General features: G+C 34.7%; 8 protein-coding genes across 9 annotated transcripts; 4 read left to right on the top strand and 4 right to left on the bottom strand.

The window, feature by feature from the left end:
- The first annotated feature begins 109683 nt into the window (after window positions 1-109683).
- Window positions 109684-116034, top strand: LOC106129260 (uncharacterized). Its single transcript, XM_013327760.2, has 7 exons — window positions 109684-109730; window positions 110069-110121; window positions 112719-112910; window positions 113328-113515; window positions 113769-113988; window positions 114731-114953; window positions 115557-116034. The coding sequence occupies exons 1-7, from the start codon at window positions 109684-109686 to the stop codon at window positions 116032-116034; spliced, it is 1401 nt and encodes a 466-aa protein (XP_013183214.2).
- Window positions 116035-170691: 54657 nt separating this feature from the next.
- Window positions 170692-197825, bottom strand: LOC106129229 (uncharacterized). Its single transcript, XM_060947417.1, has 27 exons — window positions 197655-197825; window positions 196713-196855; window positions 195856-196017; window positions 194123-194305; window positions 191573-193763; window positions 191325-191465; window positions 191009-191149; window positions 186195-186340; window positions 185445-185515; window positions 185150-185241; window positions 184399-184659; window positions 183375-183560; window positions 182918-183045; window positions 181992-182153; window positions 181435-181521; window positions 179411-179609; window positions 178575-178700; window positions 177466-177594; window positions 176179-176385; window positions 175373-175582; window positions 174079-174172; window positions 173071-173213; window positions 172332-172572; window positions 171733-171900; window positions 171499-171586; window positions 171196-171301; window positions 170692-170841 (listed from the first exon to the last, which is right to left on the bottom strand). The coding sequence occupies exons 1-27, from the start codon at window positions 197823-197825 to the stop codon at window positions 170692-170694; spliced, it is 6126 nt and encodes a 2041-aa protein (XP_060803400.1).
- An 11547-nt stretch (window positions 197826-209372) lies between these two features.
- Window positions 209373-218290, bottom strand: LOC132902432 (uncharacterized). The gene is made up of 7 exons (XM_060947416.1): window positions 218224-218290; window positions 217328-217450; window positions 216670-216756; window positions 214917-214999; window positions 211819-211927; window positions 210542-210680; window positions 209373-209520 (listed from the first exon to the last, which is right to left on the bottom strand). Exons 1-7 carry the CDS (start codon window positions 218288-218290, stop codon window positions 209373-209375), a joined length of 756 nt encoding a protein of 251 aa, XP_060803399.1.
- Window positions 218291-220371: 2081 nt separating this feature from the next.
- Window positions 220372-222426, top strand: LOC106129254 (dynactin subunit 5). Its single transcript, XM_013327755.2, has 4 exons — window positions 220372-220533; window positions 221081-221268; window positions 221479-221590; window positions 222038-222426. The coding sequence occupies exons 1-4, from the start codon at window positions 220486-220488 to the stop codon at window positions 222236-222238; spliced, it is 549 nt and encodes a 182-aa protein (XP_013183209.1). The 5' UTR covers window positions 220372-220485; the 3' UTR covers window positions 222239-222426.
- Window positions 222427-223097: 671 nt separating this feature from the next.
- LOC106129230 (PAN2-PAN3 deadenylation complex catalytic subunit PAN2) lies at window positions 223098-241785 on the top strand. The gene is made up of 22 exons (XM_060947432.1): window positions 223098-223276; window positions 223891-224051; window positions 224501-224670; window positions 225362-225482; window positions 226498-226697; window positions 227199-227427; window positions 228210-228349; window positions 228877-229029; window positions 229580-229676; window positions 229753-229848; window positions 230279-230395; window positions 230673-230754; window positions 235184-235341; window positions 235940-236189; window positions 236592-236731; window positions 236988-237175; window positions 238027-238111; window positions 238518-238606; window positions 238901-239000; window positions 239386-239582; window positions 240762-240899; window positions 241643-241785. Exons 1-21 carry the CDS (start codon window positions 223225-223227, stop codon window positions 240868-240870), a joined length of 2934 nt encoding a protein of 977 aa, XP_060803415.1. The 5' UTR covers window positions 223098-223224; the 3' UTR covers window positions 240871-240899; window positions 241643-241785.
- Window positions 241786-242880: 1095 nt separating this feature from the next.
- On the bottom strand, window positions 242881-251124 carry LOC106129232 (uncharacterized). The gene is made up of 8 exons (XM_060947415.1): window positions 250943-251124; window positions 250132-250294; window positions 248901-249206; window positions 245359-245560; window positions 245092-245189; window positions 244104-244289; window positions 243550-243739; window positions 242881-243212 (listed from the first exon to the last, which is right to left on the bottom strand). Exons 1-8 carry the CDS (start codon window positions 251122-251124, stop codon window positions 242881-242883), a joined length of 1659 nt encoding a protein of 552 aa, XP_060803398.1.
- Window positions 251125-251575: 451 nt separating this feature from the next.
- Window positions 251576-262104, bottom strand: LOC106129253 (uncharacterized). Of its 2 annotated transcripts, none has more exons than XM_060947272.1 (4): window positions 261142-262104; window positions 253459-253609; window positions 252620-253201; window positions 251576-251745 (listed from the first exon to the last, which is right to left on the bottom strand). In XM_060947272.1, exons 1-4 carry the CDS (start codon window positions 261839-261841, stop codon window positions 251622-251624), a joined length of 1557 nt encoding a protein of 518 aa, XP_060803255.1. In that variant the 5' UTR covers window positions 261842-262104; the 3' UTR covers window positions 251576-251621. The 2 variants fall into 2 exon arrangements, with proteins under 2 accessions (XP_060803255.1, XP_013183208.2); XM_013327754.2 differs by lacking the exon at window positions 261142-262104 and adding an exon at window positions 255511-255931.
- A 1107-nt stretch (window positions 262105-263211) lies between these two features.
- On the top strand, window positions 263212-286026 carry LOC106129242 (uncharacterized). The gene is made up of 7 exons (XM_060947414.1): window positions 263212-263276; window positions 275291-275488; window positions 276155-276259; window positions 278049-278174; window positions 282614-282826; window positions 284381-284485; window positions 285796-286026. The coding sequence occupies exons 1-7, from the start codon at window positions 263271-263273 to the stop codon at window positions 285964-285966; spliced, it is 924 nt and encodes a 307-aa protein (XP_060803397.1). The 5' UTR covers window positions 263212-263270; the 3' UTR covers window positions 285967-286026.
- The last annotated feature ends 2332 nt before the right edge of the window (window positions 286027-288358 follow it).

The raw sequence follows: 288358 nt of genomic DNA, 5'->3' as shown, positions 1-288358 counted from the left end.
TTTAAAGTTAAATATAGCGGTACCAATAAACGTTATAAATAACATTAGCAAGAAGGGTTTTAAATATTGCAGCGTTATGTGAAATAAAAATCTGTTTTGTTACATAAAATATAGGTACATAAAGTTATGTTTGTCGCAACGCAACTGAACGATTCGTGACACGATTAAAAATGTTGACGGCGAATCCGTCATTAAATCTACAAAAACAGTCCTAACGATACAATCAATACCTTTTACTGTTAACTTATGTCATAACGTTAACGATAAATGAATTTACCGGTAAATAAAAAAAAAAGTTTTTTTGACAGTTAAAACTATACCAATTTTTTTACGGTAATTCAAACCCTGGATGCAAGCGTATACATTCCTATTTACCAACGGACCTTTGAAAGTGTATTTTCTTGTATAATTTTGTATAATAACTCTGGTAGGTATGTATAAAGCAACAATAATTCACAAAATCAAATTTATACAACTGCATCAATCCTATTTCGAACCCTGCCATCTATAGACAAATTCTACAAATTACTTCCTACTTCAATTAATGCAAACCATTTCGTTGTGACTACCCCTAAAGAGATGGCGCTTTTTAAATAGTTTTAAAACAAACCACGTGGAAATGCTTTGCCGCAGGTTTGCGCAACGTAAGTAAGAAGAAAAGACAGGAAAACTGTGGGGTTCGGTGTTTCAAACTGGAATGCCTCAGTACCTTGTACGTTGTCGTAAGGGGTGGGTTCGTCGCTACCGAGCCGCTAGCTTCGCCTAAAGTTTACGAGCGTAAATAGGCCAAAATATTCCGACTAAACTGTTGGTGAATTACATAGTTTTAGAATTAATGTTGCTTGTATGTAGTGTAAATAATTGTAATTATCTGTGTGAAAAATAGATTTAAGATTGTGGATAAAACTGTTAAGTTGGAAGTTGAAGAAATAATTAAAATACCACTTGATAAATAGGTAAGTTAAGCCGAAATACTTACAACAAACATAATTAATAACTCACTTATCAGTTTGTTCTTAAAATAAAATAGTCAAAACAAGCGTTAAGGCCTGGAACAATAGTATTTTTCCACGTGAATCAGAGGATTTATGATGATGTTTTTTGATAAAAGTGATATATGTAATTATAAGCCTACTAAATTTCAAATTAAAGTCAAAAGTCATGTTTCCGAGTGCTTTACTACTTGTAGAAAACTAAATATATTTTTCCATGCTTATGATGCATGCAGAACCAAATTTATGGGGTAGTTTCCCCTACATCTTTGCGAAGGATAGACGTGATATGCTTTTGTTATAAGACTGAGTAACTCACTGACCCCAGGATCGTGGTCACAGGCACACCCCGGGCTCCTCTCCAGAGAGTTGAGGCTGTTGCCGGGATTAACTTTAGAAGGAAGAGGATAAATTACGTAGGTAGGTATGTGAAGTGAGGGCCGTGTGGTTACCGACACTTTAGAACAAGACTCCACTCAAGTGTCCTGTATCAGGATAGGCTTATAAACTTGGGATTCCTCTTGTAGGCGATGGGCTAGCAACCTGTCACTATTTGAATCTCAATTCCATTATAAAGCCATACATCAGAACGTGGCTTTTCTGTATTTTCAGGGATATAGAAGTAATTATACCTATGTATGTATGTATAGTAAGTTATGTGTGTGGCATTTACAAGCTTTAATACACACTTATTTGGACATTCGTGTAAAATATTTTCTCGCCTTATCGAAAAATCTTCAGTTAGCCATCAAACGGCTTGGACATCGCACAGTGAGAACTCAATACAATCATAACATTCCATATCCCTTCCATTTTTCTCAAGGGCCCTTCAAAGCGCGACTACGCGTGAAAATTTCCCCACAATATATCAGAATGTGACATTTTTCCCCGAGAACATGGCTGAAGTCTTATCACGGATCGCAAATTTAACTGGCCGTCCTTTTCTAATAGATAAATTCAATAATACGGACCCCAACTCGATTATGAGGCGACGAGCGTGCGTGAAATAGTGATGCCCTTTTATCTGAATGGAGAAGTATGGTTTTTAGACTGTATTAAAAAATAAAAGAGTTGTTTTATGGTTTTAATTGTAGATTTACTGATACCCCGGGCCAAGGGTTTAGGTCACCTATCAATTTACTCTTTCTAGTTAATATTCATTTGTACTTAGCTACTTCCTATGCAGTGCTAATAATTGCAGATATCGGTGTAAGGAATGACTTACGTTATAAATATTCTGATTCCTAAGAAGATGGTGAAGCAATCTAAAGAGAATAATTCTTTTTAGGTTTTGCGTTTTACGAATAGCTCTTTTTGATAACGACCCGAAGATTTATGTTCTTTATGTAACATCTATAATTTTTAGATTTTTCGAGTACGGCATATTGGCTATTAAATTCGTATGTAGTTTCAGTATCTGCTTCTCACACACACTCGACGCAGCTTTTATCGCGCGAGCTATCGCTGCCGCGTTTCACATCACAAAAGAAAACTAAACTGCGGTAGTTTTTCGCGCGATGAAAACGGCGTCGCGCGTGCATGCAATAAATAAGGTTTATTATCTTGTTTCAACGTGTATTTTAAACTGTTTTCTATTGTTTCAGATGAAATGATTCCAATTCGATAAGTACAGACAAAGAATTTTATATTATATTCTTATTAATAATTAATAACGATGAAATCGTGTAACAAATTGAGATGATTCATTAAAAAAAAAAGATTGTGTCAACAGTTTTAATGCCAATAAAAACAATGGAATTGACATGTTCGGAATTTAAATTTTGAATATGTCTTCCGAAGTTTCTTTGGAGGGACGGGAGAGGCCTGGCTTGATCCGAAGGGCATTAGGGGCCTGTGTAAGGGCCACTTGTTCCCAAGTGGGCCTGGTGATTTTGGTGGTGGTATATGTTCTTCTTGGTGCTTTGTTGTTCGAGTACTTGGAGTCAGGCCCGGAGGTCCAGAAGCGGTCGGCCATTCAAAGGTCCAGGGAGGAGTGCTTGAAGGAACTTTGGGCTATAACAGGTAAGTGTTATTTTTTTTTATAAAATTTATTTTATTCGCTCGCTACCTTGTTATGTATAAAAAAGATAGAATATGTGAAAACCAATACACGGAAGATTCTTGCTCTATGACATGTCTATGCCTAACTTACTCTTAAGTGCAGCTTCGCCTGGTTGAATTGAAAAAATCCTGCAAATTTCCGTTACCATTGAAATTTCACGATCACCTCTATTGGTGCTGGGGTGCGCCCTCTTGGTCCAGATAATTGCAGCAGATAAAAGTGTTTGTTCCTTTGATCACCTCTTACGAAATGCACAAAAAGAAATGTTATTGTTCTACTCTTGAGCAGTGCAAAACAATTAGTTTTTTTTTATAATTTTATCCACAATTAAAATGCCTACATATATCGAGGATATAAAACCATTAAAAATACCTAATGTACTATATGAATCTCAATTCTATCATTAAGCCAAACAGCTGAACGTGGCCTATCAGTCTTTTCAAGACTGTTGGCTCTGTCTACCTCACAAGGGATGTAGACGTGTTTATATGTATGTAGGTACATATGTTAAAAATAATCTTAAGGTAAGTGCTATAACGATAAAATTAGGAGTCGATAAAATTTTAACAACTTAGGTAAGTAGGTATATATCGCTCCTTACCACCCAGGAAACTTGTAAAACGGTTAAACATTCAACAAGTGAAATGTGCATTGCCAAGACAACGCAAAGTGCTAACTTGGCGTCTTTGAATACTGAAGGTACCTTCATAAATTAGTTTTCACAAGATGAAACTGCAAAATTTTTAAGTCGCATGTGATATACTCGTAGATTTAAATTGATCACAACTGTTGTATCGAGACTCACACGACTGTAAAACAATATTTTCATTCTTATTTATTTTACAAAAAAAAGAAGACTTAAGACCTACATACATACATGCAGTCACGTCTATATCCTTTGCCGGGTAAACAGAGCCAACAGTTTTGAAAAGACTGATAGGACACGTTAAGATTTTTGGCTTGATGGTAGAATTAAGATTCGAATAGTGACAGGTTGCTAGCTCATCGCCGAAATGAAAAATCCTAAGTTTATACGCCTATCCCTTAGCCGCCTTTTACGACATCCATGGGAAAGAGAAGCAATGGTCCTATTCTTTTTTTATTGGTGCCGGGACCCACACGGCACCCAACATGTAAGACCATTAAAAATTATCTTAATGAGCCCCAAAGCGATAAAATTAGCACGGCCGGTTCGATTCGATATAATCTTAACAACTCATATCGCTTCTTACGACCTAGGAAACTTGTGAACCAGTTAAACATTCAACAAGTAGAATGTGCAGCTTGCCAAGACAATGCAAAGAGCTAACTTGGTATGTTGGAACCAAGGATGCCTTTGTAATTAAGTTATGACAAAAGTTATTATCTGTTTGTATTTAAAATCGATAGCTAATCAGAGTTTGTGTGTGTAATTCGAGGATACTTAATAAGAAGAATACAAGGTAAATGTAGGCATGGATCAAATTGAGAACATATGGTGAAAGATCAATACTGCCTTAAATTGGCTAACTTGGAGTTTGGAGCTTGGAGTGTGCATACAAATATTGATTTATGCTTTTGCTGCATCTGCGTGGGAATTTCCTTAAAAAACCTATAATATTCTTCAACGTTATCTCTATGACAAATATCGTCACAATTGATTTTTCGAGTTTGGTTACAAAAATTCAAATCCTTTTTTCTTATACCTAATAGAATAGTACCTAAGTATGACAAATAACCTGATTATTAGATTCATCTAAATAATTTAACTGAGTTGACGGAATTTAAATAATCAAATCACAAACTCATATTATTGCATAAATTATGATTGTCATAAAAACAATATTCACAGTATCAAACCGCAGGATATAAATTGAACTCAACGCTTGTCAAATTATTTTGAAACGGAACGTTATAATAATAATGGACATGTGCTGATTTTCCACTATCTAAATAGATTTACTAGCATAATTCTGATACGGAAATACTTTGTGCTAAATTTTAATTGTGTTATATTTCTACTATTAAGGTTTAAAACAAGTTATAATAAGATAAGCTTCCATCTTGGAGATAAAGTGTTTTGGCTTTGTCCACCCCAAAAGTAATAGAGAGTCGATTATAAGTATACATTCTGTCTGTTAGACAAGAAAAAAAATTCAGGTCTTAATAGACCTGAAAAATCTGGGACCGGGAAAGTTTTCTGGGTTGGGCTATGTCACAGTCTGGTTCACAATTATACCATTAATCCATCCAGCTGAACATGGCCTTGCAGTTTTTTCAAGATTGTTGGCTTTACCTCCAACGAAAAACCGTGATACATGTATCTATCTGTGTTTGGACCTAACTCAAAAAAAAGACATGCTTACATAACCGTGGCAAGTCTTCTTATCTTCAGATAAATGGTCGGAAACGATTTGACCCTTTGACAACTGACCTTTAAGGGAATACTTGTAATTTCCCTTGTGCGCGGCTAACGGTGAATGATCATAGATTTTTCGATAGTTGAGTATGTAGTATATTTTTTTTTGCCAAGAGGTGCCTTTTTATAAAGTTGAAAGATTTCATTTAGCCTGAATTAGGAAAAGTTAATACTAGTTTATCACTTGACCAGGAATCTAACTCAGGACGTATCTCTAGAAGCCACAATACCAATGCAACATAAACGCCTTTAAGTACTTAATGCCATACACGTGTACAACAAAATATCGAACAATCAAATTAATACAATACCTAGCTGCTGATGCAGCAACCTTCCAATATAAAGAGTAGAAGTCCTTTGTTCAGTGATAAAGTACCTATCGGACAAAATGTCCTTTAGGGCCGGCTTTTAAAACGCTATGTCATGGCAGGTCCATCAAAAGGCGGAAGAACATAACATTATGTACGTGACAGTGTATTTATACCACGGAAAATGTGTATGAAATTTTATATTTGACAATTTTTACCGAAGAGCCGATGCGGAGTGGACACGATAATTAAAACAAATAATCGTATGTAATATTTCTTTGTTGTTTGTTAAATTTGTTTTCGTTTCGAAATTATTTGCTTAAGAAGTATAATGCAGAAAAGAAAGTGGCTATAGTTATCTTTTGCGTAAGTGAATGAAATGACTTTTAAGAACCGAAAATATACGCTGTGGTATACATACCACAGCGTATATTTTTTACACAGCCTAACGTACACGTTAGGCTGTGTAAAAAATATACAGAAGTAAAACCTTAAAATTTTACATACGTACAAAAAAACCTTACAAATCTGTGCTTTAGTATTTGAATTCCACGTTCCATTTTCACATTACATACAGAATGAAATCGTGGAAGTCCTTACATCCAATTATCAGAAATTCCCAATGCAGAGCCAAAACTTAGCTCAAGCTCAAATCTGTTTCGTGTAATTTGCGTGCGTCGCATCGCATAATTGCACCGATTCTTAAACAGAAAATAATGAATACACAGAATGTACCAATTACTTTTAAGGTGAGCGAAAACAAAGAAACCTGCACATTCAGACAACTGGCAGTGTGACCACGACCAGGTCTGATTTTAGTTCCCTGGCAAGATTGGCAAGGTCGGACATAAGTAATGTAATATTTGACCTACCCGATCCCTTGGGCACCTCTCCAGAGAATAGTTGAAAATCTAACGTATGAGTGACGACGAAACATACATACCTACATGAGGATTACGACAACTTACCCTAAGAAGAAGTTTTGTACATTTTACATAGGGTTGAGCATGTCATCGCTTTTCACTTGCCATGGCTCCTGCAAACTTAATGCGTAAACCTTACTTCTAAAGTTTCCAAAATTGTATTTTTGTGCACAATAAACCCTAATCACGTAACCTTTTATTTATTTTTCATCATCGATTTAGTTCTGTTCACTTCATATTTTATATTCTTAGTGTCGGTCGAGTTGGCGGATTCTGATATGAGCTAATTTGAATCGTGCACGCGTTTCAAAGCTGGACTACGTCTCATCGGCTTGATTAATTTGATTTGTAGGATAACTAGCTTCACCTGGCTTTGCTCGCGTGAAGTCATATAGAATATCATGTCTTATCCCCGATACCAGGAAAAAAAAGTCAACAGTCACAAAGAGACAGACCGTACGTCTTTTAAAATGGAACTTAAAACAGATTAGACTACCGCCTAAAAGAATAATCCTTCATTTAAAAGCTTTCCTGTTAACACATTGCATTATTATAAAATTATTTCCAAAACCTTTTAGTGATTTATGCGAGAATCAGTTACAAAATAATATTTGATAAACTTTTACAATTAAATTACTTATAAATTAATAAATACTTAAATAACTTTTAAATTCGCACAAGTTAGATAAACATGAATATTATTCAAGAGTAAGATTGCACTAGTAACTATTTCTTTCAAACCGAGTGATATGTTGGAATTTAACTGATTTAAATTTCGCATTGCATTATACTATTTATAAATACTACAGGTACTCATTTTGTGAAGTCGGTTAATATTCACCGTAATAAGGCCGCGCACCAGAATAAGGACTCTGTTAGGTAGTAGGTACGGTAGTTGGCGTGTTACTAACGAATTGGCGGTGGAAGAAAATTCTGCCGTACACGACATACGGAGCAGTAGCCCGCTGGTTTTCACTCGCTCAGTGACCATGGATCATTGTAACATTATTCGAAACGCCTTAAAAATATAGGTACGTTAGGTACAACATGATTCGAAACGTCTTAAAAAAATATAGGTACTTTACGTACAATATGATTCGAAACGTCTTAAAAAAATATAGGTACTTTACGTACAATATGATTCGAAACGTCTTAAAAAAATATAGGTACGTTGCGTGCACGTGTATTAAATACACGTAGTATTTATATTGGTAAAAGTTGTAACTATTTTTTTCCAGATTAATCTTAACTTCAAAGTATATCTGTTTCATTACGAGTATGAACTTATGACGTCATGCTACTCATACAACATACATACATACATAAACTCACGCCTCTTTCCCGGAGGGGTAGGCAGAGACTACCTCTTTCCACTTGCCACGATCCCTGCATACTTCCTTTGCTTCATCCACATTCATAACTCTCTTCATGCAAGCTCGGCGGTTTCGGGCACTTTTGACCTCATACAACAACTAGGTACAAACTTTTTGTGAATAAAAATCTGGATTACATGAAAATTTTAATTTATATTTAAGTTGTACATATGGAAAACTTAGCCAATTGCTAAGAAGTATAACTAGGACTATAATAAAATAATCTTTAGTTATGGTCTTCTTTTTAAAGTCTACATTGCAAGTAAACAAATTATAACAGACATGCAACCTTTGCACGCTATTGTACAATGCAGTAGGTTTTCTATAAACACTGTTCTTGAAAATGAATTCAAAGTTACCAGTTTTTTGCTAAAACCAATCAACATTCTCCGTTTAAATTTAAAAAAAGGATTAGGATATATCCTTTTATATTATATTATTATTACCTATTTATATTATGTAATTTAACAAAAAGGATTAAATAAAAAAATACATTTTGTCATTCATGCGCCCGCATTGGTTTTGCATATAGATAAATGAGGGTAGATGCAAAATCATAGACCAAAGACTTACTAGACAAGAACTAGGAGGAGCCTTATTATATAGGTATTTGATGGACGACAGATAGATATTACTTTTTGTCATCAGTTGTCTTTTGGTTATTTAGCCTTTTTTTGAATTCCTGCATTGAAGCAGCATTGTTAAAATCAAGAAGAAGCATTGTTAAAATAAAACTCTGGTCAGATTTTAATCTGTAATATAAAACTCTGTTCAGATTTTAATATGTATATTTAATTTGTCGATATAGTTATGGAAGTCGGGTCAGTCTATGTAAATGCCTGTATTTAGTCTATGTGCAAAATGTGAAATTCCTATGCGCTAGGTTTGATTGTAGATTATAAATCAGTGTCGCCGAAAACCATAGACTAAAAATAATCACTGGCAACACTCAAGGTGAAACAATTAAGGTCGGTCAACGCCATCTGTTGAACGGCAATTAATAACTTTGAGGACAATTGTTCCACTTTGAATATAGAATCCATTTGTTTGATTTGGAACTTTCCAGCATTAACCTTTTCATCGGATTGCGACTAAGGGACCGCGAAAATAGGAAGTAAGGCCGTTCTTAAATTATGTAAATACCTTCTGACGAAACGGAATAATTCAACTCGAAGCTCATTACTGTTATCAGGTGATATTTGAGCTTTAAAACTCATTTGCATATCGAAATTTTGATTTTAATGAGATAATTCATCTCCGTGGTTAATGGAGGATTATTTGTTTTCTTTTTTTATAAATTAAGCTACATTCAATATAAGAAAAAAATATGTTGAAGCGAAAGAAGTATGCAGAGATCGTGGCAAGTGGAAAGATGTGGTCTCTGACTTCCCCTCCGGGAAAGAGTTGTGATTTATGTATGTATAAGAAAAGAACATCTTAAGAACAACCTCTACGGTTAGAACTTATGTTGTTGGGGTACCTAAAACCTCGCAATTTTTTTCACGTGGATGCCGTAAGAGGATATTAAAGAATTGTGCACTTTCATGTAGTAAAACGAACAAGATCTTGGATCTGGGTTAAATCTCATTATGCCCCTTTATCGAAGTAGTAGACAGAGACCAACATCATCCCAGTTTTTCCCTGAGAGCATGATCATAAAGGTTTCCTGACCTACTCTAGATCATAGTCGAACCCCGGACTTCTCAATTGAGACAAAGATTAGAAAGATAGCAATGCTCCCTATATAATATTCCTATACCTGACTGTCCGTCCTACCTCGTAAAACATGGAAACGGCAGAAAAAGACATTCCCACAAGATTAATGTAACTCGGCGCCCCGTTATTAATCATCCGTTGAAAGATTCGTTTACCCCCAACTTCCTCAGATTTGTATTTCGGTTATTTTCATTTTATATTAAAAAAAAATCGTGACTGTGGAGAGGCGAAAGCAATTTCCTTGCAATGTACGAAGGTTTTAATATTCATGTCGCATGGATGAGGTTATCGTAATGTATCATCGAGTTTGTGTTACGTTAAGAGCATACTAAAATGGAAAGGATATTTTCATTGTAATTTTTTATTGGCATTTTAATTTGAAAGTAGATAGGTGTTATGCCGAAATTTGCGTAGTACGCAAAATGTTTTAGACACTGGTTTGAGTCAAATGTCAACGTTGACAATGATATCGGCAATCTGCTTAGAAAACAATGAAAATTGACTTAAAATTTTGGAACACGTTAACTAGTTTTTATGAAGAGACAGAAACCTTTTTTTTAAGAATATTTTTAAACATTGATAAATCAGTCGCTCGTTAAGGGTGCGTTTCCAGTGAAGCGGAGCAGAGCGGTTAGGATAGGAGCTGCACGGTTGCCATCTCAAGTATTGTAATTGTGGAAATATAGTGCTAAGATCCACTTCTCTCATCTCCGCTCCAGTGGAAACGCAGCCTAACGCCTTCACAAAATTTGTAACTTCTACATCCGTTTTCATAACTAAAAACATAATTCTTTCTTTTGATACCAGTCCCAAATATATTTTTTTTAAATCGGGGAAAAATAAGCAATTTGATACCACTATCAAAACACTTTTCATTTTGGTCGGGTAAAAAATGAACAATTGACAAAATTTTATAGGCCAGACGAATTTTTAATTAGGTAAACGTGGTACGAACATATTTTACTCGTTTATAGTTATTACCGACAAAGAAACTTTACCTACACAATTAATGTTAGCATCACACACAGTGAACATTAATTATTCTATCGTCACGCATGTATCAAAGCGAATGATAACAGGATCCTAATTGGATATTCAGAACATAATGCGATAGGTATCCGACAAGTTATAACAGAATTATGGCTAGTTTACAAGGAGAGTGTGAACCGGAACGATGGGAAGAGAAGTTATTGTACCTTCATAAAATCAAAGATGGCCTGGCAAGAGCTCAGATCAAAAGTACTCCAAAACCAAGGAGCTTCTATTAAGAGAATGAGGAATATTGATGAAGCGAAAGAATTTGCGGCAAGTGGAAATTAACCTAGTAAGTAATATGATATGTGTGTAGGTATGTAATAGTTTACTAATAAATAATATAAATATTTTGTATGACACAAAAAAATTAACTTTCATGTCATTTCTTCTTTTATATACCTGCGAGTTAAGCTCTCACCCTTTATAACAAAATAATATTATGCTAAGCCCTTGACTACATTAAAACGATTCACAATAGGAAGGGACAAAGACAATATTGAATTCTGAAAACTGTTGTGCTTTCGGCTTGCATTGAAACTAACATAAAATAAAGTTTACCGGCTATTGTTTTACGAAAATAGTTGCTTTAAAAACCTACTTTGACGGCCTCCGCGGCGCAGCGGTAGTGCGCTTGTCTGTGACACTGGAGGCCCGGGATCGAACCCCGGCCAGGGCATAATGAGGTACGAACTTTGTCTGATCGGCCGAGACTTGCATTTTTATATATAAGTAGTTATAATAAAATAAGGTATCGTTGAGTTACTATCTCGTAACAAAAGTTTCGAACTTAATTCGAGGCTAACTCAATCTGTGTAATTTGTCCTGTAAGTACACATTTTTTATTTATACTTAATTTTGTTAGGTTAATCAATCTTTCGCTTCATCCACATGCATAAGTCTCTTCTTGAAAGCTCGTCGATGGGTACTCTTGAGTCTTGACCTGAGCAGACCATTGACTGACGACTCTGTAGCGCCTACAAAGTGCTACGACATTGTAGACTGCTACAACTGTAGTCTACGAAAAGCTACGACCGTTGTTGCCCCTTTTTGGCATTCTCTACTCGACCCATTTGAATTTCCTATTGTAACTTGGTATTTTTCGGGCAGGCCTATCATTAAAATAATTCACAGGAATAACAACATTTTTAAAACATTTAGATACATCGAGTAATTATAAAATACACATAAACTAACTTTAACTTAAGTATGGAATTTTTTCTATTGTGAATGAAATATTATACTTACTTCTTCATTTTTATTTACTATATAATTATTGGAATTTTTACCCATCGCCAGGGTTTCTATCATGCAGGAAGCTTTTCCACGTTGATCTTTAAAAATATTTTTTTTTGTGTACAACAATTTTTTCAATAAGAATTTTGCATTAAAAATCTGTCCTTTTTTGTATTCTTCCTCCATGAATCACAAAGCATAATTAAAACATCCATTACGTAATTAAATCCCTATTAATCTAGATATTTGTGCAAAAGATAACGTGCGCACTAATTCTGTATTTCGTTTTCGCACTAATTAAAATCAGCCCGCTGTTGTAGAGTAAGATCCCAGAGCCGTAAGACACAACTTATTTTCTAAAGAATGGATCTTTCGATTCTTAATAGCCTTTCATGTACTTTTAATACCTGCATGTTTGTGAGACTTGCCCGGTGACACCTGCGCAGGTACCAGGCGAGAAAGGTAACTAAAAATCACAGTTACTTAACTTAAATTTTTATGACTGATTTTTATATATATTTTATAGAATATTACTCTGAAGTCATATCAGAGAAGTCAGACGCTTTCCATGCGCCAGACCTTTTGTCAGACGCTTTAAAGCTCTATCAAAAAAAAAATAACTTAATTTATTTTTAAATGTCTGACTTTTATATATGTTATTCAGATAACTATTACAAAGTTGTATTAAATCAGTCAGACAGTTTGTAATGACCAAACACCCCTTAAACACAAGAATTACTCAGCCTCGAGTATGAGCGCGATAGCACAATGCGCATGCGCGTCAGAGTAAAATATCTAATATTTGAAAAGTACTTACTGTTTTCAATTTCATATTTTTGCATATCTATTCAAATACGATGAAATTTATAATTAAAATAATAATTAATCATTTTTAAAATAATATAATATACCTATTGCATATAAATAGGGGAAAATGAATTTTTTTGTAGCAATAGCCTTTCAAAAAGAATGATTTTTATTTTATTTTCAAAAATATATCTATTATAATAATTTCAATACGAAAATAATTAATTATGATTAATCAATTGAATTATTATTTTATTGTCTCTTAATCATCTTCATCATCAAAATAATCATTTGAATTTTCATCATTTATTAAATCTCTATACTGTCCACTCAAGTCATCGTCCTCATCATCAGTTAGATTGTCGTTGCTGGCAGCATTTTCTGTAAAAATAAAATCATAAACAATTAAAAAATAGAATGACAAATATAATAAATTGTAAGCCAAAAGTCAAAGTACGGTACCTGGTTCATGAACTGATTCGCTAACGAATCCGGGTAATTGGTCACCATCAAACCAATGAAAACGGTACTGGTTATCTTCTCACGTCCATCCATTATTTTCCGGAGTAAAAATAGTTGGTTGTTTTTGATTTGCATTATTCCATATGCTGGTAATGTAATTAGCTCGAAGAAATTGTTGAAATAACTCAGTTTTGCGTGGTGGTAAATTGCTTGCGTCGAAATTTCTTAAATTTTTTGTGTTGAAATCTTCGTTAATGTCAGAAGTAGTGTACCTAATTATTTAAAAACAGCTGAAGTCGGGCAGCATTAACGTCAAGTATACCAGCAACATTATAAATTATTCGCAGATAAATTTATCTGCGAAACTTATAATGTTGCTGGTATAAATGATGAAAATTCAAATGCATATTTTGATGATGAAGATGATTAAGAGACAACATATACATACATACATACATATACATATGGTCACGTCTATATCCCTTGCGGGGTAGACAGAGCCAACAGTCTTGAAAAGACTGAATGGCCACGTTCAGCTATTTGGCTTAATGATAGAACTGAGATTCAACTAGTGACAGGTTGCTAGCCCATCGCCTAAAAGAGGAATCCTAAGTTTATAAGCCTATCCCTTAGTCGCCTTTTACGACATCCATGGGAAAGAGATGGAGTGGTCCTATTCTTTTTTGTAATGGTGCCGGGAACCACACGGCACCATTACAAAAAAGAATAAACAAGAGACAATAAACTTATAATTCAATTGATTAATCATAATTAATTATTTTCTTATTGAAATTATTATAATAGATATATTTTTTAAAATAAAATAAAAATCATTCTTTTTGAAAGGCTATTGCTACAAAAAAATTCATTTTCCCCTATTTATATGCAATAGGTATATTATATTATTTTAAAAATGATTATTTATTATTTTAATTATAAATTTCATCGTATTTGAATAGATATGCAAAAATATGAAATTGAAAACAGTAAGTACTTTTCAAATATTAGATATTTTACTCTGACGCGCATGCGCATTGTGCTATCGCGCTCATACTCAAGGCTGAGTAATTCTTGTGTTTAAGGGGTGTTTGGTCATTACAAACTGTCTGACTGATTTAATACAACTTTGTAATAGTTATCTGAATAACATATATAAAAGTCAGACATTTAAAAATAAATTAAGTTAATTTTTTTTTGATAGTGCTTTAAAGCGTCTGACAAAAGGTCTGGCGCATGGAAAGCGTCTGACTTCTCTGATATGACTTCAGAGTAATATTCTATAAAATATATATAAAAATCAGTCATAAAAATTTAAGTTAAGTAACTGTGATTTTTAGTTACCTTTCTCGCCTGGTACCTGCGCAGGTGTCACCGGGCAAGTCTCACAAACATGCAGGTATTAAAAGTACATGAAAGGCTATTAAGAATCGAAAGATCCATTCTTTAGAAAATAAGTTGTGTCTTACGGCTCTGGGATCTTGGACTATTGCTACGGTTCAACAATAAATCCAAATTTAATTTCAATGCTTGTACAGTCGGCCACATAAAAAGTATACCATCTGTTCAGAACAGTAACGCCATCTCACGTGTACGTTAGCTGCAAGCTGTATAACATTTATTCTTTTATTAATTTTTTTCTTTAAGTAGAAGTCTCAGTACCACCTGCAATACCTCTTGTTATTTTGTCGGTACCGTTATCTTTTTCTATGTACTCCACTGTCTTACTTCTGAATGGGAGCCCGGGGTGCGCCCTGTGACCATGACCCTGGATAGGACAGGTTTTTACACGAAATTACTCCTATCCGACTTCTGCAGCTCTCGCACAGGAATCTTACTCATATTTAGGCCATGGTAAAGACTACTACTAGATTTTAGTAGATTTTAACGACATCTATCGCAAAGCAGAAGTCACACGGCCCTATGCGGCTCACTGTACATTGCCTTAAATTGATAATCTAGGATTAAGTCTTTCGGATTTACAACTGATACCAATTCAATATTTTATTAAGGACTTAACGTATCATCCCCTGATCAGTTTAATTACCGGTTTCATAATTAGTGTATCGAAATAATAACGTTCACTGGTAGATTCAATTATTTCAGTGCATTTACGAACCATAACTTTTTAATAAGGTTTGGAATGATCATTTTCCGGAATTGAATAATAATTTATTGTAAAATAGAAGCTAGAGAAGAGAATAGTTAATCAAGAAAAAGGCGAAATTAACTTAGGATTCTTCTTTTAGGCGATGAGTTAGCACCTTTAGCTATTTCAATATCAATTCTATTTAAGGCATACAACTGAGAGTGGCTTTTAGTCGTTTTAAGTCTGTTCTATCTCTCTCTCTCTCTCTATCTCTCTGTATTCCCAGCAAGAGATAAAGACGTGATTATATATTACAGTGTTTTTAATAAATAAAGTGATGCAAGAGATAGGTTTATATTTTAAATGCTACCCGTGCGAAGACAGGGTTGATCGCTAGTTGTGGATAAAATAACTAAGTTGCAAACAAATTTAGCCACGTTTCATTTCGTGCGTGGCAAACATTGAGATGTGATCTCAAATCCAATAACTACGTATTTGAACGCGTATTTATTTGTAGACGTTTGTCTTGTTTTGATAGAGACGTTATAGGGTGTGTTCACATTACAGCGACTTAGGGTGTATTGTAAATTACATACCTACATGTAATCACGTCTTTATCCCTAACTAGCTTTTGCCCGCGGCTTCGCCTGCGGTAATTTCGCTTCCATAAAAAGATTGCTTAGATTAAGAGCCTTGCATTGACATAAACTAATATTATGCTTTGCTTAACCGCTTAATGCCAATTCGGGTAAAATTCCGAATATATCATAGGAGTGTTTCGAAGTACAAAATAAATATTTTAAAATATCTAAAAATAAATATCTTTTATAGTGGAAGAAATATTGTTTCCCTAAGATTTGCATGGGAAAACACTTCAAAAAATTAATGAAGCCATAAGTAGAAACTATAATTACATACATACATATAGTCACGTCTATATCCCTTGCGGGGTAGACAGAGCCAACAGTCTTAAAAAGACACAAATGCCAAGTTCAGCTGCTGGCTCAAGAGTAGAATTGAGATTTAAATAGTGACAGATTGCTAGCCAATCGCCTACAAGAGGAATCCCAAGTGTATAAGCCTATCTCTTTTTCGACATTCATGGAAAAGATATGGAGTGCTTATATTCTTAAGTGTAGGAAACCTCCCGGCCCAAAAGCTTTTAACTGATAGAATTATAATATTATTATGAATGTAATGTTAGATCAAAGATCACGAAACTGGTAAAACATCAGTCATCCGTATGGGAACGTATCCAAAGCGTACAGTACATATTTGAAGGTAACTTTAATAAGACTCACCTTCCTTTCAATATGGCGACCACACTTTTGGGTCTTTCCGGGGTTGAATGATTTAGTTAGTTAAACCTGTCCGACTACCTACTATCATATGGAAATGCTAAATATGTGAAGGTACTGTCCTTTAAGTAAGTGTATATAAATTAAGGCTATTGAAAGGAATTGCATTAAATTAAGATTTTGACGTAGCGAAAAGTTAGATCATTAAATAAAAAAATACCCAAGTTTAGAAGTGTTTCTCCTGATTTACCTTTGCAACCTGCGCGGGAAAAGATGCGGGCTAAACATTATTAATAAACAAGTCTATTAATAACTAAATAAAACTATTATTAGATTATTGCCGTGTGGCAATCTCAATCTCATTCTCATATCTCAATTCCATTATAAAGCATTCCATTATACAACTGAAAATGGCCTTATAGTCTGTTCAAAACTGTTGGCTCCGTCTACTCCGCAAGGGGTATAGACGTGACTATATGTATGTGTATATTTGATTATTATTTCAAAAGTTAATCGAGGTTAACCGCATAACTTAATAATTTGTCATTAAATTGAATAATTTCTAGATCCGGTGATAAACTGCCACTAATAACTGGACACCCTACCCGACACCGCCGAAGGGTCGGCCCTAACGCTAGATAATAATTTAATCTGTACATTTCACTTTATCTCGTTTCAACGAAGACGAAGTACAGACATTATTCATGCACCTATTCACACCCTTTTATGCCTATTAATCTTTAAAGGGTTTTGTTTATCACAATCTTATCACGTTAGGAATCTGTTAGTTTCAGCTTTAGTAATTTATCGCTATCAAATTACGGGTTCTTTAATGGCGACATGGTACCGTTAAATAAATAAATATATACGGGATAAATGACACAGATTGAGTTAGCCTCGAAGTAAGTTCGAAACTTGTGTTACGAGATACTAACTTAACGATACTATATTTTATAATCAATACTTATGCTGATAAACACCCAAGACCTAGCCCAATCAGAGAGAGTCCGTTTCTCATCATGCCCTGGCCTGGCCTGGAGAAAACACAATTTTTATGTCATGTTCCCAGGAAAATATCTAACTAAACAAATTAAAATAATGCTTGCATGACGTGTATAACATGATTCGATTACCACGTCGTATTTTACACGGCCACAGATACAATTCATCACGTCACGCTGACGTGGGATGCGTAATGAAAATTGTAATTAAATACCGTGTCAATGAACTCTAATTGAAATGTTAATCTATGAAATTTCTGTGCGTATGAATGTTTTCGATAATATTATTTTTATTGATACGTTCTTTTGTAATAAGGTGCACATGTTCCTAGAGGAACCTATTTCAGGATCTAGTATAGTATTACTGACCTCCATGATAAAAGTTACCAAACCTTAGAAGTTAACTGACCTACGAGTAATATGGTTGCGTACAAAAAAAAGACTAGTATTTGATATATAAGTGAAATCCGCTGAGATTTGGATAAGCCGGACCCCGACATTGATCCTTTCGGGCCCTATATAAATCCTAAGCATTATTGGTAACGCCTTAGTTTTTTAAACACGTTAAAATAACTAGTTTTTTCTCGTGAATTTTTTATTATGTAAAAAATTACATAATAAAAAAGGAACAGAAAAATTAATGACTTTATTAAAATGAACTATAACTCTATCCTTTTTTGGCTTGCCATGGTCACTGCATCTTTTGTTTCATTCATCAGTCTAATAAAAATTCGCGACAAATGTTTGTCCGTTAATTAACTAGGGCTCGAACAAATTTTTCTTCTAAAGTTTCGATTTACACGTGTCAATTACACAAGTGGAAATCTAAATTTTTACCTACTAAATAAGCCGATTTTTTCATCTACAAAATAAAAATGCCAAACTTAATTCCGACAAAGAAAACAATTAATCGGCAAACAAAATGCAAGATGGCGGTCGTAAATTACCGCAAATCACCGGTTGGAGCTGGTTCCTACTGGTTTTAGTTACTTACGGAACAACGGGGCGGGGTAATCGCGGAATGGTGTGCTGAATATTGCTGTAAAAATGTCAGTTATGAAAGGCAAAGCGTTGTTTACCAATTGGCTAAGTTAAGTTTTGTTAACTTATGTTTTTTTTATGTTAAACTCTGCCAAAACGATTAATTTATTTGATTGATAAATATAAGCATGGATTTTATTTCAAGAAATATCTTTTTTTTTCTGCTTGGTTTCCTTTCACCCAAAGACTTTGACTGGAAGAGATTGCATTAGCGATAAGTCCGGCTTTGTACCATCTCTGTCTGTTTTGTGCTTTTTTGTATATTTTACTATTGTGGTGCAATAAAGAGTTTTATCTATCTATCTATTTGTGAAACGAATTTTTAATCTGACTAGTACTTATCGTTAAATTTACCATCCTATTTATTAAAATACTCAATAGTTGTAAGTACATACCGTTAAAATACAATTTCCAGAAACTCCTCGGAACATGACGTCAAAGTCATATACCTAGTCACGTAAATATCCATCACGAGGTAGTAAGAGCCTATAGTATTGAAAAGACTAAAAGGCCACGTTCAGCAGTATGGCTTTATGGTGGAAATGAGATGCAAAGAGTGGTCGATTACTAATCACCACATCACCTACAAGAGGAATGTCAAGTGTATAAGTTTTTGCCTTAGTCGCTTATAACGACATACATGGAAAAGATGATGAAGTGGTTCTATTATGCAGTGCCGGAAACGACACGATAAAAAATATGTTTAAGAAAGTAAACTTAGCGAATTGTTTGGATGTCGGGAAGTATATATTGGAGCTGAAAACATTGAATTTTGAAATGTTTACCCGCGGGGGAGCCAAGATGGGTCGAAATTGGATGGATGTGGAAAACAACCTTTGTGTACTTAATATATTTCGCTATCATGTTCGTAGGTACATCAAAAGTACAAATTGAGTTTTGTCATGGCATTTTAAAACGATCAACTGATTATTACTTAGCGAATGCATTACCTAATTCTTGTTTGTAACACCCAATAACAGAAATCTTTACATAGTCTTCTTTAATTATATGAATATGGGAGAACAACTCAACAAAATTTATTAGAATTAACAGTAAAGAAAACAATAATAAGTCACAGAAAGTTATATCGGTTACATATTTTTCTACACCCATTTTATGATCAGAAACAGATGCTACATTTTAAAAAGGAAAATCTATTACTTAAAAAAAGAAGTAAATTAATTAACACAAAAAAATATGTTTCATTTCCCGCCAAAAAAAAATATCTCAACGTTACTTCAAGTATCTAAACATAATTTAACGACTTAAACAAATAAAAATTACTTTTTTTTTGTAACACGTACGTTTGTTGCACGTAGATAACTTAGAATAGAACAATAAATGGCAATAAAAGTGCCAGGTCACAGGGCGTGGAAAGACAAACACACATGACTGAATTTTTATGTAGACATGTGACAAATTCTGTTGTCGGCCGCGAATAAGTTTTTATTTACGAAACAAAATGGCGGCATTAATCCGTGTTAAGTCTGGCATAATTTTCGCATTTGGCAATTTGTTTAGTTTATGAGCCTAGCGTGTTTTTATCGTTATATTATGATGACGTTTTTAGGGTTATTCTAGTAACTATTTTTTTATAGTAGTTACATTTGCATGACTACAACTTTCTTTATACCTGTTTATTGCATATTATGTTGACGTTAGTCTATGTTGTGTTCAATTCTCTGAATAGGAGCCAGGGGTCCCCTTGTTATTACGGTCCTGGTGTGTGAAATCAGATTTAACACAAGGCAATTCCTGTCTGATCTCCGAAATATTACAGGGGAACGTCATCTATACTGAATACGGGTCACACAAATAGCTTACCAAAATGTGTAGGTTTCAAGATATTTCATCTTACCGTAAAGGCGAAGGTCAGCAATTAAATCAACATTAATTCTTACTTACCTGTGATATGATTCCAATCCGTGCACCTTGAAACGGACCCTTTTTAATTTCTGATATCTTATTTAATCACTCGGTCTTCGTTGCTCAACGATTGGAATGCATTCAAGAAAGTTTTTGTCTTGCATTGTTGTAAACAATAGAAAAAAATGTTCGTCCTTTAAAATATTAGTCAATTCCAATTTTAAAATAAAACAGTCTTGTATTCATTCTTATAATATAGTCGGAAGATGGAAGGTAGCTTATACTAGTTTACTAGTATCATTTATTTTCAATTAATGCTTAAAATTACTAGATCCAGAATCTCCAATTCTTCGCTTGCTATTAATATCTTACTTTATACCTTTCAAAATAATTCGAAAATGGATTGCACCGTAGACAGCATAGCGTAACAAAAAGGAGTTCAAACAGCGTGCCCAGCGGGGAATAACCCTGTGACATTGTTTATTATTGCTCTCTTTGACCACTGACATGTATTTTATTTACGTTTCTGGCCTTTTGCTGCCGGGAATACTCCATATTCAAATTGGTTTTATAACCCTTCGATGATCATGGATTTTGGTATAATGCCTTGATTGTTATGCATCAAAATTATATTAGCTTCCATTCCGTACTAGTAGTGAAGAAAAACCATGCTGTTTGCTTCTCATTCTGCAGAAATTGTAAAAGTCAATCGAGGGAATGGCTAATAAACTTTGGACCCCGTTAAGGATGATGGGCTAGCAATCTATCACTATCTCAATTTCATTCTCTTTCGAATTTTGAGAATTTCGGCTTTGTCTACCCCGTAAGGAATAGAAACGTGAATTATGTATGTATGCATGTTTTATCGCAAACAGTTTAGTTAAGTTTTCAGTTGAACAGAATAAAAACAATTTCAGATCTTTTGTTGGACGATGGATAAATAATTGAACGAAGATGACATGACCTACTGCAATAATATCATTAACTAAATTTGTATAAGTCATTTTTATATGTCGTTACAGTGGTAAATAAAGCTCCATCTTTTTCCTGTTTAGTAACAGCTTTTAACCTAAAAACAGTACTAAACTAAACAGTAGTTCAAACTAAATAACCCACCCGCACATTACTCAGAAAACACTCAATATTCAATTTCAAAAATTTTTCTTCCATCAATCATTATAACCAGACACGAATAGTCTTGGATGATCCATATAAATCTGTTATGAAAATCCCGTTTATTTCCGCTGAAAAATGTCATACGGATCACAAAATGTAAATGGGGACCTTTTGTGTTCCTACACAGTTGTGTACTTGTGTATTAAGGCTTTTAAATTATACGACTAAATATACACGGTCGTATGGATTTTTTATTGTCAGGTCTGGTTATTTACGGTTTTTGGTTGAAGATAAAATTGTTTACATTTTTTTTTTATGTTTTTGAATGCGTTTTGAGGATTTATTGTCTGTGCTTATATCGAGGGAGAGAGAGTAGGTAATGATGATTTGTAGTCGGAAATATTTTATACTTTTGTTGTAAATTATTTAAAATTCAAGTGAGGTTTATACATTGCACCGTTGACTTTATTAAACTGTTTGATATAATTATTAAACATGATGCAGGTGAACTATAACTAAAACTTTGATGGCGGTCGAGCGCTCCCGCTACACATGATATACCCTAAGTCTCTTTTTCGGACTGATAGGCTGAGACTACATCTTTCCACTTGCCGCGATCCCTACATAATTCTCTACCCCTCTGAGGGCAGAAAGTGGTCTGGTAAATAATTTCAATTGATGATTACACTTGCTAGTTTTAAGTTGCTTTCATGTCTGAAAAGAACTAATAAAATTATAAGATTTATAGAATTAACTAAAAGAAGAATTGATAGAATATTCTAAGGAGTTTTCTAAATACAGTATATTATAAGAAAATATTTGGCTAAGCTCTCCCATTCACTTGCCTGACCGACAAATATCCATTCCAGTACTTATAAATAAGTTCGCTTTATCTAGAAATAGCATAGCAGATTAGCAATGAAAACAGATTACGGCCACACTTGTATAAGCTTGCAATCCGAAACCAGGTATGTCGCACCCTAATTGCCGACCGCAAATAAATCTTCCCACGCCCTTTCCCAGACCTCGTTAAATAAAGAAAAAACAAAAATAATTCAAATTACGATTACGTAACAATCTCGTTTCCCCACCGAATACATGAATTTTCTTCGTCCAATGCACGCATAAATATCTCAAATCTACCATGAATCATCTTATGAAAAAGTTCTCTGGAGCTGTTAACGAGGACATATTTCTGCTTAGAACAAAAAGATACCCTGAGACAACTGACTGTACACAAGAAAATGTACCCTGACTTTGTAAAGACACAGTTTACTTTCCTATAACGTTACATTTGAATAATCCTTTCGCGATTACTACAAAGAGATTTTATTTTGTACGTAAAAGACATTGCTAATGCGACTTGTTTGAAGTGTTTTTTTGTAGCGGAGTGCCTCGGAACGACGGCAAAAGGAACTAGATAACTGTTGATACAAGTATTGTCCCTTGGTTCTTGACAATAGTGCTTTTATTGAAACGCTAGCTATGTTTCTTGCCGGTCGGGAGAAAATGAACAGGCCAAGTGCAAATTGCATCCGCACGCATCACTGTTTTTTTATTTTATTTTATACTAGAGGCCGCCCATGACTTCGTCCGCGTGGATCTATCACGCGAGAACTCCGGGATTAATGTTATTCTGGGTTTCCAACTACCTATATGCCAAATTTCATCGTAATCGGTTCAGTAGTTTTTGCGTGAAAGAGTAACAAACATCCATACTGACATACTCACAAACTTTCGCATTTATAATATTAGTAGGATTCAATATTGTATTTGTCTTCCATCTGGCAGTTCATTCCAAACCTTAGCTATTCGAACTAAAACGTATTTCCGAATAGTTTTCCTCTCGTGTAGATTGTATAAGTCAAACAAAAGAAGACTCATAAACTTGGTGATTGACTTGCAAACTGTCACTATCTGTGAGGTTAGTGAAATTTGACACGATCAAACGAATCAAGCGAGTTAACGCGAATTTCTGTGAAACTGCATTAGTGCTGTGGTGTTACCACTAGATGGCGCTGATATCACATACATACTGTGTGATGATTTAGACAAACGTGTCTTGATCAAATCAGGAACAACTAGGAGACAGGCCAGGTACAGATCATACATACATACATACATAAAATCACACCTCTTTCCCGGAGGGGTAGGCAGAGACTACCTCTTTCCACTTGCCACGATCGCTGCATACTTCCTTCGCTTCATCCACATTCATAACTCTCTCCATGCAAGCTCGGCGGTTTCGGGTACTCAAAATTCAAAATTCAAAATTTTTTATTCATTATTATAGGATATTATTATATCGCTTAATAATTGTCGTATGGTTTAACAACTTGGTTGACGTCAAATAAATTACCTACTTAAAAACTAAGTTTACTGCCGCTTCCAAGGCGTCAGTGCAGAAGAAGCGGTAACAAACTGCACTGCAGCATTTTCTTCAACAACGTCAACTTCACAATATTAAATTATACTTAGAATAGAATGTGGACGGGAGAATACATTGCTCACGGGAGATTTATATATTTATGAGATTTAATATTGAAAAAAGAAAAATATATATATATATATATATTTTATGGATTGCCAATTTTAAAAAGATTTATGTACAGAGTGTACTGAAATTTTGATTTAAGTTCAAATTAAACTACAATTAATTACGAGATTCCTGTGCCAAGCTCGAGCCAGATGTTTTTATCATTAAGGTAATCATCAGTCCTATAATAAGCCTTTTCACAAAGTACTTTCTTTACATACTCTTTGAATTTTCGGTTGGGCATATCAAGAACAGACTCCGGCAACCTATTATAAAATCGTATACAGTTCCCCATAAATGATTTACTGACTTTGCTAAGCCTATGAAACGGCATGACTAATTTATGTTTATTACGTAAATTTCTATCAGTTGTGGCACTAACTTTTTGAAAAAAAAAAAAACTACTTTTGAGCTGACCCTTTACTAGGACGTCCTTAATTTGATAAAGGTACAGATCGGGTGGCGATGAAACCGGCGAGGGTGTTTGAAGAGGATGCAGGGATTGGGGCAAGGAGAAAGATGTATTTTTTGGCTTGGCTACCTCTTCGGGGAAGAGGCGTGATTATAACGAAGAACTTTAACTATTTTAATGAGCCAATTTAAATGTAAATAGCTGTAAGATGACATTTTGTCGACGTCAGTTTTCGGTATATTTAAATAAAAACGAGGGAAAGCGGTACGAAAATAATATCCGGCGAAATATAAGTGGGATTTTTATAATTCATTCCGGGGTTTTCCGTTTTACGCGGTCGAGTTGCGGTCTATTGTGTATGAGATTATTTTTAAAACACTTAAATGCAAAATTTTATAATATAAACGTAAACGTTACCTCTTCATGCAACACATTTCAATGATTTTGAATTACAAAAATTATAAACTAAATATTACGAATTGCGTTTGCTTTATTAAGCGCGCCAAAATTCAATCTTTTGTTTTCTTTTCTTTGTTTAAATGGTATTATTTCCAGCCATTACTACAAACAATCAAATGAGGTTCCATTTCCTTTTTTTAAATAAGGACACTTGAACTTTGCAGTATCACTTTGCTTCTATCGTATCAGTTGCTTAAAACTATATATTTTAAACCACAATAATGCGAACCTACTGCCAAGTCAAGCACGCAGCCGAATTACCTTATGTACATGAGTTAATACACTCAGCTGGAGCGCGTTATTTAGTGATCCATCGTCTGCACGCTACCACAGACACAACGGCCATTACTAGAGAAAGTCCAGAAAGAAGAAAGTATTTAGCTAACACGGTCCAGAGAATTTGGTACCCACTATTTACGATTTTAAACTTTCGCGTTGCATTATACTCTTACTCTATTATGCTTTTCAGACAACCTGACTCTGCGTACTCCTCTGTTCCGGTCTTTTTTTTTTTTGGAGAAATCTTTCCAGGTTCAGGCTATAAGGCTCTGGAATGCTCTTCCTGAAATGATTAGGAGAGCTCCTAGTCTATGCTGTGAAGGGGTTCTTTCTTCGGCAGATTAATGATGGGTCATCCTAATTTGACATTTTATGTATGTATGTGTATTTATAGTGTATATTATGTATCTTGTATGTATTTACGCATTTTTTATTTTGTAATGTATGTATTTTGTCAGTATGCATGTGCACTTTATCGCACCACCAACTTAAAGTTTTTTCTGTTTGGTCAGCTGGTTGACTGGTAGAGAATGCCAAACGGCATTAAATCCGCCTTTTATACATTTTTGTTTTTTGTGCAAAAAAGTTTAAATAAATAAATGTACTATTATTAAATAATACAGGTATTAAACGCGCAAGTAACGTACCTTTATTTTAGCGAGCAGTCGCTGGTTGACCACGGATCATTGTGCCATGATTCGAAACATCCGAGATAAAATAAAGATACTTACGTTATGTGCACATCTGGTACCCAGTTGGATTTTCTTCAGGCTGTTAAATAAATAAAAAATATATGTACATACATAAATAAATTATGCAGATTGAGTTAGCCTCGAAGTAAGTTCGAAACTTGTGTTACGAGATTCTAACTCAACGATACTATATTTTATAGTATATGCTTATATAGATAAACATCCAAGACCTAGGCCAATTAGAAAAAATAATTTCTCATTATGCTCTGGCCGGTATTCGAACCCGAGACCTCCGGTGTCACAGACAAGCGCACTACCGCTACGCCACAGTGGCCGTCGTAAGTGATATACTTACTGTAAAGTATTAACCAAATTCCTTTTAGTTTTTTGGAATTCGTTTTACTATACACATACTCCTGCAGTATAACAGGTTTAATCATGTCCCACGCCTTTTTCCATGAGGGATAGGCAGAGGCTACATATTTCCACTTGCAATGAGAGAAAAAAATACCTATTTCTGTGTGTGTTGTAAAAACATTTGGTTTTATTTGACCAACATTCCGAACTTACCTAGAGAATATTGTGCCATTTTCTTTTATAAGTAACTATCAAGGAAAACCTTCGATATAAGTCGGCTATAAATCTATTATTTGTTACCTCCGTACCTCCTCCAATATCTTATTTCAGCGTTCATTCTTGAGAATTATTCTTTCATGTTTCATTTGATTCATTAGGCTTCACAGGCAGGCCAAAATTAACATTAATATTTCTATCAATGATTAGGGAAAATGGAATAATTATGTCGTAATTGTAATTGACTAGCTTCTACCCGCAGCTTCGCCCGCGCTAATTTATCGCCACCTTCACGCGCGAATTTAGCGCCACCTACAAAAGAATAAGTGCAGGTTTTTCGGAAATCCCGCGAGAACTATAGTTTTTATCAAGATGAAATGTATGTACTTAATGTCCTCCGGACTCAATTTTAAGAAGTTTGGTTCCGTAGATACGCGTTAAGAGACAACAAACAAACTAATACTCGTAAATAAACTTACATACTTTTGACTTTATAAAATTAGAATTTATAAGAAGGAATTTCTCATGGCAACATTATGAGAAGCCGTAGGTTTAATTTCAAGTAAGACTGCCCTACGATAATAAAATACCTTTTGATTGATTTCATTTGATAAATTAATATTTTTTCGAAATAGGAGTTTATTTGAGGGATTCCGCGAATTTTATTCGATTTGGCATTTTGAGTTTTAGTTATATCGAGAAATATGTATATGATTAAATATTAGTACTAGTACTTACATCTGGCATTCAACCAAACAATTTCTTTTTCAATCATAAAAATATCAGTTATTGTATTATCACGAACTAAATTTAACTCGAAATAATAATATGATTCTAGCAATTTTAATCTTGTTTTAAAAGTAGAAGCATTGCAAGCTGTGGAAACAATAATATTATGCATTGAATTTAATGGTAATGATATTAAAATTAAAAGTCCAGCTTTAGCTTGAAACGTTCTCATGAAAAAACTTTTTGATGAGTTTTTACGTGATATATTTCCTACTGCCCACTGCTTTGCTTGCTAGCTAAAATATAGGTAAACTTTGGAGGAATGTTTTTTGATTTAATCTCGAATCCTAACATTTGTGCCGTGTTCTGATCCGATAAATATCCGATAGATATAAATGCATTTTGAATATTGCTAATCGTGTTATCTAAGCATGATTTGTCCCTATAATTTGTCATAATATAAGTGTGAACTATCCAAGAGTGGTGCAAGATAAAATCCGTAACATTGCTAAGTTTTATAAAAATCAATTAAGAGATTTGTTAATTAAAGAAAGATACAAATCTAAAATATGAATAATTAAATACATGCATAAATCACCTCTTATCATACGGGGTAGACAGAGCCATTAGGAACTGAAGGAAATTCAAATAATAAATAAGTATTATAGGACAATATATATTGTGTAATAAATAAGTCTTTGTACTAAGCAAAAATATAAATTACTACAAAAAGAAAATGTTTTTCACAAGGTTATTATTCATTTAAGAATTAAATCGTCTGCAGTTATTATTTTATTCAAGGTCAGTATAAAGTTTCACTTGAATACCCACGTGAAATCATTAGCTGTTTTGACGTAATCGGTACATACAAAATGTTATCACTATCAGGAATGCTTTGATGAAAATGATAACCATGATACAATATTAAAAGTAGGCATACAATATTTAATTTTTGGAGTGAATAAAAATTTTTTGTATTTTTCTTCAAAGATTTTCATAAAAGAAAAATACAAGAAAAGAACATGTTACCAAATAAAAAGATTAATAAGGAGCTCTTAATTTACTAAACTGCACGATTTTCTTTGTATTTTAAACAATACAATATTACAATACAGTATTTTAAATAATACCTTTGCTTTATTTTTCTAAATGGACGCCACAAGAATAATACAAACATCAGTAATTCCATCAACGCCAATTACTTAATTAATATTATTTTGCGTACGGGGCGCCATGGTAGTCCAAGCGGGAGGTGGCAGAGGATTCATACAACCCCTTGGCCTTGCCACGCCCCAACCCCAGCAGATATTATTCAAAAGTCTAGCCGGCTCCATATCCTCAAATTCCAGTCTCTCTTCACCCAAACTCTCAATCCTCCATCTTCCGTCCAGAACAATCGCCGGAGTATTCGTTGTCCTTAATCTACTGAATTCTCTTTGCGATCTTCTCATAATTCTGTCTACTCTGTCTCTGAGACATCTATTGTAAGTGGCATTACTTATTGGTAATAACCTTCTGCACACATTACCAGTGTTACCTTCAGCCTCACATCTCAAATAATCAGCTTGCAGATAAGTGTTTCGCCTCATCGTGTCTAAAGCACACATTCTTGGCCCAACATTTCTGCCATTGTCTCTGAAGAAGTATTGTATCCGAACATTTGGTCCAATATTGTCCACTATCCAGGGTAAGGTCGTACGGAAAAATTGGCGATCTTGCGGAGTATTGAAGTCTGAGTATACTCTCATCAACTCTTTTCTATTCCTCTGACATTTAATAAATGATAATCCTATCACTAATAATATCACTTGGAGGTACAGTCCTTTGGAATACATTATGTTGCGTATCCTTGCACGGACGTTTCGTTACTGACTTTGATTCATGATAATTTAATTAAAGCAATTTCGTAATGTTGGGCCGTGTAATAAGGGAAGTGCAATTATTGTATAATATCCGATTATTGGTCTGTTTAAACATTACTTATGTCGAATCGGTAAGGTGCCCGGTTAAAACACGTGTTACGCCTAAAGGCACCGGTTGGAATTCCACCGCGGCCATGTACCAATGACTATTTTCGTAGTTATATACATTAGTTTTAATACTAACTTATGCGTAAACGTAGTTTATTAATGATTGTGTATTATAAAATAGGTAACGTTGTACGTAAATAATACTAATGTTACAGGCAATAGCAGATAAACCTGGCAACCTCCCACCCCCATTAGTTTATATGAATCTCAATGGTCATGTTTCTTTATATTTGACTGTACATTTAGCGGCTGTGGTGCGGCGTTGATGGGGCTTTGTGACTATGTGTACACCTTTTAAGACCTCTTTTTATTTTTTATACCTGGGTAATCCCCATGGTGGAAAAGGGATAAAATTAACCAATCTTTATACATTACTAGAGTACACCGGCGGCTTTGCTCGCGTAAAACGAAAAATCCCTTAAATTTCCGTTCTCGCTGGAAATTCGGGAAATCCTTAGTTCATCATATATGATCCGTTGGTACTCCTATGTCATTCACCCTGACAGTTTCTTTATATTTTTAGATTATCCATTAAAAACATAATGTATCAACAAAACGGCAACTTTTACTGAGATTCAGCGACATTTTCGTCCCAAATCTTCACACGAGCATGAACACTCAGCCGACTCATTATTTTTAGCATTTTTTCTCTTTTTTACCAACTCTTTAGGGAATGTGTTGCTGACGTTTTTGTATTATCTTTTTCTGCTTATAAAATATAAGCTATTTTTAAGAGTTAATAACATGAGTTACCCTACAGCTTAATCACAAATTCTTTTGTTTCAGGTATTTATGGATGATATTAAAATATGAAAAGGTATGAAATAGAATTTGATAATACAAATATTGTAAAGCAATTTTATTTCTTTTTTATATCAAAATTCAGAAATTATTTTAAATCGTAGCTACGTTATGGTTATTTACATTTTAATTTTTAAACGTTTAGAAGAGATGTGATACGAAACTTTTCTTGCAAAAGACTCAACAATTAAATGCAGTTATCCATTTTATTATTAAAACTTTGATCTATATTTATCTATATCATATTTAAATATTTCAAATTAACATATCAATACACAGACTTAACCTTTGGATCTACAAATTTTAAAATCGACATTTTGTTTTCGCGTGATCTAGCTGAAAGGGCTAAGAGAGGATTTCACGAAATTCCCGTAGAAATGGAAATTACAGGATTTTTTTCACTGCACTCGGGGGGACCACGGGCACGCATACCAGTTTTTCCCCCATGAAACCAGTATCACATTTTTATTTCATAGTCCTGCGCCTCGGGGCTCTGTTCTAGTGGGAATTTGGGTAAAGAAGTACTTATTATTGTTATTTCAGGTTATATTCTACATACACCATCTACCTACCTACCTGTTTTACTATTATTCTACCCGTGTACTAAATGCCATCCAAATCGGTCCACTATATTTTGTGTGAAAGAATAACAAACATATATAGTTATATTTCGCATTTATAATATTGATAGGATTAAAACAACTTGTTATTTTCTTTTTAAGTGAAGTTTAAAGACATAAACAATAACATAATTAGTGGTACGGAACACCGCCAATATAGAAACCTGAGTTGAGCCGGTCTCATTTAAGGATATATGTGGGCGCGGGACACGAATGCGGCCCATTTATTTTGTGTGGAATTATGATAATGAAGCCATTATATGCAACGTAATGGCATGACTTCAGCATATTTACAACTCGACAATGTGATGTGGGGGAATGTGTGTAAACTAATAAAAAAAAACTTCTATTTCAAATTAACATATAATTATACATACTTACATTAATCACGTCTATAACCCTTGCGTAATATCTACATATATAAATACTGATAGGCCACGTTCAGCTGTTTGGCTTAATGACAGAATTGAGATTCATATAAGGTGACAGGTTGCTAGCCCGTCGCCTAAAAGAAGAATCGAAAGTTTATAAGCCTATTCCTTACTCGCCTTTTACGACATCCATGGGAATGAGATGGAGAGGTCCAATTCTTTTTTTCTATTGGTGCCGGGAACCACACGGCACGGCGTGGCACGGAAAAATATAATTTTAGTTGGTAAAAAATCATCGTTGTTAATTCTACTTGAAGGAAGCTAGCAAGTTGTCACTATTTGCATCGAGGTAAGCTGACCTTTTTTTTTAACTGTAGAGTCTGTCTACCCCTGTGGCCAACCTTTGGACGGATAAAGACGTGATTATTATGTATGTATGTATGCCATTGTTAGACATGAAAAAATAAACCATAATACGAAACGAAATGAAGTAACCCTATTATCTGCTCTTAGAAACCACAAGGCTTGCAAAGACACACCGAGTCCTAATTTAGGCTAGTGTGATCTAGGCTTAACATTTAAGATTGCGACCGTACCGGTACAGGAATAAGATAGAATCTCCATTAGTGTGCATTAATCCTAACTAGTGTTGTAACCGCTCAATACTCCACTGTCAATAGATATCGATAGTTGAGAAAAAGCAATTGTGTAGATAGCCCAGTTACCGTAAATGCTGTTGACACGGAAAATACTATCGAATGTACTTTTGATAATATCGATGCAGCAATGCTGCTGAAAATTGAGTCAATAGTTTTGGCCTATTGATAATTACAACAATACTATCGAAGGCAAGGTCACTTTACTTCAATATTAAAGCTTCAATGCTATCGATGGGTAACACCTATTTATTGAAGCTTTAATATAGAAATGACTGATTACCTATACGAGCTATCGATATGACTTCCAAGGCCGACTATCGATAGTTCGTCAACACTAATCCTAAGTGATGGGACGCTACGTCCTATCAAGAACATTTATGTTTCTGAGATAAATCTACTAATGAAGCATCCTCTGTAGATGAGTTTGTGGTTTGTTTAGGGCTTATTTATACTGACGACTAGCCCAATTTTTTGGGCCTGTATATTTTATACTGAGGAGTAGCATTATTTGTTTTTTTTTGGCCGATATGCGAGGTTAAGGTTTAACATCGGTGTACACAAAAAAAAAATGTCACTTGTGCAATTTCATATCCTACCGTGGTAGTCACTCTTGAATTTTGATTACTAATCTTGCACATTTGGGCAACTAGATGCATCACCAAGATCTGAAATGGTTCAAGTTCCCCTGCCAACAATGAAGAATCGTCGTCATAAGCACACCAAGTTCTTCTCCATCTATATATATATATATATATATATATATATATATATATATATATATATATATATAGTTTATGTATAGTTCATTTATTTCCCTCATGCGTTCTTCTCCCCCCTGGTTGCATCCTCACCACTCTGAAGAGAAGTAAGGGTAAGCCTTTGACCATGGATCCTCGTTTGGGTGAGTCAGATGTTTACACGGAGCGACTCCCATCTGACCACCGCAATCTTTGCAGGTGAACCTAACCCGTATTGGATCGATCGTGGTCACACACCTAGGTGCCTGAATGTGTAGGTTTCACGATGTTTCCCCTCATCCTAAGAGCATCGGTTAGTATTCAAAATAATTTTCTAAACTAATTAATAACAACTTTGAAAATAGTCATAGATGGTCGAGGTGGGACCTGAACCTGGGACCTGTACCTTTTATGCCGTCATTACCCTTACCGATTCGACCACCGATGCTCTCAAATCAAACTTCTCTCTTGCTTCTTGTTACCTTCTTAATCGTCATGTTTGACGGGTCTTTGGACCCATAGGCCGCTTACATACATACATACATAAAATCACGCCTCTTTCCCGGAAGGGTAGGCAGAGACTATCTCTTTCCACTGGCCACGATCTCTGCATACTTCCTTCGCTTCATCCACATTCATAACTCTCTTCATGCAAGCTCGGCGGTTTCGGGTACTTTTGACCTGACCCTTTACCAGGACGTCCTTAATTTGATCAAGGATAGGCCGCTTCTCTAACATTTTATTTTCACTAACGGCTATCTTCAACCTGAGCTTCTCAGAGTTATCAGGTTACAAATACACCTGATTTACGACCAAGAAAAGGAAAACATTGCGAGGAAATGAATGGAAAATGTATGTAATTACATATAACTGCGCATACTTCCTGTTATTAGTCATTGTCGATATAACGTTACCTCGAAATTGCAACCATTTGTAAGTAATTACGCACGTCGATTTAATAATTCATTTATATATCAAGGAAATGAAGATTTCAAAAGACACAACATTTCTAATAGACACAAGAGTCATTAAGTTTGCGTTTCGTTGGATAACATAGTGATGAATTTGAGAATCAATAGTGCTTGTTAAAAGAAGAATCCCATAATGGTCTCTTTCCTCCCTTAATATTATTTTAAACTCTGTTCGGAAAAAGTAACTATCATAAACTTTATTCATATAAGCACAAACAATGCTTTTCTTACCACACAAGAAATTGACGTTCAAATCGAAACCGTAATAAAAATAGCTTAATCACAACAGGACTTTAACGCTGACCCTTTCTCTCAAATTTAAGCCACGAAAATAGATCGCCAAAATCCACAATGGAAGTTTGGAAAGCAACTTCACAATAATATACCGCAGAATAAGAATAGTCTCGGGCCACGAAAGTCATTTTGAAACGAAATCCCGCGAAATCGGGGAAGTCATTAAGGTGTGCCGAAAGGGAGCAATTAGGGAACTGGGACAGAGAGAGGAACACAATGAGCCTCATTGTCGTATGCGTAAGAGAGTGACGGCGAATTTTTATTTTAATTAACAAAGGAAATGGTTATGAGGTTCGGTTTGCACGAAGTCGTAAGGAAAGCATTCTGTGTTATTAATTGTAAGTAAAAAGTAAGGTAAACAGGAATATATAAGTACATCGCCATAGCATAAATTCAGACAAATTTTATGGATCGATCTATTTTGTGAGGTACGATAATAAGGTAACATAAGATTTGACCATGTCTGGAAGTACGCCTCTGAGTATTTTGTTTTAGACCAATTCCACATTTTGCAATATAGAAATTAGCTTACGTTACTTTTATGCTTTTACTATATATAAAATCATACCTAAAAAGGTACTAGAGAGGTAAGCAGAGACATATATCTTTACACTTGCCACGATCTCTGCTTACTTCTTTTGCTCCATCCACATTAATAACTCGCCTGACCTGACCGTTTGCCAGGACGTCCTTAACTTAATCAAGGTCGTCTTGGCCTTTCCACTCCTACCTTTCCATACTTTTAACATTTAGTATATTAGCAAAAATTTGTAATAGCACGTTTGCAACAAAATATGTTAAATTTTTTCGGTCGTACAGGAAAATATCTTTGCCTCTATACACTTATCAAATCCACTATTCGTAAAAGCAGCTCTAAAAAACAAACCTATACTCCTGAGAACGAAATAATAGGTTATATTCTCAAATAGTACATTCAAACAATAAATACACATTAGGCGTTGCTTATCCCCATTACAAAGGGTTCTTTGACGGGCATTAGTAAGATAATTATGTACCCATTCCATCTCATTCACGCTCCAATTATGGTCGGGTAACGAGTTCTTATAAGACGCTGTGGTAGACAGTTGCTTAGCCAGCCGTGGGTACAATATCCGAGGCACGTTTCCTAGTATAGATCGACTGGATGGTACAATACAGAATCTACTTTATATACTTTAAGAATCAATTTAAAAGGCACCAGAGATAGCTGTGAATTGAGACAAAATGTCAGATGAACCCATCCATTACATTCACGATCTAAGTACTAATGAGATTATTGTTGGTTACGGCAGACGGTTGCTTATAGTTCACATTAAGTCCAGATGTTAAGCTCATTTAAGTCGCTAAATGAATAAAATATATAAAAACCAATACATTCTTTTCCGTTCATGGGTAACATAATTGCCTACGAGCTAAAATCGTCGATTAGATTAGTATTAGTAAAGTCGATGCAGCATTAAAGCTTCTCTTAACATGTGTGATACAAAAGTGCTTATATACAAAAGTGCAAATGCTTACGATACCATCCCTACACCAAAGTTTAGTTCTATATAAACTTATAAGCATCGTCAAGTTTTTTTAGTTTTTTTATTATAACTACAGCAAACAGTTCATAGTTTACACCACGCTCCCAGCAATGATTCTTGGTTTTAGACGGCAATTGACTAATCCCCGGCTTAGCTCACCATTTATCATAACTGCGGGATTACAAAGGTAAGCCACATATGACACGAGGCACGCCGCAACCTGTGGTGTAATGTTACTACCGTATTAAGTGGGATTTAATACAATTACTTATAGTTACAAGTCTTAAATAATGCTTGGATAGGCTGTAGTAGACTTAAATATAATACTTACCTGCACTTGTATTCGAAGATGAAACGTACGAAAATAAGAATCTTAAACATAATGTTTTAGTTGGCTTTAGTAGTTTTGTTTTTCATTATCATAGCATGACTTGGCCCATGTTATAATTGATGTCTAAAATGTTGTGTGTATAAAATAAAACACACAATATCATTTAGCTTGATGAAACAAATATTAACAATTTATTACTTTTATAACTATGTACTGTATATCTTGTTATTGTGTGAATTTCTGTGTAATAAAGATATTACAAACTAACAAACAAACAAAAATATTATATATAGAGAAATCGTGGCAAGTTCTGCCTGTCCTTTTGCAAACAGGTGTTATAATACATGCATATTCTATGTAGATATATCGGTCCAGAAAGGTAAATTAAAACCTTTTCTATTTCCATAAAAAGCTTATTGACTTATCTATGAAAGTTAACAATTATAATACCGAATCTCAACTAAGTGATGCCATCTCAAATTCTCTTTGAATGATCAGAAATGGCTTGCTAATTACTAAGTTAGTCCACTTACTATGTCTAGATCTAGATTACTGTAGAATGTACATTATCCGACAGGCTAACTATTAGTGGATGGATAATTTCTAAGTGCTTCAACATTATAATTGGATTTTTGAAAACTAATAAAGTTATGATGAAGGAGATATACCTGGGACATGTTCTGGTCTACTTTTTGAGTTATGTATTAATCAGATGTCTACAGGATTCTTCTTTTATTAATTTTTTTGAGTCACAGAGGTCATACAGCAGCAAGAGAGCGCTTTTTGACTTTTCAGTCTGTGCTTCAAAACTGTTTAAAAATCTTTTTCTCCCATGGTTCCCAATCAATGTTACCAAATCTATTGAAATTATTTGAAAATTAAGGTTTATTAAATTTTATGACTTTTTTAAAAGTAATGATGGTAATAAAACCCATCGTAAGGGAACATGGGTTAAATTCCCGTAAGGTCCAGACGTCATGGGCAGAGAATGTAACCAAGATTATCGCCAGGGAGAAGAAAACGAGTAAGACTATAATCTCTGTACATACATACATACATCACGTATTTATCCCTGACGGAGTAACCGCCAACAGACTCACAAAGAATTAAGGCCACGTGCAGCGGCAATTCTTAAAGAAGAAATTGAGATTCAAATAGTAACAGGTTGCTAGCCATCGCCTAAAAGATGAATCCTAAGTTAATACAATTTTTCTTCGCCACCAGCATGGAACCATGTACTATGTGTGATGAATGTGTACCTACTCCTTTAGTTGCCTTTAACGACATCCATGGGAAAAAGATGGAGTAATCCTCTTTTAAAGTGCCGTAAACCGGGAATCTTTGTTAATATTTCTTATAAGCATATAGCGAAATTTTGTCGAAGCTATAGTCGCTGTCATTGTTGAAACGTAGCTCGTTGGCGATATTGATAAAGATATTTTGACAAAGATTTGTGATGTTAATAAACCTAAAAAAAGTAAGGAACCTTATAAATAATGTTTACTTACAGCAAACATGATAAACATGTCAACATCGATCATGTTCGCAATCTGTTGCGACTCGCCATCACAGGGGGCTCGGCTTGTTACGAAGACTTATTGTTTTAGTTTGTTATTGAGATTTCTGTTCTATCAGCTTTGTTTTTTTTTCTCTTTTATCCCTAAGAAAAAAAGGAATGTTTGAAACAATATACTTAAATTACTCACTTACCTATACGAATTAATTGGGTTTCATACAACAAAAAAAAATAGTTTTCAATGAAAGCATTTTAGTCGATTGTGTTGAATCATTTCATATTTTTCTATTGAATGTAAAAGCTCACGCTATAAAATGTCCGTTTGAAAATAGATTATTTGAATTATTTTGATTACAAATATTTTGTTATTAAAAAAGAAAGTCCGCTTCTAAAAACCCTTTTACATTATAAACGAAATTTGTATGTTCTGTCTAATCTTGCAGCCTCTGAGCACTTAACAAATATGGTGATCCTATGTCAATGTCATCGGCATATGACTCCGCACTGCAGACTAATAGACGCCACTCATACACACCAATGAAGTGCCTATAAATCCATTGCCACCGAGTGAATCACGAAGGCCTACGTTTAACTCATGCACTGCTCTAAACACATACATAAATATAATCACGTCTTTATCCCCATGTAAAACCCGTTAAATTTTGCTAAGTTAAATAAAGTAAATATCAAATCATCAAACAAATAAATTGTTCAATAACAGCCTTGAAATTGAATCAAAATCAATACCTTTTTGTTGGCCCTCAGATATTTGCCTTTCACGGCAATTAATGTTTAGACAGCAAAACGACGTGGGCAAACTGGCGAATCGATGGAATATTCAATAAGGCGGCACGGCTGACAGTCCTGTTTATTTGTTTAGGCTCTGTTACGTGGTTTTGAGAGAGAAGTTTCGAGATAAATATGTATACATTCAATACGTCTTCATGAGAATCATTTAAAAGCTGTCAAACTTTATGTACAAAGACATAGACGTAGAAAAAAAGACGGACGGAGTGAGGCTTGAAAAAAAGTGAAGCATCGTAATGACGATGCGTGTGTGAGTGACAGAAAACTTGTCATTTTGTGAAATAATCTAAGACGCATCTATGACGCAATATCGGCCGACTGTAACACTATTGGTATATACATATTATATAGGCATACTATTAGTTCTTCATTTTCGCCGTATAGTCAAACTCCGTCCGCCTTTTTTGGACGTCATGTATAGCGATTGCTGTTATATTTTAAAACTCTTTTGTGTGTGTTTGTGTTGTGTGTTTAAACTTGTGTAATGTTTAAACGTTTGAACATAAGAAACTAGGTAAAGAAGATCCATACTCACCTTCTTCATAGAGAGGAGCCCGGTGTTTTTTCTATGACCACCTATCCAGAAGTATTAAGTAATTACAAAGATTGATTGTCTTACAATAGTGGCCGGTTTAAGCTTACCTAGCTTGAATCATAATATTTAATTAAACAATCTGTTTATTGTTTGCTTATATTTTCTCAAGATATTTAAGTCATTTCATAAGTTCACCAAGTTCCATAACGTTCGTCACGTTGAATTTAGATGAAAAACCAATAAAATCATGCATATCTAGGCTTATGTCGCAAAAATATTCAATTCATAAATGATATTTATATACCGTTCTTATACATTTTTTCACTTTTAAGTTAATAAGGTAAATTATTTTTAGATAACTCTATTGTTCTCTCCAAAACTGGGTTATAAATTTATATAAGTAGGTTGGAATCAAGATGGAACAATATCCGGACGGAGGTCTGTTTGTGAAATGTAAAACAAAGGTCGTGAATATAATAATGATTAGAGATTCAAGTATTTTGGAAGTCTGAATAAAACGATTTATGAACGAAGCTGAATTATGGTAAAATAAAGAATTCCAACTCGACGTTAAGGAGTATATGCGTAAAGAAGCTGTAGACCGGAATAGTTAAAAAAGAAACTATAGAGAGAGAATTTATTTTTAATCGTAGCCTAGCAACCATATTATACGGGAAAACGATTAAGGTTGCAAATATTGTGAAAAATAATTTTCTCCTGGAGCGCAGCATGAATCGATTTTTATTTCAAAGTTCAACGAAATCATTAAGGCCGTTTTCGATAACGCGTATAATATTACTTACCTGTTGAATCTTTCAAATGTATGCTTGTTGTTTTTTTTTTTAATTAACCTATATTACTAATTTTGTTATGGGACTGTTAAATAATACAAAAAAATATTTTATTTCTAGTCTGAATTCCAACAATGTTGGGCCTTGACCGAGCTGGCGGAAATAGCCCGGGATAGCCTGAATGATGCTCCAGCCATCTCGCGAAGTGGCCTTATTACTGCGTTGTGTCACACGCTTTACGTGCCCGAATAAAAAAAGGTTAATGCACAAGTTTAAACCTGACTCTTTTGTGAGATATGAACGTTAGTTACTGAAAGTTAGATAACTTATTCTCTTACGGTGAGGACACACTACACTATATTCAACTGTATTTGTTTTCTTCCTCCTCCTGGCTTTAGTCCCGGTCGCATCCTCACCTCCCGAAATTTGGCATACATATACATAGAAAGAAATAATAAATTTTGTAGGAGTTTACTTTAATATCCCGTAGTTAGTATATTCTGGGCTGTTGGCTTATTTATTATACATACGTTTATTTTTTCGCCAAAAATTCCACACCGCACCCATGAAACATAAATATTGTTTTAAAATAAAGAGCCTCGTTTACACCCATGGCATTTCGAAATTTGCATGCCGACCCGCTTGTTAAAGAGCAAAAAATTTTTGTCAAAGCATTGAAAAATTCCGTACTGTTTTGAAATTATGAGTGTCAGCGGTTAAAAGCGCTTTATTTGTCAATTCATGTCTCAAAGTAGAGTGGTGTTTTAGGTTTGTTATTCTAAAAAATATTATTATTAATGAATTTGTATTTCCGTGGTTGGAACTAGTCCCTACTAATACTATAAATGCGAAAGTAAATGTCTGTCTGTTATGTTTTCACACCTACACCAATAAACTGATTTTGATGAAATAAGGTTGATAGAGTTGACCCTGAGTAAGAAATTTTTGTGTTAATGTTAAATTATATTTCTTTATTACTGAACTCCAAAACTCGTCACAAAAGCCGATTGTAGAGAGAGAAACATTTAGTTTTGCAGGCCAAAACAAATTTACATGAATAAATAATATAGACAGGCAACTATAGTTGTACTGTCTATTGAATTGAGCTAAATCACAGTTTGTTTAGGATTAGATCGGTAGGTAAATGTTGGTATTGTGAAATTAGAGTAAGGTAAGGAAATACCTGATATTATTGTATTCTGTTACTCAAAGCAGCGATATAATTATCCCAAATTTAATGCTGAAGCACGAAGTAATATTTGCTTTATGAATTCAGACGGATACTTAAACTTGTTACTAAAGTTTGTAGCATATTTTTTATTGAATTCAAACCCATTGTTTCCATTTTAATACACTACAATACTATCCCATTACCACTCATGGCTCTAACAACCTTTCGGTTAAACGATCCAATTCCTGGAAGTAGTCATAGTACGCAGCTCTCGCGTCAGCTTTCTTTAAAATCTCTTAAGTATCTCCTTAGTTTTGTAAAAAAACACAATAATCATACTTGGTACCGATCATGATATCCCTGAGGAGGGAACTGGAGAAGTTACAATCAAGATTGAGAACTGATCCTGTCAATATAAGAACCCAACTCAGCTTGGATCAAGGTTTCAATTCCATTGCCACTTCTAGCAATAACATTATTCTGATGTTATTTGTTTTTTTTTTATGTTTCTTGTTTATTATCATAAATAAATTTCTTAGCCAGTATAAGGTTTATCCTTTTTACCTTACTGTAGTTACCTGAATGACCTCACGGTAATTTCCCTGGCCTTAAGGGCACGTTGTATTACCTGAAATGGATAACCATGCTCCCGAAAGGTATATTTCTCTGATGTTAAAGTAATAATCATTACGATCAGAGACTATATAAGATTATTACGATTTGTATAGAAGTAAGTACATACAAATGAAGAAGGTATATTAATTCTGTTCTCAGATGTTCATAATCTGAAGGATTATTATTAGTCTTCTACTTTAATTCATTTTCTTGGATTAATAGCAGTGTCTAGTTACAGGAATATCTTTAATTAATTTATCATTTGTTGTTAGTATTCTCAGAAGTTATAATGAAATATTTCTGAGTATTTAGCCTAACTTTGTGAATTATGTTTTTATTGAATAATCATTTATATGTTACATAAAAAGGATAACAATCTTTAATTATTCTATGTGCGTAACATTATGGACTTGTAGAGAATACTTTAAAAATAAGCCCAGTTTTTGTACTTTTAAAGCTCATAGAAGTAAGTATAAACTAAACGATTTATCGAAATTCTAACAAATTGTTGTATATCAATCAACTTAAGAGAGAAATATAGCCAGTTTTATCTTTAGTTTAAATATGTTTCAGATTTTAAAAAAAGTTTTGAATAAATACGCCTCTTTTTAACCAAAAATAAAAAAAAACAACTACACCTTACAACCACTAGCGATCGGCATTCAATTAGGCAGGTTATAGTTGATTGATGGGTGTTCCCCTCTCCTGACACCTAGTTGAGACATCCATCACGGGCGAAGAAATGTAGGTATACTTTTTAAGAATATGACCTTTAGCATTAATGCCAAGCATGTTTCGTAACCTGTACATTTAGATAAAATCTCGAGACTTGGTTGCAATTGTGGTAAGGAGAGCCAGGGTTCTGCCTTTGAACATGATCCTATAATAGGTAGGTATTAACACGAAACGACTTCTTTCTGACCTTCTTAATTTTGCACGGAACCTTATCTAAATTCAAAATTTTTATTCTTTATTATTGGATACTTCATATCGCTTAATAATAGTCAAATCTTTTGGTTTCACAAAATTGGTTGACGTTGAAATAAATTACTTAAACCTAAGTTTACTGCCGCTTCTAAGGCGTCATTGCAGAAAAAGCGGTAACAAACTGCTAATTATCTATATTGGAGTATGGTTACACATTGAACCTCTCGATGAAACACTCTTTATCCTTTACGGGGGAGACAAACCTAAAAATTGTCCATAGACTCTATGGCCCAAGGCCACTTTTAGTTGGTGCTATTATTAATTTTATGCACAGTGGTTGACTGGTAGATAATATTATTAATACTAAGTCCGCTAATTGTATTAAAGACTAGCTCTGCCCGCGACCTCGTTCGCGTGGAATAGTTATTTTGGGCATCATTGAAGCACTAAAAGATGAATAATTATCCCCGTTTTTTTTATATATTCCATTATTTCTTTGCTCCTTATAGTTGCAGCGTGATGTTATATTGCCTAGAACTTTCCTCGATAAATAGTCAATTCAACGCAAAAATATTTTTTCAATTCGAACTAGTTCCTGAGATAAGCGCGTTCAAACAAACAAACTCTTCAGATTTATAATATTAGTATACCTAGATTAAATAAATAAAATATTACACATAATTTTAACGCCTCTAAATGTAACTCAACCGAATACGATATGGAAATCTTGCATCAAGCGGCAAGTATTTTGCATAAATCAGGAGGAACTCCATCAAGTGACACCAAGATGAAAGCTATGTAATGTGGCACTCAGTAATCCGGCTCATGAGCAATCTGGGTAATTTGAGACTGTAACACGCGGGATATATTTGTATAAATAAGAGGGATTTGGAAACTTGTTTACATACATACACATATATAATCAAGACTATATTCCTTGCATGGTAGACAGAGCTAACAGTGTTGAACTGACTGATAGGCCACGTTCAGCTATTTGGCTTAATGATAGAATTGATATTCAAATAGTGAAAGGTTGCTAACCTATCGCCTAAAACGAATCCCAAGTTTATAAGCCTATCCATTACTCGCTTTTTACGACATACATGGGAACAAGATGGAGTGGTCCCATTCGTTCTTTTATTGTTGCCGGGAACCACACGGCACAATCTTGATTCTAAAATATAAATCTGGTTGTTTGATATGTAGCGTCACATGTGCGGCAAAAAACGTAGTTCATCGATCTCCCATCTTGACGTCCATTCCAAACTTGATATAAATGGATACAACGCTTCTGCCGTGTAAGTGTAATGGATATATTTTTTTTACTTTTGGCGCGTAGTTACCAGCAAATTTAAAATAAACAATCAACTTCTTTTATAAAGTAGTTGTTGAAAGCTTAATGCATTAACATAAAACGCATGGTAAATGTCTTCTAAGGTTAGTGTCAAAGCGTGTTAACCTAATGTTAGGCTGTTTTTGAACTTTGAAGTTTGATATAAAAATATTATGCCTTCCAAATTACTCCTAAATGCCGGTTACATTTACGCTGCTACATGATTAATTACTAGCTGTTGCCCGCGACTTCGTCCGCGTAAATTTCGAGTTGAATCTTGATCATACAGTCAGACAAAAAATTAAAAAAAAATCCCTATCCATTTCAGTCAAAAATACTAAATGTACAGACAAAATATTTTTCCTGTTTTATTATATGTATATGTAGATTAATCATTAGCAACTAATTCAAAAGCACTAACCACCGCTTATATAAGCACTCCAGGGCTAATAGTACATCACGTAGAACATTCTAGAGTAATCCTCACGCATTAAGTGGGTAGGTAATTGGTAATCACGGCGTTATTGGCGATGCAAAGAGAATCTCAGATGATATTACATTGAGAAATACAGATGTCGATGTTATATTTAAATGATAAACGTTGAAGCATTTCAATTTGTACTATTTATAACTTTCATTGGAGAAATATTTCACATTAAACCTTGGATCTTAAAACAAGATACTATTTTGTTTTCCTTCACCATATTGTTTAACCTAAAATTATACTTATTGGACATATATTTCGCAAACAAAAAACACGTTAGTTATAACAGATTTGCGTAATTACATGATTAATTATTAGAGTTACCTAATCAAAAGCACTTCAGAGCGAATAGTACGTCATATTGAACATTCTAGAGTAATCCTCACGCAGTAAGTGGGTAGGTAATTGGTAATCACGGCGTTATTGGCGATGCAAAGAGAATCTCAGATGATGTTACATGGAGAAATAGAGATGTCGATGTTATATTTAAATGATAAACGTTGAAGCATTTCAATTTGTACTATTTATAACTTTCATTGGAGAAATATTTCACATTAAACCTTGGATCTTAAAACAAGATACTATTTTGTTTTCCTTCACCATATTGTTTAACCTAAAATTATACTTATTGGACATATATTTCGCAAACAAAAAACACGTTAGTTATAACAGATTTGCGTAATTACATGATTAATTATTAGAGTTACCTAATCAAAAGCACTTCAGAGCGAATAGTACGTCATATTGAACATTCTAGAGTAATCCTCACGCAGTAAGTGGGTAGGTAATTGGTAATCACGGCGTTATTGGCGATGCAAAGAGAATCTCAGATGATGTTACATGGAGAAATAGAGATGTCGATGTTATATTGAAACGGTGCCGTGTGGTTCCTGGCACAAATAGAAAAAAGAATGAGCCACTCCATCTGTTTCCCATGGATGACGTAAAGGGTGACTAAGGGATGGGCTTATAAACTTGGGATTCTTCATTTAGACTATGGGCTAGCAACCTGGCACTATTTGAATCTCAATTCTATTATTAAGCCAAATAGCTCAATGTGGCCTATCAGTCTTTTTGAGATTGTTGGTTTACCCCAAGGGATATAGACGTGATTATATGTATGTATGTATGTATCGATATTAATTTTGCCGAATTATGTAATGATCATATACAATGGCCGACCGACGCGTGATGAGCTAATGGAAAACTTGCAATTCAGTGATATGAATTATAAATTAATGTTTGCTTATGCTGAGAGCTTTGAACTGATATAGGTTTTCACCCTTTTATTTTTAATTCTAAATGAAACATAGATATTAATTTTTTTATGAAATATTGGTAGGTACATAGTTGTAAATGGTACGTTTAATTATCTTTATTTTTATGGTCTCCATTCTAGCTAAACCTTTGAAATTGATGATTTCGTATTTGAACTAAATATTCTTAGTCAAGTCATAGGAACAAAATTGTTAAGAATCGCGTCATGTAGGTGTTTAATTGGTACGATGTTTACTCGTACCAATACATTAATTAAACAAACATCTAAATTAAATACGACAACATGGCTATTACAACCTTCATTTCTTTATTCCTTTGAAGCAATAAAGAAAATCTTAAGCTACAGAATTAGCTCAAGTACCGTGGATGGGTTGATGCCACACGTCGCCAAGGGCCCTCGAGGCGGCCTGGAGCGCTGGCCTTGGCATGTTCCACATAACATTGGGACGTAACCTTGCGTTATGACATTCGTTTGTTTTATTTTTGCTCGTAGATACAAGGCATTTTTAGTTTTCGGAGACAATGAAAAAAAAAAAAAGAAAAACGATTATATCGCGTTTTTATTATTTACAAAGCCCACAGACAAAACACGTCATGGGAGGAAACACAGCTGTCATACTATAATATGTTTTTCATCGTACTAGACATAGCGTGAAAACTATATCAGAATTATACTTTCAATAAATATTACCAATATAATGTAACTAATTCTTTTAAACTCTCGCGTTTGTTTGCAAACGGGAATTAACGCGAAAACATACCGGTTTTTTTTCTGACGGGTTTCCCCGATCGTGGTCGGTGTGACCCGGTCGAAAGTATAATTTCCTGTGACCACAGCTAAAATAAACTATACCATAATGATATTTTTTCATTATGGCATAGTTTATTTTAGCTGTTAGCACGCCAAAATTAAACAAAATTGTAAAAGTTTTAAGTCGGGTTCAGCCTCGCTCGATGAGTTAACGGATTGTTGTCGGCAACAAAGTCTGCACAAATTAACTATAATATATTTTAAGGTTGGGTATAATAATTGAAATAACTAAAACTAATACTATTAAACCTTATCTAAAAAAAGAAACTTATTCGTATTTAATATATGGTTTTAATTGTATATTGTAATAGGTATAAAAAATACACAAAATTACAGTGCAATAGTGTACTATAGCATTGTAGTTTGTTCCTTCACTTTTTTTGATATTGCACACACACTTGCATCTTGATAGCGTAAGGAGGTTTAATTATAAGTGCATAGATATCTTTTATTTGTGTTGTATCCTATTTAGAAAATAAACTTATTTTTATTGTAAGCTAAATAATTTTTCTAGCTTAAAATTCTCGAAGTGGTAGGCAGAGTCTTCATCTTTCTACTTGCCATGATTTTTTTACTACATACCAAATTAATTCCCGACTCTTGTTAAAATTAAAGTAAAATTTTGCACCAGATTAAATAAAAGCTAACTTAGACTATATTTCGGTAAAATCGGTTTAGTAATTTTTAAATTTATTTGTAGATTTGTTAGAAACAAAAATACATTTTATTTCTTATTTTTAATATGGAAACATGAATAAAGTTGAATGAACTAAGGTTCATTCATTCAAAGTTCATGATAATTGTCAAAACAAAGGGAATAAATTCATTTTCGCTAATTAGTTTTAACTCGAAAGTTTCAGTATAAACTGAGTCAGGTCATCTAGACGGCACAGTCGTATACAGTTAGCAATTACGATAAAATATGACAAATTGTTATTAACAGTCAAAGTTTTAATGCAATTAAAAACTCATTCAAAGTACTATGGAGTCCAGACAATGATAAACCAGTTCGAGTAGCAAAACTTTACGGACTAAAAAGCTTTAATTTGCAACTTTGGGATAATTATAACCTATATTATTTTTATGTAGTAAAATAAATAATATAAACAAACATACTTTGCCATAATTACCTATAAATGTATCGTTTGAGGCAAAAAATAAAATTTCGTCCTATTTCGTCCCATCATTGATGTATGATGCCAGATGTGTCATAATCTGTGGCAATTTTAAATTTAGAACAGCGGTTCGATATTTGAAAATGCCTAGCTGTTCGATGGCAACTCCTGGCGTTTAGCCAACGAGTGCCATAGACACAAAGTAGGTATCCACATCTGACATTCGCATTTAGGTCATAATGATATTTTATCTGTGGAGCACCGTTGAACGTTCCGTTTCAGCGTTCTCTACACGCTCACATCGGATAACTTTAAAATAACTAATTTCATGTTTAAATGGAAAAATTTATAAATTTTCCATTTTTGTCATAAGGTTGGATAGTGTACCATTCGCTTGTTGTCCAGAAAATAACTATATCAATGATGAATTAAAATGTTTTAAAGACGACTTTTTGAACACCAGCTAGGCAACAAGACTTAACTGAAAATGTTAATCCACTACGTCGTTAGAAAATGTAGTAAGTATTTAATATAAAATTAATTCCCTTTATCAGCTTATCAAAATGTTTGTTCCAAGAAATTCTAAGTAGTCTACAATTACCCCGTACATAATTGCTGTGTACCTAAATAATTCTAATTTGGAAAACTTATAATAGTAGGTAATGTAGGTAGTAATATAATTATTATTTTAACTGGATGTTTCGTTTGTAATGTACCTATTACTAGACTACATTATGCCCGCAGCTCCACTCGCGGATATGGGAAAATATCGTTAATTTCTGATTCATTTAAATACAAGGTCGGTACTTACATACATAAAATCGCCTTTTCCCGGAGGTGTAGGCAGAGACTACACCTTTCCACTTGCCACGATATCTGCATAGGTAAATTTTGGTACCTTGTAAATTAAAAAAATGTATTTAATACTTAAGCGGAACCGTGAACGGACGTTAGTAATAATCATATCTGAATTTAAAACATTATTGACATCCAAATTGACACTCTGGCACTTACCAAGAAATTCCACTCCTGACTGAGACACTCTAAATAACCAATTAAAACTTTTATTTTGTACCATTATTATCCCCTAATTGTCGTAATTCGAACTCTCGACAACAAGTTTGTTGATTTTTCGGTAAATAGAAATTTGTATTTAAGTGTTAATGTGAGTCTTCTTCTTACATACATATAGTCACGTCTATATCCCTTGCGGGGTAGACAGAGCCAACAGTCTTGAAAAGACTGACAGGCCACGTTCAGCCTTTTGGCTTGATGATAGAATTCAGATTCAAATAGTGACAGGTTGCTAGCCTATCGCCTAAAAGAAGAATACCAAGTTTATAAGCTTAATCGCCTTTTACGACATCCATGGGAAAGAGAAGGAGTGGTCCCATTCTCTTTTTTATTGGTAAATTTCGGTCACATCCTTTAAACATTGAACCTGGATTGATTAAGTCAGGTTTTTCACTACACGAAGCGACTCTCGTCAGACCTCCGTAACTTTTGCATGGGAACCCCTATGAAATTGGCTGATACGTAGGTACACCCCACGGTGACGTGGTATTCCTTGTTATACTTTTCATGGTCAGGTACCATACTCGTAAAAGGAAGCGGCACTAGATTAATGTGTTTTTTATACATACATACAAATACGCCTATATCCCTTGGGCCCCCCCAAGGGATATAGGCGAGACAGAGTCAACAGTCTTGAAAATACTAAAAGGCCACGATTAGCTGTATGGCTTCATGATGGAATTTGTAGTGTATGTATCCATAATTTCAAGCAAAACACCATTTTAGGAAAAGTTTATTTCTTTACTGATATACCAATTTTAATATTCCATTCCATATACAAATAATAATCATTTGTATATTTGAATAATTAAACCAATACAGAACAGAATTTAAATTCAAATAAGTTGTGCCTATCGTCTACAAGAGGAGTTCCTTATTTTTAAGCCCATCCTTTAGTCGCCTTTTACGACATCCATGAGTAAGATATATGTATAATGGTTCTACTCTAAAGCTTCACAAACAATACAACACTAATTTGTTAATATTTTCTTTTTTTTTAATATTTACTAATTAGTATTGTTATAGAAAAAAAAGGTGCAAAAGTAAATCCAAAACTATAGAACAACCACAGCGAAGGGCATAAGTCTCGTCATCTTACAAGAGCCCGCGCTATTTCCGCGGTCGAGGTACCTGTGACCCCGTTCCGACCACTTTGACGATTGACTCTGCCGCACTGAAGGGCTCTCACGGTCGCAAAAAGTGCTTTTCGGAATTACGATTTGAATATGGAGTTTCGAATACTGACGATCCGTTTTACGCATGCTTTGATAAATTAAGGTTAAACGGTTTAATTTTTATTTTTAAATTGGAAGAATGATTATGTAATATGCAAAGGATATTGACGTTTCTTTTATATTAACTGAAAAGTATTAATGTAGGTACAATAACCCAATACGATTAGTATACGTTTCTGTCATACATAATAATGTAAATAGGAAATAACTAATCCAAAGTAAGTTTCAATACCACTTAATTTAAGGCGAAACAGGAAAACAAGGCAGGTATCCGAAACAGAATTTGAATAATTGCGGAAATTTCCTTAACGTCCACGATTTATGGTTGAACGTTTAAAATGTTGACTCGGGACGTCACAACTTGATGAAATATGGAAACGCTCGGACGGACTTGGAGGCAACAGAATAAGTTTATTGTTTTGTTTCAACAATTTTAAACGGACGAAAATTGTAGACGTACAGAGAACACAGATTAAAAACTAGCATTCTTTATTTGAAAAAGTATTTTTTTTTTATATTTATTTGTTTTTATCTTAGCCCCTAAGAGTTTTTGATAAAAGAGGGCCATTAAAACTTCATCCTTAGAATATATACGGAATTAATCTCATTTGACTTGTCGAATTTGTTATACGAGTGAAATATAATTTACTTGCGTATTTAATCAAAGTAGGGAGGCGTACGTACATATTTTTTGTACTTTGTAATTTTATGATAATCTTGCTCTTGTCCTTTTAGTTAAAACGTTTGTAACGCTAGGATTGTTCTACTATAAACATGTTTGTTGGAAAGTGGCAATAACTGAAACAAGCAACCTCATTTCAATCCGAAAAATCCTGTACAAAACGACGCTGTCATCAAACACAATAAACAAACGATAATCCGAATTTGAAATCCAATTAAGTAATCGTTTGGGTCAAGGCAAATCCATATATCAAATCAAATAACATGAAACAGTGTGAAATAATCCAACCGTTGAAGTTTCGGCCCTTAATAAATTAGAAACGTGTGGGTTCGCAAATTGTCAATATGTTTGGGGTTACTCCTGGATTTTGGAAGGCTTTTAGTCAAAAAGTTAGTTTGAATATTGAATAGTTTTGTTATTATAAGTTAAATAGGTTTTGATCAGTGTGGAAGGGTTTTAAGAGCAAATTAACATGTTTACTTAAGTTATCAATAATTAGAGGTTATGGTTACACGGCTAATTAAAAGTTAGATAATCACAAAATTTGCTTTCTGATTAAGGAAGTTATGGTATTATTGTCATGTGCCATATAAATTAATTCATACATTACGCAGTAAAAGTAATTTGGTAACCTTTCGACCATAGATGCAAAATTTTGAGTTAAGAGTACTTGTCCTCAATAACGATTGTCTAGGAATTCTCATAAGTTCGAAGAATTGTTATTGGTAAAAAATTGTTATTATGATATCAATTAGACAAGAAAATAAAACTAAGACAATTCATTAATTAAATTACTTTTTAACTTATGCTCGTCTGGGAATCCCCACGAGAGCGGAAATTGGGTTAAGGACCAGTTACCCTATAAATTATTTGCATAAAATATCAAAGACCTGAGCAAACAAGCGGGGATTACCCTCTCTAAGTGCTCGCCGCCATATAAAACGTCAATCAGCCCTTACCTCCTAGAACATACCGGGACTAATCCTTACGGTCACCTTATCTTACCTTAACATATGCGTCCTAAATTAAAAGATTACTTTGACCATCCCTTATTTGAATTTAGGTGGCCTCACGCACTTAATTGGATCGCTAGCTTGGCTTATATTTTTGTTGATACACACATATAACACGTGTTTATCCGTTACGGAGTTGACAGAGCCAACAGTCTCGTTAAGACTGAAAAGTCACATACTCTCGATGGCTTAAATCTGTATGAAAAATAATGAAATGTATGTTTTGGTATACATTACATAGTAAGATTACCCTAATAATATATTAAACCTATTTAGAGGCAAAACAACTGTACGCCAACAAAGGTTCGGCTTGACTGACATGTTTTGGGGTCATACATCAAAACTTTGAAATGGCTGTCTATAGAAGTAACATTAAGCCTTTACCCCATGGCACGTCTAAACTGACTGCTGAAGAATGTAAGGTCAGACTTAATTCATTTCTAGTTCTTTTCCCGGAGGTCTACTATCGTGGGCATTTAGAATAGAATAGAATAGAATAGAACAACACTTATAGTTCTGTTGGGCTGGATGAATTAATGATGGAATTAAGAGTCAGAGAAAAGTAAGTTGCATACTCATCGCCAGTAGAAAGTCCAAAATTATAATTACACTTGATTGACTTAGAAAACAAGTTATTTAGTTGTTATAAACACTAAATTCTACTTGATGATTGATTGATGAATCTTTGTTACTAGACATTCGACTTATTGTTGAACAATAACATATTTAGCAAATAATACCGAAAACGGGTCCGATCATTACTGTAGTTAAATACATCATCTTTTAAACAAAGCTCTCAATGATACTTAACATTTCGCCAAGTAATTCAATCAATTAATTAGATCTGACGTAAAAGTTACTCAGTTACAAATAAGTCTGTTGATTTTCAGCCTCTTCAGAGTTCTAACCAGAGTTTCGATGCTTCCAACAGATTAAACAAAAGGGGTCTTCTTGGATCGATACGCGATGTAGACAAAAAGTCTTATTCTTAATGATTCATTGAATATTTCAGTGCTTACAAAAGAAAACGATTATTATTTTCTTCCCTTTCATTGAATTCTGTGTATATTTTTTTATTAAAACATATTTTTAACCAATTAATAGATACTATTGATGTATATTTTTTTCTTTTCTTAATACATACATACATACATACATATGTTCACGTCTATATCCCTTGCGGGGTAGACAGAGCCAACAGTCTTGAAAGGACTGAATGGCCACGTTCAGCTATTTGGCTTAATGATAGAATTGAGATTCAAATAGTGACAGGTTGCTAGCTCATCGCCTAAAAAAGAATCCCAAGTTTGTAAGCCTATCCCTTAGTCGCCTTTTATGACATCCATGGGAAAGAGATGGAGTGGTCCTATTCTTTTTTGTATTGGTACCGGGAACCACGCGGCACCACCATAAAATAATATTCGGCTTAATAGTTTTAAAGCAGTTAAAAATGTAATTGTTCGAAACTGCATCAAAATCTGTTGTGTAATTTACAAGAAACAGATACTGTATGTTCGTCTTCATCATTTTGTATGTCGTGTAAGTCTTTGTCTTTATATAGTGTGTTATACTACGTTACTTTTTCCTGACATAAAGTACTACCGCTTGCAAAGCGCATGTGTAGAAGACGCGGCGGAACAAGCTACACTGCAGCATTTTCACCGGACGTCAATTTACAAATATAATCTAAATCTTGTGCGCAAATTAAATCAATCAATTTATTATCATTTAGTAGCTTTCCCTGTGATTTGTACTATTTCCTCGTTTTATTAATAACTGGGCCTATCGGTTTTATTAACCTACTACGGCTTTGCTCCGCTTTTATTTTTAATACTAATACTTTAATAGTTTTATCATGAAATATCCGGACAGTATCTACCGACTGTAACAGTTGCTACCTATTTGCTTTTACATTTCAAGGTCAATCAATTTAGGAGTTCCAGTGGTAGTGACACATAAATGTCAGGATTGCGTGCGTCGATTCGGATTACTAAACAGTCTAGTTATATACGGTTTGTTGTCGAATTCATAGTCTCCCTTAATTGATGTATTACTGTCATGGAAATAGTGACTACGTTTTAATAGTACCTACCTCATATTGTACCTTCAAAACCGACCAAGATACGGAAATGTCATCAAGGAAGGTGAAATACATACATATATAATCACGTCTTTATCCCTTGCGAGGTAGTCAGGGCCAACAGTCTTGAAAATACTGATAGGCAACGTCCAGCTGTTTGGCTAAATGATAGAATTGAGATTCAAATAATGACAGGTTGCTTGACTATCGGCTAAAAGGTGAAATCATCTATTTATTTAAAGGAGTTTGAGGATTTATGAAATTTATTTCATTTGATTTATATAATTACATTCATATGATTTGTTTTATCAACAGTTTTGATTCAGTGAATCCAAAAATTGTATAGGTACGTTATGTTTTTTTTCCATATATTTGTTCACTACAGGCCGCCCGCGACTTCGTCCGCATGGAAACCCTATCAATCCCGCGGGCACTCTGGGATAAAAAGTAGCCTATGTGTTATTCTGGGTCTTCAGCTACCTACATACCAAATTTCATGGTAATCGGTTCAGTAGTTTTTGCGTGAAAGAGTAACAAACATCCATACAAACTTTCGCCTTTATAATAGTAGTAGGATTACCAATTGTGTGTGTGTATGTGCGTACACACAAGAAAACTAGTAAAATCCTCATAAAAATTGTGTTTATCCACTGCGCTCCAAAACGTACCAAATTTCCGATTAAATTAATCAAAAATCCAATACGAAGTATCAAATAAGTAAACCTTATTTCTTGTTTCAGTTGATACAATTGTATCAATTTGGTGAAACCCACGCAGGTCTCTAAACATTTTCATTTAACATTTCGTAAATTACTTACAAAACCTTTTGTATTAATAGAAGGCCAGTTTATTTTTGATTATAAATAGAACTAATAATTTAATTGAAACATAAATACTAAAGGATAATCCATCGCCGTAATGAATTTTATTGTTGACCACCGCTCCCACGTAAAGACTTTGAGGTACGATAACTTTTTGAAACACTTCAATTTATTTGTTTAAGTACTTACTTAAGTAGTTTATGGTCAAAAAATATATAACTTAAAAACGAATTTTGCAGTCAATGAATTAATTAAAAAGAAAGAAAACTGAATAAGGTTAAATTGTTTAAAATATTTTAATTACTATAAGTAGTAAGTATTATTAATATCTATTCAACGTTCAAATTGAGACTTGTTAATATTGTGGTTGAAAAAAGGAGATGTTTCTTAAATTTGGTCATACTGTTTTAAACTTCATTCATTCATTATATAACGTCTATATACCTTGCGGAGTAGACAGAGCCAAAAGTCTTGAGAAACTGACAGGCCACGTGCAGCTGTTAGACTTGATGATAGAATTGAGTTTAAAAAAGTGACAGGTTGTTAGCCCATCGCCTCTAAAAAGCATTTACACATAATTAAAAAGGGTAAAAAAAGTTCACAAATCTTAATCTATAATTATATCCAATGTCTAAGAAGTTCAACCCAGTCTTTGAAGAATTTAATAGCTTAAGTCCACTTAAACACCGGCTGGGTGCCAAGATTGTGAAACTAGATAAGAAACTCTGGAATCTGACAACACCAAAGGTATTTGGAAATATTTTAAACTGAAATAAAGGAGATTTAGGAGATTAAATTTAGATATTGATACAAATAAGATTATGTTATATGGATGATTTAAAGATGTTCAGAAAAGTGTGTTCTTTTAAACACACATTTTTGTACCTCTTCAAAGATGTGCCAAATATTTTTTATTCAGCAGTAAACAGGGAATGAATCAAAAGTTAATATCAAATTTAATTTTATAAGCAATGTTAAAACATACATAATATATATTCACGTCTATATCCCTTGCTGGGAAGACAGAGCCAACAATGTTGAACATACTGATTGGCTACGTTCAGCTGTAGTTTGGCTTAATGGTAGAATTGAGATTCAAATAATCAAGGAATCCCAAGTTTATAAGCCTATCCCTTAGTCGCCTTTTACAAAATCTATGGTAAAGAGATGGAAATGTCCGATTCTTTTTTCTATTGGTGCCGAGAACCACACGGCACCGTTAAAATAAATTGCTCATAAATTGAAAAGTTAACTACATAAGTATCAATATTGAATTTTCCAATTTGCTTGTTAATTCAAAAAGACGGCTCGTCAAATTGTGCCTCCTCAATTTTCTTCCTATTAAGTTGAAAAATGTTTATCGAGGATCCTAATCGAACCTTTCACAATCGGGTCGCTGGTATACCGATGTGTATCGATATCAACCGTTTACGATTCCCGCTGATAGAACACGTAATTTTCCAATTTCGACTTTTTACCTCCGATTCAAATATTGAACTGGCTGATATTGTCGATGATGTATTGACTTTCAAAAATAGAATACTTTAATGGAGAATTCGAGATACTCTAATTAGGTACTTTACAATGCAATGGTAATTTTACAGAAACAAGAACAAGTTATATATATGTATATCAAGAATAAGCCGCATTATAACAAAGGTCTGCATTTGGAATAGTCATAATTAACACAATGTAACCGCTAAATAAAGACTTTAAAAGTGAATGAAGTCAAATTTGCCTAGTTTATGAAATACATTGTGATAAAACCTTAAAAATAATATTATCGGACATTTTTCCCAAATCCTAGTTACCTTAACATGATCCAATATTATCCCAAACGGTAGAGCAAGGTAACTGTCTATTTGAAAAATGTTCACTTAACCGCCTAATGTATTGTTTTTCGTAATATGGGCCCCTTTCATTGTGTTTCGACGCTTTCAGTTCGATCACCCATTCTGGTCAATTTTATTTCACACCTTGTTGTTTTTATATTGTCGGCCTATGTGGCTCAGCGGTAGTACGCTTGTCTGTGACACCGGAGGTCCCGGGTTCGAATCCCGGTCAGGGCATGATGAGAAAAGAACTTTTTCTGATTGGCCTGGGTCTTGGATGTTTATCTATATAAGTATTTATTATAAAATATAGTATCGTTGAGTTAGTATCTCGTAACACAAGTCTCGAACTTACTTCGAGGCTAACTCAATCAGTGTAATTTGTCCCGTATAAAAAAAAAAAAAAAAAAAAATATTAAGTTTTTTACGGTCAATATAAGATTGACTAAATGTTATTTTAAATATGATTTTTTAATTTTGTATTAACCAACTTATACAAGGTTCCTGAGATTAACTAGATTTGCGCGTTATTAAGTGGGAATTTTCAGAAAAAAGCATTATACCTAAGTTATTTTGTAAACGTTTTGTAAAACAAAATATAAATCTTTTCTCTTGTATGAGTATTGAAATATTGAAACGTTATTAATCAAAGTAAAATTTAATGCAATGAAACAAATTGTATGCCAAATGTAAATTGTAATGAATAGGTTTGGACCAATCTGATACGAAAGACGAATGAAATAGTATCTAACTGACAGTTGAATGATATTGGAAAAAAATTATATGGAGGATCTACAAATGACCAACCAAGAGTACTCGAAAGTATAATGTTTTTAATTCCCGTCTGTCTGTATGTTTGTACTCACAGCACGGGAAAAGTATTGTTCTGATTTGAATAGGTTTATGCATGCATGGTTCAACTTAATAACTGGTAAACAAAACTTTCTTTACTCACCTCCTAAAGGACAATACGAATACCGAACGAATTTGTGTAGCTAGTAATTAATAAGAGCGCATTGATATTAATATATTTGAGCGTAAATCAATACTGATTGGTCACATGATTAATGCGGCCGATGCCGCAGTCTTGTGTAAATCAATCAGTGACGTCACCGCGACGGCCGGCCATGCTTGCCAGACCATCAATAAAGGCATGAAGTTAAAAATATTACATGCCTTTAGGCGAAGATAAAGTTGACAATCATCTTTTTAAAAAAGGAAACTGATCTACTGACAAATCGCCCAACGTACAGCCCAAACCGCTACAGGTTTGAATTTCGAATTTAGCTTCTCTACTCAATTTTTTTTTTTATGTGGGCGTAGGTGTCTTGTATTACTAATTTTACAATTTCTAACTTAATGACTATTTTTTGTCTCGCTTTGATCGTTGTACATTTTCTGCTTAAAACACTACCTAACTTCAAATCAGGTGTAATGTACACCAAAGTTATTTGGTGAACTATACCACGTATTAAAGGTATTCACAGATAATTGACGCACGTGACAGACGTATGTTACAATAAAATGTGACAAGGGTCCACTATAATTTATGCCAAGTTTATAAATTTGAAGCATGAAATTCAGATATTTGTGGTTTAGGCAGAGAATTTAAAATAGTTTTATGTGTATAATAAATTCTGTTTTTAAGACAAAAAAAAAGTAGTCTCCTCTTCAATCTAAATAAATATTATATGGGACAAATTACACAGATTGAGTTAGCCTCGAAGTCAGTTCGAAACTTGTGTTACGAGATATTAACCGACGACGATACTATATTTTATAATAAATAATTATATATATAAACATCCAAGACCCAGACCAATAAGTGAAAGTGTGTTCCTCATCATGCCCTGACCGGGATTTGAACCCGGGACCTTCGGTGTCACAGACAAGCGTATTTATCGCTGCGCCACAAAGGCCGTCATACTTAAATACTTAAATAGATAAACATAGGAGTATAACTTGTAATTTTTTTGTGTTTAAAACCTATTAGTTTAGTTATCATTACATAATCTAATTTGATATTTATTTTTTCATTTTTAATTCAAAATTAATTGTTATGTGCTATTTAGGAATATAATAAACGTCCTTAAAATATGGGCTATTCAAACTGTTTTATATATATTTAAGTTCCTAAATCCCGTCGGCGCGAGGGTTGTAACATAAATAAAAGAGATTCAGGAGAACCCAAGTTTGGCTGTTAATATTAAGAATTTAGTAAATGAGGTTACAGTGACTTTACAAGTTTCTAAAAGATTGAATTTTCGCATATTATACGAGTTGTTTCTTAAAAGAGAATCTTAAATAAATTATGCATTTTCTTTACGTTGATGCAATTAATATGAAGTAGAAAGATATGTTTGAATTTAATTGCATCCTTTGTTCGACAAAATCAAATAATAAAGTTAGAGTAAATGCAAATTACTTTAATTTTTTAAATATAGTATAATTACATACTATTCCTGAGATTACAAAGACTAAAACTAGTCTTTGAAATCTCAGGAATAGTATGTAAAAGGATAAAAAATTGGGGCGCGCGTGGGAAAAAACCCACGTTTACTGTTCAGTGAAAGCTCTTTCAATAATTAAGTTTCCTGAAATACATATTTTTACAGAAGAGGCCTAACTCCATTGTTTTGTTAAAATATAAAAAGCTATCTTTAATCTATTTGGAGATTAAGACACAGAACTGATAACAGTTACAACATATTAAAAGTAAAATTGTTTTTTTTTTCTTACTTACGTATTTTTATCCGTCCAGGAAGTCTCAATGACGGAAAGTAGATAAATTCTTGGATTTTTCTAACATAAAATCAAGCCTGTTCAAATTTCCACCGAAACAGAAAATATGCAAATGATTTCTTTTTCTTTTTTTTTTTTAATACACCATATTATTAAATAAAGAATAAACACTCATTCCTTTCCCAGCCAAAGTTTGATGCCCCGCCGCTGTTTTCATTCAGAGCAATCTTAACTGAATTGTAAAGAATAGGATAAAAAGTGAGATTACATCTTTTCATTTGCGAAAAGGTCCGAATATTGGCCCTTAGGGGCATTTACTTTGTAAAATGGTGGATTGAGTTCGAGAAAGTCAACGCTTCAAATCTTTGAGAAGGAAACATTTCTGAATGACTACTAAGGATTTAATCCAGTACAATATACGAGTACATGGACGTAGCATATTAAATCTTTTCGCTTCATCTCATCGCTTTAAACCCTCTGCTGCTTTGGGCCTGGGGTCGATATATTAATCAATAAAACATAGCATATTTATATAATAATAATATTGAGCAGACTAATTGATATATAAAATATATACATACTTATAGTCATGTCTATATCCCTTGCGGGGTAGATGAAGCCAACAAAAAGTCAAGTCACAAGTCTTAAAAAGACTGAAAGGTCAGGTCAGATACATACAGTATAAAATAGATATTGAAATAATTTTAATACGGTTTGCTACTATTGAATATACAAATCTGATGCTTGAAGAAAGTATAAGGTGTAGTGTAGTTTGTTCCGCCGCTTTTTTTACACATGCGCTTTGGAATCGGTAGTAGTTATAATTAGATTTAAGTGATGTGACGTCAATAAGTGATACTTTGTATCCAATTTTGAAAATAAATCTATTCTATTCTATAACTTAACTTTCATAGTTAGTTCGTTAGTTAAAGCATTTAGCTACTTTTATTATTGTTATCACAATCATAACTAACTGAAGAAATAAAATGAAATAACAAATCCATCTCTTAAAATATCGCAAATAAACATAAAATTTTATATCTTTTGCGATAAACGTAACATATTTTTTAGCTTACACAGCTGTGGACTTTAAGCCTTATTGTATTGTAGATTGAGAAGGTAAATGAAACCGTTCTTATTTTCAGATAACCAATCTTTATTGGGCCATTTTGTTTTGTTAATTGTTTCTCTGTGTTAATTACATACAATGCTTGTGTTTTGTTTTTCTTTTTTACTTTGATATAAGAGAATTAATTAAAATAATTCTAATTTTTTAAACTTTAGCATAAGAAGAATAATAAATATTATTGAAAAAATCTGACACATAATTATATGGTATTTTTTTATAAACTACGTGAACACCACTCGCCATTATTATAATCCATGTCTCACCCTCAAGTTTCATCTACAGGGCGTTTGATAAATGAAGCTTACGCCTCATTTTCACGGCAGCCATTGATTGATTAGTTCCAATATTGAAATTTGTATGTAACGGCGACCAAGCAATTGGTATTGTAAGGAACAAATCAATTTTCGTCTGTCTTCTTGTAAGGCCGTTGAAGTATTCTTTAAGAGGAAATTGTAAGCGCAGAATATATTGTTCATGATTGTTAATTACTATCAAAAATGTAATGGTAGTATGTAGTAAGTTTACCCCTATACCTATTGAAGGCGTGAAGTATTATGCCGGTTCCAGGGTAGGCAGAGTCAAGAGTTAACCTTAAAGAACCAAGAATACTTTTAAGTCACACGTTTAGCTGGGCGGCTTAGTGATAGAATTTATTAGGGATAGTGACAGGTTAGATGATCGCCTTAGATGAAGGAGTTCCAAGTTCCTTTAAATGTCTTTGCAAGCCGATCGGTAAAGTCACTATGTTTTTTCTACGCCCGCCGGCATGGAAAATCCAATAGTTTAAATTTTAATAATCATTATTAATAATAGAATATTGAATGAAAAGTTTCCGTAAACATATATACAAATATTATACTTAGGTAATTAATAAAGTTATTAATTAAAAAGTTAATTCTGAACCCGGATTAACTGGGGCAGGTTATTTTGGAGGGTGCGTCATGATGTTTTCTTTAATCTGAATAATATATCATTTCGATTGGATGGTATAATACATCCTGTTCAAAAGGGAATTTCTTAGAATACATACATACATTAATCACATCTATATCCCGTGCGGGGTAGACAGGGCAAACAGTCTTGAAAAGACTGAAGGTCAAGCTCAGCAGTAACAGTTTACTAGCCCATTGTCTACAAGAAGAATCTGAAGTTTTTCCTATAGTCGCCTTCTATGATACCCTTGGCAAGATGGAGTGGCTCGATTCTAAAGTGCTGCATACCACACGACACTTAGTCTTATAATATTGTCACAAATTGGAGATAAAAGTAATTTATTTTTTGATGTTTGGTACCCGGCTATTTAGAATTGTGCCACTTTATCTCTTCACAGTTGATGTTGTTAGATGCAACTAAGGGATTAAGCACAAGACTCTACCCAAACTACAAATGCGAAGAACGAAGAACCTAATCAAAAACTTTTACCTACAACTAAGTACCTATATAAATAAGTATATATTATCCCGGCTCACTGAAAACGCGTGTTCTATTAAAAACCCAGCGTAGTTTGCAAAAAAAGTAATTTTCCCTAAATGGAACTGGGTTCAGGTTAATGGTATCAGGTGCCCTCAAATCGAATCTGCGAGTATTTGACGAAATTCCGAAGGTATCATTACGACGGCCCTTAAAACTGATCCGAGAATACGATCTTTTTAAGGCCTTATTCAATAATCTTGAATTTTATAGCGAGTGACGAATTGAAGGTCTTTTTTATGAAGTACTAGAGGCCGCCCGCGACTTCGTCCGCATGGAAACCCTATCAATCCCGCGGGAACTCTGGGATAAAAAGTAGCCTATGTGTTATTCTGGGTCTTCAGCTACCTACATACCAAATTTCATGGTAATCGGTTCAGTAGTTTTTGCGTGAAAGAGTAACAAACATCCATACAAACTTTCGCCTTTATAATAGTAGTAGGACTAGAGGCCGCCCGCGACTTCGTCCGCATGGAAACCCTATCAATCTCGCGGGAACTCTGGGATAAAAAGTAGCCTATGTGTTATTCTGGAACTTCAGCTAACCACATACCAAATTTCATCGTAATCGGTTCAGCTGTTTTTGCGTGAAAGAGTAACAAACATTCATTCTGACATCCTGACATACACCCAAACTTTCGCATTTAATAATATTAGTAGGACTAGCGCCTATCCGTGACTTCTTTCAGGCATATTTTAGGCAATTTATTGAACATACATACATATACTTTTCTCTCGTTCGTTCCAAGTTCTCCATGAGATTCGATGAACAAAGCCAGGATCTCCCCATGGGAGACCTCAGGGTCTACTATAATTTGCATGGAGGCATAAAACAGTTAGTCATTACAGCAAAAATGTATAAAAGCTTATTAACTAACTTGGGGTTTTTCTTTAAGGCGATGTGCTAGCGACCTGATACTGTTTAGTTCTCATTCATCCATCATTAAACCATACAGCCACACATGGCTTTTCATTCTTTTCGAGACTGTTGGTTCTGTATACCCCGTAAGGGAAGAAGACTTTATTATAAGAAAGTCTTAATCCCTTACGGGGTAGACCTTACGGGATACATATATCCACGGATGTATATATAAAGCCTTAGCAAAAATTGCAAATTTTTTTCCTATCGAATTCATCCTAAACCAACTCGGGCAATGACGTAGCATAAAATTGAAAATTAGTCGGATATATTTTCTTTAGTCTTTGAAAAACTTCTGTCTCTAAGTTTCGCTACAATACATACTCGTATAAGTGAGTTACTTCATACTTAGACTAAAGTAATCCCAGCTCTAGTCGGGCGGTAATTCAATTTGGGATGACCTGAACTGGGTTTTCGTTATAATACTAACAATTTACGAGGGTCTAAACAACGTTAGGTTCAATCATTTATACAGCTTAAAGTTGGCTTTTCATATGAACATTGTAATAATCACTAAGTTTATTCAAAGTGGTGTTAATCTGCTAGATAGAAAGAGAGAAACTTCACGATGTGTTATCAAAATCGCTTAATGAATTCCAACTAATATTAGAAATGCGAAAGAAAGTTTGTTTGTAGCCTCTTCACGCGTAATCTTCTGAACAAATTTTCTTGAAATTTCGCGTATACCTACACAATGTAGAGTCTAACCTTTTATCCCAGGAAATACTATAGTTCCCGTGGGACTTGCGAATAACCTATATTATTTTGTTGATGGCTTTAATTTCGCACGGGCGAAACAGTAAGTAAAAACTATTGTCAAATAAAATAAAGTTAATAGCAAAAATTATTATATTCATTAAGTCTATAATTTCATTTTGCTTGTTCTTCTTATAGCTATAAATAAATTTAAAAATGTAAGTAGTTTGCAACAAAAAGTACCTAACTTTAATATAAACCCCAGAAGAAATAAAGGTATTAAACGCGCACGTAACGTACCTTTTTTTCGAACGTCTTGAATCATGTTACAATAATTCGTGGTCACTGAGTGGTCCTACTAACATGTATAGTATAACTTGTCTGCCAAGAAAGATGGCCGCATTAGTTACCTGCAATATGACCGTAATTACGTCATAATTACTGACAAATGACCTCCCCTGGCGAATATAAATCATGTTATAAATAGTTGTCTGTTGTTGCAAATAATAGTGGTTACATGTTAAAGGGGATCTTTTGTATTCAAAATTAAAAAAAAATTCAAAATTCAAAATTTTTATTCATTGTTATAGGATACTATTATATCGCTTAATAATTGTCGTATGGTTTAACAACTTGGTTGACGTCAAATAAATTACTTAAAAACTAAGTTTACTGCCGCTTCCAAGGCGTCAGTGCAGAAGAAGCGGTAACAAACTGCACTGCAGCATTTTCTTTAACAACGTCAACTTCACAATATTAAATTATACTTAGAATAGAATATGGACGGGAGAATACATTGTTCAGATTTATATATTTATGAGATTTAATATTGAAAAAAGAAATATATATATATATTTTTATGGATTGCCAATTTTAAAAAGATTTATGGACAGAGTGTACTGAAATTTTGATTTAAGTTCAAATTAAACTACAATTAATTACGAGGTTCCTGTGCCAAGCTCGAGCCAGATGTTTTTATCATTAAGGTAATCATCAGTCCTATAATAAGCCTTCTCACAAAGTACTTTCTTTACATACTCTTTGAATTTTCGGTTGGGCATATCAAGAACAGACTCCGGCAACCTATTATAAAATCGTATACAGTTCCCCATAAATGATTTACTGACTTTGCTAAGCCTATGAAACGGCATGACTAATTTATGTTTATTACGTAAATTTCTATCAGTTGTGGCACTAACTTTTTGAAAAAAAGAGGTATTTTTCCTAACATACATTATAAGATCAAAAATGTACTGGGACGCTACTGTAGGTATGTTTATTTTCTTAAAGAGTTGTCTTAACGAGTCTCTTGGTCCTAAATCCTAAAATTAATTGTTTACTAATATAAACATTGATCACTAGATTTATTTTTGATAGGTATTTTTATTTATGTGTGTTAAACACATAAATAAAAATACCTATCAAAAATAAATCCAAATAAGTAATTCCCAACCATTCCTTGGCCAATATAGATAAAAAACGAACAATAAACGTGACACACCCGCAGAATCCGGCAAAACGTATTTTTCCTCGTATCTTGACGGGAATCTTCGCGATTTTTCATCCCCAAATCTGTCGGGGTCATTCGTGTCGTGAGACGCGCTGAACGGTTAATGACGTCACGTCACTCATACCATTTATCATGAATCACGTACTAAAACTAAGTATATATTTTATATCCAGGTACCAATAGAATAAAGAATAAGACCACTCCATCTCTTTTCAATGGATATTGTAAAAGCGACTTAGGGATAGGCTTATAAACCTGTCACTATTTCAATTTCAACTCTACGAGTATCATTAAACTTAACATTGAACGTGGCCTATCAGTTTTTTCAAGACTGTTGTGTTGACTCCGTCTCCTCCGCGAGGGATATAGACGTGATTATATAGTGTGTTGTTAGGATGCTCACCAACTTCTATGGAAGTGCTTCATCTGTAAACAAAAGTAGGAAGGATCTTCTAAATAATGTAGAACTATTCCGACCTTGTGGTATCGGGTTACCTAATGAGAATACTCTATGACGACAAAGGAAAGCGAACTTCAGGCGACTTCATTCAACGAATACGCCATCGATGGCATAAGATTCAGAGCGAATTCGTGAGAGGCAACATAAGGAATCCCAAAAAGTAAGTATCAAAGTAAGCAAAACAAATTTCTCCAATGGACCCTTTGGTGAATAAGGTCACTGCTAACTCAATATAAAGTACTGAAGTTGGTGGAATGGAACTTAAGTTGCAAGCTCATGGAAGGAGCCTGGAATCCTGATATAACTTTGATACGAGAGTGGATATAACAGACGCCATTGCATTCAAACGTACGTATTTCACTCGAAAAGGAAAAAACCGCTTTTCGTTCTTGCCACTAAATTGATTGAGCAATACTGAAAAAAATCAGGTACAGTGCCCTAAAGAAATACGTACCTATAGGAAATCCTAAAGAACTTTATTCCAACCAATCTGCAGTAAACCTTGAGATGCCTTCACGGCCCATTTGAGTCCATACGGATTCTATAGCCACTCTTAGAACTACAAAGCGTACACTACTCAACAAAAAAAGATTACATCTTTCGATTTGGAAAGGGTCTGGAGACCTTTCTGTACGTTTCGGAAATACACGGACTTCATTTTAGTGGAATTATCCGGTTCTTAATATGAGTGGAAACCTTAGTAACTACGTCAATATCCCACTTGATTTTTATATGAATATAAGATAAGAGGCTTTTGATTTTATATGGTAAGTTATTATACCTTTTCCCCTTTCTTTAAAACACCATTACTTACATAATTTCAGTAAGAGTTTCTATAAGCTTACTAAAATAATTTGTAGCAACTAGTTTATAAAAATGTTCATCTTTTCACGGCGGAATATTACTTTAAAATGTTTTATTATTGAATCTGAGTTCAAGAAATCGACATCTGAAGTGCAATCGGAATAAAGCCGCATGGCTTAAAATATCCCAATATAGCATACAGCACGAAAACACTGGAAGGCTTCAGCTGCATAGCTGAAGCCTTCCAGTGTTTTCGAAATCATTGGCTCTGTCCACCCCGTATAAGATAAAGAAGTTATTATACGTATGTATCTTAATCATACACAATTTCTTGTACTTTTTTTTATTCAACCAATTTTCGTTATCCAAAAATGTCTTCATTATGTAGGAGGATATTCAAGTCGATGTACAAAATCCAAACATTTGTCAGTACGGCTGTTGTGGGCAGCATCATTAATTTGAGGATCCATTTATCTTTGGATTTCGAAGGAAACAATGAGGGGTGATAAAAAAAACGGTGTAAATACAAAATAGCATTGTTGAGGGTGAGAAATGGGAGTTTAATCTACGTTGAGGTAAAAATAACGTTTGGAAATTCAATTGTCGACTTTTCCTTTACGCTTCTGCGCCTATTCAATTATGGTTGTAAATGTGAAATAACTTCATTATTGTTGTAACGATTCTCATGCAAATGTACCTTCTAATTGAGTGGATAATAGGAAGTTTTAATAGCCAGCATGGTGTCCGACCAAATCACCCTTTTCAGTTTAAACCTTCTTACGGATTATCGACTAAACTCATTTCAGAGTTCAGTCGATAATCCGTGAGAGGGAATAAATTCACAGGAAAAATTAAACTCATGTCAAATCACTTGTATAGATTGTTCACTACTTAAAGCTATTGTGGATTAAGTATCCCATAACAATCGTGAGTATAAATGACATTGTATATTATAAATGTGCCGTGTGGTTCCCGGCACCATTAGAAAAAATAATAGAACCACTTTTTCTCTTTCCCATGGATTTTCGTAAAAGGCGACCAAGTGATAGGCCTTCATTTTTGGGATGGTAACGTCTCACTATTTGGATCTTAACTCTATCATTAAGCCAAACAGCTGAACGTGGGCTATCAGTCTTTTCAAGACGTTGGCTCTGTCTACCCCGCATGGGATATAGACGTGATTATATGTATGTATGTATGATATTACCTACCAAACTATTGGTTCACATGTTTTCAGTACTTTCACCCAAGAATGTCTGATGAAACTGACTTACATAACACAGTTAACATTAACCGTATTTTTTTTAAATGGAAGAAGTATAAAAACTCAAAGAAAATTAGGACAGCCCATGAAGAGATCTGTAAATCGTGGGTCGTTACGTCTAAATGAGCGATTTAGTCGCAGAAGTGAGCAATAAAATCACAAGAAAATCTCGTCAGTATTATTAAAGGGCCGAGGGTCATTACTCTGTTTGGCGGAAAATTAAACGGTTCTGTATCTTCTACACAGACTGTTAGGGCTACAGCGGACTTGGCTTGTAGAATTACTGATAGTTAAGGTATGTTTTTTGTAGTGTTTTTAATCTGTTAGTTCGAAAGGTTGGCTGGAAGAGATTGCTTAGTGATAAGTCCGCTTTTGGTCAACATATTCATTATGTACGTTTCTACTTCATATGTATTTTTTTATGAGCAATAAGGATAATTTGTATTGTATTGTATTTTTTTTTTATACACAGATTGAGCTAGCTCCAAAATAAGTTCAAGACTAGTTTTAAGGAATACACTAACTCAACGAAACTACATATATTACTACACAGTATAAAGCGAAGTCGTTTCCCGCGTCTATCCCTCTGTATGTATGCATGTATGCTTAGATCTTTAAAACTACTCGATACATTTGAAGCAGTTTTTTTAAGATATAGTAATTCAAGTGAATGTTTTATATGTATAAATGCTACCCGTGCAAAGCTGTGGCCGGTCTCTAATTTTATAATAAATTCATAAATTCAAAACCTAACCTAACCCAACCGGGGATCGAACCCGGGACCTTTTAGTTTAGAGCCGAGAATTCGACCACTGCGCCAAAGAGGCCATAATTTCTTAGATAAAATACAAGACCAATCGCTAATGTAGACTCGGTCGTGGACACCTGCAAGCTTTCTGGGTACAAAATTAACTAAATGAATAGAGTAGCCCAGTGTAAGTGGAAAGGAAAAGGACCACAATAGCATATTTCTTTTTTCTTATAAACATACATACATATAATCACGTCTATATCCCTTGCGGGGTAGACAGAGCCAACAGACTTGTAAAGACTGATAGACCACGTTCAGCTATTTGGCTTTAAGATAGAATCGAGATTCAAATAGTGACAGGTTGCTGGCCCATCGCCTAAAAAAGAATCCCAAGTATGTAAGCCTATCCCTTAGTCGCCTTTTACGACATCCATGGGAAAGAGATGGAGTGGTCCCATTCTTTTTGTATTGGTGCCGGGAACCACACGGCACTTTTTCTTATAAACCACTCTACGGCGGTATAACGCGTACAAAATTACATATCAATGCTTACTTTCAAGTCTGACAAGAGTACCCTTTATTTTGTAGAATCAAAAGAGAAAGCTAAATTGTAATGCAGACAGCGTTTGCGAAATATCTGACTGTTGCCACTAAAATATTCTCATGTGTTGTAAACTTAAACGCTGTTATGACCGCTTGCATTTGTGCATAGTATGTACTTTTGTAACCGCCTTCTTAAAAATTATCTCGGATCTAGCTGAACCGATTTTGATGCGGTTTTCAGTAAAAAAAATTTTACTTAGGAGATGATCAAATGATTCAGGAAATTTAACCGACCGAAAAAAAGGGAATATCGATTAGAGGCGGTTCCCTTTTTACAAAAGTAATTCACATTAAGTATTGTTAAAATTCTTTTTCATGAAAAATAACTCAAATTTTACTATTTACCAACTTAACTACTCGTAATAATAAAAAAAAATAACTTTTTTTCAAAATTAATTTAATTAATTTACTTTGCTTTGTGTGTTTTCTCGTGGTTGTAATAAACATTTGGCATACATTTTATACAAAAATAAGAGGAGAATATCGTAACCTGTATATACAGGACACTGGATTTCAGCAGCAGTCAGACCACCTTACTTGCAAACTTCAGGATAGTGGTGACCTGCGGATCCCGAGCTCCTCCCACAGAGGTGATGAAAGGCTGTATGATAAAGAGAGTTGAGTGAGACTGTGTGATGTGTTGTAAAAATTAATGCATCATATCATAATTGTTGTTATTATATACAAGGAACTATAACATGGCATGATAGATGGCAATTCTATAACAACAATATCATGAACGCAAACTTGAATCCAACAAATATTTGTCTTATATGAGCAAATGTTGATCTGTTTCCAATAGATGCAATATTATGACTGCATTTATTGTCTTCCAGGAGAATTGTATGAATACGGTCATAGTATTGTCTAAAGCTGTTTAGGATATTAAACTTGGGAATCGTTTTAACCGACTTTATAATAGAGGTTCCGCATTTTATAAAGTGTTGTGTGCTCCAGTTTTCTATGAGGCTGCTGATCTGATTTTATTAGATTTTCGCTACCGAGTTAGATAATACTTATACGATGTAATTAGAAAAGGTTTAATAGGTTCATAAATCTCTGTGAAGATTATCGTAGTTAGATACATCATAAAACTCTCAACTAAAAAAATCAATAAAAGTAACATTTTTTATTTTTTGCTACTTAAATTTATTTTTTATGCAAAACAGATTTTTTTTAAAGAAACTTGATGAAAAATATAACTTTTTTTTTAAATTTTACCGACCTAATCAATTCGATCGTTCTTGTTTATTTGTTGCCTACCAGAGTTCCGCTGCCGGCAAAACTTAATGGAATTAATTTTTCAGTTTAATAATTTTGTTAGGCCACAACAAATATAAGAATACAATACTCTTACAAATTACAGAAAACACCTCGTATTTCATAAAAAGGTGTGACGCCATGCAAATTGGCGACGTTACGTACAACATATGAAAGCAAATACGGGTTATATTCGTTCGGTTATGTTGGATAAGTACGGTCTTATTCTTCAGGGAGTCGACCCTTCGGAATCCTCGGATCATTTGACACGCTATTTTATGAGTCTGTTCCAATAAAATGGAATTCATGAACGTTGTATTGTCGGAACGGCAGTAAATGTTAGTTGAAGTGAAATTTATAAACGATCATTTGTAGGTACATAAGTCCTGTTGCTAAACGTTAGTTATAACTGATTTAAATTTTCGTGTTGCATTATAGTTATAAATAATAAAGGTATTAAACGCGCACGGAACGTATCTTTATTTATTTTTTTGTAACGTTTTAGTCATTCGGCAACATGATACGGTACGTTAAGTGTGCGTTAAATACAAGTAAGTATTATTTATAAATAGTTAACATTAGTCAATCTATACTATAAATAAGAAGACTGAGATTAACTTGGTCTATAGTCCATTTCTTAGAGGATTGAAGTAAAGGTACCATCGCTATAAGTCTCTTTGCTGAAAAATTCATTTTTAAATTAACACAGGGCCATATAAAGGTGCATCATCATGAGAGTAACCTATCATTCTCTCAAAACTGCTAGCTCTGTCTACCCCGCAAGGGATATAGGCGTGATTATATGAATGAATGAAAAAGAAAAAGCATAGTAAAATAATAGATCATACATACATACATATGGTCACGTTTATATCCCTTTCAGGGTAGACAGAGCCAACAGTCTTGAAAAGACCGAATGGCCACGTTCAGCTATTTGGCTTAATGATCGAATTGAGATTCAAATAGTGACAGGTTGCTAGCCCATCGCCTAATAAAGAATACCAAGTTTGTAAGCCTGTAGATGTCATAATGATACATAGTCATGTCTTTATCCCTTGCGGGATAGTTATAGCCAACAGTAACAGTAGTTTTTTAAGAAATTTCAGTACATAACTAAAGAAATGGATAAAAAAGATTTTCCGCAAATCTGCCATGTTATAATAATATACTCGTAGCACGCGAATTTATTTTCGCCCATCAGATTATTTCTCATGTGCGCATCTAAACTTTGATCTAATAGAAGTGACCCATTACTATAAATTAAATTGTTAGATACAGAGACATACCTATCACACAAATGACGATAAGAAAGAATAAACAAAAGACACCATTCCATTCGACTTTTAGAGAGGTTTACGCGTCTTCATCCCGTCATTCTCGGTGTAACGAGCCGCCATTTTCACGGCTTTTATAACTTTACCTCGATTCGTTAAAATACCATCCATTTGCGCTGTTTTAATAAAATAATTTCGTATTTTCGGGTAAATGGTACGAGTTTTGTCTCTTGGGTAAATCACAATGGACAAGTTAGAAGTTTAAATCAAGCTATTGCCTACGGCTTCGTAACACACGAATCTTTGCCTGACTGACTGACTGAGTGACTAATAACAACGTTGAACCAGAATACTGGGAGGAAGGAAGCTGAATCTTGGCATGTCCTTTAAAAAGCCAGAGCAATAAGAGAGGATTTCTGGAAATTTCCAAAAGAACGGGAATAAATAAACTTTTCTATTTAAAATGATGACTGTTACAGTTTATAGAAGTTTACAAATACATAGTTAAGTTGTACTAACTTTGTAAAGGAAATAAACAACTTTAATTTATGCGCCGGAGCTGCGTGCGTGTTCTACGTAGTTTCTGGAAAATCTCTACATTTCAGCAAAAACAGAAGAGATTTAGTTTATGTGAAGAAGAAGTATGTAAATCGAAAAATTTTGTTGCTTTTTAAGAAGTTACGGCAAGAAAACGTAAATCTTTCTTTTAAGATATTAGTTTAATATTCAAACATTACTTTACGATGGTCTTGCAAAATTCTTTTGCCAAAAAGTCTCGTATCATTCACAATAAAATGTTACTCTCAGCAGGATATTAATTTCCCGCCGAACTCCGCAGCACAAAGTCGCCGAGTCACTTCACTTCGCATGGTTTATTTTCTTCCACTCCTTGAATCGCCTCGGAAAAATTAATATCTGACTGAATTGTTTCCGCGTAGATACGTGAAAATATTACGATTTATTTTCAACGTTTTTCGGTATATGGCTACATATTCCGGGGGCAGTAGGTTTAGTACCGCCAGATATATTGTACTTTTTAATTTTTTGCTTATTAAAGCGATGAGGTAAATTGACTGTTTCAATGAAAAAAATATACTACATACAAAACAATTTCCCTGTTTGAACCCTTATAAAATCTAACAAAAGATTTATGTAGGTCCAACTTTCCATACGGACTTCATTCCGTGACTTACAAACTACAGAACAACGACATAGATGTAGCTAGATACGATCAGTTTCCTTTTGTAAAAACAAAACCAACAGTGTTATTTGTTTCTGCTTACCACGAAGTCAACATTAGAAGCTTTATGTTTTTTGGTACTTATAACTATTAATTTAGTACGATTAAACATCTTAATCTTCTTTTAACATGTACGATTTTATGACTATTACCACAAACGGTGAATAAAATACTTTAATTTGCCACGCGAGACTATCAGAACTAGGAAGAATGAATGATATTTATTTACAGTAAAAGTGATACAAAATAATAGATGGTATTATCACGAATATCGGTATGTATTTATACAAATTTGTTCTCATCGCTCGTAAGTATATATAATTTCCTCAGTTTAAACAAACGCGATCAACTTAAATCTATGTCTATGCAACTGAACTACCAACGACACGTACTACAAAATTCGAAACAGTCGTGTACGAATACAATACGTACAATTTACATTACAGTGGCTGCGGTAATCGTAAACATGAATTTTGTATGAAACTAGCCGGCAGCCGGCTACACTCGTAAAACTTTTACCGGATTCATGTGCCGTAGGGTTGCTTCGTATAATTGTAAGAAATGTGCAGGAATAGCGAAGTCTTTTTCTTGTGTTTTTTTTTTAAGTTATAGAAAATTTTAGTACGGCCTAAAAATTACATTGTAGTTTTTTTTTCAGCGATTTCATGTGTGACTTAAAATTTCGACGATTTGGTTTCTAACGGTACAATAACAGGGAAAATATGGAATCGTTTTATATAACCTGTGTGTTACAAGCATTAGTCTACGAGTGTGTTGTCAACCCTTGCTTACTCGTAGGTATACACGTAGTGGACATAGAAAAATATAAACTTGGTTTGGTGGGAATACTACAATCTAACTATTTCTTTTGTCGGTTCTTAATTATTTTTTTATACGAGTAACTTATAAATCATTACCTCTCTAGATTACTTAACAAACTATTTGTACTTATTTGAATCTTAATTGTATCATTAAGCCAAACAGCTAAACGTGGCCTTTCAGTCTTATAATGGCTGTTGGCTCTGTCTACCCCGCAAGAGATATAGACGTGATATATGTTATGTTTGTAACTTAACAAAAATTACTGACAAATTTCCTTTCTTAACGTTAATAAGAGTTATCTCTTATTAACGTAAAGAAAGGAAATTTGTTGTTTGTTGAAAATTAATAAGAGATAACTCTTATTAACGTAATCTTCGAGACACTGTTTTAGTTTCAGTTTAATTTTTTCGGTGTTTTTAAGATTGTTTTATTATATCTAAGTTGTGTAAAAGATATCATAAAAAAATCAACGCTTAAATCAAATTTTATTATTATATTATTATCACCTAGTTACTTTATAATAAAATTTATATTAGATCCCAAAGTCACCCTTATAAACTAAAAATAAGACAAGCCACAACCAAGAAACTATGGGAATTTAATAGAGAAAACGAGTAAACTGTGAAGGGCCGAGAAAACCCCAAAATAAAGCGACCACTCCACATCATAAATGGGTATAAAGGCGCGCAGAGCTAATAAAAAAGGGGTTTACTATTATGGGATGTGGCAAATATTTGTCATGCTTCTGACGTCAGACCCTGGTAAGGAGTTTAGGGCATATGACCAATATATTTTGCTTCTATCTCCTGAAATTTGTCCCGGTTACATCCTCACCTCTTGAAAAGGAACCAGGGGTGCGGCTTTTGTACTATGATTCTGGATTGGGTGAGTCAGGTTTTTTAAACGAAACGACTCCCGTCTGAACTTCGCATACTTTGCAGGGGAACCTCACCCGTATTAGATCATGGTTACACATTCAGTAACCTGAATGTGCAGGTTTCCTCATAATGTTTTCCTTATAACTCAGAAAAAGATTCATTGATACATACAAGGCCAAGGTGGGATTTGAATCTGTGCTCCCATATGCATTACAAGCATTTTTTAATCTGATACCTTAACTATTCGACCATCAACACAAAAACACTTTAGTTCATACCTATCCAAACTTTAGTTCATGGTTAAAATGACAAAATGTCAACCAGTAAAAATTACAAAAGATATGATGAAACTTGCACATTCAGTGCAATTTAAACTAATACGTTTTACTCAGAAAATCAGCCAAATGGCTGCAATGGGATTCGAACCTAGTTACTTTTAAATAGATACGAATTGTCTGATCTCTTAACCACTCGTACACCAAAGCTCTAACGAGTGTATACTAAAGGACCAAAAAAAAAAGCCGAAATAAAGGGCCTACTTCATATCATAAATGGTAACAAAGGCTGGCTGATAAAAAGTGGCTTACTGTTATGGATGTAGAAAGTTATGTGTTGATAAATGTTGGGAAGTATCTTATGTTTACTCGCGTGTTAGTTTCCGTAAAAGTTGGTGGAAAATATTATAGAGTTGAGCTCATGGTTTTAAATAATGTGTGTTTATGGAGTTCGAAAATATAGTGATCTAAAAGTTGAGAAATAATGGTTCCTTAATTCCAATTGAATTCAAAAATGTTTTGATACAGAGATTAAAAACTATGGATTATGATGCTGTAGAAGATCTCTTCGTAAATGTAGTTTAACCAACCAGTATATTATTATGTGAAATGGTAGTTTTGAGTTTCTTTATCTTTTATTTTTTAAATGCTTTATATATTATTTTGTGATATTTATTTGATAATTTCAAATTGTATCAACAGTGTGGGAAGTCTGAGGTCTGTAGCACAGTTTTAACTAACACAGACTTCAGGGTTCATGTTATCTGTACGTGTAATTTTATCAAATAAAGATTTATTTATTATTATTATTATGTTTCTCCTCTTGGGTTTCACGGGTCTATACACCCCGGATTTTTGAGAGGCTTGCGTGGGGATATAAATCCAACACGTAGAGGCCCTTTGGAGAAGTTGATGTTATGTTGTTCTCCTGCCAAAACCCGTTCCCGGCCATATCAATACACGATATGTCCATGAACAGGTCTCGGCAGGAGGTGGAGCTATTACAAAATAAGGAAAAGAATGATGGGTTATGGAGTTGACGTTTGGATGGATTTAAACTGGGCTATTGCTGGAGAAGTTCGGACACCTGCCATAATCATGAATACGTGACTATTATGTGGCAGGTGGTGACTCGCCACTCACTAAATGGGCCCCTCAAATCAGTCACCATGATAAGCAACAAAGGGGCAACATCGGCGTGGGTGGCTAAGGATGTCGAGAGGTGAGACTGCGGGGCGTGAAATCGTGGTGATCCAGTCAGGCACCCCCGGCGTTATGACATTTTACACTTCCATCCTTCGAGCGTATAGCTCTCGCGACTCCACTCTGACCGGCCGGTTAAGGCAAGCCAGAGGTAGGGGTCCTGTCCCTCATCGGTTTCCACTCCGACCTTGGCGAAGGAAGATCGGAGGCGAGGAACAGGGGCCTCCCCTGGGAGCACTCAGGTCCGTGGGGTCGCTACTCCCCAACAGCTCGCCACAAGCTGCCCTGCGGAGAATTATTATTATTATTAATTCGGCGTTTGTTTCGGTAGCGTTCCTGGGAAGAAGAAAAGCGTTTTATGATCTAGATCCAAGGTTGGGTAAGTCAAATAGTCACACGAAACGGTTTTCATTTGACCACGGTGGCCAACCATCTTTACATGAGTGATAAGTTACCTTGAATTTGCTTTAAATATCAATGCATTCATTTTTTAAAATAAACGTATGATTTTAGATAAATGAATAAGATTTTTTATCAACATAATGGATTAATAATGTTTTCTAGGCAAATAAAAGTCACTTCCACAGCTGGCACTAATTGCAAATGTGCTTAATTTTAACTCATAGCTTTTTGTCCTTGCATTGTATGTAGCCTAACGATTGTAAAATGAAATAGTTTACCCGATAAAAAAATTTAACATACATACATACGGTCATGAATGGCCACGTTCAGCTATTTGGCTCAATAATAGAATTAAAATTCAAATAGTGACAGATTGCTAGCTCATCGCCTAAAAAAATCCCAAGTTTCTAAGCCTATCCCTTAGTCGCCTTTTACGACGTCCATGGGAAAGAGATGGAGTGGTCCTATTTTTTGTATTGGTGCCGGGAATCACATGGCAGTTTGTTTTTTGGCACATTGGCATTTTCTGAAATTCCCCTGGAAAATTGTAGCTTTTGTTAGAACTATCACGTAACGTTTAAATAAAAAAATGAAATAACAAAAATCTTAGCCTTTGTAGTGAAATTCATCATAATGCAACTTGTAAAAAAAAGAAAAAATGCAGTACATTTCTCTTTACCACAAGATGCGACCAGTGCAACGTATTTTTCGCTACAAAGCGGAAAGTAACTACGCTAGAGAGCGGTATATTTTACCCTCCTCACAAAGGATTGTGGCCAGATAAATACTTCCTCTTCGGAGTTCAGAGGCTTTCTCAATCAAATATGCGGGAATGGGGGTTTTAGGTTAGGTTTAAGTTGTGAGAAAGTAGTCTACATCTGATATACTGTATCCTTTTGGTTATTAACATAAGTCCCAAGTTCAGTGAAAAGTGCCTACTGCTAAATAAGTGATTGATAAGTAAATTGACTATTTCAAGTTTAACGTCTACATACATACTTTATTAGATACGCGCTGAATTACAATACGAAAACTTCGACTTTTCTGTAATTTACTTACTGATTCCGACTAAAAATAACTAGACAGGCTGCCTACAGTTACAATCGCGTGCAAACAGATTGTGAAATGAAATTATTCTTTTGTCCATTTTCATGGATTAGATATTTTTGTGTCTTGTAAATTTTACTAAAAGATAATGTTCTATGACTTACGTGTTAGAAGTGGATTCATCTTTTCGAGACAGTTAGCTTTGTCTTCCCCGTTATTTGTTATATTTTGATTTGCTGGTGATAAAACAGATGATGTGGCAACTGCTTTTTTTTCTTCTAAAACGGAATGAAAATGCTAATAAGCTTGGGATTCTTCTACCTAGTCTAGCAACATAGTTTCTATCTCTGAATCCAACTTCCCTCAAAAGCTAATAAGCAGGAATATGTAGTGGCAACATGAAAACAATTAATTACTCGTGGACTTGTAAATATGCTTGTATAGGAAAAAAATAAAAGATTTTATAATTCCAAAACCCCAAAAAATACTGCAAAAAAACGCTGTTTAATCTCGTGTCGTTTCAGTTTCATTTCCTCACTTTGGTCCAACCGAAAAACCCGAGTTTATAATGTATTTAAAAATGAGGAGAGGGTCGCAAATGTTGGGCGAAAACAAACCGGCCCGAGGCATTTTGCATTAATTTTTATAAGGAGAATTATGTTCTGTGCGCCAAACATCGCGATTATAAATTCTTTGAAACGGATATTGTGCTCGTAAAAGGTGAATTCAATTCGCGACCGGTGACTTTCGTCGCATGTAATTTGGAAAAATGTTAAGGGTTGATTAGCCAAAAGTCGTGTTGTTCAAGTGTTTAAAAATTAATCCTCAATATCTACTCCGAGAATTTCATACAATATAACATACATACATTTAATCACGTCCACATCCCCTACGGGGTAGAGCCAACAGTCATCAAAAGACTGAAGGCCACGTTTAGCTGTTTGACTTACCGATAGAGATTGAGATTCAAATACTGACAGGTTGCTAGACCATTGCTTAAAACAAGAATCCCAAGTATATAAGCCTATCCCTTAGTTGCTTTTTACGACATACTTGAGAAAGAGATAAAGTGATCTTATTCTTTTTCTATTGGTGCCGGGAACCACCCGCCATAATATAATGATAGTAGATAGATATAGATTATATATATATGATTTATTGCTGTGGCGCTTACTTTTACGGATTTGCATTTGTTCTTTTCGTTTTGACGCCCTCGTCTGTCTAGAGAGAAGTCCGAAGTTCAGCCACAACTACGATCCTTATTGGGTAAGGAAGCTTTTTCCACTTAACGTATCCTATCTACCCTTTGCAACGTTGTGCAGAGGAACCTAATACATCATGATAATACTCCACATCCATGCCTTATTGTGCTGTTTCCCTCACGATATTTTTCCTTGCTGGAAAATTATCAGTTATTATTTAAACTATTATACGCATCTCACGTGAAAGAAACTATTAACATATAAACACCTCATAAATTATTTCTGTTATAGTACTATAAATGCACAAATTTTAACGCACACTTAGATACTTTTACTGTGAATTTTATAAAGTAGGTAACGCGAAAGTTTAAATGTAAAAACTCTTTGTGTTGTGTAAAAATCCACCTGGCAAGCAAAGTATAAAATCGATGCATTCATTAGGGAACAATCTCCGATACCGTTCGGGACCCACCTGTGGCCACGCCGGGATTCCAAGAATCGCTCTGTTTGCTGTTTGTTATCGTCAAACCATTCTTGTTGCGGTTTTCCTTGAGTTTTCTTTTCTATATACGATTAAATAATAATGATGGGCTAGCGACCTGTCACTATTTGAATCTCAATTCTGTCATCAAGCCAGACAGCATCAAACAGCTGAACGTGGCCTTTCAGTGTTTTCAAGACTGTTGGCTCTGTCTTCCCCGCAAGGTATATAGATGTGACTATATGTATGTACATACATACATACATACATATGATCACGTCTATATCCCTTGCGGGGTAGACAGAGCCAACAGTCTTGAAAAGACTGAATGGCCACGTTCAGCTATTTGGCTTAATGATAGAACCGAGATTCAAATAGTGACAGGTTGCTAGCCCATCGCCTAAAAGAGGAATCCTAAGTTTATAAGCCTATCCCTTAGTCGCCTTTTACGACATCCATGGGAAAGAGATGGAGTGGTCCTATTCTTTTTTGTAATAGTGCCGGGAACCACACGGCACATGTATGTATGTAGAATATTTATAGATTAAGTTTAAATCGTCGGTTGTGTCAAACTGAAACTCAAGTCTTTTCCGTTGTTTGTTGTATCGACTGACATTCCTTGTAATAATATGAAGTTATTTTCTTTTTTAATTTTCTATCAAAATTATAAACTAAAAAGAACAATACCTATCTATCTACAAAGAAAAGAAAATTCGGAGAAATGGGAAAACTTTAAAGAATCGCAAGCATTTTTCGTTGGAATGGAACGCGATTTGAAATAAGAACATGCGACCGGGCATGAGGTATACCGATAAAATACTTTGCCATAGAGCTTGTATTGAAGGCAGTTTGTTTTAATGAGAGCACGAAATGCCAAGTTAGGATCATATCTAAGTAATTTTAAGGTGTAATTTTTTACTAAAGAATAGGAAAATTTATACAAAAATTTGGGCATATAAATAAGTAAAATTTTATAAATATTTTTTCCTTATTGCATTGCTTTTCCCATATATTATATATGCGAGTATATATTTTTTAACTTTTGTCATACTTTATCAAATTCTACAGAATGTATAAATAACGAGGCCAAATCGCCAAACATAAGTTATTTCGAAGAAATAACTTTCCACTGCCTCATATAGATAGAAATGCGCACTCTATGTGTAATGTAAGCTCAATATACTTTAGTAAAATTTGCAGCGCTGTGTAAACTGATAATACAAAGGAATTTATTCCGTTCTGTTATCGAAATAGTGTTAGATTTGTTACGACTATTCCATTCCTTTATGTTATTCGTTTGGATATGGCTAGGCTATACCCTCAAAGTAGATAAACAAACATACAAACAATAATGCCTTTCTCCCATTGGGAAGGCGCAGACTATAGATTTACACTTGCTACGATCCTTAGTGCCGTGTGGTTCCCGGCACCAATACAAAAAAGAATAGGACCACTCCATCTCTTTCCCATGAATCTCGTAAAAGGCTACTAAGGGGTAGGCTTATAAACTTGGGATTCTTCTTTTAGGCGATGGGCTAGCAACCTATTTGAATCTCAATCCTATCTTAAAGCCAAATAGTTGAACGTGGCCTATCAGTCTTTACAAGACTGTAGGCTCTGTCTACCCTGCAAGGGATATAGACGTGATTATATGTATGTATGTACGATCCTTACAGACCTCTCCCGCTTCATCTCCACTCTTTTGATGCACATTCGACGATTACGGGTACTCGTAACATTCCCGAGTTCCCTGAAATAGCTGATAAATGAGATGAAAATGTTTTAGTGTTCTTAAATTATCGTCTTTCGAAACTATGAGTAATGAAAAACATCTTTTAAAAAAAATATTTTATAAATAGAATCATTGAACAATGTAAAGTTGGTGCTTGTTTATAAACATTATTGACAAATATTTATTCTTTGTTACAGGTAAATATCGCTTATTTTTGAGTGGATCGGTATGCTGAAAATAAAATTATAGTACGAGAAATGCAAAGTGATGTCCGAGTGTAAATGGTAAAAGTAAATATTAGTTTTATAGCTTCGAAGCTTTTATACGTGCAAAGAACTATCTCTGTCCTGTTTCACGTCATAATAAAAAGCGAAACAGCGATAGTTTTTCGCACGATATAAACTGCGTCGCCGTCGCGTGTTCCGCGCGCATATAAAATGCTACTGGGCGGGTATTTTTGCTAGTTTTATTCGGTTTGATCTTTCAATGCAAACTTGGTTTAGATTTCTTTTGAACACATTATACCAGAACATCCCGGAAATGCTATATCGCTAACAACGATTCATATTTTGATTAAAGTAATATATTATACTATAAATATGTTCAGCATTTCGCTCCTTCCATATCAAACGCCAATTTAATTTATATAAAAACGTACACCATCCATACTCAACGCTAGTTAAAGTTTTGTCAAAAATAGATGCAAAAAAGGAGGGAATTTCTTCGAAAACGCTGTTACAAAAGTAAACACTCGCTAGCTGCTTCGGGGAGATTGGATTGGATCCGGGAACACTTTGTCGGATCCCGCCCTGTGTACCCTGGAAATCGGGAAACATTATCATAAGTGAGGCACATGTGTTAAATTTAAGGGTGTTTTCGTTAACGTATGTACTTTAGGCGGTGTGGTTCCCGGCACCAATAAAAAAAGAATAGGGCTCCATTTTTTCCCATGGATGTCGTTTTAGGCGACTAAAGGATAGGCTTATAAACTTGGGAGTCTTCCTTTGGGCGATGGGCTAGCAACCTGTCACTTGAATCATAATTCTATCATTGAGCCAAAAAGCTAAACGTGGCCTATCAGTCTTTTAATTTTGTTCGCTCTATCTAACCCGCAAGGGATACAGACGTGATTATATGTATGTATCTACTTTATTTTACATAGAATTAAAAATTAATGTTCGGTTCTTAAATTATTTTTAAAGATTTCCTTTTTGTTCTTAATATATTGTTAAAGAGTTTACTTATTTACGAATAAGTAAGTTAATATAATTTACATGATGCAAAATCTGAATTTCTCATGTTAAAAGCAGGTTTAATATTAACAATTACAATTACATTATGTAATTGTAATTGTTAATATTAAACCTGCTCTTAACATGAGAAATTCAGATTTTATGAATCCAAAAGAATGTCATTCTATCTAGAATGACATTCTTTTGGATTCATAAAATCGAAAAAAAAATCACACTTATATGATCGAAGGCACAAACTATCATCACGTATCGTTGCGATATCATATCGATATCATCCAATCCATGTTTTAAAAATAAAACATTCGACCAGAAAACGATTAATTTCACACGCATTTACTTTCCCATTTATACAAGAACTAAAATACATTAACACAAATATGTTTCGAATGTATATTTATATATTGTGCAAATAGATTCCGTTTTGTGGTCAGACCATAGTGACCTGCGTCGACTGGCTCATAAATAATTAATTTAATCGCACTAAATGTTTATTCATTGCGACCATTCGATCGACTTTTTGGTCAGAAATGGCACATTTGTATGGGCGGTTGTTCATTTGTCGAAGTGACTTATTATTAGATTTATCGTTTAGGAACTATATTATACAAAATACTTTGAGACATCGTACCTACGAGTACTTTTGATATTTCCTTGTCCTGTCTGTCTGCCTTTTTCCGGAAAAGTTAAGAAGCGCCTATAACAATTATTATAAGAATTCAATCCGTTGATAAATTGTGTTTCTAAAAAAGACATAATTGGTAAATACTGTACGGGTGAATTAGGTTTTCACACGTAGCGACTCCCGTCTGTCCTCCGCAACCTTTGTAGGGAAACCTAACCCATATTGGATCGATCATGGTTATACATCCAGTTGCCTGAATGTGCAGATTTACTCATGATGTTTTCCCTCACCGTAAGAGTATCGGTTAGTATTCGAATTAATGTAAAATTCAGAAATAGTAATTGGTACATGGCCGGGGTGGGATTCGAACCTGTGCCTTTTTGCGCCACACGCATTTAACCGGCCACCTTACCGATTCGACCAGCGACGCTCTATAATGTAGGTGCTAACAGATGATGAAATCTAAGTATGCATATGCATATGCTTATTATTTTACTCTCTTGTTCAATCCGAGCCACATGATACAGCTTAAAACTTTCTTAAGAGAGCCATGATTTTACCAACTGTGAAGATAGCTAGTTTGATTTCACTAAAACAAACTTGAGGGGTCTATAAAAGTTCCCCGTAACGAAGAGCCCAGGGGTAAATAGTTTTGTTATTTTATCTTCGAGCTGTGTGTTGGCAAGCGGTCACGTAAGCCTTGTTAAACATTGACGTAGTGCTGTATTGTTCCCGCTCCTAAATAATAGGAATACTCCATATCATAAGATATCATAGGAGATAACTCCTAAAAGGCGACTAAAGGATAGGCTGAAAAACCTAGGATTCTTCTTGTGGGCGATGGGCTAGGAACCTGTCACCACTTGAATCTTAATCCCTTTCTGGCCTTCAGGCTTTTCCAGATTGTAGCCTCTTTCTACCCCGTAAGGGATATAGACGTGTATGTACGTTGTCCTAATAATACTTAAGAACTGGTGAAATTTTCATTTTAATACAGTATGTACATAATAAAACTTGAGCGACAAAGAAATTCGCGTATGTGTGTTGCCATGTAAGTTTCCGTTAAAAAAAATAATTTTATAATTTCTTCAAAAAAAATACATGTATATAGTTATGTCTATATCCCTGATAGGGTAGATAGAGACAATAGTCTTGAAAATACTGAAAGGCCACGTTCAGCTCTATGGAATCGAGATTCAAATGCTAGCCCGTCGCCTGAAAAAAGGATCCCAAGTTTTTTAGTCTGTGTATACATATATGTATGCAGTAACAATATTAAAACGTTCTTTAATTTATTATCAACGTGACTAAGTCAAGATTTTATGTTGCCGTAGCGTAAAAAATCCAGTATTATCCACCTCAGCACCCGGGGAGCGCCCCGCAAATTGCCGCGATGCATTTTTCATGAATCGGCCATCGGGTGCTATGAATCGTTGATTTAATTATACGGATAGCCGCTGACTCTCCGAATTCGAGTGTCTGATTTAATCGATAACTAATTGAAGATTTATTTGCCGCACTAACTCGAGTTGGGTCAAGCATTTTTTGTTGTTAGTATGTAGGTATGTGACTGAGTTTGAATATTTGTGTGAAACATACCTAATAAAAATATCGGAAAGTTTAGCAGAACCGCAAAATCGATTTTTTTAAATAAAAATGTAAACTCTAAATACGGTTTAAGTGCAGATATACATATATATAATTACGAATGACGATTAAAAATTCTTAATTTAAATACTTTTTGCGCTCGCACATATACATACCTACCTATTAAAAAGATTGTATTGACTAAAAGGCCCAAACAGTACTGTTTTCGAATGATTTGCTATAAACGACCATTTACTCTAGTAAACTGGCACCCTAAATCTTGTCAAATTCCTATTCTCCTAGGAAATTTGATGAAGATTGATTGAGAACACGTGAAAAGATAACAATCTAATACAAACAAACATACGAAGTCATACATATTAATCACGTCTATATCCTTTATCGATTGTCTGATCCTTTATAAAAGCCTGACAGGCCACGTTCAGCTGTATGGTTTAATGGTGGAATTGAGATTAAAATATTAAAAGGTTACTAGCAATCGCCTACAAGAAAAATCTCAAGCTTATTAGCCTTTCCCTCAGTCGCCTATTACGACATCCACGGGATAGATAGAGTAGGAAAACATTATAACATACTTAACTGTATTATTTATATTCACAGTAGTTATGTTTGGAATAAAATCCGCGTTACTAAATATTTCGATCTAAGCATAACAATTTGAAAAAATAATATCTATCCGCCAGTAAAGAAAAAAAAATCTAAGCACTTCGACTATCGAACTAAGATGAAATAAATGTAATATTCTTAAGCGCCAGGCACCACACGGCAAGAAAATATAACAATTGAATGCCTAAACAAACAAATACACATATCACCTTCACATTTATATTATTAAGTTGGACACATAGTGCGTTTGATACAGTAGTTTGAAAACATACCTATTGAATCGTTTTAATTTGATAAATTGAGTTCCATTCGTCGATTGGAATTAGCCTTTACGGTTGTTGCGAGGCGTCACAGGTTCAATTTCCTGGTCGGAACAAATAACCGATGTGTTCAGTGAATGAACGCTAGTGTGAATGTCCTAGTCATTTGTCACTGATATACGTATGTATGAACTTCGAATGACATCTGAAAGGTTCGAAAATTATTATTACTACTTATAAAGTTATTAGATAAGCAGAGATTATATTTTTAATGAGGATAGGCAGATATTTCATGAAAACTTTATAAATGGAAATATAGCAAACATTAATTTATAAAGTGCCGTGTGGTTCCCAGCTCCAATACAAAAAAGAATAGGGCCATCTCTTTCCCATGGATGTCGTTAGAAGCGACTAAGGGATAGGCTTACAAACTTGGGATTCTGCGATGCGATTGAATCTCAATTCTATCATTAAGCCAAATAGCTGAACGTGGCCTATCAGTCTTTTCAAGACTGTTGGCTCTGCCTGCCCCACAAGGGATTTAGATTTGACCATTTTTATATATGTATAATTTATAAAGATTTCATGCAATCATACAAAATGGAGACAGAAATATAGAATTGCTTGCTTTGAAGAAGAATTTGCTTCCATCTTACACTGTTCTGTTAAATAAATATAAATAAATAAATATTTTCGTTTCTCATCATGCTCTGCCCGGGATTCGAACCCGGGACCCCCGTTTTCACAGACAAGCGTCCTGCCGCTGCGCCACACAGAATAACAATCGAAGATGTAACCGGGAACACGCACTAATGAGACAGTTATTTTAACTGTTACCATAACGGTTTTAGGTGTCATTAGGGGCTTGCTGATCGCCCTGAGAAATCTGAGTACCTGATGGAAAATGAGATGAAGTAGAGATAGTACACTTATTATTTTTATAGAATACTAGCGACCCGCCCCCGCCTTCGCACGGGTGCAAAATTATAAATGTTATTATACATAAAAACCTTCCTATTGAATCACTCTACCTGTTACAAAAAACCGCATCAAAATCCGTTGCGTAATTTTAAAGATTTAAGCATACAGACAAACAGACTAAAATTGCGACTTTGTTTTATACTGTGTAGTGATATCTACTGAAAAATTGTTATTTTAGTACCACAGCACAGACCAACCAGTAATCAAAAGTTAAATAGATATACCTTTCTGCTTTCATTTATAATTTTAATAGAATATATTGACTGAAAAATTGTTATTTGGGTACTTAACTTGCTACCAACCATACTTACTTTGGTCGTTCACTTTGAACAACTTAAAGGTAAATTTTAAAATATCGTAAATTTCAACGCTCAAAGTCACATTTTGCATAAGAGCAGTAGAAGAAATGTGTAGTTTATGAATTTTGCATGCTAAAGCGATTCGAAGGCACCGAAGCGGACTTATTTACGGAATAGGAAACTGCATTTTACATTTTATTTGAGTCGTGTGTTTGTTGTTTAGAATTGTTGCTCATTTGTTCAATAAGAAAAAAAGACTATGAATATTGTTACTACTTATTTTTACATAATGTATTGAAGTGTAATAAAAACACTATGAGTGTGCCTCAAAATAATAAGAAGATTTAAAATCACTTTGATTTTTTGATTATTGACTTCAGCTAAGAACTAAATACATTTAACGTACATTTATGTACCTATATTCTTAATATTTTTTGTTAAAATCACGATGAACTTGCTTTTTGGTCTTAGAGTTATAAAATAAAATTAAATATATTTTATTAAGGTAACTTGGTGGATTCGAGTGGGGGATTTACGTGATTGATATCAACGAACGGTTTCCAAACGATTCTTGTCCAAAACTCCTATTTACACTGAAAAATACCATTAATTAAACAAAAAGGCGCGAAGGGACCGGAATCACCGGAAAGATATTTCCGGCCAAAGGCTTAATTAACCCGAGCCAACCTTATTTTATTAAAACGCGGCCAATTAATTATTTTTGGCCTCAACTGGCCTTATTAGGATTAACGCCTTTTGCCTATTAAGGGATTTCGAATGTAAGCTTCAGGTCGACTTACCGAAGGGTATAAATGTTTGAACTCAGATTTTCTACTGCTTTCCATTCAGTGAAAAAAACATTTACCTTGGGTATTTGAATCATATATAATGCGAATTAGTAAAAAGGCGGCCGACTATAATAACTTTGTTATTTATTTGTATTTTCTTTTATGGATTTAGTTTTTTTTTATATGATAACGTTTGTCTTTAAATCAGCATGACTACTAAGGTAAAATCTAGCACTACATGCAAGCTGTAATAATACCTTTTCACACATGAATTAAAAATCCTGAAGTTGTAGATAATTTGATCTTGTTTCGTGGCATAGTAAACAGTAAGAGTTGCACGTGTAGATTCATTTAATTACATTTTACAACATTAAGAAAAATAGAATTGATCCCATTTTATAGTTCCGGAAATCACACGGCAAACTACTCACGTGCATTTCATAAATTAAAAACCAAAATTTAACTTACAAAGTTCATTAGGTACCAATCTAAAATAAATTTCCAACTAAACAAAAAAAAAATAGAACTCATATTTGTTACCAACTCGTTCAACAAAATTAACAACAACTTTAAAAGCTAAACATTTCCACTTACATTTTCCACAGCTTGCATTTTTTACAGCGACAATGCACGTCCTAGTTCTAGGTAACGTTCCCGTAAACAATAGCAGGACTTGGCGGTTCTCCCGCGTTGCGCACAATACATTGACGGCTACACACCTAGATGGAAAACAGGTTACTATCAGACGCACAATGGACACGCCAATACAATTGTGGACGCCAATTGTCGGCTTTAATTCAATAGTGTCGGCGTTGGCAGTTGCGATAAGCAGAAATTTATTAGATGCGTTTGCTAGAGTTGCTGTGTTTTGTCCGTAGATGGGATGCAAATATAAGGATGTCGAAATGGTTGAGTTTTTAAATTTGAATATTATTTTCCAAATTTAATTATCGAGCAATTTAAGTTCTATCTCTTATAAATATTTTATGATTTCCTACAGCTACTACTCTTTTGCCGAATAGTTTTATTGAAACCCGAAAATCAACCAGAAATATTTTTTTATCATAACCAAACCAGCGATTAAATCCATGATCAGGTGTCAACAGAAATTTCATAAAAATTCATTAAAGTTCGTCTTTATCTGAACGAATTTTCATAATCAAATTTCTGACCGAGTAACAACACAAAATACAGCATAAAATAATATTTTGTACCTATTTTCCATAATTTTTAAGAACCTATTATTTTCCATTATTACTCGCGTTGGGTCGGCCATCTTAATGGAATTCCTTGCAAATATTCCGAGAACTTCTCCAGTCTTTATTAAAATGTATTTCCAGTTCTCTTCATTAAACGCATCTATGTCCACAATTTCACCTTGTGTTTCTGAGAAAAAGATTTTTTCTACAGGTATACTTTTTCTAAGTCCTCCTCTTTTTTATATATTTTTTAAGGAAAGGAATTTCTCAGCAATTCAATATTGAAAGAATTTTCTTATTATAGGATTTGTACTTACTTAACGATTTTTACCGTTTTAGTTCGCAGATACTGCATAAAAGCAGATTCTTGATCGGAAAAGGAACTATACTTATAACGTATGCAAGTTTCATTGCAATTATTTCGTGCAGATTTCAGTAAAATCCCAAACCCAAAACTGCGAACATACATACTTATAGACAGGGCTAACAGTTTGATGATGGAATTGCGATACAAATAGTGACAAATTGCTAGCCTATCGCCTTTAAGACTAATCCCAAGTTTAAAGGGTTATCCCTTAGTCGCTTTTTACGACATCCATGGGAACGAAAGATGGAGTGGTTCCGGAAACCACACACTGAATTCTTTATTTAATAAAGCCTGTACAAGAACTGAATAAAATACAAATTGCATTTTCCGCCATTACAATAGTTTCACACTAAATCAAATATGACGCGTTAAAGATTGCCCACAATATTTCAAACTGTCGGCGGTTCATGCAAATGGTCGGTTAGTCGGTTACACAAAGCCATAAACCACCATTATACTAACGAATCATAGTAATTACGGTCTAGTAATACCGGCAAATAGCTTAATCGAAGGGAATTTCCATAATTACAGCGCTGGCGGTAGGCATTTCCTATTTAGAATTTGGTATGGAAAAATGGTCTTGTGGTATGTAAGGTTGGATTAGGAGCATTATTTTCGTATTACATATTTTAAAGTAGGTTTTTTATAAGGTATTGATTGTGTAATGAACTGTATAAATACTACTTAAAGTTGAGTATGAATGGAAAGGTTTCTCATGTCATATTTTTGATGTCCAATATATATTCGCAAAGTATAAGTATATACATATATGAATAATGAGTGCTAATTCCATTTATTGAATTGACCTGCGGTAACTCGACGTCCATTAGTAAAATTAAATAGAAATGCTAAATATTATTATTTCTAACAAATTAGAAGTTAATGTGATTACTCTGACATTTAAAAATTACTAGGTATAGATGATAATTTGAAGTAAAGGAGTCTATTTAAAGACCGCGGCGTACTTAACTCAAAATTTTAAACCGCAATAATACATATAAGAACAATTTGCGAAATATCCACTTTATTTATAGAGCCTAGACATGAAAGCGGACTTGAAACGAGTTTTCTAAGAAAGGTTTTGAACATTTTTTTTGTAGTAATTTACTTATAGTTCAACTTAAAATTGTGCAAAAACTAAATTATGTTTATAAGCTTTTCTTATCTTACACATAAGTCTAAATTAATGTATTTTGTCAGCCTCTGTAGTGCAGGTGCTAGGTCGACGCTGACCAAGTCAAGATCCAATGCCAATTCCTTCATTCAAGTTTTGGATAGGTACACCTCTTTTGTCAGTACCAGTCACGATCTTGCATGAAGAGAGTGATGATTGTGTAAGAATTACAATTCCTATGTGTTTGTGACATGTTGAATGATTTAGGTAAGAAGTGAAAGGATATATAGTCCCTGCTTCCAGGAAAGATGTGTAATGTGATTTATGTGTTTATACATACATACATACATATGGTCACGTCTATATCCCTTGTGGGGTAGACAAAACCAACAGTTTTGAAAAGACTAATCGGCTACGTTCAGTTGTTTGGCTTCATGATATAATTGAGATTTAAATAGTGACAGGTTGCTAGCCCGTCGCCTAAAAACAGAATCCCAAGTTTGTAAGCCTATCACTTAGTCGCCTTTTACGACATCCATGGTAAAGAGATGGAGTGGTCCTATGCTCTTTTCGTTCTGGTGCCGGGAATCACACGGCATTATGTATTTATTTTAAGCAGATTTACAAACCTGTGCATTCCGTTAGCCATCGGAGCAGCTCTTGAAATGCAATCTCGATGCAGGGCTGCCGTTGACATCGCATTACCAGCCGCTTTCACTTTATTTCTGGCAGAAAATTACTTTTCATGCGCTTTAGCGGTCGCCTCTTTGATGAAACAGATATCAGAATGTCGCAGATGTATGCTCGTTTGGATATAGTGGCTTTTTTAAAAAGTAAGATTTAAGTATGATTCGAGATATAAATGAAAAGGAAGAGAAAGCTAAAAGCCGCAGAAGGAGATCTTGGCTTGGTATCTCTGCCAATAGTTACATTCTGATCCTTTATCACATTTTTTGTAAACAACAACCTTCCTTAGGAGACGGCTTCCTAAGATAAAAATATATATTTATATACACGAGACTAATTACACAGTTTGAGTTAGTCTCAATGAAGTTGTGTTACGAGTAACTTATTCAATGCTACTATGTTTTATTAATAAATACTTACTTGTATAGATCCAAGGCTCAGGGCAATCATAAAATGTTCGTTTCCCATTCTGCCCTGATCGAGATTCGAATTGTGTGAAACAGTTATAAATGCTGCACTACAAAGGCCGTCCAAAACAATGTAAGTGAGGAAAACGCAAAGATGAAAGAGAAGGAAAGTATTTAATAGAGATGGTTTTTGATACACCACGTGCCGTGTGGTTCCCGGCACCAATACAAAAAAGAATAGAACCACTCCATCTCTTTCCCATGGATGTCGTAAAAGGCGACTAAGGGATAGGCTTACAAACTTGGGATTCTTTTTTAAGGCGATGGGTTAGCAACATGTCACTATTTGAATCTCAATTCTATCATTAAGCCAAAAAGCTGAACGTGGCCATGCAGTCTTTTCAAGACTGTTGGTTCTGTCTGCCCCGCAAGGGATATAGACGTGACCATATGTATGCATTTATACCATATACTTATACATATCTCTATCGCTTAAAGTGTAAACAGAATAAATAGCCTTAAAGAAGAATCTAAAGTGAAAGCCCTAAATAACTTTCAAGAAAATTAATTGATTAATTTATCTTGCCGACCTTTATTAACATAGAAGGTATAATATCACTTTCATCATCTTTCAAGCCATATAAATTGTTCTTTGATAACGGATCGGTTTTGATCGACCAAAGTGTAATCCTTTTAGTAACTTTCTGGGAATATATGATCTTACATAGATAATTTGATTGATACCCGAGTTGAGCGCCGGTGGTCGAATTGGTGAAGTGCTCCGTCAAAATGTATGATGCGCGTAAAGACAGGTTCAAATACCACCTCGGCCATGTACCAATGACTATTTGTGAACATATCCTACTAATATTATAAATACGAAAGTTTGTATGTCAGGATGTCAGTATGGATGTTTGTTACACTTTCACGTAACTAACTACTGAACCGATAACGATGAAATTTGATATGTAGGTAGCTGAAGACCCAGAATAACATAAAGGCTACTTTTTATCCCGGAGTTCCCGTGGAATTGAGTCCAAGCGGACGAAGTCGCGGGCGGCCTCTAGTGTAAAATAATATTATGTATATGTTTTTGTTGAATACTAACCTTTTTTACGGTGAGGAAAAAGATCGTGAGGAATCCTGCACCAGCAACTGGATGTGTAACCATGATCCAATACGAGTGTGGTGACATCTCTACGACACAAGTCACAACATCCAATCAAGTAATGATCAGCCAATAGTCTAAATCGCGCAAGCAAGGATTTCACGGATTGGAGCATATGTATAACCTCCGACACAACATCGTCGAAACCACGGTTTCCCAGGCATAACACCTTACCTGACGGAAGATCTTCCCTTTATAGTGGTCAAGCCCGAATCGTCGCTCCCGCTACACGGGTTAAGGTACCCTGCAAAAATTGCGGAGGTCAGATGGAAATTACTTCGTGTAAAAACCTGATTAACCCAATCCAGGATCCAGGGTCAACGGCGTACCCTAGGCTTGTCTCCAGAGTGGTACATGAAGATTTTATGAGATATAACTTCGTACCTAGAATATAATTATTATTACAAAATAGGTTCAAAAGGAATAAACCTAACGAAGACTGATTAGTGAAGAGAATTCGAATTCTTTGTAGAAGAAAGTTTTGGAATTTCGGAGTACGCTTACAATCTGGAAGTTTGCAAAATTGGTACTAGCGTTATGATCAAAGTCGCCCTTAAATCGATCACAGGAAAGTCTACTATGTTTTAAGTTTATTATAAGAACCCTTGTTTCCTAAAATTCCAGTTTTATGGATACACTAGTGTACGTCTGTGGTTTCGTGCGCCATAAAACTGAATTGTGCCCGGCGGGATAAGAACATAGATTTTTTACTGCGAAAAGGGGGAGAAGACCACAGGAACGAAGTTGCAGGCAAAATAGTATTCCATTAAACTCTTTACACTCTTGGAAAACTTGTATGGCATCTACTTACTAGCGACTCGCCCCAGCTTCGCAGGGGTAGCACAATGCTATGATTTTCACACAAACTTTCATTAACATAAACGTACCTACATACATTGGTACGCGGATTTTTAACTATATACATATATAAAACGAATTTTATTCGAATCGGTCTAGCAGCTTAGCTGCGAAAACGCAACAGACAGACGGTCTTTCGCATTTACAATATTACTAAGAGAAATAAGGGATACGAGATGCTTCAAAAGTATCAACAACTATCCTTGAACTGTGAACTGCCTAAACTGCACTTGTAAAGTCTTAGAAGTGCACTGAATAGTTTCAAAGCATCGATCCAAATTGATGGGTTAAGTTGTTGGGAGTGATTACATGATGCAGAAATTACAGTTATGTGAATTAACTTGACTTGACTTAAGGCCCTATGTCCCCTAGCTGGGGCAGAGGGCATCCACAGTGCGTCGCCATCCCGCTCGGTCTTGAGCTTCGCGTTTTATTTCGCTCCAAGTCTTCCCTAGATTCTTCATGATTGTCCGCTGCGAGGCCTGTTTAGGGTGTCCACGTTTACGTTTTCCTTGGGGATTCCAGTCTAGGGCTTGCTTATGTGAATTAAGGCCCAATGTTAACCGCCTTCAAAAACATGCCGGTTTTCAGTGTGACCAGTGCATGTATGATTGTCCACGATAATCTCGAGTTTCGCTGAACCGATTTTGGTGCAGTTTTCAGAAAGGTGTTTTTTACACTTAGGAGAAGGTTTTAGAAATTCAACCCGCTTCCAAAAGAATGATATCGATAGGATGCAGTTCTCTTTTTACAAAAGTTATGCTGTCATGCGTTTTGTCGCCTACGTGTAGTTTTAATTGATGTTTGAATGTCATAAGGGCAAATATATATATACATATGTGCGTGTGTGTGTGGTTCCCGGCACCAATACAAAAAAGAGATGGAGTGGTCCTTCCACTCCATCTCTTTCCCAAGGATGTCGTAAAAGGCGACTAAGGGATAGGCTTACAAACTTGGGATTCATTTTTAGGCTATGGGCTAGCAACCTGTCACTTTTTAATCTCAATTCTATCATTAAGCCAAATAGCTAAACGTGGCCATTCGATCTTTTCAAGACTGTTGGCTCTGTCTACCCCGCAAGGGATATAGACGTGACCATATGTATGTATGTATATATAAACCTCTCGTCGAAACTGACTGACTGACAGACAACGCACAGTTTAAACCGCTCGATCTAAAGACTTGAAATTTAGCATGTCCTGATTTGCATATGGTCAAGGGGTCACTAAGAGAGAATTTTCCAAAATTCCCGCGAAAGCAGTTATATAGGGGAATAAAAAAAAATGTTTATCGGCAGGAGTTCCGAGCGTTCTCTAGTTAGGTACACAGTAGACCCGATACGTCATTGGCTATAAAAATATCTCTTCTTCATATACTCAAATCAGCAACCAATTTGCATACTTCAGATAATGAGCTTCCCGATATGAGATCCCCAGTCAGTGTTTTTCCTCAATTTTTCACAACATTTTCACCGAGCCCTTTCCACTTCGTTTGGTACGAAGCTAATTTCCTGTTATACAAAATCTCAATGCTTGCTGTTTGACCTATTTATTGCTTTGTAATCACAGGTTTATTAAAGTCGAAAGGATTTTTTTATTGCATAAGTAATATTCCTAGCAACCTTTTGTAAATCAAGGTTTTTGTATTCTTTGTGAATTATTAAAATTTATCATCTCACAATTTGACAGTATTTCTCATGATATTTTTAGGCAATAAAGATACTGTACGATTTCATCATTGAAGTGATTATGTTACATACATTATAAATAACGTCAGAAAAATGTTATAAATTGCATGAAATATGTGTTGTAGAGAAGAATAAAGTTCTTTAACAAAGCCAACGCAACGCCCTTTCCAAAAAGAAGCTAATATAGATTTTCGCTCGATAAAAACAACGTCGCGCGGGCCGTGCTAGGGAGCAGATTTTAAATAATTTTACCCAAGCCATGATATAATTTCTATAGTAACAGGACCTACCCATAACTAGGAAACAGTTTCTTGGCTTTGATATCCTGGCAGTATAGAATTATCAATCATTCATACACCAAGATTAACAATATCATTTTAATTAGAGACACAATAGGTTATCTAAGCCAACAGACGCTAAAATGTTATATCCACTGGATTGAAATTTTGCACAGCGTCCCTTAATCGCCCGAATAATAGCGTTAGAAACAATAAAGTCAGATTTGGGATGTCATTTTGGGAAGATTACGTGAGCCGTAGGGTTTACACAATACGATTCGATTTCGATTTTTTACAAACTACGATATTCTAACATTTAAACTATTTTCTTCTTGTATCAAGATATTATACATTGTATAGATATTCTATGATCTGGTGAAGTTCACGGGAAACGTTGAATGCTGGTCGCAGAGCGAAGTGGAAGTCATTGGGGAGACCTTATTTCAACAGTGGACGTCCTACAGCTGAAATGATCATGATGAGAGATATGGGCATTTTTTAGACTATTGTACAACTAAAATTTTCGAGACCATGGCGTAATTAAAAACTGTTATTACCTAGGCGTATTTGAAACTGTTATCAAAGTACTTTTTGTCATAAACCACATTAATTTTTGCTATGAGTATTTAGTATATTATTTATTTATATTGTCAAAGAAAGTTCGCCAATACAGCTGTTGTTAGTAAAGTTTGCAATTTGTTGTTGCCTCCAAAATAAATAAGGAAATAGAAGTTTCTAACTTTAATGAATAAATTAACTAAGATATAATTTTTTTCTTCCTCGCGTATTGGAATTGGTTGCTCTTTATAAGGTTTTGTTTTTTTGTGATAATTTATATTTACCAGCTAGTATGAAAAGTATAGACTTTCCTCCTGGCTTTAGTCCCAGTCGCACCTTCGCTCCCTCTGAACAGGAGCCCGGGGTCCGCCTAAAATCATTAAAGTTAGTTATGTTAGTTAGATTTTCATTTGATGCAACTTTCGTCTGACCGCCACATTCTTTACACGGGAACCCTTTAAATGACAAAGGTGACTGACATAACTATCACAGAAACTTACATAAAATCACACCACTTTCTCGTACGGTAGACGGAGACTACATCTTTACAGTTGCCACAATCTCTCTTTCGCTGAATCCACATTCGTCAGTTTCATTCATTCTTTGAAAAGAATGAACTTAAGTGATATACATATACGGATCGGTTTCAGGTACTCTCGACCTGATCTTTTACAATCAAAATCCGCCGAAAATCAGCTGAAATCATTAAAAAAGCCTCACTTGGAAATTTCCAGATTTCTATAAAAATCTAGTAACAGAATGAGAACAGTCCTTGAAAAAAAAAGAGACAGCATCATTAAGTATCTAACTGAAGTTATCTATAACTCACCCCCTGTTGACATATTTTATTGCCCTATATTGCAAAGAAGATTGGCCAAAACGCTTTGACCTTCATTATTTGTGGGTAGCAATAAAACTGTCGGCGACCCACCATTTTTTACTGTACCGTTAGCTTTATATTGACCCAACCTGTTCGTCGTAAAGGTGAATTCGCAGAGATACATTCATTTAGCAGTAATGTGCAGAAATCAACCAATCAGGTTACGTGGGCGAATGAGGAATGCTGTGATTGGTTTATTTAACGCAGCTCCATTTTTGACTGTGAACATTTTAAACTAACTTATGAGGTTTTTTTTTTATTTTTTTCATGAAGATAAAATCTAAATGACACTGAGGTTATCACTTCCATTTTGACAAGACTGATATCGTTCGGTATAATCGAAGTGGAGTCAACTGACCACAAATTTTACGTCACGAGTCATGTGTTATATCTATAACAACACACACAGATCTTCGATCATGGAATTGAAGATGACAGACAAATTGGTAATATTATAAAACTTCTGTATGATCTATTTCTTAAATGAGTGAGACCAATCGATTTCCATACCATATCTTCAATTTTATACTTATAAAATGTTCAATTGGTTAACGTTACTTTAGCAAATATGAAACCGTTTATGGATACAGGTGAACCTGAGAATAGTATAGAAGCCGTAGAAACTTTACTATACCAATAGTTCAAGTTTCATTCGAAAAACTAAACTCCAATGAAATGTTGTTGTGATTCATGTTCATAGCTTATAATAATGAAAGACAGAACCAAAACCATAAGTACCATGAGTGCTTTGAAGACTTATCGCGTAGCATTTAAATCAAGCAAATACTTTACCAAATAGATAGCGCGTGGCGGTTTCTGTAATATAGTGAAACAAATGCGTTAATTGCATTTTCATTGTAATTTAAAATCACGTGACCGGATGAGTGTAAATCTTCAGTAATTACACGCTTGATCGCTGGATTAATACAGATTGTGACCTGAAATGGAATTTTAATGAAAATATAGATAGGGATATCAATAAAGGGAACACACTATATTTATTTTACTCTTACTCTTACCTCTATAGTTTGGATCTAGTTTTTTATTTCGTTATTCGTGATTTCCCTTTCACATTAAAAACTACTGGACGGATTTCAGTGAAATTTACTAAGTACACACGCAAAATATAACCAGGAATCTGATTATCCCGATATCCTCGTTGTTCTATACTAACTATAATTAAAAGATCTTTCGTCGAACATTTAACCCTATCGCCCGGCTGAATAGTTTGATCACCCACGAATATCGTCTACAAACTCTGCTAGTGAAATTAAATTCATTGATTTCGAGTATTTCGGTACCAATGTTGTTTTATTCAAATAAGTTTCAGCTCGGTATTGTTCAATAGCAATCGTTCTGATGATATAATTATTATTTTATTTATCAGTAGATAATGAAATGGTTTTTGCGTAAAATTTTTTGAATAACCCTTTCCAAGGCTCCATCTCAAAAAATGCCCATTGCAACGTAAACTACTTCTGAATTTCACTGATGCTATATCAATGGTCATAAAGCGATAAACATACCTTAATCTCATCTTTATCCCTTACGGGATAGACAAAGCCAGCTACTTCAAAAAGACTGGAAGGACACTTAAAGCTGTGGTGCATGTTCATGGCTTAACGCTTGAATTGAATTCAAATAGAAGCAAGTTTAACATTTCATTAATGAATGACAAGAATCCTAAGTTTAAGATTCATACGTTAGATTTCATTTAATCATTGATATAACGATGAAATGTATAAAATAATCTTAACTATATAAGTTCCTCTCTTATGATGATCACGAAAATAAGACGAGATTTACTCCGAGTACCCTGCATTACCCACTCTTGGACACAGATGCAGAATGATGAGTCTAAATGTTTCAATATGCAATCTTTCGGTATTCACGTCAAAAAATTGTGAAACTCAATAAAATGGCGTATCAATCAAACGTCACGAAATACCCACAGCTGATGGCCAGCCAATAACGTCGGCGATTTAAATCTATCACTTACAATGTTCAGTTTGATTTATTATTTGGTCCGAACAGCTGTTAAATTATCTGACATCTCACGGCTTGCGGTAATTAAATTTTCATTTTATTTTTTCACAATACAGAATTTTAACATCTAAATTACAGTTTCTTTTTAATTCGATCTCAACCAATAAAATATCGTGTTTTTTTTCTGGCAATACCGTGTGGTTCCCGTCAATTTAAAATAGATCTTCTTCCCGTAGATGCCATAGTAAAAGGGAACCAGGCTCATCTGTTGCAGGCTTTTATGTTGATCTAGTTGCAAGTCTAGTTGAAAAGACAAGTGTTCCAGCCGTTTATCCCGCGCATATTGTAAAAGACAATTAAGGGCTTCACACAAACACATCCCTTTTTAAGCAACGGCTCATAGTTTATATGTCTGTAATCTAATCTGTTATCTATCATTAATTAATTCATTTAAGCCTGGATGACTTAATAATGAAGCCGAGATTCACTTAATCTCTGAGTAAATAAGGAGTATAAGCTACATATTCATACAAACATAGATACATATGGTCACTTCTATGTCCCTTGCGGGGTAGACAGAGCCAACAGTCTTCAAAAGACTTAATAACAGAATTGAGATTAAAAAAGTGACAGGTTGCTAGCCCATCGCCTGAAAAAGAATCCCAAGTTTGTAAGCCTATCCTTAAGCTACATATGTCAGTCCCGTATAGAAAGAAAAAGTGTATATGTGTACGTGTATTAAAATCTGCTGCTTTTTTGAAGTCAATCAAAAAGGTAAAGGTGAGTGACATATCCATCAACGGCCCACCAAAACCATTGTAGATATTTTTCCGTAAACAATTTCGTTCGGGCATTTGGGCAGCCATGTTCCAGGCAGTATAATTCTCGATACTAAACTAAATCTAAATAAACGTTGGTCTATTTTGCTGTTTAAATGGAACGGAATCAACTTAAATTAGTACATCTACACTTGAGCTATAGGCATATATTTGATAAAGGATATGTGACAGGGAAGTGACTGCAATTTTCACAACAATAATACATGTTAGGTTTTTGCGTTATGAGAAAACGCATAAGTGCAGTTCGTACTTTTTCTCGCCGCGTAAAGTTATGCAATATCCCTAACATTTCTACCTCGTGGGGTGCTTTGAATGTGCCGATAATGTTCTAGAAATGACTGGAAATATCATTTAACTATTCTTATCCATACTTACAGCTACTATAAATGTGAAAGTGTATACTTCTTACTTTACCTACCTTATATACTTACTATACTTACCCTACAAAACCCCTAAACATTTATATGCATAAAGCAAGGAGAAAGACACACGAGCGGAGACGCGGGCGGAAGGTAATAATTCATCATTATAATCAAGGTCCTTTATATTATATCATATTCATACTGATATGTAAGTACGATTATAATAGCTAGCACATTTGGGATTCAGTTTTAGACGATGTAATCAATCTGTCACTATACCTTAATCTCATCTAAACATGACCTTCGAGCGGAAAGACAGAGCCACAGGTAACAATGATGGTATCTACCTGGATTATAAATAGCCCGCGACTTCGTCAGCGTAGAATAATAATCTTGGGCATCATTGAAGCCCTCAAGGATGAATAATTTACCCCTTTTTTTCGCATTTTCCATTATTTCCTTACTCCTAATAGTTGCAGCTTGATGTTATATAGCCTAAAGACTTCCTCGATAAATGGTCTATACAACACAAAAATAATTTTTCAATTCAAACCAATAGTTCTTGAGATTAGCGCGTTTAAACAAACAAACAAACAAACTCTTCAGCTTTATAATATTAGTATAGATGATTAATTTATGTATGATTTTAAATCATAATCAGGTTTCCATCTTATAGCCACGGCGCAAGTTTGTAGATTATAAATTAGGTCTAAGTAATTACTCTCTTCCAGCAATTTAGTTCAATGGCAGGTAAAGTGGAATAAATCTAGGTTAAAGTGCTTGGGTACAGTCGAGTGCAAAATGAACGAGTGCAGCATGTTTAAATATGATTATCGTGCATTGCAGAGTTAACCACGCTGGTGAAGGTGCTTTGTTTCATATTTGATTATTTTTCAGTTGTACCTAATTGATTTTATCTGGTGTTGGTACGTGTTGGAACTTGAATGTTAACACTTCATTTTATAGTGTTGCGTAGTATTAACGATGTATAAAGGTATACCTGCGCCTTAAGAAGTAAATACAGATTCCTTTATAATTAAGAGAATAATATATGTACTTTCTAATAGATAATATAGCACTTGATTAAATTTTTCGTGCTTTTTCTGATTGTCAATTTTAACTACCCAAATAATCTGGTTCAACATTGACTTTTGTCAAAACCTTCTTACCCAACTCAACATCTTACCTACCTAAATCAAAATCCTCCTTGTGCCCGTGGAATTTCGCAGTAAGATTACCCTATATTGGATTACCCTAAATTCCCATGGGAACGAAGCCCCGGGCAAGGTAGTATCAGGTATCACGGTTAAAACGGAAAGGATCTCATGAATTATTTTGAAAGGCATCCGTCCTGATTTCATAGACGTTTAATGATCATCGTGATTTATTTATAGATCACAACAACTACTCTTTGTAATATTTAACTTTATTTATCTCTCTCTCTCTGTCTTTTATAATTTAAAATTTATGTATATATAAAAGAGTTATACTTGCATATGTTGGAACATGGAATCTGGATTTCTGTGGCATGAAAAGAATAGCGTAAAGTGTGACAAAAAGATTTATGCTTGGGTTGTCTTATGAAAATCAATATATCTTTTACTCTGGGAAAAACTATAATTAAAAGTTAATAAAGACTTGTTAGAAAATCTCCTTTTACAACTTACATTGCATGAATCAAGAAAGAATAATGTATATAGACATCCACTGAATATTTTTACAACATAAATCATAAAAATACTCATCTTTGATCAAACGGACCCGTCGTTTCACCTTTATTAGCAAAACGTACAAAGTTTAATCAAAGCCCAACTTTTATAACATCGAGTTAAAAAAGTCATAAGTCTTAACGATAACTCCGGATCTGCTTTGCAACTCGCGGATGACAAAATTTTGATGGCGAACATTGAATTAAGTGACAAGAATTGTTTTATTTTACGTAAAGCACGATGAAATGGATGAATTCATTTATTCGCATAGCAATCGGCAGGCATTAAACAAGTTGGCTTAAGACTTGGTCGAATTTTTCAAAATTTTATTTGTATTTCTGTGACTGAGTTATTTATTATTAGTTCTACACGTTGTACCATTTCATTGTGCCGTTTTTATGTTGACTTCAGGTAAAAATTTATCTTTTATAATTGGACCTGGCTTGACATAAAAGTTTGACGTAGGTACTTAGGTACATTAGGAAGGTGTCAGTTTTAATTTTTAAGTATACGTATGCATTAGAGAATAGGAACAAGAACTGCTGTTTCTAAATTTAAAAAAAAATTGTGATACTTCAGTATCGAAAAAAACAGTGCCTAATAAATATTAGTGCACATATGTCAGTGTACGCCTATTATAGGTTAATCTATGCTAGACTGTGGCCCAACAGTGCGTCGCGTAGTTTCCATTTACATGACTAATTAGTTGGCAGCCTGCCAAGACTGTTTGTGTGTAGACTGTGTTCGGTGAGGTTCAGGTCTAGATGTATGCACGATCGGGTATGCATTTGGTCCTATACGCATTTTGATATGACGCAAAAGGTCATGTTCATGAAACGTTGGCCGCTGATGTTTCTGAAAACAAAGTTTTTCGTTTTGTGTTTTAATAAAATGGGTTATTGTTTAAAAATGTTATTTCATTATTGTTATGTATTTTTTTCAACAATGTCATGCCAGTTTGTGCGTCAAATACTTCTTTTTTATTTTATTTTCTTTCAAAGTATTTCACTACTTTTTGGGATAAGTCAACCTTATTTAAATACTCTTTTCGAATTATTAGCTAGGTGAAAATAGGTAAACAAATCATAAAGATTTTCGAGACTTGTGTTTTATGATAATAACTCAATGCCTCTATGATTAAATATTCAAACACCTAGGACCAATTCGATGAAGAATATTTGAATCCTTGAAAGTGTATTAAAATATAATAAATATATAAAAATTATACGACTGGTTGAATAAACTTTTGTTACAAATTTTCCCACATTGGTTATGCATAAAACAAATGGTACGATTGAAATAAACATACAGACATCCGTTACCATGTTACTGTCAAACATCACAAATATCAGAATAGTGTATTCTCCATACTGGCAGTGCTGCCAAGTTTAGACGAAATCCCAATATCCTGAATATTTAAGGAGAAGTCAATGGCCTCAGTGCTCAGGCATATAATATACATATTTTGCCTAAGTACCTACTAAGGTGTTTATTTTTAGGAGGAATATTGTTGACTTACTTGTTTAAAAAGTCAATGATTTTTATTTAAAAGTAAAGTTATACTAATAATATATATACTATGTAATATATATTGGCGAAAGATTTTTAAGGATAAGAAGAAGAGTGAATAAAATGAAATGCGATTTAAAGGTACAAATTGGAATTTCCCAACTCATATAATATTACCTCAAAAGTCCGGACAACGAAACCTACTTAAAAGCTATGCATATTTAAAAAGTTTCGAGTGTGTGTGACACATGACAAATTCAGGGCTGATTGTCTAATCTACAAATAAATCATTCACAGTTTTTTTACTTAAATTCTTGTTTGTCAACAAAAAAATTTAAATTTATCAACAATTAAAAAAAGTAGAGAAATTTTTACTCAATCTTTAAAATAACTCTTAATCAAGTAAAGATGAGACTTTTTCTCAAAAACAACCCAATGTGATTAATAATTGTATTTTAATACAATTATTAATCACCGATTAAAACTATCTTAAACCATGAAACATATTTGAATTTGCTAAAATCAATGATGGATTCGATTGATTCTTAATTATACAATCCTTAGACTTAATGTCAAGTTCATGCTTACAATATAAAGTTTTCAAGCCATTATCATGAAGTTTCTGCTACTTTTCTTTCTCATATTCACTTGCTTTAGGTGCAAGAGACAAAATGTTTGAGTACAAAATGGTATCTTTATTATCAACTTAAGCGTTTAAACCTTGGTCGATAACCAGTAAAAGTTTCATGTTTTAAACTGTTCGGGACTCATCCGCCAGAGCCTTAAAATTTAGGTAGGTACCTACGAGAAAATGTAATCTAGTTAGTACACCATTTTGTAAATATCTTTAATATTCTAATAATACTTGAGATTTGTCAAGAGAAATCAAGATTGTTTACCTTCATTTCGGTTAGGATTGAACTACAGCAGACAGTGCCGTGTGGTTCCCGACACCAAAGAATAGGACCACTCCATATCTTCCCCATGGATATCAAGCCTAATAAACTTGGGTTTCTTCTTGTAGTCAAGGTGTCGCAACCTGTCACTTTTTGAATCTTAATATAGCTAACGTGGCTTTTTAATCATTTCGAGGTTCTCTGTCTACCCCGCAAGGGAAATATAAAGATGTGATGATGTATACCTATGACTACAGAATGGGACCACTCGTCTTCACCAATTTAATGGAGTGTGTTTTAGAACCACATTTCAACTGTAACATTTTATGGGTGTATACATACAAACTACATTTTACCCACAACTCTGCCCTTCTTGAACAAAATCCCTATTCCCGTGGGAGTTTTGGGAAACCTCCTCTAGTCATAATCCCTAACTGGGTAGTATGCTAGTATGTTTGTTTAAACATACCAGCATCCTGCCTAAGTCCAGTAGTTTAAATAAATAAATAAATATATACGGTACAAATTACACAGATTGAGTTAGCCCCGAAATAAGTTCGAAACTTGTGTTACGAGATACTAACTCATCGATACTATATTTTCTAATAAATACTTATATAGATAAACATCCAAGACCCTGGCCAATCAGAGAAAGTTCGTTTCTCATCATGCCCTGGCCATGATTCGAACCCGGGACCTCCGGTGTCACTGACAAGCGCACTACCGCTGCGCCACAGAGGCCGTCAGTTTCGTAATACGCTGTCTGTCAGTCAGTAATTCCAGAAAAAAAACTTTAATTGAAAGAGTGAACATGTTCATTTCCTAGTCGTTTTTACAATTGTCAATAAAAATCAATAAACAAGTCAATAAAAGTCTTTACAACAGCCGCAACAGGCGAGTCGTGGTGAAATTACTTATAACTGGACTTTTATCCTTTTACCGCATGTCGAAAATAACCATTTTCCGTAACACGAAACACGCCATTCAAGTTTAAACGCTGTCGAACAAAAAAGTCTCTTTTGAATTACATATTATAATTCAAAATCAATTGACAATGTAAAATCGATCTTAAATGCCCATTAAGTCGGTGAGTAATAAAATTTTAACATGAAAGTTCAACACGTTTTCAGGATATTTCCTTCCAAACGGATTTTTACCAATGTCATTTTGATTCAACTTTGCAATTATGTATTTTTGTTACATAAATTACATCAAACCTATTAGTTTAAAAGGTGGGAATACTTTACCGATTACACCTTAAGCTGAATAGTTTATTTTTGGCATCGCCCATATTTTTAAACGTTTCCCTTTTTTGACAGACACAGGTACATAAAGTTTAGTCAAAAATTTCATCTTTTCATTTATAATATTTTCCTAAAATTATATTCAAAATCTGCAACTATATCACCGTGTACAACGGATGTTACAGTTTCACACAGGACCATAAAATATCAGAATAGTTGCCATTGCAACGTAGCATAACATGAATAATTTATTTTTATACCTTGCAGACTTCTATTCTGTTCACAATGCAATCCGTGGCTCGTTTAACATAGTATAAAGTAGCTGGAAAAATATATAAAGAAAGACGAGAAATATTAGTTTTATCACATTAATTCTTAGTATTTACAATGGCATTTTTCGCCGACATTTTGATTCTTAAGAATTTACTATTTATAAATAATACGTGCGCGTTTAATACGCTTTACGTAACTAGTAGTAAATAGTAACGTACCTTTATTTTATCTTGGGCGTTTCTACCTGCATTATTTCTAAATAGTATATTGCAACGCAAAATTTTATAACTGTAAGAATAGTTCAAAATAAGATAGCGAATGCAAGTCAACAGAGATGGGCAGACTATGGATTTCCACTTGTTACTATTCTTACAGTTCAAAATATTAATATTATTGAACTTCATACTGCCAATGATTACACAATCAGTTGCAAAATACATGTTCAGGTATGCAACAGCAAGAATACATACAAATAATCATGTCTTTATCCCTTACAAGGTAGATGGAGCGAATGTCTCGCAAAAAGTGAAAGCCATAAGTATTGAGATTAAAATAGTGACAGGTTACTAGCCTAATAGTAGAATTTCAGGTACATAAGCCTTTTTCTTGTCCTTTTTATATCCATGGGAAAGAGATAGAGTGGTTCTATTTTAAAGTGCTGGGAACCACATGGCAACGTTACTACGAGATTCAAATTTCATGAATGCATGAGTAAATTGAATGTTCTCATACAATACTCGAACTAGTCATTTGGACAGCGGGTAGTTGTAAACTGTATCCATTTCAGTACAACTGTTTTTGGCAGTGCCGGAAAAACTATGATGCTTCAAACTTTTAATTGAAATTAAAAAAAAAAACTCACGCTGCGTTTGATATGCGCTGAAAATTTAATCAGTTTTGTGCTCAAAACGGTTTTTGGCGCGGCATGCCATAGGTTTTTTTTTGTAGTTTGAGGATTAGATTTTGTGGAGTATTTTAAAGTTTGAGAGCTTTCTTGAATTACTTAAAAAATATACATAATTACGTCTCCTGCATCTACTACCAAATAAAAGGCATGATTTAAAGTAAAACTTCACCCAAATCACTAAAGCTGTGTATTTAGTCGTCTTTATTTTCTTATAAACTTTTTGGCTTTGGGTTTTTACTCACTGTAACGACAATATAAAATAATAAATCCTTCATTTGAGGTTCAGGAGACAGTTTCACCGACTCTGGTATCAATATTGTTTGTCCGTCTTTCACGTCCATGTTTGCGTATTTATTCGAATAATAGACATAGAGTATTTTTCACGCGGGCGGAAGTTATCTACTTAACTTCGACCATATACTTACTTAATGGCATATTAGCGTCATGAAGTATGTTTTAAGAGCCAAATGTGTCATTACACCGTATTGGTGTCGGCTAATTGCTGCTTTGATGGCCCATTCGCTGGCGTGGAAATGATGATATCCATATGTTCACGTGTAGAATAGAAAAAAGACAATTTCTTAATTAACAACCTATAGAATATTTAGGAAATAATCAACTAAGGGAATGGCTTATTAATTTGGGATTCTCCCTTTAGTCTCAATTCCATCTTTAAGCTGAACGTGGCCTTTTTTTAGATCATAACAACACAAGTGTGTAAAACAGCGATATATGAATCATTTTCAAATATAGCTAATTTCTTCTCACCCGAAAACGCGAAACATTTAAAAATGCCTCGAGATACAGCAGTTCCATTGGTATCCAGTATCGAACAAGTTACCGTTCCTGCTCTCGGATTTATTCGCATGATTTTATTTCCGATTCATTCGGCCGTGACGCGGAGATAGGCGAAGATTTTTTATGAACTCTCAAACGTGGCGCGAATATTTTACTTTTAATTTAACTAAGTACAGATTTAATCGGAATATTTGATAGAATGATATGAAGGTGAATTTACGAGATGATTTGATAATGTGACTGCCCTGCAAGGGTTAGTAGAAATTATGACTTTTCAAACAATTGATACGTTTGATTTTAATTAAATTTTTGCGAAGACAAGAGATCACTCAATATGGACATAAAGGTGCGTACAGATTTTGTAACAATGTTGTATATACTACGTCCACATTATCAGACATTATTTTCCAACTTTGCTTTTACATATAACAATACTGTACGCATTAGAATAACAATGCCATATAACATTTGAAAGTATCAATAATAACCTGTTAATAACTTAATACTTAACATATTTTAAATTATAAATTTTAGTGCCCACATTACTGAAACAATGTTAATTACCATTTTTATTTAACTTGTTATGTTATATAATCGTACGCACTGTAAGAAGTCCTATACAAGAGTTGTAACAAATATGTATGTATGGATATTTTGTTATAAAATATAGGCTTCTAAGGACTGTTAACCAAAAAAAAAAAATATTTTACCTCATAACCTACAACAAAATCCTTTAGTATTCAACAATATTGTTTTTTTACGAAGACATAACTACGTCAGGTTACTTTATGAGCCATTGCAAGTTTCTATTTCTGCGAACACTTTTATTTTACGGTTTGTATCGTAAAAAAACAAAGAAAGATACTTTGAGTACAAAATTTTTACGGTTGAAAATTATATTTTACGTTTGTAATGAAAAGTTATAGCCTATTTTGTCAATTTTTTACTTTAAATTATTGCCGTCTAACAAATTGAATAATTCAACCAGACACAATATTGTTTACTAAACAACCCACGTTTTAATGTATTGAACAATCTACCTTTTATTGTATATGATATACGTTATAAAGTAATTAAAAGATTTTATTATATAACCTGAGTAAACCGGTGGCTCGGACCGCGTGAACCGAAAAATTCCGCTAATTTACTTTCCCGTGGAAATTTCGGAAAATCCTATCGTAGGCATTTCTAGACCACATCAAAGGAACCCTGGACCTTTGGACCAAGCGGTTCGAGCTGTGCATTGATATATGAGTCAATCAGTCAGTAGTCTTTTATAAATTAAGGTTCATATTTTTGACTTAATTATTCATCACTATCACTTGTATAACATAGTGTAAAGCAAAGTCGCTTCCCGCGTCCGTCCCCATGTCTGTTTTTAGGATGTCTGTATGTATGTATGCTTAGATCTTTAAAAAAACAACGTATTTTGATGCAGTTTTTTTTATAGATGAGTGAATCCCGTGCGATCCCCTTCTTCGCACGGGTTTCTGTTCGCTAGATTTAAAAATGAAAAATCTATGAGACATAATACAGTGACTGTTACTTATGTGTGTGCACAAATACCGTCTTATGTCAGAATATTCAACTTGCCTAATGAGTTGCTTAACGACTGTCATTTAGAGATAACATCAGGATCTAAATATATGTTTAAATGTCCAATATGTCTGGCTTAAGTACTCTTTGACAATAGATGTACTTGATTAGTATATCTTCCTATAAAAGCCGTAGGCTATCTAGAAAAGTATATTAAAAATACTTCATCTCAGTCTCTAATGTCCACAAAAACTTAAAAATGATAAAATAAAGTACTATATAACAATTGTCTAGATATCTTAAATTCTGGATAGCTTACAATCGCACTACTATTAAGTACCCCCTATACAAAGCGAATCACGAATGGTCGCCCGAATATTCTATAGCGCCTTAAGGTTTGTTTGTAATATCTTTATTGCACAGAAATTAACACAGTAACAAGAAAATAGTAAGATCTTAAGGTCTTAACTTCTGAACATTTCTTGTGTGAAAATTCTAAACACTGCCATTATTATTGAATATTTATTGAGTTTCCTCTCTCAGCTGCTCCGGATATAAGGCCACCTACGCGAGCATTCCTTGAGCCGCCTATTTTTCAGTACTGCCACTAATTTCCCATTCTGTTAGATTATCTCGCTCATGGTATTATTTTATATAAATTAGTCATAACTATGGCCCGCGACTTTGTCAGCCTTACAAGTTCACTAAAAAAGCGGTCACCCTGTATTGCCTCTTAGAGGGGTGAGGGAAAACTTTTGTATACCAGTTGGACCTTGTTGGACCAATCCTAATACATCTGAGTGAATATTTTTCGCGTTTTGCGAGTATAAATTAAACTAACAGAAATTCTAAAAATCTCATTTATTATTTATTATTCGGTTATAAAGAATACTCCATATCATTGTTAATGTATCTATATCTTTCAAGTACAGACATCGGCGAGTAACTATTTAGTTATAATATATCACCATATGGATTATCTCTTTCAAGTTCTACTACTATCTTTATATTCATATTGGCTGAAGTCCACTTTCCGACATTTTTCTCATAATCTGGTATTTAGTACATATAGTTTAAAATCTATAATTAAATCGCTTATGTTAAGGAAGCTAACTAGTTCGTTACATCATCCAGGTTTATTATAAATCCTTTACATTGTAACACGATCCTTTGCCTACGTTTTGTAATGACCTTTGGGGAAGTCGGGTCCTGGAAAAGGTTATATCAACATATTTTTAGATATTATTGTTCAGGATTTTGCTTAACTTGACATTGTACCGTCATTGTGTGAGAAAATCAACGATTATTTAAGAGGTGCTTTTATCCATATCCATATTTATTTTATAACTTTTTGTAAAAAAGTTCATTTGACTGTTTGGGGCTTATTTCCTAATAAACAACTGAACCTAACGTCTTGAAAATTTTGCATACTTAAAGCGTGGAGTACGCAAATGACGATGTACTTTTAACGCTAGCCGAACCGCGACGATAAATAGTTTATCAAATAAAATTGAACTAAACCGAACTATGCTGCAAATATGACCTAAAATTTATTATATAGGTTCCTATGGTATCTTTATCATTAAGGTCAAACGGTAATCGCTTTTTGTAAATTTCTTAAGACTTTCGTAAGATAGTTACTGTGATCCGTTTAATGCTTTCTACTCTCCTAAAATCTTAAAGTATATTTATAACTGACCATGTATTGGCTTCAACGCAACTGCATATAGAACACATACATACGTGTAGTCACGTCTCTATCCCTTACGGGGAAGACAGAGCCAACAATCTTGAAAATACCGATAGGTCACATTCGGCTGTTTGATATACATATATTTAGTTGTTTGTTTTATATAAAACACAACCGATTAAATACCAATATAACGAAGCCTTTACTTGTCTCAATTTATTTTAAATGTAGCAAAAATCAGCAGCGGAATCAACACGTCTGCACACAGCTTAACTCAAGCCACGGATCCAGAAATGCGGGATCACGAACCCAATTCAGATCCCGAGGTTGTGGAGATACGGTACAATGTACTGATCGAGATAGGACCCGTGCTTCGTGACGTTTCACAAGTGGTTTTTTGTATATACATATCGCTGGGATATCTTTATTGGCCGTTGGGTGTTTTGGTATGATTGAAAAGGTAATTTGAAATTTCTTTCTTTGATATTTTGTTATATATTTCGATACGATTCTTTTAAACATTAATTTCACGTCACCGTTCTTATGTTTGATTCACTCCACATTTATTTTATATATTGAATTCTAAATAAGGACACTTTGCCTTATGGTCATATTATATGTTTGTATTAATAAGTGGATAAATTCGTTGTTTTGTTTCAATAAATGCTTCGTAAATAGCAAAACTCAGCAAACGGAAGTCAAACAATGTTTGAAACAAAGTTACAGTTTAAGCTTTGATCTCCCAATTTACTCAATAATGTCAATGACTTGTTTTGTGGTTGGAAATAAATAGCAAGGAAACAGTACAGGGGTAATTACGGCAACCAGTGGCAGGATAGAAAATTCAATTAACGCGCAACTCAGTGAACTAAATCATAGAACAATTAATGTGGAGAGACAAGGCCAAAGATTACGTACATACATAAAATCACGCCTCTTTCCCGGAGGGGTAGGCAGAAACTACCTCTTTCCACTTGCCACGAACTCTGCATACTTCCTTCGCTTCATCCACATTCATAACTCTCTTCATGCAAGCTCGGCGGTTTCTTGCTTGGTACTCTTGACCTGACCCTTACCAGGACGTCCTTAATTAGGTGATTTAAAAAAATTAAATTCGACAAACACGAAGTAAAAAGTACAGCACTTTGATAAATCAAAGACTGATATCTCTTTGGACCTTTTTAAAAAAATCAAATTTTCACGGTCGGGCTTTACCGCCTAATATTTAAGAAAAATCTAGGCGAAACCAACTCATAACACATAATTTCAAAAAAACAATTTCCTTTGATGAAACATAGTACATTTACACCGATCGCTGTATACACTTATGCGTATAAAATTCTTTCGTACAGTTTTATGCATTTTAATATCTATCATTATATATCAAAGTCAATGTGTTAATTATAGGTTTGTTAAGGCGATAAAAGAAATTTTGCTGAATCAAAAATCTTAGTACTCAACTTTCGATTGATAGTAATGCAATTAGTATAAAACCTTTTCTCTGTAGCGTTTTGTGCCAACGGCCTGTTTACACAATAATCGGGCGGAATTTTAATTAAGTGTTTAAAAGACTGATCACGCAGAAAAGATTCACAAACTCTTTAATGAAATTGAATAAAAATGATTTACGAGTGCCGTGTAGTTCCCGGCACCAATACAAAAAGAATAGGACCACTTCATCACTTTCCCATGGATGTCGTAAAAGGCGACTAAGGGATAGGCTTCCAAACTTGGGATTCTTTTTAGGCGATGGGCTAGCAACCCGTCTCTATTGTATCTCAATTCTATCTTAAAGCCAAATTAATAGCTGAACGTGCCCTATCTGTCTCTACAAGACTGTTGGCTCTGTATACCCCCCAAGGGATATAGACGTGATTATATGTATGTATGTATGAATATGATTTATGGCGCTAGTTCAACTGATTAGGTAATAAGAATCAACCGAATTAGATGAACCGAAAATTAAGGTATTCATTTAGGATATTTCCCAATGATTGCATGATGAAAGGGAGCAAGTAGCGGGTTTCCCGGAGGGGTAGACAGAGACAACATCTATCATGGCAAGTGGCCACGATCCCTGCGTACTTCTTTCACTTTATCCAAATTCATCACTTTCTTCATGCAATCTTGTCGGTTTCGTTCGTTGACACGGTACCATGGTTTTACCATGGAATTACTCAGGTACTTCTGACCTGATTTTATTAAGCTCAAAAGCTCGTACAATTTTTCGTATTTTATTTTCAAAATTTGGAGACCATATTTTAAATCGTTGTTTTTATAAAGATAAGTCGCCATAAATTACCGAACATTTCAACCTTTGTTATAGTCGTAACCGGACCTCAGGCCGGACCGTAGACTGGACCTCCCCAGGGAGGCGCCGTATGATGGATTTCACTAAATTATTATATCAGCGAAATGTAAATTTTATATGTTACTCTTATTAAATTACGTTTGTTTATATAGATCAGTACCTTTATATCGCAAACAAGTTTTAAGAGCGTCACGTTTTCTCGTTCTTTTAATGTCTTATTTTTTAGTAGTTTGTCATAAAATTGTTTGTAAGTGCGTTGTTTATTATTGAATTAGTTGTAAATTTGTATCATACATAATATTTACTGGTTACACGAGGATTCTGATATGTATTAAAATTTTTATCGTTGAATTTAGATCTGTTATTAAAATTACGATAGGTAATATGAAATCAATAAAGATAAATCTGAAGCCTTTGATGTTATTTCAAAAATTATTTAAGTTTTAACCAACTTAAAAAAGAAACACACCATACAACATCTATAGAGAGAAGCCATCTTAAAAGTTAGATGGTGCTTGTCACTTTTGATTAAACTAAACTGCGCCGGAGATTGGCGCCCTCATTAATTTAAGGGTCTCATCGGTATTGTAATAGTCTTCAAAGAGAAGGCCGTTAAAGAGCAGTTTGTTGTGAATTGTGGTGATTTATAAGCTTTGCTGAGTTGTTTTCTATTAACACTGCTATTTATAGAGGTTTTGGGATCATGATATTGTTTTGGCAAACTTCCTTCCATAGGATGTCAAAATAGCCCACATGTTTCATATAAACATTGGCTTATATCTTATTTTTTTATATTATAGTCTAAGTAGGATAGTATGTCAAGTGCATACTATACTTAGACTATAATATTAGGTTTTTTCGTTTTGATTAGACAATCTGTTTAGTTACAAATAATGTCGTCTATCATGACCGACAACTAAATTCTTTGAGAGTATAAGATATATGTAATCTATTTTAAATTGACTATAAAGTTAAACACCTAAATTTTAACTCAATTAATCGTAATTTTCTTTGTTTCAGAACGCCTCAACGTTCTTTATGAGCGCAACTGGACGCGTCTGGTTCACGAGCAGCTGCGCAAGTTCGAGTCTTCTATAGTGGCTGCGGCGAGGCAGTCACCGGAGGCTCAGCCACCAGAGCTGGTGCTAGACTCCAAGTGGACCTTCTCTGGAGCTCTGATTTATTGCATCACATTAATTACTACTATAGGTATGACTTTAACATTACTATTGGATTTATCTCTATGATATCTCTATAATTTTACTCTCACATTGTAGTAGCCTACAATATGAGAGCATAACCTCACATTACAATATCATCAATATATAACAAGTGATCATTTACTTTTCATTATTCTTTAATTAATTATTGGTATTGTCTGTAAAGAGCAAAGTCCTGACCTGTCTGCGGAATTCAGCATTTAGCTGACGAAACCTTCGAGTCTACATGAACTGATCCCAAAGTATAGGAACCCCGGACCACGAAACATTGTAGTAGACGGTGCAAACGGGAAGTAAAGTGTTCAAGTTTACTTTGGAATTGCTTTTAGTAACGATATTTCAAAAAATTCCTCATTGACTTTTAGATAAAGGCCCCAAATCTGGTGCTGACACATTGTTTTTGCAGGTTACGGTAATGTATCACCACGAACGGCAGCAGGCAGAGCAGCAACTGTGGCTTACGCAGCCGCTGGTGTTCCCCTGACGTTGGCCTGTCTGGCCGGCTTGGGGGCTTCTCTGGCAAGGCTGGCTAGGTTGGCTTGGCTGAGGGCGACGAAGAGGAAAGTGCCGAATGCTTGGAGGAAGGATACGGAGGTGGGAATACTTCAATTGTTGATGGAAGTTTTTTTTAAGGATTATTGTTTAAATAAATGAAGATTAATGAGAATCGACTAATTATTTTAATTGCATAGCAAATTTAGTTCTTTGAATAGATTTTGAACGAGATGATACAGATCCTGCATAATAAGTTATAATGTTCCAACATCGTAAAGGTCATCAATGAAAATCCAATGTTCTTTGTGATCAAAATACCGTTCAATACGTTAGTATAAATTTACAATTCTAGATGGAAAATCACCTTCCCCTGCACGAGCAACAGCGTCTGCTCCCACAGGCGACAGAACACAACCAGTACACATCATTCCCACCGCGAAGCCACAAATCCCCCGGGACCGTCCGGGCCAGGGCTGGGGACAGAGGTCAATATTCGCAAGTATTTGAGAGGGCCCCGACGAGCCCTAGAGCCGCGACGCTAGGTCGTATCAAGCGCAGTGCCTTGGCTGATGGTGAGCTTGCTTCTGTCTATGTCTTTTGATTGGGAAGAATTTTTCGGTGCATATTTTACAAGGATAATGTGGGATGTAAAAAAGTGACAGGAATAGAAAAAGGAAAGCTTTAACGGTTTAGTCATGATAAGAGGATGAATATAAGCAAATATCCAAAGTCAATGGTAACATTAAAAGGTGAAGACCTAGTCGATTACATTAAGGACGTTCTGGTGAAAGTTCAAGTCGAGAGTTCTCATACCAATACAAATTTTATCAAAAATTGTAAAATATTCACTAAAAAACCTTTCCGTGTATTTGTTGTATGCTGTACATATTGCAGCTTTAGTTAAATAATAAATGTTGAAACATATTCAGTTCAACTTATTGTTTTCATAACTGGTACCACTAGTTTTCATTGCAAAAATTACAGTCCGACTGATATTTGGATGTGTTCTCTGTTTCCTCATATTTACCACTTTATGATTTTTCAAGACAAATGAGAGACAAAAGGTATTATTTAAGAACTTACGTGAACTAACCTAGCCCTTATTTTGCCGCCAGGCGGGATGAGGTCCAACGTACTCAAATTTTAATTTAAATCAAAAGATTGATGATGCATATTTTAGTAATCATAAGCAAAATAGAATTTTGTGTAAGTGATACTATAAAGATGGTCAGTGTACACCTACGCTTTCTTGCTACGCTTCGTGTATGGTTTCTTCTGTTTTATTCTAATTTTCAAAAAGATTTCCATTTTCAGAGCCACAAACCTCATCAGCTCTTCAAACTCAAACGTTAGATCGCAAGAGGACCACCGGAAAATGCCTTGCGACAGTACACGGTCCTATTAGAGGCAGAGGACGAGGCACTATACAAAGGCCAAGAGGTCAAGTGATAGAACAACTAATTGCCGAAGAATGTGGGGAATTATCTTCGAACAGGTGTCAAGATGATCTTGACGATTCAGAAGACACTGATGAAGCGTAAGTTTTTATTTATCATTCAACACGCGATGACATTGATTTTGTTGTAGGTACATTGATTTTTATATAATTTTCATTAATAATGTAAATTCTTAAATCAATCGATTTTTATCAATTGTATCGAGATAAATACCGATTTATCACAAGATGATCTTTTGGGATTACTGGTCTGATAATAATATCTTATCTCGTTTTCAATCCTTCCTTCAAGGAGCAATATTGTTATTGGTTTTTGTTGATCCCTTCATTATTTACATGACAAATTTTGTATATTTTTGGAGACAATAAAAGGCTTTTACGTAACATGTTTCTCGAAAATTGAATAAATTATTTTTAAGATCACTCGTCTCTAAACAAGAAGACATTTGTTTTCGACAGTTCTCATCTACCTCATTTCTAAAATATAGACATGAATAAAATGATTGCTTTGTATTTATTACAATGCTCCACTCGTTTTTATTGCATCAGCTATATTAAAGTCATAAAATACAGAGTAAATTTGATTTTATACAAGTACTTTTTGATCAGATAGATCTTAAGAATATGAAAGATTGTGGTATACAATAGGCAACAAAATACAACAATTATAACAAATTTTCACAGAATTTGCCCACACGACACCCCGTCACGAGTGCCTTTGATTTGGAGCGAAGAGAACCATAAGAGTAAGAGCTGCGCAGTCCCCAGCAGTACTGCTTCTACCAGCGTCCAGCACCACATGAACCACGGCATCGACCACTGCCATATACCAGTAGGAATCGTGTTGTTTCTTCTCCTGGCGTACATTTGTATTGGGGCCGCCATTTTCTCCGCCTGGGAGAACTGGAGCTTCTTAGACGCGGCCTACTTTTGTTTTATAGCATTAGCTACTATAGGATTCGGTGATTTCGTGCCTACTAGTTTCCTCACCTCGAAGCATACAACTGAGAATTCCAAAAGTGAATACATACAAATGATTGCGTGTTGTGCTTACTTAGTTTTCGGACTCATATTAATAGCCATGTCGTTTAGCTTGCTACAAGATGAAGTAGTCGCGAGATGTACGCAATTAGCAAATAGTTTGGGCTTGTCACGGCAATGACAGTACGAGAAAAGCGATTGTAGCTCCTCAGATAATCACCTGAGGATGTTATGATCGTTGTTGTAAGGCAGTAAGTTTCGGGTCCCAACGGATCCCTTTCTGTACTTCAATCTATTGGAATTGTACTTCATGTTATCATTGTATAATAAATAAAATTATTTTCTCATATCAGCGTAAATGATTAGTTTAATGGAAGAATTTGAACTTTTTACGAAATTTGTACTCGAAAATGAAATGGTGTTTGTGATGTAAATAATGTATAAAATCTATTTATAAAAGCAAGGCTGAAATTGTAATGATACAATAAAATTGTGTTGAAATGTATATTGTTTTTCCTTTTATCACAATAATGTATCTACCTGTTATGTGAGATCTTCATAATAAGTAACTCAACGGTTATTAACCATATCAAAATGTGGCTAAAAAATTGGCAGTAAACCTGCAACCTCTATAACATCGTTGGGTGCCTGTAAGTGGACAATTGACTAGATTGTCCACTTACCACTTACATTAAAGTCTTAAATTAAGGACTCTTTCCCTGTAATCAAATTAGGTACACCAGATCTAATTTTGGACTACGCATAAGAAATAACTTTAAAACTCTCCGAGTCCAAAAGGAAGTGTGTGTGTAAAAACAACTGGAAGAATTAGGCAAGCAAGCAAACAACACTCATCTAGTACCTACTCAATGATTTATTAAGATAATGAATACCTACTTGAGGAAACATCATTGTAATCTATAAATAAATGTATAAAAATTTAACCGTACCTGCATAAAGTTTGAAAATCTATTAAAACCAAAAGTTAAATTTATCCTCAACCAAAATTAGCTCAGAACTTGTACATTTCTCTCATACTTTAAAATTTTACTGAAGCCCGAAAGTTAAATTTTGTGGAACGTACAATGTCGTGGCACAAATCACACCAATTCTTCAGGTGTTAGCAAAACTCCAGCAAAGGCTGCATTCACAAGTTTTATTAAGTTTGCTCCTTCAAAGGCGCAGCGGAAACAGCTGTTCGTGTAATATGCATTGAGTTTACACCGGGTATAGAGTCGACGTTATTCAGAGTTTGCTTTAGAGGCTAATGATGTATTCAGAGAGATAATAATTTTGTGATTAATATATTTAAACTTTTCCGTTATATATGGATGGATAGATAACATACACATAACGTAGTGAAATTACACGGGATCCCATCTTTAATTGTCGTACAATTTCCCGAAAATCTTACAAGATCTTACACGGGACGGTAACCGAACAAAGTCGTGGGAAAAAGCTTAGCCATAATAAGTAAGTATTATTTTGACTGGTATGCACTAATTAAGGGTTTACAGAATATGACCTTGTGAAATATCAAACATTTTAAGTTTGATGTTACAAATCATAAAATACTTAGTTCAAATTAAGTACTTAAAGTAGGTACCTATTTGTTATCAGCTCGTTTATTTCTTAATTCTTTATCGTTCCTAAAATCGTAGTATGATTCACGCCAATCCGAAATTCGTAAAAACAGAGATAAGTACTTTTGGTTTGTCGTCTCTATTTTTTTTCTGTCTAGGTTTTGTCCTGTGGTTTATGTCAGTGGTAATATTTCGCAACTTGCAAACTAGTTTGAATAAGCAAGTGCAGTCAAAGTAGCGGTTGACGGCTCTTTGGCTTCAAGAGAGAAGGTTATATCCAAACTTACCCAATCCAGGATCGGTCAAAGGCGCACGCCATGCTCCTCTCCATAGAGATGATGAAAGAATAGTAGATAAATACTCGTTTATCTTCAAACGTAAATTCCCAAGTCGTAACCGGCATCACTTTCATGTTATGAAATGTCACACTAATGCGATCATGATCATTTTTGAAAGAATAAAATCTAATCAATCTCCCGGACTGAACATCGTAAATAATTTAAAGCGAAGGCATACTTCGGGAATACGGAGTTTGGTCGAAATCTAATAACGTTCGTAATTCGTGCCCTCACGTAGCGGCAGGTAAACGCTACACACGTTACCAGGGACCCAATGTGGCAAATGGTAATGATGTTACTACGAGATACGACGAATCAATTTTGACTCTTCAGTTCTTCTAGGAAGTTCTGTTAACCGATTTTCATGAGGTATGTATATATGTTGGTATGTTTGTGTTGTGTTATAAAATTCTCATGCAACAGTCGTTTGCAGGGCTAAATTTTAATACAAAGTGTGTTTATTACTATTTTCAGTATCATGAAAAAAATTTATACAGATTTTATCACAAAAACCAATTGACGTGTTCTCTCTGCTTTGATAAAATCGAATTTGGATTTTGTATTGCACATTGCTGCATGAAAGCTTAGGAGACAACCTATAATTTAATACTTAGCATGCCAAACGGTTAAGTTGAAGAGAGAAGTTGACTTTTTGACAATTCTCATACATAACGACTAAAAGCGCGTCTTTTGTAAATATTATGTAACATATGAGTAAGGGCGGTGGTAATTAGATCGGAATGAGTTAATAAAAGACAGGCTTAGAAGAAGGATCATAATCTCTCGTTTTCATGAATTATATCCATTACCATGATACATCCACAATTGTCGATTTTAAAGTTTAGGCAAATATTTGGCAATTTTTTCCAGACATGAACTCGCCTTATAATATTGCCGTGGACAGTTAGATATTAAGTACTTTTCTCTTTTAAGTCGTAAAAACTTTTTTTCTCTATGAAAGTAAATGTTAATATGGATATATATGCAAACGCCCTTCATGACAAAACTATAGGCGATACTGTATCTTTTGGATTTTTCTTCCTAAGAATTCAGCACTCAATCTTCGAGAACAATATGTAAGGGCTCGTAATTCAAGGGCAGCGGTTCCCACAGGACCACGTAATCCTACCAGATGTAGTTGTCCAGTTAACCAATGTAACGTACAAGGGATCTAATCCTCTTGGAATGAGCTTCTTGTATTTACCAGTCGAGTGAACGAGTAAAATGCTCGTATAATAGATTTATTTGAGCGGACCGCACGAATTTAGTATTATTTTAGGGTTTAATAGGAAAATTGATTGGATAGTTTTAAGCTATGATTGAACGCATATCAGAATGTTAGTATACTAGGTATTTGGTTGAAATCATGGCGTGGATATAAGATATAGATCTATTTTGAGTACCTCATTGGTAAGGAAAAGTCATAAAGTTCCTGATTTATGTACCCAAAACAGAATTGTAGTCACTAGCGGTAACACAAACGATGATGCAGAAGGATGTCATGATAATTAAAGAGACATACTTATCGCCTATGTGTATTTCTAGCTATTGTTAGTGATAAATTTAGTAAAATTTTAAGGTCAGTTATTTGTATTTTACCAGGAATGAATAAGGTCGGTAACTGCTTATCAAAACGAGATCCTAAAGTGACAATTTATCAAAAGCAATGCAAAGAAAAGAATGTAATTTGTGTTACCTACCTCTTAGTTTAGAATTTGTAACAATAATAATATCAAAATAATGGCTCGTTTGTAGTTATTTGATACGAAATTTAAAAATCGAAATATGTTCAGCTCTTCATACAAAATTAAATAAAATAACGTTCTAATAATGTAAGACATTCAAAATACGGTTACAACAATATAAAAAGAAACAAGAAGATTGAGCAACAAGGAAAATACACTTTCTTCCGACAAAATTAATACAGTTTGAGCTGTGAGATGGATTGCTCGAACTGAGGATTCATTTGTCTTCATCCCGATCTGAAAAAACTGGGGGAAGAGCCCTCGGACACCTGTTGGGACTTGGCGCTTTTTTCTTGGGGAAATAATTAATCAAACACTACCAAACTACTTGCTGACCGTGGTGAACTTTGTAAATACAAAACTTAGGCAGAAAGACAAGACAATAAAAAAAAACATTTGTTTCTTTTAGATTAATTCCACTTCCAACAACAATCATCTGATCTTGGATTGGAAGTTCATACTATAAAATATACAGATATAGAATATATGTATAGATAGATATATAGAACCTAATGAGCACGATAAAACTAAATTAATCATACTAATTAAGAGGTTAAAACGAGACAACAATAAAAACCAGACCAAATAGGTTTGTGTGAGAAAGAAATACAATAGACCCCAATATATCCCTAATCGGATCCCTTGGACTGATTTGAAATCTTGGCACATTGATATCAAAAACAAGAACAGACTGAAGTTGCAAAATACGAACCAACAATTACATCTAAAACAATGCAAGGCGAAAGATTAAAATCATTTATAACATGTGAATTATTTTGAAACTTAGATTTCTTTGTAAAACAATCGTTGTTCCAAGATTTCTTTACAAAAAAACATTTAATATTTGTTAGAAACAGACATCATTCCCGTTAAGTGTTAGCGTCTTATATAAATTTACTAAGTTTCTATTCCCAGTTGTAAATGAAGAGGGGAGAACCTGTATAGCATAATGTTGAACTTAAGATTCAAATAGTGATATTTAGATATTTTACAATTTACCTTGTCTGGTCCATTCATTAGAAGTCTATGCTCTAATCCTTAGAACGGATATTACGTTTGTTGGTTTATTACTGGGGTATTATTACAGGATAGTTTTATAACGGATCCTGTTCCTTCGGCTCTGAACAAAGGATCATTTATACTAACAAGGGTTGAGATATGCGAATGAATTTTAATGATTCTTAGTATTATGTGAATAGTGAATTAAGAATTGATTTTGTGGTTTGCAATACAGATTTTTTTACGTCGAATTCTTGTAAAATTCTTTAAATAAAAGCCAGATATAGGTTTCTTTTAAAACATGGAGGAATTACGTTAACTTTACTTCACGATACTAGACTACAGTACACAATTTTTTTTTCATTATTTATTTTACCAAATTTAGTAAGAATTCTAAACATGTAATATTAAATGTAAAAAATAAATCAAAATATTATCTAATGCTTCCGATGTCCGAAGATATATAAACTAAATATACACTCGTACGCTTGGCAAACAAAGCAATGCAAAAGCCATGGTATTTGTCTTCTGTTCTTAATATATATGAGTCTAAAACGTGCATCCGACATCACGGAAATGCCGACCAGACTGGCAAAGCCGTAGTCTAATACATATATCATGACTAGACCAGAATGCTAAATATAAGCTGCTTATAAACTTGGAATTCTTCTTTAGGCGATGGGCTAGCAACCTGTCACTATTTGAACCTCAATCCATACTTAAGCCAAACAGCTAAACGTGGCCTATCAGTCTTTTCAAGACTTCTTGCTCTGTCTACCCCGCAAGGGATATAGACGTGATTATATGTATGTGTGTATGTACATACAGTAGTTTGTGTGGATATTTAACAGACAGTTAAGAATGTAAATAAATACGTATTCCACTGTAATTTTTTGCTGAAGAAAGATGAGAGAAATTGATACGTTTCATTAAATCGCGGGAACATAATGCTTGAGTTTTATTTTTATTAAATATATTTTATAAACATCATCCCTTTCCCGTTAATCTTAGCTGAGTTCACTTTTGCAGGGTCAAGAAGGTCATATTTAGTCTTATCCTGACTTACATACTTCCAGATAGTGGTCATACGCCGAACTCGGACTCAGGTGGTAGCAATCAGAACAGGCACAAAGAGGATGATGGTAATTTTGCACTATAATGCTTATGACTATAATTGCCTTAAAATAAGATTGAATTTTCATCTAAACTCCATGTATATTATTAAAGAAAACAGAATTTTCACCTTAACTCTATGCATATGAGTTAACATAAAAGTTTCAATAATGAACCCAAAGTTGTTCGACGTTGTCCCAACTTCAGTATTTTTAACCTTGCATTCAACCTGACATTGTTACAAACTTCCCTAAGGCACGCTAATGAATTCCATTGTGAAAGCACAAACATCGCATTTTCTATTCCCAACAACCTTAACGCAACAGTTGCCACAGTCTAAACGATTGCTTTTACAATTCTCGAGCAACTGCTAAATCTGCGTATTTTGCAACGAGAGTTTGTTTTATCTATCTATAGTCTATTTCTTTAGGTAGGTACTGGAATAGAGGTTAACAATATTAAAATGTTTGTTAAATAAAAAAAATACGTTTTTCGAAAACAGTGTCATTATGACCTCATGTTTGTTTGTTCTTCCAATGGCTACAAATTAATTTAAAAATCTATAAATCTATGTATTATACATTTGAGGCCTTAATACTATCACCTGGGATGACCTGATGACAGTCACCGTTGAAGCTGTTCCAATGGCAGAATATTATAGTGGGAAAATTTTTCTATAGTTAGAAAGATTGTAGACATGCTAAGTATAAAGCATAAACCATTTAAAATACATTTTTAAATTGTTTATAAACAAAAAGACGTATCATGATTGTTGACTTTAATTTCCGTACCTAAGTAAATGGAAAATAGACTATGGACTATAGTATGAATACCGACAACGACGAATTTTTACGGTTCTGGTTAAAAGCGTGTCTTTTGTAATTTCGCTAAAAGGGCCGGACTTGGGTCGAGTGGCACATCTATATGTTAATTATGATTGTGGTACACCTTCTTCGCCCATGAAATTGACGTCACATGTAGAATAGAATAACCGGGAACAAAATAGAGTTTCACTTAGCTAACGAATGTTTTTGTTGTTTTTCTGTATAAAAATGTTTGTAGGTAGGTATATTGTGTTACAAATATACCTAGAGGTTTTAATGTGTATCATTTTTTAGTTGCGGTTTCAAAGTCAAGTTTCAATTTAAGAATTTGTTGTTTATCTATGATATAAGTAGTATTCTCACTTCTAGGAAAAAGACGCGGTCAATATGAATTAATGAGACTTATAAAATATAAGTATTCTTTTAATTCATAACTTGACCCTCCTGGACTCAAGACGCGAATGCGTCCCCACTTCTTGCATAATTCTATTGTATAATTAAAGCTCTGAGATCTGAAACTACATAAAAACATTATTTCCAATTAAAACCAGTAAATAAAATATCAATAGAAAATAGTCAAAGGCTTTCTAACAGGATGCAGGTTCCACGCATCTTAATGAGCACGCTAGCGATAACTAATGGTCTCACATTGCGTCGAGGTAAAGGCAAAGTATGTAGGTTCAATTCCGCCTCTCTAGCTCTTAAGTGCGAGTTTTCTCAAAAGATTGAGCTTTAAGAGTATGTGCAAGTAAATATATATGTGACAAATAAGACATAAAGAGGTAGCCTCAAATTAAATTAAGGATAAAGTAAAGAAACGAGAAATAAATTAAATAAAATACAAGAAGCCATTTTTCTTAAAAATATTTTTTATGACAGGTTCCTTCAGAGAAGCAACTTATTTTGCACCGTCAAAATTCAAACACTATTCCACTCCACGTTGGCCAAATTTACGTGTCAGACTATTTTCAAATAAACTACAGCACTAATTTAAAATACAGCAGTTTTTGAAATTTTTCAAACTTGTGAAACTTGTTAACTCCGTAAAGTATAAAGACGATATAAATAAGAATACACAAAGGGTTTTTAAAAAACTTATTACTTTTCGCCACCAACAGTACCTAATGATATTTTACTCCGTCAACCCTACTTCTATAGTCTTCCTCAAAACATGGCCGACATCACTCATTCATAATATATTTTCACACCTGCCGGGAAAGGAAAGGAACATTTTCCTTTATTAAAAAAGCAACATGTTTTCTCAGCTTTACAAATATGACTAGTGATTGATGGGAGTTAACGATGTGTACGAAATAGGGTTAAGAAAACTATCTGTAATGTAATGGATATTGAATTGAAAGGGTCACAATTCTATTGGATACATTCTCTAATAGATGTTCATCCGTTTGAAAAATGTTTAGGCGATTTTTATAAGCGAATATCATAGTTTAAATTTGTAACACCGAGTACCAATGCACTATTAAGAAAGCCAAAAGATTGATTTATACCAATACATTCTAATAGATAGCTTCTAATAGAACTTCATTTTTCTATAAAAAATTGATGATTTAAAAAAAAAATTCAGTACCCTCCGAACTATTATTTTAACACAAAGATCAGAACATATTTATTTATACAAAGACATCGTGATTGTCTTTTCACAAAGTGTTAAAATTAACGAGAATGTTTGCCACTCTTTCACGCAAAAACTACAAGACAGTTATTTGTTGGTTTGTTACCTCTTCACTTCTCAGGTTATCTTTTGAATTAATCTTATTAAAATATCAGATTTTTTATTCATCTAGGATTTGCGAAAACCTGTATTCTTTTGTAGGTAACGCTTAATTTAAACGAAAATGAAGGCGAAACTGCAGGTTAAAGCTAATAATATGATAATTAACACATAAGTTAGGTACAATTTGGACCTAAGTGACGATAGGTTCGCGAAACCTAAGCCTAGTAGATTAATAACACAATTTAACAGGGTCTCTCAGGTAAATAGTGTACCCCGAACTCATATTACATCAAATGAAATACCCAACCTTTTATAATAGAAAATCAATTATGAATGTTCATGGGTTTATTTGTAAAACCGTATAGTAGTTAAAATTAATTAAAACCACTTGATTTATAAATTAATATTTCGAAGTTCACATTACAACGAAGGGATTTTTTGTTCATCTCAAATATTTGAGATAAATATTACTTCGCATTAATTGAACTTATACCTACTATGCATACTTCTTTAATTATCATTAAATTGTGTTTAGGCCCTAAGTTTATGGCAATTATATTTTTAAACTGTGCTGTTAACCACACGGCTGTAAAAGTAAATTATTTCTGTGTCCCTAAACCCTTTTTAGACTAGTCTCTTCTAAATTATGTTCTATAAAAAAGAAGCCTTTAAATTTATTCATCTCGGGACATTTATTTCCGTCCCCTTTCAATAACTATCAAAAGACATTTATTTACGCGGCGAACGTGCGCCGAATACTTTTTAATCTCAATTTCGTTCATATTCTACGTTTTTGGAGTAAGTTTTAGTTTTATTAGCACGTATTCAAAAGTATTTGCATAAAAATAACAAGGTGACATCTGCCGATCAATGAATAAGCTTAAAATGAGATGTAACCGGGTAATATTAAATTATGAAAGTAAACAAAAATTTACCAAACGCACAAGAATTTTCTCTCAATCAAGTTCACGAGATCTTTACCACCATGCTTGGGCACCGGAGCCTGCAGTCACTGGGAATTCACCGAACAATATCCCAAAATTCAAATTAAAATGTACATTTGACTGTTTTTATTTATATCTAACACTAACACACCATTCAATAACCCTCAATAGCCATTTATTTTCGTATAAACGTGCGCCGAATACATCGCAACCGAAATCTGTCACCGCGCCACTATTTTGTTGCGAATAATATATTTGCTTAGAATTCCGTGGGGTGGTCGCGTACGTGCCGCAAATTGTAGCGATGCAAGAGAAATGGAGCGACGCGATAGTCGCCCGACACGTTTCCAACGGGTTGGCGCGAATTGTTGAGTTGATTCATAAATATGCGATATCGGAGTGAATCCAGCAAAAGAGGGTATGTGATCGGTGTGCATGTAAAATATTTCAATGTATTTATCAGTGATATTTACAACACTACGTTTTGTAGTGAACTTTGGAGCAAGCGAATCAATACAGATATAAATACATAGATTTCTGTATAATTATAATAACATTCTAAGATACTCGTAGTACGTAAGGTAGTAGACTTTCCTAAACCTATTAATAAGTTAATCTTTTGGTATTTTTGCCGACATAGCAAATATGTTGGTAGCCTTTACATACAGAGCCGCGGAAAAAAATACATATTTTGTTGATAATTAATAAGAAACAATACTCGTAGTAATTACCATCTTCAAACACAGTCTAGATATTCTAATACTATTTAAAGCAAAAATCTGTACTGATCAGACACTGTCTGTGAAAAAAGAAAATAAATTAACAACTAATTCTGGAGCAAAATTAGTCTTGACACCCACAACTATTCAGCAAACACTTTAATTAATTAAAATAACAAGAGCTAAGAGAAATCGCTAAAATTTATTACAAAATTCTTGCGAAGAACAATTATTATTAACCCAAGATTTTTAATTAAGTAAAAAAGTAAAATAATTAACTCTCACCAATAATTCAGCCACAAACTCACCCAAAAGGGCTGTAAAGCAAAATTAAGGTTTAATAGAAGAATAACCTGATGTAATTGCCCAGTTATGGTTGCTGGTGGGCAGTTATCGTCGGTTTGTGGGCACGAACCCACTCCTTTAGGTTGTTTTATACAATAAAATTAGGATAAATGTGTAGAAAGCCTGCTATGGCCCGGCGTATACAGGCTGTATCTACAATATAGTATGCTAAATATAGGTTTGTAAATTTTTTTCACCGTAATCGTTTGTTGTCGATCCACTGTTGATAAGCAAAATAACATCTCGACTGCTTTCATGGCTACTTCTTTCAAATATTGAGGTTCGTTGAAAAATTAAATGCTTAAGTTTAAAATCTGTTTTTGTTAATAACCTGCCTCGTTATACGGGATATTTAACATGAATAGAAACTCCAAGTAATCAAGTCAGCAGAAGCCCAAATAAGGCTTTTCTCTTAAGATTCTCTTGTTACATAACTATCATGTTATCAAACACATTCACAATAAAGAGAACTTACATGTTATCGAAGTGCTATTCAGAATAAACAAATTTGAAATAAGGTAGGAAATATTGATAAAAAATATTTTATATTTTTTTCATGAAATACTTATACGTCTTTATTAATAGAGCATGAAGAGCGAAATTCGAAGAGCTTCAAAGTTATCTTGAAGGCGCCTAGTGTAGTGTGTCCATTTTGTTGACACCGTGAATAGATGATGGATGCCCTACGCCTCTGACTTGCCATTTGTTGTGGTAATTATGTTACAAATACCTTGAGAGTGTTTTTCTAGGAGAAATACCCTATTTCCAGACAAACTTGCAAGAAGAGAGTTATGAATGTAGACGAAGCGGAAGTAGTATGCAGGGTTTATAGCAAGTGGAAAGATTTGAAAACTGTCTCTGCCTACCCCTCCTGGAAAGAGGCTATGTCTGTTAGTATATTTATCAATAGACTACAAATCCGACTATTTCCATAATCCAGGAACGAAATATTCTTTATACCCGGATTTGTTGAGGTCTAAAGTCATAATATATAAGAGAGAACAAGTGGAAATTAACCTAACTCGGGTCATGGTTACTAAAAGATATTTTTTTCTCACTTTAAGAGCATTGCTCAGGATTCAGACAAATGTACGTCATTTATTAGTAAATAGCAAGAGTATGGAACTAATCCGAGGAGTATAGTACTCGTAAGTACATACATACATACATAAAATCACGTCTATATCCCTTGCGGGGTAGACAGAGCCAACAGCCTTGTATAGACTGATAGGCCACGTTCAGCAATTTGGCTTTAAGACATAATTGAGTATAGTAAGTATGCCTAATAATAGGTCGATGGCCATATTATCGTCCACCGACGCTTTCCTTACAAAATTCGCTGTAATCTTTGAAAAATAATCACTGGCCAAGGTTAAGGATTAATTAAAAAACAGCGTAATGAATGACTACTTCGGAGTCCACGATAAGAATCTCGAACTTTTCTTTATAAAAACGACGATTTTTTACGTCTACGTCCCTTCATCTTGAAACTTTGCCCTCATAATTTTATTAGGTATTCTTTGTCAAAGTTGGTCAGAGAAAGTTGTATATTAATATTTTATGAGTTGCTAATCTCAAGTTTTCTTTGACAGACCTTGATTGCATTTTCTTGTTGTCTTGCTATGTGTTCGTGAACTGGAAGACATCATATATTTTATTCAGTTGCCTAGATTTCACTCACATGGTTTAAATCTTGCTAAAATATAGCTACACCATCTCTTGCATTGAATGTCTTATAGTCTTGTACAAAATGTTTTTCTATTTTTTCTCTTATATTCAACACTTTTTGAATTTAAAGCTATTTTACAATCTTTAAGATTTAAGTTTTTTTTTTAAATGCAAAATTTCCTAATCCAATTAAAATTTGTTTGCCTTAAAAATAACACTATTGCGTGTTTCTTTATCGTGTCAAGGTTTATTAAACGATGACAGCTTCGGGGGCATTTTTTGTGAATTTCCATTAACAAGCATTATCATAACTCACGAGCTAAATTTAATTTAAGACTTTCTTGCGAGGACATAAGATGTATTTTGATAAAATAGAATGGAACTATAGATAAGGGTTTATACACATTTCGTGCTCCAACGCGGGCATCCGGTAACTGAGAACAAACAGTTAAGTGTACACTTATTATATGAGGATTGTGCGTGTTGATGCCTTGGAAAATAAGGAGCAAAATTTGCGGGTAAATCTCTTTTTTCTAAGGCGACGCTAAGTGAGAATTTTATCAATCTGACACTTGTGATCGGGTCTGTGGCGTGGCCAGACAATTTTCTTCACAAAATCAACAGTTTATTTCAGGGTACGGTGATTGCCTGATGTTACTCAACATGCGAGATTAAATGAAGTTGACTGTCAACACTTATATAGTAATCAATTACCAATTAAATTTAATGTAAATGTCCGTGGCCATTCAGTCTTAAAAAGACTGTTGGCTCTGTCTACCCCGCAAGGGATATAGACGTGACAATATGTATGTACCTATGTATGTAAATGTCCTATTATCTAGAAAAGACTGAAAGCCACGTTCGGTTTAACACGTTCTTGGTAAAATTCATAAAAGGAGATTGTGGCAAGTGGGAAGATGTAGTCTCTTCCTATTCCTCCGGGAAAGTTATTTTATGCAACTTAAAAGAAGGTCTCAGCTCATCGAGAATTGATAATAAGATAGCGGATAAGCGTGGGGCGACAACTCGACTTAAGGTAATTTAAATGGAAACTTTTCTGCCACTGCTGGCTGGAGGTGTGTTCCATTTGGCCTTGTTGATTTGACCCTCGTAAATTAATTACTATCACGTCTATATCCCTTGCGAGGTAGACCAAAAGTCTTTAAATACCTGAAAAGCCATATTCAGCTGTTTGGCGAATATCAGTTAACCACTACTTAACTGATTCACTGACTTCAGAAATGGTATCTATGCTTTTTGCTCTGTCCATATCCTCCGATATGTGCCGTGTGGTTCCCGGCACTATTACAAAAAAGAATAGGACCACTCCATCTCTTTCCCATGGATGTCGTAAAAGGCGACTAAGGGATAGGCTTATAAACTTAGGATTCCTCTTTTAGGCGATGGGCTAGCAACCTGTCACTATTTGAATCTCGGTTCTATCATTAAGCCAAATAGCTGAACGTGGCCATTCAGTCTTTTCAAGACTGTTGGCTCTGTCTACCCCGCAAGGGATATAGACGTGATCATATGTATGTATGCATATCCTCCGAATAATACAGACACAACAGTAGGTAGTACAATCATTACATAACACAAATCTAATGACGTCGCCTTTCCCCTAATTTTCTTATTACAAGTCAACGATCATTTCTTTAACAAGGCAAGGTGACATGATAATAATGATGAAATAAAACTATTAAATAATTTCACTATTTAGCTTTGAGATTGAAAGAACTTTGAGATTACCCAAAGACACGTAAAAATTTTCCATTTTATTTTTTGTACAAAGTCACGTCACGACGGCAGTCGTCACTTCCAAAAATTGTAAGCTTTTTCACAATTATGCATTCATCTTCTTTTTCAATTAAAAAAAAAAACTAAAAAAAAAATTAATAATTATACAATACTTACCTGACCTAATTTTTGGTAATCTATCAATAAAATTCAAAATACGAGTATAAAGTGACAAGTGGAACATGCCAATACTGTGGCCGACGTGGAAATTGTTTAAACTTTAGCCATTATCTCCTCGTGAAGTTCACAGTACATTCGTAATATTCATTATTTATTTCCCGACCACAAAAGGAGGGTAATGGATTTCACGATTATCTATAAGTTTGTATATAGGTATGTTTTTAACATTCCTTACTACCTCAACTCGAAATATCGTTATTTGTTTCAACGACCCAAGTAACCCGACCTCATAGTATGGCGTAAATCTATCGCCGTCTCGTTTCACGTTATAATAAAAAGCAAAACAGCTATAGGTTTTCGCGCGATAAAAACGGCGTCGCGCGTGCCATGCGACGGGGACTGAGATATTTTTAAGGCCGTCCATTCCAATAGGAATTTTTATGTTTTTTATAAAATGTTTCTTAAGACATAGCTATTGTACTCCACCACTGTCCCTGCTGGAGGGTTTAAAAATGATCAAATTTCCCCATGTCCGACCGCAAACCACAAACTAACTAACTAAGGTACCTAAAGTAGGTAAGGTAAGGTAAAACAAACTTTTAAAAAGTTAACATGCACGTCATCAAAAAAGAAATATGTGAGGTGTGTGAATGAACTAACGCTAAGTTTACATCTTTTTTCGTTTTTGCATACACACATACATATAATCACGTCTTTATCCCTTACAGGATAGACAGAGCCAATAGTTTCGCATAGACTGATAGGCCACATTCAGCTGAGTGGCTTAACGATGGAATCGAGATTCAAAAAGTGACAGATTGCTAACCGATGGGCTAAAAAAATTTGCCTTTACCTTAGTCGCCTTTTACGACATTCATGAGAAAAATTGGGATTCCAAAGTGCGGGTTATCACACGGCATCATTAGGAGGATAATGCTTCATACATCATAATGCACGGTGGAGTGCGGGCATACCAACAAAGTTGTAAGACCGTAAACAAACTTGCAAAGTTTTTCCCCGCAATGACGCCGCTTGTTGTCATAGAATTTATTATGAATTTACTTTGTCTACCTGAACTTGTTTCACATATAAAACTGTCTAGTTTATGTACAGTCAACAGCATATGAACCTGTTTGCCTCTTCTACCGCGTCATGGAGTTCCATGCAGGGTAACTTGATAAACAGTTGACTGAACTAACCCATGCTGTTCTTCAATCAATATTGGTTAAGTAATATTGGTTAAGTAATTTATTAATTTAATATCTTCCCTCGCCATTGACCGCTAGAGTGAAGGCCTCTTTCAGTTTCTTCCATCTCTTTCTTAAGCAGTTTCCATTCACTTCATGCTAGCTGTTTATTAAATATCATCATCACATACACATCTTCTTTGTGGGCGTTGCCTTTGCATCATGGACCTTGTTTGCATGCCACGTGACCCGCCCCTTCCATTTGAGTTTCGTAATACACCTTATGACGTCAGTGACTAAGTCTACTCCGTCTGAGCGCACTGGTTTCTTTTACGGTCTCTTACCGTAACACCTGCCAGCTTCCTCTCTACCACTCTCTGGGCAACTTGGAGTTTTTTTAAGAATTATTTTGGTAAAATTAAAATTATAAAATTTTAAGCTTGCATTGCAGAGAGTTATGAATGTGGATAAAGCGAAGGAAGTATGCAGAGATCGTGGCAAGTGGAAAGAGATAGTCTCTGCCTACCCCTCCAGGAAAGAGGCGTAATTACTACGCTTTTATTAGCTTGGGTTGTATGTATGTATGTATGTATGTATGTATGTATGTATGTAACGGAATCTTTGAGCTTAATTTTCACTGATTTCTAAACGTCTGATCAACTTGGAACTTTGCACACGTATCAAGGACCGATGACAATGCAATATTTTGATAAGAGTTTCTCATTATCCTTATTAAAACTGCCAGGATTAATAAATTCATTTTTAGATCCTTCGTATGAGAGTAAGAGAGACAGAGATAGCACCAGTGCCAGTAATCTCCATACAAGAAACCAAGAAGTTCTGACGTATAATGAGTCAAAAAGAGATGTAATATATTTCCATATAATGTTACTATTAACCTGAGGCTTCTTTATTTCATCGCATTGCTCAATTTAGAATTACCATTAGAAACCATAGTAGAATTAGTAGAATATTTTAAAACAATAAAAAATATATAAGTAATAAAACAAAAGTAATAAATGAAAATTGAACAACAAAATTTACAAAAATACAAGAATAAAGTTACTACCTACAGAACTTTGCGATATTTAATACGTATTTAACATATTAATGCAATTCTTGAATTAACATTAGGTATCTTTTGCCTATTTATAATAGCAACACTCGTTTGGAAAATGAGTGACAGTTTTTTATGTCAAATAAGTTTTGCAGTAAGTTTTGATTGAATTCGATTCGAACACCTGTAAACTTTCTTTCTGTTGTTTTTTACCGGTGCCTGTGTATTTACCTATTTGCACTTTGTTTTGTGCTGTTAACTTGTCGTTATTTGGAGTTTGGAATCTTCCGTTGAGTCGAGCTTTGTTCTTCCGGATATTCGTGTGATTTTATCATCTGAGATTGGACTCTGACTGTGTTTACTGTGTTGTGCAGATATTTTGAGATAGGACTCCTGTAAAAAGTACCTTATTATTTGAGGTAGGAGTCCCAAGTTTGTGTTTGTTTTTGTGAAAGACAGATTTTACAACAAAAGTGCCACGATGTCTTCAGATAAACTTTGTTGCGTTCCTGGTTGTAAAGGCAGTGGAGGTATGTTTGAAATATTTTTGTTCCTGTATCAATCTGCCTCTTACTCTTGTGGTTTGATTCCTGGCAAGGCCACAATCGAAAATTATTACGTTTGCTGGATAGTCAAAAATATTATTAACAGTGATTTATCACTATAAAATTCTTTTCAACTGGGTTTAACAATCATCATACATACATATAATCACGTCTATATCCCTTGCGGGGTAGACAGAGCCAACAGTCTTGTAAAGACTGATAGGCCACATTCAGCTATTTGGCTTTAAGATAGAATTGAGATTCAAATAGTGACAGGTTGCAAGCCCATCGCCTTAAAAAGAATCATGATGATGAGAATATTATGAGATTTAATCCAATCAGGCCACATATAACTTTAAGAAAGTTAGTTGTGAAAACCTCCGGCGATGGGCGCATGGTTGCGAAAGTCTTTTCTAGTAAGATAGTTATACCAGAAGTGTTAACTTCCAAAAAATAATTGTATAAAAAAACTAAAAAACTACCCGTTTTATTGCAAATCGAACTAAAAAATAGAAAATAAATAATAGTTTAAAAAAAACTAAAAAACTACGCTTTTATTGCTAATCAAACTAAAAAATAGAAAATAAAAATTAATGACAAAGGAATTCAGTAGTAGCAAGTCGAACAATCAGTTATAGTCAGTTGTAGTAGTAATTACCTCGGATTAAAATTATAACAAAATTAAATTTATAAACAAAACAATTTAAATCAGAGTAAAAAGCGTGGGGTGCATTTTACTTCATTTTCATAACTCTCTTGTCATAAATATATGCTAATAGAATGATTTTAATATTTACTACATCAGGCACCCCACGCTTTTTACTCTGATTTAAATTGTTTTGTTTATAAATTTAATTTTGTTATAATTTTAATCCGAGGTAATTACTACTACAACTGACTATAACTGATTGTTCGACTTGCTACTACTGAATTCCTTTGTCATTAATTTTTATTTTCTATTTTTTAGTTTGATTAGCAATAAAAGCGTAGTTTTTTAGTTTTTTTTAAACTATTATTTTTTATGTAATGTATGTAGTATGTATTTTTGTAAACACCCAAGTCCCGACTGTCCACTGTCACTGTCCAACAATGTGTCGATAATAGGCTCAGTGGAAATAGTTTTAGATTTTTTGTGTTCTAATACTGCTCTACAGATTTTGAAATATGAATAAGTAATTAAAGCAAACATAATAACATATGTAAGTACGGGAAAGGACACTGGGCACTTTGCAAGTGAGCCGCAGGTAAAAGGTAAGGTAACTAAGTAATTTAAAAGATTATATAAAGGCTATTATCATATAAGTATATAGCTATATCTTTTGTTTTCCATTCTGATTTGAATTTAACGCATGAAACCCCGCAAAAGCTCCAAATATTTCAACGCGAAGGTAAACGAGGCTAAATAATTCATTCGTTCATTTACGAACAATGCTCCCCTTTTGAAATCAATTCACGCGTTTAATCTTTCTAAGTCCTAATTTAAACTTTATCGACTTCACTAGAGGCTTTCCGATGAAATATAAATGTTACAGTAAAAGCCCGTATAAAGGCACGAGTAAAATCATCAACCTTTTCTACGTACGAAATTAAGAAAACAATTTTTTTTTTTGCTCTTTAGCCCACTTCAATAACGGAAGAGTTATATTCAGCCCCTGTAGCAAAAAACTATCGTTGTCTCGTCATAAAATCGCTGTTGCGCTTTTTAACACGTAAAAACTTTCACGTTATAATAAAAAGCGCAACACCGATATAATTTTTCGCGCGATATAAACTGCGTCACGTGTGCCACGCTACATGAGCAGTTAGATAAAGATAATATGTTATCTCTTAAAAAGGTTTAACCATTACCAAGCGTTTAACCATTACCTAGAGACAATTTCATCTTTCAAAACAAGGAGGGTATCTCCCAAACAATCGAAGGGCGATCGACCGTTGCGGACAGACAGACAAATGCCTCAATATGCCGTGTGTTAGCAAACCGTTTATTTCTTATCTGTGGCCCTATTAAGCTCCCTCTATATTTATTGTGCTGCATTTATTTTCTGCTATGTAATTATTGTTGAGATGTTGCTTCAGAAAGGGTCTAATGAAACTGAATAAATATATATAGTCTCGTCTATATCCCTTGCGGAGTAGATGGAGCCTTAATTCAAAATAATGAAATGCCACGTCAGCTGTATGGCTTTATGATGGAATTGTGATTCAAGTGTGTGTGTGATAGCAATAGTGAAAGGTTGCTAGCCTATCGGCAACAAGAAGAATCTAAAGTTTACAATTCTATCCTTCAGTCGCTTTCTACGACATTTCTAGGAAAGATATGGAGGGTTCTTTTACAATGTGCCAGGAACCACATGGCATATTTTTGCATAAATAACTTCTGATAAGGTTGATGTTTAGTAGACTCCTACACGTTAATATTCAAAATAATGATATGTATGAAAAGATTTTCCAAAGTTTGTCTGCTGCGCATAAGTTACTAAATCAACTTTAGTTATGAAATTTTGATTAGTAAACTCGATAACATGAAGGAACGCGGAATAGTATTATTAAACAACATACAGACGACATACTTTATTCCTCTGCGTCGTAGACAGAACAAAAAGTGTATTAAGACTTTAAAAAATGCGTCTTTAAGAAGACTCATATACGGCTTATGTACTTTTTTGACCTACATTTCTATTATTAAAAGGACAGTTGAAAGCATAAAAACGGACCCTCTGTCCACAAAAACCTATCTGTCGGCTGTACCTTGACTTTCACTTACATATCATTATTATCCAAATTACCGTGTAGTACCGGCACTTTAGAATAGAATTACTCCTATATTTCCCATGGCTGTCATAAAAGGTGACTAAGAAATAGGTTTATAAACTTGGGATTTCTTTTGCTGGCGATGAGCTAGCAACTTGTCATTATTTGAATCTAGATTTCAAAATATTTCAGTGTTTTCAAGATTTTTTTTTATGACTACAAGGGATAAAGACGGGACTATATATATATGTATATAGTATCCAAAATAGAAGCAAAAACACTGATTTAAGCCCAGGACCAGATATTAATCAAAAATGCTTACCAATAGACCAATAACAGAAATGCAAAACAAACGAAAATCAGGTTTATGTTCAGTATTGGATTTCAAACGAACGAAGCGGATAAATCAGTGACACGTCATGAATGTAGTTACTGTAAACGGTTGCTGGAGTAGAGACGTAATAACGTTAACGCTGAAATCCGAACTGTCAACTAACGGGACGTGTTAGGCTTGAAATTAAAGTTTTCAATTTTCACAACACATTGATTTTGTGTGTGAATATTTAAAAATTAGATACTGTTTAAGTTTGTAATTTTGTTAATTTTACAAATTTTTTTTATTAAGTATTTCTTGGATCAATTTTATTAGTAATCTTTAATATTTTTTTAAAGAAAAACAATTTGTCATTTTTTCCCATTTAACTTCAACACACCTTTGAATCAGTTACAAGGATTATGAAATCAATTTATGAAAAGTCTCCTCACGTTACGGCACATTACGTGACGTATTAGAATATTAAAAATGTTCTTATTCCAATATTAATTTCAAATTATTGACTAGTATAATAAACATAATCATAGGCACAGTCTGAAATTAAAGGGATTCAATAACCCATGCTCCAAAAAGATCATCAAATCCACTTCCACAATGAAGAAATCTTTGTAACAATTTCAACGAATCAACAAACCTTTGGACAATTCCCAGTGACAGAACAACTATAAATTGGCAACTGGATGTAAAGCAGCACGGTATCAGTGTTGTTACGAAGTTAGCGCCCGCCGCAGACAAATGCATGAAACTCGATACTGCATAGTTCGTAACTAGGGAATTCTATATAAATTTTATAAGTGCGGGTATGTTTCTAAAACTGTTTATGGATAAATGTAAAATTAAACGTTATTTTGTAATTTACAAAACGGAAGAAAACAAGTCATCCTAGCGTTTGTTTGGTTTCATCTTAAGAAGAGTCTGAATATCCACCTGAGACCATGATCTAATGAATGCCCCTTTGTTGCCTATTACGACATTCACGAACCAATAAAATGATCCCATTCCTAATTATTGTCAGTAATTAGGAATGGGCACAGACTTATTTTATCATACATTGATACCTATACTTCATGATAAAAATATTTTCCAAATCTCAAGGAAATCATAGATAGAATATTACGGGTACTATCAAGGATTTTAGGCCACTACATGAAGACGAGAGGAATACAAATTTATATACAAATTTACTACAAGGAAAAGTGACTTGATAATGCAGAAATTGTTTTTACTTCATCCACTCTTTATCTTGACAAAGTACTATTCCCGTTAGATTTGTTCGCTAGTCAATTTTTTATTTCTTTATTCAAACTCCAAAAATCATCAAGGACTTTATGTGCGCTATATTGAAATGACCAGCAAAAGTTATTTAAATTGACTACGTCCAGAATAAACACAAGTTATCCAACGGGAACTCCTCACAAACAACACGACGACAACTACCTGTGGCCGCTCGTTATCTCCCAGTCGCCGCTTCCTCTGCTGCAGACACAGACCATAGTTATACAGCGTGTTCAGTACTGCGACATAATGTTTAGAAATTCTAATGAAGTTGTGATGCAGAATCAAAATAATAATTTGAAAATTTTCAAGAGAAAAATTTGTTGAGTCCTTTATACATACATACATGTAATCACGTCTATATCCATTGCGGGGTAGACAGAACCAACGTTCAGGTGTGTGACTAATTGATAAAATTGGGATTCAATTCAATGAGTGACAGGTTGCTAGCCCATCGCCTTAAAGATAAGCATTAAGTTTAAAAGCCTATCCCTTAGTTTTTTACCACATCCATGGGAAAGTAATGGAGTGGTCCTATTGTTTTTTTTTATTAGTGCCGGGAACCACATGGCAAATGGTCTTATGCTTTCTGAAAACCGTACGATACCCTATCAAATGAGTCCTTGTTACTTATATAAATAAAATTCATTCATTTATTCATTCATTCCTATCTTTTTTTTGTAGATACGAGCACAGTGCGTTAGTGGTGCTTTTTGTGTTCATATATTGTGTTACATATTATATGAATACAAAAAGAAACTATATTACAATTTAAGTTTTTTTGGTGCATAAATAGTTAACAAAACTAGATCAAACTTTGATAATACCGTACTACTTGTTATACTACCCATGTTTCAGGTATTCACGCTACCTGAATTATTGAAATTATACTTATCTAAAACTAAAATTGACTCACGAAATAATATACTATAATCGTATTGTGATAAGTTTTACTTTAACTAATGGTCTCGATTCAACAGCTCATTACCTATTTTTAAGCTCAAATGTTATGAATAAAGATTTTTATCGGTAACAAATAACTTCCGAAAATTACAAAATGAAATATAGCCAACATGTAGTATAAACAGTTAGCCAATTAATTAATACTTGGATTACATGAATGTTGTTTTTTTGTAAGATTTAGAAATAAATAATTTGGTAGCTAGAAGTAGGTGAAGGTATATATATACTCATGAACTTGAGATTCTCCTTTTAGCCTTTCATCATATTGAGGAGGTCGTGAAAGGTTTGGTCAGTTATACCCTAAACTGACTGGCTTGTATAAATGCATTGGATTTTTCAATGATGCAAACGGTGTATGGATCGTGTAAGTGATAGAAGTAGTCTATGTCTACCCCTCAAAAAAGCGGCATGATAACGAGTACGTATGTACTCAGTAACAAAACGTAACGGTCCGTTCAAAGTAAATGCCTTTTATAAATACATACAAAATTGACATAACGCAAATATTTCTCCAATCATAGACAGTACAAATAATGTAACGTATGCATTAAAATGTATTGAATTTACATGCGATCTTGACTCTTGAAATAGAACAATTTCCTTTGTCAGTTTTCTTGTTGTAAACAAACAAAGCGAGATGTCTTCGTAATGTTTTCTTAGAATTTGTACAATTACGTTTAAAACAAAGAAGACAGCCATGCATTATTTTAATGACAATTTTATTTTGATTTGTTTCTTAACTTGAGATATTTCTTTTAGGCGATGGGCTAGCAATCAGTAAGTGAGTCTTAATTCTGTCATTAAGCTATTCAGCTGAACGTAGTCTTCAAGTCATATAAATACTGTTGCCTTAGTTGTACCCAGTACTTTAATAATAAAAAAATGCACTTTAACAGACAAGACCGCAGACAATAGCACTTGCACAGATCATCGTTATTTAGGTTGAATATACATACAAATAATCACGTCTTTATCCCTTGCGGGGTAGACAGAGCCAAAAGTCTTAAAAAGACTGATAGGCAGTTCAGCAGACGTTCAGCTGTTTGGCTTAATGATCTTAAGGTTGAACTTACCACAAAATATGATGTAACCCAAAATTTCTATGTAGCTGACCGTGTGGTTTCCGGCACTTTGGGATAAGACTACTGCATATCTTTCCCATGAATTTCGTTAAAGGAGACTAAGCGATAGGCTAATAAACTTGAGTTTCTTCTTGTAGGCGTTGAGCTAGCAACCTGTCACTATATAAATTTCAATTCCATCATAAAACTTTACAACTGAACGTGGCAATTCAATCATTTCGAGACTGTTGGCTCGGCAAGGGATATAGACGTGACTATCTCTATGTATGTTATTGTAAAGCTTGTATGTATATACAGTTCCAGATTTCCAGAAAACATGTTGCCTTTGCAGCTATTTTATCCCTGAAAGCTGTGAACTAGGCTGATTACTTGATTCAAAGTGGATTCAAGTCTACCCGTCTGAAATAAAGACGTGTTTCTATGACAAACGAGAATATACTCATACTTGAGTGAGCAACGAAATGGGTCGTAAGCTTAGAAAACATTGAAAGTAAAGAAATAAAGCTTCGTGCAACATTATTAGTGTCCATTGTGTGAATTTTACGTATAGGAAGTCCTATGAATGGAGTTTAAGGCATTAAGTTTGATGAATCAGTACTGCTTTAGATTAAATTTGATGTTTCTGCCTGCGTGAAAAGTATTCCATGTCCTTTCCATACTCAAAACACCAACACTTAACAGTTAACTGTGAATAGGTAACAATAAACCAACAAAAATAACTTGCTCATTTATAATATTGATATTAATTATATATAACTACAAACTGTTTAATAATTACAATTTTGTTTTAATGCCACATATTTCAAAAATATTGTACATATACGTATAATTTCTCAGAATACTTTAGAAATGAGCAGAACTCTAGTTAGAAATCTATGTACCACTGTTTCCTGTATTTATAATTCCTATATTTTTATGTGAACATGAATTTGTAAATAAATAATTAATAAGCTGCATAACAATTTTTTTTTCATTTATAGCGCACCCGTAGAATATCGGTATGTAACACAATTAGCCTAATCTCTGCACCGACGTTGTGTTGTATTAAAAATGCACGAGGTAAAAGGATGTGAAACCAATCCATTATTCTTCACAAGCCAAGAGAGTAACGAGTAATAAACTCGAAATAACCTCGTTACGGATCCAGCAAACTTAATGTGTGAAGAGAATAGTTACTTTAGTCAGGATTAGTTTTTCGATTACGCTAAATAAAACGCTAAGACTATGTGACCTATGTAATCTATTTATATATTTAGATTTAGTGCCGTGTAGTTCCCGGCACCAATAGAAAATAGAATAGGACCTCTCCATATTTTTCCCATGGATGTCGTAAAAGGCGACTAAGGGATATCCTTATAAACTTGGGATTCTTTTAGATGATGGGCTAGCAACCTGTCACTATTTAAATCTCAATTAAATCTTAAAGCCAAATAGCTGAACGTGGCCTATCAGTCTTTTCAAGAATGTTGGCTCTATCTACACCGCACGGGATATAGACGTGATTATATGTATGTATGTATGTATTTAGATCACATAGATACAATAATGAATACGTAACAATGACGAACATAAAAAGGACATAAATTTTAAAGGTACATATTAAGTATGGTATGGTTAGATAGTGTCGCAAATTATGAGACATTTAGAACGTAACATTAATTCCATAGGTTTTTAAAGCATTTATACCTACTCGTAATTCATTTATAAGTATTAGTTTTATCTATTACGACATAATTTTCTGAACTGAACTTATACGTCGCGATTATTACGTCCGTTCACAGATCATTAAGTCCTTTCAGACGGCTGTGTTCTGTCTGAAACTGGTATACGATTACATTCTGAATTATCTCCTTAATAATTAATAATTTATCCTATACTTATGATAAGGTAACGTAAAAAGTGGCATTGCAATGCAATCTCCTCGAGGGAACCACGAAAACATTGCATGAGAGAGTTGTGGGATATTAAATATTACATACATACATACATACATACATATGGTCACGTCTATATCCCTTGCGGGGTAGACAGAGCCAACACTCTTGATAAGACTGAACGGCCACGTTCAGCTGTTTGGCTTAATGATAGAATTCAGATTCATATAGTGACAGGTTGCTAGCCAGTTGCCTAAAAGAAGAATCCCAAGTTTATAAGCTTATCCCTTAGTCGCCTTTTACGACATCCACGGGAAAGAGATGGAGTGCTTCTATTCTTCTTTGTATTGGTGCCGGGAACCACACGGCACTATTAAATATTTACTTTTATAAACCACCCGACATGGATGCTACTTAATTAGTTATTTAATCTATACATTGGTATACCAAGGGTACATTTCTACTGTAAACGTGGCGTAATCTGTGCAGCTTGTTAGCAAAAACAAAGAGCCAAGCGAGTTTTACGCTTGATTAAATTTTAATCAGAGTTTACTGGGATAACGCAGTGTCAAGACGCGATTTGAGACGCAAGATTCTTGCACTTTGAAGTGATATTATCGTGATTAAATAGAAAGAAAGATATCTAAATCGTTGTATATTGAGACGTCAGTCGCTTGCACATTGAAGTATTATATTATTTTGATTAAGTAGTGAGAAAAGATATCTAAATTTTATTTGGTATAAAATTAAAATACAAAAATGATTTTAAGTACAATAATGTAATAAAATTATTTACCTTTAAATTAATTAATTACTTAAAGTAATTTAAAGGTACAGCATTAAATGCACATAGGTTAATTGACTACTCTGTACACAAATGTTATAAATGCAAATTGGTTGAGCCAATGTTTTCGAAAACTGCGCTTTTCTCATCAGCATAAAGGTGCCGCGTCGATTTTATGATTATATCGATTCAGATAAAGAAAATTTATTTTCATCTTGCAATATATTCTACGTTAAATAAGTCGTTAGTATCTTAAGCGCAAGTCCACCACTGCTGAACAAAGACTTCGAAATTTATCCAAAATTATCTTATTCAATCTGCGTCTTCACAATAAGGTTGTATTTCCTACATTCCTATTTTTTTAAATAAAATATTTGTAAATATATACAGGACAAATTAGATGAATTGAGCTAGCCATCGCCTATACACGAATTAGCAGATAATACTGCTCTCTTTTTCCTGTTCCTCTTTCGCTTTTTTTTAATAATCTGACCGAATCAATTTGACCGATTCGGAAAATAATTTGCCACTGCATTTATTAACCTTCATTTATGGAGCAATCTCATAATAAAATCAATAATTAAAAACAAATAGGACAAAACAAAAGCGGTTCCCATGGTTCCAATCTGATTGCGTATTAATTTTGTTTCATTTAGATACAAACAAATTAATTTCTGATTACGTAGTTCCCGGATAAATTGTTCACCGGAACATTGCCTGTTCGCATCGATTGTTAAATCAGAATAGGTGTATTCGCAATGCATCTGCGATTTTAAATGTTTTCTTTTAACTAAGTTCATAGACAATTTAAAAAAAAATAACTGTCAATTATTGTACGCGTCAAATACCTACTTATCAATGTTTTGCTCGCAGCTGTGGTTATCGTAATTACATATTTACTGCTAGTAATATTTTTTCCCTTTTCATTGCTGTAAGATTTTGCTTACAAAGGATGCATATTTCTATATATCTCTAAAGCCAGTAGGAAGAAAAGTATTTCAGATTTCTTTTAATCAAAATTGCCGACGTTTTATACAACTTTTTTATCATCAATTGCATCACAAAACATTGCAATTGTAGTATACAACCAGCGGTTGGAACCGGAGTACACTTATAAACGTGGTCTTTAGAATTACACAGTTAATTAATTTTTAATCAAAACCTATAGCCGTCGTTGCGAGCGAGGAAGATTGAGTTTTCCACAGAATTTTATGAAACTTCATCTACTTCATGCCTTTATTCTCAGGCCTTTGATAAGCTTTTACAACGTAATACGTGCTGTGACTAAATTGATTTACATTTTGAACGGTATCGGATACACTCGTTGCGCGGCTACGGCTACACTTTTGGTATGTGATCGAGTCGCGATTGAATCGATAAATTGCAATCGAGTTAGAATAGTTTAATTATTAGATTTTACTTTTAGGTATATAGCCCAAGCCGTAAAATATTGGTATTTATATTTTTTTATTTAAAATTTTATTGATACAAATATTTGATATGCCTTACATTACAGTATAAGCTACATTGAAGGCGGAAAGGATTCAGAACAGTAAAATAATTTTTAGACGTCCATACTACTTAAGTATGTAACAAAACGATGAATTTACCAAACGCGAAGACCGGTAAATCACCAAGTTGTTTATTTTTACTACAAACCAAAAGTTTTCTGAAACATACGGACATATTTTCGTAACAATAACCCATTAAATGCCTGTTTATCGGGCAAACCACAAAGATTGACTTAGCCCTAATATAAAGAAAGTTGTGAGACTTGTGAAGTTAATATTTTTTTAATATCTTCAACAACAATAAAACTGAAACATACCTTTGGGAATCTGCACCAAAGTACATCTTGGAAGATTCTTAGAAAACCACAGGTCGCTAAAATTTAATGAAGCGTCCAAGTTTTACCGGCCATACAGTTCAACAATCTCAGAGACCAATAAAGTCTCGTGGCACATATAAAATAGAAATTAGCTTTGTCCCAAGTAATACAATTACATTTAATTATCTAATTAGTCCGAAAATGAAGACTCTTCACTCTTAAGAGGTCGGAGTTAAATGGAAAGCTGACGTCTTAATTTTTGGTTAAATTGGAGAAGTTTAATCAAGTCTTAAAATGCAACTGTACAGAAATAATATATATATTATTTCTTGTTACCAAGGTCTTTGTTTCCGCTTTCTTATGGAACATCATACTATGAATATTATATTCATAGCATTATTAAACCGTTTGAATGTGCATCTTTTAACGTATAGTTTGTAAAATAGATTTTTATTTTTTACTCTTCTTTACTCTTACGTCCGAAGTCAGCCTTTGACCACGGTCTTGGAGGGGGTGAAACGTCTCCTGTCTGACCTTTGCAGGGGACTATTAGTCACCTACCTGTCCAGTGAATTACAGAGTAACCTAACTAAATACTTTCTTGTACAGTTTCATTGTGCCGTGTGGTTCTGGGAACTTTAGAATAGGACCACTCCATATCATGGATGCCGTAAAAGGAGAATAACGAAAACGGTAATAAGCTAAGGTTTTTTCTTGTAGACGATAGGCTACACGCATAGTATAGTGACAGCACTATTTGAATCTCAAAGCTTAACGTGGCCTTACAGTCTTTTAAAGACGGTTGGCTCTGTCTACCCCGCAAGGGACATGATCATATATATGTTTATATGCACAGTTTATTCAATATTTTCTCAAATACCGCCGCGGTTATACCCAAATTTAATATATAGACCAAACTCGTGATTTCGTCACCTCAATCTACGTCAAATATTCGAGCGTCTATTAAACTTTAATCAACGGAGTGAGAGCAAAATGCACCTGGGATACTGCACTGATTAACACTGCACCTTGAGCGAATGCAGGCAAAATGGAGTGGGGTTCAGTAGTTATAATGATCTTGGAGGAAAGGGTTTAAGGTTCAAATTCTGTCATTAATAACATTTGCACATTTAGTATGAGATAATATAGATAAAAAGAAGAAGTATAATAAGTTCCTGATTTCCTTGTTGTAACTTTAGTACTGTTTGATGGAGAGTAAAAATGAAGTCATATTATATCTATGAATAAATAATAACATCAAGAAGAAGAAAAGTTAACGTTAACATGATTAATTCACGGTTATAATTATGTCATCATACTAGAGGCCGCGACTTCGTCCGCATGGAAACCCTATCAATCCCGCGGGCACTCCAAGATAAAAAGCCTACCACATACATACCAAATTTCATCGTAATCGGTTAGTAGATTTGGGGGAAAGAGTAACAAACATCCATACTGACATACTAACAAACTTTCGCATTTATAATATTAGTAGGTTATACCAGTTACTCTTTAAGTAATTTCCTCTATTATTCCTGATGGTATACGTTATCACTGATTGCTTACTGTAACAAAACCTGTTAATTCGGATACACACTATTATTTAAAAAAAAGGAAATATGTTGTTGCTTAAAACTTAGTCAATAATTTTTTTGTTTTTGCTTAAAAATTTGTCAATTTGATGATATTTGCCACAGATGTAAACTTTGAAGAATAACTTAGGCTTAACTCTCTGAAAATTCCCAAGAGAACGAAGCTAGGAAAAAATATATTTATCTGCAAAATGATTTCTCAACAATACGCTAAAATAATTAAAATGGAGACCAGGACAAGTGCAATTCCGCTGCGAGCCACGCTGCACTCTATTATGCGAGAGGCATTGTTGATTTATAATTGTTACGCTTTTTAGATTCCTTTGTTCTTGAAAATAATATTAAAGTTTTTTTTTTTTATCTTGCGCATTATTTCGATTAATATTTGTTTATTTCCATTTAACGCTAGCTATAAACTTTCAGATAACCGATACAGGTATATTATAACAGGCATTATAGCTAGCTATTTTTACAATTATATTCTGACAAATATGAAAAGATATAACTTACCAAAAATTTACTTTTCTTTCTTTCTCTCTCTCTCTCTCTGCCCATAATTTTATCTTCCTAGTTTCAAAAAGGGTCCCAAATTCACTCAGCTTAAGTCCACTGGTTCACGTATTGCACAAACAAATATTAATAGATATTGTATCGCTATGTCACGCGTGGATTTCTTCAGCCTTCCTCTTCTATTTGGACCTGACGGAAAACTTGCTTAAATATTTATTCGTTTGGCAAAAACTTTACAAATTAAATCTTCATGAAGATGAAAAATATCATCCGCCTAGATCAAAGCTCATGTAAGATAATTTATTAAGCTTCAATTTTTTTTTATACATGAATAATGTTAATATCTTTTTCGTTTTTAATTTTCGTACATCAATACAGGTAATAAACACATATGAGCTAAGTATTACTTAGTAGCTCTGTGAAAAGCACTCTGTTTCAGTAGGTACCTCAATACTTCATAACTAAGGTAAACATAAAACATGTTCGCCTATAATAAGTGTAGTCAGAACGTTAATCACGGTAAACATTTTTTAAAATATCAAAGGTAGTAATTATCCAAGTAGAAGCCACACGATACCTCCACAACATTGATTCCACCGCAACCCCTACTCATTATCCTACTTTTTCTCATTTAAGTCCACATTTATGATAAACGCGAGCCAAGTTAATATTGAAATTATGTTTGAAAGCTTAGGACTTTAACTTTTTTTAATTTACATATTTATGTATATATATAGGGGAAAAATGCAACTGAAACTTAGACCACGGAGAAATTTAAAGCAAGGTGACTATTAATATAAAAGTAATTTTTTTCTAGTAGGTAAATTTTTTTTCAAGGATAATTTTCTTTTCCTATATGTAAATTAAGCTACAAATTTTTTTCCGAATAAGTATAAAATTTTATTATCTTCTATTGAAGACCATAATACTTTCTACTATTTGATAATTTCTATTATAAAAGATCTTGTCTGAAAATCAGAAAAAAAATCCTTCTTATTTATTCTTAATTACAACTTCACCGGGGTTCGAATCAAGGACTTTGTAAGAGTGAGACAAGCACATTACCAGTACCAAGTACGCTTTAGAGGCCGACAAATTGCTTAGAGCCTTCGTTGAAATTTAAACGTAGCCTTCCAATAGGTCAACTTACTTGCCGAACCTCTTTTTTTTCCTCGTACGATAATTTCGACTAATCTGAACTACATAAACCAGTAATCATCTATTCACCACCGGCACAATACGTCACACTAATTAAAAAGTTACAATAACTCCACTATCGTGTCTTGCTCTTCGATGTTAGACTGTACTACATCATAATAAAGTTGGTTTCTCGATGTTTCTCGCACAACAATACGGATCCCAATTAGTAAGAATTGCTCACTGGATCGTGGGGTGTTGACTGTGTAACTTCTCTGTTTAGCTGTAGCATTTAACTATTTAGTTGGTCGGACTTTATTAGTTATATTAATGTTATTATTAACTATGAAATAGTGCACCTTTTGCTGCCCAGTGGGCGCCACTCAGTATTTTGTGTAATAGTTAAGTTTTCCGGCACCAATAAAAATATAGTAAAACCACTCTTTCCTATGGATGTCGTAAAAGTAAGGGAAAGGCTTATAAATTTGAGATTCTTCTTTTAGGCGCTAGGGTAGCAACCTGTCACTATTTGAACCTGAATTCTATCATTAACCCAAACAGCTGAACGTGGCCTATCAGTCTTTTCTAGACAGTTGGCTCTGTCTACCCCGCAAGGGATATAGACGTAATTATATGGTATGGTATGGATGGAAAGGTTAAGACCCTACCTACCTTTCCGAGGAAGATGCACGATTGTTCTATAACAACCATGATAACCCGTGTGACCTTTGCAACATTTGTAAGGAAATTTAGCCCATAGGTACTGGATCATGGTCACACGTCCAGTTTCCTGAATTTGTAGGTTTCCTCACGATGTTAAGCTTACCCCTTAGTCGCCTTTAACGACATCCATGGGAGAGAGATGGAGTGGTCCTATTCTTTTTTCTGTTGGTGCCGGGAACCACACGGCACAACTTAGCTTAACCTTTCCACTTGCCACGAAAAGAAAAATCCGAAGTCCTTCCCTTGCTTTTAATAATACGTAGGAAATATATTAATATCTCATTAAATTTACCAAGTTCCTAACTTATTGCCTTCTGGCTTATTAAATAAAACGAGGTAATCTCTAATAACGGTAAAATTTGCAAGTGATTTTCCGCTTCTACGCTTAATTTATCTAAAGAATTTCTTTGGTAATTTTTCTTAGTTGTATTTTTATTTAATTTTGTAGGATTATGTTTTTTTTTTTTCATATAATTTTCTTAGTTTATTCACCTTTAAACTATTTACTACTTTACAAGATAACTCGAATTCCACCTGTTTCTAATTAACTCCTGAACTAATTTCAATAAATAATGCTACAATGGATGGATGAAAAAAGAAAAAAAAAAGATTGCCGAAATTTTAACGACATATTTTAATAAAACTTAAATAATGACTTAGAAAAATCAGGAACCTCGTAAATTGACCACGGTAACGTTAATCTTGAGTGGGTTTTACTGCGACATAAATCTGGCTGTGAGCAGGAGTCGTAAACTGATGGTTTACGAGTCCTGTGGTGTGTGCACTTATATTTGTTAATTGGAGATGTGACAACATACATATGGTCACGACTATATCCTTTGCGCGGTAGACAGAGCCAACAGTCTTGAAAAGACTGTTATGCCACGTGGAGCTATTTGGCTTTAAGATAGAATTGAGATTCAATAAAAGAAGAATCCTAAGTTTATAATACTATCCCTTAGTCGCCTTTTACGACATCCATGGGAACGAGATGGAGTGGTCCTATTCTTTTTTTTATTGGTGCCGGGAACCACACGGCATGGCAGATATGACAATAATCCTGTAATAGCTTTTGCATGCGGCTTCGGTCATGTTCATTCATAGACATATTCTAAGGGAAAATAACAATTCCGGGATGAGTGATATATTTTTCCTACTGTATTACTTGAAGAGGTAATAAACAAACATACAAACTTTCATGTTTACAATATCATATGGGATGGTTACAACGAAAAGCGATCGCTTTTTTCTTTTGCAAATTTCATCAAATCTTTCTCAGCTCTACTTTCCTTCATTCCCTAAGGAATCTCATGTAGATATATCACAGCTTTCTACACTTCGTATGTTTTCTATCAATCAATCAATTAGTAAAAATTTTGTGATATTGATGTACAATTAATATTTTTCAGAAAACTGATGTAATATCTAATATAGTCTGCCTCTCTGACAGAGGTCACAATGTATATCATATCCATACCAATATTATAAATGCAATAGTCAGTTTTTTGTTTGTTATCTGCTTACAGCTAAATCACTAATCAATTAAGAGTGTGGAAAACTATAATACATAGGTAACCTTTTCATCCCAATAAAAACTATAGATTTGCGAAAAACATGTATTCATTTGTAGGTGGTATTGCTAGTGTAAATATATATATATGGAATAAATTACACAGATGGAGCTAGTCCCAAACGATTTTTTTGCACTCTCAGTGTATTCACGCCTTTATCGCTAATTATAATCAGTTAAGTGCCAAAATTAAGTTAATATTACAAAACTATTGAATTGGGCTAACCGGTAATAATAGAGTTAGAATCATAAATATATATGTATAACCATGTCTAAATCCCTTGCGGGGTTGACACAGTAAGCAGTCTAGAAAAGACTGATAGGCCACGTTCAATTTTTTGGCTTGATGATAGAATTGAGATTCAAATAGTGACAAGTTGCTACCCATCGCCTTAATAAATAAATAGAAAAATAAGTTCGAGACTTGTGTTATGGAATACATATGGTGTGTTTATATAGCAATATTTTCTAGCGTATTTTTGTGTTTGCTAAAACACGAGATGAAATGCCAGCCCGGATAGCATTTCGCGCCGGTGCTCCGAAATGAATAGAAAGCTAGTCAGATTGAAGACCGGTTCAATACTCGACCACTTTTCAGATGCACAAAAAATAGAGAATATTTCGAAGAGTACTTGTATATTTTTCAATATTATACGTTATTATTTTCATATTTATAAGCCTTTACCTTGATCAACTGTTACATTCGTTGATTCATATAATCACGTCTATAGCCGTTGCGGGTAGACAGATCTGGCAGTCTTGAAAGACTGATAGGCTACTAATAGGATAGAATTGAGATTCAAACAGTGACAGGTTGCTAGCTCATCGCCTAAAAGAAGAATCCCAAGTTTATAAGCCTATCCCTGAGTCAACTTGTTACTTTTTGAAACTCAATTCTATCATTAAGCCAAACAGCCAAACGTGGTCTTTTCGAGACTTTTGGCTCTGTCTACTTCGCAAAGGATATAGAAGTGATAATATGTATTTATTTAGTTAGTAAATTCAAATATTGAAAAGACGGGATTATTTAATTGCTTCCAAATTTTCATGGAGTGAAAATTGTAATAACATTTCGGAAAACAGATTTCGTAATTCAGCGAACAATATTAACAGCTCCCGCTTATAGCTATTTTGAACAAATTGCACAACTTTCCAGCTTCCAAACAACACGATTTTACAAAGCATAATCCTACTAGGATACAGAGCTACCTAGATCTGAAACAAACTGAAAACGCTAACAAAGTTTTGGCGTTAAAGTGCCCTGCGGTTACATACGGTGTACAGAACTTTGGTAGGTATCTACATACATATAGTCACGTCTATATTCCCTGCGGGGTAGACTCAGAAACAGTATTTAACAGACTGAAAGACCACGTTCAGCCATGGCTTATTAATGGCATTGAGATACAAATTGTGACAGGTTGCCAGCCTATTCGCCTACAAAAACAATGCCAAATTTATAAGCCTATCCCTTAGTCATCATTTATGACATCCATGTTAAAGATATGGAGTGGTCCTATTCCATAGTTCCGGGAACCACACGGTATACTACATGTTAATAAAAATACTACATTTATTTAAAAACTTTCTACGAATTAAATCGTTTATTAGCGTGCAGTTCGTTGATACGAGGAGTCCCACTCGAAACATAAGTAAGCTCTCGATGTGCGCCACAAAGCTGTACTTCAGAGGAGCTTCGCGTTTTTGCTTTATTCTCATTTCGTACGCTGTAAATAATGACCGTTGTGTCTGTTTTTTAAGTATCAATTGTGTAAAAAGTACTATTGTAACACAGTTTTTACGAATGATTTAGGTATCTAAAGTATGAAGATATATCCAACTAATAATTATAAATGCGAAAGTTTGTATGTCAGGATGTCAGTACGGATGTTTGTTACTCTTTCTCGCAAAAACTACCAAACCGATTACGGTGAAATTTGGTATGTAGGTAGCTGAAGACCCAGAATAACATATAGGCTACTTTTTAGTATAATATTAAAGGAGATAACTGTTTTAAAGATAGCGCTGGCTGTGTACCATGTCGTTTACAGCCAGCATTATGCTGTGGAAAACATACATAAAGTACTTTTCTACTTTTTTTTTTGTATAATGGTGTTCTTTGAATGAACGCACAGCCCTAACAGCTGAATCTAGAAATATTGGTCAGAGGTTAACGGAAAAACAGAAATAAACAGGAATTTTTGGTTAACACAAGCGTTCTCTTGTTAATATTAAGTTTAAGTAAAGGGCAAGGAATATAAACAGCATCTTCTGATATATATCTTCCAGGAACTAAAATGAAAGTAAGCTATTGTGAAATGATGTTGATTTTCCGTTTCCCAAGTCGAACAACGTTTATTATCGTAATAACGCGTTTGTTCTCAATTCGCAAGCAATGGTTGAACTAAAGGAGTGTCTGGAAGTGTATTTATTCAAATGCTCGAAATAACTTATCATTCAAATTCATAGAATTTTCACAGATATAACGAGAAGCATACGCGACTCATTTAATTTTTAAAATAGCTCTTTCGAATATTAGTTCTATAGTATCTGGATTATTTGCGTGTCATATACGAGCACCATCAAAATCATTCCAGTAATTTTTGACTTGATTTGTAAATCAACAAAAATACTCTATATCAAATATAATACATTATATAAAAGAAAGGAAATAATTGTAATAACCTAGTTATGTGCATTCAGTGTGTGCCAAGGTTTAGCACTCATTAAAAGCTAATACTTAGACAAATACCATATACCTACTTTTGAGCAAACAAAGATCCTGTTATTCCTGTTCCTTTGCTTGGAGAGAATTTCAAGATATCCTCTCTTCATCCACCCCTAGACCATCTGAAAAACCCACCTACGTACCAAAATTCCATATTTTTAAATCCAGTAGTTTAGTGCTGTTGATATTAAGTCAGGCAGTCAATCACTCAATCAGTTTCCTCTTTTGTATAAAAGGTTGTTTTCTACTCAACAAAGAAAAGTATATATTTAAATAAGACATTTCCAGTAATTATATATCCGTGTTACCAAGAGCTAAGAAACTTGTGGGACGTCGGTCAGTCCAGCAAACTGACAAGCGATCGAACTCCAATTAATTGCAGCTCTAATTAAAACTTGCACTATTAAGATTTTGCATTGAATTAATGTTACCTTAAGAGTGTTTTGTGTATTGTTTTATACTGGTTTGTTAGCTAAGAAAAAATATAGCACACTAGATTTGACAGTCGTAAAAGGCGACTAAGGTATAGGCTTATAAACTTGGAATTCCCCTTTTAGGCGTTGGACTAGCAACCTGTCACTATGCGAATCTCAATTCTAATATTATGCCAACTAGCTGAACGTAGCCTATCAGTATTTTCAAGATTATTGGCTCTTTCTACCCTGCAAGGCATAAAGACGTGATTAAATGTATGTATGTATAACATTATTAAACAAAAACTATACATTTAAAAAAAAATATGAGTATTATTAGTAGCATCAAGGTTAGGTACTCTACACATCAATAGCAATACAAAATACTATTAGATAGTTAATGCTGTGTGCTCCGGTTGCAAACCCAATACCCGGTCCAATTTGCGCTCACAGATTATGTGTGAATAAGTGAAAAGCTGCATAGCCTAGTAGCTAGCCACAGAATAGTAGGAAACAATATCATAATATATTATACACATACGGGGTAGACAGAGCCAATAGGAACAAGATTCGAAGGCCTCGTTTGACTGGATAGGCTTGATAATGTATTTGAGATACAAAGTGACCAAGATTTCAAGCCCATCGCCAAGTAGATTTCTAAGTAACTATATAAGCCTTTTCCAATTTCGCAATTAAGTATTACATGTATTGCTCTTGTTATTAAGAACTTTTTGTGCTTTACCTAATTAACCAGTAATATCAAAATTCACGCAGTCTACAGTGTAACTAGCCTCCTAAATTCACGATATCGTCTATATACGTATATTATAAATGCGAAAGTTTGTATATATACTCATATCAGTATGGGTGTTTGTTATTTTTTCACGCAAAACTACTGAACCGATTTACCGCGATTTATCCCGGAATTGCCGCGGGATTGATTATTACGTTATGATAGGGTTTTTAAGCGGACGAAATCGCGGGCGTCCTCTAGTCGTCTATATTACGAAAGTGTTGATGGTAAAGCGTCTGCGGTCGAACGGTAAGGTGCCCGGTTAAATTGTGTGATGCGCATAAAGGCACAGGTTCGAATCCCAACTCGGCCACGTACCAATAACTATTTTCGAAGTTATATACATTAATTTGAACACTAACCGATTCTCTAACGGTGAGGGAAAACAACGTGAGGAAACCTACACATCGATCCAATACGTTTTGCGTTACGTTTTGGAGGTCAGATGGGAGTCGCTTCGTGTAAAAACCTGAGTCACTCAATCCAGTATCCATGAATCCACGGGCAAAAGCTCACCCCAGGCTTCTCTCCAGTGTGGTAAGTAATTTTCTACCTAAATTTTAAGATTTTTTACGTAACGATGTCATACAAACCAAGTAACGCGTGCTATTTCCCGCCCTATAAATGTATAATTTCAGGTTCTACCGCTTCCCCAGGGACTCGCCTAAGTGATTCTTTGTGTTCCCTTATCTTTGCTCAAATGTACAGCTACCATAATTTTCGTTATGTAAAAATGTGAGTTCTGGAGAGATTATTCGACGATTTTAACGATGTAAGTCATACAAGTATGACTCTTTTGCTCGTCTGACCTCCGCAGCGTCGTCTTGCCTCATAGCCTGTTTATTTTTTGTTTCTATTTCTTTATCTCTTGTTGCAATAAAGAGTCTATCTATATATCCAACTCATATTGGATCATGGTCACACGTTCAATTGTCTGATCGTGTACGTTTTCTCAGATATTTTTCCACACGTATTACTACTCTGTCAAGAAAGTAGCAGGAAAAGATCAATAATACACAAACTGTTTGTTATTCATCCAAATTTATTTTATCACCTTCAAAATATGCTCCTTTAGAAACGATACACTTACGCCAACGAATAATCCAATCATCAAAACATTTTTTAAACGCTGTTTCCGGAATTGAGGTCAGTTCTCGCCGCGAAATCTCTTTTATGTCTTCTACCGATTGAAAACGGGTGCCACGAAGTGGTAATTTGAGTTTAGGAAAAAGAAAAAAGTCGGCTGGAGCCATATCTGGTGAATATGGTGGTTGCTCGATGGTATTTGTTGAGTGTTTGGTTAAAAATTCGTTCACAATGATGGCCTTGTGCGAAGGTGCATTATCATGGTGCAAAATCCAAGAATTTTCTTTCCACAAATCTGGCCTTTTTCGTCGGATTTGCTCTCTTAAACGCCCCATAACACTCAAATAATATTCCTTATTTACCGTTTGACCTTCCGGCAAGAATTCCGAGTGCACAACACCGCGATAGTCAAAGAAAACAGTCAACATGACTTTGACTTTTGAACGACTTTGGCGTGGTTTTTTCGGTTTCGGTTCAGTTGGAAGGCGCCACTCCGAAGCTTGTTGACTAGTTTGCATGTCAAACTCGTAAACCCACGTCTCGTCACCAGTAACAATGCGTTTCATGAATGTTGGGTCGGAATTGACTCGTTCTAGCATGTCCTCAGCGACTCTCATGCGATTGAGTTTTTGAAAAAAATTCAGGTCTTTTGGGACTAGCCGAGCGGCAACATGTTTCATACCCAAATTATTAGTTAAAATGGTACGGATCGACTCATGAGATACAGAAAGTTCGGTGGCTATCTCTCTCAAAGTTGAATGAGGATTTTCAGTCACTATTTCCTTCACTTTTGCGATGTTAACTTCAGTTGCAGACGTTGATGGCCTACCAGAGCGAGGCAAATCTTCCATCACATCTCGACCGCTTTTGAACGCTTTGTACCACTCATAAGCACGAGTTTTTGATAAAGTCGATTCACCGTAAGCCTTCTGTAACATTTTCAGTGACTCCGAACACGATATTCCATTGGCAATGCAAAATTTAAGACAAACTCTTTGTTCGATGTTTTTATCCATTATGAAATTAGCAATACACACTAGATATGATATAACTAAAAATAGCACTGTATTTAATGTAAACAACAGATGCAACTCAAACTCCGCGCCAAAATGGAAAACAGTTGTGCCAATCTAACAACAACAAAAAAAACAAAAATTTGAATTTGGAACCATAAATAAATAATCCATTCCCGATACTTTTCTGACTGAATGTATATACGTAACCCTGTAAGGAATCTCTTCTTCTTCTTAGCGTTTATCTGATAACATCCTCATTAACATTTACATTATCAAAAACCATTCAAGACCTTTATTTTTTGATACCTTTTATTATTTTATGAATCTGATTCTAATTACTTTTACATCTCCCTGTAAATGAGTCCATCACTGACCGGTTCCGATATTTCCGATGACAGTAATCCTCGTTATCTCTGACACGAGCAGTGAGGCACGGCTAGTTAATACCTGATGGTTAACTATACAAACATACATTAAATCACGCCCCTTTCTTGGAGAGGTGATCTAGTTATCGGCATTTGCCCTCTATTTAAACCTTTGTTACTAATATATATATACCATGTCCCTGCTTCTTACGAGGTAGGCAGAGCCGACAGTCTCTTAAAAAGACCAAGACAAAGTTGAATTGGTCTATGATGGAATTTCAAGCCAATAAGTACTGAATATTTTACTTTTCCCAAAGTTTTACAATTAATTATAACCAGTTTGATTTTCATTTTTACGTAGTTTTATTAATTTTACTGATAAATAAAAAATAATAATTATTGGAAATTTTCACGAGTAATAAATAAGAGGTAAATTTGACAGGAATGAGCCTATTACAATAAAGTTAGTAGGTACCTAGTTACCTAGTGTAAGTGTTAAAGTGTAATTCAATATTTCACTTGTACGCTAAAACTTCCGTCACAATATTTCTCTATGCAAATTGAAAACTTTATGGATTCAAAACGGGTAACTTCAACCCGGTTGCCAGTTTAAAAAAAGAAGGACATCTATCGAATCTTTATTTGTCATAAAATTGAGAGTATATCGCAAATTCCGAGAGCAAACACGAGACGGGCGAGTTTAAATTGAATCCGCGGACTGTCGAGATAGCGCCGCGATCTTCCTACTATTATCTATACATATGTGTATACCTTCTCTTAGTTCAGTGAGTGACGAATATTGGGAAATAAGGTATCTACATACATACATACATATAATCACGTCTTTATCACTTGCGGGGTAGACAGAGCCAACAGTCTCGAAAAGACTGATAGGCTACGTTCAGCTATTTGGCTTTAAGATAGAATTGAGATTCAAATAGAGACAGGTTGCTAGCCCATCGCCTTAAAGAAGAATCCCAAGTTTATAAGCCTACCCCTCAGTTGCCTTTTACGACATCCATGGGAGCGAGATGGAGTGGTCCTATTCTTTTTCTATTGGTGCCGGGGACTACACGGCACTATCCCATTTTAAAAGCTTAAAAGATCCAATATTCTATGAATATTTTTTTATCAATCCAAATTTAACTTTAAAATTTAATGTACAAATAGTGACATTAATCGGATATTTGTTTGTAATAAAATTGAGCAAACACTTGACGGTCGATCTTCCTCCTCTCGTCTATATACCTAGTTCCCTTGGTTCAGTGGCATATGGAACGAAATTGGTTGTTTTTTTGTTGTTTGTATTTTTTTTAATTTATCACAATTTTAAATGTAAAGTACCTAATATTTGAAGCAAACTTAGCCCTGGCGAAATTATTTTTCATCAATTTAAACTTCCAATCCATAATTTCGAATAAGAAAAAAAATCTATACGTATGTATGTAAAATAACATAGACTAAAAATAGTAGTAGGTACATAACATCTTTAATAAGCTACGAACTTTGCTACGAATTTATGTGTTTTGCTTAAAAGTGCTGTTCAAAAACCGATTAAGTATACTCTTCAATATGGAATGATTATCGGTCGAACCAGTAACCGATATTTTTTTCGGCTCTGTGTACTTATTCATTAATATATTAATTTAAATACGTCAAGGAAAAAAATAAGAATAGAACTTTAAAGAGAAATTAAGTACAAAGGCATCACTTATTTCTTATTACTTATGTTTGGTTGGTTGTAAACTTATTTAATGATATTTTCTCAATTCGGCGAAATAATCAAAAGCTTCAAACCCGATTTGAAGCTTCCAAACGTACAAAGCACAGTAAAACCCGCAGACTACATCGTAAAATCCTTAAAATATACAACAAAACCATTCGTGGAACACAGTCTAAATGTTTAGCCACTCAGAACGAAGCAATCTCTAAATTACTTGAGAACCAGACTTACTTACGAAGCAGCTGTAGCTGTATAAATTCAGTTATTTAGCACGTTCCAATGTTTCTAAAAATTTATAAAAAAATTCGTATATTCATATAATCACGTCTATATCTCTTGCGGGGTAAACAGAGCCAGCAGCCTTGAAAGACTTACAGGCCACTTTCACCTGCTAGGCTTAGTTATAGAATTGAGATTCAAATAGTGACAGTTTGCTAGAAGGGCAGCGGCTATAAGAAAAATCCCAAGTTTATAAGCCTCTCCCTTAGTCGCTTTTAACAACATCTATAGAAAATAGATGGAGTGGTCCTATTCTTTTTTATATTAGTGCCGAGAACGACACCGCACCTATTTCATAATTTTATACAGATCCGGGCAAGTCCTAATAATTTTAAAAGTTTTTGAGTACAATTTCACGCAAAATCTTCTGGACAGATTTCGATTTAATTTAGTACACAGGTAGAATATAACCTAGCTTAACGCAAATGGTATACTTCTTTCCGAAATTACCACGGGAGCAAAACCCTCAGTCGTACTTAGCGAAAGGTATTCATAAAGCAGAACTGACTGAATGGTTCAGGGCCGGCCTTGACGAACTTTTAAGTTGCGGATGTCTTAAAAAGAAAAAAGTAATCCTGTAATGTATACTAGTAGGTTATAAAGGAGCAATGAGTGTGAAGGAAGTTTAAGAGGTCTGTGAAAATCATAGCAAGAAAAAAACCGGAGTTTTCCACTACTATGCTCCTACACTATTTCTGTAAGAAACAGGCGTAATGGTTGTTTGTAAGGACTTAAATTGAATCATAAGTATTATTTCATATTTCGAATACAATAATTCTTTTTTTATAAGTTAATGCATACGTATTTAGGTATAACTTTGTTTCATGCTTCTTCTTTTGTGACTTATCTTACAAATAACATCAAACCTCTTGACGTCGCAATTTACAATAAATATAAGAAGAAAATACGACGAATGTCTGCAAGTAATAAGAACATTGACAGACTTTGATCTCTCCATACTTTGAATTATTTACGAGTATAAATCTCATGCCAATCACAGTCACAAGCTAATCTAAGAACCAAGGATTTTTTCTTTATAAAAAAAAAGTAAATTAGATATCTAAATTTAAAAAAGATTGACTGACATATACATACGAGTACATTTATATACAAGACAGATTACATAGATTGAGCTAGCCTCGAAGTAAGTTCGAGACTTGTGTTACGGGATACTATTGGCCTTGGGATTACAGATTACATGTGCCAAGCAAAATGTCTTTTAGAAATGCACTAAGATAAAAACCTATTTAATACCTCCAACACGGCTTAACTTCGCAACCTCCAATTTCCTATTAATAGTGTAACTTTCACCTAACTGTATTTGCTCCAACTACTTATCTACCGAATTCTATGAAGACTGAACTAGACAGTGCTCAAGTTATCGACAGACAAACTTACATGCAAACATACCAACACTGGTGCAGCTTTGTAACTCCTATAGATCGGTCGGACGGACTAATATGAGGCAATTTGTGCTACCTTCTTCAGACAATGTTCATACTGGCATATCCTGTATCTATTAAACAAGAAATATATGTATTATATATTTGTACACGCATTTAGGATTCTTCTTAGTCGATGAGCTAGCAACCTGTCACTATTTTAATCTCAACTTTATCATTAAGCCGAACGTGGTTTATAGTCTTTCCAAGATTGTTGGCTCCGTCTACCTTGCGAGGGATAAAGACGTGACTATATGTATGTATATATATTGCACACGCATTTTCGAAAATTGCATAACGATTTCGTTGAAATTTCTTCCTAGTAAAAATACTTGACTTCAGGGAACAACTGTTAAGTAAAACATTATTTTTAGAGCCTTTAATATAACCTGGTACTTACATTATCGTTACTTCTTTCAAAAAATCGTACCAGGGAAATGAATATCTGAAAAAATCAATAGGAAATCAAGTGCCGATTCCAGGGCGGGAAATATTCATTTTTGCAGCCTTTCAACTGACTGCAATCAAGCCGGATTGAGATTCGATATTAGGAAAATAAACTACTAGCTGATATTACTTACTCTTTGCTGACATCCAGTGAATGGTGAATACAGAAATAGGAAATAGACTCCTATTTACGTAGGCTTCGATTTATTTGACAGTTTATTGATTTTGAGTAATTGGTGTTATGTTTTTTTTTTTTTTTTTTTAAATGAAAGTGATTAAATTCCCCTGGCATCAGGCCAGGTTGTGTACACGATTTTCACCTATGTTGATGCCATAAATTTACAAAAAATTAATTTTATATGTAAAAATAATTATAGGTAAAAAATAATACTTATGTGTTTTGTAAAACCATTAATTTACTAATTCTTCGATTAAACTTCACAAGTACTTCGGTAAAATTAAATAAATTTTAAAGCAGTCAATGTAAAATTTAAATTTGATCAAGCTTTAAATTCTTAGATACTTAAACAAACACGTTTCAGGAACACTTTGCAACATTGCTGAAGTCACTTTTAACTCGATTAAAGTGTACAATGGAACAATGTTGAGTTTTGAAGCGGTAATGAAACATGTAAAGTCTGCGGTAGTTTTAGCTTGAAAGCTCGTGAATGGCTGACGATCATTTATTTAACACTAAGTTTTCTGTCATTATATTATGCTAAAGGTGGGGTTTTACTTCTGGCGAAAAATTATGAAATATGCCTGTGAATTTCACCATAATTTTAGCTACAGTTGTTGCCTTTAACCATGACTATTGTATGTAAAACAGAAATGTAAAAATTTCTTAACTGGCGGTCATTTATTAATCTTTGAGCTTCATTGAAAAATTGTCTAATTACATTTTAAACTTACTAATTCCGTTCTAATCACATTTCAGCTTCAATATTTTTAGTAGTAATAAGTGAAAATAATATTTACGCAATAATAACGGTCGCTAAGTATCAATGTAGGGATAGGGTAAGCGCTCCAGCTAAACGCGACCTTGGACTATTGGTTGATTGACTTGATTTTATCTTAACCTTCTAACGAAGAGAGTTATGAATATGGCACCATTACAAAAGAATAGGACCACTCCATCTCTTTCCCACGGATGTCGTAAGAGCCGACTAAGGGATAGACTTGGGATTCCTCTTTAATGTAAATCCCTGCCAATCTAAGGTCTGCCGCGCCGATGGATGCATGGCTAGGGGCGAGCCTAGTCTCGAGCGTGCCACTTCCGCCATGGGGTTGGGCGACCCCCAGGTAATGGCTAGCCTTACCCTGGCATGCGGGGCTCTGCTGGGGCGGACAAAATTTTTCCCTAGCGTCTCGTGGGAATCGCATGGATGCAAATTTTTTGAAAGAGCACCTAGATGGCGGCGATGGTGTCCGCACCCCATCACGTCTCGTTCCCGGCGGGAGCGGTATGCGGTCTGCTGAAAGCCGCTTTGCGACGATGAATGTAAGAGGAGGAATGAAGGATAAGATTGAGGAAGTATGCCAGATGATGGATGAAAGACGTTTGGATGTGTTGTGCGTGAATGAAACGAAGCGGAAAGGATGCGACGCGACGCAGCACGGCCCTTACACGGCGTATTGGTCTGGAATTTCCAGTACCAGCCGAGGCTGTCAAGGGGTCGGTCTAATTCTTTCTGCACGAATGGCTGAGTGCGTGAATGAGTATGAGTGTGTCAGCCCTCGTCTTCTATGGATTAGGCTGAAAGTTGGAATCACTCGGATCTTCGTTCTAGGTGTTTATGCACCTTGGGATGTGGGTTCGAGGGGTACAACATCAGCAAAAAGCGAAAACGAGGAGTTCTGGAATAGTGTAAGAGAAGTATTGAAAGTTACCAAGCCAAATGAGAAGATTATTATGTTAGGTGATTTTAATGGATGGGTGGGTGTAAAGCGTGATGGATATGAAAAGGTGCTTGGTGCGTTTGGTGACGAAAAGGTGAATGATAATGGAAGAAGTGTATTAGAAATTTGTCTAGAGTGGGATCTTTTTGTGTCGAACTCAATGTTTCAACATAAAGAGATCCACACCTACACAAGAGTGGAAGGTATTTTAAAAAGTATGATAGACTTTGTGATTGTAGATGAAAGATTGAAGAACAAAGTGCTGGATACCCGTGCATATCGCGGTGCTGGCATTGACTCGGACCATTTACTGGTGATATCCCGGATAAGGGGTATCTTCAATCGCTGGCGGCACAGGGTAAGGGAGCAAACCAGCGCTTTGGAAAGAGTAAAAGTAGAAAATTTGCAAGATATGGATGTAGGTAAGAAGTATATTAATAGACTGAAGGATGAATTTGAAGATTTAGAGGAAATGAGCGATATTGAAGATGGATGGAAGGAATTTAAAGAAAGAATTGTGAAAGTAGCTGTTGAAGTGTGTGGTGTAAGTAGAAGAAGGAAAGGAAAAAATCACAAAAATGCGTGGATGAGTAAAGATGTGCAAGAACTTGTGCGATTAAAGAAGAAAGCATGGCTGGATTTGTTAGCAGCAAAAGCTAACTTAAGAATGCAAGAGGTTATAGATGAAGATGTGAATGAAGCACGTAAGGAATATAAGAAAATGAAAGATTTGGTTAAGAAAGCTGTGATTAGAAAGAAAGAAGAGTATAAAGAGGATTTTGATAAAAGGCTATCAGAAGACTTTCAGTCAAATCTGAAAGTATTCTGGAAATCCGTAAGGTCAGCCCGAGGAAATACTATAACCAGAGAGCTGACTAGGATCAGATGCCAGGATGGTAGCGTTGTGAAAGGAGAAGAATGTGTACTAAAGATATGGAAGGACTATTTTGAAAGTTTATTTGAAAAAAAGGAAGGAAATAAGAAAGATTTCTGCTATAGCGAAGAAAAAGAGAATGAGATGGAAGGCGAAATTGAAATGTTCGAAATTGTGGAAGCACTTAAGAGTATGAAAGCGGGAAAGGCTGCTGGGTGTGATAGAGTGTCGGTCGAGATGCTTAAAGCAGGAAAAGGCGTAGTAGCTAGTCAGTTGTACTGCCTTTTCAATTTGTGTTGGAGAAGCGGCCGAGTACCAAAAGATTGGTGTAAGGCTGTTATCGTGCCACTTTACAAAGGAAAAGGGTCACAGCTGGACTGCAAAAATTATCGTGGTATAAGCCTGCTTAGCGTCGTCGGCAAATTGTATGCTAAGGTATTGATTAATAGAGTCAGGAATGAAACTGATGACAAAATATGGGATGCTCAAGCGGGATTTCGAAAGGGAATGGGATGTACTGATCAGGTCTTTTCCTTGCGGTGCATAGCCGAAAAGTTTTTGGCCAAGAGTCAAAAAGTCTATTGCACATTCGTAGATCTGGAAAAGGCCTATGACAGAGTTGAGAGGAATGAATTGTGGTCAGCACTTTCTATGCATGGGGTGAGCAGTCTCTTAATACGAGCACTGAAATCCTTATATGAGGATTCGAGTGCTTGTGTCAGGATAAACGGAGCGCACACTGAGTGGTTTAAGATTGAGAAAGGCGTTAGGCAAGGATGTGTTGCGTCACCGTGGCTGTTCAACCTATTTATGGATAGCTGTTTGACAGATTTGAAAGAGTCTAAAAGTGGATTAAGGATGAATGAGTTACTCGTCAAATGTCTGCTCTATGCCGACGATCAGGTTATACTGGCGTCATCAGCGGAGGAGTTACAGGAGATGGTAAACTGTATGCATGAAGCTTTAAAAGAGAAAGGAATGAAAGTGAACGTAAGTAAAACTAAAACACTGGTTTTTGAAATGGAGAAAGAAATGACAGCATGTAATATTTTGATTGGAGGAGAAAAAGTGGAGCAAGTGAAAGAGTTTGTATATCTAGGATCGAAGTTTACATCAGATGGCAAGTATGATAGTGATATTGAAAGGAGAGTGAACGCGGGGAACATGGTGAATGGAGCTTTGCATGCCTTTATGAGCAGTCAGAAACTATCCAAAAAGGCTCGACTGGCTGTGCACAGGGGCGTGTTGGTCCCGACATTAATGTATGGGAGTGAAAGTTGGGTATGGCAAAAGAAGCATGAAAGCAGAATAAATGCAGTGGAAATGAGAGCGTTAAGGAGTATGATGGGTGTGAAATTGAGTGACAGGATAAGGAACAGCGTGATAAGGGAATGTTGTGATGTGAAAGAAGATGTAGTTACAGGAATAGAAAAGGGTATGTTAAGATGGTTCGGTCATGTGGAGAGGATGAATGAAAGCAGGTTGACTAAGCAGATATACAAGGAGAGTGTGGAGGGAAAGGTCGGAGTGGGAAGACCTAGACGAACGTATCTTGATCAAATTAAGGACGTCCTGGTAAAGGGTCAGGTCAAAAGTACCCGAAACCGCCGAGCTTGTATGAAGAGAGTTATGAATGTGGACGAAGCGAAAGAAGTATGCAGAGATCGTGGCAAGTGGAAAGAGGTAGTCTCTGCCTACCCCTCCGGGAAAGAGGCGTGATTTTATGTATGTATGTATGTATGAAACGAAAGATCAGAGCATCTATATGCAGAGATCTTGGCAAGTAGGAAAAGATAGAAACTCTGCCTAGCCCTCTAGAAAGGAGGTATGATTTAATGTATGTAGGTATAAAAATACGTTTCATTCTTTTTTCAATACTAGCGCACAGTCACGACCTACCCTATTTAAAACGGTATGGCGATTTGAAATCCTTTCCATGTCAACAGTAATTAGTGATGCTCCACATTTTGTCATTAGAAACTCGATTACAAACGAAGCGCACGGCAACATCGCATTACGGGGCCGTTCATTTTAACAACGTGTGAGACTAATGCATTTAACTACGCCATTTTGTGCCGAGATTACCTATAGGGTAAAAGATAAATAAATAAAGATAATAGATAATAAATAATGATATCCACAAGGTTGAACTAAAGAAGATGAACTGATAAACAACAGTGAACAGTCTCAACTTGTGGACTCTGTGGCGCAGCGGTAGTGCAGATCGTCTATGACACAGTAGTTCCCAAGTTCGAATCACGGCCAGGGCATGACCGTTCTTGATGTTTATAAATAAAAGTACTTATTAAAAAATATAGTATCGTTAAGTTAGTTACTCGTAACACAAATCTCGACTTACTAAGAGGGTTACTATGTAATTTTTACCGTATAAAAATAAATGTGTCTTAAAGAAATAAATAAGACTCGAAGGACGAAACCGCAGAATGTTCTGCAGCCCCACGGTAATGTGTCTCAACCTTTATACGAGAATATGACGTCACAGCTTTTGCTTTGTGTTGCACTCAATCCCCGCCCGACACCGGTTTAATTTTGAAGTTTCAAGTGCCGTGTGTTGCCAGTTTCATTACGGGTTATGTGGTTTATAAAGTTTTTTAACCGGTGGAAAAAGCGGTATTATTAACTGTTTACGTATATAATTTTATTTCGACGTTTGGTTGTCAGTGTGAGAAGGTACCCGTATTTTGTACCGTACCATACCCACCTGAACTCCCTATTAGTATGGATGTCTGAAATAACATCATACATAAAATAGCGCTTTCAAATCCGCAGCGGCGTCGGTATCATCGCGATAAGATTTTCGAAGGCAAACTTTGTCAGCCTTAACTTTCCTAACTCATTTAACTGTAAGACCCTGTCTCACACCTCCCTTGCTCATCCGCTCATTTAAATGTTCCCTTGAAATAAGGGGTTAGTTATATGTAATTATATTTGTTTTATTGGAAACTTATGAAATCAGAGGCGCCCTGGCGAAAGCCTTAAGTCAAGTCCAGAGCACCCAAAACCGACGAGCCTGCTTGAGATTTATGTACGTGGATGATGCAAAAGAAGTATGTAGAGATCGTAGCTAGTGGAAATATGTAGTCTCTACTATCCCTCTGGGAAAGTAATAGTGATATAATGTATTCATTTAATCTCACTATTAGCACTATAATGTAGGTAAAAAATAAGGCATAGCAAAGTCATGCTTTTGACAAGATTGCAAAACATCCTTCAAAAACTCTCCAAACTGTTCGTACAAGAACATGTGAATTTGTGGAGCATTTCTACTAAATCTTCCTTTTACTAGAACCACTGCACAGTACGTTAACTCAAAACTGCCGACTCTAAAGGAATTAACATCAACGGTTCAAGTTATTTTATTTTCCGTCTTTCGTAGCTTAAAATTTTAATTGGTTCGCTTTAAGTTTTGTACCTCTCACTTGACTTGTAGCGCTGAAATGTTATTGCGTTAAATCAACGGATTTAAATCTTTTGAATTCTTTTTCTATTTTATAAACTCTGGGACTTATTCTGGTCATTTTTTTGTTTTTCTTCTAACGGCCGCAATTTAAGCGCTAAATTGTTTGATTTTTTATTCCTTTTAGTGTATCCATTCATTTTCTGCAGTAAATCTGCAGAAATTTGATTTTTCGGTATTGATTTAAACTTTGTAGGTATTGATATAAAATTTACAGTAAAACACACTACACCTACTATTACTGCACAAGACGAAAACATTTTCAATTGAAACAATACCGTATTGATATAAACTTTAAAATAAATTTTCTGCAACTGTCATTTATTAAATAACAAAGTAAAAACTTTGTCAATTTAAACAATATCTTCGGTTTTTGCTTACATTCTTTTATTGCTTATATTCAATACATCTCCTCGAAATATAAACAAAATAAACTCAAGAAATGAAACATTGTTTCCCGGAAGAGAAACAAAAACGTACAGAATTAAACAAATAAATTCGAACAAATTGCTGTACATAAAATGAGGTGATAATTGGAGTGGTATCTTTTATTAGCTTCATCGGCTTTATGGGCGAAATAATAAAATATCCAAGACTTTTATTGCTTCTATAATACGATGAAAAATTCAGAAAGCGAAATTGCTTTTAAGGAAAGCCTTACACATAACTACGGTGTCGAGAAAAATGAAGACGCAGCGCTTTAAAAAAATTAAACCGTAAATTTTATGTCAGCCTCTTCATAAATAGGCAATAAAATGCTTGTCGGCACATATAAGTTATATGAAACATACAGGGAGGAAAGTAATGCGTGTAATCAGATTTATTTAAACTGTAAAAATATGTTGACGCTAACTTTATCGTTCTTAATTTTTTTATTATAATGAAGGAACGCTAAACATTTTCCTGAGTTTTGTAGGATTATAAATGTAGAAAATAGGAGGAGCATGGGTTCGTCCACTCCATGTTTATTTCGGAATCGAACATCGGTCCGAAATCGAAAATGCTTAGAATAATAAAACGGTGCATATCGGTTAAATCCATAACAATGCCATCTAGTGCAAATCGGTGTAACTACATTACACCTAATAAGTTCTGAGAAATTATTTAGATGGCGTTGTCGCATATACATATAACTTTTTTATAATATCTATTTAAGAAAGTTGTGTTATTCATAGTTAATATCAGCCTAGCTTTTAATTATAAGTTTTATTGTCTCTTCAATTTTACTGAACGCCGTCTACAATTTTTTGTCGCTTTTATGTGAGCAAGACAATTGAGAAATCGTTGCACTGGAAGATGTAGGGTTCGTTTTGATAGAAATACCAGACGTGACTTTTTATAAGACGAGACATCTTAAAATAGTGAGCTTATAAAATTAAATTACTTCGTATAAGATTCGTGGTCACACAGCATGCATTTTAATAGTGCTTCAAATAGGTCCATTTCGTTTCAATCTTATGAAGGAAAATCCACTTTTACCTAGTGTAAAAAAATAATATTATAGATGAGAACAGAGTTCCAGAAATCAGAATACACAGTCTGAACTTTTATTCGTAAAATAATTTTTCATAGCATGTTTAGACGATGAAGCATATAGCTAAATACAAAAAAATTAATACTTTCAACTGATGAACCAATTTTGGTTGGTTGAATGCAAGTGAAAGGTTTTATAAATAGAGGATGATCAAAAAAGAGATGTATGGAAAGAAATTTAGGAGGAGAAAACGTGTGATTAGAACTAACAGAAGCATTAGTAAAAAACAAACAATGCTGCCGACCCCACGTAAAGAGTGGGAAAAGATAATGACAAAGAAAAAGAAGAATATTACACTACACTACGTTACACTAGCAACCTGTCACTATTTGAATCTGGCATTTCAGACTTTTCAAGACAATAATAGGCTTTGTCTACTCCGCAAGGGATTGACGTGATTATACGAGTATATTTGTATGTCACACTGGATTGCATTAACAGCCGAAGATTTAGCGGATTTATCAAAGATGGCTTTAACTTATATTAACAGGAAAAGTTCAGTAATATCTGACACACGCAAAACTATTTATAAGAACTGAACTTTGCGATCAGCCGGAAAAGTTTACTAGGAAAATAACTTGGTAGTAAAGTCGCATTGATCGCTGAGTTAAATATTATCACCTATATTGGACAAAAACTTAAACAAAGTTACTTAAATATTAATAAGTTAATAAACTTACTGTTATTTTTATATTAAGGTGTATTTGTATGTTTATATTATTAGCTTGAATTATTCATATTTGGTTTATTTTGTTGGTATTTACTTAAATCACATGTTACAAAAAATTGCATTAGAATAATAGAACATCAATAATTTTAATTAAAAGAAACAAATGCCAGAATGTGCTCAAGGACGATAATTTGTGTAAGCAAGCGCATTTTCCAATAATCAATTGAAATAGGTGCTTGCATTGTATTACATATGTTTGAGCATTTATTTATCTAGCCCTGCGCCAACGCCAATCTCCAGTTTGGTTTCCTTCCTCCCAAATGTTGACTGGATGAGGTGGCATTAGCGATAAGTCCACCTTTGTGCCATCTTTGTCTGTTTTGTGCTGTTTTATATGTTCTACTCTTATGGGTCAATAAAGAGTTATCTATCAATAGGTAAGTACATACAAAATCATTTTGTTTTATAGCAATATCCAATATGTGGGTTAAGTGATTCGATTTTTTCATGACTTTTTGCAGTCCCCAACGCCTACTATTATACATGTAAAAGGAACTCTGCCTTTTCTGTATAGTAACGTTTTCACGCCTGAACCACTGAAACGATTTTGATGAAGTTTGGAACACATATAGAGTTGGCCCTGAGGAAGTATAGGCATAGACATAAACATTTATTGCAAAAAAACCAATCATGCGGACGAAGTCGCGGGCAAAAGCTAGTTTAACATAAAAACCGATCCCTAAATAAATCTTAAATTTTAAGGATCATAGTATCCGCCTATTGGTCGCGATTCGTAATATTTATGAGGTACAATACCTACATAATGGGCTCTTCAATTTGATTCATTTCCACCGGGAAATAAATGGAAAGTAAATGTAGAAAAAAGATATTTATTATCGAATTACCTGTTCAAGATTTATGTTGTTACGGCAACGCAAATGTGATATTTATATTATTATCATATTTTCATATCAAGCCGGAGAGGAAACTTATTTGTTACATTACAGCTTATGATATAACATTTTATAACTGAAGTGAGAGCGTTAAAACGATTTCTATAAAATTTATATTGTTCAAGATCCTACGGCTATGAGCATTTTTTTGCTTTGTGCGAGTACACACGACTCGCGAGATACCTGGGCCACCTCTCATACACTAATCAAGACGATGTCATACAGTTCCTAAGCCCGCCGTACCTAGTAGCGAATTCCAGTTCTTTTAAGCATTTCCCATAACATTACATACATATAATCACGTCTATATCCCCTGCGGGGTAACCAGAGTCAACAGTCTTGAAAAGACTTATAGGCCACGTTCAGCTATTTGGCTTTATGATAGAATTAAGATTCAAATAGTGACAGAATGCTAGCCCATCGCCTTAAAGAAGAATCCCAAGTGAATAAGCATAACATATACATAACCATAACATTAAACATAATAAATTTGACCTCACCAAGAGACACAAAGTTAACAGACATTTACAAAGTAAATTTTATATCGGTGGTCGGGAAACATGAGCTGAAAAAGTCCTGGCATATACTTAGTTCCTAAGAAAACATCCGACGCTCGGATATACCAAAGTGCTCCAATGTTTGTTCAGGTTATAAATAACGCTAACTAGATGCCAACGGACAGGAAAATTTCATATTTAACCAGCGTTTGCTGGTAAAATTTCATAATCGCAATTTGATTTTCAGATTAGATATTTTATATTCAGTGTGGTTATATACCTAAAACTTTTTTACCTTCGTAACTAAGCCATCGAAAGGGATGTTTTGAGTTTAATAACTATTGGCTCTGTCTACTCCGTGAGAGTATAGACGTGATATGTATGTCTCACTCGATAGTGGACGAAGTATACACAAGGCTAGATGATTACGATTAAAAACTGTTACCTATGTAACGCTATTAGCATTAAGTCCGCCCATTGTAATTTACAAACTGTAAATGTTACAATAAAAGAATAAATAAATAAAAATATCGACTTTGATCAACATTTCTTCTCGCGCTGATTGTAAATGAAAATAAAGAGAAAAGCTTTTACAATTATGTTGGTTTCTTCTTGTATGCAATTTCCGAAACTTACCACTAAAATTACTTCTAAATGTTAAACCGTGTGACCTACAAGTCTTGTTACTAAAGTCTCTGACTGCCATCGAGACAAGATATTTTTATATATAAATACGTGTGGTAAGGAAGGTTTCATAAATAATGAGCGTTTCAACTATTTTTAACCCGACGAGCAAAAAATGGTTCGTTATATTTTATCTTCTTCCAATTAAGGAAAATTTTATTACGTTATTAATAAAAATAAAAAAACAGAAATAACGTTAAGTTAAAATTCCAATCTTAAGGGTCCAATTCCCAAAATTAATAAGCAGTTATTTATACCTCCCTTGAAAATAATTTGCCCAGAAAAATGCCAAGTACCCACACAAATTGGTAGATGTAAATGCACCTATAAAAATGGTTCTTATCTTCTCAGACGTTAATAAAAAGGCGATAATAGCCCGATGTTATTTGGATAAGATATTCAAAGCCAAATTATCCGAAATTGTTTTAGCTCCGAAGAGGGGAAGCGAGTGAATTAATTCAATAAAATTACTCAGCTTTGAAACCTTTACTGGGTAAAAAGCGAGCTTGACTGCTATCTTAATAGGCTGTGTTCAAAAATACACTGTCAATCCTTTATTCCCTATAATTCTTCATACACGGGGATCCAAAAAAAATTTTTTTTTTCGAACCGTTCCTCATACGTCTTTTAAATTTCAAAAATTATAAAAAATCTAGTGTAAATCAATAAGTGAAAATTTTAAACTTTACTAAAATTTACAAATAATTTATATATGGTTTAGGTCAAAACTATGTATAAAAAACAAAATAATAAACCAAAACATATGGGAATAATTTAATATCAGAAATAACACTAAAAATAAAACAAACTAATACCTAGAAATCTTTCTGTGACGGTACTCCATCTTTCTTAAACTCCCTGGACTTAAGGTGTTTAGCACTTTGATATAAATTCATTTTTATGTCCGGATACGCGTTCAATAGATCCTGCCACTCTTTCAATCTCAAATATACAAGATCAACCACCTACAAAAAAGAAATTAGCATAATAAAATATATAACATACATATAAATATATCGCCACGTCTATATCCCTTGCGGGGTAGACAGAGCCAACAATCTTGAAAAGACTGAAAGGTTACGCTTGCTACGAAGGCTTAATGGTGGAATTGAGTTTAAATAGTGACAGGTTGGTAACCTATAGCCTGAAAGAAGAATCACAACTTTGTTCGCCTATACGTAGACCTTAACGACCTTCCATGGAAAAGAGATAGAGCGGACTTATTCTACAGTGCCGAAACACCACACGGCAAAGTAAAAACAACTTGAAATAAATAGAATTAGGTTTTGGCAATGAGTAAGAGAGAGGAGCAAACATACCGTTCGTGTGTAGTAGGTATATTGGAATCTTGTATTCGGGAACAGTCCTGGGACGAATCCAAAATATCCGTTTGTGGTCAATAATGAGGCCAACTTCTTTTCTGGACTGTTATAAATAAAACAAATGATTCATTTTAGTGTACTTAGTACTTTACAAACAGAATTATTTAACATAAAGTTTTTAAATGTAGAACTATTCTATGGTTTTTTTTTTCTTTATCACATTTAAATATCGGCCAGTAAGAAATAAATGATAGTTCATTTTCTCTCCCGCACATGTAAAATTAAAAAAGGTTTGCGTACCTGAAGAAATTGTACCATTTCTCTACTTCACCTTCATGTATGAAGTACATTGTAGCTACAATGTCACCCTCTTGGACTATGCACTTCCCTTAAAAAAAAAACAATGTATATTAATAACGTTAAAAAGTGGCAAGTTTTCTTATTTTTAATTATGACAATATATTTTCATGATCATGGATAAGTTTGGTGTTTCCTAAAGCGACTTGTTACCTTAGCAGCACTAAAAAGACTCACCTGGGAACACAACAACCCTCCCAACTCTGGCTACCAACTGCCTTGTGAAGTACTCAGGCAGTTGTCTGAACAGAGGCGGTGTTAGGATATGATACAAGTATAGAGCACTGAGGATGTCTTCACGGAGACAGTCAGGTGCTTGGTGAGCTAGTTCTGGGAGCCAGTTGCCTGGATTTAGATAGATTACGGTTAATTCGAAACATGGTTATGATGAGGTGAGGTGAGTGAGATCAGTCAAAATAAAGTTATTAAATCAATATCACTTTAGAGTGAAACGAAACTATTCGAAAACAAGGACAATTGCTGGTAGGATTTAATTATCCGTTTTTTACGGATATTTTCTTTCCCATAGATGCCGCCTTCTGACTTTTAGTCTTAAAGGCTGTTTTGCCATATAAATATTATATATCTAGTTAAAAAAAATGTTAAGGGTGGATAACCCTTTACACTAAGGTGTAGATGTTGGCCGATTCTCAGACCTACTCAATATGCTCACAAAATTTCATGAGATACGGTCAAGCCGAACATTGTGACACGAGAATTTTATATACATATAAGATAGTCCATTTGTAAGTATGTTCTAAAAAGAGCTTACTTACCTCTTTGCCTATGCCACAAGTGGTTAGTATACTCCACCACAGACCGAATAAGCGAGGGGGAGAGTCCGCTATGTTGAAGGTATATGTTCAAAGTCCTCACGCTGAAGTCATACTGGTACAGTTCTCGAAACCTCGTGTATATAGCGCCAACCGCCACGCTCATGAGCCATATATTAGTCAGGCACAAAATGAAGTTGATAACAATCTTGTAATAGATCTGAGTGGTGTTCACTTGCATGACCTGAGTAAAAAAAAGTTTAAAATATCTATATTTAAATTAGGAACTTCGATACTTAAAAAATCTTAAATTTTAATCCAAAGTATGGGTAATTTAAACTTCAACGCTCAGTAGTTGACACTTAATCTTTTCCTTTGCTATACATACAAATATATACCCAACGTCTGTATTTTTTACAGGATAGACAGAGCCAACAGTTTAGGTGTAGTGTGTACAGGGTAGAAAAGACTGAGCAGTTTAAAAGCTCGCACTGGATGAATGTGCATGTGTATATTCCCATAGCCGCCTTTTACGACATGCGAGTGAAAGAAGTAGAGTACTCTTTTTCTAAAGTGCACGGCACTTATAAGTTAATAACTTATAAATAATAATCTAGAACAAAAACCTACAACCGGAATAAAATTACAGACTAAAACTACGCATCACGCAAAACCTACCTGTTCTAAGGCGACAGAACCACACGGACAATCCGGTTTAAATAACGCCTAAGAGTGTACTTACAGTGTTCAAAGTAGTATGTGTCTGCAATAACACTATGAAAGTCAGCGCTACGATGTAGTCCGAAGACCAGTGTTTTGGAGTCACGAAAGATACTCTTCTTGAACCATGTTCATCAAAAAAACTTCGAGTGATTCGAGCACAACCTTAAAAAATAACTACATAAACATTTATACATACTTAAAGTAATATCTATATTCCATGCGGGGTTGACAGAGCCAACAGTCTACTTTCGGCTGTACGGCTTTATGATGGAATTGAGATTCAAATAGTGGCAGGTTGCTAGCCCATCGCTTAATAGAAGAATCCAAAATTTATTAGCCTTTCCTTACGACATCAATAGCAAAGAGATGGAGTGGTCCTATTCTGTTGTGTCGATAACCACACGGCAAAATTATTATTAATTATGATTAAAAAAAACTGTTGACCTCCACGCCTTTGATCTGCTATCATCCATTCATCAAAGTTAATGGTCCGATTATGTGAAGTTGGAAGTATTGGCAACACCTTCGGATGAGTTTCTAGTGCAAAGAAAGTAACGAAACGATTAGTTTTTTCTTAATTCAATAATAATAATGTCGACTTACATATAATGTGCAATGCAAGAGACCTACATTCAGTTCTTATTTTATTTTGTTTGTTTCGAAAAATTGTATTTTTTAAAAGAAGATATCTAGAATTCTGATTTGTTAGCTATAGGTCTTTTATATTCAAAGAGACCTTTCAAAATAAGATGTTTGCAAGAAAAAGCTCAGTACGACAACAAAGGAAATAAACCTATCTCGGGCTTAGCTGTTGTCTTGCAAATGTCCAAAAAAAAAGACTATAGTGGAGGGTGCAACTGGTAATGCGCAAAGATGAGAGAGAGTTAGACTTAGTTGTTAGCGACTTCTAGTAGCTCTCCCTCATCTGACCCCAGGCTTTGAAGCAACACTGAGGAGGAGATTCCCCTTAAATACACTCAGATCATGACAAATTCATATTAAGATTTCAAATTATTTATTTACTTACCACCTCTACAGCCAAAATATATCCAACCACATGTCATCGAATGCAAAAGCAATGTCAAAATTATAAACTTCAATGAAATCGACGACCATTGGCTCTGGAATACATAATTTACATATAGTCACGTCTAGATTTCTTGTGGGATAAGCAGAGCCAATAGACTTGAAAAGACTGTCAGGCCACGTTCAGCTGTATGTCTTTATGATGGAATTGAGATTGAAATAGTGACAGGTTGCTAGCTCATTGCCTACAAGTGGAATCCCAATTTTAAAAGCCTATCCCTACATCGCCTTTTGCGACATCCATGGGAAATATATGGAGTGGTTCTATTCCAAAGTGCCAGATACCACACGGCACACGAATCTGGAATTCATCAACATTAAATAAAAATTAAGTGTTGTATAACGTTTTGCATATAACCCCTGGACACTCCAAACAAATGAAATAATTCCGATACGAGTTCACGCAACAAAAAAAAAAAACAATGGCGTGTTCATAATACGCAATGTGTACCGCATACCTTTCGAAATTAATAAATGAAGTTGGTACCGAAGAGTATGTAATAGCTACGTTTTAGCTGGTACTTTCAAAGCAACTTTGTAATATGTAACTTTAATTTCTCTATAATATAGAGGGTCTCACGCTATTATTTATACTCTAGTCACTAACTTTATAAGGCTGATTTTAGAGACACGCGTTTAATCAGCACCAGCTACACGTGCACGATTACAATTTAACGGCCTATGTGGCGTAGCGGTAGTCCGCTTGTCTGTGACACCGGAGGTCCCGGGTTCGAATCTCGGCCGAAACGCCGAAATTCTAATCTCGGTCGAACACAACTGAAATGCGCCGGTCGTGCGCTAGCGCTGCCAAAGTGCCTCGTTTTACAACCTGTCAACGTGGCATTTCAGTCTTGTCAAGACAATCGGCTCTGCCTACCCCGTAAAAGATGAAGACGTGATTAGTTGATGTGTATTTTTGAATAATTAAATAATAGACAAAACTGCCTTATAAATCAAGGATACCCTAATCCTAAACTCTCGAACGGACCTATGAATGTGGATGAAGCGAAAGAAGTATTTAATTTGCTCTGCGCTAATATCCTGTTTGGTTTCCTTCCACCCAAAGGTTGACTGGAAGAGATTGCAATAGTGCTAAGTCCGCCTTTGTACCATATCTGTCTGTTATGTATGTTTTTCCTCTTATGGTGCAATAAAAAGTGTTCTCTATCTATCTAAATGTGTTGGGTTCGTGGCAAGTGATAGATTTTATGACGTATACCTATAAATGATCTTACCTTGAAAGTTTTACATAAATGTTTGTGAAATTCGTACAATAGATGCAATCTGGCCAGCCTCGAAATCTGATAATAGATCCAATGGTCAAATATCAGTGTTACTACAGGCACCACCAGTGAAAATATATTTACATAGAACTTCCAGCTTCTGAAAAGGCGGGGACCTATTTTCACGTTCATACACTTGTCTCCAATTACTGTCACTTCTAACTGCAATAATAATAATCTTTTATTCCTAAAATTTGATTACAATAGGTCTCAACTATACATACATTTGCGCGTATACATATTTGTTACCCTCGAGACGTCGGAATCATATTTTTTTAAAATAAGAATAAGAATGTCTTTAAATAAGAAGTAAGCAATTATGATCATTATGTCAATATTTCAATAGACTTCATATAAAATAAAAAGTTACACTGTGGGATGTCTAACCGGGAAAAAACATCTGTATATGAATCCATACTAATATTATAAATTTGAAAGTGTATTTGAACGTTTTTTTGTCCGTCTTTTACGCCAAAACCACTAAATCGATCTCGATACTAATATATGTGATACATGACAATGTGTATTCGTCCACATAAATGTATACATATAATCACGTCCATGTCCATAAACAAAGCCAACAGTCTTGAAAAGACTGATAGACCACGTTCAGATGTCTGTTTATAAGCCTACCAAGTAGCCTTTACAGACATCCATGAAAAAGAGATAGAGTGATCCTATTATTTTTTATACTGGTGCCGGGTACTTCACGACACGGTAATACGAGTATTTATAACATAAAAAAAAACAATACTTACATTAAAATACTCAGATATAGTATGTGCCAAATGCACTAGGTCGAAAACTATAAATGTGGTCGACAAGAAAATGGAGGCGCCTCCTGGAGGTAATATGAAAAGAATGAACGTCATATACGCAGTAGCGGCGGGGCCGTACAGGCACGCTATGAAAAGCCACCTGCTGTACCAATTACCTCTATGTGCTTCCCTCGCCACTGTCATCCACTAAATAAGAGAAAACAATTAAACATTTATTATTAGTGTAATGCTGTGCGGTTTTTCGGCACTCTAATAGAATAGGACCACTGCATTCCTCACCCGTAGATGTCGTAAAAGGCGACTAAGGGAATGAATAATATAATTTGCTGTGTGGTTTTTCGGCACCCTAATAGAATAGGACCATTGCATCTCTCACCCGTGGATGTCGTAAAAGGTGACTAAGGGAATGGATAATAAATTTGGGATTCTTCTCGTGGGTTGGCTTGGCTGGTAACCTGTCACAGTTTGGATTTCGGTTCATTAATTACTGGCCATACGGCCATACTTTCAGTCATTTCAAGGATGTTGGCTCTGTCTACACTGCAAGGAATAAAGACGTGATTATATTTATGTATATATTAGTGTAATAGCCATATACATATATATAAAAGAAGAGGGCAAATGCCCTGTGCGCCCTCGTGCGCCGCTTCTAATACTGGATTCTATAACAAAAACCGAAACTACCACAGTCTAAAATATTGTTAATTACGCTTCTCTAGTTACTTTCGTCCATTAAGGTTAACTTGTGAAACACCGCTCAGTTTTCAGAATAATTTTAGTACGTCATGGGGCACAAAAAGGTCTTTAAATTTTGTTTATAACATACACACATGTAATCACGGCTTTATCCCCTCAGGGGCAGGCAGTGCCAACAATCTAACTAAGAATGAAAGGCCACGCTCAGCTGTATGCTTTAATGATGGAATTTAGATTCGAATAGAGACAGGTTGCTAACCTATCGCCTAAAAAAGAATCACAAGTTTGTAAGCCTATCCCTTAGTCGCCTTTTACGACATCCATCGAAAAGAGATGGAGTAGTCCTATTCTTTTGGTTGCTAGCCCATCGCCTAAAAGAAGAATCCCTAGTTTATTAACCTATGCCTTAATCGCCTTTACGACATACATAGGAAAGATAATGAACTGATCCTATTCTAAAGTACTGGGAATCACAAGGAAATTATAATTAATTTTAATTATAAGATAGTCCTAAAATAGTATTTATTTGAAAGCCGCGCTATATAAAGCAGAATAGTGATAGATACATACCGGCAATTTGATAGTTTTCCGACCTCGTAAAATGTATCTGACTGTGTTGTAAGGATTCTCAGGTTGAGCTTTCTTGGTCGCCATGAAGTCGTTACGTGATTGGGGATTGTTTTTTATATTTTCCCTGATCTATAAATTGAGAAAGAAATCTGATTATATTTTGTAAACTCATTATCTATTACGATTTAAAAAAATAGTTGCAATACTTCGGCAGAAATATATATATATGGGGATTTATATACAAACGTGATCAACAGAAGCCAAAAATGAGATTTTGTAGTATGTAGAAATTCCCTCCATCTATATTTTTGTACTCGCGTCACGCAAAAACTATTGCCCCGATTTGAATTATGAATAAATACTTTACAGTTTCCTTATAAGTTTTTCACCATAATGAGTATCATATATTTTTTTTAATATGTAAATGGTCATTTTTGAACGAAATTGATTTGCTTGCTTTGATAAATAACTCAAAAAAAAATTCAAAATTCAAAATTTTTTATTCATTATTATAGGATATTATTATATCGCTTAATAATTGTCGTATGGTTTAACAACTTGGTTGACGTCAAATATATTACTTAAAAACTAAGTTTACTGCCGCTTCCAAGGCGTCAGTGCAGAAGAAGCGGTAACAAACTGCACTGCAGCATTTTCTTTAACAACTTGATTCTTTTCTTAGGATAATTTTTTTAGGCGATGGGCTAGCTATTAGAATCTCAATTCTATCACTAAGCCTAGCAGCTGAACGTGACCTATCAGTCTTTCAAGACTGCTCTCTCTCTGTCTACCCCGCAAGGGATATAGACGTGATTATATGAATGAATGAACTAACCGTGCCGTGTGGTTCCCGGCACTAATAGAAAAAAGAATAGTACCACTCCATCTCTTTCCCATGAATGTCGTAAAAGGCGACTACGGGATAGGCTTATAAACTTGGGATTCTTCTACTAGGCGATGGGCAAGCAACCTATCACTATATGAGTCTCAATTCTATCTTAAAGCCAAATAGCTGAACGTGGCCTATCAGTCTTTCAAGACCGCTCTCTCTATCCACCCCGCAAGGGATATAGACGTGATTATATGAATGAATGAATGAATGAACTAACTTTATCAGTGAGAACTTCATCGAAATGCTTTATAGACATTTGCAAGACATCAGTGTACCCGTCCGCCGTCACACTCACTTTGACTGGCCGAGGAACGGTACCAGACAGTTGGCCAAATATTGCACCCTGTAACAAACATACATATATCATCTATATCCTTACGGGGTGCACAGAGCCTCAGTCCCGAATATACTGAAAAGCTACTGCATGGCGTGTTTGCTAACCGATACTCTCACAGTTAGAGAAAATTCAGGCATGTTAATATGTGACCAAGATGCAATTTGAGTTAAATTACCTTCGAGTCCCTTCGTGTAGAAACATGACTTATCAAATCTAGAAGACATGACATGGTCATATGGTTCATCCCGAGTTTCCCTCCAGAGAGGTGAGTATTTATCCAAGACTAACTTTAGGATAGGATTTTATTCACAGATTCTATTTTTATTGTTCATTGTTACTAAGTACATACATGCATATGGTCACGTCCATATCCCTTGCGGGGTAGACAGAGCCAACAGTTTCGAAAATACTGAATGGCCAAGTTCAGCTATTTGGTTTAATAATAGTATTGAGATTCAAATAGTGACAGGTTGCTAACGCATCGCCTAGATAAAGAATCCCAAGTTTGTAAGCCTATCCCTTAGTCGCCTTTTACGACATATACGACGAAAGAGATGCAGTGGCCCTATTCTTTTTTATATTGGTGCCGGGAACTACACGGCATGTGTTTCCCGACCACACGGCATCTACTAAGTATATAATGCCATTATTTATTTAATAAATAAATCGCCTACGTTATATAAGTGGACCCTGGGCTAACCTTAAGTGCAAATTACCTTTGTCAAAATGGTAATTTTTTCTTCATTTTGAGATATAATCACTCTCCCTCTATGCACGACATAAATGTAAGGCATCAAATCCATTTCTCTCATGATTTCTTCGCGTGGAATAAAATAAAGTTGGGAGCTCTGACTCGACAATTGTCTTTGGAACTGTTCACCACCTCCAAGCAATGTGTCTAAAGAGGCATATGTTCTAAAAAATATAACAATGATACAATACATACACAACAATATTATTTTATTTCTTTATATATTTATGTACATCAAAGAAAAAAATCATAATTGAACTTTGTCTATAAGGAGAAATTTATTACTTATTTCTTAAGAAATTTCTTGCAGTAGGCCCACGACAGGACAATGTAAAAAAAGGCATCGGTTTGTGTACATAATTTATAAGATACTAGCTTTCCGCCCGCGGCTTCGCCCACGTGTAATTCGGTTATATACAGCGTTTTTTAATGATAAAATAAATTTCGGGTGTTTTATTTATGCATACCGATTACGCCGAGATTTATAGACCGATTTACGTGATTATTTTTTTGTTCGGTAGAGTATACTTTCAAGTTGGTCCCGTTGTTACCTAGTCAGGATCTGATGATGGTATTCCAGGGAAATCAAGGGCAAACCTCAAATTTACAGGCAATTACGTTTTTGACAATTTCATAGATCTGTTTAAGTATTTGCGTCTGATAGTCATCATCCCATGTGAATGAGCTGATGATGGAAGGTACAACTCCTCAACGGTTAGGAGTTGAAAGAAAATTCTTACGAAGTTATACGTACATGTGAGGCTATTAGGTTGACCTGATAATAAAAAGTAAATCTCATTAACGTTAAGAATTTAGGTGAAAATGGATGCGGACAAATTTCGTAGCTGTTTGTATGGGTAGTGTTAACACAAAATAGGGATTTAAAGGCGTGATGTTATTAATGTTATGCATGTATGTACATAATTATGTATGTTATTATGTATGTTAAAGAGACGACTGAAAGTTGTCATACAAAGTCTTTTTTTTTAAGGATGGGAAATCATCAAATGACCTCTCCCGCTCTGGGTGGAACGGAAGGGAGTGTCAGACTTTTACTGACTAAAACCCACCTCGTTCCTTCAGTTGCCCTTTGCGTTCCGGGGCCACGGTATCTCGTTAGAACTTTCCCGCAGCCCCGGCTCAGTTTATCCCGTTTCCCCCCCTTGGGGGTTGACATTTCAAAAATCCCTTCTTAGTGCTCACTTATGTTACTAAAGGAACCTCTGTTCAAAATCTCAGACTCCTATACCGAGCGGTTTCGGCTGTGCGTTAATAAATCAGTCACCCAATCGCACCCCCTAAACCACGATTGGAGGGTAGTTTGAAAAAACTTATAATGTCAAACATATTTACTTGCCTATGTACGTGTTCATGCCAAGTTTCAAGTTTATAAACCCAAGGAATAAGATTTTTCATAGAAACGTTTTTACCCCTTTTCCCCCCCTTGGGGGTTGAATTTCCAAAAATCCTTTCTTAGTGCTCCCCTACATATCCCAAGGAACCTACATTCCAAATTTCAGCTGTCTACGACCAGTAGTTTCGACTGTGCGTTGTCTGTCAGTCAGTCACTCAGTAACGGAAGAGTTTTATATATATAGATAAATCACGTCTTTATCCTTTATAGGGCCTTTTTTGTCCTTTTAGGGCCTAAGGTAGGTAGAGCCATGAGTCTCGAAAAAACTGAAATGCCATGTTGTCTATGGATTCTATACCGAAATAGAAAAATATTTAACCCTATGTCATAAAAATTACTGATTAATTGACAACCAAAATAACATGCATAAGTGGGTACCAAATACAATGAACCTTTATTAATTTGTAAATTAAGAATACTTTAATAAAATTTGATCAGATGTTTCAAAAGAATGTGTTCAACTATGTAATTTTTATATTAGAAAATTAATTAAATGATCCTTTTTAAACTTTATAAGTGTTCTCAAACCAAAACTTAGTAAATAATAGTAAGAACCTCATGAAAAGTATACTTACGCTTTGTAGAAGTAGTAACTCAGATCTTGCCTGAAAATGACTCCCATACGATCGAATATCAAAGTATGAATATTAATGCCTTTGGTCCTGTAAAAACAAAAGGTATATATTATTTTAATACGATACTTAATTAGATGACGCATTGATGACATGAGGGCGATAGTAGCTTACCGCACACTATTTATCAGAACGTCAGTGCCATATGATTTATCCTGTTACTCTTTTACCATTACAATATAGGTTAGGTTTCCCTACAAAGGTTGCGGAGGTCAGGCGGAAGTCGCTTCAATTATAATCCCGAATGACCCAATCCAGGATCCTCTCCTAATAGTTTGAAAAGCAACAGAGTTAACGAAATTCTTCAGTGTAGTTTGTTCCGCCGCTTTGGAAGCGGTAGTAGATATCATTATTATACTTAAGTTAGGTTAACGTCAATAATATATAAATAATATCCAAGTCGGGATCCTGGTCATATTGTACCAGTGATTGCTCTTTAGAGATGAGAGGACATTGACCTCGGATCCTCCCTAGGGTAATGATAATGATAATTAATTTACCTTATCCACCAGTAGCTGAAATGAGCTACTGCTCTCTTAATAAGTTTCTTTTCGACTCTTTCTGCAGTTAAAAATGTTTGTAACTGACGAACGCCATGTTGGAATAATGTATCGCTCCTTGATATAAGTACTAATAACGTCAATGAGTATGCAACGACAAACCTTTGAACAAATAACAAGTTTACCATATTGAAAATATAACCAACCAATAACAACCAACTATTAAAAACATATTTTAATGAAAAATGACCTCGAATGACCTTTTTCATGCCCGGCCAAAAAAGTCTGACGATTGCTCATGGTATTCTTTTCCTTAAGTTGGTTGTATTATTTATCATATGGGGAGAGGCTTATAAACTTGGAATTCTTCTTTTAGGCGATGGGCTAGCAACCTGTCACTATTTGAATCTCAATTCATTTTAAAATGGATATCGTAAGAGGCGACCTACGCATAAGTAGTAAACCCAACCACGGAGGTCAGATAGTTTTCCTGTATTTTATTCCTGGAAGCGTACCTAACTATTCAATTTAGAAAGGGCGCGACCTGGACTAATTACAGCAAGATAATGTAAAAAAAACTCGTTTCCTACAAATACCTAAGGATACCATAAATAAAGATTCTTTGCCGTGTGGTTCCCGGCACCTTAGAATAGCACCACTTCATAATAGGACTACTCCATAATTTCTATGGATATCGTAAAAGGCGACTGAGGAAAAAGCTTAACTCAGGATTATTCTAAGCTATGGGCTAGTAAAGTGTCACTAATAAAATCTCAATTCCATCATTAATCAATGCAGATTGACGTAGCCTTTTAGTTTATTCAAGACTGCACTCTCGTCGGCTCTCTCTACCCCGCAAGGGATATAGACGTGACTATATGTATACATGTAAGGATTCTTTATCACTCTTAATGTAAGCTACATACCAATTCACTACTCCAAGTACGAATAAGTTGATTGCTACTAGTATATTTCCTTTCTCTCTTATTCTAAACTTCCCTAAATTCATACCCAACAAACCCGACTGCGCCAAATTTATACTATGCGCAAATAACTGAAATAAAAAAAAAGAAATAAAATATTAAAACACAAAATTTGAAACAGTTACAATGATAAGAAAGGTTTGGTATTAACAACAGGAAACAGAACTTAGTCGTATAACATTGCATACTTCTCATGTTTGCGCACGAGTTCCCTACCTTACCTTTTTATCAGCATCGTATCGGTATCATCTATACTAATATTATAAAGCTGAAGAGTTTGTTTGTTTGAACGCACGTTATACGCATATGTTTTTGCTTCTCTGCTCTGCTGCCTTCTAAAGTTTGGAAGAGAACCGTATTATAACTCTATTTGCTGTATTACAAAATAAAAACTATTCACCATTTTCAATTGATCGTTGGTGGGGCGGTCATCAATCGTCATGTAAGAAGGTAGCCAGCAAGTATCAAGACGAGTCATATTCACAAGGTTGTCATCATTATCAAAAGTGAAATTTATGCAGTTAGTTATGAGAAAATGGCTACCAGCGAGTGTTAGAAGAAGCGTTATGACTTGCCATTTAGCAATCTGAAAAAAAAAGTATTTTTCAGTGCCGTGTGGTTCCCGGCACTAATACAAAAAAGAATACGACAACTCCATCTTTTTCACATGGATGTCGTAAAAGGCAAATAAGGGATAGGCTTAAGAACTTGGGATTCTTTCTTAGGCGATGGGCTAGCAACCTGTCACTATTTGAATCTCAATTCTATCATTAAGCTGAACCACCAACTACCAAACAGCTGAACTTGGCCAGTCTTTTCAAGACTGTCGGCTTTGACTACCCCGCAAGGGATACAGACGTGATTGTATGTATGTATGTAGTATTTTTAGCACATATCCGGGATATATTTGCTCTAGTGGGAGTTTCCAGGAAGAAAAGTATGTTAAATAAGCTCTGTGGTAGACAGACAGGGTTATTCATAAAAAGCAGAGTGTGAAGCCAGCTATTTCACTTCTCGCGAACATTGTATAAGGCAAGAATTTCAATTCCATCAAGTAACCATCCATCTCTACGTGGCCTTTCAATCTTTTAGAGACCTTTGACTCTATATCCCGTATGGAAGAAAGACATCTATACTAATATTATAAAGCTGAATTTGTTTGATTGTTTAAACGTGCTAATTTTAGGAACTACTGGTTCGAATTGAAAAATTCTTATTGTGTTGAATAGATCATTTATCGAGGAAGGCTTAAGGCTATGTAACATCACGATGCAACTTTTAGGAGCGAAGAAATAATGGAAAATGTGAAAACAAAACGGGGAAAATTATTCATCCTTGAAGGCTTTAATGACGCCCAAAATAACTATTCCACGCGGACAATAGATATATATATACATGTGTTTGCTCATGTGCGCATAACTTACCTTAATGATTGCACTAATAGACGACGGTCGATCGGCTAAATAGTCCAAGAACCCGGTTAAAATGTACAAATGAGCGAAACGCGCCGTCGTATTGATCAAGTTCAGAGAGCCCTCGTCCAGCTCCCTCGATAATAACATCTGAAGAACATGGTCCCAAGGAACGCATCCAATGACGTCCATACAGAACCCACGCGTTAGGTAGTGTGCCATTGTCTTTTGTCTGGACGTGATCAATATACCCCTTTCGTCGTAATAAGCCAACTGAAAATGAACAGTACAAACCTTTTAATCTATATTTTTTCTTAATAATTCAAAGATCTATTACGCTCAAAGAGAAAAGGCTTCAATATTTGAATCTCAATCATAAAAAAAATTTTAAACGTACGTATAGATAAAGATATATTTCATCAGGCATCATTCATTTATTTATATATTCATTTGTATATCCCTTGCGGGGTAGACAGAGCAGACTTGAAAGAATGACAGGTTACTGTGAGCTGTTAGGCTTAATGATAGAATTGAGATTCAAATAGAGACATGTTGCTAGACCATCGCCTTAAAGAAGAATCTCAAGTTTATAAGCCTTTAGTAGTCTTTTACGATATCATGGGTAAGAGATGGAGTGGTCCTATTCTTTTTTATATTAGCGCCGGGAACCACACAGTTCAAAGCAGTTATAACATTACAATTGTTAACTTACTTTTCGTATTTTTAATAACAATTTTAGTGTGAGTTTCGGATTTATACTTACAAAAAACTTCAGTACAATATCCATCAAAGAGATTGCATCACAAATAGTCACTAAAAAGTTTAAATACCATCTGTAGAACACACCACCACCACCTAAAAGAAAAGATTCATATATACACTAGCTGTAGCCCGCGACTACATTTGCCGTAAAAATTCATTAACCTTCAATCAATTGCCCCTTAGAGGGGGAGGAGATATTTTGTATACCAGTTTTTTTGCGGGACAAGCGATTTTTTTCACTATTTTATTAATATTTATAGATTATATTGTTTTCTGGGCAAGAAATGCAATCTTACCTAATAAAGCCACCGTTACAATCGATATCAACACTGTTAGTGCTCTAAATACCATCCAAAATTTCATCAAACTGAAAAAGGGAATTATTATTTACATGTATGATTAATTTGTTACCAAATTTAATTTTTTTTATTTTTATGTCAGTAATGAAAGTCATTAGGTATAATGTTCTCTTTAAGGTTCATACTCTTTGGGTTAAGTCTTTTAATGACAGAAAAAATATTTGCTTAGAATTAAAAGACCAAATCACAGATAACTTATACATTTTGAAATTTTATTTTATACATAGTTTTGGTACTCAAATCGATAAGATGTCCTAAGCATCACCCGTTTGAAATGGGTGATTCTAAGGGGACAAGTTCAAATCTCAATGTCATGAACTAGACTTATGTACTTACATTAGTTTGCGTACTGACCGATACTAATACGGTGAGGGAAAAAATCGTGAGGACACCAGTACTTCCACGCAACTGGATATATAACTATGATTAGATATGGATTAGGTTCCCCTGCATTGGTTGCGGAGATCAGATGGGAGTCGCTTCGTGTAACAACTTTACTCACCCAATCGAGGATCCTGTTCAAAAGGTATACCCCTGGCTAATATTTAACCGACAATAACTCCAAGAGAAAAAAGAGTAGTTTTAAAGTTACAATATTTCCGACATGAGATATATGCATTATTATTTTATTCAATTGTATTTGTAAGTATATTGAAAAAATGGACTCTTTTTATAAAATTAACTTACCTCGAGTCGGGACTCACGTATAATTCTGCCTGCTCAGGAGGTTTCTTCTTTGTTTCTATTTTGCCTGTGTTTTGCACGATCGCAGTCTGAGATCTATCGCTAAACTTCTTCGCGTCAAATACCTTCTCACGGATTTTTTGTAAATACTAAAAGTGTATAGATATAGAATTTTATTTTGACATGAATAAACGTAAGCTTGTTTAAATATATAGGTTTATTTATGAGTTGTTATTTATAGTGCCGTGTGGTTCCCGGCACCATTACAAAGAATAGGACCACTCCATCTCTTTCCCACGGATGTCGTAAGAGCCGACTAAGGGATAGACTTGGGATTCCTCTTTAATGTAAATCCCTGCCAATCTAAGGTCTGCCGCGCCGATGGATGCATGGCTAGGGGCGAGCCTAGTCTCGAGCGTGCCACTTCCGCCATGGGGTTGGGCGACCCCCAGGTAATGGCTAGCCTTACCCTGGCATGCGGGGCTCTGCTGGGGCGGACAAAATTTTTCCCTAGCGTCTCGTGGGAATCGCATGGATGCAAATTTTTTGAAAGAGCACCTAGATGGCGGCGATGGTGTCCGCACCCCATCACGTCTCGTTCCCGGCGGGAGCGGTATGCGGTCTGCTGAAAGCCGCTTTGCGACGATGAATGTAAGAGGAGGAATGAAGGATAAGATTGAGGAAGTATGCCAGATGATGGATGAAAGACGTTTGGATGTGTTGTGCGTGAACGAAACGAAGCGGAAAGGATGCGACGCGACGCAGCACGGCCCTTACACGGCGTATTGGTCTGGAATTTCCAGTACCAGCCGAGGCTGTCAAGGGGTCTGTCTAATTCTTTCTGCACGAATGGCTGAGTGCGTGAATGAGTATGAGTGTGTCAGCCCTCGTCTTCTATGGATTAGGCTGAAAGTTGGAATCACTCGGATCTTCGTTCTAGGTGTTTATGCACCTTGGGATGTGGGTTCGAGGGGTACAACATCAGCAAAAAGCGAAAACGAGGAGTTCTGGAATAGTGTAAGAGAAGTATTGAAAGTTACCAAGCCAAATGAGAAGATTATTATGTTAGGTGATTTTAATGGATGGGTGGGTGTAAAGCGTGATGGATATGAAAAGGTGCTTGGTGCGTTTGGTGACGAAAAGGTGAATGATAATGGAAGAAGTGTATTAGAAATTTGTCTAGAGTGGGATCTTTTTGTGTCGAACTCAATGTTTCAACATAAAGAGATCCACACCTACACAAGAGTGGAAGGTATTTTAAAAAGTATGATAGACTTTGTGATTGTAGATGAAAGATTGAAGAACAAAGTGCTGGATACCCGTGCATATCGCGGTGCTGGCATTGACTCGGACCATTTACTGGTGATATCCCGGATAAGGGGTATCTTCAATCGCTGGCGGCACAGGGTAAGGGAGCAAACCAGCGCTTTGGAAAGAGTAAAAGTAGAAAATTTGCAAGATATGGATGTAGGTAAGAAGTATATTAATAGACTGAAGGATGAATTTGAAGATTTAGATGAAATGAGCGATATTGAAGATGGATGGAAGGAATTTAAAGAAAGAATTGTGAAAGTAGCTGTTGAAGTGTGTGGTGTAAGTAGAAGAAGGAAAGGAAAAAATCACAAAAATGCGTGGATGAGTAAAGATGTGCAAGAACTTGTGCGATTAAAGAAGAAAGCATGGCTGGATTTGTTAGCAGCAAAAGCTAACTTAAGAATGCAAGAGGTTATAGATGAAGATGTGAATGAAGCACGTAAGGAATATAAGAAAATGAAAGATTTGGTTAAGAAAGCTGTGATTAGAAAGAAAGAAGAGTATAAAGAGGATTTTGATAAAAGGCTATCGGAAGACTTTCAGTCAAATCTGAAAGTATTCTGGAAATCCGTAAGGTCAGCCCGAGGAAATACTATAACCAGAGAGCTGACTAGGATCAGATGCCAGGATGGTAGCGTTGTGAAAGGAGAAGAATGTGTACTAAAGATATGGAAGGACTATTTTGAAAGTTTATTTGAAAAAAAGGAAGGAAATAAGAAAGATTTCTGCTATAGCGAAGAAAAAGAGAATGAGATGGAAGGCGAAATTGAAATGTTCGAAATTGTGGAAGCACTTAAGAGTATGAAAGCGGGAAAGGCTGCTGGGTGTGATAGAGTGTCGGTCGAGATGCTTAAAGCAGGAAAAGGCGTAGTAGCTAGTCAGTTGTACTGCCTTTTCAATTTGTGTTGGAGAAGCGGCCGAGTACCAAAAGATTGGTGTAAGGCTGTTATCGTGCCACTTTACAAAGGAAAAGGGTCACAGCTGGACTGCAAAAATTATCGTGGTATAAGCCTGCTTAGCGTCGTCGGCAAATTGTATGCTAAGGTATTGATTAATAGAGTCAGGAATGAAACTGATGACAAAATATGGGATGCTCAAGCGGGATTTCGAAAGGGAATGGGATGTACTGATCAGGTCTCTTCCTTGCGGTGCATAGCCGAAAAGTTTTTGGCCAAGAGTCAAAAAGTCTATTGCACATTCGTAGATCTGGAAAAGGCCTATGACAGAGTTGAGAGGAATGAATTGTGGTCAGCACTTTCTATGCATGGGGTGAGCAGTCTCTTGATACGAGCACTGAAATCCTTATATGAGGATTCGAGTGCTTGTGTCAGGATAAACGGAGCGCACACTGAGTGGTTTAAGATTGAGAAAGGCGTTAGGCAAGGATGTGTTGCGTCACCGTGGCTGTTCAACCTATTTATGGATAGCTGTTTGACAGATTTGAAAGAGTCTAAAAGTGGATTAAGGATGAATGAGTTACTCGTCAAATGTCTGCTCTATGCCGACGATCAGGTTATACTGGCGTCATCAGCGGAGGAGTTACAGGAGATGGTAAACTGTATGCATGAAGCTTTAAAAGAGAAAGGAATGAAAGTGAACGTAAGTAAAACTAAAACACTGGTTTTTGAAATGGAGAAAGAAATGACAGCATGTAATATTTTGATTGGAGGAGAAAAAGTGGAACAAGTGAAAGAGTTTGTATATCTAGGATCAAAGTTTACATCAGATGGCAAGTATGATAGTGATATTGAAAGGAGAGTGAACGCGGGGAACATGGTGAATGGAGCTTTGCATGCCTTTATGAGCAGTCAGAAACTATCCAAAAAGGCTCAACTGGCTGTGCACAGGGGCGTGTTGGTCCCGACATTAATGTATGGGAGTGAAAGTTGGGTATGGCAAAAGAAGCATGAAAGCAGAATAAATGCAGTGGAAATGAGAGCGTTAAGGAGTATGATGGGTGTGAAATTGAGTGACAGGATAAGGAACAGCGTGATAAGGGAATGTTGTGATGTGAAAGAAGATGTAGTTACAGGAATAGAAAAGGGTATGTTAAGATGGTTCGGTCATGTGGAGAGGATGAATGAAAGCAGGTTGACTAAGCAGATATACAAGGAGAGTGTGGAGGGAAAGGTCGGAGTGGGAAGACCTAGACGAACGTATCTTGATCAAATTAAGGACGTCCTGGTAAAGGGTCAGGTCAAAAGTACCCGAAACCGCCGAGCTTGTATGAAGAGAGTTATGAATGTGGACGAAGCGAAAGAAGTATGCAGAGATCGTGGCAAGTGGAAAGAGGTAGTCTCTGCCTACCCCTCCGGGAAAGAGGCGTGATTTTATGTTTATGTTGTTATTTATACACGCGATATATATATTTTTACACGCGAGTTTACACCAAGTTTTGAAATACATCTTACATATTATCAAGTCTATATCCCTTGCGTGGTAGACAGAGTCAACAATCTTGAAAAGACTAAAGGACCACGTTCAGCTGTATGGCTTCACGATGGAATTGAGATTCTTTGCTAGCCCATGGCCTAGAAGAAGGATCTCAACTAATTTAGATTCAGAATGTTATAGGTTATTGACTAGCAAGTCATCAATTGCTAAGAGAGACACCAAAAGCAGGTCAAAGCAGCGCAGTTTGGAAACGGGCCCGCACCAAGATGTAATAAAAGATGTAACATTCTCTTCGAAGCGCGTGCCTGCGTTCTTATTAAATATGACGAGTTCGCGCTTTCAAACTGCACTGCTGCTTTTCGAGTATTCGACTCCAATGAAAATTGTATGTTTGCAACATGCAGAAAAACATGCACAATGCAAATAAATACAGAGTGACTTTTAATTCAACTGCATAAATTTAACTGTTAAGTGTACTCATCTAAAGGATATTTAAAAACGTTAAAAGAAAATTATCGGTTCATATTTCAGAAAGTACGAAAAAAATAAAAGTATCAAAATCCACGATCTTAAATACGTCATATCACCCCGGCCGGCGGAAAAGCGACGCGTAAGATTCAGAGGTCAACGACAAAATTCATTCAGCTGAGCGATCTCGACAACTCTGTACTGTACTTGAACATGATACTAGAAAAATAATTTATTTTTCAGACATTTATTTACATGTTTAGTTTTAATTTCTTTTTGTAGTATTAGTCTGTATTAAAGCGTGTGACGTAGTTTTTGAGGGTATTTTAAATGTGAAAATGATGACGTTTAATTTAAATAAAAATAGGCTCAAACGACAAAAGGATACAGTTGTTTCAAATGTCACCCTGTATATACGAGACGAATTACACAGATTGAGTTAGCCGCGAAGTAAGTTCGAGACGTGTGTTACGAGTATCTAACTCAACGATACTATACTTTATAACAAATACTTATATAGATACACATTCCAGACCCTGGTCAAACATAAAAATTTCGTTCCCATCATGCCCTGGCCGAAATTCGAATTCTTGAAGCCCTTGAAGAAATAAGCTTTAAAATAAGATGCAGAGCAGACTTACATCGGAATGCTTTATGATATAATTGTCATAGATTTCATCGAATTGAGAAGTGAATTCCTTTATAGTATTCGTTAGGTAGACCCATTCATGCGGATAGCGTTTCATGATATTGTTAAAATCTGTCACTCTAATGTGTATTATCTGAAAGAAATTATCAAATCATATAGCTGCTAGCTTCTGCGGAGTTTCGCTCGCGGGAATTAAGCGCCATCCACAAAAAGCGATGAAAGTTCATAAGAAGTAGTTTTCCTCCCTTTCTTACTCTGCCGTTAACCACAGAGATAGAGAGAGACAGAACATAAGACACATTTCTTACCTCACAATCTGTATATGCAACATACGTCCGAATCGATGGTTTCCCTAACAAAACGGGAGTCATACTGATCATATCACCAGGTCCATAAAACCTCTTCAGCACATCTCCTTTTTCGTTGTGGTACTCACATTTCACATAGCCCTGAAAAAAAAAATACTATCCGCTACTATGCCCATAATAAATCTATGTCATATCGTTTCGCGGAGTGAAGAAAGAATAAATTCTTAAAAAATTTCAAAATCACTTACTCGAACTATCCAAGTAATATTTTTACATATCACACCGAACAAAAACATTGTAGCATTTTGCGGCATTATTAAGAACTTAGCGATATAAGCTAGCTCTCTAACAAGCGACGGGTCTGCGTCGTAAAAAGCGTCTGATTCGCCAATAATCTTTTCAGCCACCTCACCCTGCACCTTCCAGAATATATCGTATGGCTCATCTTTCAATTTATTTGGATTTAGAACATCTACTCCGTGGTGATGTTTCCAATGACACTCCAAATATCTCTCCAGTCTTAGCATTAAATTCTTATGAATAGTGTGATGGCGGTAATAACTCCTCAATGTAGTCACGAATCTCTGATAGTTCACTCTATCTCTAAACTTCAAATACATTCCTGCGATAAATATAGATTTGCAGTACATGGCTATAAGATATCCATGGTAACATATTATCATGTAAACGGCTATGTCTATCATGGTATTTGGTTGAACTTCAGAATACGTGTATTCAAACACGAATTGTGTTGCAACAATTACACTCTCAAGGCTCTTGAAAGCACAGTCTCTCTCAGATAAATTATTATCATCGCAGTGGAATGTTCCAAAAAAATAGCTAGGACTAAAAATGGGATAATAACGAATCATCAAGAATGTTACAAATGCAGTAATGTACAGGTATGAAAAATAACTCAAAATAATTCTGACATATACTGGGAATATGTGGTCTTGGCCTATGCTCCAATTGCGTCCACTGCTGTCAAACAATATATATATTTTAATTAGCCGATTAAACTGACATACATAATAGTATTGGGGACTCCCAACCCAAATTGAAATAATTTCTATCCACAAAGCCGCCAGTACATCCAAAACAAAACTAGGCTTCTTGAATCTGACCAACATAACTGAAGCGAAATCTGAAGCGCCATACTCGTCGGTATTTACTGATGTAGACAAAGATACGAAAATGTCGGCGATGTAAAAAAAATCCGAAAAATATTGCATATTAAGAAACCACGGGGGCAATTGTGTTTTACACAAGTTTGGTGGATATGTAATTAACACGAAGATTACAACCATAACGATAATGAAATGCCATATGTGACTAAACGTCGTATTGCGCGCCAATACCCACGGAAACTTGTCATTTACAAATAATGATGACTTTTTCAATTGTGAATCATTACACAGGACCAGTTGACCGAGATACTTGGCACAGTGGTAAAACGTTTCCTCGGAAGGCATCTCACATTTTTGAGATAGCTTGGATTTTTTCTTGTAAGAATCAACGCAATCTGATATCTCCCACCATCGTCTCTTGACCCAGTCCAAGCCTTCGTCCTCCGCTCTGTCCAAACCTTTTACGTTTTGTTTGCAGCTGTACAGGGTCTTAGCATGTTGCATTTTATCTTTTGCTAACTGAAAGACGTTTTTTCTATCGTCTGGATATCGATGTAAACTTCTCAATAAATCACTTCGTGTTATATATAGTACTTCGCAGTACGTTAAACATTTAACTTTTATTTTTCTTTTTAGAGGAGGGATGATGAAACTTATATCTCCAAAAAGAGTACCTCCCGACACTGATAGCAGAGGTGTCGACCCGTCATCTGTAGAAATCAGTTGTACGATGCCCGATTTCAAGTAATATAAATGTGTATTCGAATGTGGTCCTGCAAAAAACCTTGCTCCAGGTAACTTGTAGTCTAGTCGTATTAAATCACTGATAAATCTCTTGTACGGACTGGATGTCTTCCTCAGTGTGGGACTGTGAAAGAAAACAGGCCATATCATGTCTTGTTGGATATCAATTCGTAGATATCTCGGTAGCTCGGTCAGAATATGCGGTATGTTGATGATTCCAACCCGTTGTGTCCACATTAAGTTGTAGAAATTTCTAACACTGACGTGGGCCGTAGGAGATGGGTTTCTGCGCTTCGTTTCTTGTATCAGCTTATCGACATGTGGGTGAAACGTGGAGATCCATCTAAGTGATAAAATGGCTTCGGAAAATAACTTGGGCAACAACAGAACGATGTCAAGTATACAGCCACAACACATCAGAGCACAAGCGATCCCGAATTCAAGCAATGTCGATGGTTTTGTCTCATTAAATACATGATGTATAATATACGACATTACGTATTGATAGCCATAAAAGTACCATGCGAATTTATCACTCACGGATTCGTTCTGAAAATAAAAAAGAAAACTTAAAAAATGTATATTTTTGCTTATTAATTTAAAAGCGCCCGCATCTTTCGCCCGCATGAATCGACAAATCCCGATAACTTGAGTTCGCGCGAGAATTTCCAAAAGTCGTTTCTTAGCTGACATCTCCTAGTCACAATCTACCTTCTTGTCTCGTGGTTACTTACTTACTACATATCCAGTTGCTTAAATGTGCTCACCCTAACGATGTTTTCCTCACCATAACATCGTAGAAACTTAACACAGGAAAAGAGATTTTAGTAGTACACTTAGTATATTAGTTGATTACCTTCCCTGCGGCAACGATATTTCATGAGATTTTTGATTACCTTACGAACAATGATTACCTGAACGGCGTACTTTCTCCAATCATAAAAATACTCTGTTCCTTTGCAATCTGCGCAGAGTCCATGAAACGTTAATAGTAACATCATACACGTAAGGAAATTCACACATAAAATAATTGTGAGTGTGTATCCAGCATACAGCTTCCAACATGTATGCGTGTTAGTCAGTTCAAAGTATTCTACAACCCTGTATATGCTGAAAGAATAATACACACAAAGTTAAAAAATTACGCCTCTTTCACGGAGTGGTCCACAGAGACTACATCTTTTTACTAGCCACATCATGCAAGGTCATCTGTTTCGGGTGCCAGAACGATATTTTTGGCTTATTTATGGAATAATAGAATTCAGATTGTGACAATTTTAGTTAAGCCTTTCCCTTGATTGCCTTTTACATCCCGCACGGGAAAAAGAGCAGCTGGTACAGAATATGTTTTTTTATTCCCTACCAGACCATAAAAAAACTTGAACTAGATGAATGTGCCTATTTGCAGCGTAAAAGCTTGCACTAGATGTCATGGCATATAACATACGAGGTAGGCAGAGCTAACAGTCTTCAAAAAAAACTGAAAAGCTTTGAAACTGGAAGAGATCCCTTCATGGGATAAGTCCGCCATTGCAAGTGATTTATTTGTTTTATAACTATGTACTGTTTCATTGTAATTGTGTAAATTTTTGATATAAAATAAATTAGGTACTTAAAACAAAGTTTATTGCCGCTCCCGAAGCGTCAGTGCAAAAGAAGCGGTAAAGAACTGTACTGCAGCATTTTCTTCAACAACGCCAACTTCAAAACTATCCAGACTTAGAATAGAAATGTGGTGGATAGTAATTAGCCGTGTATAGTATAGCCGTGTGGTTCCCGGCACCAATACAAAAAATAATAAAACCACTTCATTTCTTTCCCATGGAAGTCGTAAAAGGCGACTAAGGGATAGGCTCAAAAACTTGGGATTTGTTTTTTAGGCGATAGGCTAGCAACCTGTCACTATTCAAATCTCAATTCTATCATTAAGGAAAAAAGCTGAACGTGGCCATTCATTCTTTTCCAGACTTTTGGCTGTGTCTACCCCGCAAGGGATATAGACGTGACCATATGTATGTATGTATGGATAGTAATTACGGTAACTCGGCTATCGAAAGTATCGATAGTTGACTATCGATTTGCAACACTACACACGGCGCTGGCTACCACACGGCAGTAATGGCGTCTTACGAGCATCATCGTCTTGGTAGCGTCTACACGGCGTTCACGGTGCAGATTTCTTGTGGGCGAGATTTCCCTTAATCCGCCGTGCTGACGACGCGAGAAAGACGCCCAGAGTGTGCTCTAACACGTCTGTAGGCAACCTTTAGCAACCGTTGCTATGGCGTATACCAAGAAGGTTGCCTACAGACGTGCCGTGTGGTTCCCGGCAGTGCCGTGTGGTTCCCGGCAGTGCCGTGTGGTTCCCGGCAGTGCCGTGTGGTTCCCGGCACCAATACTAAAAAGAATAGGACCACTCCATCTCTTTCCCATGGATGTCGTAAAAGCCGACTAAGGGGTAGGCTTATAAACTTGGGATTCTTCTTTTAGGCGATGGGCTAGCAACCTGTCACTATTTGAATCTCAATCCTATCTTAAAGCCAAATAGCTGAACGCGGCCTATCAGTCTTGTAAAGACTGTAGGCTCTGTCTACCCCGCAAGGGATATAGAAGTGATTATATGTATGTATGTTTGTTGCCTACACGTCAATAAAACTTACATGATAAATTCCAGGAAACTCATGATGTGCGGCCAGAATGTAATGACACACGTGTCAGGCGCCAACAACTCGTCGAAGGGTATCAGCGATAGAACATCTATTAATATTAACACTGCTGATTTTGGTAGGTGCTCCCTTCTCACCGCTTTATCAGTAACTTGTCTGTTTATTGAAAAAAAAAAAAACATAAACACACAAAATCACGCCCCTTTCCCGGAGGGGAAGAGATCGCGGAGGGTATCGTGTGCTTTTGACTTGATCTTCAGCCAGTCGCCCACGTTTTGCAGTTGAAAAGACTGTACGGCCAAATTTACCAACGTCAGTCAAGCATTATTTCACACAAGACAAATATGTAAAGAGCAATAAAATATCCAAAGAATATTCTTTCTAGTGCCGTGTGGTTCCCGGCACCAATAGAAAAAAGAATAGGACCACTCCATATCGTTCCCATTCAAGGGATAATTTATAAACTTGGGATTCTTCTTTTAGGCGATGGGATAAAGACGTGATTATATGTATGTATGTAAGAATATTCTTTATAATAAAAATTATTCAGTTATCGCATAGTAGAAAAACATTCAAAATAAGTCATTAATTCATGAGATAGGTCCGCCATTGCATGTGATTTATTTCTTTTTCATGTACTTTTTCTGGTAACTGTGTAAATTTCTGTGCAATAAAAATATTACAAACAAACAAACAAAATAATCTTTCTCGTACCATTAATCTCGGTTACATCCTCACCTGGAGAAGAAACATCCATGGAAAAAAGATGGAATGATCCTTTTCAAAGTGCTGAGAACCACACGGCATATAAATACTAATAGAAAATAAAACACAGTAGAATGAAATCATACCTGTGAACAATATGAAGGAAAGTGTCCAAAAAGTATATGCCGTTTGCAAACACCATATAAAAATATCTTATACCCTGCGTAATGATGTTATAGTCGAAGACACTAGAGCACATTGTTATGTTGAAACACCCATCTAATGGACCCTGAAACAAATAATCACTTCATTGCAACTTCTATACTAATATTATAAAGCTGAAGAGTTTGGTTGTTTGAACGCACTAATCTCAAGAACTACTGGTTCGAATTGAAAAATTCATATTATCATCAGGAGCGAATGTCCAAAGCATAGCTAGTTATGCTTATAACCCATTTGTCAGCTGAACTAATAATCAAAACCGTTTGATGCAAATGATAACTACTCGTTTATTCAGTGACTTCGTTTATTACTGTCACAACAAAGACTCCAATATTTTATAAGATTAAGTTTTAGGAGCCTTAAAGAAATTGAATTGAATTAATTGTATCGGGCAGGCAGCCACTAAAGAATTTGCCAGACATTTTTGCATTTAAAATGCTAAAATTCACGCAATTTTACTTACTGGAACACGTGTCTTACGCTAAACTCACATCCTCTACCCTCATATACCTACATTATATGTTATTATGAAAAAATTGTAAGCTTTATTTAATACAATATTTTAACTTGCCTCTTACATCACATTACCTGCAACGTTTCAACTTAAACGTTACACCAGCCCAAAATGAGATAGAGAACCTCTGAGCCAAAGGTTTTTGCTTGCCAGCGGTCGATGATAAACCACTGGTAATAAACCTTCCATCGTGATAATTGGAAGCTCCTACGAGCTTCGTTAACTTACTGAGGCAATCAGCTTGGACCACATTTTTTGCACTAGGTAAAACTGCTTATTCCCTAACTCGTCTCTAACAACATCCACGGCAAACAGAATGGTGGAGGAATCATACGGCAACATTTTGACTTACCAGAAAAGTCTTATGGAGTACGCAAAGAAGTACGAGAAATTGGAATAATGGGTTAAATGGTATGAAAATGCAGTCACTCCACTGTATCTGGGCTTCATCGTACAAGCTGTTGTCTACTTCTTCTTCATCCTCTTTCCAACTCTTTTCACTGATACTGGATCCCGTCAACATTGTGAGGAAGAGTAGGTAATCGTTGGTAGTAAATATCCTTTATGAAATCTGAAAGGACTGTAGCTAATAGAGATTCAGTTTCTTGATTCGTACATAATTTTATGATCTTTTTTTCCTACTTCTTCACAAATTTAAATGGTATGTAAAGCCATTTTTTTAACAATAAACAATAATCAAGCATTTATTTTTTTATTTAATTTTTACATGGGAAAAGAGGTTGCTTATTTCGTAAGAGCTTTAAGTTCTTCTTCAAAAATAGGTTGACTAATAGTAGTACGAGTAATATTTTACTTTTTTAACATGATACCTCTTTCTCTTTAAAAGATAAAGGTGACTTATCTATCAAGATACAACCCAAACTAGGTACTAGACCGATCGGGCGGAAATTTGCCATACAGATAGTAACTATGATGTAGGATCCGGTAAGAATGAATTTCACGAAATTTCCAGCAGAACGGATGTAAGCAACGTTTTTGCATTAAAGGCGGGTGGAGCCGTGGGCTTTTCCTAGTTTTTTATAACAATATTATTTGCATCTGGCAGATTCACAGATAAATAATTAAAACCTGTGATAGATTCCGTTAAGACATTTCATTTACCTTCTTCAATTTCTGAATCTGTAGAAAAATCTTGAAACAAAATTCTGTTTATTGTTTACAAAGTCATTTTGAATTATTTTTTTTCTTGACCGTTTATTGTCCCTGGCAAATTTTCGTTAATGAATTTAAAATATTCTTCCCCTAGCAATAACACAAAAATGCTTGCAAATGACCGAGTCCTGATAAAAACCATAATATAAAAGAATTTAATTAAGTATTCTCGGCAGAAAGGCACTGTTTTTGCCTTTTGTTCCTCAAACAAATTAAGCTTTGAGAAAAATGAAACCCCTATTTTTAAGATGCTGGACTGTTTAAACATTTGGTCTCTGTTTATCTTCAATAGATAACATCTGTGTCTTGAAGAAAAGTTGCTCTTTATGCACAGTCAACCTCCTTTTGGAATTGTTCTCGATTGAACGGAGAAATCACAGTTTCCAGTATGATCTAGAGAAGTAAATTCAGCGTTGCTTATTACATGGACGTACCCTTCTATTACCTTTACAAATTTTACTTACAAACTATTGTTACACCAGGTGTTACAAAGAGCGTCGTAGTCACATAAAGGACTGTGCTCGAAAAGTCATCGTTACATACCAATGATTATTTAAGAAGTTCTGTAAGTTCATTACACATTACACAGTTTGAATACTAACCAACTCAATTAGTGAAAACATCGTGAGGAAACATGCACATTCGGGTAACTTGATGTGTAACCGTGATCCAATACGGATTAAGGTGTCCTGCAAAGGTTGCGCAGGTCATGAGAGTCGTTTTGTGTAAAAACCTGACTCACCCAATCCAGGAGCCATGGTCAAGGGCATACCCCGGGCATCTCTCTAAAGTGGTGGAAATGTTAACCGGGTCTATAACAAGGAGGAGGTCGCACACTTACGACATCCGCTGGTAAGATATGGAGTGACAATATCCTATTTTTTTTAGGCACCACACGGAAAAATAACATTTTTTTTCTTAACTGTACTGATATTCATCGTTTCTACCATGATCTACAAGTACACAGTACTGTAATGAGCACTAATGTACCATTTAATTAAGATAATGCGCGCTTTTGACTAGGCTGTGCGGCTCGGAACAAGATCCTTTTTAGACGCAATGCAAAAGGCGCATTCACTGATGGAAATGCTCCACACTTTTCAGTTTTGTAACACACGTTATGGTAACTTAACATACTCAGCGTAAGTAGGTTTTGTAAAATTTTCAAAAAGTAGTCTCGTGTTTACTTTTTTTAACCCCCGAGGAAAAGAGATGTGTTATAAGTGTGCCCATGTAATGGATTGATGACTCAAGAGTATAAAAAAATATGACTTTAAAATTTTCGCCATGAACATACAGAATAATATGTAGGTAAATAGTATATAGTTTAGTAAATTTAAATATTTTTACTAAGAATGGGTCAAGGCGACGTTTCTTGAAAAATATTACCACACACATACTAAGGTAACTTAATATTGACCTTTTTCATTTTTTATTTTTTGATTTTCTCCAAAATACTTATAGATTGTCCTGGAACAAATAAATGGAAGATTATTTTGAAATAGATGCCGATACGGTGTTACATTGTAATTTGGATCAATCGAGTGTCGTAAACCCAACATGTACAATAGCTGCCGTCTTTACGACTACTCTTGATTCCAGGATTTATGGTCAACGCCGGATAAAACGTTTACAGCATCGAATCGAATGAATCTAAAGGAAATTTGTTGTATTCAAAAAGGAACATTAGCTTATCTAATGTAGTGTATATAATTTTAATTGATAAAAATTAATGTGCTCTAGATGGAAAACTTACATACGTATGTATGTGTACGTCTAAATCCCTTGCGGAGTAGACAGAGCCAACAGTCTTGGAAAGACTGAAATACCAAGTTCAGCTATATGGCGCAATGATGAAAACGAGATTCAAATAGTGACAGGTTGCTAACCCATCGCCTACAGAAAGAATCCCAAGTTCGTAAGCCTATACCTTAGACGCCTTTAACGACATCCTTGGTAAGCGATATGGAGCGGTTCTATTCTAATATGCCGGAAACCACATGACACTTTGGAAAACTTACTTTGCTAACTCCCATTGCTTTATCACAAAATGAAGGCCCTGGCGAGTGAATCCAAAGGAATAATCAATATCACAATACTATCATCATAATACCTTTGTGCTCATAGAGAATCAGCAGATATCGAGAGTTTAATTTAACGCTTGAATATGTTTGCTCATTCAATAACAGGAATTTACCCACTATTGAACCTAATGTTCCATATGCTAAGCTATGATATAAGCATATTTTCCCGATAGAGGTTACTCCATAATTGAGCTATCAACTGGTTCACTTTAAGTGCCAATAGTTGAAAAAGCCTCGAATGTATTTTGAATTAAGGCCATTTTTAAGAACAAGATAAAATCTCACGTCTGAAGTTGTATCCCCCTTAAAAGTCGTAATATTTGTATTGCCGTATCTTAAGAGCCTTTCGGATCATGCTGACAAGTAGAGATAAGTATCAAGCAGTAATGAGTAGAATACTCGCTCAGTTTTTTTTTTTCACGATCATAACCGAAGCTTCGCCCAAGCGAATCAAGCGCCACTTTTACAAGAAACCAGGTTTTTCGCAAATCACGCGAGATTTACAATTTTTACTAGGATGAAAGATACTCTATGTGATTCCCACACTGTAAGTATGTATGGAAAATTTCATGCAGATCGGTTCAGTGGTTCAAATGTGAAAAGGTAACAAACAAACATATTTAAAAATGCAGGAACACGTTAGATGCAGGCCGCTTCTGCTTGACCAAAGTAAGTGACTAAAATGTTGATGATTCGTTTATTTACGATAAAATAGTGATCCTTCTTATTTCTACTTTCATTTCATAAAAAGAATACACCTCAATGATATAAATCAAAATAACCCTTTAGCACGAAAGGCAATATAGTTAAAAACACACATCAGCGTAAATCTATCAGCATTGTTCAATCTTCAATAGCGATTTCGCCGATTCGGCGCAAAATAAATTGATCGCGATTTATCGGAGATTTTTTTTGCCGCTATAGAAATTCGTCCAATCAGTTGGAGGCCCATTATGTCATATGGGTAATAGGGCGAGTGTGAACGTATTACTTCCTTCAATGGATGCACTCGGAGGAAATAGCGCGATCTCTCGTGGATGATTGGGTGTGAGTTATAGAATATCGAGAATCGAAAGGTAAACGGATATCGGATGCTTTTAGCGTAAACGTATACCGTTTCTGAACGCTTTTAGGTTATGGCTTCGGAATGATTTGGAATTTTTCTTGTGGTTTTTTTTTTTTTTGAGAAGTATGCTGGATATTTCGCAGAAAGAAAAAACACATTGATAAAAGTATTTCACGCAATTGATAAATGGTAATTGTATATTACAAATGACGAATGATTGAAAGATGTTGCATTTTATTTCATCATCTATTTATTTTATGATAACTCTTCACAAATGTTCTTCTTCAAACATTTTGACCTGATGAAAATGTGGTTTTTATTGTAATGTTAGTCCACAATAAATTAAACAATACAAACTCTGTACCATTCAATATAAACAAAGTAGGTACCTCACATTACGTCCCAAAATACATTCCTAAGTTGTACTTTCAAATTATGTACTGTAATAGCCATAATAGGGAGTGTCTAATGAGACCGTCCCGTAATAAACGAAATAGGAGAATTTGCCGCAAATACTGATTAAATGTAACCGCAGAAGAACGGTCCCTCGGGAGTAGGATGTAGGGACAAAGTACTTTTACTTACTCTGATTGAAGTATACCAAGATATACTAAGATGTTTGTGGAAGGAGTTTATCTTGAACAAAAATGCGATCATGAATATCAATACATACATACATAAAATCACGCCTTTTTTCCCGGAGGGATAGGCAGACGCTTCATCTTTCCACTTGATTAAATAAATCAATAAACTGATTTTTTATTGACAATTAAGCCTAAATCCGTGAAAAAAAAGAAAAATAGAATGTGTGATGTTTGCAAAGTAATTAAATATTACCTTTAGCGACGGAAATGGACTAAGGAATCAGTATAGAAAATATAATCAAGGATAGATAATATAATTTAGATAGGAAAAAAATTATAAATTACTGTGAAAAGTCGGATAGAATAGTTATAAATATAAATAAAAACATGACATAAATATATTATAATAGTATATAAGATAAGTTTAAAAAAACTTTATTTAAGAATTCACTTTCTTAAAGGAAATTTCAAATGCGTTGTATGTATAAGGAAACTCCACGATAAAATCTCAACTGTATCCTCACATTAGAATAATCCGTTCGGCTATAAATACAGGATGCTCGAATAATATGCGACTATAAATCAGGTGGCCGTTGTCCGACGTTTCCAGCCCACGTTATCCGCACCCTGTATAAACAATGTATATAAGCATATCGCAAGGTTTAGCGCCTTTTTCGTCCCCTTTTCCCGCCTTTTTTTGTATTAAAGCTGTCATATTTAAATACAGATTTGCATAGTAAAGGACGTGGGAATATTTTCGTAAGTTCATATGATTTTAATATTAGTTGTATCCCTGCTTGCTTTTCTAAACATAAAATTTCCATTTTTCACAATGTCGTAAAAATTTCGACCATACATATACTCTATAATTCAGATCATATTTGAACATTTTGGCTTCCTACGTCCAGTTGCTTTGGTTATTTTCTTGGCTGTAGGTACCATTTGATAGTTTAGGCTATATAGGCTTTTTACATAATTATGTAGGTTAGGTTAGGCAGTTTTAGCTGTCGCATTAGTTTTGCTAAGGGAAAACTAGTTTATTTTGATAGAAACAACACTTACGATTAATGTTATGGCCCTAGTCTCAATTTATTTAGCCTTATCGAAATTGACTAAGTTAATTGACAGAATTTTTAAGGGAGCAATTGGAAACCTAGGCTCTAAAATGTCATTAAGAACTGCAACTACGTGACATTTAGTCGGATCAGGTCGCAACAGATAAATTCTTGTTTTATCTATCTTTAATAACTAGTATGTATATCAGAATAATCACGTCTATATCGCTTACGGAGCAGCCGAACCAAAAGTTTGGAAAATACTGAAAGGCCACGTTCAGCTTTATGGGTTAATGACAAAATTTTGGTTCAAATAATGACAGGTTGTTGTTAGCCCATCGTCTACAAGAATCCCAAGTTTATTAATTAGCCTAATAGAAAACAAAAACATAATTATCTCTACTAAGATCCTATTAGAAAAGGGCATTCTTTCTGTGTTCATATTACGTGGACTGTACCATTTAGCCGTTTACAAGCGGGCCTGTTTACAGTCTCCTAATATGTTCTGTGTCAACACGTTACGTTACGTACTTTCCTGTATTATTTCAGTGGTAAGATACGTAGTGAGTATTAGATACAATAGTGATAGTTTTGTATTGTTTCTCCTAGCGTCGGTATTCTGGAATCTGAATTAAACATTTCTGTGATTCTTGTGAGCTATTTGATTTAAAATCCGAGGTCTGATATCTCAGTGATACTTATAAGTGATATAGCTTTGGAAAATTTTAACATATGGTTTTCTGCCTGCCACTTAAAAACACCTAAAAAGATATATATACCTCTGAAAGTGAAAAGAAAATACAACTGAATAGGTTTAGCCTGACTTTGGCATACTGATATAATAATGACGTGGATAGGCAAAATGATGATTATATGTCAAATGTTACATATATCTTATGGTCCATAAAACTGATAGAAATTATATAGGAACTTACATTAAATATCTACTCGTACCACTTTAAATTATTAAATTTATAATATACTATACATATAATAAAACAGTAAAAATATTTTGTCTGTACATTTAGTATTTTTGACTGAAATGGATAGAGGAACACTTAGAATGAATAATAGAAAGCAAAAAAATTTTTTTTTAATTTCTTGTCTGTCTGTATGTATGATCACGATTATCTCTGAAAGTACTAAACCGATTTGCTACAAACTTTCACCAATTGCTTTGTTTTAACTCAGAAGAACATTTAAAGTTTGTTTCATCAAAATCGGTTCACTAAAAAAAAGTTATCGATATTTGAATGAACTCAAAGCATGAGTTTGCCTATAAATAAGTTACGAAATTTAAAATTCAAAGTTATTTATCATTGTACGACAGCTATCTACAACATATAAATATAAGTGAATTTTTTTTTACATTTTTGTCTGTCTGTCTGTATCTGACTGTATGATCAAGATTCAACTCAAAATTTACGCGGACGAAGTCGCGGGCAACAGCTAGTTTATAATATAAATCCAAAGGTCAAACCATTCGACATTTACTCGAATATCATAACGAGAGCTATTCTGTTTTCGTTGCATTCTGTTCCATTTGCAGCACCGAAATATCTGATTATACGTATAATTACGTCTTTATCCCGTACAGGGTAGGCAGAGCCAACATTGAAAAACCTGTCAAGCCACATGACTCAGAAAATCCTAAATTCATTTGACTTTAACAATCTGCGTAGGAATTGATAATAAATACTTACATAAAAAACCGCGTAATTATTAAGCGTTTATATGTAAGGATCAAACCATTCGACATTTACCCGAAGACCAGCACGAGCGCAATTAAACTGGACCGTAGTAGTGGCCCTGCGGTCTGCCCCCTTCGCAGCACCGGGATAATCAGCGTTAAACTATATCCAGCCATTCCTGTAATTTGTCTGGGTGGATGCTAGATAAACTTAACGTGATTAAAGTTGGAGGTGATTTTGATTTACCTTTGAAATAAATTGGGTTTAAAGCATCTCTCTCATCTCTGCGTGTTCCCTGTTGCACCCTCCATAAGTATTTCCAGGTCCGGGGTCAGCCTTTGTTTTAATTGAGTTAAAAGTATGAATATTGTTATAATCGGTATTAATTTTAATAAAAAGATATAAACATCTCTTCACTCTTCAAATTCACATAATGCTTTCATTATAATAAACACGTTTAGGGTTATAATTATTTATTCATGTATAAAGAAAATAAATACTCCTACTAATACACTTGTTGTATGGTACCACAAGCTACTACAAATTTCCCTGGAAAAGGCTTAATAATGCAAAAAGACTTACAAGCACCGCATTCAACATTAGACAGACAGCCGTTGAATACTGAACATATTTGCTAGAGAAAGCTAATATTTCCAGAGCAAACGAACAACACGTGCCATATTTCTGAACGCGAGACGGTAGAAAGTGCACAATTTACTTGCATTCCGCAAAATTCTGGAACAATCTTAGCTTGCGTCGGATTTACTGTCGCTTCAAAAAAAGCTTTATACGCTTCTCCGAGAGCTTGTCTTGTTACAGAAACTGCAAACAGCAAAAATGTAATGCAATCTCCTGCACCAACATTTTCCCTCCATTGAGAAAAGTGAATCAAATTTTCTTGTCATTTCGACACGAGAATTTATACAACTTTGTCTTACAATCTTTCTTGAATACTGCTTTTACGAGTCAAGTTTGATCATGGATTTTTGTTCAAACCCTTTGTTAACGAACTGTGAGATACCTATTTCATAGCTAGAAACCATCCTTTGATCCTTGAATATTAACTTTTAATAGCTGGCCATTTTGCTAGAATTAATATGCAATTTGCATGTTAATCGTCCATTCGGCGGAAAATCGTAATTTTCGTCAAGATGAAGTTTCTTAAGGTCGTTAATGAAATTTTCGTGAACGTAAATTATTCCTAATTGAAAGGTCTGAGTGAATTATTTGACTTCGGTAGTCGAATAGTTTCGTAACATTATTTCAAACAATCTCTCTCATATCTTTTGTTTGGCTCTTATTTCGAGTAGGCATTAAAGCAACTGGCTATTTATCTCATCACGTCAACTTGTTTAAATTTCATCATTTTATTTCAAGTAAGTACTTTTTGTTTTATGTATGGATAACATATGTATGTTATCTCATTATTCCAGAATTTGTATTAACTTACTACCTAAAAACAAAATATGTATAATAGCTTAGCTTGTCGTTGTAAGATAGTCCACTATGACCTTTAATGAATTACTTCCTATCAACTGCACCTCTCAATTTTTTGCGGTAAAAGTCGCCTTTTTATCATACTCTACAAAATGATCACCTCGGCAAACTTTGCAACTTAGATTGACTTCTTCGCAAAGTTCTTCAAACTTTGAAATTAATCTAGGGAATGTATAGCGTCATCTTTATGATATCTGCGCTTCCATCCTTAAAATGAAGTAAGAAAATATCGGCGCTGAACTCAGAAGGCAAAAGTTCAAAGGTTTTGAAGTTGTGTGTAAAAATATATCAGTAACTTTCCACGCAACAGGTGGGTTTATTTCCAAAATTCGGTGCAATTAGAGTTGGTAAATTTTTCCTTTTGAAATATTTGTTGACAGAAAAGTTGTTTAGGTAATGAATGCTCTGCATTTTCCGATCATCAGAGTATCGTGGTCGAGTCGCAAGTCGCAAGGAAGTTGCACGGGATTCGTAGAAGAGCGTTGATTATGATTTTGATATTATAACAAAATATTGATAACGTAAAAAGTTAACATAAAAGATAGTTGGCTAAAGGCGATCTAAAACCGCTGGATCTAGAGATTTGAAGTTTAGCATAGGTACCTTATATACTCTATGGGTGCATTAAGAGCGGGTTTCCTGAAATTCACGCGAAGCGGGAAATTAACGGAGTTCGCGCTGTACACGGAAACAGAGCCATGGGCATACTCTAACTTCAAATATAGAAATCTAACTTCAAAAAACAAAACACTACATCACCAACTAGTTATGTATCTCCTATCGTATGTACTACGTCACTTTATACCTGTGAGGCAGTAACTTTATTACTTACACCAAGATCGTAAAACATCTATGAATTCGAAATTAATTGGACCCTTTTTCATGGCATAATAATAAGGGTGCTGCAATTTATAGGGCTTGTCCTAACAAGCTTGTAATAAAATTTAGAACTTGGGTCTTAACAGAGCCAAAATTGGCTTGTTTCATTTTATGATTTCCTTGGGTAAGAGCATTCATAGAATTGAACGGCGTTTTATTTAAAGACTTTATTAAAGTAGTCTGTACATGCCTTAATTGAATTCTCTTTTTTAATTGTAAAAAATATAATATTTTCGTCGTTTTTTAATTGATATTAAAGTATCAGTTTTGATCGCAGGATGAAATGGAAAGCAATTTAAATAAGTACAGATTCTAGAACAATACTTTTAGTCTGGATCTCCGTTTACGTTAAACAGAAATTCCCATATTTCTCATCCGTGTGGAAATTTTTAAAAGAAGCTTTTATAATGTCATTAATATTTGGTCCTAGTATAATGACGTTATTTGTTTTCTATGAGCGGAATAGACGGTCTATTTTATGAAGAAACAAAATTATCACATAAAAAGAAGAAAGGAATCTAAACGAAGAACGACGAGCTACGTCCTGACCTAACTGGTTATTTTTAATCGTATAAATCAGTGAGATATTTAAACTCTTGACATTTTCTAGGATTGGAAAAAGATTGCACCTCGCCGATGGCACGGTAATGCACATCGTTTGGCGGCGGTCCAACATTCGATACCGGCGTTTAGAGGACCACGCTAGGAAATATTATCTTTAATGGCGGAAAAAAGTTGGATTCCAGATGACAAGAAATTCTTGGCGGGACGTATTTTGAAAATTTGCCAACTTGATGTCAGTACATAATTTAGTTGGAAAACAAGATAGGCTAATAGATAACCTTAGGATTCTTCTTAAAGCGACGGGCTAGCAATTTGTCACTTATCTGAATCTCAAATCCATCATAAACCATACCTACAGCTGAACGAGGCCTTTCAGTATTTTCGAGACTGTTGGATCTGTCTACTCCGGAAGAGATAAAGATTACTATATACATACATATTATATGTATGTATGTAATTTGTTTATCCCATGCAATTTTGGAGCCAGAGTAGTATAGTTTGCATGGAAAAATTTCCTCAGATTAATTCAGTTTATAGAAACTTTTCAGACATAACATGCAAACAGTAATGATATGTAAGAGGCTACTGTTCTGTGATTATTGGTAAATGTGTAGAAATCGGAATAACCTAATTACTTGGAAATATACTAAAAATGCTCATCATTAGAATTAAAATACGTATTTTTACGTACCAGTAACTAATATGAGATTCAGCTTATCTTAGTAAAACCCACAGAAGAAAATCAATATTCAGATGATTATAAGTAGAACGAACTCACAAAGACGATTTGTTGACAAGAAATATCCAGCGGAACGAATTGTATAAATCTGCCTTATACAATTTACCAGTGAATTAAGTTCGCCTTCTCAACGTTACAGTGTAACTGATTTCCCTAGTCGTGTAGGATTTCGATACGGTATCGTCTATACGGTATCGTCTCCATTCGACTTTAACTACATTGCACACGAATATTATGGATTTATTGTTGAGATTTTGGTCAACCTTACACTGATAAGAAAAAAAATGACTAAATTAAAAACGTAGTCAATCTCAGCTCAAATAATGTGTTTATTTTCATAAAATTAAATTATTAACACTAATAATATTTATATAATTGTTAATATTATCTGAGAAATTAAACATTAAATTAATATACAAAGAGAATTAACACTAATTAATTTTCTACTAAAGAGAGTACTTATAACAAAAAAACTTAAACAAATAAAAAAATTTTGCTACACCAGTGAAAAACATAAGTTAAGTACACAAACTTTAATACATTTTTTCGATTAGGTAGTAAGTAGGTAAGTACTTACCCAACACAAAACTACTAATTAAGACATTCTTATAATTAATATTATAATTTATTTTCGTTTAAAATTTTTCCTTACTTTCTTAACAAGAGATATTTTTATTAAAAAAAAATTATCTAATAGGTACATATCATTCACTTCACTTATACAAAATAACAACAACATTAAACCGTATACTCTTTACAAAGTTTAGAGACGTGATGCGCGGCGACGGCCGCACGACGTGGCAGGGCCGCCGCGTCGTCGCCTGTCGCCGGCCGCACGCTGAATGCTTGGAATCTTGACGTGCCAGACATCATCCTTCCTAATATCCTGAATTTGAAGAAATTAAGCGAGTGGTTACACTTAAAACGGATAGAAAGGTAATGTTCCCCTCCGTTTTAAGTGTACGGTTTTGTTTTTATGAATTTGATAAAGTGGTCTATTTTTTTTTGTTTGGTCTAATTTCATATATTTTTAGTTTTTTTGTTACCACTCCGACGTTTTTAGTAAGCTTTGATTTCTAGATAATTATATGTATGTATATGTTATCTTAATTAATAATAAACCTACTAAACAGAAATAAACGTGGATACTTAATAATCGTGAATAACCTGAAAAACTAAATAAGACTCTAATATATACAAATATAAAATATCGTAAAATAGTCTTATAAACTGTTGCTCATAATATTTCTTATTTGTAGTCAGTGTTACATAAATAAACTTAATAACGATCAAAAATGTTGTAAATCCAGATAGTAAGCTTTCACAGAAATATTACGCAAGTTTCAAATAAGTTTTAAGAAATCTGGTAAGCAACTTGTTGCGTCAAACCGAACGATTGAAGTTACAACTATCTTTCATTGCTTTCAGTAAAGTTCCAAGTCTGGAAACTTTAAGTGGGTACTTAAAAATGTCTACTTCGTTTTCAATTAGCTCATGAATACTGAAATCTCGGATCTTCATTAAAATTTAAAAACATTTAAGAACATTTATAGACAAGATAAACTAAGACTAAGCAGACACTAAAATTATACTTTTAGTCATTTGGTAAAATGGACTAAATTATTACTTTTTTGCGTATAACATCACAATTTGTAGTATTTTAATGCGTCTCCCACATCTTTGCGTATTCCCAGCGGCACCCTCTGCCACTATGCTTCACGGCCTTAATTGGATCCTCTTTCTAAATATACTCTTTCCATTATTATTTGCAATGTAATAATTTTAGGTCTTCTGCAATTCAACATTTAAATATTCTTAAGTGTTCTTCCTAAGCTCTTTACGAGTACGAAGATATGAGAAAACATCTGGAAATAAAATAGACAAACATATTTCTGGAAATTACTCACCTGACAGTGCAAGGAGGCTTAAGCTCGGGTAGCAGAAAATCCACTTCGTAATATACTATTTGCATAGCGGGCCCGCTCTCGTCTCTTACGACTAGATTCTTAGAGCAAGGCTCGCCTGGTCTTATGTTGACGCATTTTGCTAGAATATTTAAAACTATTTAGTGGATTTAAGAATTTAATTAAGGGTCAATTGATAGCCGAGGAAATTAATGAAGTGTAATCATTAGTTTCATCTTCATTTACAGCAGATTACACGATTCAAGACTGAGAAGAGAGCCAGGTGTTGTGTATGTATAAAACACAAAGGGACAACCGCCAGATTGCAAGAATTCATGGTTGCACATCCAGTTGCCTAAATTTGCAGGTTACCTATATTTTTAATATGAGCTTCAATAAGTTAGATTGTTATTATTTACCACGTATATATTCTATTAAAAAAAAACAGTGATAGTCGGTAACTCCGTCTCAGATTGCCGTTCAAAGTGAAAGAAAACATTACGATAAAACCTTCACATATACGTATGAATCACTATAGACTATAGTCTAAGCTATTTACAGAATCGCAGAGATGGTAATGGTTCCGCTGTAATTACCTGACCCTCACACCCTCAAATTGTAAGATTGTAAACGCAATAGCCAAACGAAAACCAGGATCACGATACAATATCTTACTCAATAAGCCTTCATATCCAGACTAGGTAAAATAGGGATCCTATTACTAACTTACAAGCTATTCATCGATCTGTCTGAACGTCTAACCTATATCGGGCTATCAAACCAATAATGGTATTCACCGACAGCATTTCTACAGTATTAGATAGGAGGGCGGATTGTATTGTTAGCTTGAATAATAAGCAAAACTTGTAACTGACTTATAGAATAACAAGTTATTTTCGGCTTAATATCCCCATCAAGTAAATAGTTGGAAACGTCGTACAATTGCAGCGTCTCTCTATTAAAAAATTGCGTCCGCTCTGTAAGAATTCTGGATTCACCGATAACCACGATCGTACTATTTTATCTTAATTTTTATGCATATATATTTTTTCTACTGCTGCCTGAAATCCCGTGTGGACATTTGTCACTTAAATAAGTTATCTACTTTAAGTATCTGTCAATCGTAATATTATTTCGCCAATAGAATCACATACTTGCAAGTATTTTCAAAGAAAGTACTCCGTTAATATTTATCAAGGCTTTTGAGTTAGGTCATGTCAAATCTGTCTGACCTATCATAGATATTTTTTCTACATTTCTATAATAGAATATGGACTTACCAACGATCTCGTAAAGCACATAAACGCCGATATCCTGTAGCGCCTTATGCCATTTGAGAACCTTCTCCACTGGGCCGGAAAAAACCCTCGCGCCGCTCCTGTGAAGCGCCTGGACGAACACGAGTGGATTAACTTAATAGATCATTCATCAATTATAATTCCATTAAAACTGCCTTTGTACTTTTTAATACTGTAATTTTTGAAGGTTATTTAATTAAGGAGGTTGTTTTTGTTCAAAGTGATAGTCTGATTATCTTTCGGTCAAATAGTAAATGGTCAGTTGCAGTTGTAAACTATTTTGTGATAGATTTTGTCGCTGTACTAAAATAACTTTCAACGTATTACATACATAAATCACGCCTCTTTACCAGAGGGGTAGGCAGAGACCAAAACTTTCCACGCTCCCTTCGTACTTCTTTGGCTTCATCCACATTCATAACACTCTTTATGCAAGGTTCCGGGTGCTCTTGACCTGACCTTTTGCTAGAACCTCTCCGATTTGATCAAGGTACTTCCGTCTAGGCCTTCCCACTCCAACAGTCCCATTCACACTCCCTAGGATATTTGCTTAGTCAACCTGCTGTTATTCATACCAACTTTTAAAATGTTCTTTTAAAACTAAATTAAGTATAATTGATTTCAATCAGGCAGTCTAAAAATCACTAAATCCAGAACATACTTAATAATGACGTGAAAACTTTGTCGCAGTTACGTGATATTGCTAAGAAAACTATTAGTTAAGTAATAGGAAACGTAGTCGTTTAATTTCATTGTTAGTTGATAACTATTCGCACGTGGCTTATTAATTTAGCAAAGCTTATCTCAATCTTAATTTTACAGATCCTACCAGGTCGCAAATCACCACATAAGATTATAACTTGCCTCTCACAAAATTAAGGTATATTTGGCTAATAGAATACTGTACCTACTCTATGTGTTCAGCCATAACACAAGGTAATGTTATCGTATACGATAATGTTTAATAATAAACAAATTTCATTTCTTTAAATGTTTTTATTACTGGTTTGGGAATGATGCGATCCATGATACGCTGACCATAACGAATTAAGTTTATATTTTTATTCGTACAGTTAGAATGACAAAGTGGACTGGAAAAGATCCTTTCATGGGATATTCCATCGTTTTAATTTATTTCTTATAACTATAAATTACTGTGCAATGAAGATATAACAAGCAAACAATGTATATAATTTTCAAGCAGATCATCGATTGGATGTCGATTTTGGAAACGACCCGAGATCTGCCGATTACCAGTTTAAATTCTTGTTTGAAATAAGTTTCCATTCTAAGAGTGTCCCTAATAAACATCATAATGACAGCTCTAAAGATAGGATTTAACGTCTCCGGTTAAAAAAAAACTGTTTCCGAGACAAAGCGACGGATATTGCACTGGCTCAACTCATCGGATTTTATTTATGTCGGCTAAATCACTTGCTATTATTGTGCTATTTACTTCAGTTACTTTTAGTACCAACAGTTCTTTGGAGTTTCGGTTTTATGGCGACTTAACACTTTTCGGGGATTAAAGACATTGTAGTAGATTTTATCGTAATGAATGAAAGTTGGAAAGTATTCTGAACAAAATAAAATCGCGCCCGCCACATTAAATGTAGTGCGAGAATCTGGTGTATATAATTTTGAAGTATACATATGTAATGTATTTAAGTACCTATGAGTCAAACCGTTATCTTATACAACAGTTTTAATACCTATAAGTGTTGGAAGATTTCATCTCGATAAGACGTCAGCTAATTTAAAAAAACACGTCCCTTAATTGAAAACAATACTTCTGAAATTGGTTAATAATTTTCTCTTTAATAATTTTAAATTAACCGTAGCACCAGTTACTGTTCAATCAAATATTACTTCTGTTTGAAAAATCAGCGATTAACAAATACGTATAAATTATTGAGTGATCAGATAAGTTCAAATATCATCATCAGTTGTAAGGAAATTGAAAAGATACCTACAAAAAATACAAAGACAAACAAAGAGTAGTAGTTACTGAGAAACCAGCACATCCTCAACTCAAGTCAATTGTTTTCTGAGAAATTCGTCGTCTGCAATGAAATCTATATTTTTATTCGTCACATCCGTATTTCTTCTGACCATCACGTATATCGGAACGTCACCAATCTTCGGTGATGGTAAGTCAGTAATTGGCAACGACTACGTTGAATATGATTTGCTCGAAATAAGAAAAACCCCCAGGAAAAAGAAAAGTTATAAAGGTTTACCTCATGGTCTGATCTCATCTTATAAGGAATCCAATGGAAAGTACATAGCTGACTGTGTCACTCACAAATTGCCGAAAAGTGCATGCCCTGCACATTTCTTGTCTTTGCCACCCTCTTTTGAAGATTATAATGAATACTCAATTTGATTTTCCCAAATACAAGCCATCGCCTACCATAGAAATTGCTGGCAATTATTTATATATGGTTCGTAAAGTGTTATTTTCAATGTTTTAGTTTTAACCAGCTCCGGTATTGGATGGGTAGCATTTATACATATAAGTAAACCTTCAATCGATTAATAAAAAACTGAATCAAAATCCGATATGTAGTTTTAAAGATCTAAGCATACAGACATAGGGACAGACACGGAAAGACTTTGCTTTATGAGTACAAGTATTTAGTGGTAGTGATAAATGTACTATGTCGACTCACACCAAAAAAATAAATCTAAATTTTACTTTGACTATTTATTACTTGGTTACAACTAGTTACAAGAAAAAGTAGAGATTTTTGATACCAACTAATCATTCAGAAGGTCTGGAACTGGGAAATTTTTCGAATTTATAGGACTGAAGTTACAAAAGTTTTTTATATGATGGAAACAATAATTTCTTGAATTTATATACAGTTCGACTTAAATTTCATAACAAATATGTAATAAAGTAAAAACCAAAAAAAATATATTTTATTTCTACATAAAAAAACCGATAAGTTAAGAATATACATAGATTCAAATTCCTACTCAAGTCAAGAAATATATCGATAAAGTATTATTACTTGTGAATTCTGTGAACTGTAAACTAAGTTGTTAAGTTAGCAAGTTCCTAACTTCGTACTTACCTTAAGTTTATCCCCACGACTCATAATCTGATTCTGTATTTCGGGTTTGTTCACATCTGAAGCCTCAGGCTTCTTAATCGGTGCTGAAAGATAAATTATATTAAGACTAGCTGTCCCGGCAAACGTTGTTTTACCATATAAATAATTTCTATTTAAAAAAATGTTGAGGGTGGACAACCCTTATCACTAAGGGGTATGAAAAATAGATGTTAGCCAATTCTCAGACCTACTTAATATGCTCACAAAATTTCGTGATAATCGTTCAAGCCGTTTTGGAGGAGTACGAAGACAAACATTGTGACACGAGAATTTTATATATATAAGAAAAAGAAAGATTAAGTAATGATATCAATTTGAGAAATATAACAGAAGCTTCCAAAAAGCCACATTTATGGCTAAACTAGGCAAAATCTATATTTCAGGCCTTACATAGATTTCTAATCTTGGACGTTCTGTTTAGTACTAATGGGGTATTAAAATTAAATTTTGACATACCTATTGAAATACTAGCATTGAATCAGACCACATAACAGGGTAAGTATTTTTCCATACTCCATATAACATATTACTGTTCATACATATAGTTACGTCTATATCCCTTGCGGGGTAGACAGAGACACCAGTTTTGAAAAGATTGAAAGGATTAGTTCAGCTGGGTGGCTAATGATAGAATTGAGAATCAAATAGTGACAGGTTGCTAGTTCATCGCCTAAAAGAAGAATCCCAAGTTCATAAGCCTATCCCTTAGTCGCCTTTTACATACATGGAAACGAGATGGAGTGGTCCTATTCTTTTTTATTATTATTGGAGCCGGGAAACACACATTACGTGTAAAATATTATATAATACACTATATATCATATTTTATTTTATAACATGAAGATTGGTTTAATAACTAACCTATGAAGAGGTAAAAAACTAAACGTCTCTAGTTTTTGTATTATTTTTTTTCCGCTTCTCATAAGGTATTATCATGAAATTTTAATTTATTAAAATACTATTTTTACCCGTGGCTCTGCCCCCATATAAAATAGGTACCGAATGACGATAAAAGTATGGAACGTACTCTGTAGTTCTTCGACAACACAGATATTATTTTATTAGTACAATCAACAGCACATCAACCTGATCAAATTCACAACAAATTCCTCTGTATTACCGCGACAAAGAGCTTCCATGCAGAGTAACTTCATATACAATTGGCTATACCTATTATACGTACTATAATGACTCATTGAAACATACTCCTATCTTTGTAAGGTCGTAAAAATAGAAGCACGGATCTCAAGAGCGAATCCAACCAAGTATCACAAAGTTTGCCTCTGAACTTAGTTCTCTCGAAAATACGGAGTAATGAGCTTGTTAGACCGAGTTAAGAGGCTTTAACGTGGCACAGGTTGACTAAAATACCTTCAGACTTCAGGTTTATTTAGCATCTGCTGAGCAAAGACTAAGCTTGGAAAAGGATTTAAAATTTTGTAAGCTCGAGAATATAGTTCGTTTTAAAAATAAGTACTTACGTTAGTTATGTTGTGAGTATTCTGTGGTGTTCTTTATTTTAAGTTTATAGACTATGAATAATTAATTTAAAAAAAACATTACGTATTAGAATAATTGACTGTCATTTTCAAATTTTTGCAAATGCTCGATACTTTATTTATTGACAATATTCAAAAATTTTAATTATAGAAAATGTTCGAAAATTTATTTTTAGAAAATGTTCTTAGTAGTTTCTTAGTATATTAAGACTTACTATTGGTCACTGGTTTCCAATTATTTTGCGAGTTTCTCTGATATGGTGTAGGTGTTTCGAAAATCTTAGGAGGTTGCGTAACTTGCTCTGAAACAAAAATTGATCTGAAATAACTGCAATACGAGTACGAGGATGAAATGTTAACAAAAAAAAATTAATAAAGCCAACTTTTTTGATTCTTCAAGATTTAAATTCTAATCAAAAAATGCTTAAAAGCGGACTGATAGAGATATTACTGAGAGAGAATATTGATGATCTAGTGATAGTGTGGACAAAATATATTAATGAATTATTTGAACTCATTGTCACTATGATGTTACCGTTGATGTTTTCAACACAGTGACTATCGATATTTTATCATTTTATACACATAAATTCCGTGTGGTTCCGGGCATCAATAGAAAAAAAAATAGAACCACTCCATCTCTTTCCAATGGATGACGTAAAAGTCGACTTAAGAATAGGCTTATATAATTGGGATTCCACTTTAAAGCGATGGGCTAGCAACCTGTCTCTATTTGAATTTCAATTCTATCATTAAGCCAAACAGCTGAACGTGGCCTTTCAGTCTTATGATGACTGTTGGCTCTATCTACCCCGCAAAAAATATAGACTAGATTGTATATTTTGTGATGTTATACATATAAAACGTACCTACCATTGCGCATACGAGTTTGAGCCAATTCCATAGAATTCCGTTCTTGCGGCATTCGATTTTGGTAATCGCCCGCGAATGACGGGTTGGCGGATATAGTACCCCTTTCTCTTTGCATTTGTTGGCCTTATTTAGATAGAAAAGGAAAATAAATAGATCTATTTGTATGTTCAAACTAATGAATAAACAAAAAAGATTTTAACAATAATACATTTTTAATTTAATAGCAACACAAATTTTTAGGCTAGGTTTAGGCCGCCGTACCGTGCAGTTCCTGAACTTTAGAATAGCTCTCGCATAACTCTTTCCCATTGATATCGTTAAAGGCCACTAAGGGAATAGGCACATTCATCTAGTGCTACTTTTACTATGAAACGAACGCAAGCAGTCTCTTCGTTTAAAAACTTGACTTACTCATCCCAGGGTTATGGTCAAATAGCGTACCCCGGGCTTCTTTCCAGAGATAAGGATATAACTTAACTACTCTTATTATACAAGACTATTTTCAAATCACTTCAGAAAGCCTTATGAAATAGACTAGACACTGGCATAAAGAAGTGTTCGTATAATTTCAAATTTAACCTTTTTACAAGTGAAAGTGGGTAGTTGGATAATATTGGTGCCGTGTGGTTCCCGGCATCAGTACAAAAAAGAATAGGACCACTCCATCTCTTTCCCATGGATGTCGTAAAAGGCGACTAAGGGATAGGCTTACAAACTAGAGATTCTTTTTTAGGCGATGGGCTAGCGACCTGTCACTATTTGAATCTCAATTCTTTCATTAAGCCATATAGCTGAGCGTGGCCTATCAGTCTTTTCAAGACTGTTGGCTCTGTCTACCCCAAGAGGGATATAGACGTGACCATATGTATGTATGTGGATAATATTGAATACTTTACCAGTAGCTATGAAATTGGCGTTAGGGTCCGCGTATGCGGCCAAGTACCGCGGATCTATTCCAGACATCATTGGTCCTTGGCCCGAAGGAAGCTAGGTATATTAAAAATATATCATAACTTATATAACAGAATGCTTTAGGAAAAACTTCAGTGTTTCTCCCATTGGAGTTTTGTATATATAAAGTTAACTGCCGCGGATTTTAGAAATAAGCCCTGTTTGTTAGTCCTAAAGGTTTTGCCGGTATACTTACGAGATACCAAAATAGTTCAAAATCGGTCTAGGTGTTTTTGAGTTTATTGGTTATAAACAAAAACAGATTAAGTATACATTTTACTTAATTGAATTAAGTAGGTAGGTTCAGCTATATGGTTATCTAATATCATGTGAAATCATCAGTCACACTAAGTCATCTTAAGCTCATGTAATATTTGACCATCGCAGCATGAAATAAAGTACCTATAGTGTCCGACACGTAAGTATGGACTTTTTATTAGGTATATCAAAAAAAGCCACCGCGCATCCCGGAAGTGTCAATTCTAGGGTCAACTTATATGCCGTGTGCAGTACTTACACAGATAAAACTTGGAGAATTCATTTGAACGTTTCCAAAATCATTTTTTCCCGTAGGAGATGGTGCGTAGGGCATATAAACAGGCACGGTATGTGAAAAATTTTGTGCTCGGGGGAGTGGTCTCTCCAAAAATATACTTTCATCAGGACTAAAAAATACATGAAAAATTAATAAGTACACACATGTCATATATTAAAGAAACTAGCTGTGCCCGCGACTTCGTCCACGTGGAATAGTTATTTTGGGCATCATTGAAGCCCTCAAAGATAAATTTACCCCGTTTTTTTTAACATTTTCCATTATTCTTCGCTTATAAAAGTTGCAGCGTGATGTTATATATCTAGCCTAAAGCCTTCCACGATAAGTGGTCTATTTAACACAAAAAAAAATTTCAATTTGAACCGTGAATAGTTCGTGAGACTAACGCGTTTAAACTAAAAAACAAACAAACTTTTGAGCTTATAATATTAGAATAGATAAACAAAAGAAGAAAATAAATCTTAATCAAAACAAAAGTACAGTTAGGGGAAGAAAACCCTCTTTGTCCACATATCAGCTTTATCTGTATCCGACTTTCCCTAAGTAGTAAGAGTGAATGGTTCAACTAGGCCTACGGTGTAGTGGTAGACTCTTGGCATTTTTGTATTTCGTAGATTTTAGCCGAGATTTACCTTTCATTATTTCCTCTTGTGAAAGTAGCAGTCTGGTTTCCACTTTTAATATTTTGCGGAAAATCTGAAAAATCTATAGAGTTGAATAATATTTGAAATAAGTTATCCTATTTTTAGAATTCTGAAAATATTGATGTATTTTACCTACCTCTGGGCTCTCTAATAATATATCTTTCCATTTCAATTCAAAAATAATTTCAATATCTATGCAAATAACTAAATAGTATCTATTTTTTATATACTTTAGCAGTTAGGTTAAAGAAAAAATCTTATAAGAAAAGCGTAGTTAGCGATGGCGGGAATGTAAAATTATTTCCTTTTATAAGATGTAGCTACAAAACACAATGCGCTATTTTTAAAATTAGAATTACTCATTAAATTGCCTTTGCTAGATATACATGAAACACGATTGCCAAAATCAAAATAAACGCGAATTGTCAATCAAATGTCAACACTAGGAATTTGTTTATTGTCAGTGTAACAGAAATGTTTCATTTTTATTAATTAAACAGACAATAATATGATACGAGTACGGCAACGTAGCGAAAAAAAATACCACTCAAAGAGTATTCGAATAAATCAAATTTGTCCGACAGATACAGTATTACAATAAAGTTCACAATATTCTCAAATATACGACTTTGTTTATTTACAAGTAGCAGCAGTAGCGATGTGTAATGTAAAAAGTGTTTAGTTTTTAGATTAGGTATTTACGATCACTAATATATAAAGGATTTTTGAAAATTCTATTCCTAATGCGGACTATTATATTTCCAATTCAGGAAATTGTATTTATTTTGTGTTAAATTGTGCAATTTTTCGATTGATAAAACTGGCAATACATACTGACACTATTAACTGTTGACAGTGACAGAACAACCAGACAATGATAGGTACCTTACCTACTGCTGATTTGATAACGTCATTGATAGTTTGTGTTCTAAGTCCTGTATTTTTCTTTAATAAGTAATTACCAATTATTTTGATATAAAATAAAAACCTAACTAAATATTAACACAATGGAACTTCAAGATACCTACTATAATAAATCAGAATACGTAGAAACAGTATGTACTTACAAAGTTACACTACGGTATCACACTTCAAAGATAAACTGAAAAGTCACTTACTACAATCTCAATCCAATACATAACAGCAAACCTTTACATGCTTATCCCTTCTCATTCTTCAGTAGTTTTCTTCTGCCTACCTATTGTCTACTTTGCTGTAACAATAAGAACATAGTTACACTCACGCTCATACTCAACATACATAAACTCCCTAGCACTGCTATCTACTTGTTATTTTGTGTTGATATTTTTAATATTATGTATCCTTCATATTGAATGGCAAAGCCTCCGTACTAGGTTCCACTGAAAATCAGCACATTGTGTAACCTCATCCATCATACACATGCATAATGCTGAGTGGAAACCCTTTTGGTCGCATCATGTATTTTTTATTTTTTATTTCTATGTTTATGGATGAAAATGTAATGTTACATCTTGCGCCAAATAAAGATTTTTCTTTCTTTCCTTCTTTCTTTGTAGTTACCTAGCTAGCTCATCCTAATCACTTTGTTATTGTAACACCATTCTTTTTATTATTTTGTAGGCTTCCGGAAACAAAGTAAGCAGACAAACAGTGTTATGTGGGTCACAAAACATAATATTACATGGAAAAGTAATTGTTCAAAGCGATGCAATAATAAGAGGTGATTTAGCAAATGTAAAGACTGGCAGATTTTGTATCATTAGCAAAGGATCAGTTATCAGGCCACCTTTCAAGAAGTTCAGTAAGGGGTAAGACATTTCATTCAAATAAATATGAATGACCAAATTGTAATGGGATTTTAAATCCTCTAGTATCATTTTCTAACTGATTGTTTGCACTATACAAGGAATTGAGGTAGGTATTAACATGTTCGCTACTTAATTAGCATTTTCCTTACTATTAACGTTGCAAAATATGCCATGGATTGCCAATGTATAAAATACTTTTATTTATTCTAGTGTTGCTTTCTTCCCTCTTCAAATGGGTGACCATGTGTTTGTTGGAGAAAACACAGTGGTGAATGCGGCCGTTGTGGGATCCTATGTATATATTGGAAAGAATGTAGTAATTGTAAGTATAGTGAACAATCACTATATAGTATAAAGTCCCCTTATTTTCTTTATTTATCTATAGTCTGTATGTATGTGCTAATTCTGAAAAGTTGTGAATGGATTTTGTTCCTGTTTAAAATGTTGGAAAGGGGGTTTTCTGAGATTTTTATATACATTCTACCTATGTAAACTATATTTTATATAAATACTAACCAATGCTCTTATGGTAAGGGAAAATATTGTGAGGAAACCCACACATTCAAGCAACAGGATGTGTAACCATGATCAATCCAATATGGGTAAGGTTTACCTGCAAAGATTGCAGAGGTTAGACGGGAGTCACTTTGAATTAAAACCTGACTTACCCCATCCAGAATCCATGGTCAATGGCATACCCTGGGCTTTACTGCAGCAGATTTTACAGACATAAATCTTTAAAAATCTCAATTATGTTCTCATATTTCAGGGCAGGAGATGCGTCTTAAAAGACTGCTGTATGATTGAGGACAACTCCGTCTTGCCTGCCGAGACTGTTGTTCCATCATTTGCTCGATACTCCGGCAGTCCCGCACGGCTAATCACAACATTACCAGAAGCAATGCCTGATCTCATGACAGAATTTACAAAAAGCTATTATCAACATTTCTTACCAACTACAGTAAATTGAAGAATACTCTGTCATTTCCATTATGTATTTCTAGCAAGACTAATTTTTTTTAACAGCATTATTATGTTTTACTTTTAAGTCTTAGACCTATTGTAAGATTTTGGATATTTACACAATGTAAGTAGGTATCTTTAATTAAAAATGTATGTCACTCACTATTGTATATAATAAACTAATTTATTACTTTATTTACTGTTTGCTGCTCCAACTTATACTTCCTTTTAAAGCCTTGATCTTTTCATATCAACATCCATCCATCCATTCCATATATTCCTTTATTCACGAAAGTTGACGAAGCTAATTTCTTCCACAGATATTATTAATGTCTAAAGAATTTATTACCTCACTCTATCTTTGCGTTATTCAATAGATAATCCAATCTGTATAGGCTTACAATATCCCGGATTTTTTCCTTGCAGGGTAGACGCACCCAAAAATCACAGAAATTCAAGACATATAATCACGTTAATATCCCTTGCGGGGAAGGCAGAAGTCGGTACTCAGCAGTAACGATACGCATTATAAATAATTACTGTATAGCATTGACGTCACAAAATAGCTGGTGTGTTATTATTATACAGTAATATGCTAAGCAACCTTGCTATAAAATTTGATAATTATATATCATAGGATATAATAAATAATTAAACGGTTGAGCACTTTTTGGCCTGGCTAACCAAGGAATATTTGGCGCTTTTATTGGACGATAGCGTCTTCTGATCGAAGACAGTTGGCAACTCGCAACAATGCTTGTCACTCCTCAGACTCAATCACTGTGGTTTGTCAATGTCAACAACTTATCAAACAACAATTGCCATGTCACATCAACAACATCGTAAGATACATATCGTACACACGTAAAGCACAAACTAGTTTTTGTTTATTTGAAATTATCTTTTAATTGATATCAACCCGTAGTGGTTCGCCGATTTCCAGGACAAAACCCTTGCTATAAATGGAATATTAAATGTATTATTTCATGTACAATGGAGTATCACTATCCAGATCTTTGTATGCCCACAGATCACCTTCTGACTGGTACGTATACAATTTCTACTATTATCGATTATTTTCCCCTATTTTGCGATGTTATTAAATTATTAACTAGCATTTTCTTTCACATCCTCAATTCAAATGCATGTTTTCTACGAATTATTCGGATTTTATGTCCGAATGCCGGTGTAGAGGGTACCCGCGGCCGAATTGGCAAAAAGACAAAAACACATACGATTTTAACCACGTCTTCACATTGACCTCTTGAGAAATATTTTCATGACCTATTTTATTTGTATGTAAACTTGAAATTATTTTTATTTGATTACATAAGCCATATTAAAACATATAAGGTTTTAATTAAAAACTTGTTAGTGTTGAGTAAGATTCAGTGAAAAATATATTTTTTTAAAAGTATATAAAGAGTTGCTTATCATTTGAAGGAAAGTAGGTACATAATTTCTAATTTTAGTGGTCAACAGGATCTTGGTAACTAGGGTTGACAGTGATAGCAAAAATATTAAAGTACTCAAAAAATAATAAAAAAGAATAACACAAAAGGCCTGTATTCATAAATGGGTTTTCTTCCTGCAAACAACTTTAACATATACCAATTGCCCAAACTTCCTAAATATAAGAACAAAAACACAATTTTCCAGATCCTTATGCCGCAGAGTATACTCCACAATACCTTCTACCAACACAGGAGGCTGAATATGGGGTCCGTAGTAGTGTGCTGGTGGACGGAGGGGATAGATTTGGTGTCTCTGCAGTGGTGTTTGATAAATATGAAGAGCTGACTTGGATGGGAAATCAAGGTGTAAGTGCTAAAAAGTCCTATCACATATAATTTTTAAATGGATTAGGCTAAGGTTACTAGAATGTTTTTTTTACTAATCTTTATCCTCCTTGCTATGTCCCACTTGGGTTTCTTATTATTTAGTACCAGTTTTTAATGCTGGGTTGTGTTATATGAAATGTACAGTTTTTTCATGTATGTATCAATCATATCTTTATAAACAAGTAGGCATGCTGTGATTGGTTTTGTCACTAACAGTTCAAAACAAGTTCCAAAGTACTAAAATTAAATTTGTATCACAGTTTTGGTTATTGTAGCTTTATGTTTCTCAGAAACAGAGACATATAACCTTATACATATAAAGACAAGTTATCTGATTTGACAAAGAGCTTCAATTGTTCTACATTATACAAGAAATTTACAAGCTTATGAATAACAATAAAAATGTTCTAATTTATCATTTTTCTCAGGGTCATGTAACATCATACTATGGTCCGAATATGCAGAAATATACTTCATTCCAAGTTCATGAATCTGAGGAAGTGAGGGACATACTAACAGTTGAACAAGGAATCTATGCTTTAACTAAGACAACACTTCGCCATCAAATAAGAAGAGGCATTCCAAAGCATACATTCAGGTAACTGTTGGAAAAGGTAGGCAGAGACTATACCTTTCCATTTGATGTGATTTATGTCTACTACGTCTTTAACTTGATCTTTACTTATTGTTCTCTTCATCCAAACTATGGTTCAGGATACCTTTCACCTGATTAACTTAATTATTCATTTTACATGTCAGGAGGGTTAGATAATTAATTACTTAAAAATACAGGTTAGATACATGCAGAGGAATGTGGCCAATATAAGAGCAATCCAATCTGTCATTCATGTTTTTTAATGTAGACAATGTGCATTCATCCACGATTTAGATTTAAGAGATCTATATTTGTAAATTGATGTCTGGTGAAAATGCTGCAGTGTAGTTTGTTCCGCCGCTCCTTCTACACATGCACTTTGGAAGCCGTAGTAGTTATAATTAGATTTAAGTGAAGCGACTTCAATAAGTGATACTTTGTATGTATCCAATTTTGAAAATAAACCTATTCTATTTTATTTTGCCATTATTCTTAGATATTGTATTACAGTATTCACTTGGTTCCTTCAGAGAGATTAAAATAAATCAATTAAAATAAATTTTTCAAACAATGATTAAATTTTTGAAAATGTAATCATTGTTTGAAAACCAAAATTTAGACCAGAGACAACAATGTAATATTATAAATAATTAATATTTTAATATATTTTTAAAACAGCCCATTTTTTTTTCAGGTCACAAAACATGACTGATATGCAATGTTTATACCAAGCTAGTCCTACGAAGCTGATGATGGGTGGCCATCAAGAGAAGCTGATTGATTTGGATCTCACTAAGATGATGGAAACAGTTCTTGTAAGTTCATTATTCTAAGATTGAATATAATTTATTAGAGCTTCGTCCATATGCTTGTTAGTTTGTTTGTAAACTCTTTATCCATATCCATATATAATATAAAAATGAATCGCTAAATGTGTTGGTAAGCGCATAACTCAAGAACGGCTGGACCAATTTGGCCAATTCTTTTTTTTAAATATTTGTCGAAGCTCAGGGATGGTTTTTAAAAATACCAAATAATTGCCTGAAAAACCTTAAAAACAGTCCTTTTCTTTATCCCATACAAACGTTTTCTAACTAATACGTACATATTACAAATCTTTTTGACATATTACAATTGTCATATTACAAATCTTTTTGACAGAACGAAGTCTGTCGGGTCCGCTAGTTGCAAATAAAACAAAATATAAGAAATTACAAAACAGTCACTATGTACAATTACAGACTTATCCCATTTGCAATTTCTTCTAGTGAACCAAAAATTATGTTTTTAGGGTGAATTAGAAAAAGGAACCAACATATTTTTGTCATGTGAAAACATAGACTTGCAGGGTATCATATCATACTAGTTGTAGGAAGTATAGTTGCAAAGTTAGTTATTCCTACACTTGTAAATGATAAAAACCCTAAAGCTTAACGGCAGAGGGTGCAACTGGGAACGCGCCAAGATGAGAGAGAGATAAAAATAAATAAGCCTTTATTCAAATTATCAGTATGCAACCTGTCTTATGTCATCCTCCCATTGCTACAGTAGCCTACTTCTCCGCTCAGTTAGACCTGTAGGGATGTTTGTCCGCGATTATCTAGCGTTTCGCTGAACCGATTTTGATGCGGTTTTCAGGAAAGTGTTTGTTACATGTAGTAAGGGATATTAGGAATTTAAAATCTACTTCAAAAAAGGAGGATATCGATTGGAGGCGGTTCTCTTTTTACAAAAGTAATAGCAACCTTTCATTTACTTATAGGAAGCAATATATATGAATACTAAAACAGTTTTTAATATAAAGTAATGATTGATTTTTTATTTCACCAGCCGATACAGGCAGAAGGCTGTGCTGTCTTAAGAAGTGGGGGTGGTTCTCTGGTCGCTTGTGGGAGCGCAAGCGGTATGGTAGCCCTACGGGATCTCAGGACTCCGCAGGCATCAGAACAAGTGTTCAGGGCTCACACCGCTTGCTTATCGGACCTCGATATGCAGGGAGACTTGCTTATTACATGTGGATTCACTCAGTCGTAAGTGTTTCTAAAATAGAAAGCATTATAAATGAATGATTAAAATTGACCATAGTAAATCTTGTTTTGCCATAAATTTACAATATTTATTTGGTAATTTACCTATTCTGCTGTTTGATGCGGCTTTAGCTATCGCATGATATCGTAAAAGGCGATTAAGGTACAGTCTTATAAACTTGAGATTCCTCTTATAAGCAATGGGTTTAGCAACCTGACACTATTTGAATCTCAATTCCTTCATAAAGCCGTACAACTGAATGTTGCATTTCAGTCTATTCAAGACTGTTGGCTCTGTCTACCCCGCAAGGCGGCAAATAAAGACGTGACTGTATGTATGTAACGTGAAAATTTAAAATCAGTTAATACCTACAGAAAATCTAAAATTTCTGCTCCTGCCGAGAATATGTCATGTTGTAACCCGTTGTACAAAAAAAATTAGTCTGAGAGTCAATCAATAAAGGCATTCAATGGAATGTGAGATTTAATTCTGTAATTTTGCAGTGTGAACGGCGTAGCAGTAGCAGAACCATACGTTGTAGTATGGGACGTTCGTTGTCTACGCGGGAGTAACAAAAACGTAGAAGGGGCGTGGTCCATACAAACCGCATCGCCGCCACTTCTGTTACATTTCTTGCCTGCGTTCTCTGGGCGAGCCGTGGCCTTGTCTGGGGACGGGCATGTGGCTTTGTTACATGTTAATGCGCCTAATGAGGACCAGTCGGTGTTTCAAGTGAGTATTTTTGTGTTAAACTCTTATTGATTAATCTAAGTAAGATAAATCTAATTAAGGTCTATAATAGTTACACTGCCAATCAGTTTTATTTGTCAGCAGTGAGAATTTTCTATACTCCACATGTAGATGACCTAGTATTTTAGGACTGTAGATAGAGCGTGGTCTATAAAAGTTGCATTGCCAATCATTTTTTTTTGTCAGCAGTGAGAATTATCTATATTCTACATATATAGATGACCTAGGGTGATAAATAAGAAGTAATGGGTGTGTTGTGGCCGCGCTGTGGCCTTGTGTGGGGACGGTCATGTCGCTTTATTACAGGTTAATGCTTTGAATGAGGAACAGTATGTGATTTAAGTGAGATCTTTGCGGGGTAGACAGACCCAACAGTCTTGAAACTGACTGATAGGCCACGTTCAGTTATTTGGCTCAATGAAAGAATTGAGATCCAAATAATGACAGTTTGCTAGCCCATCGCCTAAATAAATAATTCCAATTTTTTAAGCCTCACCCTCAGTCGCCTTTTGCGACATTATTGTAAAACAGATGGAGTTGTCCTATCCTTTTTTCTATTGGCGCCTGAACCACACGGCACTTATAATAATAGTACCTATCTATAATATTATACATATATAGTTAGTCCAAAAAAAAAATTTATGAATGTGGATGAAGCAAAGGAAATATGCAGAGATCGTGGCAAGTGGAAAGAGGTAGTCTCTGCCTACCTACCTATTTTATGTATGTATGTATGTATGTATATATTATTTTTATTTTTGAAGGTGGAAACCCACAGTTCTCTCTGCAGCGTGATGGACGTGTCATCAACGAGTCAAGCCCTGGTTTTCGGAGACCAGGCCGGGCATCTACATTTGTTCTCCCCGCAGCATAACCATGAACCGGTGTTTAATAATTTTTCCAGGTAGTTATTAATTAATTTATAGTGTGAAAAACTGACTGATAAATAGTGAAAGTTTCCTAGCCCATCGCCTAAATGAAGAGTCCCAAGTTTATTTGCCCATCCCTTGTTGCAATTTACGATATTCATGGGTAAGACAGGAAGTGGTTCTGTTCTTAAGTGTTGGGAACCACACGGCACTTTAGAACAGTCACGGGATTTTATTTTATTTTTAATAATTTTGTTCTTGAACGGCTTTTTCGAGCTTTTTGATCGATCAAAGGTTGGTAAGAAGTTTTTGTTTTAAATCCACTGAAAATTGTATTTAGTATTAATTTTTTAAATAACAATCTGAAAATAAAGAGCCTTACTTCGGAATGCATTTATATGCACCTGTGTGTCCTAAACATAAAAACTTAGATTACGAACGTTTTTACGAAGCTCCGAACTCTATAAATAGACAGATAAACTTTTAATTGCACCATAAGAAAAATAAAAAAACAGAAAACATATAGATAGATTTACTTTATGGACAGTATTTTTTTTTTCAGAGCAACAGAGTTCGCCGATCAAGTGGTGGGTTTGCCGTACGTTAGTTTCAACGAAACGACATTCCAGTACTCTTCTGTTCCATTGCCGCCATTGGCGTCTGGTAATAAATGGTTCAATGCCTTGCCTGAAGAGTTCTTCAAGAAAGTATTCAGGTATGTTACATACATACATACCTACATACATAGTTACATAAAATCACGCCTTTTTCAGAGACTACAGCTTTCCACTTGCCACGATCTCTGTATACTTCTTACGCTTCATCCACATTCATAACTCTCTTCACTCAAGCTCTGCGGTCGTCTTTTATTTGATCAAGGTACGTTCGTTTTAGTGAATACCAACAAATTATTCTAATATTATTTTAAAGATTATGTAAAATTGGGACAGGTTCAAGGACCAAATTTCGAATATCTTGAAAAGGGGAGATATTAGGAGTACCCGTAATCGTCGAATATGCATAAAAAGAGTAATGAGCGTAGAGGAAGCGGGAGAGGTCTGTAAGGATCGTAACAAGTGGAATTCCGTAGTCTCTGCCTACCCCAATGGGAAACAGGCGTGATGGTATGTATGTATGTATTTCAAAGATATGTGCTGGTTATATATTAAAGTGGTCGAAACCACACGGCTAACCGGAATAACCCTGTACTGACACACTGTGATAGATTTAACAACGATATAACATTTCGTGTATCATCCTTGCAGGAAACCAAAACCGATAGACGCCGAAGTCCTCAAGTCTATGAAAATGCAAGGTCCAATAGGATACGCCCCTAACCCGAGAACGTCCAAACGCAATCAGGTATTAAGGAGATTTTAAATATGGCGGCGGAGTTGTCGGAGTGATAATACTTCTTTGACGGATGACATGTTTGTAGGTGCCGTATATAGAGGACAATCTAGAAGATTTGGCGGCCGCTAGGCAGAATGAGAATAAGTTTTTGACGCAGCCTGTGCCGAAGCATTATCAGAAGGTGAATTTTTTTTTTAGTTATTTGATTTTAAGAATTATAATTTGGAAATTGATGTAATATTGGATTTGGTTATGTTTTTGGCGTAATATAGGATGAAAATTAAAACTAGCTCAAACATGATAAGTAACAACAATTTTAATAAAACTAATATATTGTGCCGTGGTATTGGTCCACCACTACGACCACTCAATTCCAATCCCATGTCGTAAAAGGTGACTAAGGAATAGGCTAATAAACTTGGGATTCTTGTAGGTGATGGGCTAGCAACCTGTCTGAATTAATATAACCTATTTGAATCTCAATTTCATTATAAAGCTAATTACTACAGCTAAACATGGGCTTAAAGACTGTTGGCTTTATCTACCACGTAAGGGATATAGACGTAATAATATTTAATCTGTCTCTTTCTAACCTGTATTTGATGATACAGTTGGACCTACGCTATAACAAACACGGAACAAACGATGATCTAGAACTGTACAACAAGACTGGCCTTCCGGGTATCGAATCCACGCTCCCTAATTCGTACTGCAATGCAATGCTTCAGGTAATTAAAAAAAAATTTTTTTTTACACTGAAATATTATTAAAAACTTATTTGTGAACTATATTTGAATTTTAAAGTTAGTTTAGATATATATTTTTTTAAATTACAATTTGAATCTTGACTGTAGCCCACATTTATACAGTTTTTTTGAAGACTGTCTGCTCTGTCTAACACGTAAGGGATAAATAAAATTATATGTTATGTATGTATGTATATTTGGATAAAAAATTGTTAACTATTTTTTTATATTACGATACAAATAATTTATTTTATTGTAGGTATTGTATTACACCACTCCAGTTAAAGTGACGTTATTAGCACATTCGTGTGCCAAAGAGTTTTGTCTCAGTTGCCAATTAGGTAAGTTATTTTAAATTTATTTTAATTTAATTCGTACATATTTTCTTGTATGTAGTAAGCTTTATAACTCTTAATAATTTTATTATTATTTAGAAAGATTAAAAGGTAAAACTGGAACAGTATACACAACATTTAACTCAACTAATCGCACATATGTTTTGTAAACTTATGTTTTATGCCCGATAGATACAATCAAAAATAAAAAATAAAAAACAATTATACACAGGCCTTAGCACAATCTCACACCAAGTGTATTCTAACATGCATCTTAAGAACCATATGATAACGAGAGAGTCGACCTCTGCTAAGTTTTTGCATTCATTGACAAAAGGGTGTCGTGTGGTTACCGGCACCAATAGATAAATCAAATCAAATCGTTTATTTTGTGAACATAGGTTATCACAGGTTGACATTTTATTGTGAAAATGTACACTATGTAAAAGTATAGGACCACTCCATCTCTTTCCCATAGATGTCGTAAGAGGCGATTAAAACGAAAGGCTTATAAACTTGGAATTATTTTAGGCGACGGGCTAGCGACCTGTCACTATTTGAATCTCAACTCCCATCAATAAGCCAAACAGCTCATATGGCCTATTAGTCTTTTCAAGACCGTCGGCTCTGTCTAACCTGCAAGGGATATACAAGGTGTAACGGAAAGGGGGTTATCATAAAAAGTGGGTGGATACTATACCTTAAATAGATTCTTCCTACTGCTACTGCTGGTCCTTATCACCATGTTCATAAATGCATGTCAATAAAATTTCGCAATAAAATGTATTTATTTAAATGTAAACAAACGTGGCAAATCACTATCGGGTCAACATCCCCAATTCAAAACAACACACACACTAAGACACTATCGATGTACACTAAAACACTAACTCCTCACTCGTCATTTTCTCCTGGTACCGTCGGCGACCTAAGTCGTAGGTAGCCGCTTTGTCGGCGCCGTCAAAGAGATCGCGGCAAGGCGGCGAACGTTTGACGAAGATTCTAAAACAAACAAATAAGACTCGTTTACTTAATCAATAAGAATCATTTTGCTTTGACAGAGGTACGTCGTTTAAGACATTCAATCGATTTGAAAATATTCGCATGAAATGCAAAAGAAATAATAATTACCTACATACATAAAACCACGACTTTTTCCCGGAGGGATAGACAGAGACTACATCTTTCCACGATCTCTGCATACTTCCTTCGCTTCATCCACATTCATAACTCTTCATGCAAGCTAATAAATAATTACCTACATTACAAAATAAATTGGTAACTAAGTCAAAGAAAGATTGAAAACCTACATACCTTTCAAAGAAAGGGTTCAAAACGTCGACCTCCTTGGATGCACAAGTCAGCTCTCCGGTAAATGGAAACCCAGACATTGCGAAGCATTCCTGGCGTTACAGTATCGCATGCGGTTTGATGCGGGCAACCATTTCTTCGCTCGAAGGGGAATCCGACGCATACACTTTATTTTTAATGTATCCCCAGAAAAAAAGTCAAGTGGTGTGAGTTCTGGAGACCGCGGAGGCAATGCGATACGTCCTCCTCGTCCAATCCATTCCGGGAACCGGGCATTGAGGTGGCTGCGCTCATCACGAGCGAAGTGAGCTGGAGCGCCACCATGTTGGAATATTAGGTTGTTTTCCATCACGATATCCACGTAACTTCTCACTGGCATTACTGTTCCTCATTTAAGTAATTTTCTAGGAAATTTAGGCTGTTAGGCAAAAAATATGGTTCAACGACAACATCTCCGACTATTCCAGCATCCAGCCAACACATTTATCCGCCACTGGTACTGGAAAGATGACTCCGTAAAAACATGTGGATTGGTAGCTAGGTATGCGACCAATAATGTTCATTGTAGTCGTAATAATATTCTGAATTACTCAAAGAAATCACGAAAGAGAACACGTGTACGAAAAAGTCAAAACACAAACACAAACAATATTGTCATCAGTGCTGCCAGACCAAAAATCCGATTGAGCGCTGTAAGATGTAAAAAAGCGCTCGATTTCTTGGAAATTGTGCTTTAAAAAAGCGCTAGATATCGCGCTAAAAGAACAATTTTTCTTGAATGAAATAAAGCAAACAAACAAAAAAACACTCTATTAGGCTTTAAAATAACTGATGCTGATAGAGCCATAGAGTTTTTTAATATGTCATGATGTAAATTAAAAAAAACACCAGATTATCCGCTAGGTGCCATAATTCTGTAAAGCGCACCAAACACATAAAAAAGCGCTAGATCTAGCGCCCAAAGCGTTAAAATGGCAGCACTGGTTGTCACGCAAATGGATAGCGAACGACTGATTGACTTCTCAAATAATTGTACATTTCCGCTTCCCGATTCTGGCATCCTAGTACAGGGGAGACACGGGCAAAGTCGACCACGGTCACGTTAACCGGCTATTTTTGTAAACAAAGGTGAAATAAAATTATTTTAGTACAAATATGTTTTGTCCCTTTGATTCAATATCTTATTAATTTTACCATAATAAACGGGTTAAAAACAGTATTATTTGATTTCAAAATTTTACCATACTTACTACCACTCTTACCAATAGGAAAAAGTGGCATGTACAAAACGTGTTTCCTAGGTTGACTAAATGTTGACAACTTTTTTATGAATGTGGCGATAAAATTAAACAAAGTAAAAGTTTACTAATCACAAACGTAAATAATCAGGTGGGATCATCATTTTACCCTCACTTACCCTAAAGCGGAAGAAAGGATACGTGTACATCACCTGTCTCGCGGCGTAGCGCCATTGGTCGGCGCTTAGTGTACTAGACAGTGAACCCATTGACTGCGCACACACACACTCTCAAATTTGAATATTGACCTTGAATTAGTCGAATTTAAGAACGAGAGACAAGTACTCTATCTAGTCTTGCCTTCTCGTTTTGGTAGTATAGGGGCCCGTTTTCATTTATTTTTAAGTAGATAAATTAAACCTCTTGCGTATCCATGAAATCCTGGTAGCTAAATGATTAATTCCTTTATTTTATTCGGAGATGTTTTTACCCATGATGCAAAAAAGAGCAGTGTTGTTGATGCAGATGACGCAGAGAGACTGCCGTCTGACGTCCGCAAGGATCAGAGACTTAAAAGAAAACATGTTTCCCTTCACGAACATTTCTTTCTTCCCGGACTTTTAACAACCTATGTAAACGTCATTTAAGTACTAGATCATTAGTAATAGCTTTATTAATTTATGACGATATTCGTTAATCGGCTTCTTAAAATATGAAAAAGAATTTCGATCGTAATAGAAAATTTCTTAAAATATCCGGAACCATTTTAATACATTATTAATCGACCTTGCTCTTTGCTCCTTGCAAAGAAAAGTCACGCCTATTTCAGGGTTCATTTGGAAAATTTTAGTTAAAACCAACAACAATAGTTTGCTCGGATTTTGTGATTCAATAATAGTTTGATTATTTCTCTTTTTAATTATTATTTCTTTAAAAAATATTTCTTTCATATTTAAGTTTTTCATAATGTTACAAACACGTTCTCTGGTAACTACTACATTGATATTATTCAGTACGCTTAGTTCGTTGTTTTACTTTTACTTTATTACTGTAAAAACGCTAGTCCGGTATTTTAGTTGCTACAATTAATCTGCTAAAATAATTGATGAGAAACTGTTAGTCAGTTTTCTTTTTTGCCATGAGATTGAAGAGTCATATGAAACACTGATATTCAAACAGCCTTCAGTGTAAAGTTGTAATTTTAATGAGATAAAGTAAAAAATCAAGTTTCGCAGGTGGGACTCGTCAGCTAAATAGTAAAAAGTAAAGAAAAAAGCAGGAACACTTAGTTAAGAAAAACAAAAAAAAAAGATATCCGGAACCCTGGCTCTAAAATACTATTTTAAAGTACCAGGAGTACAGACGGGTGGCGTCGACATTAGGCCAGTGGGCCAATGGGTGTGATCGTTAAGATGCTATTGACCTCACAGCTGTTTACTGCTGTAGTGTTGTGCAAGTTTTAATAAAATAACATAAAATAAAATAAAATCGGCTGTAAAAAATAAAAATTTCAAAATAAAAAATTTACTTTTAGGGTTTTGCGTGGCACCAGGCTGTTTGTTACCGGTAACTCGTTTGGTGTACTCAATATGATAACCCCCTTTCCGTTACACATTGTATACCCGTGATTATATGTATGTATGTATGTATGTATTGAGTAAGTACCCGAAATCGCCAAGCTTGCATGAAGAGAGTTATGAATGTGAATGAAGCGAAGGAAGTATGCAGAGATCGTGGCAAGTGGAAAGAGGTAGTCTCTGCCTACCCCTCCGGGAAAGAGGCGTGATTTTATGTATGTATTTATTGACGAAAAAGTAAAAGATCGTAATTTCCATCTTTGAAATCAACAGCTGTGAATGCAAAATGATAATTTGTTTTTATCGCAGGTTACCTGTTCAGAATGCTCGACACATCTGGTGGCACTCCTTGTCAAGCGAGCAATTTTCTACGAGCGTTCCGCACTATACCCGAAGCCGCCGCGCTGGGACTCATACTGCCGGACAGAGGCGCTGATACCAGAGTCGACTTAGTGGCGCTAGTTCAGGTAGTTACGCTTTTTCTCTGTAATTTTAATTCCCTGTCAATTTAATAATTTTTAATCCCTGTAAATTTGGGTAGGTACCTATTTCTCTAGGTCGCCCCTTGGGTATAATAACTATTCAATGCCTTGGTACATAAAGTAATTTTCAAAAAGCATTCCGCACTGTATCCGAAGCGGCAGCGTTAGGACTCATACTGCCGGACAGAGGCGCTGATACCAGAGTCGACTTAGTGGCGCTAGTTCAGGTAATTACGCTTTTTCTCTGTCAATTTAGGTAGGTACCTATTTCTCTAGGTCGTCCCTTGGGAATTATAACTATCCAATGCCTTGGTACATAAAGTAATTTTCGAAAAGCATTTCAAAAGCACAAGCAAAGCAACATTCCGCACTGTATCCGAAGCGGCAGCGTTAGGACTCATCCTATTAATTAACATCATATGAATTTCCAAGCCACCAAATATTGTTTTCTGAGACACATACAAAAAATCTAAATCAATATTTAGAAAATAGGACTTAATGCATGGCAGACATTTTATTTATTGCGACCGTATAAATTACTTTGAACGTACGATTTATTTAATCGAATTTTTCGGCTACACAGAGTTGGAACCGCTTCATCCTACACCAAATCCACTACGAAATACTTGAAACGAGAAAGAAAGAGAAGGTATTATTGGCTCAGAATGCTAACAGCCCGCCGAAAACCCGTATCGTGCCTAAACTTAGAGGCGTGTGTACCAACGGTCAGTACGACGAGTATCAATATACGGAATTGGAGTTTTTGGGGCCTACAACGGAGTTTGATCAAGAGGAGAGAGAAGATGGTTGGACTGCAAACAGAGAAGCGGAAGGTATGTGTCTGTTTGATTTATTAATGTATGCAAAACGGAATTAACGCGGAAATATAGTTTATTTTAATTGAAAGTCGAATAAAACTTACGTTATTTTGTTTTGACATGCAGTCTTGTTTGGACCTGCTGAGTATATAGGTAGGTGAATTTCTTATTCATATTTCTCGAAATATATTAAAGCACTTTGCTTATGATATAATCTGTAACTATTTATGCTGTCAAATCGGTTGTCAACAAATAAATAAGTCAACACTAAAATATGAGCTGTCAAAAACAAAATAAACAAATGGACAAGGTATAGTTCAGGCTTACCATCAGTATTTTACCTTTGGTACATTGGAACACCATTAGTCTTAAAATAAGTCTATTTCAGTTTTTCATATACACCCTTTCATTTATCAGTGGTAGGAGAGAACGAGACAAACAACGAGAACCTCGAGCTGACCAATGAGAAACAATCAGAACGAGAGGAAACGGAAATCTCGCAACTGTTCGCTATTGGTCGACACCAACTGAATAGGTGCCTCAAATGTAACAAGGAGGTAAATATTAAACCGTTATTGTTGAGAGGTTATAGATATGTAAGTTTTTTCTCTCCTTTTAATGGCTATAATAGCCTTAGCTTTTCTCAACTCTCTCTCAATTACACTGTTTATATTCACTTTTTCATTCTCAGTTTTTGATTTAAAGCTCGACCGTTAAAGTGTTTACACAGTTTGAAAAGGCCTTGCAATTTTTTAAAGGTGAGCTTGAACAAATCTGTATGATTTTTTTTTCAAATATAAATCTCATTTGTAGGAAGAAAGAGAATCGGTAGTGCTCGCCTGCGCTCTACAATATCCCAGCGGGGCTCCGCGAGAGAACGAGCCTCGCGGGGGCTTCGTGGAGCTGGTTCGGGCTTCGCTGGCGGCGCGGCGGAGCACCCCGGCCTGGTGCGAGCAATGCGGCAGGTTCACGCCCACCACGCAACGGGGGAGGATTGTTAGGTAAGACATTTTCAATAACATTACATAGTGCATATAATCACGTCTATATCCCTTGCGGGGTAGACAGAGCCTACAGTTTTGTAAAGACTGATAGGCCACGTTCAGCTATTTGGCTTTAAGATAGGATTGTGATTGAAATAGTGACAGGCTGCTAGCCCATCGCCTAGAAGAAGAATCCCAAGTTTATAAGCCTACCCCTTAGTCGCCTTTTACGACATCCATGGGAAAGAGATGGAGCGGTCCTATTCTTTTTTGTATTGGTGCCGGGAACCACACAGCACAATTCAATAACATTATTAATTACATTATAAGCGATGGGCTAGCAATAGTAATTTATCACTATCTTAATCTCAATTCCGTCATTAACCATTCAGCAGAACGTGGCCCTTATGTACTTTCAAGATTGTTGACTCTGTCTTAAATGTCGTAAAATATACCTTTTTGCAATACTTTCTGTCTGTTTCACCTTTTTTTTTGTATACCTAAACTGGTTTATTGATATAACTAATTGACACTATTTCCTCGTTTACTATTTATTAAGTATGTTCGTACGCTTGTCTGTGACACCGGAGGTCCCGGGTTCGAATCTCGGCCGGGGCATGTTGAGGAAAGAACTTTTTCTGATTAGCCTGGGTCTTAGATGTTTATCTATCTAAGTATTATTTATTATAAAATATAGTATCGTTGAGTTAGTATCTCGTAACACAAGTCTAACGAACTTACTTCGAGGCTAACTCAATCTGTGTAATTTGTACCATATATCTTTATTTATTTATTAAAAAAATATCTTTACTTGAAGGTAATGTTCGCAATGGCAATAATTAAAAAATTAATAATTTAATTTGTTTCAGATTACCCCCGATTTTAGCTATAAACTGTGGTGGTGTGACGGCGCACGAGAAGGCATTCTGGGCTAAAGGGGCGCAAAAGGATGTGGTAAATAATAACACACACTTTCAGATTGTTTACTGTCTTGATTATAATTTTCTAAGGTCTGCAAATGTTATTGTACACGATACAATATAATACATTGTTGTGTGACTGTAAAACATTGTTACGATATTTGAGACTTGGGTATTTGTACCAACCAACCATGTGTTGCATACATGCTAAAAAGTAAAATTTTTGTATGGCGCGAAATATTTCAGCCTATCAGCTTACTCTTATCAGAGTTGGCAACTTTTAATCGCGATCTGCCTGCTATTTTGAGAGATAGCATTTTGTTTTTGGATATTGAGGTTTAATGTACTTGTAATAAGGCCGTTATTTTATTGAGGTTTTTATTCGGTTTGATTCTGCGCTGTCAAATATTGCATTATAAAATTACCAATTAATTTTCCAGCCAGAAGTGAAAAGGGGGGGTAGTGGTAAGCCGTGTCGTTACGGATTGCACTGTGCCCGACTCGGTTGCAGGTTCAAACATCCTGACAGGTAAATATACTTTTTTACTATATATCAATGACAATGGTTTAAAGTCAATTAATATTCAATAAATTTGTAAGTAGTATACGACGTTCGTCAGAACTTAAGATGACAACAAGAAATAATATATAATTTCTCAATACACACATACATAAATCACGCCGCTTTCCCGGAGGGGTAGGCAGAGACCACATCTTTCCATTTGCCACGATCCCCATACACACTTTCTCAATAACAAGGAATTACAATAAAACAATCATGTCTTTAAAATAGGCGTATGATTAAATGATTTTCGATCAACAGGCCGAACCAGAGTGCATCAAAACAAAATCAAGACTCCGTGCTGCCGCATCAGTTGCTGATAAGATTGCAGTCTGATGGCGACGTAATAATCAATGATAAGGTTATTAAATTTGACCAAACAACGTACATACATATAATCACGTCCATATCACGTACACAGAGTCAACAGACTTGAAAAGACTGAAAGGACATGTTGAACTGTTTGGCTTAATAAATAGTTATAAGTTGCTAGTCTATCGCCTAAAAGAAGAATTCCAAGTTTTGAAGGGTATCCCTTAGTCGCCTTTTAACCAAATAAAGCTGTCAATATAAAGTCCTATGAGAATATTTGTTACCCCAAAGCTATTGAGAGAAAGGAAATTTTTTTTTTTATTAACCGCCTTAATAAGGTGGTTCTCAGTTTGACCTGTATGTATGTATTTAGAAAGTGGGAAAAGGTAATTCGTAACTCTTTGTCTGGACTAAATCTTTATTATATTTTCCAGGCTGAACAATCACCAACGGAACCTGTCACTCCCAATTCCCGTTTAGAGAAACATAAGAGGAAAGTGACGACACAATCGGAGGAGCAGTACACGTTGTTCGCGGCCGTGGCGGCGGTAGAGGACAACCCTAAGAACCTGGTGGCCTACATCCAGACCGGCCGCGGGGGGCAGCACTGGCACATGTTCAACGATCTGTGGTGAATATACTTGTGTTTCCTGCGCCCGCGCCGAACTAGCACCACCTACACGCGCGAATTTAGCGCCACCTACAAAAGAATACTGTTTTTGTGCAAATCTCAACTTTAGTTTTACATACATACATATGGTCACGTCTATATCCCTTGCAGGGTAGACAGAACCAACAGTCTCGAATAGACTGAATGGCCACGATCAGCTATTTGGCTTAATGATAGAATTGAGATTCTAATAGTGACAGGTTGCTAGCCCATCGCCTAAAAAGAATCCCAAGTTTACAAGCCTATACCTTAGTCGCCTTTTACGACATCCATGGGAAAGAGATGGAGTGGTCCTATTCTTTTTTGGATTGGTACCGGGAACCACACGGCACGGAAACAAACGGCCACGGTACTTTAGTTTTACCGGGATGAAAGGTACCCTATGTCCTACTCCTTCCTTCTTTACGTCTTAATTTTATATATAAAATTCTCGTATCACAATGTTGATTCCCGTACTCCTACGAAAAGGCTTGACCGATTCTTATGAATTTTTTTGAGCATATGGAGTAGGTCTGAGAATCGGCCAACATCTACTTTTCATAACCCTTTGTGATAAGGGTTGTCCACCCTTAACATTTTTTAACTAGAAAATTACTTAAAAGTTATTTATCATACATACATATGGTCACGTCTTTTATCCCTTACGGGGTAGAAAGAGCCAACGGCTTTGAAAAGACTGAATGGCCAAGTTCAGCTATTTGGCTTAATGATAGAATTGAGATTCAAATAGTGACAGGTTGCTAGCCCATCGCCTAAAAAAGAATTCTAAGTTTGTAAGCCTATCCCTTATCCCTTAATGAAAAATTATTTATACATACATACATAAAATCACGCCTCTTTCCCGGAGGGGCAGATACTACCTCTTTCCACTTGCCACGATCCCTGCATACTTCCTTTGCTTCATCCACATTCATAACTCTCTTCATGCAAGCTCGGCGGTTTCGGGTACTTTTGACCTGACCCTTTACCAGGACGTCCTTAATTTGATCAAGATATGTTCGTCTAGATCTTCCCACCCCGACCTTTCCCTCCACACTCTCCATGTATATCTGCTTAGTCAACCGTAAAATTATTTATATTTTTTATTATTGCAAAACAACGTTTGCCGGGACAGCTAGTGTAGTAGCTTTTTTTCCACAGCATAGTGCCAGTTAGTCCGGACGAGGTGACGCAGTACAGCGCTTGGTGGAAGTCGCCCTGCGTCCTGTTCTACTCGACGCCGAGCGTGCAGTTCCACGACACGTCATAGCCGATGTTGTATGGGCCCTATAGTGACGGGTGAGTTTTTTTTTTTTATAGTTTTGTTATACTAAAATTTGGACAAAAGGTCTAGGATATTTTTCCGAAATATTATACCGAAAATTAAAATTATATAAATTACTAGCTGTGCCCGCGACTTCGTCTGCGTGGAATAGTTATTTTGGGCATCATTGAAATCCTCAAGGATTTACCCATAATTACACATTTTCCATTATTTCCTAATAGTTGCAGCGTGATGTTATATAGCCTAAAGCCTACCTCGAAAAATGGTCTACTTAACACAAAAAGAATTTTTCAATTCGAAACAGTAGTTCCAGAGATAAGTGCTTTCAAGCTTTATAATATTAGTATAGATAAAGTCAACATACATACACACATATAATTACGTTTATATCCCTTGCGCAGTAGATAGAGCCAACATTCTTGTAAATACTGAAAGGCCGAGTTCAGCTGTGTATGGCTTAATGATAGATGATGGAATTGAGATTCAAATAGTGACAGGTTGCTAGCCCATCGCCTACAAGGATAGCTTAAAAACTTGGTATTTATTGTCTGATGACTCATTTTTTCATTTAATAGAATATTTGGAAAGTTGGGACAGACCTTCTGTGAATGCGACGCTCTCATTGCGCAGTGGTAACATACTTTCTTCTGAATCTGAATTTTCCGGGTTCTATCTCCGGTCAGTAAGATTATTTTCCCATCAGATATTTTTAAAATCTGTTTTGTTGTTATGATATAACTATTGTATCTTGTTTCAGAACTATGGTCCCATACGAGATGAACGGAATGTACTACCCCCAAACGAGGGAAGAACATTATAATTATATACAATAAGGTTTTACTAATTAAATGCTGTTCCTAGATTTTTAATGGCGAAATGATTTTAAAATATTTTGTATACTACCGGAGTTTATATACAACATACAGAAAAAGCTATCCTGTTAATGATGTCAATATATATGATTATTAATTACAAGAGTTGATAAACTATTCCCGAACATTCCAGAATTTTCTATAGAGCCCTCGAATATTCGAAATATTTTTAAATTCCTCTTTAATAATGTCCAGAGGGTTGAACTAAGTCCTGATGTTAAAGAAGTCCTTTGTTACAAACCTTAGCACAAAGCGGCGTAGAGGAAATGTACTGAACAAAAGATGCATATTTTATTGTGATAGATAAGCTAGATTAGGTTAAGTTGTGATGTCTTTGGTTACTAAGCAGCTTTCCATTAGAATTTAATTGGAAAATGTCATGTGAAACGGATAATAAGTGTTATTAGAGTGACCATGAGAATGAAGCGGTCGGTTTAATAAATGCGTATTATTTTTGCAGTTTTATAAGCGCAGATAATGCATGTTAAATATGTTTGGTAACTTTGCATCATCAATAAGCAAAACTGGATTTTCCGAACTGTTTGAAAGTTCGGTGACTTTTTAAACAACTGTCGTAGGAACATACAAGCCAAATTAACTATATTTAAAAGTTTTTTTTTTACTAGACGTGCTGTGATTGGTCAATTTCACAAAACACTATACATATTACTTTCGTTTTCGTAAATTTGTTTCCCAAACAAATTTAAATTTGGTTGTGATGCATGCTCCTGTAGTCATCACTTTAATTTGATTCTCATTTCTAAATTTTATTAACGACGAGTATACTTTGGTGGAAGGTTAAAAATAAAATTATGATGCTGAAAATTATAGTGTTTTATTTCAGGTCTTATTTTAACAACCCTTTAATACTTAAAGCTTCAAAAATATTTTTTAGGCACCGAAGGCTTGCATACTTTTAAATAAATAAAATACAATAAACTTAAACCGTTCTCTTATCCGCAATAACAAAAAAAAAACACCATGCCTTACACTATTACCACTTAGTATAACGGTTATCAAACTTTCACCTAAACAAAAATTAACACAATTGTTCTTCACATCAAAACTTTAAAATATTAGAGTAAAATTGCCAATAAATTAAAAAAAAATGTCAATAAATGTCTCACTTGTGACTTTCCTCGGCTTTGCTAATGACTCGTAACTCCGACTTATGATGTTCGTTCAACACGCAAGTTCTCTCATACCTTTTATTGGCCAAGTTCTTGAAATATTCATAAACAGTCGGGTAACACGCCACAGATCCTTCAAAATCTTGTTTGTCAAGTCTAAACAACTCGCAATTTGTGACTGCAATACTGGAGGCCGTTCGAAACTTGTGCTTTCTCACTAAAGCTATTTCGCCGAAGAAATCTCCGTCCTCCAAATGACATACTTCTCGACCGGATTCCGAGTAAATGGCAACAGTTCCCTTGTGGATAAAGTAGAGGCAGTCACCTGTTATTGAATTATATTAATGAATTAAAATTTGGACAGTTCATATGAACGTTTCAAAGCTTTAGGACTGAGTTGCTTTACGGCAGGTTCATTGAATATGTGTAAAGGAATAAGTTAATAAAAAATTAGGTTGATTAATCTAGTACAGTTTTTACCGTGTCCGTTATGAGGGTCACTTCAAACGTTGCGGAGGTCAGACTGAAGTCGCTTCGTGTAAATTCCCTACTAACCCAATCCATGATCATGGTCAAAAGGCACACCCCGCATCCACGCCAAAGAGGTGAGGAAGTAACTGGGATTATCGTTAGAAGGAAGAATAAGAAAAAAAGAAACTCACCGATAGTGTTGATCTTGAAAATGATGTCGCCAGCAATAAATATAACCAGCTTCAGTTTCATACAGATCTGGAGGTGTAGCGAACCCGGCAGCTGCTTTAGGAACTCCATCTCTCTAACCAGTTCGCCTCCAGTGTGCATGATGATGTCACCACGGAGTTGACCGGAGACGCAGCTCAACATGCGGTATTCCTTTGAAAATTGATATAGGTACGAGTATTTAGGGTTTGGCATGGATAAAGGGTTGGAACGGGAGGAAGGAAGGTAGGGTTGGGAAAGGAGTTGTGGTAGTCCGTGTAGTTACTAAGCACACAGCTACTCGTATTATACTGAAATTGAGCTGTCTTCCGACAGTCGCTGGTCTACGGATTTTTTCGTCTTTGAACGTTCAGGCTTCAATGATTGACACTCCACAGATTTACAGTAATCGAAACTAGATTTCCCCATGTTTTAAATTGTAATTACTTGGGTGGGTGAATGGGTTCATTTAATAAACGTTGCTTTTAGTCAACCTTTCGAACAGCCAACAATTCAGTAAAATGTGAGAGTTAAGTACCTCAAAAAAACTAGACTGAAATCTCAAAGCGTAGAACTTGAGAATTTTCTTCTTGATCCTCGGTGGAAATTTCCTCTGGTTCATGTACATTTCTACTTGCTTTATCATCGTGAAGTATTTAGCCTTAGCCGCCTCGGTGCCCAGCATTGACATTATGTATTTTAACGCGCAGTGTATCAGTAAAAACTAAAAAAATATAGATATCGAAATAACATTAGACAATAGAATTGCCATATTGAACTGATACTACTATAATAGTTCAAGTAATGATGTATCTTTTATGGTCTGTCTTACGTTCGCACGTCTGCGTCCGCTCAGTTGTAAAGCTGTCACATTAACGTTTGTTGTTCTAGAGTTAGATCCTCACTTCAACCTCTCTCACTCTGGAGAGGAGCCCGGGTCGCGCTAATGACTTATATTATATACACTAGGTAAATCAAGTTTGCATAATGGAAAAGTTCTTCCTGGTGTCCCGGTTACATCATAACTTTACTGGAGGCCAGAGGTGTGCCTTTTTACCATAATCTTAGATGAGGCAAGTCAGCAATATGAAAATTGTGGTCTCACAAATCAGTTGCGACGTCAAATTCATCAAAGCACTTCTGTAGTCTTATCTTTTCGAAATATATTTTTACAAATAAGGAAATATTATGAAGTACTTACCTGAGTGCTATGACACTAAGATATCTACATAAACATACAACCTAAATACATAAAAGTGCTTGTAACAATAATAATTCTGTTGTAATATTTGTTAAATAAATGCATTGTGTATAAAATCGTCTGAAAGTTTTTTTTCTATCTGTAATATTTTCATTTATCATTCAGCCCTAAAAAATTTAATGAAGGCATTCGAATTACCAATATCTACGCATTACCGACATTACAGAGTAGACGGAAATCTTAATAGACAGACAGACATCGCCTACAGAATATATTTTTTCCCTTTTGAGGGTTGTTATTCTAAAAATAAAAAGCAAACATTTACCTCCGTAATAAACCAAGACATTACAAAGAAAATTTCCACACATTCCGTGGGTCTGTGTATTTGCTGACTTTCTATGTGGTTCTTTCTGAACATGCTCACTGAAACAGATTGAGAGATTTGCTTTTATACATACATACATATAATCACGTCTATATCCCATGCGAGGTAGACAGAGCCAACAGCATTGAAAAGCACGTAGCCTCGCGTCATGCCATCACCGAATGTTTATGAATTACGAATTTATCTCTTACTCTGAAGACGCCTTACCAGCTCTATCAAAAGCGAAGATGAACCTAAGGCTAGCAGTCTCATTCCAGAGTCGGGCTTTGCTAATCCAGCTGCAATTTGCAGGGTTCTCAGGAGTGTAGGAACCCTCGCTGACGTAGATCACGGCAAATTGGAAGAACACGTTCCAAATCAGGTACAAGTATATCATAGTGAGCACTTCGGCTACCGTTTTGGTTGCGAACTGAGGATAAAATTTTCTGGTTAGAAATGTCTGGAACGCACGAAAAACTCATAGTGTGAGGTTAGAGGTTTTTTTCGCTTTGCCTATTCATTAGGGTGGGTCACTCTTGTATGAAAAAAAATTTTTTTCATTATTTAAACTTCAAATAGCAAAAAAACTATGTCATATGGCTATATGAAGTTACAGAATAAATTTCATGAAAATTGCATTATACCTACTGTCTCCGGATTGACCTTGAAATAAAAAAAATTGACAATTTTTACTCTTTTAAAAATAAAAAAACTATTTATTTATTATGATGTACAGGACAGGTTAAATATAAGAAAACAAAGTATTTAAAGTCTAAATTTATTAATAAAAAATAAAACTAAGTTATAACAAGGTTTTAATTACAATTATGAGGTAGTAGATTGAACACAAAAATCTTTCTTACTGTCAAATTTTGGCATGAACTTGCGCGACTCAATCTTACTCTTTATGTAACCTTCTCGTGAAGATTTAGTGCACAAGCTAGCTGATGCCTCTGTCACCATCTTAACAGACCTCTCTACAGCTTGTGTGTGGCAAGGCAATCGAAGAAAATCTATTTTATTATCTTCTCCTCTGGCAATAATTTGTTCAAGTTCTTCGTTTTTAATGTGTTTTAAGATAGGAGGATCTGTAATTCGATTCTTCCAGTCAATCATATCATAATACACATTTGCATTCATGTTAACATCTGGAACCTTAAATAATCTTAACCTGTGTGAATCTTCGCCTCGCGCTTTTAATATACGACGCAACGCCAATTGTCTTATATGTTTTTGAGAGTCTGTCAACATCGCAAGCAATAGATTTTCGGGATGGGCGAAATAACTGTTGCGTTCTATTACCGGATCGACTACAGCCTTTAGCTCTGCTGATAAGTAGCGAGATTTTGAGATTAATTGCCATAAATGTCTCGCACCATCTTTGCAACTTGGGTGGCTTTTAATATTAAACCATATTGGGGCATATACTTTTATTATATAAGTAGCTAAAGTAATAAGTTCATTAGATGGATTTAATGTTGCAATATAAAGACGAAGGATTCTATTGACACGCGTTAGCCATCTGGCATGAGACATTTTTCCTGGAGACTTATCAGGTAAGTCTTCAGGACATTCACCAGAAGTGACAGCCAGAACTATTCTATATAAATACAGTTGGTCAGAACTAAGATCTTTTGTGTCAATTAATGGCATTAGTCCAGGAATAATACAAAATCTTACGACAGCTTTTTCTTCACATTTTTCTAAATCTTTTCCTATTTCACCTGTAAATGTTCGCGGACCAGAAGTCGAACCATCAATAAAAGAAAATAAATGGCGAAATGGAAGTTCATTCATATGCAGCAAGCAAATTAGCCATTGCAAAGGTCTGTTCAATGTTTTTTCCATTAATCTAATTACACCACCAAATTTTCCAACATTGACATTCGTGCCATCGCATCCAATCGCCATTAGATTATTTAGAGATATATTTTCAGTTGAAAAGAAATTAATTTCTCTTTCTATATGCTTAGCTGTTCCAGCTGCTGGGGTGACATAACCTAAGTAAATGCTATCAGGTTCTTTGATTAACGAAATGTGTTCTTCAAATATAATTTCTTTGTAGTATTTTCCACCTTTTTTCGTCGACACTAATGTTTTATCTTTACGTCCGTCAAAAAATAAAGCAGGTACTGCGCTCACTTTTTGTGTCTCAATGATGTTTTCTCGAGCTTTCTTCCTTTCTCTTCTCAATTTACTTTTATCAATTATAGGCTTTTTAATCTCATGCAAAACAACGGAAGCTATAGCTGCAGCTGCTCTGTCTGATACACTATACCGATCGCAGGTTTAAGACAGTAAAGAATAGTTCATACCGTCAGAATTCTTCATCTTACGTCGTTTCACTGTTTCTGGTTGGAAATCGTCACTGTCACCAGATGTGTCAGGTGAAGAAGATGAGGAGCTTTGGACTACTGGCTGGTCTGAGCTTGTAGAAGCAATGGGAATTATTTTCGAGTGATAACTTTTTGATTTATCGTCTTTTAGTTTCCTCTGTAAACGAATTTTATTTTTTCTCGTTGCAGTAACATCTGTGTTTCCTATCATCATATTTCTTTCAAATCTTTGGTCGATAAGAAAACGTTGCTCACTTGATGGGACTTTTTTTTCCCTTGGGCAAGTACATTCTGAAAAATCTAAGCACTTGCAACTAGAAATATCAAATTAAACATGACTTGAAGCTAGAAAGTCTTCTAAACGTTTTTTAGGAATTTTAGGATGTGATTTCAATATATTTTTAAATTTAAGATGATAAGTTTTTAACATTTGATTAACTCTTAAGTGAGATACAATTGGAAGTGATGCTTTCTTCCATATATTTTCTATTTTTACGGTAATAATATCTGAAACTTCTTGAAAACTTGGATTTTTTTTCGTATTGTTCATCACTTTCATATTAAACCTCGTCCACTCGTAGCACTTTATCACATCTTCGTATGTTGGAAGCACATTCTCTTTTAAATCACTCGTATTTCCAAATAAAGGACATTTCCAAGCTTCACGGATACGATTCATATTGGATATCACTACAAAACTTCGTTGTTCTAGTCAAATACAGTTCAACTAAATTACTGGCGAAATCGCGTTGCGGTCGTACTTTTAAAATAATATTTACGCTTACCCACAAGAGTTTTGTTTACGTTTTTGGTATCTCATGTTATAGTCAATATGTTAGCAATGTAAAAATAAGCAGTTTGTTATATAAATAGAGGTATATTTATTATTTGGATTTATTTGAAAATGTGTAAATTTTTGACTTTATTGTAAACTTTCAACCTGATCCGGAGATAGAAAAACTATTGTGATCGCAACAATATTTAATACACGTAATATTAGTTCTATTTGACATCAAATTATCGCTATAGAAAATCGAAAAAACAAAAAAAAGTTTTTTGACCCACCCTACTATTCATATCACTTTAGAACTATACAGGTGATATTTTTCAAGTAAAATTATCGATATTATCTAGTTGAGGGCTTGTATACGTTCAGCAGCTTTTTTTATTTTCTCTGGAACACATAACATCTACTTTAAGTACCCTCCGTGGTTACCGTACCTACACATTTAAGGCTACTCTTTCTCATTGATGTCGTAAAGGAACTAAGAAATATGAAAGTATATACATAAATTTTCAGAAGTTGATGATGAAATAGCGAGAAACAAGATGAATAATAAATTGTAAGTATCGCTTGAAAAAGCAGTAATCAATAAGAATTGATATCAAAATTAATTAAATTAATTAGCAACATACAGAATGTAGTTAACTTACACTGGATCTTTTAGCCGTCATAATATTTTTGAGATAAATAATCAGTATAGGCACCCTGAAGATCTTCATCGCAACAAGGGGACATACAATTGATACGTCTCTGATGTCAAACAAAGCCGGTATAAAACTTATAGCCGATAGCATATCAAAACACATCCAATTGCGGGCGTAGTGGCAGAATATTTTGAATATGTCCAAAACGGCCACTTGGTTTGTGTAGCCTTCGATGTAACCCGTGAAGAAGTTGACGAATATGTTCAAGATGTTCACGAAATCCGTTAAATACATTAAACGGTCGTGGTTGTACTGTAAAAGAGATCGCACTTGACTGTTTGTTAAATTAGAATTATTTTCTTTGTGGATACAATTAAATTTAGAACGCGATGGTTAAATAAGTACTCAAAGCAGACATGTTTTGTCTCGTTTACACCGCTTAGAAGCCTCTTTTAGTGCTTTACTTCTCAAGGATCGCACGTGTTAAATCTTCAGATCGTTCAGTGAGTGAGTTCGTTTCACCTTGACATGATAACATGTTCATAGTGATAACAAGTTCTTAGAAAGGTCACTGGTCACCTCTGGAGAAGAGCCCAAATTCCACTTGTGACCACAATTCTGTAGTAGTAGTAGGAAGGTCATGTTTTACTATACTAGGGGACGATTTTTCCTCTTCGTAAAAGAATCGGTTAGCAATAAAACTGCTGTATAGAGCTCAGAAAAAGAAACATGATACCGGCATAGGTAGGGAAACCTGATCCATCTATGTTTTGTTTGGTTTATATGAATGGTGGACCATTGTTTCTTTGTCGTTGCATATAATTACAACTAGCCGTGCCCGCGACTTCGTTCGCGTGGAATAGTTATTTTGGGCATCAAAGGATGAATAATTTTCCCCGTTTTTTTTCACATTTTCCATTATTTCTCTGCTCCTTATAGTAGCAGCGTGATGTTATATAGCCTAAGGCTTCCTAGATAAATAGTCTACTCAACGCAAAAATAATTTTTCAAATAGAACCAGTAAGATTAGCGCCTTCAAACAAACAAACTTTTTAGCTTTATAATATTAGTATAGATTAATATTTTCTCTAGGTAGGATTTTTATATCGTATACCTTAACCGCTCGACTACCAACTCTTTTTCTACCACTGACATGGTTACTACACTTTTAACATGTACAAAAACTATTATAGTAAAAATTAAGTAACAAATAGTAAAAAAAAAATACCGAGCTGACAGGATTCTGTTCGCTGAAATGCAACGCTAACAGTGTGTGAGAGAGTATCATAGACATGACGAAGACGATCTCTATCCACAGCCTGAGTTTACTGTAAGGATGTATGGTGGAAGGGTAGTTCATGTGCTGGCGGTATCTCTCTGCACTGAGACCAGCGTAGGATCTAAAACATTATAACAGTTGTAACAGCACGGTTAGTTGGACGTAACGTACCTTTATTTTATCTCCGACGTTTCGAATCTTGTTACAATAAAGGTACGTTACTTGCGCGTGTAATACCTGTATTATTTATAAATAGTATAAAGCAACGAGAAAGGATCCAAATAGAAGGGCAGACCGCAGTAGTCCTGTCATGATGAATTTGAAGAGATGCTAAAATGTTATCTTGGGTTCTGAAACTTAAGCAAGGGGTGCCGCCGAAAATAGATAACCCATTAGCTTAGGTAGGAGCATGTTTACCAAATCCCGTATGTTTTCACCGATATATTACTATCAGATGTTTCATAATAATCTTTCAGTACGCTGGTGACCCAAATTTTTCCCTGAACTTCTCCGAAAGGAGATCGTAATCGGCATATGGATTTTCTATGCATGCGAGGAACTCGTAAGCAAAGACAGATTCAGTAAGATGTTAGAACGATATACATATTTCTGATGATAATTTCTAACATATAATTGACGTCCACTTTCGGAGAGGTTTATTCTTCGTAAGATCTCCAAAAATCTATAATTGCGCGCTATCAATACGCCATGAAATGTAATAAAAAAATAGATACAGAACTTCATTAAATAAAAATCTCTGTCGCCTTACTTGTATAAATTTCTAGCTCTTATATCATCCATATTAACAGTGATGAGGTCCAAAATGCGTAGCCTAAGCTTGGAGCACTTGATCGTATAAACTGACAGTTTGCTGGCAGGCAGCTGGCACGGGTGTCCTTGGAAGTAGCCGTGGGAGATCATGCTTTCTGGTTCGGTCTCATTTTTCGCCATCTTGAAAATCTTGTTAGGAAGCTTTCTCTAATCTATTTCTTATTTATGTGAAAGACGGTTCACGCTAAGTTTTAAGCTACGAAGTTAATAAGTACCTTACAAGTAAAAATCAGAAAATATTCAAACGTTTTGATGGAATTACGTAAAATCTACGAATTCACCAGAAATAATCATAACTGAGATGAAAATCCTGATAGGTACCTAAAATAATGTCATTTTCTAGTGTCATTTCCTCTGTTTTGTTTCTTTTTACTTTAAAAACTGTTTTTTTTTTGGAATATTTTTATATCAGTCCCTATGTATCTAAGGGTTTTATAATATGGCTGAAATACATATGTAGTACCTAAATCCAGTATATGTAAGTAGGTATACTTCTTAAATTTCTTGTATGAAAACTAGGGTGCGGGGAAATTAAAAACGTGTATTTAAATAAACAAATATATTTCCCATAATAATATATTTAAACAAAATTACATTTCTAGTGCAGTAAAACGGCTTCATTTAACAATTAAATTCCACGCTATAACGGTCTTACCAGCTTTCCACTTGATCGCGCACTGCTTTGAGCAGAACGCAGCACTGAGCAGTATTTCCTCTGAATTGTCGATCAAAATTATTTTCCTGGAAAGTATTTCATTCATTAAACTTTCAATGCAAGTAAAAGACGAGAAAGGATACCACAGAAGAAGAAGTGGAAAATTAGTTTCAGTCGCTGACATTGGGTCTGGGTTATTGAACCCTATTGCTTTTTGGCGAAGCATGTTTTTGTGCTTTGGTGCCGTGTGGATTCCGGCATTTTAGAATAGAATCACTACATATCTATCCCTCGAGGGATGTAGTCGTGACTATACATATATACGTTTGTATGTTTTTGTGGAATTATGCATTTGATAAAATAGTATTTTTTTGCATTATTATAACCACTGTCTTGTTAACTGGGTTGATTATTCCTGGAGGAATTTTGTCCCGGTTATTTTTTTATTTAAAGAACCTGTTTTAATAGTTAGTCAAGGGAGGAATTTAAAGAAAACATCTCGAAAAGCTTTGAATTCAGCGAAATATTTGCTTATGTTCAGAATTTTTTATTTTATAAATTAAATTAAAACAGAAAGTTTATTTTTAAAAATTCCAACAGACTACAATTTTACCAAAGAATCAACAATTGTCTAAAGTATAAAAAGGACACTTTGGACAGATTGTTTCTCCACCAAGCGTTTCTAAGTACCCATATTGTTTTAATAATTACATAGAGGTGATTGTTGAACCTTAAACAGAATCACGCGTGTAGGTACACAATGACAACATGCAGAAAGCATAATTGGATAGAAATCACTGTACGTAGATATGTAGGTTTCTAGAAGGTACCTATGTTATTGAAATTTTATGGTATGTACGAGTATGTAGGTATGTGCTTATGTAGAAAAAAGGTAAACCTATTGTAGGATATAGTTCAGTATTTTGTTGATTTAGATTATGAAGATGACGAAGCACTTACCCAAGACAAAATTCGTAATGCACATAATCAAATATTGGTCTTTTACATACAACATTTTCGCATCTCGATATTGGTCCATTACAGAGATCTGACTTTATGAAAACAGGGAGAAAATTGAAATACTTTTGAACAACATCTGTTGGGACATAATAGTCTCTTTTATCTCTTTTAATCCTCTTACTGATGTCGTTTACGCTTTTTAATGTGTGCTTCAAATCACAATTATTTCCATTTTCATCGTAGACATTTGCATCATCATTCAGTAAATTGAATTCTTCAAAATTTCTCTCTAAAATCTCAAAATTATCACTATAGTAATTTATCCTATACGATAGATTTCTTTCTATATTGTCTTTATTATATTTTGTCAATTTTTCAGCAGCATCATTAATACTTTTGTAAAATTGTCTTTTACATAATTCGAAAAGGCTCGGAGGTGAGTGAAATACGTTTCCTTGAATATTTTCGTATTTATTTGGACAGTCAATATCTAAGTCCCATTCTCGTGATCCTTGGCTTAGTTTTAAGCGACAACAATTATTGTTTAGTGTACTTTTCAAGCTTACAGGAAATTTCAGGCACCTGGAATGTAAATTGAACAGATTAGATTATTTTTTAATTACGCTGTAACTACGCGGTCTTTCCACATGCTAGAAAGTATTAAGTTGTTTAAATTTTGTAAAAATTATCAAGACAAGAGTATAACTTAGGCATTTTTCATTCATTCATATATATAATCATGTCTATAAGCCAGTAGTCTTGAAAGACTGAAAGGCTACGTTCAGCTGTTGGGCTAAATTATAGAATTGAGATTCAAATAGTGACAGGTTTAAACTTACCCAATATTAAGACTTCTTGTCATTTGATCACGAAACATGTGATACCACAGCGAATATGGTATGACTTTCAAGTCGATGTTTCTCCAAAATCGTAATTCACAGTGATGATAGTTGTAGACAGGTCTTTGAGGTAGCCATTGGAGTTTATTATCTGAATGTAAAAAAAAAAACAATATTTATTTAATGAAACGGCAGAAGATATATGTTTTATTGCTGTCGTTAATTTCTATTCATACCATTTCGAAATTTACGTATCATCGGTTAATAAAATAATTGTCAAACCACAATAAAAAATATTTCTTCAAAAACGTTTCACACATGTTTTTTCAAATTACAAAAGCATATCCCTAAGAAGGATCTAAACAAAACATCATTTGTGTTAAGTACTGTATATTGATTAAGTATTTATCAATATACCGTAATCAAATTTCCTAATGCAATATCTGCTAGAAGAGGTTTCTTTTGAAATAAGAAGAACCTATGTAACTTTGATTATTGTGTTTATCATTTTCGATGTTTTCTATGTAAATAAATTAGTAAATACCTAAATAAATTAATAAAATCCATACCACACTAATGCGGTAGGTTTACATCGCAAGAGCATTAGATTATCGAGTCCATAAAATTATAACTGGATCGTTTACATAACTCAAGAATGGAAAACAAACAGATAGACCGACACAAATTCAACAGGAACTGGGATAGCATGTTTGTACAAGTATTTGGCGCAGCCGTCGACTCGTCAAGTCCATTGCATCACATAAACAACTGTTTAAGAGCTGAGTGACTTCAGATAAAAAGGAATGAACTGAAAACGCTAGGCTTTTAATAAAACTATAAGAAGGTCAGGTCAGTTACATTTTCTGCACCTTAGTGATTTCATACGAATGCATAAAGTAGACTTTTAAGTGTTTTGAGTTCACTAAAACAATGCATTCTCCTGTCCATATTTTTAATTCTAAGTTATCATTATTGTGAAGTTGACGTTGTTGAGAAAAGTGTTGCATGATGCTTTGGCAGCACTGAATTAAGCTTTCAGTATATATTCGAAGTCAACCAATGTGTTGAAACCAAAAGACGTGACAATTATTTAGTAATGAGTTAGAATTATCCCATAAGGATAGTAAATTTTTCAAAGTTTTTTTTCTCAATTTATCATCCCGATGGTTTTTGACAGCTGAAATAATTCAACATAAATGGAGTAATAAAAAAAAGACATTTTTAACCATATGACAATTTACAATTAAGTAAATTGTCATACATGGAATTCTTAAGCAATATTCCCCTCACTCCTTTTCGCCTCGGTTTTAAACCTATATTACCCGAAGAAAGTGAATTACAGCATTCATAAATTATGGAAGTACTGATCATCAATATAACTATTTCTGGCATCTATTACTGCCATTGGTGCTGCAACCAGTCTTCCTTCAAGTAAATAGGGCAAATCAATGGGGAAGAGCTACATTTACCCAATAGTTTGTTATCAGGAACACGGACTTTACGAGCGACACTAAAATGTTCCCGGTTCGGTACCGGTTACCGCAATCAGTTCTTTGTTTGGTTAATTTATCAAGTACATTGAATTAGATATACCCTTTCAGGATAAACATAAAATTGTCATTTCAATTTGTCGTCAAATAATTTTTGTCAACGATTTATGCTTTACTGTCAAGCCGCTATATGGCGACGACTATATTTCTGGTTAATGTTTAGATCAAATTAATAAACATTAATAAAGAACTTTTGCCATCACAAATCGCATACTCATGAAGACTAGTTAAGTACTTAAATGTAGTGTAAACAAACATACGTACTGTCATTTAAAGTATTAGTATAATATATTTACTACTTTATTTTTAGTGTATGTATAAAGTATCTTACAAATAAACACATGATCTTAAATAATCTCTGTCAGTGAATCAAAACTCACGCCAGGAGGATTGGGTGAATAAAAGCTTAGGAAATTTCATACAAAAACGAAACGAAAGCTACAAATCAAACGAAAAACGACAACAGTCACATCAACACAATTATTCTCATACAAATAATTACCACAAACCGAAAGGTACTGCAGGCACCTTAATTCTGCTAATCTAAGTGGCAATTCTGTAAGCTCATTCTCGTCCAATATTAAAAATTTTAGACTTCTCACATCACCAATCTCATCGGGAACACTTTTCAATCGATTTCCACTCAAATCGAGACACTTCAAACATTTCAGCATCGATATTTCTCGAGGTAAATCAGTTATATCGTTTCCACTTAAATACAAACTCTCTAAGTGTTCAAGTTTGTAAATTTCTTTTGGAACTCTTGTAATAAGGTTGTCTTTTAGATAAATATCAGTGACATCAGCTTCTTCTCCGTCGAGTTGATGAATGGGGAATTCAGTGAATCCACGGTAATTCCAGTGGAGAACAGTAGCTGCTATCATGTCATTATAGTCCATTTTTGGTTCTTTAACTTCGAATTTATTTACTTTTATAACAGAGTAAAAAGAAAATCTATTTAAATATTTAACACCTAAATCTGTTTTCTGAGACGCATCAACGATCGCTCATTTTCTCACTGATAACACATATAGTATAAATACTTCCACTTTGTACACTTCACACACATATATATAGGTATGAATAATGTTGTGTGTGTCGGTATGTATAATGGAACGAGTTATCCCCAAAGGCGTCCCGAGAATACTGCAACGCTTCAGCAACAAACCTGGATTATTTTTAACAACAAGGTCTCGCCTATAAAAATGCGTAAAATTAACACATATTTCGCTCATAAATATTTGTTAGACCCAATTTTTATATTGAGATATTGATGAAGTCTGTGTTTTAACAATATAGTTACCTACTATCCCTAATCCGTAATGTTTCCGTTATGAGTATTAAAAAATACGTATTGTAGTTTGTCTGGCCGTTTTTCAGGGACGGACGTGACTGTAGGTTTATTATAAGTCTGTTGACGACATGAAGTGGAACTTATCATAAGTAGGTTCCTTCTTAATCAAAATAATATTTTTTATATTGGGCTTTCAGTCATCTAATGTTATTTTTATTAAGACTAAATTGTTAATAGGTACGAGCAAATTATCACACATAAAATAAATATCTTTTTTTGACCCAAAACATTAGTAACAACCAGATATTCTACGCTTGATATATTAAAATAATTTTATTTCAATCACTAAGGCTCACCAAAAGGTGATTTAGATCAAAACGAATATTACTTTTAAATGTAAACAAACGTATTGTGAAATCCAGATGGTATATTTATATAAGCAAAAGCCGTTCAAGGCGAAAAACCAATATTATCGTGTGTGATACTGGCTTGGCGACTTGGCGAGGTGCCAGCCGAAGCGGGCACTGTCAGGTCGAGGACGATGTGCTATGTTTTCATGATAAATAATAAATATATGACTGGTTTCAAAATTTTGCGTTAGACTAAGTTATTTATAAACATACATACATATGGTCACGTCTATATCCCTTGCGGGGTATACAGAGCCAACAGTCTTGAAAAGACTGAATGGCCACGTTCAGCTATTTGGCTTAATGATAGAATTGAGATTCAAATAGTGACAGGTTGCTAGCCCATCGCCAAAAAGAAGAAACCCAAGTTTTTAAGCCTATCCCTTAGTCGCCTTTTATTTATAAACAATACAGGTATTAAACGTGCACGTAACGTACCTGACTGACCGTCGCTAGGTGACCACTAAACGGTGCATCGTCAATTGTTGGCCCTAAAATTAAGGCTCCCTACAACTGACGATGCGAAATATTTAAAAATTCTAACAATGTAAAAAAATTCAAAAAATACCGGGCCGCTAATAATTGATTGGATTTTTTCACAGCTTTCACAATTTAAACTTTACATGCTGTAAAAATATCTGAAAAAAAATTGTTTATATGCTTGGCATAAACTCATTTTACACATTTTCTAGCTGTTAGTACTTTTGAACTGTCGGTAATAAAGATGCAATAAAATTTATTTGTTTGAATGAATAAAATAATCTCAATTCTATAATTAAGCCTCAGCATCAGACTATTCAAGACTATCGATTTTGTCTATCCCGCAAGTCGTGATTATATCTAAGTATAATTGCATGTAATAAAATAAATAAAATGATATCACTGAAAATACAGTTTGTGTTTTATTTAATACATATAATTTATTAATTTTGGAACATTTAGAATCGTTTTTATAATTAAGATACATCAATTACAAAGGCAGGTGCTTTACAAAGAGTATAAGATAAAAGATTTTTCTTTACAAATATATATCACAAAGTCAGTACAAAGATTAGGATCAGACTTATGTCAATTTACTAGACCATTGTAGAGGTATACTTTTCATCCTTAAAATGTTTTGCAAGACTATAAATAAATTAATATTAAAAATAATTAAAAACTAAATTTTTTAAGAGATCGCAGAGTTCTTATCTATCATAATATCAATAAAAGTTATAAACATATTTAAATTTTTTCCTAGTCTCAATTTGCAGGTAATTCACTAGTTTAAAATGAAGGCAATTACATTTAATTACAATTAAATAATATAAAGAAATTAATAGGTGCTAGGTACTTTACATATCTGTACCTTATTTTATGAATACCTACTTACCCATTACGTCAATAAATAATCTTTTTTACTAACTTAATAAGGAAATTAAGTATTTGAACTTGAAAAACTATTAATTATCTAATTTCTATATATTTTTCCCCCTTAGAAAGCTATATTACGCAGAATTGAATAGTCAACCCACCGAAACATGACTAATTTCTATTGACAGCTATACACTATAGTTTTATGTTTATTTTCAACTAATTGATTATTTAAACATAATCGTAATGTGTATTAATTTGCGTTGAATTACTTACTATTTATAAATAATACAGGTATGAAACGCGCACGTAACGATCATTGTAACATGTTTCGAAACGTCCGAGATAAAATTAAGGTACGTTACGTGCGCGTTTAATAGCCATTTTTTATTTGTCGACTTGGAGATAAAATCGCCTGTTTTCCGAAATGTCTTTCTTTTCTTCAAATTGATAGATTCTCTTTTCCCTTACATAGGTTGATGTGTAGGTTTAACAGATAGTTTTCTTAGCCTTTAGGTCAGCTAAAGAAAGCTTTGAATATAATTATTTTTGGTCACCAGGAAACCTGACACCAAATTGCCTGAAGAATCTAAAAACATAAATATGTACACACACTCAACACGTTCCCACAACAATATAATTGCTGAAGAACTAATAACTGGAATATTTGGCGGGAACTCAGACGTCATATTGTTTGTGCTGTGATATTTTTCCAAAATATATGTCTATATATAAGTGTGGATTATTGATTATTAAGTGTTCATGGACAAGCATGGTGTTGGACAGTGTTACAATATCGAATTTAATGACTTTTGATGTTGTCCCAAAATGTCCCGAGAAAGGGTAAGTAAATCACTTATAGCTAATACTCGACCAATACAAAGTACACTCGTAATTCTATGACTAGTACTGTCTTAACTCGACACTGGCAAAAATAAACTCAGGAAGTAGTTTGATTGGCAAAACGAAGAAAAAAAAAACTAATATCTTCGTATGATCCTGACTCTACGTCCTTTTCCATCTTCGTCGTCACTGTCAACAGAAGGCTGTCGGTGCCCCAGCATCAAAGCCTGGACCTCGGGATTCAAGGGCAACGCAGGGAATGAAGACCGGCGTACCATAGGGACTGGGCGGGCACCTGGTGTGATAAAGAATGGACAATACTGGTAAGTACTGAAATGAAATATGATAAGGAATAATGAAATACTTAATGCGTTGCGACTTAATTATTTCAGTGCCTTTTTAATATTAGGTACTATAACTATACTATCACTTATTTATACCCTAACTGATTAAGATGACGTGCGTTGATAATGTTCATTAAAATTTTCCTATGGAGAATCAATTTTTTATACTCTGAAAATACGGAAACTAACGTAGAACAGTATTTTTAATTCCAACAAACACGACTTCGTGAAAATCTGTTACAGGATCTAATGGTCTATAACTTTTCAAAGGTTTCAAGTATTTGTATAGGTTTCCTTCAAAGATTTGTACTCGACTTGAGGAGTTCGGTAAATTGGATGAAAGTATACCTCGTTAGACCGATCCTCTCTAGAAGCCAATTAGTACTACCTTGCTACCCACAAGACTTGGGGTTTACTAGAAATTCGTATAATTCTACTAACTAACTAAACTGAGTAAGAACGGTCACAGAAATCTAAATACTTCTTTAGTTACTGAGTATTCTATAACTACCTGCCGAATAATTCCATGCAAATATTAAAATTAACATTATCAAATTGGTATTTCGTCACCTATTCTTAGAAAACATGTACATATACATATATACATAGTTCGATTTCTATGAACTATGTTCGAAAAAGAAAAGTTTTATTACTGGAATATTATAACATTTTTTTATCTTAAATACTTACTTAACTTTTACTGACTTAAATCTACACAAAGAAAACCTATCTACTAACAAAACAATAAAAAATAAGGTGGGAAATAAAGTGTCTATCTACTTAGCTCGCCTATCTACCCCGCAAGGGATATAGACGTGATCATATGTATCTATGTATGAAATAATGTGAAAATGAGCGCCAAATAAGAAGTCATGTCTAAAAAGAGTATTTTATAGGTCCACAAATTTTTTTTTTTACGAAATTATAACAACAATGTGTCGCATCGCAAACAAACAAACAGAATTAGATTGATGGTGTTATTTATTAACTAGCTTTGACAACTCATTTGGAACAACGATACGTGTTCAAATAACTGTAAAGCAAATCTCAAATTGTGGATTTGCTTCGTTGAATTGATTATTATGAGCATTCAATCGAATGAAAAAAAGTACCACCTACTGAAAATGTGAAGAGAAAAATGGGAAATTACTAACTACTCAAGCAGGTGGCTGAAAGCTAAGCGCCGTAAAATGTTGAAGGTATATTGTGTACATTGGGCTATATTATAATAGACTTTCTTTATAATATTTTCATATTTCGTGTCGCAGTCAATATTGGAATAGGAAATTATGTTTGAAATCACTAAAATCTGCAAAAAAAATATTCAAGTTATAACAATAATGCTATTGCACAAGAAATATTTATATATTTTTGTTTTTATTTTATTTTGTAATATATTTTTTCATAGATAATGTTTACTTCAATAAGGAATGAATCAAGCAAGAAAAATTGATAATTACCTAAACAGTTTCATAGGTTTACGTCTTAGAATTACTGTTTTAGCGAGACATTTTATATCCAAAACAATAAAAGCTAAGAGGGTCTAAATGAAATGAAAGAAAGAGCAAGCTCACGAGTATGATTCTAATTAAAACCAATCAACCACAATGCAAGTGAGTACTAAATAATTGTGATATTGTTTCGACTACAAGGGTGATTAAATTACCTGAAATACTTTTTCAGTCGTCAGACAGACCTTGTTTTGAAACAGATTAAATTATAGAAGAGATAGTTAGAATTAAGAAAATTATAACACATTTACATTCAATTGAAGAAATTATTGAAATAGATAACATCCAACCATTGTCAAAATATAATATTAAATATAGATTTCGATTCAGCTTCAGATGAAAATAGGAGAAGATAAGAATTATGGTAAGTTAACATACCTAGAAGTTTTGAAACTGATTGCCTTTTCACTAGCTTAGGTTCCGATGAAGTTTCTCCAATTGACGCCGGTGCAGATCCTTCGGAAGTCTTCTTTTCACTAAAATATGATGTAGTAGATTCTCCTCTGGTATAAGGTCTAATTTCACGACGATTTTTATTTTCTTCATTACCAGACATAAACGATTCAGCAATTTGAAACAGTTGGAGACCAAACTTGCTAGATTCCCGACGCAATGACTTCTTGTTAGCAAACTCCGCCAAGGATTGCCTTCTTTCACCATCTGGGTTTAATTTCAGTCTAGCTCTTTCTTCCTCTTTAACTTTCAGCACGTCCAGTACAGCATTGATCACTAATATCACTAGAAAAACCGTGATACCTATCACTGTTATGGTATTGTTACTGCTATCCATATTTTCGAATTTCTTCTGTTTGCGTTTTTTTGTTGCGGGTTTTGCAGTAAATATTTCCAATACACTACAAGCATCTTTTAAAAAAAGCGGAATAGCTTTCTTCTTAACTTTTTTTTCTTTTATTTCTGTGTTATTTTTAAGAATCACTTCTCGTGCGGCCGGCTGGATCACATCTGGTATTTTTGTGTCCGTGTCTTCTGCATTTTCTTTCATAAACCACATATGAACACTGTACAAACAGTAGATAGTCAGAGCGAGGATTAAAAGTAGGATCTTATGTTCGTTCATGTTTACATCGCAAAAGCACTGGTTTGTTTTGACAGTCGACCGCGCGTGCGTGTTTCCTATTCGCGTACTGATCTGTATTGTTTAACAATGTTTAAAGGATTTAAAATTGATTTATGTTCTTTTTTGTGGGCAGTTTTAGGCTATTTTTGATTGTAAACGTGGTGTTGGACTGATTCGCTGCGTCATTTCTAGGTCTGTGAGAGGTTGGGTGTCGAGTGCGCATGTGCGGAGTTAGGCATGGCCTGGGTCGAAGTGTTGGTTGCCGTAGCTACACACTCACTACCGATGATCCGTATATTGGAAGTGTCATCGGATAACAATGTAATTTCTTTTTCCTGTTCCAATCGGGCCAGGAGTTAATTAATATATTTTATCAGCAGACGGTTCGCTCGATTGCGCTTTATCAAATTCATTTGAGTGCAATGGAGTGCAATGTATTGACACGAGATAAACTTTTTTTATTAATAAGTTTTATCTGATATCGATCCTTTTTAATTTGAATCTGCTTTGATGAGTTCAAGTAATTTTGTTCTGCCAATCAAGAATTTTGGGTAACCTTGTGATTATATACTCTTTGAAAAAGATTGAAAATAATATAAAATATTCGTAGGTTCTAATATATTTACACAAAAAAAATCACAAGTAATAGTCGCTGCATATAGTCTCTGGCTACGCCTACGAAAAGGAAATTTTATTATTGAATTATTACTATGTACTTATAGTCCTATTACATGTGCTAGTAGGACCAAAGAAAATAAGGAAGATCAAATCTTATGTCCATAACTATAGAACGACGTTACCAAATAGCCAGTATAATTTTAGAAGCACTCCGCGGCACTCCCGAATATGAGATGTTGATTGAAATACGGACAATTAATGCGTCTTACTGCCGTCGGAAATAAACTTAAGGTCAGAGTTCTTATCATACATAGAGTGTGCAATTGAATTGAAGCTTCGTAAACAAAGTGAGCTGGAGTTTTGTCATCAGCAATAGGTCTGATTAATTCAGGATACTGAATAACTTTATTCAATAAAATCCATGCAGCTGACCTTGGTCTACGAGTCTTTTCGAGTCTGTTGCCTCTGTCTACACCGTAAGAGATAGAGATGTGATAAATGTCTGTTTAAAAACTATAAAATATAAAAAAAATTGTCTTTACCTCTTTTTATTGCGGATTTACACTATCAACAATTTAAGTGACATTACAGAATATCTTGTACTTATCAACTAGTTTCAATATTGAGTTAATACGTATTTCTTAACTTCAAGGAGTGCACACTCTTTAAAAAAAAAGAATACTGCCTCTGTCCTTGAGTAATAAAAGGCGCAATTTCAAAGAGAGCTTTCGTATCACTTTGATAAATGCTTTTTACAATTAGTCTATTTTTACGGTGACCGATATGTTGTCGTGTTTACACTTTCACACTTATGTATGTACCACTTTTTAATATTCTCTTATCTTTATATTATTATAAAATATATTTTTATTGTTAGTTCTTTGCTTACTTAGTAATATGTCTTTGATATCATCGTCAAAGGCAAAAAGTTGACTTGATTTTTTGAAATTGGCCCTTAATTTTGTATTCATACGAGTAATATTTATAGGCGTGCTGTAATTTTCAACTATTAATATGTAATTATTATTAACTTTCAATACAAAATATTAATCCACATATATCAACTATTAGGATGTAATCAACATCAATGCAATATCTTAATGCACAAATATTTTGCCGTGTGTTTCCCGATACTTGAGAGTAAGAACACTCTTTTCAATGGGTATCGTTAAAGGCGACTAAGAGAACAGGCACATTCATCCAGCACAGCTTTAAACATTGCTCAATATGGGTTAAGTTTCACTGCAATGGTAATGGAGGTCAGACGGGAGTTACTTCGTGTAAAAGCCTTACTCACCAAATACAGGATCGTTGTCAAAAGAGCACCCGGGGCTCCTTTTCAGAGAGGTTAGGACGGGACAAAGAATATCGAACAAATATTTTACAGGAAAGTATTAATTACTGTATTTATTATTCTTGCTATGACGTTTAAACTTCATGAACTCTGGCACTCTTATTCTGTCACAATCTATACTTATATTATAAAGCTGAAGAGTTTGTTTGTTTGTTTGAACGCGCTAATTTCAGAAACTACTGGTTCGAATTGTTTTTTTTTGTGTTGAATAGACCATTTATCGAGCTTTAGGCTATACAACATCACGCTGCAACAATAAGGAGCGAAGAAATAATGAAAAATGTAAAAAAAAGGGGAAAATTATTCATCCTTGAGTGCTTCAATGATGTCCAAAATAACTATCCCACGCGGACGAAGTCGCGGGCACAGCTAGTACAATATTAAACATTCTACAAATATGTTGCCGTGAAGTTTTCCAATTACATTTCGTATTTATGCAGCCGAGAATCTGTGCATCTTCAGCTGTTGCTGTAATGGCTGGACGTGCGCTGCTTTCCAATGTGACTAGCTGAATTGTTTATGGTCGCAGATAGGTACTGTTCAGAGTGTAACGTAAACCAATAAATGTGGAGATTGCTGTAAAGTTTCACTACTATGTCATATGTTTATTCTTTAATACTACATTTGAAGTAAGTATTAAACTACGAATTAAATTTATACACAAATAAAAGTAAATGAAGAAGAATGCATGAAGAGAGTTATGAATGTGGATGAAGCGAAGGAAGTATGCAGAGATCGTGGCAAGTGGAAAGAGGTAGTCTCTGCCTACCCCTCCGGGAAAGAAGCGTGATTTTATGTACTCGTATGTATGTATAAAAGTAAATATATTAATAATTACAAAACACAAAGTAATAACAAAATAGATGTTTTTAACATTAGCAATTTTAGTAGTTAATAACTGCACAGGACAAGAGGGTCATGACAGGACATGTGTCGGAAAGCGGACTCCGAAGCATAGTATCAGAGGGTGCAACTGGGAACCTGCAAAAATGAGAGAGAGAGAGAGAGAAAGCGATACCTCTACACTGTACCTTCATTAAGAAACACGATCATTGTAAAAACGGCCGAGACGGGTTGGTTGTAAGGCTGGTAGCATTTCCATAATGTGACATGAGCATGTGACGCTCCATTTTACATACCTAGTTAAATATTACATTCTATCTTTGAAGCTATTCGACTATGAGAGCTGGATATACATAAGCACAAGAAATTATTACGTTATTTCCCTTCACCATAAGTGTCGTGTGGTTCCCGGCACCAATTTAAAAAAGAATAAATCCACTCCATCTCTTTCCTATAAATGTTAAAAAATGCGACTACGAGATAGGCTTATAAACTTAGGATTCTTCTTTTAGGCGATGAGCTAGCAACCTGTCACTATTTGAATGTCAATTCTATCATTGAGCCTAACAGCTGAACGTGGCCTATCAGTCCTTCAAGACTGCTAGCTCTATCTAGCCCACAAGGATAAAGACGTAATTATATGAATGAATGAATGAATTTAAATTCAAGCTGAACTGAAACTTAAACGAGCCACAAAAACATCAATTCTGTAGCGCGAAAATATCAGACCAGTTGAGGGTTTCAGCTACCAGAAGGAGGTCTATTTCCCGCTTCGTCGCATTGGTGCATTAAAATATGCATTCGAGATGGTATTCTTGGAATTTCCCAGTGCACCAAGACTTGCATATCATGAGATTTAATTGCATAACTCGGTTTTATTGTGTGGGTGCAAATAGCGAGGCAACTAACTCACAAACCTGGCAAGAAGGAGCTAACTGGGAGTAATGAGTTTAAGAGACTTGTGTAAGTGCTGGTAGCACTTTTAATTATATTTTAATGGATTTCGTAGAATGTTTATAGCAAGATGGAATTCTTTAAGTTTTTATTATTTTAGAGGTCCGGATAGTCCATATTAACTTTTGTTAGTGCCGTGTGGTTCCCGGCGCCAATAGAAAAAAGAATAGGACCACTCCACCTCTTTACCATGGAGTCGTTAAGGCGACTAAAGGATAGGTTAAAAACACTTGGGATTTATTTAAGGCGATGGGCTAGCAGGCTGTCACTATATGAATTTCAAATCTATCACAAACCCAAACAGCTGAAAGTGGCCTATCAGTCTTTTTAAGATTTTTGGCTCTATCTGCCCCGCAAGGGATAGACGTGATTATATGTTTGTGTGTAACTTTTAGATGGAATGAGTGATTATAGTTCTGGCTGTAAGGTTTCATGACAATAGATTGTTTCTTCATTTCTTTCATTGGTTTTGATAAAATATTAGGTAAACTCTAGAGAGAGAGAGCCTAAACTGAAAATTAAAATATTATGGCACTTTTTAATTAAATAATAATATTTTTAAAATAATTTAATTAAATTTAAGGGAGAAATAGACAGACAGAAAATAAATTTAAAAAGGCCATGAATTTTTAATTAAACGGTCACTTTATATAGGTTATCTTTAGATATAGAAAAACAGACTATCGCATTTATGATATCGTAATATGCAAGTCTGCGTACGTTCTGTACAGTCCGCATTTCAAGTTATCCTGCAGAACTCTATAATATTAATAATATATCTTATCTTAGAAAGAGCGTAAGAAAATCAAAAAGACCTACTGCCTCAAAACCTATCTAATTATTTTTCAGTGAATACATTAACATTCAACATTGAACCGCAACAATAAAAGAGGTTGTCACATTCCGTCCATTACAAACAACATGAAAGGCTTTTAATCTATTTCAGTTCACGTATCGCGTATAAAAGCGTTCGTTTTTCGATGCCAATTACAATGATTGTCTGAACCAATCACGATCGCTTCTATATATACCCCGGCTTTCAACGTTTGTATCAATAAATTTGTTCTGAATAGGCAATTTGTGTTATAAAGACGCTCCGGGCTTCAGGGTTGTCAAAACAAAGAGGTTATTTCTGTCTGAAATTGCAGGTTATTTTTTTTATCTCCTCAGCCAATCTTTTGAAATGTTACAAATATGTATTTTAATTTGGTATTTAATTTTGTATATGGTACCTTTGAATTTTGACCTATACATGAATATATAATAACTCTCCACTTCGCCAGAGATAAATATTTGATATACTAACTTATTCCCAGATATTATAGAAAAATATCTTAAAATCTATAAATTGTACTAGCTGATCCGGCTACGCATTACTATATCTAATTATAAAAACGATGTAAACTATTCTATCTTTTATGTTAAAACAAATCTCAGAAACAAAAAAGAAATGTCTTACACCATGTCACGATATTTTATATAGATACGATTTTCCAATCAACTGACAACCCTGTTCGAACTGAGTTTTTCCGACGCATTTCCAAAAGCATGCTTAATGAACCTGAATGGCTTTATGATGAGATATCTCCATTATTCGCGCGATCATAGACCTTGGTCCCTTACAATAAGGGTGGTGATACCCGAGCCATATCAATTTGACTTTAAATCGGTATGATGGATAAGGGCGTGACTTGCGTCGAAGGAAATAGTCGGCAATAAAAATTGTCTACAGAACAACGTGATTTGCTTAGTCGGTTTTTATTTGAAATCAATTTTGGATTGAAGAGTAGAGGTAGCTTTCATAGGAATCGTAATAATAAGGACAATTATGGAAGCATTCAATTTATTAAAGAAGAATTTGAGTCAAAGGGACAAGTTTTGTCTTGGTTTTCCTGAGCCCGTGTAGAATTATTATCTAGACTCTCATCACTGTCATGTCTCAATGACTATTTTCGAATTATGTACATTATTTTGAATTCTAACCGATGCACACACGGTGAAGGAAAACATCATGAGGAAACCTGTACATTGAGACAACTGGATAAGTAACCATGATCGATCCAATACGGGTTAGGTTACCCTACAAAGATTGCGCTGGTCAGACGGGACTCGCTTCGTGTAAAAACCTGACTCACCCAATCCAGGATCCATGGTCAAAGGCATACCCCAGGCACTCTCCAGAGTGGTGAGGATGCAACCCGGACTAAAAAGCCAGGAGGAAGAAGACTAAGATGCATAGTGAGAAGAGAGCTTTATTGCTATATTTGGAGTGCAACTGAAAATAGGCAAATGTGCCATTATAGAAATCGTAATAGTATAAGACTATGTAATTCCAGTTTCTGCCAGTATATAAAGGTTGACTGGAAGAGATTGCATTAGTGATAAGTCCGCTTTTGTACCGTCTCTATCTGTTTTGTGCTGTTTTGTATGTTTTACGCTTATGGTGCAATAAAGAGTTTTATCTATCTATCTATCTATGTATATATCTCTCTATCTATCTATCTTCATACCTATGTTGTAGAGATCTATAAACAAACCCAACAGTTAATACATTCCCGTTGAAATTATTGACATTCCTAATGCACATATTGTGTTATTCCGCAGTCGATCGCTCATTGAATTTGAAATGTATCGACTGTGACTGACATGCCGAGGTAGAATATTTAGCTTCGGTTTCGGTATACGAGTATTGCCACTAATTATCATGCAAAATTATTCGGTACCGAAACGGGATGTTTGAAATTCATATAATTATAGTGTACACCAGTTAGTATCACGGAATAACTAATTGTACTAACGATCTTATTAGCGAACAGAGTTCTCGGAAGCAATGTGAACCTTAAGTTTGTATTGTCCTTCTTCCTACGTATTATTCTCTCGTTATATGTATGTCTTTCTGAACAGAGACTGCATAAATTTTAGAATGTTACCTGCTTCTCTTCTTATGCAGATATAAATAGTGAATCGAGGGAAAGGCTAATAAACGTGAGATTCTTCTTTTAGGCGATGGTCTAGCAACATGTCGTTATCTGAATTTTAGTCAATCGTTGAGTAATCCAGATGTTGTTTGTCATTCATAAATTTATTCATATCTCGTCTATATCCCTTACCTTGTAGACAGAGCCAGCAGTCTTGAAGGTCTAATAACTTGAGATTCAAATAATGACAGGTATCCCATCGTCTAAAAGAAAAATCCCAAGTTTATAAGTCTATCCCATAGTCGCCTTTTACGACATTAATGGGAAAGAGATGGAGTAGTCCTATTCTTTTTTATATTGGTGCCGGGTCTCACAATAAGGGTAAAGATGTAAGTATGTTATCCGTATCTTGTAGTTCTCCAGCTAGGGGTAAGCCGATCCATAGAGCTCCAATCAACGACCAGTCAACGAGTCGCAACTACGCCTAATGTCGCTTCTACATATTATACAGGCTGCGGTATAGCGATAGTCGATTTCATCATTATATTGGTATTTTTGCTAGAAGTTGTGAGAATCTGGGATACAACATCTTGTTACACATTTTATTACTAAAAAAGTCTAGGTTTCGTCATGTTATTTTACTTATTGCAGAAAGTAACTTAATAAAAAAAAAATCAGAAGTTAAAAATGAAAATACGTCGTGCGAATTTCTGATGTATAGAGAAATCGATACTTATCACGGTCCACCAGATCGACTCGATTACTCTAAAATTGTTTTGAATGGGCAATCGCCGAGGCAGAGTTTTTCAATCCCTATTTGAATTTGAACACAGTCCTGATGAGGCGAATTTGCTTGTGATATAATCTCAAGGGCCCTACTCCGAAATTTCTTACGAAAAGAGGTTCCTATTTGATTTTTAATACTATATTTATCTTGTTTTGGCATAGCAAATCAAAAAGTTTTGATGGAAACGGAAAATGCTATCATAAACACATATATACATACATACAAATGGTCACGTCTATATCCCATGCGGGGTAGACAGAGCCAACAGTCTTGAAGACTAAATGGCCACGTTCAGCTTTTTGGCTTAATGATACTCGTAGAATTGAGATTCAAATAGTGACAGGTTGCTAGCCCATCGCCTTGAAGAAGAATCCCAAGTTTATAAGCCTATCCATGGTATCATAAATAATATTATTATTAGTTCCATAGCCTGCCATAATGTCTGTGACGTCCGGCGGGCGAAAGGTCCGTTCGAGAGGACAAACGGACGAGCTTGATGAATGTGGATGAAAGGAGAGAAGTATGCAAGGATCGTGGTAAGTGGTGTCTGTCCAGTGGCCACTTCTCAGTGAAAGAGGCCTCCTACCACCTTAGATAGCTCTACCGAAGGTTGGTAGATTATCCTCGCCGAATCATGGGAAAAATGCGCTGCTCGTATGTTTGATCTTTATCAGCATCTTATATATCTTTATAGGCCTTTCTTAACTTCTTACAGAATCTCTATAGATTCCCTTTAGTTCTGTATTACCCTAAACACCAACCTAGTTCACTGGTACCACGAAGCTGCGTTCGTAAATCGTAAAATTTTTATAGTAAGGGCATGATACAGCCTACCCGTCTCGTTACCTCGGCCTTATTGAATTTATTTTCAAAAGCCAGTTTGGTAATATCAATGAATTTATTATCACCATTCAAGATGGATATTCGCAGAGTTTACTTTTTACCTAAGTCTGTAAAATGGTGAAACAAGCAATGAAGGTTTATTTAAAACCTTCATTAAATCAAATTTTCTAAGATTACTATGTTTTATAACTATACCAAAAATAAACTGCTGAAATTAGACCAAAACTGTACTCGTTTGACGTTTATATATTTTCTATCTATAAAGCAGCTTCTTAATAATTAACTAGTTTTCATACTGTGCTACTTCAATATATATTTTTAGATTTTAATCGACCATTGTGTTACCTAAAAATAAGTGACTTGAATTCAGTATCATATTATGAAACTACATAAAGCACCTCAACATTTTATATTAGCCGTGCAAGTGGCGGACAGCGTGAAATATGACCATAATATATAGTATTAATAACTTTATGAATTATTCGGTTAATAATCTAAGTTGTATCCTTAATCCTGGCCAATATTTTGGTCGAGACAAAATTTAATGAAACGTTGAATATAATATATTGTCATCATTACAAATATAAAGTCCCCTATTTTCTTTGTCTATATCCGCCTATCTCAAAAAGATGTGGACGGATTTTGGTTTCTGTTTGAAATTTTAAAAACAGGCTTTTCGCTAGTTACAAATTATCCTTTGCTTTCTATTATGAAAGTCTAGTAGCGAAGAAGAAACATAGTGAATGCCAGATATTTTTTCTTACCATGCAAATTATAAGGTATTAACGAGAATAAAAAATCGGGATTCTCCTTTAGGTGATTGTTTAGAATTCAGTCTTGCGAGAGATTTTATTACAGCGAATTTTTATAACAAAACGACAACTAACTTGATTGCCAAGTGTTCAGCGCTTATAAAAATCAAGTTAGTCAGTTGTGGAATTGGGGTGTCAATGGAATTTTTACTGAGATATCAAAAAAGTAATTATTAGAGCGTCGTTGGTCGAATCGGTAAGGTGCCTGGTTAAAATGCGTGATACGCAGGCACAGGTTCGAATCCATCCTCGGTTACATACGACTACGAATTTTTTTAAATTATGTACATTAGTTTGAATACTTACCGATGCTCTTATGTTGAGGGAAAACATCGTGAGGAAACCTGCACATTCAGGCAACTGAATGTGTAACTATGATCGATCCAGTACGCGTTAGGTTTACCTACAAAAGATTGCGGAAGTCAGATGGTCGCTTTGTGTTAAAACCTGACTCATCTAATTCAGGATCTATGGCCAAAAGCATGCCCCGGGCTCCTCTCCAGAATTATGAGGATGGAACTGGGACTAAAGCCAGGAGGAAGAAGATGAAATAAGTAATAATGTTAATGTATCTCCGAATACCAAGATAGTGAACGGAAACTATATTAGGTACATGTGTTTTGCTAGAATATAATAATATCTCGAAACAATAAATGTTCGACCCACTATGGAGATGACGAAGACGCCGCTAGGTCACCTTGAGAAGAATCACTTTCATTTGGACCGCATTATACAAAAGCAAACAATAAAATTATTTGTTTAAATTATTTTTCAATATATATCCTTTATTATAATTGATCATTGTCGTTAAATCTTTATTTCTTATTATTAAGCGATACAGCTGAACGTACACTTTCAATCTTTTCAAAACTCGGCTTTGTTTACCCCATAAGGTATATAGAGGCGACGATATATATGTATGTATCTACGAGAGGCTTAAGCTTACTTTTAGAATGGTTTCAATACTTAAATTTCTCTCAGTTTAAATCTTTGTAGGTAACAAAAATATATAAATGGCTTACACCAACCATTCTATCATGGACGCAGTTGAATTCGAACTAAGTAACTTGAAAAAAGTGCGATCAGGAATCGAATACCTTAACCACATCGTTTTATCTGTATAATGTCTTATTTAATATCTGCCAAAGCACAAATTTAGAGGCTCTAAATTTAATAACTTGAATGAAATTGTTTATTTTTGCATAAAGCTTTCAAATGGGCGTATTATTCAGTTAGCAATAATATTCATCAGCGTAAAATTTAATGAATCCTTTTGATTTCTTTAATGTCCGTCTGGTTAGTTTCCTCGATTCTCGTCATACCTGTTAGACTAGTTGACACTCGATATAGACTGCCGATTTGAGTGATCCATTGACTTCACGAAGACACATTTTGGCTTTGGAATAAGTTAGTTTAAAGCTTCCACGCTTGTCTGGTTGCTAATAAAAAAGCGACTTTAAAAGTAAGGCAAGGGAACGGCTGCCAAAATTGGAATTTTTCTTTTAAACCATGGGTAGCAACCTTCCCCTTCCAGTCGTTCTGGATTTGGAGGAGTAATCTCCTTATACCAAATTTCAAATACTAGAATTAATTAAATTTGTGACATATATTTTTTGGTAAATAAATCTTAATTAGAAAAAAGACCTCAATTAATTTTGCACCAATATCGTTCACTTAGCTGAAGTTCTGAATTCCGTGATAGGCATTAGACTATCTGTGTTGGACATAATATTATAAAAGAGATTCTTCTTTGAATCTTAAAAAAATTACTTTGGCAATTTGAATGATTATTAAAATGCAGCATTTAATCTGATAGGTCAAGGTTTGAATTCAGACAAATGTCATATCAGACAAACATAATGGCACATTAAATAAAACTTCTCAAATTTTATATTTTTTTAAGATCAACATATTGGTGAAAAATATAGTCATTTTCGGGTCATCTTTCATATTGAATTGAAATGATCTGGCAAAACCTTAACGAAAAGCTTGTTTAAATATTTATAAATGCGCAAGTCCTGTCTGCCCGTTCCGGTTTCTGACCGATATCTCGCATATTTATTGGAAAGAAACATAGGATACATTTTTCCTGAAATTTCTAGCTAGTGTGCGGATAAAGCAAAAGGAGTAAGTATGTAGTAAAGATGTAATGTTAGCGTTAATATATTAATTCTCACCTGTCTATCTAATTATAAAATGTAAGTTTATTTCTCTTGCAATCGGCGGCGCTGTTATGGCGCACTCACTTCCGTAGGTAATATTTTTTTAGTCATACAGTTTTTCTTATAAAACTTCATAATAGTATAGTTCTTATAAAACTTCATAATAACGTTTAGTTGTTTTTGCGTGAAAGAGAAACAAATACATACACACACATCCAAATATGCTTACAAACTTTCGTATTAATGAATAATATAACAGGAAGGATGCATGTTTAGGGAGAGTCTTTTAACTACTTTTGTCTTACATTTCAATAGTTTAAATTTTTTCATATGTAAACCACAAAATTTGCATTAAGACCGGAAAGTTCACTAGATGAGCCACTATTATGGAATATCATTTAATTGTAGACAGACATTTATGATACTTATTTATACATTTTTGTTATTTTATTCTGCGACTCAGATCAAGATTTGAAAGGAAATAAATTTATATTAAGCTTTTTCACACATACATAAAATATAAAAGTAAATAAAACCAGTTTGACCCGAAATCTAGTGCTCTTTTATTAATCAATTGTAACATTTTAAAGAAAATAAAAGCCACTAAACATTTAAGAGGATAGATAACATCGCGAGCTGATAAATAATAAGAATATAGAGTGAACAACATTTAAGAGATGCCTATATTTTTTGTAAAATAAAAAGATGTAATATTTTATTTTAAAAATTCTTGAATTTAAATTTGAAAGGGGTCGATGAATTGGAAATGTGATTAGCTGGTCTCTGCTAAACCTTCTTCGGGAAAGAGGCATGATTTATTTATGTATGTAGAAATAATTAGCCATACACCGTTCAAGCTAATATTGAAATAAACACTGCCATGATTTCATAATACTTTACTCAATCTTGTTAAGTATTTTTAATATTGTAAAGAAATTTGCATAGTAGAATGATTATTGATATGATTTATGTAAATTGTAAGTTTTAATTATTTAAAAATAGCAGGTCATCAAATTCTCTGTTTATAATATTTAGGTGTTATTTTATATTATATTTGTAATTCAGCAAGTTCATACCAATTGCTAAAAATTATAAATTAGGTACTTTATGTTTGTTAAAATATAAATTATTATAAGGACGCATTACCCGACATTAATTTTAAGTGGGTGAAGTAACATATTTCATAATATTGTGGAAAGCTTTAATTTTATATTACGATGCCTTGAATAATTTAGGCGAGTACTTATACTTACCACTGGTATTAAAAAATGGTGAACACAAGGGGATCATTAACAAAATATGAATACGAAGAGACAGGTAAAAATTTTATACATTCAAAGTCGCTGGCCAATAGGTACATATATCATTTAATCATTTATTTATTCCTTGAATATGTTCACAATATACATAGGTCTCAAGTATTCAAGCACAGTTTCTGTTAACACTCATTCTACCTTTGAAGGCGTCGGAATTATGTACATGTATTTTAAATAAGCAGCGTATAGGTATAGGCTCTGTCTAATTATTATCATTTTGTCATTTTAATGTCAAATTATAATAATAAATTTGTCAAATTATAATATTAATTAAAAAATATATTTATTTAAACAACTCGTGTAACAACAATGCATTGGCACATCTAAATGTTGCACATTCTATGTTGTTTATAAGACGGGTCGGTTGAGTCCAGAAAAAAATGGAGCCTGCATTAAATTCTCAATCTGTGGTATATAAGGAAGGTCAATTAAATTCTGAGCACAAATTGTCACTAGCCGCAGAGTCAAAATGGTAAGGATATTATTTTAACTAAGTTAAGTAATCATTTGCATTTATGGATCTAACTTAGGTACCTATTTGATAAGTAATATTTAAAGTGTCTTAAAATTTACAAGTGTATATACATAAATATAATAACGTTTTTATCTCTTACGTAGAAGACAGAGCCAACAGGTTCGTAAAGACTGAAAGGTCACGCTCAACTGCATGGGTTTAAGATGGATTTGAGATTCAAATAATGACAGGTTGCTACCCTATCCCGTAATAGAAGAATCCCAAGTTTATAAGCCTATCCCTAAGAATAACAATGTAGGTATCTGTAAGTCTCTGAAAAAATTAAATTAGATTTTTTTGTATGTTTAAATATGTAGTTCTTTTCCAGAAATCTTTCATAATATTCGCAGTGGCGTTAGCCATTGCTCACGCTGACGTGTCCCACGTCACGGGCACGGCAGAGGCCGCTGCCGAAGTGGTCAGGTCAGGATACGACATCAGCCCAGAAGGAAACTTTCAGTATTCTTACGAGACGTCCAACGGCATCTCTTCTCAAGCCGAGGGAGTCTTGAAGAACACGAACTCTGTAAGTAGAATTTAAGAAATTTTAAAATTGGAACTCATTAGAAGGCTGGATAAAAAGTGAGTTATGAAAAAAACTGGATTCTTTGTGCGATCATACCAAGAACTAAAAGATCTTGGTATGATCTTGGTTTTAGATCTTGTAAAAGCCAGTCAAAGTCAAAGAAACAAATTCATTACTTTCTTTATTATTATAATTGGATACAGGGTATCGCTTATTTTTTTTTCAATATAACTTAAGTCTAACTATAGCTTCCAAAGCTCATGTTTAGAAGAAATGGCAGAACAAACTCAACTGCAGCATTTCAATCATTCCTTAGCGTTTAAAAACCAGACCTCTGGGAGACAGATCATCAGGTTGCAGTTATTGTGAATGCCCTGAATCTCTATTTCTATTTGACACCTTATTATTTTCCGTTTCCCATTCAATAAATACTGATTTTAGCATTAAGTTCATCTGTATTTGCTGTAAGGCTTAAAAGAGATTCATCCACAGAGCAAAAAGAAGCCTTTGTTTCAATAAAAATACTTCTAATTTAATGTTTTGTTTATTAGTTTGTAATATCTTTATTGCGCAGAAATTTACACTGTTACTAGTAATAGTACATATCACTTCAATAATATAATCACTTGCAATGGCAATGACTCATTGGTTTTTTCATGTTTCAAGGAAAACCCGACCTTAGAGGTCAGGGGTCAATCCAGCTGGACGGCTCCTGATGGTACATCTGCTCAGCTGACCTACATCGCCAACGAAGATGGATACCAACCTTCGGTAAGATAGATACAACATTTATATAAAATTCTCGTGTCGCAATGTTCGTTCTTGTAGGTACTCCTCCGAAACGGCTTGACCGATTCTCATGAAATTTTGTGAGCATATTGAGTAGGTCTGAATGTTAAGGGTTGTCCACCCTTAACATTTTTTTTAACTAGAAATTACTTACAAATTGTTTATATGGCAAACAGCCAGGACAGTTAGTTGCAATACTGGTATAAATGTCACGTCTCCATTCTTTTAGGGATTTTTATTTCTTTGTCATCAAACCAACGTCTTGGTAAAGTCCGTCTTACGAATATAAATATATTTTTGCAGTCTTACCCATGTAGTTATAGTATAGAAGCAATGTTTTCTGTAATTTTAAAAACAAAAATTACAAAAATTCAGTAAATCCCAGTACGTGTCGTGTTACTAAACTTCATTATTTCAATTGATAGCTAGATTTTTTGCCAGTTGGAACTGCACAATGATTTCCCCTGAGTAATTTTTGAATCGAATGTTGCAACTCTTAGGAAAAAGTGAACTTTTTTGTTGCTATTATATTCTACTAGGGGGCAAAAATAGTGAATCGTATAGTTGTGAATGTATCTACACTACATTTATCCTTAGAAGGATATTCCCACCACTTTTTAGGTATAATCAATCAATATAAACAAGCTCTTGTATGATCTAAGTAACTGACAGAAAAAGAAGGACCGATTCTACTAAGGATAGGCAGCTAAAATTTGATATCTCTGCATTTGCACGGAAGCGATTAAGAAATTAGATTTTCAGTTATACGCGGGCGGAGTTACTACTGTAATTATATTGTCGCATTCGCTCAGAAAAAAATAAACAAGAGGTGAGACTTTACACCAACACTTTTTACATACATCTCTCTCTTCAGCCCGTCTTTACCCCTTGGGTGTAGGCCTCCTTCAAACTACGCCATTCATCGCGGCTCTGTGCCACTTGCATCCATCTTGTCCCTGCTATCTGTCTGATGTCGTCGTCCCAGCGCATCTGGGGTCTCCCTCGGGGACGTTTTTTACCCCATGGTCGCCACTCGACTCGAGTAACCGTTTGCTCCACGTATCGGTCTTGCGCGCCATATGACCAGCCCATTCCCACTTCAGTCTAGCCACGCGTTTGATAACGTCAGTGACTTTGCTCTGGTGCCTCAGCCACTCGTTTATTTTGCGGTCCCGCAACGTGATCCCAACCAGTTTTCTCTCCAGTGCCCTCTGGGCCACACTTAATTTATGCAGTATGTCCTTGGTGAAGACCCAGGTTTCAGCACCATAGGTGAGAACTGGCAGGATACATTGGTCGAAAATGCGTCCCTTTTGTTCGGCCTTGAGATTCATTTTAAAGGCAAACTCGAGGTTGGAATAGGCAGCCCAGGCCAGGCGCACTCGTCTGTTGATCTCGTTCGCTTGGTTTTTCTTCCCAGTCACTATCTCTTGCCCCAAATATACGTATTTATCAACCTTTTCGATGGTGGTATGGTTGACTTTACATACATACATACATATAATCACGTCTATATCCCTTGCGCGGTAGCCAGAGCCAAGACTGACAGGCCACGTTCAGCTATTTGGCTTTAACACTTTTTAGATTGAAGTTATTATTACTAGACTGGAGTGCTGATCTCAATATTACCTACGACTCTTTAAAATTAATTAGCTACAATTTCCATCTGTCATTTGATTAAGAATACTTTTAGAAAAATAAGAAAATAAGGATTTTTTGTAAAAATAAATTAAAATCGATAGTTGATTTAACTGACTTTCTTTACTTTCAGGGCAACCTCCTTCCCGTAGCTCCCCCGATTCCCGAAGCCATCCTTCGTGGCCTAAAGTACATCGAAGATCACCCCCCACCGGTAGAGAGAAGAGTCCGATCCGTGCCAAAAAGACTGGCACATCAAGTGCTCGGATAAACTGACGACCAGAGCCTAGAACAAACCACTGCCAAATGAAAATACAATAAAAAGTTTTAGACGATATGACTTTTACTCTGTGTTTTTTGGTTGATGATTTAGCTATATTAATAATATATATATAGGCTGTACCCGAAACCGCCGAGCTTGCATGAAGAGAGTTATGAATGTGGATGAAGCGAAGGAAGTATGCAGAGATCGTGGCAAGTGGAAAGAGGTAGTCTCTGCCTACCCCTCCGGGAAAGAGGCGTGAATTTATGTATGTATATACTAAAGTTAATATTAAGTCCTTACATATGAAATGGGCGTTTTGTTATTCTGATCACTTTAATTACAAATTTATCCAAAGAAAGAAAAACAAATGAATATTTGACCCTTTGATCAGAAATTTATTTGTTTTTCTTTCTTCTGATTTTTCTGTTTGCGTCACTCAGTCTTTCTCTTATCTTAAGCGTGTTCCCAGTTGTACCCTCCGTCGTAATGCTAGGTCCGCTACGTGAGGATGTAATCTGACGCCAAAAGGAAAAAGAGTAGCCGTACAATGAAAATTCCATAATTATAGTAAAAACAGTAAACTATCTTGGATACTCTATATACTTCGTATTCTATGCGCATGTGACATTTGAAGAATGTTTTATTTTTTAAATACAAGAAAGAAAAGAGGAATTATAAAAACACACTAAAATTTTTACTATCAATGAAAAAAAAAAATACTAATTCTAAACTTGCATTATCTAATACAAGATAAAAAAGGAATTACAAATTAATGATAACACTAAGATTAAAGTCATGGCAAACATCAACGCATTATCATTTTGGGTGTTGAGTCTGACATTGGCCATTCAAAAGGCATAGAGCATCAGTTTTGAATGACTGTGCATTATATTCGGGGTCAATCTATAGGTCAAATGCCACTCCCATTGTGAGAGTGTGAAAAGATTTCTTGAAGGTCGACGTTCGTCTGATAACTCTGGTGATGAACGCATCCTGAGGTTATGGCTGGAACCTGCTTCATAAAAATATTAAGTATTTTTCTACTCTTGCGACTAAGGGGTAGGCTTATAAACTTGGGATTCTTCTTTTAGGCGATGGGCTAGCAACCTGTCACTATTTGAATCTCAATTCTATCTTAAAGCCAAATAGCTGAACGCGGCCTATCAGTCTATACAAGACTGTTGGCTCTGCCTACCCCGCAAGGGATATAGACGTGATTATATGTATGTATGTATTTTTCTACTCTACCAAGAAAACATCACATCTTCATTATAGGTATTATGGGTGTAAAGATCTTATAGTCTCGAGAAGAATAGCAAGCGACGTCCAGCTGGAGGGCCTACCATTGACTTAAGCTATAAATGGCGATGGAATTGAGATTCAGATCACAGATTCAGATAGCGACAGGTTGCTTGATCATCGCTTAGAAAAAAAAGCCATTCTATGACGACGGCCATTCATCTATACTTAATATTATAAAGCTGAAGAATTTGTTTGTTTGTTTGTTTAAACGCGCTAATCTCAGGAACTACTGATTCGAATTGAAACATTCTTTTTGTGTTGAATAGACCATTAATCGAGGAAGGCTTTAGGCTTTATAACATCACGCTGCAACTTTTAGGAGCGAAGAAATAATGGAAAATGTTTCAATGATGCCCAAAATAACTATTCGCGGACGAAGTCGCGGGCACAGCTGGTTCAATATATGATGAAGGCCTCTGTGGCGAAGCTGTAATCGTTTGTCTGTGAAACCGAAGGTCCCGGGTTCGAATCCCTGATCCCAGGGCATGATGATAAACGAGCTGATCTCTGATTGGCCTGGATCTTGGATGTTTATCTATATAAGTATTTATAATAAAATATAGTATGGTTGAGTTAGTATCTTGTAACACAAGCTTCGAACTTACGTCGAGGCTAATGCAATGTGAGTAATTTGTCCCGAATATATTTACTTATTTATTTACTTTCACGTTCATAAGGCCATACAGCCTTTCAGTCTTTTCGAGACTCTTGGCTCTATCCACCCCGCAAGGGATGGACGGGACTGTATTTATGAATTTACTTTCACAAACAAACAAACAAGTTTTTTTTGCTACTAGATCAGTAGGTATATATTATTATATATATTACCCTATAAGATTTTTTTCTGTTGAATTTATAGTCATCAGCATCGTCATTATTATGGTATGTCTGTTGTAGGTACGATTACTTCTCATTCTTGGTAATTCTTGTGAAGAAGACATCCCACAAGAAAGTATGCAGAGATCGTGGCAAGTGGAAAGAGGTAGTCTCTGCCTACCCCTCCGGGAAAGAGGCGTGATTTTATGTACGTATCTATGTAAGACATCCCACCGAAATTTGAAAGTAAAAAAATAAAGAAAAAATCCAACTAACATAAGTGTGTATTAATTATGACAAACTGTAAAATTACTAGGTATAATAAATTTTAAGTGATCTTAACTTAGCCATATAGTAGTACGTGGTTTTTGAGTACTTTTGAGACTATTAGCCGTGAGGTTCCCGGCACTTTGAAATAGGACCACTCCATCTCTTTCTCATGGATGTCGTAAAAGGCTACTCAAGGCTAGGTTAATTTTGGGATACTGTTTGAAGGCGATAGTAGATAGGCTAGCCACCTGTCACTATTTGGATCTCAATACCACTATTAAGCCATACAGCTGAATGTGGCCTTTCAGTCTTTGCAAGACTATTGGCTCTGTCTACCCCGCAAACGAATATTGGCGAGACTATAGGAATGTATGTATTAACTGTGTCTGGGAGGAAGCCTGCACATTCAGGCAACTGGAAATGTGATCTTGATCCAATATGGATGGGTAATGTTTCCGTCACTTGTTTTTAATAATTGGTATGTCCAATGTGTTATTACTTACAGAATATTAAAGGGTAAATAAATATATATTTTTTAATAAGACAGTAAAACTTGTAAAGCCTTCAAGATACATCATACTAGTAAAATCATCAATTATAACAAACATAATGCCAATAAGATGCGATGCGGTGATGTCTCAATCAGACATAACATAACATTATTTATGTTATGTAAGCGTACAAAAAGCAGGCATAAAGTATGTAGTAAACAAATACTTGCTAAATAATAAACGGGGAATACAATTTATTTGCGGTAATTAGTGTACATCACTGTACTTTCGTCATGACAACGTGGCATTTGAGTATTGTTACCATTGGCTCTGTCTACTTTTAAGAGATAAAGATGTGATGTGTATGTGTCAATCAATCTATATATATATATTATAGATAATCTATATATATATATATATAGATTATCTATAGATAAATATATATAATATATATATTGACTGACTGACACATCAACAGCCCAAACTGCTGGGTGTGAAATATGGTGAATTTTTTTCGAAATCCCCGCGAAAATTTAATATGTGCCGTGTGGTTTCCGGCACCATTAGAAAAGAATGAATAGCACCACTCCACTTCTAGCCTATCAGTCTTTTTAAGACTGTTGGCTCTGTCTACCCCGCAAGGGATAAAGACGTGATTATATGTAATGTTATGAATAACAGTGAAAGCATCAAAATCCGTTGCTTAGTTTAAAAGAAGGAAGCTTAGAAGCAGATAGAGGCGAAGTGCGACTTTGTTTTAAACTATATCTTCAAACAAAACTAAATTACCATTTGTACTTCGTATCACACACAAACCAGAAAATCAATTGATTTTTATTTATAGAGCAGATAATTATTGAATTGGAGCTTAACATTAGAATTGATTAATTAAGGAATTAATAAATTTAATTTATTAAAAGGAATCCCAACGCGGATATAAATCGATAGATAAAGAATAATGCCCAATCGATTCGAGTTCACCTTCATACAAAAATCATGAAACGAAGACCACATGTTTAGTTGCAAAATAATGTAAATGCCGATTGAAGAATGATATCCCAGCGAACTCGGCCGAGTATAAAACGGCCGGCGATTATTTTATAATCACAGTTTCACGTCGACTCTTAACTTGACACAAGATGGTGAGTTACATCACTAGTTTAAGAATCGCAACTTAAAAAAGGGAATTTTGAAAATTGAATTATAATTTTTAAATAGATGGTTGTATTATCTTTTATTTTCATAATAGACCAAATATATTGGGATAATAATAATCATTAAAAGATTTAATATGTATTTTTTTTTAATTAAAACTTAAGTTACTAATAAATCCTTTTTTTATTAATTTCAATATAAAACCAAACCTAAAAGCAATCAAAAATTAAAAAAAAAAAAATTAACGCTTCTTTATTCATAAAATATATTATTTAATTATTAAGAAATATGAATAATATTTTAAATGACACATTTTATTTTACCAAAAAGAAACAAAAATAAGAAAAAGAATTATACAAAAAAGTAAAACTTTCGATTTTCAAAATTCCCTTCTTGCAGAAATCCTTCGTAGCAATCTTCGCCCTCGTGGCCGTCGCCGCCGCCGATGTCTCCCACTTGGCTGGCCAGCGATCCTACAGCAGCGGTGCCGACAGAGACGCCCAGGTCCTCAGACAAGAAGTCGACGTGGCCCCCGACCAATACCAGTACACGTATGAGACCAGCAACGGAATCGCCGCCCAAGAGGCCGGACAGCTGAAGAACGCTGGCCGCGTAAGTTTTCCCCTTTATATATACACTTAAAAAAAAGAAGTTTCTTAATTCGATCGTTTTCTCTTCATATTCATTCTTAGCATTGCTATCTATAGTTCTGTAATATCGTTGGAATTTGAAGTCTGGATAACAATGTAAAAAAATATAAACGGGACAAATTACACAGATCGATCGGCCCAAAGTAGGTTCGAGACATGTTTTATGATCTTGTTGTACTACATATATATGTATAATCACGTCTATATCCCTTGCGGGGTAGACAGAGCTAACAGTCTTGACAGCCAAAAGACTGATAGACCCTGTTTAGCTGTTTGGCTTAATGATAGAATTGAGATACATACCTATAGTGTTTGTTAGCCCGTCGCCTAAAAGAAGAATCCCAAGTTTTTATAAAGCCTATCCTTTAGTCGCCTTGTTGATTTCACTTAACATACATCTTTTACATTCTAATAATATAATTCGGGTTTCACTTTCTGATAGGATGATTCAAGATTCGTCTGTCGAAAGTCAAATTATTACAGGACACAATTTCTGGCTGCCCTTCACGATTTTGATGGCAGGGAAAAACCAGAACCTAATAATAGATCTTGGCTATATATTCAGAAGCAAGTTTCCTCAAAATGTAAATTTTAATATTAAACACGTGTATACAAGGAAATGTGTCTAACCGATAAAATAATTATTTGATGTATTAAATGTTTGCCATTTCCTAAAGGTTGTCTGGTAGAGAATGTTCTTACAATTAACATTTTGAAGTTTGAATAATGACAGGAGATATTAAATAACAAATCATATGTTATATTCGGCTTGATTCATAAATTAGAACATAACCATGATAGTTTTACCAGATTTTACATTCTTGATAATACAATTACGGTATTAAAAACTAAAAATATAGGTAATTCATTAACCGATTTATTTGTTCCCCGACTTCTTAATTTCATGACCTTTTGATTAGAAGTAGACGAATGGAATATTATTCAGATCAATTAATTTATTCAAATTATTTATGAAAGGATATTCCGAGATCATAAATTAAATAAAGATCATCTCCAAGGCCACAGCTTAACGACATTTTGGATAGTTATTCAAGAAATATGTTAATTTTTCAAAGAAACCTTGATATTTTGTTTAAGGTCAGACATTAATGTAATAAATTTAATCAAATGATTTTCATTAACATGTCATTTTTGATGATTCTGTAGCCTTGTCTCAAACTGATTAATTTGAATGAGTTATGTAACGATGACAATTTTAATGATGATCATAATGATATACAAGTTTGAATGTCAATTCATTAATTAATTTAAAAAGTTATGCAAGGTTTACCATTACAGCAAATTGTTTAAAATAAAACAGCTACAACATCATAAATGTAACAGATGTGTTACAAATAATAATCCTTAGGTTCTTATTTTTTTTCATGTTAGAATATCAGTGAGATTTATGTCAAATATTATGCATAAAGATACTATCATCTTTTTTGTTAGGTAGGTTTTATATGTTCATTTTGTAGTTCCTTAAATCAATAAATAATTAAATTTTCCTGATCAGGAGGACGAAGCCATCTCCGTCCAAGGATCTAACCAGTACACCGCCCCCGACGGCCAACAAATCCAGCTTACCTACGTCGCTGATGAGAACGGTTACCAGCCACAGGTAAGATAATAAGCTAGCTTTATCTTCCTCACGATGTTAATCCAGTTTGAATCCGCTTTGGAGAGGAGCCCGGTTTGGGGACTTTGAAAAAAATACGAATATACTTATAATATTTATTATGTTATTTATATATTATATTCATACTAATATCATCAAGACAATTGCTGTTCAGCAACTTTAAACAGTGTATGCAAAGCTGTGCGTAATATTTTGTGAAAGATGATACACAATATTATTGGTTTTGTCCGTAGGTATATGTTTATTAATTTTACTTATTAACAGTCAGTTTTTAGTCAGTCAGATGTTGAAAAACGTATTTTTTTCTACTTAATCAAATTTACACTTCTATATGTAACCTCATTGTTCATACTAATATATATATACATATACAATAAGCCAATAAAAGCATACGTCAACTTCAACCCAGATAAAAAGCAAACCTAACGCTACCTGCTTTTTCACAATGTAACATATATTTTTCCTTTGTTCTAGGGTGCTCATTTGCCTACTCCCCCACCACCCCAGCCCATCCCCGATTACATTCTGCGGTCACTCGCTTACATCGAAGCCCACCCACCAAAACCCGAGCCCCAGAGATTCTAGGTTAAGCACTAAAAACAACCCGACTACTACTAGTCACATGCAAAACTAAATAAAGCCAGTTAATAGTTCATGATCGTTTCATTATTCTAACCCTTTAACTTATAATATGATCACTTTATATGCGTATGTGCTGTTATATTTTTATTAAACTTAAGTTAAATTAATAATTGAGCTGTATCTTATGTATGATGAAGAATTTCGTAAGGTTTTGTCAAATCAAAAAATTGCGCCACTAATGAACATATATTAGAAAAAAAGATTGAAGAAAGTCTTCTTTTGTAGTAAAAATTGATATATAATGAGAAATCAGAATTCATCTTAATATTATATCTTTACATACCGTAATATTTATATTATGTCTTTACATAAAGGAGATGGCAATTTATTTAAAAAAAGTAAATGTATTGCCTTATTAGCCTAACTTTTCCTAAATGTGCGTAATAAAATAAAATTTGTCTCATTATCTAACAGAATCCAATCCTGAGCATATAATTATCTAAGTATTATATATACTTTATATTTATCATTCTTAATTTTTATTATTAACTCAGACATTCATAATAAATACATCACTTATTAAACGGTTCTCCATGCAGGTTTTCTATTAAAGAGCAGATTAATTAAAAATGGCTTACGTGTTAATTTTTTTTCCGAGCGATGTAAGTACTAATATAACATCGTATGTAAACAAATCTATTTTATTCCAGGGTGCCCATCTGCCTACTCCACCACCAATCCCCGCTGACATCCTCAAAGCTCTGCAGTACATCCAGGCTAACCCACCCAGGCCAGAAGCCCCCGGCGCCAGCGCATACCAGGCCCAGGCACAGGCCCAGGTTCAATCCAGGCCCATCCCCGCTAGATTCTTCCAAGGTTAAACCTAAACCTCAATGATTAACCAATACCTTCGTTTTTCCATCTTCTGTTGTATACTCAAATCATTCTAGTCGCAGTCTTGAAATAAAATATAAGAAATACACCTGGCTTTTTTTTACTACTAGTATAAGCCTGTGGCTCTGTCACCCGCTTGTAAAGTACTGTAGCGTATAAATAAATAAATATATACGGGACAAATTACACAGATTGAGTTAGCCTCGAAGTAAGTTCGAAACTTGTATTACGAGATATTAACTCAACGATACTATATTTACAATAAATACTTATATTGATAAACATCCAAGACCCAGGCTAATCAGAGAAAGTTCGTTTCTCATTATGTCCCTGGCCGGGATTCAAACCCGGGACCTTCGGAGTCACAGACAAGCGCACTACCGCTGCGCCACAGAGTCCGTCAAGTGTATGTTCTTTATGATAATATTACTAGCTTTTACCGGCCGCTTCACCCTCACGAATTTAGCGTCACCTTCACGCCAGAATTTAGCACCGCACCAAAACGCGCGTATTTAGCGCCACCTACAAAAGAATTCAGGATTTTTGCAAATCCCACGGGAATAATAAATTTTACCGGGATGTTACGCACCCTGTCTCCTACTCCAGACTCTTAATTACATATATACACAGTTGACTATGACCTCCTGCTAGCGCTTATGTCACTTTATAATCTCTCCACGACATGAGATATGGGATGTTCAAATTTAGTGCGTTCTAGTTTGTATAAGCGACACGACTAATTCTAATTTACATACATGGGCGTTATTACGGTAACATTACCGATTAACACAAACATTTTAAGCAAAAATAATCGATAAACTGTCGTCATTATGAATATTTATTTAATCGAGTTTCAGCTCAAAATTGGTTGCATACTCGTATTTTTGTGTGAGTGGTTGAAATCACGCGATTGGGCCATCAAACAAAAATAGTGTGAAACTTTTGTGAATGTTTGTTTTAATTACTCTGAGTCGACACCTAATTTAATTAAGAAATTAGTTGTTAGTCTGTGAGAGCCTTGAGTCATTATATTGTCTAAATTGGTACAAATATACTCATTAATAAAAATCTTTAAAAGTATTTTCAAGACTGTTCGCTCTGTGTACCCCGTAACTGATAAGTTGTATGTACATATAATGTAAGTACGTAATTAAGAATTGTACGAACAGTTTGATTGAATTAAACTAAAAAAAATGAAATTTAAGTGCAATCCAGATGAAATGAGAGAAATAACGGTGAAACATTTGTTTGATAAAAACAGATCACATCTCCTAAGTTTATTTCTACGATACTACTAAAAACACACACACACACACAGTAGCATAGACGAATAGGTTTAATATAAACTTAATTGACACTGGTTTATTAGGTAGAAAATAAAAAGAGCAGTGTTTAGTGTCATGTTTGACAATCCATAACCACAATCATATTATGAATGCAGAAATCTGTCTACCTGTCAATAAAATTTTGTACAAATACAGTTAATATAATCCTAAATCAATGAACTCTTTCTGGGAATTTTGTGTGGAAAGCTTCGGACGAAGGATATATAAATATCCTATACACATATAATAATGAGTTTGATAATTCAAATTTTTAAATATAGGTATTTTCGTGTATTACTTTTTTCTTTTTTAATAATAATTTGAGTGCGTTTGACCACAATCTACCTGGTGGCAAGGAAGATGAGGCCTAAGGTGGTTCACGCAAGCTCAAATGATGCCTATCCACTTAAAGTTTCTTTTTAAAATAAATGAATATTCCTCATATATGAGGAAAATGCATGAATTTAACATACCTAGTAATACTTAAATGTATCATAATTTATATAGGCAATACCTTTTTAAGATTTTACGTAACCATTTGTGTTACGATTGCAGCCAATAGCACTAGACATTTAGTAATAGTTTAGATGTGCGTTGTGACCTATGACCTAAAGATAATGGCCGTGTGTCAATCTAACCAAGACTTAACCTGAATGACCTAGAAATTTTGTAACTTTTATGTAAGAGCCCAATGAGGTGTAGTAAAGAGTTTGTTATAATAATTACAAACACCTACAATCACATATTTTATTCCTTAAGCGGTAGACAGCCTATAATCTTGAAAAAGCTAAAAGGTCATGTTCAGCTGGTTGCTGGCCAGGTTACTTAGCCCTCCTTTTTTCAAAAATTGAGTATTAATTTTTTTTTTTACATTTTTTTTCTTTTTCTAGATTAGTTTTTATATCTAGTTTTATAATATTTTAATTAGTTTATATATAAAATGAAGTAGTACTATGCTAAAGTACCGGTAACCACACGGCAAATTACACATTTGCACATTAATTCATATCCATTTTAAATACTTTCATAAATGACACATCAGTATAACAAAACA

The sequence above is a fragment of the Amyelois transitella genome, chromosome 13, assembly GCF_032362555.1.
Source record: "Amyelois transitella isolate CPQ chromosome 13, ilAmyTran1.1, whole genome shotgun sequence".
In the NCBI taxonomy this organism is placed as follows: Eukaryota; Metazoa; Arthropoda; class Insecta; order Lepidoptera; family Pyralidae; genus Amyelois; species Amyelois transitella.
The sequence above is the reverse complement of the archived record's forward strand: the minus strand, read 5'-3'. Positions and strand labels throughout refer to the sequence as shown.

Coding starts and splice junctions, on each gene's coding strand:
- LOC106129260 (XM_013327760.2), top strand. CDS start 109,684: ATGCGGGATCACGAACCCAATTCAGATCCCGAGGTTGTGGAGATACG. Junction 113,989..114,730: donor GCGCAGTGCCTTGGCTGATG/GTGAGCTTGCTT, acceptor TTCCATTTTCAG/AGCCACAAACCTCATCAGCT. Junction 114,954..115,556: donor TCAGAAGACACTGATGAAGC/GTAAGTTTTTAT, acceptor AAATTTTCACAG/AATTTGCCCACACGACACCC.
- LOC106129229 (XM_060947417.1), bottom strand. CDS start 197,825: ATGTTGACGGGATCCAGTATCAGTGAAAAGAGTTGGAAAGAGGATGAA. Junction 181,522..181,991: donor TTCAGCTACTGGTGGATAAG/GTAAATTAATTA, acceptor TTGTTTTTACAG/GACCAAAGGCATTAATATTC. Junction 171,901..172,331: donor CTTGTGGCATAGGCAAAGAG/GTAAGTAAGCTC, acceptor ATCTAAATCCAG/GCAACTGGCTCCCAGAACTA.
- LOC132902432 (XM_060947416.1), bottom strand. CDS start 218,290: ATGTCTGGAATAGATCCGCGGTACTTGGCCGCATACGCGGACCCTAAC. Junction 216,757..217,327: donor TCAAACTCGTATGCGCAATG/GTAGGTACGTTT, acceptor TTTTTGTTTCAG/AGCAAGTTACGCAACCTCCT. Junction 210,681..211,818: donor TGTGCTTTACGAGATCGTTG/GTAAGTCCATAT, acceptor TAAATATTCTAG/CAAAATGCGTCAACATAAGA.
- LOC106129254 (XM_013327755.2), top strand. CDS start 220,486: ATGGAACTTCAAGATACCTACTATAATAAATCAGAATACGTAGAAACA. Junction 220,534..221,080: donor AATCAGAATACGTAGAAACA/GTATGTACTTAC, acceptor ATTATTTTGTAG/GCTTCCGGAAACAAAGTAAG. Junction 221,269..221,478: donor TTCAAGAAGTTCAGTAAGGG/GTAAGACATTTC, acceptor TATTTATTCTAG/TGTTGCTTTCTTCCCTCTTC.
- LOC106129230 (XM_060947432.1), top strand. CDS start 223,225: ATGGAGTATCACTATCCAGATCTTTGTATGCCCACAGATCACCTTCTG. Junction 237,176..238,026: donor CAACGGGGGAGGATTGTTAG/GTAAGACATTTT, acceptor AATTTGTTTCAG/ATTACCCCCGATTTTAGCTA. Junction 239,583..240,761: donor CACATGTTCAACGATCTGTG/GTGAATATACTT, acceptor TTTTTTCCACAG/CATAGTGCCAGTTAGTCCGG.
- LOC106129232 (XM_060947415.1), bottom strand. CDS start 251,124: ATGGCGAAAAATGAGACCGAACCAGAAAGCATGATCTCCCACGGCTAC. Junction 250,295..250,942: donor AGAGCTAGAAATTTATACAA/GTAAGGCGACAG, acceptor ATAATGTTTTAG/ATCCTACGCTGGTCTCAGTG. Junction 245,561..248,900: donor TGACGGCTAAAAGATCCAGT/GTAAGTTAACTA, acceptor TTTTATCCTCAG/TTCGCAACCAAAACGGTAGC.
- LOC106129253 (XM_060947272.1), bottom strand. CDS start 261,841: ATGAACGAACATAAGATCCTACTTTTAATCCTCGCTCTGACTATCTAC. Junction 253,610..261,141: donor ATCAGTTTCAAAACTTCTAG/GTATGTTAACTT, acceptor TTTTACATTCAG/ATAATAAACTCCAATGGCTA. Junction 253,202..253,458: donor ACAAGAAGTCTTAATATTGG/GTAAGTTTAAAC, acceptor TTTACATTCCAG/GTGCCTGAAATTTCCTGTAA.
- LOC106129242 (XM_060947414.1), top strand. Junction 276,260..278,048: donor AAGATGGATACCAACCTTCG/GTAAGATAGATA, acceptor CTTTACTTTCAG/GGCAACCTCCTTCCCGTAGC. Junction 282,827..284,380: donor AGCTGAAGAACGCTGGCCGC/GTAAGTTTTCCC, acceptor TTTCCTGATCAG/GAGGACGAAGCCATCTCCGT.